Below are 288,358 nucleotides of genomic sequence, written 5' to 3'. Positions count from 1 at the left end.
GTTTCAGCTTACTTTTTGATTAAATTTTGCTGTTCTCAAAGATGAAGGATGAAAAGAAACAGAAATGCCAGAGCCCTGAACAGTTTCTCACTATTTGCAAGGATACACTTGGAACTTTCCTGGCTTGGATATTTATCCTGACTGGATGAGACATTTCAAATGGAGTCCATACAGCAACAGGGCCATAAGACCTAAGTGAAGAGCTTCAGGTACTAAAAAAAGATTCATAGGCCCACATCCCCAAGTGGGCTTCTGTTTGCCACAGTTGTTTTAAAAGTTTTCATTCCTTTATTTCAGTACAAAATTATAATTTCACTTTTTTCACAGCCAACAAAAAATCATGATTTAGTACAAAAGCGAATATACGTGTTAATGCAGCTACTGTCCTGGAGAGAGTTTAACAGTTGCCAGTCTGGGAGACACAAATGTACTCCAGAAAACACAGTGCTGTTTGTCAAATTAGTGAACTGATGAAAACTGGCACTCACCATGAAAAATAACTGAAAAGGGGAAAAAATGGAGGAATGAGAGATAGGAAGAAAAAGCTGTGGAGGGAGACCATAAAAATTGAGAGAATAAAGAAAAATTGGCAACAACTGGGCCACAGCATAGAGCAACAATTTGGGCTACCTGTGTCAACTGTGATTCAGACCAGTAAAATAAGGTGCTGTGAATGAAAATAATTCATCATGAAAATAAAACATCAAGGAATGCTGCTAGTAAGCAAACCAAAGTAGACACAGCATAAAAATGTATGGAGAGGTCACTAAGGACTCCCTTTTTCTTCTCATGCAAATGAGGCTTTTGGCTTGGAGAGTGAATACTTTTTGATGAGATTTTATGAATTTATCTTTTTCCCTCATCTGGACACAAAATCAGAAATAATCAGTACTCTGTTCCACCCTCTATAAAATTCACTGAGGCATTCCTTTAATTATGTTTACATATGCTTATACTTGTGGGGCTGTTGTGTGCACCAGGCACCTGGCTGAAAAAAGGGAAATTGGAGAGAAGGGATGCTGAAGTCTTTACTTTGAAGTGGATCCCTTTGCTGGTCTGATTCACATTACAGTCCTGCACCTTGTTGACATAGGGGTAGAAATTAATTAAGTCAGCACTGGTGCTGGAGACAGTATATCATCAGATCATTGCCTCTCTGGAAAAAAACAAACCCATTACTTGTGGAGCAATGTAGCTGCAAATTAAAGGTGTTAGGAAAACACGTAACTGAGGGGCAAATGAAAGGCAAATGTAAGAGGGACAGGAAATGTGTGTCTGGGGGCGAAAGCACTTGGAAAACAACCGAGGGATAGGGAGAAGAGTTATATGGTAGCAACATTTTGACCAACTCTCTGACCATCTGTATAGAACCTAATTAAAACTTTCAAATTTTGTTGGGTTTCTCTTATTTTCAGATTTTCTGCAATTACTGCTATAAGTTGCCAGTTTACGTCAGCAGAGCACAAGCATGGGCTAACATTTCTGCTAAAAATGAAACAGTTGTTTCCCATCAAAGCACAAAAAACAAAGCAGCAGAGGAGAATCAACCAGCAATTATTTACCAGCAGTTTGTTATCTATTTCAGTGCTCACAACCATGTTCTCTTAGCCTGATAAACAGGGTGGCCTGCTGCTAACAAATATTGCCTGAAGCAAAACACTAAACAATCTGAAAGAACCTTTTATTCCTATTTTACATATTTATTTCCAAATAGTTCCTAACAGCTCCAGTCAGTGCATTAAGGTGCCCAGTCCTTACTGGCTGCACAAATCAGTTCTTCATGCTGACGCCAGCAGTATTGTCATGGTTACATGATTAAAGTGGCTTAATCTGGCAGGTGCCTTAGCAAAACACCGAGTGCCAAAGCAATCCTAGCACATAATCTATACTTTTCCATCAAACAAATTAGTATATTACATGCTCTGTTATCCATATGATGGTAGGGTGGGTTGTTTCTTGTTTACCGTGTGTTTTTTCCTGTATAACAGTGCCAAAATTTTAACACTTTTCAGCTACAACACTGCAAACAAACTATTTTCTAAAAGAAACACCCTGTTTCCTCTACTCACAGTTTTGTAGATCCAACAATCTCTGTAAAGATAACAACCAAGGAATAAAAAAAAAAAAAATTGCATAAACCACAAAAATTCAATGTGAAGTTTATATTTATAACTACATTTAGGGTTGGACTGAAAATCTGGAAAGATCCCATACCAGCTGAAGGCTGGGCAGCTATTACTTGTTTGAGGGAATTCTTTGGGAGATGCAAAGGTCTGTATTTTTTTTTTTTAACTGATGATTTCAAAGTTGATACCCAGAAGCTTTGGAGATAGATTCAGCTGTAAACAGTTGTGATTGACAGTACCAGAACTGCTCCATTGAGGTATGAGAATATTTGCCTACCAAGTATTCAGACCAAATAATTCACATACAAATAGCAAAATTACTTAAAGCAAAAATGCCTTATTGAGAGGAGAAAGTATCAGAGAAATATAAAAAGTGAAAATGCAATGCACAAATCAAACTTTGGCAAGCAAGGAACTGCTAGCATTTTCTTAGGTGGAAGCTACTGAACTTTGTAAATCACAAACTAATACAAAGCCTTAATACCTCAGTTGGTATTATTTTAGCTTTAATTATAAAGATATTATAATTGTCACATCTGCCACATGCAAAAACATCCTTTTGTTTTCTTCTGTTGAGTGGGGTTCAATGGTAAAAGAGCAGAGAGGGAGTTTTCATTCTTAACACTTTCACACTGCTTGCTAAGATCCATTTTCTGATCTGAATACAGGACAGTGTATTAGCTTATATAGTACTTAAGATATAAAAACACCTTGGAGTGTGTAGAAGTTTTATAGCTGTATCATAGATTCATTCATACTATTGCCCAATATACTTTCTGTCTCACTTCCAAAAAACCTGATGTGTTGTTTTTCACAGCTTGTTTGCCATCTCCCCTTTCTCATGCTGATTTCACTGCTGTGTTGATGAAGCTCCAGTCTTCTGGTCTTTATACTGTAGCATTCAAGTTTAGAGATTCTGAAGCCTTCCTTAGAAGTGACTCAAGTAATTTTTCGCATTTGGAGGAGAAAGCTGAAAAGCCTTCAATATTTAAATAGAAGCATAAGTGTCAAGTGTAGTATAAAGGCTTCAGATCTCTTAGCTTTATTCATCAATTAACATATCTGCAACAGCTGGAGTTTGATCCATATTTTCAGAGAACAGTAATGTTGCTGATACAGCATTTCCAGTTCAGTCACAGGAAAACTGAAGTGGTTTTCAGAAGATAATTTAAAAAGCACTCAGTTGACAGGATGTTTCTTCAGGGAACCATTGATCGCATTTTTAAATTGCAACAGAGCCAGAGATTGTCTTCATTTTAATTTCAATATCAGGAATGCCTTAAGTGACGATCACAGCTAACCCATTTTAATGACAACCCTGAACATTTAGAAACTCTTATCTATTCAGTGTACTTCTGTGCAGAGAAACAAGAACAGATGGATACTTCCTTAACACCTGCTGCTGTGGGAGTCTTCTAAAACACTTGCAAGTAAGAAATTATTACTGCCATAAAGTGTCTCTCAGTTTTAGTTGTTTAGAGGATTTCTACAGAACATGCATACAATTTATTTTAGGTTTCTCAACTTAGTTGTTGCTTTTGGAAAGCTGAGGAAGGATCACTTACTGAAGGAAAGCTTCATATTCTATGCTTCATTTAAAAAAAAAAAAAAAGGTTTAGGATAATAGATTGGAGATTTACTGCAACCTGTTGTGTAAGGAGGTAGAAGAATGCACAAGGTACGGTACTTCAGCAGTGAAGGAACAGCTCCAGGAACAAAGACCCCAGACCAGCAAAGCAAGAGAAGTTCCATTGGAGAAGAGAGCACTTTCTTGAGAAAACCATGGCAAATTGAAACCTACTGCTTTTCTGACTAGGAACTGAAAGACGAAGTGCAGAAGCTTTAGCTCATAATTGCCCTTAGAGCTTTCTATGGGTGATTTAAATGTTTCTCGGCTTCCACAAGTCTCCAAAAATAGAAAGAAATTATTTCCTAGATTGGGAACACTGTTCTCTTCTGAAGTTATACACATGTGTTTTGTTTGTTTTGTAGATTTTCATATATAGCAGATTCAAGAAATAATATGTAAGTTCAAAGGATCTGAAAGTGAAATGTTATAAAGGATTTTAATCCACCTAGATTATTTAATGGGTTTCATTTTTATTATGCTTAGTGGTCAGAAAGAGCCCTAAAATAGATCTAGTTAATTGCAATAGGATATACAACCCAAGTTGAAATACCAAAGGAAGGCATCCAACTTTTGGAACAGATGTTGCAGTAATGAATGCAGGTGATAAAAAAATTGTAAAATGGAGAGGATGACAGTATCTAACACAGAAGGAAAATGTTTTTTTCAGTCTAGGAAGCTGTTGGGGATTGACCTCGTAGCACATCACTTTGATTCCATTTTATAGGTCCACAGACTTAAAACTTGAAATAACTAGGCAAACAGTTTACTCTGAGCTTTTGCATAATAGAGGTCACAATACTTCACCTGGTAATTCTTGACCTATAATTTCTGACTGGGCGGGAGAACATCTCTTAGAAAGACACACAGTAATAATTTAAAGGCTTCACATTGTGAGAAATTCCTTAATTCCCAAGGTAAGTTGTTTTGATTGTAAATTGCCATCATGCTAAAATGATGTACATTATATTAGCTTGAATTGATATATTTGTCTTCCAACTACAGACCTTTTTATGTTGTCTTACTGATTTCACAGTTCTCTGGTCTGTCTCATCCCACTGCACAAACAAATGAAATAACCACTGACTTTTCCTGTTTCCTAAACTTATTAAATGAAACTTATCAAATTCTTCTGGCTTTAAGGTATGGATTTCTAAATCTTATGAAATTGAAAAAGATTCTGAAGAAACTAAAAGTATTTGATGTATATTTTTAAAGACTAGACAGGTGAAAATAATGTTATTCCCTACTCATCTCTGAAGTAATGCCATATTGTAGTGGTTTCAAAGGAAAACAAATGAGAGGCTCCAAGTCAGAGATACAATTTAATAGGAAGAAAGGAAAAAAAGTAAAATAAAATAGATGCAATAATACAAAAGACCACTGACAGAGCCAGAATACAACCTGAGCAGGGTGATGGAAGCAGTTCAGATGAGGTGGTCTACCTGAGGCAATGATCCTGTAGAAAGGTCTGGTAGTTCTGGTCCTCTGGGAATCCAGTGGGTAAGGCTGCTTGTACTGTCCCAAACCCCAGATTATATTCAGGTGAGAATGCTTGGTTCCTCCCCCTGGGCGGAGCATCTCACAATGGGATGATGAGTCATGCAGGGGGTCCTTGATGGCCCATTAAACAGAGATAGCTCCCGGAGGGAGTTATCCATGAGTCATGGGCAAGGCATTTGATGGGCCGTTAACAGAAGATAATGGCCCTGAGGGAGGGGGTCTGGGAAAACACTGCCCCACCTGGATTCAACAGTTCACAAAGATGGTGATAGAATACTTTGTGCACATCCTATACTACAACCCAGGACACATATATAAGCATAGAAATGCATCTTTGTTAATTTATCTAAGGATCACAGCAATTAATTCAGACACTTTAGATATTAGGTTATCCTGCCAATTTACATGCATCTAAGATAAATCTTGTAATTTGTTTTGACTCCTCTGTCTCCTGAACACAAAGATAAATTTGCTATATGTCTAGGACTTGAATTCCAAGGGCTGAACTCTATACAATGTTCAACGCACAAGTTTAGATAAACCATTTATCTACTCTGAGTGATTAAAACCTGAAGGACATGACTTATGAGGAAAAGCTTAAAAGAACTGAGTTTGTTTAGCCTGGAACAGGCTTGGGAAGTTGTTGTCTATGAATGCCCATTGGGGGGTGTAGGGAAGATGAAGGGAAGAACTGTCCTTGAGGGTGCAGAGCGAAAGCGTGAGGCAGAGTCAGAGCTAACTGCTACAAAGGAATTTCTGGTAAAATATTGAGGGGAAAAAAAAAATTGCTCCTACTGAGGATAGGCAAGTATCTGGTATCTCCACTATTAGGAACTGCCACTCTTAGAAATACTTAAAGCTCAACTGAGTGGTCCAATCAACCTGCCAGACCTACTCTGAAGGGTGAATCAGAGCAAGCAGGTCTGTTCCAGAGAAAGGTTCTTTCCCGGTTACATGACTCTGACTTTACAACTAATTAATTACGTCTGCTGGCCTAACTCAGTGGTGTAACTGAAGGTATGCTGTAATTTAGGCTTGAAATGCAGACCTTTCTTTGCACAAGACCTCACTTGATACTTGACAGGAACAGGAATTTTTATCAGAGTGCTGGTTCATACAAACAAAAGGCTACTCAGCAGACAACAGATGAATGTCCACCTCATCCAACCATCCATTGTGCTTGTCTTGGCCATCCCTGTCTCTCCTGCATGAACTAAACTACTTCACTTAACACCACAACCTGATATGATAAACTAGCATAAATTCCAGTTCTACACAATAGACAAGTTTTAGTTCCTCATGCTAGACCATGCCATGATTTCCAGCAATGTAGTAGTAGCTCCTGCATAAAACACTGACTTTCCCCCCAGGCAGGTGGAGAGCAGACAGTTGAAAAGAAGCAGAACCATGGGCAAAACAAATTTGTGAATCAGCAGCCTTCTTTTTTGCTTTCATTCCAACTAAAATTGGTCAAAAGAGTTATGTTCTTGATGAAGCTACATGCTGTGTCAAAGCTAAATGTTATTGAGCTTGCTTATCAGACATGATAAGCAATGCAAGGTATATAATATAGTTAACAACTTAATTTGTACCTGTTGTGTTCAAAAGAATCATCCTATTATCTTTACTTAACATTCTTCTACACCCAGTTAAACTAATCCAGTGAAATGCACATATATAAGAATTAGGCCTTTGATATGATCAGTAAATTAAATTAACTTGACTCCAGGAAGAAAAAGATAAGAAAATGCTTGTCCTTATGAGAAAGGTCACAAAGAAAGAATAATAAGAATGCACACTTAAAACCTGAATTTAAAGAAATAATGGTCAGAGGAATAAGTAGCCTGCCTTTTTTGTAGGTTTCTGACTGTTTGAAGGAAATCTTTTTCCTTAACAGTTTACTGTATTCCAGATTTCTGATTATATGTTCCAATTTGATATGCCTTATGTGGAAAGATGACTGGGGGTAAAATTAGAGACAACAGAGAAGTTATATTCACATCCTAACAGAAGTTATAATGGTACGGAAATTAGATGGTAAAATGCAGCTGCTACTGCTTGGATGGAATGTGATCAGTATGCTCAAAACCTATTCCATGAAGATTCCCCCCACACATAATCTTCAACCATAAGCAGTGGCTGAGTGGGATGGAATGGAGGGTGAAGCAGAGTGGAAACCCTGTGGCCAAGGCTCTGTTGAAACCCTTGCAGGGAAGTGAATTTGATGGTGCTTTGTAGCTGATAAACTCCATAGGCGGTGTCAGTCAGGGGAGGCAGGGGAAGGTGTCTTGCTCCCAAGCCAGCAACTCTGGCAAAATCGCTCTCCTTGGATGAACTTGATTCCCTACAGCCTGATTATAATATAACGAAAACCTCCATCCCCAAGTTACCCACCCCAAGGTACGACCACCCCTCACTGAGGAAGTGTCTAAATTTTTATTAATTATACCTTTAAGAGTGAAGCAAGGGAATTTTACACCAATCAGTAACAAAGGTGTGCAGGAATTGAGTCATTCAAGTTCTACCTAAGCATAAATACTGTTGGGTAAGATGAATCAGGGAAACCTTATAAATTGATTGTCTAGCAAAAGATTCTGAAGATATGAAACCTATAATCAAAATAGAAATAGAAGCTTACTTTGAGTTGTAGGATACCAAGTCTTAGTTTCTATATAACCTCAAAACAATAGCCTAGCCAGCTGAAGGAGAACCCCTTTTGATTGAACAATACCTTTCTGCTGGCTAAGGGATCCAAAGGTCAATGTAGCAAAACAGAAAAGTCTAAAGAGTAGTTTTTAGAGTTTAAAATATAACATAGTATGGTAATATAGTAGTTCTTTTAGGCTATATGTGGATTCTATAGGATTTTGTGTCTTGTATTGGTTGGTCACTGTAAATTAGAATATTCATCACAAAAGAAGGTATAATACATTGTAAGAAGGACCTCTCTCTCTATTCCTTGCTCTTCGCTCTGCTCTTACCTCTTTTATATCTTACTTCTTCCTCCCTTATCCCAGCTCCTCTCTTAGCTCCTTTTCTGCTCATGCCTCATAGCTCTATTCCCTGCTCTCCCTTCTCTCTTAACTTTTCCCCCCTTGTTCATTCTCCCGCTCTCTTTGGGACTTCTCTTCAGCCGAGGCTGGTGGCTGAAGGCAAGGCCCTTTTAACCCACGACCCTTGCAATAAAACTACATATCCTAGAATATCTCAAGTCAGCAGAATTCCTTCTCCCTGCCGTCTGCGGATGCTCCTACAAAATACTATAAAGGTTAATTGGGAATGGGGGGAATTTAGGAGACTCCATTGTAACTCTTGTAACAGTCATTAGGCTGAACCTGTCTTCTCCCCTGCAGGTAGGCCTATTGGGTAAGAACCACACTCTCTGTGTACTGAACACTTTTATTGAGGATTAGAGTTTTTTCGTGCATTGCTTTGAATATGTTTCTGCAGTCAAATACCATCACAAACAATCCTTGAAATTTAACCTGACATAATTTTATATTAATAAAGAGCGTTATTCTGTAAGATGTTGGTGTGAATCCTTCATGCATTCTGGCAGTCACTGTCAGAGGAGAAATACTGGAGTAGACTGCAAGACTCGCTGAGGAGTTATGGTGTCCATGTGTATCCCTGAATAAGTCAGTCAAACAACCCTCCAATCCAGCAGGATTGCTCAGTGAAGGGTCCCCATAAGAAGATGCTGACAGACTGGTTGGGCATGAGGGTCTTGGTTTTCCTGGGGCACTGACAGACAAATCAAACACTAAGGGTCAAGGCAATCTCCCCTTTTCATATGACTCCTAAAATGCTGCACTTCTACTGCAGAAGCCAAACATACTCTACTGCAGCAAAAAGGTGAGAAATGAATGTGTTAATGGTTTAAACAACAGCTACATTGGGCAGTAGGTTGTAAATATACACATTTTCTTTGCTGTTTTCCTCTCCAGTTTGAGGGTCACATCAAAGCCATGTCCCTGTATTGACAGGAGAAGTCAATACTTCTAACAATGGGGAAAACAGAAGATGAAACTGTGAATGTGTGTGCAGTGTGGGTTGTGCAGCTAAAGCTGTGGATATGGAAGTAATGTCTTGCACAGGGATGACAACCTGGGAAAAACTTGTTTTCTGAAATACACTTTTTGTCTTATAGAATATGTCTCCTGCTACTTACTCCAAGATCAATTATAATTGAGGAGATGGATGTGTAAAACTAATCTCAGAACCTTCTACTGCTCTTTCCAAAAGCAACTGTTTTACCTCAGCTGTCAAAATGCCCAGTCAATTGGATCATCTGCTCACACAGCCAGAAGCTTTAACTGGTGTGAATATGTCCTGGAAAGGGCAGCGAAGTCAAAGTTGGGCAACTTGACTGGAAAACCAAACATTTTCTGCAGCAAATGAAATAGTCACTAGTCTTAATGACTAGTAGTGGCTGCAGTGAGGTTTGTCCGGTTAATTTCTTTGAAATATATTGGCTTCAAAAATAAACAAAAGATCTTTCTTCCACTTTTTGAGTGCATGCATCAGTCACCTGCTGGAATCCAGACTGATCAAAGAAAGACATAAACTTACTTAAACTCTGTCTTTTCAAGTGTCTTTGCAGACTGTGTGAGGTGTTTCACATTGTAAGTTAGTTTTTCTTTAACTGTGTATAATGATTTGTTATCATTCTTGGCAGGTGATAAAGTCATCACACCCAAGCAGCATTACCAGGAACCTTCTTTAGCTAGGACAGCTCACCCACATCTTTCAACAGTCTTGTTCAGTGACTCACTCACTCTATTGCTACACAATTTCTCCCTTTCTTCTGAGAGCAGTGTACAGCAGTAGTTTCATCTTGGGCTATTCATCTCAGAGCCCTTTGCAATTCTATTCCTACTCATCTGGTAGAAATTAAGAAAATTTCATTTTCTTAATTGAAAACTGAGATTTTTTTTTCCCCATCCACTGCATAATAGTGTGTAGGCTTGCCTTTCAAATCTATTGATATGATAAAAAATGTATTTTCAAGTAGTTTTATCAAAGATTATGCAGCCATAACAAGACTTATAACTGCATTACAACTGATGGTGTGAAATGTGTGTATGTGTGTATGCATATACTTGTCCCTGTCTTCACACCATAACTTAATGTAAAACTTTGTGTGTTATTTATGTATCTACTTAAAGTGCTGGAGTAATTACAGTAGAGTAAATATAAAAAAAAAAAAAAAAAAAAAGAGCGATACAAAACTTATAAATCTTGCTTTATGTTTGGGGGCTGTACTAAACATAATTTGCCACAAAGCTGCATCTTGTGTTTGCAGAGTGTTTATCAGCTTTCTCTATTTATAACAGATGGAACTAGAGCATTCTGAATGTTTCTATTAAACAGAAAATGGCACTGCAACATAAACACAATATTGTGGAAGTTTGGTCTTGCAAATTAAATTCTACAACCTGGCAGCTTATAAAATAATCTTATCCTCTCTTTTGTGGAATTTAATATCATCAGATATCCCTTGCCATGTGCCCAGTGAGGGCAACATCAGGAAAGGGAGGATAACACTGATACTCCACAAGGGTCATTCTGTGGATTTCATGAAGTGCTATCACATATTAAATAAATGGACAAGCAAAAAAGACAATCTCTCCTTGTAGCTAAAGAAATCTCAGTCTGATTCTTATCCTTAGGCACTTATGTCCCACCATATTCCTGGTCAAAATACGTTTCCGAATTGACTTTTTCTAAGTCAATAGACAAAATAGCAGCGTAATCACAACCATCCCACTCTGAAGAAATGGCCACTGCTGATCTTGCAGAAACATCCTCTTCCAATGAACAACAGGTGCTTCCAGACCTCTGACTTTGGCCATCTTCAGAGACTGTGGATAATTGTTTACTCATGGGAATTTATGTAAGCGCTTCAGCTGGTAAGCATCTCCTTTTCCAATTTTCAGCATATTTTCTTTTCTCAGAGGCTGAAGTGTCTTTCCTCCTGGGTTTCCATAATACCCTTCCTTGTTACAGGTCTACCCAAGACTAGAGATAGACAGTCATTCATTGCCCATAATTTCTTTCTTAATTTATTTAAAACAAATAAACAAACGTGTGCAAATAAAACCATAGCACCATATGGAATGCCAACTATACCAGTGAGTCAATGTGTTCAAATTCTCCCACCCCTATTAATTTATAACCCTATTGAAAACTAGACCCACAGGGATGGCCACAAAATGTCATCACCATCTGTAGCTTTGCTCACATAAAAGTTATATCAGAGCTTTTATTTTCAAACCCTTGCAGAAGTATTAACCTCAGATGCTATTCCCTTTAGAGTCTGCAGCCCCTGAAGAGTCCATGCAAAGGCATGTTTACCCTGAAGGACTGCAGTCCATGGAAGGGCACATGCTGGAGCAGAGGAAAATAAGTGGAGGAAGGAGTGAGAAAGAGGAACTCTTATGGACTGGCTGCAATCCCATTCTTTCTGCACCAGGCTGGGGGCAGGAGTGAGTTGGGAATGAAAGAATGGTGTGGAGCCTGGGAAAAGGGGGGATGAGGGTAGCGGGAAAGTGCTTTAGATTTTGTTTATTTTTCTTATCATCTTACTCTATTTTAATCATTAATATTAACTAATTTTCTCCCAATCAAGACTGTTATGTCCATAACAGTCACTGGTGAGCAATCTCCTTGCCCTCATCTTAACCCACGACTTGTTTTCTTTTTTTTTCATCCTGTCCCACTGAGGAGGAGCAGAGAGAGAGCAGCTGGGTAGGAGATTGTTAGCCATGGCTAATCTACCATACCAGGGTATCATCTTTGTACCATCTCTAATTTGATCTGTATCAAATGAGAATATTCAAAAGGTCACAATACTAGAAAAATATGTGCATGTAACTTCATATTCTCAAGATAAGCCCATGAAAGATTTTGCTTGCCACTTTGTGGGTAAAACTGGACATTCCAGCAAAAGACATATATATATGACTTAAGATTTTTTAATTTCTCAAAAGTTATTCTTAGTAGTTTTCCTCATTTCTCATTTTTAATTACAGAGAAGGGGTGGAAATTACTTCAAATTATCCCAAATAACTTTTGAAAACTAATTCCTGATCTTCCTACATGTTCAATCTGTAAGATGTATGTGCACAGTAGCATTTGTCAAGATGTGAATACATAACCATAATGACATTAATGTTTTATCCAGGAGTTCCTGCTGGATAAGCACTGCTGGGGCATCACAGTTGCCAAGCAGAGTCAGGGCAGTCTCCTGTACTTTCCTATTGCTTTCTGTAGCTCAGGCTCCCTGCCATTATCTCCTCCAATCAAGCATGATTACATACATGGCTTCAGCTGGCATTCTGACAATTCAAGACATCAGATAGTGACAAATATAAACAGTGCCTTTCAATTTGGAAATCAGTATGTAAGAGGTGGTATGGTTGAACTTTGAAACCAATATAAGCTGTATCCTTATAATACAAGCAATACTGCAACTGCTATTAGACATTTCAACATCTATATTATGTACCTTTAAATGTTCCAAAATATATTTACAGTATCTGGAAGTGTTTCTAATGGATCTTATGCACATGCAGTGTTCAGTCAAGTGGATTGCCCCCGTAGAGGTTATGAACACATCTGATCCATAAAGCTCAGCTTCCTCACTGACCTGTGTTTTGCCTTGTGACACCTAATTATTTGAGCTAGCAGATCTAAAATGTGCTTAATAGATTTGTAATTTTATCCTGAGTAAAGAATCAACTCAATCAGACTTCTATCCAATTTCAGAATGGCATTTAAAAAATCTGGCAACTGAAAATCTGCTAAAATGGTTTTTATCAAAACAGTTGGGAATTATCCTTCTTAAATTGCCTGTGGCTGTTTATAAGGTTTTAAAAAAACAAACAAACAGACAAACAAACAGTTCCTCTGTATTTATGACAGTGGCTCATCTATTGCTACAAACCAAAGCAAAAAATTCCAACATAATGCTAAAAATCAAGTTAAAGTTTGTTGCTAAGCTTCTTCAAAAAGGTTCTGAATTTGGGAGTAGAATACTCACGTCTTTTTATTTCATGTTTAATAACTCAGTTTTGCCTGTAAGAGTCTTCTTTCTGAAACTTGGCATGACATAACATGTTATTAATTGGCATTGTACACACTCAAGTCTTGATCTTGTTGGTTGCCCCGAGTGCCATAAAAACATAAGGAAGGCAAATATCTCAACTGAAAAGCTTAAATTTAATGTTTTGTCCCAATTCAGTTGTTATGCAGGAAGCTGAATGGCTTATAATTCTTAGGTCTTGAGCTGATATAGGGCCACAGATTTTAGAAAGCTGATGTGGTTAGCAAGGCCAGCTATTAATTTAAGTCAAGCAAGGAAGCAGTACAATTTCTGACTGTTTTACTAATGGCAGAGAGCAATGGAACCTTAGAATAGGATAGTTCAGTTGGAAGGGACCTGAGACAAACATCCAGTCTAGCTGACTGACCAGTTCAGGACTGACCAAAAGCTAAAGCATGCTATTAAGGGCATTGTCCAAATGCCTCATAAATGCTGACAGGGTTGGAGCATTGACCACTTCTCTAGGAATCCTGTTCCAGCTTTTGACCACCCTCTCATGAAGAAATGCTTCCTAATCCAGTCTTAACCTCCTGTGTTGCAGGTTGAAGCTATTCCTTTCTTTCCTACCACTGGGTCAGAGGGAGAAGTGATCAGAGCATCCTTCTCCACTTCCCCTCCTCAGGAAGCTGCTCCAGAGAGCAGTGAGGTCACCTCTCAGCCTCCTTCACTCTGAACTACACAAACCCAAAGTCCACAGCTGCTCCTCATAGAACTTGTGTTCTAAATTCAGATTAAGTGTTAATAGATGATCAGAGTTGAAATTACTATGTGTGCATGTGTGTACACCAGAAGGAAAACACAGGAAACAGCAATAGAATTAAGTCAGAGAACAATCTAAACGAAAGAATTCAGAGTAAAATGTTATCAGATTAAAGATATGTCTCCTGTATTTCTCATTTTCCACCATATTCAGGCAAATAGGATTCCATGTACATTTTTCAAAAATAAACAAGATTACAACAAAGACATTTCTGATTGCGAAATGAATTTCAGGTGAAAATAAAACAATCTGGAAGGTCTCAAACTGCTTAACTTCTCAAGCTATATCTCCGTGGAATTGTGTCTTGCTATTCTTCTTATTATAGACCTGTAAGAGAAAAGAAGGGTATCATTTCCAAAATGTTATAGTTTGTGAGTTACAAACTGAAGGAAAAACAAAAATATATTTGTGAGGCAATGAAGGATTATAGCACATTCCTTTAAAGGTGAAACATACTGTTTGTAACTTAAAAGTAAATCATTCTATATTTAAATGTTGTATTTTTCTTATGAAGTGACTTACCCAAGCAAAACAGCAATGCTGATTTGTTATAAGAAAACCATTTTGCCAGACAGAAATGGAATATTTTTCAGTTAGAGTTATTTTGATCATTCTGTGATATACCTACTTTTTCTTACATTATTATTTTTAACTGTTAAAAATAATCCTGTCAGTGGTAAAGGAATAGAACAACTTTTCAAAGTTTACATTTCTGTTCTTATGAAGACAACATAATCATAAAGAAAAAACCACAAACTGCCCAATCTCCTTATGGTAAAACAGGAAGTGTTCTGGGACCTCTGCTAGAACATGGGGAGGAAGATTTGGTGCTTGCTCTGAAGGCTGCTGGTATTTTTAAACAAATACAGTTTAATGTAAAGCATTCCTGTTTGAGAAGTCTTGTTTGGAAATCAGTGCTCTCTTCCCTATTGAGAGTGATTCCTTTATCCACAAACCTTTGTTTAGGTTTTGCTTCTCTGCTTTTCTACATGGTCCTTGTATGCTGAGCTACACAATGGTGCATAAGTCATGATGTGATCATGTCTGTAAATCAGGGTATATTGAGGGGATTTGGGTTGAGACAAAGAAATGCCTACCTGTGTGGGGATTGCAGTGAAGGATGTAGCAACAGGCAGGAATGAACCACCACCAAATCAGAGTGAATAAGGGATTAGACCAAGTTGGAATGGATGGTTGCAGGCAACATAGCTGAATTTTAGCCCCATTTAAAAAGGGTTTAGCTAGACTGCATTCTATCTGATCATGTCAGCATCCTGCAAATGTATCTATTGATGTAGATAGTCACTGCCTCCTTCCCACAGATAAAATCTTTTTACTATTTGTTGTACAGTAACAGCAGCCAAAATGCAGGAGTGCCCCCAAAAGCCAGGTGATGAAGTGTGTGGCTTAGAGGCATTTCTAAGGCAGATTAACACTCCTGAAGTAAAACTGGCCCAGTTTTGACCAAGATTTTTCCTATGGAGTGTGGTGATGCAGCAAACAGTTGCAATACAGGAAAATAACACTGAGAAATCATCATTCAAATGTCACCAAGACAAATATCCCCTGTTGTGGCAGCCAGAGACCACAGAGCTTTAGATATGGTGTAGCAATTCTTCAGGGCTTCCGACAGTGGGAGGAAACAACTCTCACCTTTCCCTCAGGAAAAAAAAAAAATACTGCTGCAACTCCCAAGGCAACAGCTCCCAAGCATGCTGAGAGTGAGAAAATCCATCTCTTTACATCTGCTCTTTCAGCTTTGCTCATTAGAGGTTTCCTTTTGCATCAATGGTGAAAGGTAGGAATGACATCTACATGTTCTGAGGCCTATTTGGAGCCCCTCACCCCCTTCAGCAAAAACATCTTGCACGCCTCACATCACTCTGCTGTAAGTAAAGGCTGGGACTCTACTTTTCAAGCACCAAAAGGAGGTAAAGGAAAGAGCCTGAGTGGACCTATGTTTCTGCATCAATGGAACAGATCACAGCACTGCTTAGGAATGACAACACTCAGGCTCGATTTACTGTGCACTTTTGAAGAATCTTCTAATCAAAATTAACTGTATCCAACAAGCAAAAATTTGGTTTCTTTCCTATTGTACAGTAAATCACTACAAGCTTTTACTCAGTGTCTAAAACTGAAATAGAGTTTGGTTTCAAATGCAAGATAGTAATGAAAATAAAACCCAGAGATACTCTTTGTGAAGACTGACAAATTTCAAAGAATGCAAAGTACAAACATTCCAAATACACAATTACATAAACTATTCCATTTTGCAATAAAACTCAGTAAAACATTAAATTTTTAATGCTTCTTTACCATAGAATATGCAAATCAAATCTTACAAGTCTACATCTTCCAACAATAGATGGCACTACAAATTCCTATATTCACCACAACATTAAATAATGTTATAGCATTTTAACATTTGCAAAACTAACCATAACTGCCTAAGTAATATATGATGATCAACTTAGCTCTAAAACACATAGATTTTTTTTCTCTCACAGCAAAATGGAAAGTTACGATAGAAGGAGCAACATCTCAAAAATATTTTACTATTTACAGTGATTTATCTGAACTGAGAACTAGGAAAATATTCCACTGTCAATTACAATGCTGTAAATCACAATGCTCGGTGTCAAAGAATAAGAAGTTTCTGTTTATTGGCAGCCAGAAGAACAAAGTCTGTTGTCTATTTATAGGAGCAATAGGCTGAATTTTACGTTTCATTTAAAAATCAGCAAAGTAATTTTAGGCACAGGTCTTCCTTAGAAAAGTACAAAAGTCACTTTAAAATAGACAAAGCGTGTTGATGTTTATTTGTGCAACAGGAACACACCTGCTACTTCAGGACAGGAACCACATGGGTTTCCTTCACAGAACTGAGCCTCAGGAGCCGCTCATCATGAGTACTGCAAAGACAGCGTGGCATTTGAGAATGCTGCTGGAGCAAAGGAAGGATCTGGGCTGTGGTGCGCACACCTTAACACAGCCCCGTGTTAGACAACCAGCCTGTGATTTAGCAACCACAGAAGGCTATTAATCTTTGTATAAGATGATATATACACTACATTCCCTGTGCTTTTCAGCAAGGTGAAGGTAGGATTAAAATCAGCTGATAAGCAGTTGGTGGGAGAAGAATAGGCACAGATTTAACGGTCTGAAGTAGTGAACAGAACAAAGAGGACAATTGTGGCATATACAGATTCATGTATTAGCAAATCACAAATCAGTCTTCTTATACCTGTGATTTCCACAATAGAACAACTCTTTACTAGTATGTGGGTTATTGAAGTGTCTTCAACAGACCAAAAGAAAAGGAGGAGAGGGACAGAAACATGAACCTCACATCAAAGTGGATAGGCTGATATGAGTATGCAGGCGTAAGAGAGGGGTAAGAGGTGTAAGGAGAACATGGGGAAGACTGACCTCTGTCTAAACTGGAATAGCCCACTCCACAGACTACTTGCCATCAAGTATCTTTCTTCCTATAGACCAGCATTGGCTCAGATCATCACCATCATTACAGAGCACTATAAGGAAACCCACTTTAAAAAAAAAGATAGGCAATAAAAACCATGACTTCAGAAATGGGAAAAACAGTGAGGTAGCAGTGTCTGTTTTAGCATTTGTGGTAGATACAGTTTCAAGATACTTCTGCCATTATCCCCTCATTCAAGCATTGCCAAAACACACTGTTGTGCATCAGTAGTTAACAACTGTTGAATCTCAGTGACCCTCGGAGGGAAATGCTATCAGGTAGGTCAGGGAGCCCTGCATGCACCTCTGGAATGTAGTCCCCCTCCTCTAAGAAATAATAATCTGTTCCACATACTGTGGCAAGTCTCCAAGCATCATGCAGGGCTGAGCTTTAGATTAAGTTGGCATATTTGAAACAGCCAGCCTAAGTCTGCCTCATTGTTTGGATCAGCCGTCTCTAAACAGACCTTAGAAATAACCATTCAATTTCTCGTTTAATATCTTCATTTTTAATTGGCTTGTTGCATTTTTTATATGCATTGAAATTCTAGTACACTAGTTCCTGTGGGAAAATAGTACTCAGCAATTTGAACTTGTTAGCTGCTCTGAACATAGGGGACCTGATTTTCATTTATGTTACCGCCGCTTTATATTGCTCAGGCAGTAAATTGCATTTACACCCAGTAAATGAGCAACCGGAGTAAAGTAACTTTAGCATGAATGAGAATTAGACCCAAAGACTTCCCAAGTTTTTATAGCAACTCTGTTATTCATCTCAATTGGTGAGATAGGGATTGATTGACAAACAAATAGCAACACAGTATTGCCTAGTTTGGAAGGAGAATTGGGCCAGGGATTAGAAAACCCCAGTTCAGCGAAGGAAATCAGACTGGCTATTAAAAGCCTGAAGTCCAACAAAGCACTAAGGCCAGATGGTTTCAGCATACATTTTTACAATCAGCTAAGAATAAAAGATGAAATAGCTCCCCTGCTGGTTCAAGTATTTCAAAATTATTTACAGATGGGAATTAATGTTAATGAGTCGTGTAGCTAACTCCCTACATCCTATGATGAAAATTTACCACCCTCAAGTTTAGCCCCAGCCAATGCATCAGAAAGTTTCATCACTTGAGAATAAAAATAGATTTTCCTTGTATTTTCCTTGTATTACCACGTATAACTAACCATTTCAGTTTCATCTAAAAGACTTAAACAGAAGTAGGATAATGAGGGACAGGGCTAGTACCGGAAATGTCCTCAACGTGAGGATTATTTTAACTGTGAATTCCCATGGCTGGAAGATTTACTCATAAAATACAGCATGCAGTACGAGTGTGCTATGGAGAGGACTGATATTAAAGATATGTGCAAGAATGGTTATGGGGAATACAGAGCTCTCTCTCTGGGTGGGTGACTCAGAGCCGTGTTAGGGTCAAAATGCAGATTTCACCATTTGATGCTCCCATGGGGGCAGCCACTCACATGATAAAAGTGCTAATGGGCCACTTGACTGCACGTGTCAGTGGAACAGAATATTCTGCTTTTTTGTCTGTATATATTGCTTGGTTGTTTGCACAGACACAATTTATTAGATCTAACCCAATCAAAAATTTATAATAAACAATAAAGAAAATGGAAAAATCCCCCACTGTGGACTTTTAGTCAGCTTATATTAATGCAAATTTTCTCCTGCGTACAAATTTAAAGTCAAGCTTTTGCCTCACAAAGCGGCACAGGTGAAGTAGACTGGAATCTGAATGAGCAGTTTCAGATTTCTCTCCTCTCCACAGATAAAAATCTCCCTAATCATTGCACTCCCTTAACAGATTCATTTCTCTGAGGTACAGCTAGCTTACAGTTTGATCTCTCTTCTCTCATTAAAAAGCAAACAATTTAAAAATACTCCTTGATCAAGGTCCTTTCAATTGCTCATTTTACAAATAGGCATAATCCAAAATGAATGAGACCAAGAATAAATTTCTGCCATTAGTCAATATAATTAGAGCCAGACAAATGATACTTTTTAATTTTAAAATTGCATTCAAGATCTGGGCTAGCATGGCAGGTTAACGCAGCACTCAACTTTCAGCTTTTCCTTTGTTTCACTTTGACTTTATTTACATTTATTTGGTCTGTAATAACAACTGTCTAACCACTTCTGTATACGAAAAAACTACTATCAGGTACGTTATTTCAATAGTCTGGGATTAGAGGAAAATGAAGACAGGTAAAGCTTCTGCAGAGATCATCAAATAATCAACCTTTAGCCCTGCTGAGAGTAAACAAACAAAACCAGAGAAACAGGTTTTAGAAACACATCTTCAGAAAAGGTAAGAGGTTTCCTTGTGGTTATTCCTTAATCTTCTCCTGACTTTGCCTTCACTTAGTTATTTTCCTTTTTAAATCATTCCTCAGTCTGCCCAAAGAGTCAATGCTAAAATATGTTTGATGCTCTCCAAAACTGGACAGGTGTGGATTTTATTTTTTTTAGCTCCAACAATGCCTAAAGTGCAGAAACCTTCCCCACCTTACCCTCTCACAAAAAAAAAAAAACAAAACCACAAAAAAAAAAAAAAAAAAAAAAAATCAAAAACAAATTAAAAAAACCAACCACAACCTTCGGCAGTGCGTATCTCCTTATGCCAGGCTAGCCCCTGACACGCCCCCACAGGATCTTGGTGGGATCTTTTTGGCCAGCCTCATCCTGCCGCTTAGCTATGGTGGAGGGAATGAGAGACGGGACTCTGCGAGGTTTGACTGGGGAGCCAGGCTTTATTCAGGGAGACCTTCGCCTTTAGCCCAGAGCCTCCGACGACAGGGGGTTTTAACCAAGGGGTGGACTCTTGGGGTGGGTACATACATAACCAATGGGGAGAGAGAGGAGGGGAGCCATTAACATAACTGACAGCAACATAGACTTATCACCAAAGAGAGGGAGGGGAGAGCCCTCCAGCCAGCCAGTCACCTGGAAGCTCCTATCGAAGCTTCCAGACCTGGGGGACAGGCCCTGGGTGACTGGCAGGGAGGGGGAAACTCCCTGAGGGATGACAGACAGTTACACAAGGCGGGAAAGGGTAGCCAGCGAGTGCTGTAACTGGGGAAAACCAGGAGAGGCAGAGGGAGACAGAGGGGGAGGCTGTGACATGAGGGAGACTAAAAATAGAACTGGGGTACAGTGAACAGTGAACTGAAATACATGAAACCAAAGTACATAAAACAACTATTATACACTGAACTTAACATTAACTTTGCACCGCCACAACAACCCACTAAAAAACCAACAAAAGACAACAACAAAACCCAAAACAAAAGCAAAGGGCCACTCACTGCTGAAGGAAACAGGAGATAGTTTTGGAGGGAACCCCTCATCATGAGGACTTGTGGCAGCTGTGCTCGGTAAGAGGTTTCCACCATTCCCATGACTCCTGCATGGGCTGCTCCATGACCAACAGTGGACCCATTGTGGTCCAAAGCTTGGCTAACAGCCAATTCACTTGTGCTACATTCACTTGTTAGTGCTAGGGATTGTTGCTGAGAAGCCTAGGGACAATTCTCTAACATCCAGTTTATTACCCAGATCGTGAGAGGTAATTCCTGATGGCATCAGCATACACAGAGCCATCAGTCAGCTGGCACAAACTGCAAGGAATCACACAAGTGCCACACCCTGCACAAAATACATAAAGGCACATTTCTCAGAGATATCCACTGCTGGTCAGTAATACATACCCTAACTGTCATTAATACTTACTTGCCTAAGTTAATGATAACAAACTCATACTAGCTGTTGGAAAAAGTCCATTTCTACATCTGTGTTTTCCGAGCAACTTGGCTTAAACATCTGCTCTGCCCTTGCAAGAACCCCACCTGGAATACTGTGTCCAAATCTGGAGTCCTCAGTACATGAAAGATGTGGAGCTGTTAGAGAGAGTTCACAGGAAGGCCACAAAGGTTGTCAGGAGGCCAAAGTACCTCTACTATGAGTCCAGGCTGAGAGAACTGAGGCTGTTCAGCCTGGAGAAGAGAATGCTTTGAGAAGACCTTACAGCACCTTCCAGTACCTGAAGGATGTTCTGAAAACGAGGGACAGCAAGTTTTTACATAGGTTGATATTGATGGGACAAGGGGACATGGTTTTAATGGCTTCAAACTAAAAGAAGAGGTATTTCAATTAGATGTGAAGAAGAAATTATCTACTGTGAGGATAATGAGGGAGTGGAACAACTTGGCCAGGGAAGTTGTGGATGCTCCATCCCTAGAAGTGTTCAAGGCCAGGTCAGACTGGTCCCGGAGAAACCTGATTTAGTGGAAGGTGCCCCTGCCCATGGCATCCTTAACCTAATCCTTCCAGCCCAAACTGTTCTATCATTCTGTGATTCTGTTTCTATGTACCCCATCAAATCAAATACTGTCATCTTAGCAACTCCAATATATTGTCTGTTTTCTGTGAGAGAGGGGATTTTCCCCAAAGCCATCTGAGTTAATTCTTTGTCAGCTGACATCTTACTTTTCACTGAAAATTTCTTCTCTTCACCCCAGACTGAAAATTCCTTTCTCTCTGTTCATTTCTATTTGAACATTTTCATTATAAGGATGAGAAATAATGGGTATACAAATACTACGGTGGATATATTTCAGTCTTGACATGCTGAAACAGATACCATTTGCAAGTGTAAATTACTCTCTACAGTTTTCCTTATTGCATATTAGAAGAAATGTAAATTGCAATATAAAGATTTAATAAACATATTAAGATGTAAAGACCATTACTTATTAAATTAAAACTGAGAAAATGCAACAAACAAATTAAAAATATTGTTGCAAATAAATCAGCAAGTTGATGGTTATTTGATTTAGATTATCAAATTATTCCAACTATGAGTCAAACCCTGCTGTGAGGTTGAGACAAGAAAAAAGTGGGATTTTTTTTTTCTAGTCCTGTATCAGGAAAGAAATTAGGTTTCTGTCTCAGTTTAATACAAATATTTTGTTCCCGCTTTTTTCCATAGTAATAGGAATTTTCTGACAGTGATTCAACTGTCGTGACTGCTTTCACAGAGTAATGCATAGACTGGATATTTTCTAGCAAGTAAAGACCAAATAAGCTTCCTTAGCTACATTTTCACTGCTGTTTTCCCTTTTTCTTAAATGTCATAATTGTTCTAGTAGCTATTCTTTTGCTTTTCTTATTACCTTCCCTATTGCACGTAACAACATAAAAACTAAGCAACAGAAATAAAAGAGTGTTTACTACGACAGGTTTCTACACAACAGTTGCTCCAGAAAGCACTTCTGTAACTTTGACAGCACTTACTCACATAAAAGACCAATTTGGGAGCTCATTTTAAGGTTTCAGAAAGTATTATCAGAAGGGGTTTTTTCACAAGCACATAAATTCATTCTTTGTGCTTTCATGAGATGGCAGGACACGAAAGGAGTATTCCCTTAACACAAGGCAGGAAAAAAAGAAAAAGCAATAGGAGAATACACTTTTACTTCTTGGTCTACAGGTATTTGATATATGCAGGGGCTGCATAGAGCAGCTGATACAGTACCTTGCTTAATTTTTTAACACCTGCATCCACCTAATGGAAAGCAGGAGATTTGTCATGTGCCACACCTAGCTCTGACAGTTCTTGCTTCCTCTTGCAGAGTGTGCAGTATCCAAAAGGAAGGTGGGACACTTCTTTTATCTGCTGTGTCCACCTTAGATGTCCCTTTGATCACTCCTGGAGGTGATTCTCATATGCAGTCTGATAATAGCAGCAGCCTTCTTAAATATCAGAATAAATAGCACAACCTCAATACTGGGCTGTATGGCCTATGTACAGTTAACTTAATCCAGTCATATTTCCCACTTGATAGGCTTTAGGGCTGAGACCACTATAGGGTCACAAAACCACACAACAACTACCCTTGGAAAAATTCTCTCTTCCATCTGCCAATGAGGTAAGCTCCAAAAATATTACAGCTGAATTCTCTGTTATCTGGGTTAAATCAAGACACACTAATGTTGATCCCCCAAAATATGATTAGTAGGAAATACAGTGCTGGGATACTGAAGAAGCACCACTGAAGTCAGCCAGCATTCAGCATGAGATGGAGCTGAGAACAGAAGAGACTCAGACTCCTTGCTGTGCCCTGTAGCACCTTCTGATCAATGGTTTCTGGCAGACGGCCGCAGATCTGAGCTGGCTCTGCCTGCTCCCAAAGTGCTGCTGAGGGAGTTAATAAGCCTCCTGGAATTCACTGCCCTGGGAGGGATGATGCAAAGCCATGAGGTTGGCTCGGTGGTGCTCAGCAGGGTGCTGGGACTGAGCCAGAGTAAATGAGCCCGGCTGATTCTGCTGAGGGACAGTTAATTGCCTCTGAAACAGGCACCCCAGGACTCTGGGTTCACTCTGAGGAACAGGCTCTGGCTTGTAGGAGTCATGAATTGATCAATCAGCCATGGAGAAGTAGCTAAAACTGCTTTTGACTTACTAGGGCTGACCCTGGAAGCAGTGCAGTTGTGATCAGGCAATGCACCGTCTGAAGCGACAGCCTCTGCACAGAGCCAGCCCCTGTGCCCTGCTCTCCCCGTGGGAGTCACCCCCAGCTGGACACTCACCCACTTAACCCCCTGTGCATTAAGTCTATCAGTTGCATGCAAACCCCAGGCAGAAGAGGTGGCATAAGTGTTTCTACTCCTCTCATAACAAACAAACCAAATTTGAATCATTCTTTAAAAATGACTAATGACCTCGTGAACACTTAACACTCACACTCATTCATCTTTTTATCAAGAGATGCCAAGTCATGCATATCCTTCCATGAATGGAAATTAGGGAGATGTGTTGCAAGATTTTATCAAGGAATATTTTCCTGATCTGCTCAGCAGAAACTGCTTCTACACCTTCTTACACTAATTTCTATTTAACATCACTTAAATGTAAGGTATTTCTTCAACATACAGTTCCACCCTCCCACCCTTCATGGTCTCTCTAGCACTTGCATTTACTGCAACTACTGGTAGCAAATTTAATCGAACTGCTGGCAGAAGTTTTTCAACAGAAAGACACCTGCTGCAAGATTCCTATTCCCTGTTTCCTTTCCACCTTTTCTTCTTATTGAAGAGGATGGCAATTTAGTAGTTTCCCCCATGCCTTGCAGCTCCTTCTCTAGGCCACCTGCTGGACATTATTACACCACCATTACCTCTATGACATCGATTTCTGATGAATCTGCGTTAAAAACTGTGACTGTGGTTCTATTTAGATGGAGGTCATTCTGCACCTGTAGTCTCATTGACATGAAATTCAATTAATTTTGTATTATGATCAGAAACATGAAATAGATTTGATTTTGCAGAAAGTTGACATTTCAGCAAAGAGAGATGTATATTATACTGATTTATGTGATTAGGGAAAAACACTGTGAGATGTTTTTCCATTATGGTACTCATCTGCAAGAGAGAGATTCCTTATTTATATGAGCAGAGGGAAAGTGCTTTGACCTAGGAATGAAGAAAGTTGACTGTCCCCTCTTGCCATTGCTATGCTGTGTCTGTGTATCTAGAAAGCTCATTGTGCAGCTAAACCTCAGACTTTCCCTTAGAAAGCTGCTGTCGCCTCCCAATTCATCATAAAGTGGCACTGCACACTAACTCTGAGCTAACATTTTGTCAGAGCTTGATAAGATCACTTTCTTTCAGGAGCCTCACTTGCTCGGGCAGAGTCCTCCTGGAATGTATGTGCAAACAGAATTGTGGACACTTGCTAGGAAGGTTAAAGAGCATTCAGTCTGCTGATAGCCTGAGAAAATGAACCCTGTGGTCAAATAATAGGGGTTTTCCCCCTCCAGTTTTCTTTTAGAGAATATGTATGTATCTCTTGGTTAACTATTAACTTAAAAAGCATAATCGGTCAGTGATGGCATCACATACTAAGCACAGGCACATTGCTGCCATTGGGGGATAGATTTTTGGATCTCCTTTATAAAATCTATCATTACTTTGTTAGCATTTTACACTTTATTGATACATCTTATCACATAGAGATACTATTGGAAATTGAGGAATATATATAGGGCATTGGCATTTTAACAGGAAAGCAAATATTGTGAATATCTGTCTGCTTTTTATGCCACCTTCCATTCTAGACTATTTTGTTTTGTTACAACACTTCCACAAGTTTTCATGGGATTACGCAGACATCACAGAAAAATGTGGTCTTTCATTGTTTTCTATTTTGATTCGGTCAGTTTGGTCAGTTGGGGTTGGCTGTTCCTGATCTGTGTCCCTTCCCACCTCCTGCCCAGCCTCAGCCTACTCACCTTTGGGGGATTGGGGAGGAAGTGAGAGACAAGAAACGAGAGAGAGCCTTGCTGCAGCAGGAGTGCTTCTCCATAGCCAGTACACTGCTGTATGATCCACACTGGTTTAGCCACAGGTGCAAAGCACAGGGCCCTACAGGCTGCTGGAAGAACATTAACTCCATCCCAGTCAGACACACTACACTGAGCTTCTTGCTGACCTCTCTGGACGTGAAATCTCTTATGGTGTGGCCCAAAGGATCTGATGTTTCCTCCTCCTTGTTACAATCTTACTAGGGCTGGCAAACATTAAATGTCTGCATTTGGATTTTCTTATTCACTATGCCATCAGATGTAACTTACTTCACTTTAAAATAGTATATGTTTTAAGCAATTTAATCCAAAGATAAAGATTTAAAAGTTTTCCCCTAGCCAAAATAATTAAAAAATGAATACTTTGAATCCAGAGCTCTTCATTTATTTTAGGACTTCAGTTTGTGCAGTCACCGGTCAAAGATAGCTATTAAAAACTACAACATATTAAAAAAAAAATTTGGAAGCAAATTTGTTTGATATGGCAAATAGTTCTTGGCAGAGAAAGAAAGAAGCTGTGATATGAGAAATCCTCTTATTTTTGCTTGTTGTAATAAATGCCAAACTACAGATGGAATTCAACCAGTAATTCAAGACTATTAAATTATCTACTTTTAAAAATGAATCAAGTAAGTAGTCCCTTTTTACAAGCCATGAAAAAGAAATAATCTTCTTTTTAAACTTGCCAGTAGAAAAGGGGATAACCAGGAAGTACAATTGATCTCATCTAAAATCTTATAGTTGAGAACATTTATTATGGCATAAGGCAGAAAGGGAGAGAGGCTTATAAATGAGATCCAACTCTCTCTCCAGATGCATTTTGCTGAAAGACTATACAGAGTGAACCTTTAAAACTTGAATTTGGAAAGCATAAGCCATGCTAAAATAAATCTAAGCTGATATATTCATTTGTAACAAAATGAATGTGACACATCATGGCTACGACAATATGCAATTTCACCCTATGAATTCAGTTTTCAGAGGTGATTTAATTTTCTTTAAAACATTATTGAAAACTACAAGACACGGATTAGAATAAATATCCTTGTCTCATATGGGTATTAATTTTGACAATGCTCACCCTACAACTAAGATAAAATAGGCAAACCCATTATTTGCTAAGTCATCTATGATGGAAAGGGTTGGTACATAATTATCTAAATGCTCAGTAGGATTATCACTGTAATGTTTAAAGACTCTGAGAAGGAGATAGGATAAAGGTTAGAAAAATTAGATGATTTATAAATGCTTAATTAAATATTTTTTCAGGCATTAACATAACCCAGAAGAAGGAAACTAAGTCAACCTACCACTCTCTGTAAAGTTTGTACATACAGTGTAAGGCATAGCAGAGTCAGGCTGCAGTAAGAGATATGTCCATGGTATGGAGCTGTTTGATAAATGCTGTGGCAGTGTTTGTCTTAGTTCCTAAACTGTGCCTGCTAAAGTCAATGGGAGTTTTTTACTGCATCCAGAGGCAATGAATAAGGCCCAGATACTTTACGTTTGCTTTCACAAAGTGCTTGGTATTCTCAAACACAGTGCTGTGCTCCCTGCAATAGCGTGTGTACACAACTGCACACAAAGCCGTAGATGTGGGACAGAATTCTCTGCCTCCACACCCACATGCCTACCAGAAGGGGTTACTGTGCACCTCTCACGTGTCAGGACGTACCGCCTCCATTATCCAAGCTGCATTAAAATCACAGCTCCATCATTTTGATTTAGCAAACAAACCTGTGCCACCTCTAAGCATGTAAGTAGTCCTGGCGAGTTAATGCTGCTTCTCATGTGATCGAACTTGAACATGTGCTTAATTGCTTGATTTGGGGCCAGAGCACTGAGAACGCTCTGAGAGGGAGCCGCAGGCAGGGGAGTGCGCCCTGCTAAGGCAGGCGCAGCTCAGGTAGTAATGGCTTGGTTCAAAACTCTTTCTTTCCAACAGGCAAAAACTTTGAAGAAGCGAAAAGTTTTTGTGGCTGTTTGAAAGGATCTTCATAGCTCAAAATTCGAGGCAATAGGGGGAGCAAGGTGGCAGTACGGACTGGATATAAACCAGAAAAAAAAAAAAAAAACAGGATCAGAAGAAGCATATAAGATATAGAAAAATGTCAAAACTAATAAGAGGAGATTTCAGCTACCCAGACACACAGGAACAGGGACACAATGAGAGAAATAAATCAAGCAACAGTCATGTACTATATCCTCAATGTATTAAAAGGTGGCAAAAAAGACAGAAGTTCTGACTTTCAACTGTGCAGCTGTTAGGAGACAGAGGTGGAGGACTCACTAATGACCATAATCCAGTTGGATTCATTACTGCAGACTGAACCTACAAGAGGAATAAAAAAACCCCAAGGACTTTGAACGTAGAAGAATGGGGAAGTGCTGGAGGCAATCCAGTGGGTTAAGCGCCTAATGGGAGGTGTGGGAGGAGGGAAGGACACGGAGGAAATGGAAACTGTTCAGAAAGCAATTACAGTATATCCAAGGGTGGTACGTATTATCCAACAATATGTGCACTAGGATGAGAAAAAGACCATGGCAAATAAAAACAGGATTGAAAAAGATATTGAGAGATAAATAAAAAGGATACATAAGCAGCATAAAATTTCAGGTGCAGAGCGAGAACAGAAAATTTATATAAATAATTTAAGATAAATAAACACAAGGATACAAAAAGTGCAAGCAGATAATTAAATTAAATTAGAAATAGGCTAATATCAGAGTATATCCCTGGAAAATGTAACAAAAACTCTGCAGAGAAAGCAGGTTTTCAGGGTGAAACCAAAGCAGCATGATACCATGCACTGGTTCAAGCTCTGTTCGTCTTGGCTGAGTTTGCCATTCCTGAAAGGTTTGAAACAATAAACCAATTGGAGACACTTGTCTTAGGCAAAATTTTCTCCATTTACTACACTCTGGAAGAAAGACAATGCTTCTATCCCCATCTCACAGCCACCTTTCCCAGCTCATCCCAGGTGAGTGAAAGGCAACCACCTACCCTTAGCAGACACTGCAAGGTGCTTGGGCAGTTGCTTCTTTAACTGCCATTCCACCTCACTTTTTCACAAGCTGGAAATTAGAAATTATAGGAGGCAGTGGGTTTGAAGAGATATTTTCTGTTCTAGGACTCATTTGTACTTTCAGGCCAGTTTGGGCAGTAAGATGGGAAACATACCTTGAGTGTAATTTTGGGTGTAATTTTTGGATAGACAGTTTGCCAGAGCCAAAATCATCCCAAGAAGCATCCTGAAAAATGATAACTACCTACAGATAACCTACCACACCAGAGAGTTCTCCTCTCTGTTACTTCAGATAGTTGATGTGGATCCTTGTGAAGAACATCATTTTAAGGACACTTTTTCTGTCTTTTCACTAACAACAGAGGAAATCTTTGCAGATCTTCCTCCCCAAGGCAGTCCTTGGCCTCTTCTCCATCTCCCAGCCAACAATCTAATACTACCAGAATAAGGCAAGGTAGCGTGGTTCAGGTCAGAGGACTCGTGTTATCTTGGCAGCATTATAGCTTACAGCATTAGCGACTACCATCTTTCACATCTACTTGGTAGAGTCTTACGGGACTTTATTAACTCATTTCCCATGAATGGAGCAATTGGCTTTTGAGCTGCCTAAAGTGGTGTTTCTAGAGCCAACCCTTCCTATGGTTTTTCTCCATGGCAACATGTTTCTGTCAGAAAGCTCTGGTTGTAATTTAAAAACAATTGGAAGAAGAAACAAAACAATAGACAAATAGCCAGCAAAAGCACACTACCTCTAATATTAATCAGTGAAGTACACAATAGAAAATCTTTTGCTAAAAGCAGAAGACTACATCTCCTAATTTACTCCTGTATTAGAACCACAGTAATAAACTGCATAGGACAGTGTTGTTACTTTAATTACTTCTGTTTAGATGTCTCATTTTGTGAGCAATTGTATCACACTTTTTTCATTCAAGATTCTGTATTATTTTGGAAAGAAAAATACAACACAACCAGAGCCAGTAACAACAATGTTAAATGACAGGTGGCCATTGGAGAAATGCTGTACAGTTTGAGGAACTGCTCCAGTCAATCAAATATTGTATTTGGAAACAACAGATAGGAGGGCAGGTAATTCCTTATCACCATTTGTAGTGGAACTACAGCTGCAGCTCCAGTTCTGTTTGAGATGGGCACACAGCACACAGTGGGATACAGAAACATAATACTCAGAGAAGCCGCTTAAAGCCACAAGAGAAAGTGTGGATTGGTTTGAGAAAGATACAAAAAGCTCTTGATATTCATGAGATTCAGTAAGCACTGACATAAAGCTTCTTCTGATACTTAACCCTTTATAACTTATGGTTGTTTTTATTCTTACTGTAGCATGTGTTCACACTCCTGTGAGCTACTGGGGAAAAAGTTGAGAACCATATACAGCAGGTATCATAAGGTACTACTTCTCCCGTATGGTATAGTGCAGTAAGTTCCTTCATGGCAGCTCCTAAAATGAAGAAATATATAAAATAGATATAAAATATTTGGAGGTTTTTATTAGATTTGTTTAGTATTTTTCACAGTATTAGTGTTGCAACAACAGATTTCCTGTGCTCAGACATCTCTGAGTTCACATTGTTCTTTCAGAAAAATAAGAATTTATCTCAGATTTGAGTTTTATTTAAGACAAAACAAAACCTCAAAACAACAGAACCATCTCCATTTAAAGTCCCAGAGTTAAGAAGAAATACAAACTTTTCAGTTCTTGATGGTTTTACTAAATTACTTTGTTCTTTTGGTTACACATAAAATGCTCACTGCAGTTGAAGATATCAGGGTTATCTAATGTACAGAGGAGCTGTTGCTCTTTATACAATTTTCACATGAAAAATATACAGATTTAATGGTGTAACTTAACTCTATTAATCTCACTGAATCAGCACAAAATACACTTCACTAGAGATACCTCTGTCCTTTCTAATATGAGTCTATAAACCAGTGTATGTATGGTTCATCCTTTATAATTCCAGTCAGTAGCACACATTCTGTATATAAATGTGCCTTGATTTTATTTGCTTTCAAGTTCTGCATCAGTGAGAATCTTCAATAACGGAAGTAAAGCACTTAAAGCTCTCTGCTCTCCTCTGCACCTTTCAGCAATAAATAAACAAGACCCCAGTACTGAAGGTACAGCTAACCCTTTGCTCTAGCAGGAGACCTAATTTCAGTAGTTTCACACAGATCAAGTTAAAGGGTAAAGGTTTAAATTACTAACTGCAAAAACTCGTCCTTTTTTTTTTTTTTTTCCCACAACTCTCTTTTTTTCCTACAAAATATTCTGAATTTCAGAACATGGAAAACCAGGATATTCGACATAACTTTTCATTTGAGGTTTTTTTTTAAACAACTGGATATACACTTTATTTCTTCAGAACAACAATAAAGGCATTTGAAGAAAAAACCAAAAAAAAACCCAAAAAACAAACCAAACTTTGCTAAAACTGTAATTAAAAAAAAAAAAATTCTTTCCTAAAAGCTTTTTAAGGTGAACTAAATTATACTGGACATACATAAATAAAAAAGAGCAAAGAAGAACATGAACATATATTACTAGTGTAATTCATCAAAAACAACTGACACTTCAATCTAATCCAGAAATGAAAACACAGAACTTTATGGAGTTATAGGAAGTAAGCAATTTAAACGTACCATGGAACAAGGTCATCTAACAATGAAGACGGGACAATGTTCTCTTTTTATTCGCTCTCCTTCACTCCTTTAATCCTTCTGAATCTATCAAGTACAGATTAATATAAATCTTTTTAACAGCCAGAGGTGATCTTGAAATCGGATAATTAATAGTAGTGGTCCAAGTTTTGTATAGCAGGTCTGTCTTTCCATTTTAATATAAAATGAAAGGATACTTTATGTAACTAAGGTATTACTCTGGGAAAGGTTTCTTTTTCCATAATAAAGTAATTTAGGTCTTAACTAATTATTTCATCATTTTAAAATGCAATTTTTTTGTAAAACTCACTGAAATAGTTCATCTCTCTTAAAAGGGTGCTGATGTGGAAAAAAACAATTCTCAGAATACACTCACTGCTGCTCATTCAAAACACTCACTTGCCGAGTCATTCCCCACGTAGTTCAGAGCTAAATGTATGAAGCTGAGGAAATGCACTCAATTTGCTTTGAAAGTAAACCTCCAAGGCAATTTCATAAGCAAAAATCATATTCATGTCATACAGATACTGTGGTTAAGTTTATGATTCCAATTTGGCCTGGAGAGCTTTCAATACTCCAGGAAAAAATACTTCACCAATCTATATGTAAATACTTCAGTAAAATCACTGAACAGTGATCAAGTTCAGTATTAATATCACAAATTAAAGAGAGCATCTGAAAACATACTGTCTAGAAGAATGATCAGAGCTCATGCTGAAGAATAATCTGTGTTTTCAGCAGCCTATAAGCATGGCAAAAACTGTGATGTTTCATTCATTAAGTTTCAGTGTTATATATATAAAGAAAACACTAAATACTGAAATACAGCCAGTGGTTTGGTGGCAGCAGGGTGGGTGGCAGGCAATCACCTGGAAATGTCAGCCTAAAGAAACTCATGGTAGGACTAGCAGACCTATGGTGTACAGTTCAAACTGGCAACTAAATATACTTTATAGGCTTGCATTTCTATTTAATGTCATTAAACAAGAAAAAAAAATCAACCAAGCAACTCAAATAACCTCTCAATTTCTAACTATTTGACTGTCTTAGTGAAAGTATGTTTACTTAAGCAGATGTGACAGCACTTTTTTTTTGCCCCAGGGGAGAGTGGGAAGAGTTGGCCAAACATCCTTTTGAAGTCCTATGGACACACCAAGATAGGTGTACTGAAGGAAGGCACAGCCACTTCCAATGGTTTAGGGGTTCTGTAGCTACAAGACACATATCCTGTCGCTTGTTTACACCATTGGCCACCTCCATGTAGGCCAGCACTGCTCTAGGACTCAGCTTTCACACAGCTGCAGGGAGAGAAGCCAGCTGGAGTGGGCCAGTCCGTGGTAAGATCTCTCAACTGTTCTTGCTCCTGCTTCTCTCCCTTGGCTTCTCCACTGTCTTATATTGAGTCTTCTGGATGTGGGGACACAGATGCAGACAGTATAATTTCTCAAAGCAGCCCCTAAGCTGACATGTAAATTAGCTGCAAGACATATGGGGCAGGATTCAGATCCAGACCATAGATACCAAAATAGAGGTGACCACCTATGCACTAGATACACAAGGTCTCACTTCAGATAACAAAGGTTAACTTGGTACCCACGAAAAGCTGCCAAGTTTCATTTTAGATGGATGCCCTAAGGTCCCAAAGACACCAGCCAAAGGTTAGCAGATGTGATATAGAATTTACAGGAGATCCTCAGTTGCAACTGGGATTCGTAATAGCAACTGGCATTAGATTAGTATCCTACAAGTCTCAAATGACACTGCAGAGCCACAACAATTTCATATTTCCCTGCCTTACCTTCATAAACCTTGTCACTGCAAAACCTATTAACTAAGCTCTATTACAGAAATAGCATAAACAGAAAAAAAAATCACTCTTCCATCCGCAATTCTTCATTGCTGGACCTTGTTGGATCAACCCAGCATAAAGAGCAGGAACCACCTGAGTTCAATATGTTCAATATGACAAGGCAATTTTCACACAGAGATTCATAGGGGGAAGGAGGGTGCTCCACTTTTCAGTGCAAGGTAATTCTAAAGTGGTTTTAAATTGCAAGGTGCTAAGAGTCAGAGACATTCTCCCCGAGAGATGAGCTGCCACATCTCTCACTGCTGTGCCAGCATGGAGGTGGGCACACAGGGAAGCGCTCTGGGCTGCTCTGCCATTTGGGGGCTCACAAGAGACTTCAATGTGCAGTAGGCCCCGAGGACACGGCATCTCTGCAGCAACAACCAAGAACCAAAACTTAAAAGACAAATGTAAATTATGAAAAAACATTTTTCTGATGCTTAACATACATTATTGAATTAGATATTCCTCTTAAAGCTGTTGTGTCTAGGCATTAGATATCTGCTGATTTTTGGTATGACCCCCGTAAGAAATTAACTGGAGGAAGAGAAGGTCATCAGAGCCTTCTGACCCATTTTTAGGAGTTATTCTGTATGCTGTGAACAACATGGGATTTGGCATGCAGTTAGGCTGAGAGGAAAGTAAGAAAATGGCTACAGCAAAGCCAGAGGATTAAAAAGTAGCATAAAAGCCAATGAGTTTATGCAAAGAAAGGTATGAAAGTCCCTGAATGTGTAGAAATCTAAACTTGATGTGAAAGTCTAGCATTTGATGTTGTAATAAACAAACCCTAAGAGACTGAAAATCTGCAGGAACCAAGTTGCCTTGCTTGAGTAAAGTCAGTGTAGGAGATCTCCTTTGACTTAGGATCTATCAGCTGCAATCTTTTCTCTGCTTACTCCCTATTTCCCATGTGGCAAAGGAAAGGTAACAAAACACAACTCAGAAGGTAAAACAGTTTTCACCCACAAATACAAAGAGACAGGAAGGCTCATGTGATGTGGGAGAAGAGGTCTCTGTTCTCTCAAAATTTGTATCTGATAAACAAAACCAAGAGACATGATGCCAGGAACCACACTAAAAGTACTTACCACAAAGTACAAATTCTATTTACAATTATACTGTAACTGCTTTTAGCTGACTTCAATCTTTCCTGACTGGAATTCACCCAAACAATAGATTACAGTACAAAATATTTTAGAGATGTTATCTAGAATTGGAAATTGTGGCACCTAACCATGGCCAATGTGCAAGGTATGTGCAATAGGGATGACCATTTGTCCTCATGGAAGTTATTTGACCTCAATATGTTACAATAGTCTATGATACTGCAAGTTTGCAATACTTTAAATAATAGCCCAAATCTGCCTATGGTTCCAGATCTTCATTTTGAACTCACTATTTTATAACAGTACAAAGGGAATTTAACTTGTCGAGTGGTTGGCAAAGCTGAAAATGAAATATCATAAGAAAATATGTCAGAGGTAGACCTTTCTGACCCAAACTTCTCTTCGGCCAGCAAAACAATTTGTCTCACCAGTCACTGTATGGGCTGCATCAATCGTACAGCTGATGTTTTTTCTGGACTTGCATCAAACAATCTCAGCACATTGATCAGGACATTCTTAAATCTCTGTCCTTTCATGCTAAATCCAAAAGCTTCCTTTTCATGTGCACTCAACAAATAGACATTCATAACCTCAGAACATAAAAATATGATGTATTTTATCTTGAAGGACCTAGAATAATTAAATGCAACCAACTTGTTTCTGAAAGGTTTCCCTTCAGCTCTGCCTCAAGGATGTAACATATTTGCTGTTTTTCTCAGTTTTGATTTCTTTTGCTTTGTCAGGGAAAGCAATGCTGTTATACATCACACAAAATAGTAATGCAGTGGGGAGAGATGAGTGACAAAATCCAGCAGAGAAAAAGAGTTCAAATAAAAGTTTTCATATCTTAATCCTTACAGGATTTTGCCAATATCATAAAAAATGTTAAGACTTGGCAGATACTATTACCCAGGATTTGCTCCCTGGTAATAGAATATGTAATAGAATAAAAGAATAATAGTAATAACAATAATAAAAAATCTTACTACAGAAAGGCATGAGCAGTCAACAAAAAACCTCATCATCATTAGGAATGCAAATTCAGGGTACATTTATCCAATGACTTCAGTGAAGAAAAACTGTGGAAGTCAAAGTCTGGAAGTGAAAGACCCAAAATCCATACTGCTGTCCCTTGTTCATTTTTCACATGCATTTTATTTCACCTTATGCACCTGTGTAACTCTGTGCTATCTGCCATCACTGTGTCCAATAACATCCTAAACACTTTAAATGTGCCTTTTAAAAAAAAATCCCCTGCTTGTAGAAATAGCTTGATTGTTTTATGCTCCTACACATATGAAAAATTGTAACAATTAGGTGAGGGGCTCCTTTTTAAATTTTCTATTCTAAACACAATAATCTGCGTGGTTCATCTCATGGGAAGAGTGGCAAGTACAGGGTGCTATCAGGTAGCCCTGGCAGCACGGGGCCAGCATGGCTAGCAAGAGGACTGGCAGCATGAGGCACAGCTAACACAATCACCACTATATTGGCTCATTCTGACTCAGTGCTTCCCAGTAATCCCAAATCATATCAAACTGTGAGTGCAAATGATTGCAGAAGAAGGAGCTGTTTGTACACACATACACACAGCACACAGGAGAAAAGACTACAAATTGTTATTGTTCTTTAGGAATTAATTATGGCTATTTTGTTTTTCTCATCTCCATCAAATAGCAGTATTATTTATTGTGTCATTTGATTCATGATCGTGCTTGTCAAGTCCAGGCAGATGCCCAAGCTAATAAAAATTCCAAAAAACAAGTAAAATATATGCAATATCATTTTTTAGAAGCTAGACACTCTTCCTTCAGAATAATTGCTCTACTCGAGATCTCATTTTGATAGGCTATAATAGCTGAATAAACAAAACCAACTGGATTAAAATTTGATCATGCAGACACCACTAGATCATGATTACATTATTTACTGAAGGAAGGATTGTTTTGAAGAAAAATATGAAGACTTATCAGATACAAAACCCCACACTAAGTAAACACTATTTGTAAATACGAAGTAAATACTTTTATTAAAACAGCAGAGATCCATTTAATCATTGACATATAGCTGCCTCTTTAAATCCTGGCTAAATTAAGGTCATAAAATCAATTAAATTATATTACTGTTAACATCCCAGTTCCCATTGTTATTTCCTGATATGCCAGTTTCTAACTGTCAGCTACATTGAAATTCAAGGCTATATACATGGCACTCGCACTTGGCTCTTATCAATGAATACTGGCACTCAAAGCCAGGTCCTTTTGGTCACCAGAATACGGAAAAGCCTATGGAGACCAAAGATAAAGAGATACTGCTGAGAAGATGGACCCTCCAGATAACTGAATGGGGGGACAAAAACAGTGTAAGGATTATGCTGATAACAGATCTCAGCCAGATGTTCACTCACTTTTTCTGCCTTTAAAAAGCAGTGAAGCTTGCCTAAGTGAGACATTTTCAATAGTACTACTGTACCTTGGGGATTCTGAATAAAATTGCTGCTTGCAAATGTTGTGTACTTGAATTTTTTTTCCCCTAAGAATGACAAATTTAGTAGTTACTCATTTTTATTTCTAGCCTGTACTTCATATTTTGTTAGGTTTCTTACAACCATTTTCCATCTACTACAGCCGTCTGCATGTACAACCAATTGTCACTTGACAGGAGGAGAATGGAGCATCTTCAACCCCAGTTTTCTGCTTTGCTGGGATTCAGAGACACCATTATGAATAAACATACTACCCCGATGGGAAGTATTGAGCTCAAAACTGTAAAGAGAATCTGAGTTTTATTTTAATGTCATCATGGTTCATAGAAAAACAAAACAAAACAAAACAAAAAAACAGTTGAGCACAATGTTCACAGAACCCTGTGTAGGGAACAGACAGAAATGGTGCTATTTAAAGAACAGATTGTCTTCTACACTGGGCCAATATTTACCTGTTGATACTTGCTGTGACACACCATGTCTTGTTTCAATTGACCATCTAGACATATAAAATGGCTTTCCTTGTGTGGAAGACAGGGCTTCCTGGGAGCATGGAGACCTCTCTAGAGTAGAGGCTTTGTTTGCCAGTCATTTCCTTCATTGTATGGACATGTTCATCCTACTTCGTTTTACTGATGTCTGGATGTGTCCTGCTTCCACCCATTCAAAGCATTAACTTTCTTCTCTCAAAACAGCATTCGGATTTCCTCCCAAATTAGAGATGCTGTCCCCAGTTAGCTGCAACATGTTGGAATTCAATCTATCCAGGAATCTATTGTACCTGCAACTCTTTCCTGGTGAGGCCACATCTGGATCACTGAGATCCTCAGTGCAAGACAGGGATTTGCTGGAATCAATCTGGAATTTGCTGGAATCTTTCACTGGAGTTCAGTGAAAGAAAACAAGTTTAAGGGACTGGAGCATCTTTCATATTCCAAACTATTCTGTGACTCTGTGAATCAGTCAAGTTCCTTGTGTTACAGACTCACAAGAGAACTGACACTGAACTAAATAAAGAGTTTTACAAAATATGGCAAGGTTTCTCTGAAATTCTGTTTTCTATCTTTTTCTTAAAGTACAGTAAATTGTAACTGACATCAACAGAAATGCAAATCTTGTGTGTAAAGGTAAATGCATGACAGATAAAACCAGCTAAACTAGATGTGAGTCCTCCTTTCCTATATAGGCATCAGTATTTTTGACAGATATCCTAAATCCTTTTTATTTAAATTGGCTATTATCAAACAGAAGCAATTTATCTCTTTTGTAAGGTTAGGCAAAAAATCCATTCAGAATTAACATGCAGCTTCTGTTCCCAAGAATATTTTGTAGGAAATTATTTTAAAGTAAGATTCAAATCTTTTTAATTAAGAAGGGCAAATATACTAATAAGAATAAAGAGATACATTTCTAATCTCCAAGTTATGCAAATTACTCTGTGATTTTTGTCATTTACTTCAGAAACAGCAGAACAATGCAGTTTTTTCACATGCATGACAATCCTTCTCATTTATGTGCTTGACACATTGCAACTGGATATTTATTCTTACACAGCAAACTTTAATGGTACTGAGACTGTAAGTGCATATCTTTCATTTAAATACATTCACACTTTAAAAAACTCAATGTTTATAAGTATTTTTCTTTACAAATAACCTCTATAGAAATCTTAAAACTAAGCCTACTATTGTTTGAAATATTCGTTAGATACATAATTACAGGTGACTGAGGGGATGACTTTGCTTCAGAAAAAAAATCATTTTTCCTTTTTGGCTTTGCTATTTCTTGTCCACATGCCAAATAGCAAATATGTTTGAACCCTGTAGTTAACTGACACATTAAATACATTTTTACATCTAGGAGAGAACTGTACAGATTCAGACAGTTTGCTATTGCCTCTCTTCACTCAGCTAGCATAAGGAAGAAGCACCTGCTAACACCAGAACTGTGCAATCATGGCTATTGCACAGTAAATGTACAGCACACCGAGACACTCCCTGTGCTCAGATGAGGGATTAGACAGGGCGTGCCCAGATTATACAGTGCAGCAGCCAACAGAGGGTCCTAACATAGCTCAAAACAAGACCAGGGCAAGTGACTTGCTAACACAGCCTCACTGCTTTAAATAAGCAGTTCCTTTGTAGTAGATATGGGAGCTCTACAGGCTTCCTGTTTCCCCGTTTTTTTTCACTCAGAATCGGTTCCAGCACCTCTCATACTACCTACCTGATGCTGAGAGGAGCATCCTGGAAAATGATTCATAGGTTAAGACACGGGAATAAGGAATTTTCCCAGGGACCTGCAGGTAGCAGAGCAAGGAATTCTGTAGGGTTGTGGGCAGGGGAATTGAACAGCAGTAGGGAGGGCTAAGCTGTGTCCCAAGCTGTGCAAATAGGTGATACAGAAGAAACACATGGGTGTTAGGAATCCTCTCAGACTTAGAACTGAAATTGTGACTGTAATGAAACCCAGGCTGCTTCAGCATTTTCTTCTTGCACTATATCCCTAACTTCAACCACTGCCTTCTAATTCTAAGCACCATCCTATTCCCCATCTTTGCCACTTGTTTTTTGTGTGCCTTCACTGTGTTTCTTTTACAGGCTCTCCAACAGCATTTTCTCCTCAAATCTGCTATTAAAAAAAAAACAAACAAACAAAAAACAAAAAAAAAACAAAAAAAACCACAGTTCCTATGTTGCTGCTTCCTAAACCTTACCAAAACCTCATGTCAATAAGCTTACATCAATTTCCATATTTGATGTCCAAAATCCCTTAGGCTTCAGTAGCTCTCTATTTTACATACCCAAGACCACATGTATGTACTGAAGCAGGTGAATAATTTCCACTATTATAAGGAAACATGATTTTAAACTTTTCAAATGGAACTGATCTTGTGCAAAGATAGAAATATTGGAGAACTTCCTCCTGTGAGGGCTCACAACATTAGAGGGCACATTCTGTCAGCAATATCACTTTCCTGTAGTCAGTGTCAGAAACATTCATTACAGTCACAGCTAATAGGCAGTATTTCTTCACACTGAAGGAGTACACAATTCTGCTTCTTAAAAGCTAGGGATGGTGGAAAGAAAAAGAATCCCAAATAAAGGAATATTTTCCATATTCTTTGTCACAGAACTTCAGCACATGTGCCAGTGCCAAGATCCACATCATAACGGGATGTGCCACATACACTAGGACCAGAAATACATACTGGAACAGGAAATAGGTTGCCCTGGCATAGCAGCCATCGTCTGTGTATGCTTTTTCCAATCACATGAATATAAGGGGCTAGAACAGCTTCTGCCTCTGCTAAAAATCTGTTTTCAGCCTCTTTTCAGTGTCAGTAGAACAGGTTGACCTGATACTAATCAAGCAGTGTCTTTGAAATAGGCTGAGCTCTGCCTGTTTTGTTTCACACAGGCTTTAAAGACAACACTGGCCAGTAACAGCTTTTGTCTCATTCTGGCTGCATAAAGCAAAGTAGCAAAGGCGGCAATATTTATGTCGCTCAAGATGTCAGTGTTTCTGGGCTTACTTTACTCATCTTCTCCAAATCCTCATTGATCTTATGTCATTGTCTCAGAAAGTCAATAGGCCATTGCTAGTCAGAACAAATAGCGATTGCACCTAAAAACAATTAATCTTGTGAGTGTCTTAAAATGCCTTGAGAATCATGGCTCAGTTGAACTTTAAAAAGGAAGAGGGGTCATCTGAATTGCAATGGCATCATTAATTAGTATCAATAGCTTGTATTATTTCTTATTAATAAAATAGCTGCAATGCTCTTAAGTGACTAATCATTTTGTCAATTGTCAGATAAAAAACATTAACCAAGGGGCATATTCTGGCACATTTTTACTTGAAATATTTTCTTCCTTAAGTCTGTATTTCTGATATTGCTGATTGTTTAATGAAATACCTTCAACTCACTACCTGTTATACTCACTACATTCTATTTACTCACTGCATAATTATAAAGAGTAACAAGGACATGCCACTTTAAAGGCTAAAGAAACTTGATGCCTGTGGTGCTATTACAGCAGAAGTATTTTTGCATCTCTTTTAGACAGAGGAAAAAGTCAGTGACAGATAGTCAGTGACCACATCTAATTTTGTCTTGTAGGTGTGGTCGATCAGCTGTGGTTAACAGCCAAACTCCCACCCAACTGCTCACTCAGCCCCCTGCTCAGCTGGACAGGGGAGAAAATATGATGAGAAGGCTCATGGGTTGAGATGAGAACAGGAAAATTGTCTCCCAGTTACTGCCACAGGCAAAACAGATTTGACTTGTGAAAAATTAATTTAATGTTTAAACAATTGAATAGAAACGTAAGAAACAAAGACAAAAGTAAAAACACTTTTAAAAGTAAAAATCTCCCTCCCAAACCTGCCTTTTTTGCAGGTTCCACATCACTCCTTCATTCCCAGCTCCTTTCCCTCCTCCTTGAGTAATGCAGAGGATGGGGAGTGGGGGGGCTTGGAGTCAGCCCATAAAAGCTGCACTGTGTTGTCACTCCTTCCTCCTCACACTTTTCCCATGCCCCACCATGGTCTCTTCCAGGGGCTGCAAGAGAACCAATGCTCCTGCCCTGGAGCACCTTTATTTTTCTCTCCTCCTTCTCTCATTTTTGTGTCTTCAGGACTGTTTCTCTCATATTTTCCCCTCAATCCTCATTGCATGTGCAGCATTTGGTCCATTTTAAAATACCTTTTCCCTGAGATGCCACTCCCATGGCTGCAGGGCCCAGAACTGTGTGTCCAGCATGGGGCTGCCCTGGACACTCCTTGCAGTGGCTGCCCTGCAGCCCCTGATGCCAACACCCCACCATGGACACTCAGTAGAGAATGACACCAGTGTAAGTGACAGGCATCTCTACTCAAGTGTAAAGGAGAGAATCACTCCCCCAGCTCCCCTTCCCTGTAGGATCCATGGTGTCTAATAGTACAGATATAAGAACAACAGAAGAGAGATTGAAAATGCAAAGTCTGCCTCACATAGATTCAGAGCCCACTCCTCAAAATACCCTTCTTGGAGGGTCATCCTAGCTCTACCTCTTTTTCCTGAGTATCAAAACTTTAAGGACAGTTGAATTTATCTTCTTGTTTCAACACTTCTAGCTAAACTGAGGTAGAAACACAGCTTTGGTTTGCACAAATGGAAGAGCAGCAGATGCTCCAGGCTGATTCCAAAGGTCCCCATGTAGCAAGAGTTGACTTGGAACCATATTTGGACCGGATGAGTTCTATCCTGTGGAGACCAGCACCCACTCTAACACTTTTCAGCCAGTGAAGACGGCTCTGCCTCCACAGAGAGCTACAGTGTAGACCCAAACTTCACTGCAAGTGTATGCTCTCCACTAGTGTCATGCTTTGTCAGTGCTGATGCTAGCCTGTTTGCTACCACACTTACTGCAGAAGAAAATCAAGACTTAAAAAGTTTTTCTTTGTTCTTTTAAACTTCTGGTGGAAATGAACCCTAGTAGACCAAAGGCAAGAGCTCCATCTGATGGAGACCACCCTGCCACAAAGGCCACCTTACCATGTTCTCCTGCTGAACCTGAAACACTTTTATACCTGGGACTACAGGAAATACCTTTTCAATCTCTGTGACTCAGGTCCTTCTTCAGGTTCTTCCTCCTTCAATTAATTCTCCACATTTTGAATTTCTTAGTTCTGCCCCTCACCTGATTCTTACCAACTGCTCTACTACTGAACTTTTGTAATTAATTTTACAGTATGAAAAACTACAGAAACCAGCTCAGAATCAGGAGATTTGCAGCAACTGACTATGCTTATTACCTACAGAAATTTAAATGCCCAAGGAAGATAAAATTCTCATCATAATAATGAAGAAAATGTGAGAGAATGTAATTTTCAAATTCCAGCACTTATTAACTAAACAATTCAAGTGGGAGAATTGAAATTTACATGAAATAATTAAAAATACTAAGTATTCTTGAAACTTTCAAAATACATTTTTAGTGTGAAAAGTTCATGCATCCCCATGCAATATTATTGTGAAAAATTGATTTCAATATTAAAATCCTATCAGTTCAATGCATATGTCATTTTTGCTCCTGTAATATAGATTTTTACAATGATCAATTCCCAATTATTAGCCTGAAAAGCATCTCAACAGACAGAAATAGAGATGAATACCTCATGGCTATAGAGCCAACATCAAGTACTTTAGTAATTTTTTTCCCATTTCTTTCAAAGGAGGAAATTAAACATCTGCTCATAAGATTTAGTGATCCTTCAAAAAACAAAGTCATTAGAATGAGTGACACATGATCAAAAAAAGTGTATTCCGAGTGTCAGAGCAGTTAATAAGTTGTTGGACTTTGAGATATTAAAACAATAAATTTAAGATACAAATTCAAGAACAAGAAAAGCTGTGAAGTGGTAGGCAAGTTCTCTATAGCATTTCATTTATTTGCTTTATGACAGTGAATGTATATTACAGTTCAAATCAAAATCCATAATGCAGGCAGAGGGAAAAAAGGGGGTGGAGCGGGACACTGTTTTAGGAGAGATGTTGTAAGAGGCACCAGATAAAGTGAGGAAGAAGTAAAAAACAGAATTAAGGTGTCAGACTTCACCTTTTGTCATTTTACTTCTGTCTTCCTTCATCTTATTGCTTGTACCTAACTTCTGGGGTAAAGATTAATCTTTGAACTTTGAATACATAAAATCCACCTTTTTTTAACTTATTGCATGAAAAAATCATGTAAAATGAAAAGATTAGCCAGCTGTGCTGTTTACATTATAAAACCCAGACACATGGCATTGTGTTTTCCCAATTCATTATTATTATACAGTGTCGCAGATTATCACACTGGGAAGGGCAATATCAAAAAATATGAAACCAAAAAAAAAAATCCAAAGGAAAATGTCATGTAAAGCTTTAAGATACATGGGTTTCTGGTGGATAAAAATCTGGACAGCAATCAGCAATGTGCATTTGCAGCCCAGAAAGCCAACCACACCCTGGGCCTCGTTAAAGGAGCGTGGCTAGCAGGTCAAAGGAGGTGATTCTGCTCCTCTGCTTTATCCTCATGAAGTATATGAGGATAAAGCCTATATGAAGCCCCATGTGGAGAACCATGTTGCAGTCTGGGGCAGAGGAAAGACATGGACCTATTGAAGCAGAACCAGAGTAGGGGCACGAAGGACCTCTCCTGTGAAAACAGGCTGAGAGAATTAAATAGAGGTTGTTCAATCTGAAGAACACTCTGGAAAGACTTCATTGCAGATTTTCAGTACTTACAGGGGCTTATAAAAAAGGTGGAGAGCAACTTTTCACACAGGCAGACAGTGTAGGACAAGGGGGAAAGGTTTCAAACTAAAAGAGGAGAGATTCAGATTAAATGTTAGGAGGACATTCTTTACTGTGATTGTGGTGAGGCACAGGAACAGGCTGCCCAGAGAAGCTGTGGATGCCCCAGGTTGATGGCACTATGAACAACCTGGTCTAGGTGTTGGTATCCCTGCCCATGGTTGAGGGGTTGAAACTAGATGATCTTTAAGGTCCCTTCCAACCCAAACCATTTTATGATATTATGATAGGGGCAGTGTGTTGCATGAAAACTTTGAAACTATTGAAACAATTTTCATCAACCAAACCAGCAAAGTTCTAAAATACAAACTGTCCGACTGTCCAGTTTTCACAAATTTGTAGACTTCACAGTAAAAGAAATAAGTCTTTGGAGGACTTAGGGTATGTTAGTGAGCTGAATTTGCAGGTGTTACCTAGAATACTTCCTTCTAGGGGGGGTGGAGATAAGTAGAGAAAACCTAATGTGCTTTCTTGAAAACTTTTCAAGTAAATAATGAACCATTACAGATTAGAAGAAATCTCTGAGGGAGAATAACTGAGGTGATAGAAAAGGAGATGCAGTACAAAGTTAAATATATGCGCTTAAAAAGAAAAGTCAATTCCACTCTTTCTTTTATGCAACTACATCTTTAATGCCAGAGATCCTTCCAGCAACACAGCAGGATGAAGAAAGCTCCAAGATCGTGTTGATCATGTGAAATTTACATTGCTTTAAAACTTGGACTAGGAGTAAGATCAATTAGTGGGTGACAAACACACCTCAGGAATGAAGATCACATAACTCAATTGTTTAAAACAGTCTTGGAAAAGGACTTCAAATTTTCTTCTTTGTCTTTGGGATTACAAGTGTGGGCTAACTGCAGTCTTTATTTATATATAAAGCTTCAAAGAGAATACAATGAAAAATAAATGGGTCAATTGCTGTGCAAGGTCAAAAAACCAGCTTTACCCTTTGACTTGAATAGTATTGCACTGGGTGCAAATTAGGATTAGTATTTGAATAATTCTGTACCAGACAGTCAATTTGTATGATGAAAATAGAACTTGCCTACTCAATACTCTATTTACAATTGCAAATGAAGGATGAGATTGATAAATCATCCAATTTCTGCCAACTTCTACACAAATAAGTTACCTATAGGCCAGAATTAATTTGTTGCAATGACATTGCAAGGTCAGGTATTCTAAGGAAGCATTGTGCTAGCCCCTCCAGAAAGGGATGATGGCAGTCATCTATTTGTCCTCTTTGGGTTTAGGACTGATGTCTTTAGCAACTTTTTTTGACATGAAGAGGTGATGGCAGGTCAGATGAGGAGGTTCTGAACCAGCAATTTTATGGTGACCTGCATACTGAATGGCAAAGAGCAGTAGTTGCATTCCCAGTATTACTGCTGGACTGTGAAAATGGAATTTACAGAGCAAATTTGCATCCCTGCATAATCTCAGATGCCAGGTTGTTGTAGGGAATGGGTGAATATAAAATTCCTATCTGCATTCTTCATATGTAATTTTAACATACTCTTTTCACCTAGGAAGTCTGGCTCAATGAATCACTTGTCTTATCTAGACTCTTCTGCCTTAAAAGTTTGATAAAGGAGTATGGTAAACTATAAAATCTCTCTGTGGGAAGAGGAAAAGCAAAACAAAAAGTTAAAGAAGAAATAAGCTCTTCCTTAGCTACTGCCAAGTATCAAATTAGTTTCTGTTCATTTGAAGACTCACTTTGTATTAACTTTTCTTCTGACATTATAGGAAACAGAACTTGCCTGAGGCTTCATCCTTTAAAGACTGTTTCTGAGATGTTCTGCCTGTAATTGTTGGTTGTCATGAGGTCGCCTTGCTCTTGGATCACAGTTTGTGAAGAGAAAAATCTGAACAAACATATTATTTTTAAAACCACGACGATACGGGATAGCAAAATGTCGTTCATGTCCCATTTCTGCATAGTGATCTTTTCTCTGCATTCATGAGATATATACATAATGGTATGCTTAAAGGGAAAAGCATGTGTTTGAAAGAAAAAGACCCCGTTCAACAGTTTAAAATGCAAAACAAATCCTATTTACCAGAAAATGGAATCCATATCAATTCCTATGATTCTCCTCGCCTCCAGATTGTAATGGAAAATATGAGGCAATTAAAACAAAACCAGAAAGCTTTTTTTAAGTTTGATTGGAGCACTGAGATTGAAGGACACTAGAGTGGTAAGACAATCCTGATTCTGTTCCTTATTGGACGCGCTGGCAAGTCAGTGAGGATCTGTACAAACAGCTCTTAGCTGAATTTATGACTGGGTAATGAAACTGTTGACCCTGAATGCAGGTGTTTCTAAACAGTGCAGAGAAGCAACTGTTAGTAACCATGAATAGTAATCTTAGAAAAACCTATTTCACATTGTTAAAAATAAAAACAAAGTGTAAGATTTACTCTGTACCTGCTACAAATGAGAATTAGAATGAAGCAATATTAAACTAAGTGCTCAGGTTCTCCATTTAATGGAGAGAAGGGTGGCCTTCAAAAAACTTCTACAGGGAAACTTCAGGCACCTAATTCTGGTGTCTAAGTGCAGACACCCTTATCCTTCTTTATCTTGGCTTTTTTTTTTTTTTTTTTTTTCCTTTTCTTTCCTGCTATTTGGGTGAGAAAGAAAGCCCTTTGTCATTAAATCCCTGGGGACTCTGCTAGAAGTATAAGGGCCAAGGAAGGGGTTTAGTTCCCATCTCTTGAAGTCTTTAAAAGGCATGTAGTTGCTTAGGGATATGATTTAGCGGTGGACATTGCACTGCTGGGTCGGACTCGATCTTTAGGATCTTCTCCAGTATAAACAATTCTATGATTACAACAGTATTGATGGTAGGAGCTTTTAACTCATTTGCACAGTTTGAGAGATGTAAGAAGAGGAAGGCTGGCTTGCTTGTTTTCCTTTTTCTGCAGGAGGACAAACTAATTCGAAGACAAACTGATCCATATGCTTATTTATCATTCTTCTAGGAACATTTTCTCCAGAAACATGTTCTCTGGTGAGCACCTATGAAACTGCATGAAAGAGTACTAAATACAAACACAATCAAATTGTTGCAGCTACAAATACAAAACCATTTTAGTCTTGAACAAAACTTTTATCTTCTTTGCACTGGAACCATCAACCAACTAACCAAATGTGCAGGTACCAGATAGGCCATGTCACCCTTTGGGCTCCAAACTACAGCCAACTCACAGCTACGTTACTGACTCCTTTAGGCAAATTAGGGAACAATATTTTTGTGAGTAGTGCCAGAGTTTCTTCACTTAGAAGATGGGTATATTATGATGTATCAGGTATCTGACATAACTGATGGAATATTTAGCTATGGCTTTAACTGTCTTGCAGAATTCAGACCAGTAGCTGAAAGTCCTTCCTTTATGAGAGCTGTTAGGCCAGTGAATATTATGAAATATATGATTTGTTTTTATAAAAACAGACCTCTATGACTTAAAAAAAAAAAAAAAACAAACAAAAAAAACCCAAAACAACCTCTAAGTCTTGTATTTTTAAAATCTTAAATAACTTATCTGTGAAAGCATGTTTGAGAATGCAAGGACTTGTGCAATATCATGTCACTTTTAAAATTACAAGTTATGAATTTATGCTGCACTGTTAAACGCTTTTTGTAGCTTTTCAGCCTGACAGTACAAAGTGCTAGTTATACATGACATAATGAAGTCATACAAGACAGAAATGAATTATTCATGAACAGGTTACACTTATTCTGAAAAATTTTGCATTTATTATTTTACACATTTTATTCTATATAGCTGGAAAGAAAACCTGGGAACAAAATGGGTGGGAGGTCTTCACAGACAAAGAACCTCAGACACACAAACTTCTTCAACTGTTACCATTTCTCAAACTGTTGCAGCTCAATCTCACCCTGTTAAATCCAGGTCTAATAATCTGCTGCCATTTGGGGTGGACATAATGACAAAGTAGTCTCTTAGCATGTTTGAAACAGATATAATAGCAAAATACACTCAAAACCTTCTCCAAGAACTTGAAAAAAGGAACACAATAGATTTTTTCACAGAGCTACTGTATTGTAGGATAAAGAACACCTACTGAATCTAACCCTTACTCTTGAAATTTATTATCACATTTTCTTCACCCTCAAAATGATACATTAATTACATTTGTCTCTATCTTTAAATTATTATAAAAGTGAAAGAATATAAAATAAGTTACTCCTAATGCTTGGTGAAATGATATTTTTAAGGGGAGCAAACAATAAATTTACCTTTTTCGTGTAATGTCTAAATTTATTATTTTTCATTATTGAAAGTAAGAGGGTTTTTTTCAATCCAGGTGACTCTTCAATGATTTCTGTATCCACATTCTTGTTCTCTTCCTGAAGAATGTTCCACTTATAAAACAAACAAACAAAAAAAGAGAACTGTTTTATGAATTCAGTTATGACAATAGAGGGAAGAATGAGCAAAGCAGAACGTTAAAAGTAGAAAAAAATTCCTTGCAATTGGCAAGCCACTACAAGTACACCTAGTGCACTTGAAAGTATGGGGATTGTTCTCTGTGATGAACAAAAATGAAGAAAGCAATTCAGTCCTTCAGAGGCCTGGATTTTTTCTTCTTTGATATGAGCAGTGAGACAAGTGTTTGGAGTGCGGTTCCTGATAAGAAATAAAATAAAGTAGGAGAAGGCATTTGAACAGTGCAGGGATAGTCACACTTGTAATCATTAAACACAGTTTCATACAGAGTAATTTCAAAAGCAAAATCATTACAAAGGGAAGAAAATATACTTTTAAAAGAGCTTTATCTGACATGGCAGCACTATTCTAATGTTAGTAACGTATGCTAGTTTCATAGTCTCTGTTTTGATTGTTTACAATCTATTATGTGTACCATGGTCCTAATAATTGCAAAGCTAAGCAATCCATGTTTCTGCTTTGTCCTTTTCCTTTCTCATCTATATTCTCAACGTTTAAAAGTTTTGCTGTTATTATCATTATTATGTTTACTCTTAACTTCCCAAGAGGAGGATCATGGATGTGTAGAAAGCAAGTGTGGCAAGGTTAACCTTAGCAGACTGAGAGCAAGGTATGGAAACACAACAAACTTCAGATTTTTGAGGACCTCAAAAGACTAGGACACCACCCTAGGAAACAGGAAACTCAGTGTGGGCTTGTTTCAAAGTTTTCTGAATCACTTTGCTATTTTTATCCAACAATCACATGCTAGGGATCTGCAAAGTAAGAGAAAAAACTCCATGCAACAGGACAGACAGGGCTGGAAAACAGCTCTGCAGAGAAAGACCAGCAGGGAAACTCTCTTGGTAGCCTGTAAGTTCAATGTGAGACAGCCATGTACCCTGTTGTGACAAAGGTTAACCACATACTGGGCTGCACTAGCAAAAGCTTAGCCAGCAGTTCAAGAAAGCAGATTATTTCTCTTTAGTCAGCACTATGGAGGCTGCAGTTGAAATGCAACGATCGGGTCAGGGCTCCCCCAGATGAGATATGCTGTCAAAATAAACTCCAACAGGACATAAGGAAAAAATTATTTCCAAAGATGGGTTAAGAAATGGAAACAGCCTGTCCAAAGGGGTTGTATCATTCCCACCATAGAAACATTCAAAACCCAACTGGGGAAGGCTGTGAGCCACTTCAATGACCATTGAAGTGCTCTGCTATTATCAGGAGTTGGGACTAGGTAACCTTCAGAAGCTTTACGTGAATTACGCTATGAACTATCAAGAAACCCAGTTTCTTACTTTTTCACAAAGCAATTACAATGTCATAATTCTGCAGTAATTTTCATGTAGCATAGGCCAGCATCCATTATGATTCCCTTGTACATTCACTTGTGCCAACATAAAAGTTTGTGTTTTGCAGGCAGTAAACTAGGCAGAAAAACTTGTCCAAGTTAAAAAACTGAGTATTTATTTTGCTTGCTCCTCTGCCATCACCTCTCTTTTTCCAGCACAGCTGTTTGTGTGGGCACATCAGCAGGAAATGTAATCCAGGGAAGGCCAAATGCCTCTTCTGTCAGCTTCATGAGTTTAAAGTGATGACTAAACTACAGCATAAATTTCTCTAGCTTATTCACAGCCAATGCCCTTCAGCTCTCTTGTAATAAACTGTTTCTGTGGGTATAATCTCTCCTTGTGGTTTCTGCTCAGTTAGCTCACCTCAGGCAGTAAGCTGTGACCTCTATGGCATGTTACATCTGCTGTGTGATATTAACCACATCAGAAGCCAAATTTTTAAAAATGTCAAATAATTTTTCATCCCTCATTTTTTAAATTCCTTATTTAGAGGGAACTAAGGCCCTCATGTGCCCTAGGGGGTACCCAGCTTTATTAACTACAAAATTATGACATAAATTACTGAAAGTAATTTATGACCAACATTTTCTTCCTTTAAGTGGAGGAACCTAAAAATACTAGTCCCTGAAAATACTCCTCTTAATCTTGGTGGTCCATGTCTCCATAATCATGATACCTTTGTAACTTTAAAGGACAATGTAAAGGAAAAAAAAAAAAGAAAAAAAAAAGTTAGTTTTGGGGAGTATCCAGCTAAAGTAGTGTTACAGTAGGCATAATGTTAAGCTGTTACAAGTGCTCAATAGCTCCAGCAGCTCCAGGGCTGGGGATTCCTATTGCCTGGCCACTGAAGCCCAGCCGAGGGAACCCAGGGTCTCTGTCCAGGCTGAGGGACATGGCTGACACTTTCCCCTTTGCAGGTTCAACCAGCAGCAAAGCTGACTGCACATCCCAGAGACACACAGACACACATGGACACACACATTCACAGAGGTCACGGACAGAGCTGGTCACACAGAAAGCCACAAAATACTGCCCCCAGCAGCCCCCACAGTCAGGACTCACACCAGACAAAGGCACACAGGGACACGTCCCCTCCTCCTCTTCGACAGGCAGAGGCAGAATGTCACTAGTACAGGATACACATCACACTGCTGTGGTTCTTAGAATCACAGAATGATTAGGGTTGGAAGGGACATCTGGAGATCTTCTAATCCAAGCCCCTGCTAAAGCAGGGGCACCTTACAGCAGGTTGCACACAATCATGTCCAGGCAGTTTTTTGAATATCTCTGGAGAAGGAGAACTCCACAACCTCTTTGGGCACCATGTTCCAGTGCTCTGTCACCTTTACACAGTAAAGTTTTTCTTCATATTCAGATGGAATTTTCTGTGTTTCCGTTTCTTTCTGTTGCTCCTTGTTCTGTTGCTGGCAACTACTCGAAAGACCTTGGCTCTGTCCTCCTTATACCCTTCCTTAAAATATTTATATACGTTGGCAGGATCTGACCCCAGCCATCGCTTCTCCGGGACAAACAGTGCCAGCTCCCTCACCAAAGAGATATTGCAGTCCCTTAACCATATTAATCGTCCACCACTGGACCCTCTCTTGTCTCTCTTGTACTGAGGAACACAGAACTGGAGACAGCGCTCCAGATGTGGTCTCACCAGGACTGAGTAGAGGGGCAGGATCATCTCCCTTGATCTGCTGGCAATGCTCTTCCTAAAGCAGCCCAGGATATCATTTGCCTTCTTGACCACAAGAACACACTGCTGACCCACAGAGAGATTATTGTCTACCTGGGCTCCACAGAGCTGCTTTCCACCACATCAGCTCCCAGCCCATACTGGGGCGTGGGGTAATTTCTCCCCAGGTGCAGAACCCTGAACTTGCCTTTGCTGGACTTCATTGGATTGTTCTCTGCCCAGCTCTCCAGCCTGTCTCCCACTGAATGGCAGAACAGCTTTCTGGTGTCAGCCACTCCTCCCAGTTCTGTATCATCTGCAAACTTGCTGAGGGTGGGCTCTGTCCCTTCATCCAAGAAGTCTTTGATGAATAAAGACTGAACAAGACTGGACCCAGTACTAGGCACTGAGGTTCACTGGTAAGCTACAGGCCTTCAACCAGACTCCGTGTCACTGATCACAGCCCTCTGAGACCTACCATTCAGCCAGTTCTCAATCTCCCTCACTGTCCCCTCATCAAATCCACACTGCCTTAGCTGTGCACAAGCACGCACACATTTACAGATCCTCTGAGTACTTGCATGACCCCTCTGCCCACCCCGCACCCCTTCCCACATCTCATCCCCCTTACCCATCACACAGGCCCCTGACTGACTGGCTGGTCCCCCTGGACACTCACTGCACAAACGCAGCACTCACACACTTGTCCCACAGGTGTCCCATACTCAAAAGATTTGCCCCAAATACCAGCACAAACCTCCCAACCTGATAACCCTGCCTGGACTCAGGGCCTCCTACTCCCTGGCTGGTTCAGCTTGGAGTGTGCCAGGCAGCGCACAGCCTCCCCGCACATACACGTGGTTTGGGGCAGGTATGGCACTTAGAACTGGAGTCTTTGCTCATCCACAGATTCAATGTGTGGCTCCTCAGAAGTCATTTGAACTACTTTAGTCCTCAGTTCTTTTTCTCCAAGGCAGTGGTACGCCCTCCTACTTCATTGTGCGGTTCTAAAGATCAGAGCACTCAAGTTTAGAGGTTGTCAGACATTTAAATAACAAGCCCTAAAAAAAAGAGAGAGAATACCTTGATGAATATACTGAACAAAAGCTCCTTTCAAAGCAAAAGGAAGGAACAAGGAAGATTAAAAAGGCATGTCTCTGAAGAGGTTCAAAGCACAAAAGAGGAGGAGGGAAATCCTTTCACCCAGCCTCAGCCAGGTGCCCACATTAGCAGGACATCAGGGAGGTAAAAGATAATCAACTTCCATGATTCTCAGAGGGCAATTTATGTAATGCGTCATTAATTGTTAGAAAAATTTCATCAACTACATCTACAGGGAAAAGCCTTCCCTGGTCCAGGCATTCACTGACTACCATGGCTGGACTGCACACACAGACCAACCCTTCATCTACCTCTGGGTACTCACAGAAAAGAAATGTGCATTTGAGGAAGACATACACAGAATATTTCAGTTGTTCCCTTATCTAGAAAGATAGGAATGACATTAAAATTAACCACACTAGAGAGGTGTAAACAAAGCCTTTGTGATTGGTTTTTACAGCCTCCACTTGCTTTTTTAAAGTCACCATGAAACTGTATCTGTGCAAAAACTGAATTAGGTCCTACATCGCATTCCAGTAATGTTTTCATATCCTTCATATTTAGAAAAACTAAGAAAACAAAATAATTCTAAGAACTTCCATTCTTAGTCTATATTCTCAGCCACTTGACAGCGCATGGATGTGAAGACATTTAAACTTCGTAAGACTGTTCTTAGACTTTTTAAACTGCATTGCTAGTCTTCACTTCCACTTTTACTGCTTTCAGCTAATTTTCTGCTGAACACTAACGGTGAGCAGGTGTAATAAGAAGAAATAGAAGAGGACTCACAAAACATATGCACTACATTTTACAAAATTTTTAATAATTTGGTGTGTTTGTCTAAATTATGCTTACAGAAACTAATACAAGGTAACAGACTGTGTGCAACACTAATACCTGACTTGTACTGCACCGCAGGCATTTGATTAATGAATTAAATGCATATTTCAAGTTTTGAGTGTCTAGTTTTGAAAATGTAGCCCATTTATCCATTTACTACAAGTAACAGTAATGAGGAAACCACTTTTACTCTTGTTGTCTATTTAAATGGTACTTACCCAAGTAAAATAGACAGACGTTTGGACAACAGGAAAATGGCTGTTTTAGCTCCTTTCCTCTCTATCTAGAGACATGTATTCCATAAAGCAAGAATAGAAACTACAAAAAAACAGTTAACATACTGGAGTATGAAGTGTTCTCTGTAAGGGGAAAAAAAAAAAAAAAACAACAAAAAACCAAACTCATAGACAGCTTGTTTATGACTAGAAGAGTGTAAACACACATCTATTTTATTTAACTTGCTAATCCTCTGACACAACTTGTAATGTGTTTGATCAGCAGGCTTCTTGCTCATCTTCCACCATAGAAGTATCTTGGCTTTCCTTAGGGGAATTGACAGCTGGTAGCAATCAAAGTCATCTAACTGCCAGTATCTCATTTAAAGGGAATGACATTCAGCTACAGAAACGAAAATTACTTTAATTCACTGTATTGGACTGTGCATCTCAATGAAAAAAAAATGCAAACTCTCTTGGGAATGGAGACAATTAGATCCTTTTTTCTGGAAAGGGTTTTGTTCATTAATCAGTACTTCAGAGGCAAGCAGTACAGGATATTACTTGTTCTTGAGCAGGCCTCAGGCATAAGGCAGCTATGTCTATCATAATCCACTTCGGATATGTTGTCTTCAAGTTCAACATTAGGATGCAACCTTCTTCCAAATTAGCATAATTGGTTTATTTGTGGTCTTTCAAACAAAGGCAACACATTTTTCAGAAAATCACACTTTCAAAACAAATCACCTCTCTGGATTTTCAGCTCATTCATGGCAAGCCAAGTATAAGTTATGCTGTAATGTGCTGGACTGCTGGAGCAGAGTCCCCCACGATTTCCTTTTATCTTGTCTTCTCTGATTCACAAAGAAGGAAAGTTGCCACAGTTGAGACAGCCACTGCACTCAAAGTGCTTCAATAAAAACTTCAGATGGCCTCAAATAACAGCACCATATAATCTAGAAGTCTTCAGACCTTTTCTACATAGCAATCCTATGGGCAGTTCCCCACAGCTCTGGCTTTTTCTCACCTTCTTTTCTCTTCCTTCCTTCTGCAGTTCCAGCTCACTGCTTCCTGTCCCCGGCAGGGCCACCTAACACCGTCTGTCCCTCACACAACCTCCCCTCCCTTCCTCCTCACAGCACAACCAGCAAACTCCAACTAACTAGCTACCAACTCACTCTTTTATCACACCCAGCTGTGAAAGCAAGGCTGTTCCCACTCTTTGGTAATTAACACAGCTGCAATATTTTGAAGGCAGGATTGCCTTTAGCACTATCTCTATCTGTCTTCCCACAGAAAGTCGAGCCCAAAAGGTTTGATGACAGAGATGGAAGGTGAAAGAACCTTTCCTAAAAATTTCAAGTGGTATCAAGCTTTCTCAGTATCTTGTCCTGACTTTAAAAAATGTTAGGGGCTTAGTCCCCTAACCCAGTGTATATTAAATATCCTAGAACTACCAAGTGCCTTTCCAGCAATTCCCAGCTTCTCCCAGTGTCAGGTTTTGATATAGCACAACACCCTAGAAAAATGAAAAAGACAAACTCAACGTCCCAGTACTCTAGAGGACTTTATTTATTGCTGTACTGATGGACTGAAAGGAACCAGTGATGGGCCTGGCACAATCTTTTTCTATGTCATCACTTGTAACTTCTGAAGAGTAATGGGGTCAATTTTGCTTCTTATTCCACATGTTAGTAATTGTCCTGTTTACCATTGTATGAGCATGTCTGTACCAAAATTTCAATCTATCATATGCCTATCATCTTTCTTGTCCTTTAAGTCTGTAGTTTCAGAGCATTGTAGCCTCCTCAAGCATAAATTGGTCCTCCTGAATTCAGGAATCTCCGGAAATTATAGCTATGTCATGCTTTTATACATTAATTCTGAATCTTCAGCTGTGTGTTCCAGTTTCCAGTTTCAATCAGGATTTTTATCAGATGTCTCTTCTTTCCTGGAATTACACATTTGGCTTCATCATAACAGATTCTTATATATTTTCACATTTTTTTACATTCATCCTTTATGCATTTCACATTTGTGTGGAAGGCCCCATCCTCAGTCTGACTTCAAAGTATGTTGACATGATGAAGTTACTTAACAATTAGCTTGAGTTAATTAAAGCCTATGAAGCATAACAAGGGACAGAACCAGATATAGTTAGAAGTAAAGGACATCATGATTGTCTTCCTCCTCATTCATTGCTTGGATGGCAAATGTAAGCATAACTTAAATTTTTTGCTTGTCTTTCACAACCCACGTGAAAATTCTAGTGGCCTTTTACATGTCCTATTTTTCCACTCAGGTTATTTCCTCTACTATTAATTCACAATACTTGTGTTCAGCAGTCACATCAGGGCAAAGCACTTAGATGATATCTTATTTATTCAATGACAAGTGCCAAATGTTTTTGCATAATAGAACACACATACAGTTCGTTCTTTGGCTAATTCAAACCCAGTTATTATAACAGCAGATCCTAACTCCTCACATTTCTTTCTCTCTTTAACATGACATGTTTACTATAGTACAAAACCATTTATTTAAAATAATATTACAAAAGTTGACTATATCCCCTATTTCATATTAATTGCATAACTTACTGATCAGGTTACTCAGATGATGAACTGCTAAAATTCCACACTGAAAGAGATGAACAACACTACAAAATACCCAAAGCTATGAGTTGTCTTGTACCAAAACAGACAAAAGTCCAGTTATGGGGGCTGCAGTGAAGCTCTGCAGAACTCAAATTGACTCAGGTTGTTTCCATGGATTATTTTATGAATGTATCCAGCAAAACCTTGGAGTAGGGAAGAGCTGGTATTGCTATCTACTCACTACCAGCATAAATAGCTCCATTGATCCAGAAAACTGACTGCATTTCTGTCAGCTATAAATATTAATCAAAATTTTATCTGTACTCCTTTACACTTTTCTCTGCCATTTTTTCCTCATATCTGTATGCTTTTCCAAACTTATTTTGCAACAAGTTAAATTTTGCACATAGGATTAGAAGGCATGCATAGAGCAGTTAAATAACGGGTACTAATTCTTTTCCAGTTCCATTTCTTGTCCATTTTCTTGGTATGGTAGAAGGTCTTTGTACAGTTTTCCTAAACTGACTATTGCATCAGTCAAAGCCTAGGTAAATCGAGACTAGAGAGATTAAAAAGATGTCATTAGTGCAGCTGTTTATTATTTTTCCCTTGAGGTGACATCAGATACAGAACCCTTGCAGCTTAAAACCGAACCAAGGTATACACTGTAGCAGATGGCCCATCTGGTGTGACTTCAGAGTATTAAAATCTTCTGTAGGCTATCAGCACAAGGACCAGTCAAAATCTTTGCAATCGCCCAGACATCTTATTTCACACTACACAGAGTTGTGTGATCTCCAATTAAGATGTTCAGAATCACCATTATTAGCTTGTGATGAATGTTGATCATATCAACCAACCACAACAGTTCTGCATTTCAGCTGTAACCGTCCTGCTAATAGGCAGTTACTGAAACAAGGTTGTCTGTGACCCAAAATATTACTGAAAATCAAGAACTGCCATTTACAGACTATGAAATCAAACGACTTTCTAGACTCTGTTGAACACTGTCACTGTAGATTAATGTGATACAACCCCTAAGTGATTGCAAAGCCATGATTTACGTAAGACTGAATCTGAATGAATATAGAGTGTATAATCTCCCAGTTTAAAATAAATGGCTATACAATGAAAACTTTGGTTCTAGATACACAGATAATTTTTCTCTATTTCCACCTAAAACATAAACGGGTAATTATGTCCATCCCCACCTCCTCTCAGAAGCCATACTAATAGACATGGGGATAAAACCTTCAATTATGAGATTGAGGACATGTATAGTTCAAAGCTAGAAAATATGACAAATCTGAAAACTGTATTGAACAATGCAAATTATAAAGTATAGATTATTTACTAAATATGGTGAACACTTAAAAATTACAACAGGTACTTAGTTACTTGTAATCCTATTCGAAGAGTGGAAAGTATGAAAAGCAAGCATTGTTTATTCTGATATATCTGTTCTCATTAATTTTCTCATGTAAACACAGGCAGAAACTAACAGAGAAGGTCTAGAAATCAAAGAGAGTTTAGGTGTTCTAGTCTTCGCATGTAACACAAGTATCAAGCTCTGTGTATTAATCAAGATGTTTATTACTGTAAAATGCCAGAGCTGTTTCAAAGGGAAAAAAAAAAAAAAAAAAAAAAACCTACAAAAAACAATGCCCCAAGAGCTTGCTGTCTCTTTGTGGAAAACAGACAGGAGATGCAGACTAAATCAGGAGCAACACATAACAATGAGCAAGGCTGTATTTAATTCTTCACTTCTGTGAGCAGATTGGCAAAGGAGACTTCTAAAGAAAGATTTAAAAAATAATAATTAAGTTGTTTGCAGATGCTCACATATGACTTCTTCATAGACTGAATACCATCTGGGGAGAAGGCACAAAGGTACTTGTTTAGAAAGCTAACAAATTAATGATGGGACTGCTGTCATGTACCGATTAGAGAGCTAATTTATTCATATTGCAAAAATTTCCAAGGTTGAATACAAAGCTCTGCAAGTGTGAAAAAAAAAAAAAAAAAAAAAACAAAAACAAAAACCAAACAAAAAACCCCAATATATTATAGCAGAAAAGGAAAAAAAAAAAAAAAGACAAAACAGAAAGATGGAATAGATTTCACCAAGAAAATGTTTTAGGACACTTAGGTTAGTAGCAGCATTTATTCTTATAATCACTATCCAAGTAATTCCATACAACAGGAGAGTACATTTGCAACTTAACACTTCCCACAGTTTTTGAAGTAGTTTAATATCCATAATAATAACAGCCTGGAGAAAAAGGAGTAAGGGAACTAGTCATTAAACCTTTCAGGGGAAAAAAAAAATGTCTTCAGTTTTCAGACTATCAAAAACTATTTTCAGAGATGTGTGGAATAATCACCTTGGAAGTGTGAGTATTCAAGATTTTTTTCTCTGAGGATCGCAAAAGAATTTTATTGTTAATTCCAAAGAGTCATTAACATTGCTATTTAAATATATCTGTGATTCTGAATTAATATGAATATGTATAATAAAATCTATTGAAAGGGAGTGAATTTATTGACTGAAAATTGCTGAAATCCCCAGAACAGTTTGAGAGAATGAGATTTACCTCACCTGCCTTCAGCATTTAAATGTACTCTCCTGGTCTAAACCAGGTATCAAAGCATCTTCTATAGTCAGTGAAGACATAGAAGGATCTCCAGAGGTTCTTCTTTCCATTTGTTTTAAATTCATATTTTAAGAGTGGATCAACTGCTTTTGTAGATGTTAGTTTTTCTTCACTAGATAAAAGTGAGAATTTCGGTTAAGTGCTAACTCCTTAGTCAGAGAAAGAGCCTAACTTAGCTCTTTACTGATTAGATTGTCCTTAGCCAGAGAATATGAACCTCCCCTACACATATATGCTACAAAACTCCCATATATTTTGTTTTACAGAACCATAGTACTTTGAAATACTTTCTCATTTCAGTTACACTGTCCCTTGTTCCCAGTATTGTTACCAACTTGTGACATGAAGGGCCACAGCGAAGGCAAAGTCACATTCCCTAAGCAGAACCTGGAGTGATCATTACAGGGATAAGGAGCCTTAGAACAAGTAACATCACTGTCGGCTGGGTGGAGGGTGGATGAATCAAGCTCATGATATGTCAAAGCAATGCAGTTTATTTGGGATTGGTACATTCCAGCGCTCAGTTCTCAGCAACATTCCATACCTAAGCCTGCCTGCTGCTTTTGCTGATGAGCTCTGCCCTGCTCTTGCTCCTGTGCATGCTGTGCTTCCAAAAATACTCTTTCTTAGTACTCTATTTTCTGCAAAAAAAGAAAAAGAGTTGACCACTGTACTGCTTTTAATCATGTATATTTTGAACCACCTTTGGGGCTACATTCTCCTTTCTCCATGTCGTAGTCCAGATAAAGAAAGCTGCTTGAAAGTATGTATCATCTACCTAAATGCTGTCTCTGGATTATTTGGGCTGCCTTTATTAATCTCCCTGCAAACCTGTGCAGACAGATCTTCATATTCCCCCTCTCTTTCAATGAAACAAAAAGAGGTCTTTGTTGGTGCTTTTCTAAATGAAAAACCTGCATCTATGCATGATGTCCAGATTTGAAACTCACAAAACATATGGTAAATAATAATTTTATGAGCACTTACGTGGGGTATAGTGATTGACTTCTTGATGACTTCCTGCTTGATTTTGAATCTTGTCAAAGGCTTTCCTTACTTCTTTGAGGAGACTTCCTCTTCATTGGTACCAGCATGATTATTCAATACAAGGGGAAATGAACTCATGAATTAAAACAAATACAGTTTTGTAGACAGATTGGGATAAGGAATTACATTACTTTTCAGATACTAATAGGCACACGTATAATGATGGAATTTTTTTCTCTCAGATTAAGGATGGCAGTAGAAGTAACAAACAAAGCTGTTGAGCCTCATGAGGTTATTCATGGAATGCACACATACGATGGATTCCTGTGTGTATCACACCCTAGAAAAGAAGACAGACTTCCACTCTGCCAGATATGAACCCTGTTGATCCTGCTGTGTATGTGACTCCCAAACTTCTCGTGTTTCGTCACTGTCGATACACCAAATCATCACCAGACCCTTGTTACAGTCACTGGAACTACTCCTGACCCTGATTTTTGGCCTGACTTCCTCAGACTTGCTTCATCATTGCAAAGTCGCCTGACAGTCTGGACTATTGGCTAAACCTGGCTTTCATCTCTGGGCTGGGGTCAGTGGGATGGGCCCTGGCTAGCAAGGCCCCTTGTCCTGCTTGCCATGGTATCTCCCTCAGCATCACATCCCTGACATCCCTCACCATGCCCTGACACTTAAGCAGAGGCTGGTTCTTCTCTCTCTAAATTTTCCATTTTTAAGGTAACAGAAACCATGTCAACTGACCTCTTCTTTTCTTGGAAATACACCTTGGCTTCATAAGTGTCCATTCTGGTTAGGCTGTCATATAATGAACCAAAACCATCTTGAGACCCTACTGCCTGTGGCCAGCTGAGGGACAATCCTGTAATTGTTACAATACAATTTCTTTCACTTGCCTCCCTCCCCTCAAACACATATCTGAGAGCTAATTGCATCTCTAGTCCTACAGGATAACCTCTGTATCACAATCCAACATAACCATCTTTCCATTTCTGCAGATATACTTTGTAAAAATAAGTGAAAGCATTAATTTTCCTTAACCAACAGATTTCATTCACTATAACATAGGTGAAGGAAGATGGAAACTTGTGAAGTTTGTTCTGATGAACACTGTCATAAAACTGCCACTTAAGAAACTTCCTAGAAAAAAATCCTAAGCTTAACTGTGCTGCACTGGAAGAGTACTTGTGATGCAAAGTACACCCTCCAATTACACTCTTCATCATCCTATGACGAGATGAAGCTACTATTTAACATAAGAAAGGCAGTGCATTGCACTCTGTAGAAATTTATGACTATGTGTGTTAAAAAGCCATTAAAAAATCATGTTGTCCATTGAAACTTGCCAAAGAACAGAACATCAAAAATAATATGCAGTTTGGATAGCAACAGAGTGACTTCTGTTACCCACAACATGGCTGATTATGTTTCATACAGAATGTATTTCAGGAATTTCCCCAAATGATATATATTGTTTTCTTATAACAAGAGGAAACTTTTTCCTTAATCTACATGTACAATACTTACTGTAACTGAATATTAACTTGCAGTAACCATAATATGATTATATCCACTACTCTTGCAAGAGGAAAAAGTAGATTGAGAAACTTAAAGATGGATTAGAATAAGAAAAATCAGTCAGAAAGAAATAAAAACTATATAAACAAATTATAGTCAATTTTGAGACTTCTGCAATACATAACTAATGCATAAAAAGCATTATATATGCACATACATATGTGTTTATCTCTCTTTCCCTCCCTCTCTCTCTCCTAAAATGATACATCTGTCAAAAGAAAATAACAGATTTCTGAAAGCAAACTGTATCATGCCCTAGTAGAAAGTAATATAAATTATCACAAGGAAAAATGAAAGACAGAATCTCAGAAGGAAATTTGGAAAGTGAATCATAAAAAATATAGAAGTATATTAAAAAAGGAAAGCTATGAGGAATTTGGAGAGTTATCAGGAAGTAATGGGAGATAATTACATCTCAGAATTCTGACAGAAGGCTTAAAATCTTTGCAGTGAATGCCCTGAAAAAATCACTAAGCTTGATCACACTTCTATGGGCTCTTATATTCACAAAAAAACTTCAGCATGATTTTATCCTCTGAAAACATATTTATTTTCTTTTGGACAAAATTGAATGTTTGCAATAATTTTACTAGGAACACTTAATAGCATAACGATTGAATAGAGAAGGTTGGAACAGCTAATTTAATTTTTTAGGTGGCTCTGAAAATCCCACGTGAAGTATAAAATTATGTAATACAGCCTTTATTGCAGCCCATGACACTCAGACCATTTACAATTTATATTACCTGCCAGGCTTGGCCTAGTCACTTCAAAAAAAGTTAGAAGTGAAGATAATTTGGTCCATAATTAAATTACAAACCTGAACTTTATAATAATGTAGTATGCAATGTATCCTAAATAGTGCCACAAATCACATCTCAAGTATCCTCATAAAGATCCATTTGATAGACTGCATAATGGACTTCTTTACTGATTTTTCCCCCCATCTAGGCAGTATCTTGAAGGAGGTATATTAGATTTCCTCAGCTGAATAAGAGGCTAGCGTAAAATATTTTGTGAGAAATTATTAGCAACATGTAATCCACAATAAATTGATGAAGCAAACTGCTTTCCTACTTCTTATATCCTCATCTTTCATAGGGTGACTTTGAAAGCTTCAAGAAGGAGAATGGCGCTATTCAGACCACAACTATTTCTGAAAGTCCTTAAATATAACTAGAAAAGAGAGAAAATTAATCCATTGCATGTTAAATGTTGTTTGAAATTTCAAAAAGGTATGACTCATATATCAATAATAGGACTGTGACATATACTGTCCTCAGGGATGCCTTTCTTGTCTGTCCATTTTGGAGTAAAGACAGTTATACATGCAGGTTCTTCTAAAACTTGCAGGATCTTGCTTTGTTGTTTACTTCAGTAAAAACTCTCATGTAATAAGAAAAAAGGTATTGTAGTATTTTAGACACAACTGTGAGTGGAAACTTCATTTCAGCTTGAGTCATCTAATTAGATTGTTTTTAAGTGTCTGGAAATTACTGCCATGCAAACATAAAGAATAGCTCTGAGCTCCTTTATGTTTCTCTAAAATCCAAGGGGTTTTGGGGGTTTTTTTGGTTTTTGGGTTTTTTGGTTTTTTTTTGTTTTTTTTTTTTTTTCGTTATAACTGCTGCAAGATACATATTCCACTGACACTTAGCACTGATACCATTGTGCAAGTGTGACAGTCCAAGACTCCTAGTGATAAGAAACTGGGATAGAAATCAAGGATATTCTGGTTTCCAAAAGCATTTCCGCTGGTAACAGAAATGAATTGCAAGAAATATGACCATAATACTTTCCTGAAATACAGCCATAATACTTTTTATATAAGAAAGGGAAGAAAAGAACAGTTTTCTGAAGACTCTAGTTCAGATAATTTTAAGATACAAGAAATATATGTGCCAAGAGGTCTGATGAGTTCAGCTTTACCAATGTTGTGATCGAAATGGTTCAAAGCTGCTTGTCTTTACAGACAATTTGACATACTAGGCAAGACAGCATTTTAATGATTTGTCCTAAGTCCCTCTCTACTTCTGCCAAAAATATTACACAAATATTAACTAGCACGTGCTACTTGTCTGCCAGGGTGCCAATGAATGATGGAAAATGATTGTTTTGAGTACTTCCAACTGTATGTAGCATGCTGGGCAGTCAAGACAGATGAGAGCAAGAGCAGGGCTTTAGAAGAGACACATCATAAGAGAAGTGGTATCATACATTCTTAAAGCATCACATGAGAAAACTGGTCTTGTTACCAAAAAAGAGCCCAGGGAGCATAAAAGAAAATTACTATCTTTTTAGCACTTTCTTTGTTAAGGACAATTTGAAGAAGTGGACTCTCTGAAATGAGTTACCTCCTCTTCGTTTCAACAAACCCCTTTCCAATAATAAGGAATGAATATGAGTAGATATAAGTGAAAAAAAATAACTATTTTCTAACAAGCAAAACAATAAAAGGCAAAAAATAATCTATCTAGTGAATAATCACTAGGTAGAAAATGGTTAATTATCACAAACTCCAGGGGAACAAAAAAAACACCCAAAATGGTTCCAAATCTCTTGCAAGATGGTGACCCTCACTGATGATGACTGTGTGTAGGGAGACAAAGGGAGAATGGTGTCAGACCCTTTCCAAAGGCACCCATGTGACATCCCAGCTACTTAATTCAAGGGTTTAACTAAGGTTCTTTGCTCTTGGTAAATGCAAAGGAGACAATCCCAACCAGATATTCTCAAGAGGTAAAAAATATACAAAAGTTTATTGGTAAACCAAACCATAGGAAATAAAGGAACATTGGCAAAAGAGTAAATGCAACATAACATCACTTAGCACAGCACAGACTTAGCCCCTGAACATAGAAAACCTTTACACCCACTCGATGTTATGTTCTGTGAGAAGAGAGTTAGAAGAAGAAGAAAGGGATAAAAACAGAAAGGCAGTAGAAATATAGAAAAACAGTCATAGCTCCCAGCTCCTGGCTTGCAGCGACATAAAATCCCAAGACTATGGCAGGGCTAAAAAACAAGCTTGGCCTGTGGTCAGGCTTCTAAAAGCCTTGGCCCATCCAGGGCCCTTCTCCCAGGTGGGACTTACGGTCTCTTGGCGTCTCAGGGCAGGGGTCAGGCAAGCCTTGGGGCTCCCCTGAGGGACAAACCCTGCGGCGCCAGGGGGTATCGGGGACAGGGCACCCCCTCACAAGAGCAAGCCACCCACCCCCTACCACACATCCCAAGCTTCCCAAGATGTCCCGGAACAGATCACTTTTTCCAGTCACGGGTGATTGTGTGGTGTGGGAAACAAAGGGACAACAAGAAGGTGGCAAAAAAACTCTCCCAGGAAGGTAGGAGCAAATGCAGGAGCTCTAGCGGCCGATGAGAAGTGCAGGCTGGCAGAGCTCAGCTCAGCCGGCTCCTCCGGCGGCCTCCTCGGCCCTGCTGGTGCCGCTGCCCGCCCGCCTTGGTGTGTCGGGGCGGAGCGCTCTGTGGGCACGAAGGCTGGGTCACACAGCCACGGGAACCGGCCCACTTGGCCAAGTTCCCTTCAAAACAGTCTGCGCTTGCAAAATGCAGTTTTCCTGAGTGGCTACTCTTGCAAGCCCAGAAAAACAAACAAAGCACCAAACAAGCCAAAAGCCAGCTGCCCAAAACAAGTGTCTCTGCAGCAGAGCCTCCGCCCTCAGCAAACACTGCTGTGCACAAGAGCAGGTGGGCTCAGGTGCCCCAGCCTTGGAAAGGGACCGGGGGACGGCACCTCCCCACTGCCCTGCAGTTCCAGTTCTTGTCATGCTGGGTCTTTAAAAGACAGTAACACGTCTTTTGTCATAGATATGGAATACAATAACCTTCTGTGTTACCCACGACCAGCACTTAGCCTGAACTCCATTCTCAGAATCTCTTTAAACAGATTTGTAACAAACAGAAGTTATCCTGATCATGAGCTTAAGCAAAGGAAAAATTCAATCCTTTATGAAGATTATTCAAACCAAAACTCCTTTTTGTCACATTTTAGTAGAATTATAATTCTGTAACCTTTTACAACTAAGTTCATATCCAGAACCATATATCAGAAAACACCTAATACATTTTTCTCTTGTAAGAACTTAAGGTTATGTCTTGGTTTGGGAAGACAGGTATCTGCCAGGTAAAAGCTGGAGTTTCCTTTGAAATGGAGAGTGTAAACCCCCCTCTTTTTTTTTTCAATTATAAATTTACAATCAGCGGCTCTTAGGCAAAGATTTGGGAAACAGGAATAGCAGTTTTTTACTAGTATGTATTACAAAGCAAACAAAAAAGCCACCACCAAACAACTACAGCATTAATAACAAAAGAAAACAGTACTGTTATAAATGATCAGAGCCAATTTCCAAAATCAAAGATTTATTTAACAAATTTGAAAAGCAATTTCAGAAAACGCCACGATAAATCAGGACAACATCGATCGAATGTTGGGTGGACAATCCGGGAGCAGCAATGGGTGCCCACAAATTCGGGGTCTCAGGGTAGGTGTTTTATACCATTTTTCTGCCCTGAGGCAAAAGCAAGACTATTACAAAGAACGTGGATTTGCCCAAAGAACATGACATCATGCAAATAATACAATCATTGAAATGTCCCACACCCCGTGAGGGATGTTTGAAAGGGCTTCCTGAGGAATTGAATGAAAGTCCGAAAGAAGAGTCTCTGAATCTTCTGTTGGGAGGCTTCTGCTGATCTCCACCCAGATCGATATCAGATCTTCTGATTAACTGTGAAGACGTGGTCAGCCCGTGATTAATGGGCCGTTCCCCCGTTATTTCTCTGGCAAATGTCGAGGTAACACCTTTGGACTAAGAAAAGACTGTGGAATGTAAAGAGACGCCCTGGAATTGTTTCCAGGAATCCAGGGTTTTTACATCCCACTACAAAGTTTAATACATACAATTTTTAATACACGAATTTAATATAGTACATCTATTACAGTACCAAGAACCTTGAGGGCTTTGTTTCACCAAACCCAGGGCAGTTTGGTTTTGGTGCCCCTGCAGAATCTTCAGAGCACCAAGCTGAAACAGTGGAAAGTCCCGGGCTGGTAGCTGGGATGGCAGTGTCCCGGCAGGCAGGGGGTGCAGGGTCACACTGTAGCAAGAGGAGCAGCGCCGAAGAAGCCCAAGGCGAGGCAGGACGGGCCCAGCTCCCGGGTGGCAGAGAAGGCTCAGGATTCAGGCTGAACCGGTGATAGTAGATTTCCCAGGACTGGATCCCTTTGGCCACAGTGAAACTCTTCCAGACAGCAACAGCCCCGTCGTTCTCTCTCCCTGAATGCCGAAAAAAGAAACAGCCCGCAGCTGCCTCAAGCTCTGTCCTTTACCTGCGTTATCTCCCCCTTCCAACTTTGTCCACCTCTTTGTTTTGGCTAAGTACTCTCAAGTATCCAACACTTGGTCTCCTTGGTAACTTACGGGGAAAAAATTCTTTAGAGAAAGAAGGAACAAACCTAACCCCCAACAGGTTAGTATCGTATTAGCCAGCAAATTTTCAGTTCTTTCCTTTTTCTGATTATCGTGATCTTCCAGGATAGTTTTAGCTATGGATTTTCATTTTTCCTAATCTATGCTAGAAACAGCATGTAGAGATGACATATGCTACTACAGTGGCAGTGACACTGACTAAATGACAATCAAATTATGTGCAAAAAAGCCAAAATAATTGTTTTACAGAAAAAAACCCAAACCTAAAGCAATTTTTTTGTCAATAAAACTTTATTATTGGAACAGAGTATGAGTTTTCTCATAATGTAACATAAATTTGTTAATTTATTAGTATGATAAACTTAGAGATAAGTTCCTTAGGAAACTTAATAGGCTAGACTAGATGAACACTTTGAGATTTTATCTTCCCATTATCCTAATAATGGAATAACATGTTTTGTGAGCCAGCCATGCTGTGAAAATTAAGTAAGATCTTATCCACAGGTTACATTTAAGGATATTACATTGCAATAAATTAAAAATATTAATGACTGTTGTTGCAATATAAAATTACAACTGTAAAGATTTTCGTAGATAAAAACAAGCATCAACTGCCTCTATAAGACCCGAAGACAGGCCACGTTTTTCTAAGGTAATTTTTATTTGCATTATGAGTTAAGAGTCATATATCTTTCTGTAACTCCTGTACTAAACTTTTTTTAAGATACTAGGAAAGGTATAAGATACATATTCACTTGGTACAACTTACAAATAGCTATGCAAGTTTGAGGGATTTAGGCTAGAATCTCCTGTTTGGGGCATTTCATGGGAGAAAGAAAAAGCCATTTTCGTGAAAAGACGTGCCATTTGCTTGCCTCTGTCAAGCCACAGGAACTGAGGCTAAGAAGGTCTTCCTTGTTAGCATACTTAAATAGAGTAGTATTAAACTTGTATAATTGCTTTGTAAAAACAACAACATTGCTGACAAAACCTTTCATAACTTTTATGGGACAGTTCAAAGGGATGAACCTCTTGAAGAACAGTAAATTGACTATTTTATCTTCTTATAGGAAAGAACTAGGTGTCCCCAAATGAATTATGGACAAGTGCCTAGACGCAAAGGCCAGCTTTGAAATACTTTGCACAGGAATGTATTTGAAAAACTGCCTCTCTGGAACAATGAATATTAGGAGGGTATTTTTTTTTTTTAAAGTCATGAGTTGCAGTATATTAAAAAAAAAGAGAGAGAGATGGAACAGAATGCTAAAAGCCTAAATGAATCTATCAATCTAAAGGACTACTTCTGCAAATATCCATGGTTAATGTTATGCACTTATTTTGTCTCAGACTTTTATATTTGAAAAATTCTCATTCCAGAACAAAAAATAATGCAAAATGTCAAGCTATTTGCATCTCCCAGACAACATGCATGCTATGACTAGGTAGAATCTGCACAATTTTAGTATTAGTGATGCATTTCGTTCTCACAATTTTTCCTCAGTCATGATTAATCTTGGTAAACTGAGCTGTTGCAACAGTGTATTTTTTCTGTGAAACATCTAACAAGGACAAGAGCGGTAGTATAAAATAATAATAATAGATCAAAAGTACTAACATTTACTTTTGGCTTAGTAAAACTGTCTGATAAATTATTCCCTTCAGTGTTTCTCTGTTATTGCAACACAGTACCTTGAAAGTGATATATTGGCACAAGCCATTGTGTTCTTCCACAGTGCAATTAGGAGGTCCATTTAAACAGCTTTATCATATGCACACATAGCCTGATTAATTTTCTAATCAAATGTTCCAGGAAATCATTAACCATGACATTAAACAGTGTTCTGCTAATTATACTCTCCACAAAGAATTCCAATATAAATTTACAAAACATCTATATAAAGGTGCCAAAGGATGAACAGTTTAACGTATACAAATAATTGCGGCATCTACTCTGTGAGGCCCCACAGGCCTGCAAAGGTCGAGTCGGGCTGAATTCCGCTGTTTCACCAGAACTCTGTGTAGTGGCAGATGTTACATTTTGTAGGTCACTGCCTGTGTAAGTCATGGTGAAGGACGGAATGACAGAAGTTTTTTTTTGGTTTAGGAAATACTCTAGAGATATAAATGCTGAGTATCAGCCTTACTTTTCTTAATGATCCCTAACACTGAGATTTGGAAATAGATTCTCCCCTACATAAGTCTCCAGTTTACGTCATCTAACTACTCTTAATTTAAAATAAAGACAAATGCAAGGTATTGATTTTAGTAATGAGAATTCAATTGCCTTGTAAACCATATGCAATTTGCTTGTTTACAGCATAATGAAATCTCTATTTATGTATTTCCCCATAAACCACAGAGTCTTGCAGGTCTTTCAGTGATGGAAAACAACAGATTGCATTAAACAAATGCTGACTGTAGGTACACCTGTTCTTTTGGCCTTGGCAGCAGTTATCAGCTCTTCCACACAGACTGTGTCCATCACAAAACAGAAACTCGGACTCAGGACTGTCACTGTTTTGGATAGGGACTAGGTCTCTCCTGTGTCATTCTGCCTTCTTAACCGAATACCGTCAAGTTGATATAAAAATGAGAAGCATTGATTATATATAACATATATATATGTATGTATGTATATATAGGCATATATTGCTCTCTACAGCTACCAGAAAAAAGGTTCTGATGGAGGTGGGGGCCAGTCTCTGCTGTTACTGCAGTGACAGGACCAGAGGAAATGGCCTTAAGCTGATACAGGGGAGATTCAGTTAGATATTAGAATTATTTTTTTCACTGTTCAGATAGGCAGGCATTGGAATAATTTGCTTGGGGAGGTGATGGAGTCACTATCTCTGGAGGTGTTTAAGAGGTATCTGGATCTGGGTGATTTTGATCCGGATTTTTGGACTAGATGATTGGAAAGGTCTCTTTCAAACCCGATGATTCTGCAATTCTATATAATAATGTATACTTGCATATAAAAGTCAGTGCTCTAATTATATAAAAAGGTCATATATAAATAGATAAAGCAATTTTTACCTGTCAAATAGTGGCTTGAGGTATGGAATCGGAACTTTTAACAAAGCCACTTGATGGAAATCGGTATCCTAGGCCAAACAGGTGAGGGACCCCCCCCGTGTTCAGATCCTAGACAGACAGGGTGCAAAGAAGACAGGATTTGCACGATAAGGAAGTAGCCTCTCCCTTCCTCTCTGTGTGTGTGTGTGTGTGTGTGTGTGTGTGTGTGTGTGTGTGTGTGTGTGTGTGTGTGTGTGTGTGTGTGTGTGTGTGTGTGTGTGTGTGTGTGTGTGTGTGTGTGTGTGTGTGTGTGTGTGTGTGTGTGTGTGTGTGTGTGTGTGTGTGTGTGTGTGTGTGTGTGTGTGTGTGTGTGTGTGTGTGTGTGCCCCGGGGGCGGCGTTCCCTCAGCCCTACGGGACCATCCCGTTCCCTGCGGCCGCAGCCCCCGGCCACGCCCTCGCTGCGCGAGGCACGCGCGGTCCGGCGGGCGGGGCGGGGCCGGGCGCGAGCCTCTGACTCACCGCAGACGGGCACGGCTCCCGCCAACCGGGAGGCGCCGCTCCCGCCGCGCCGGCGCGGATTGGCCGGGATGGGCGGGCGGGGGCGGTGCCGGCAGTGGCGGGACGGTTCAGACGGCGGGGCGCTGCCGCGCTCCGCCAGCCGCGGCCGTTGGGAGCGTTGGCCGTGGCCCCGCGCTGCTCGGGCGTGGCCGGATTAGGGGCTTCTTGTCGCTAAATCCTGCGCTGCGGTGAGGCCGCGGCTTTAGCGCTCAGCCCCCCTCCTCCCCCTGCGGCGCCCTGCCTGGCCGAGCCCAGCTAAGCCGCGCTAATCGCAGGCGCCCAGCTCGGCCGGGGCCGCCGGGCCTGGGCCCGATCGCGAGCAGCGCTCTCCCCTGCCCATCTCCCTTCCTCGCCCGTGCGCGGCCATGGAGCCGCCGCGGCCGCGTTACTGCGCCCCGTCCTCGCCGCCGGGTCGCGGCGGGCGGGAGAACAAGGGGCTCCGTCGGAAGGGCCCGCCGGGGGCCGGGAGCGCCGGGGGCCCCGAGGAGGCGGCAGACAGCAGGAAGCCCAAATTCGTAAGTACGAGCCGGTCCTGCGGCGGGGGCGCCCGAGGAGTGGGACCTGCCGGGCCTGTGCCGAGCGGTGACATCCCTGTCCCCTCCGGGGCCTGCCACTGACCCCGAGACCGGGGGACTGAGTGGGAATACGTGGCGCCGTCAGGTTCAGCTGAGCTTCGGAGGCTGATCCCTCCTGGTCCAGCCCACCTTTTGCTTGCACGTGTGAAAGGATGCAGCAAGTTTCCAGGTCTCTCCCGAGCGCTTCATCACAAGGCTTCATTGTCTTTACTTGCTGCGTGACAGCTGTGGGTGGAAGGAGAGTGTAGAACAGACTTCCAGTTCTTGAAGGGTGTTACTTCTAATAGGACTGCGGTGTTATTTTGTTTGTTTTTTTTTAAACTTCAGCGATATAAACTCTACAGTGAAAAAAACGATTTTTGAATTTAAAGAACATAGTAAAGTTCTCCTCCGTATGCCTGCTTTTACAGGCTTTTGGCTAGCATGCCAAGAAATTGGTTAACTCAAGATGGGTTATAATTGTTCACGATATAATGTGTCTGCAAGATGTGCTCTAAACAAAGAGTACCCAGAAATAACCAGTTTTTGTTTGGACATCATGAAAGTTCCAAGCATTAGAGCTGGCACCAACATATATTTTACAGGCCTTGTATCCACAGAATCAGTTGGGTTGGAAAAGACCTCTGGAATCATCGAGTCTAATCTATGACTGAACACCACCATGTCAACTAGACCATGGCATCAAGTACCATGTTCAATCTGTCCTTAAATGCTTCCAGGGATGGTGACTCCACCCCCTCCCTGGGCAGCCCATTCCAATGTCTAATCACCCTTTCTGCGCTGAAATTCCTCATAATGTCCAAACTGAACGTCCCCTGGTGCAGTTTGAGACTGTGTCCTCTTATCCTGTCACTGATTGCCTGGGAAAAGGGGTTGACCCCTATCTGGATACAGCCTCCTTTCAGGGAGTATCGCCACATGCAGAGGAGATGCATCCTAAACTCATGTTTAGGTAGGTGATGAATGTTGTTCCTTGTTCAGCTGTCCCTGAGCCCATCTGCTCAAAAATGTATTTATTACATAATTACAAAAGAGATACCATAATACTTATATTAGACTCTTGATTCTAAGGCGTATTGTTCAGCACTTGAGTGTCTGGCACTTGTGCACAGTTTCAAAAAAGTTACCCAATAAATGGTATCAAACAGGCTGGCAAAGAGCTGATCTGGAAGGTCACAGCTTGCTCCTGGAATATTCCTGTTTGCTGCAATCTTTTTGTATTGCGGCTGCAGAGACTGCTGTTTGAACCACGTCCCTGTGCCTTTCTCTACGTGTTAGAATGGGCATATATGAAACTGACCAAGAACTATTTGCTTGGCTTAGTAAGTGGCTGTGTATCCACTGGGGACATGTGCATTTTAGTCATGCAGGTGACATGGTTGGACATGTGTAAGCCCCCTCACTTGATGAGGCTTTTAAAAGGGCTTATGGTTGTTCCTGTACTCTGAGTTAGATGCACTGGAGAAATAGCAACAAGATATTCTCAAGAGGTCAAAACAACAAAGAAGACTTTACTGGCAACCTCAGGAAATCAAAGAACTTTGTCAAAAGGTTTAGTGCAACATTCAAACAACGTGAAATACATCTCAAAGCATTAACTTAGTCCATTCAACTTGGCAAACTTTAAGCCCGTTTGATTTTAAGTTACTCTAAATTTCCAAGAAGAGGGAATTAAAAGAAGGAGGGAGAGGAAGATAGAAAAGAAGGTATAGAAAAGGACACGTATAGCTACCAGCTGCTGGGTTCCAGCAGTGCTCTGCTGATAGAAATTCCAAGAGGAGGTAGGGTCAAGACAAGGTTGCCTCGTGTTCAGCTTTAAATACCCCATTGGCCTTCAGGGGCTCTTCCCCTAGATGGGACTTCTGTTTGTTGGGCCACTCAGAAGCTGGATTGGGTACTCCAGAGGCCGGGTGTAGAGCATTGCCTCCTCTGTGCCAGGGTCTGGCAGGCACTGTGGGGCTGGGATATGGACCCCTGGAGTAGGGGGCGTGTGCAGAGCAGGGCAAGGCCCGACCTGCCCCTTCCCCCACACACAGGTATCCCAAAATATCTCGTGACACCGGATCTTCCCGGCTCACAACATGCTTTAGTATATGATCTCCAAGGAGGACCCTGTGTGGTCTGGCCATTGTAAAAGATTGGATAGTGTGGCTGTATGACTTGAGGGTTGGATTATTCCTTTCCTGAGTGACAGAGATGGATTTTTGTGACTAAGAGCTCTGGATCAAGAGGTTTTACTTATTACTGATACTGTAATTGCCAAGTTCTTATGCAGCTTTCACAATGGTTTTCATTTTTCCCTCTAATTGTGTGCTAAAACAGAAGTAGTGTGTTGCTATCATGGTTATTTTTGCCAGGCAGTACAATAGTTTACAGAGAGTAGTAGAACATGGATAGATATGTGATAAAAGTCATTGAGGCTTTTTTTTCTTGGATGAAATCTCATCTTTTCAGTGAAAGAAGGCCTTTTCTTTGGTGCAGGTGAGCTTGTTTGGCGTATGTCTAGGCTTCCCAGGCATTCAAGGGTGATTTTGATAATGCTTCCATATAGGCATCAGCTGGTTTTTTTTTGAGGTCATGGTGTTGAGGTCACAACTACAGAAAATAAAAGGGGTTGGATTTGGTGTTCTGATTCAGTTTTATAGGGTATATAATAATCTTGTAGGTAGGTGTAGGTTTTGATAGGTTTTTTATATTGGCCTCTTCTTGTTCCCCTGCCCAATTTCTCTTTAAGTGGGGATAGATGAGAATGTCCCTAATTCATGAGAATGCTTTGTCAAACTGCAATTTTCAAAAGCATTTCACCCTAATGATAGTCCTATTTTTCATCTTTAAATAATGTCTTAGTGCAAAGATTTTATCCTTGCATGTTGATAGGAACTGAAGAATTATGGATTGAACATGGATTGTATTCTAGATGCGCCACTAACTGTCTGGCTGACCCTATTGCTCTCTACAACTGCCTGGAAGGAGGCCGTAGTGAGGTTGGGAGGTCTGTGTCCTCTTCCAAGTAACAAGTGACAGAACAAGAGGAAAGGTTCTCAAGTTGCACCAGGGTATATTTAGATTGGGTATTAAGTAAACTTTCTTCACTGAAAGGGTGGTCAAGCACTGGAAGAGGCTGCCCAGAGAAGTGGCTGGGTCACCATCTCATAAGGTGTTTAAAAGATGTGTGTAGATGTGGTACTTGAGGATGTGGTTTAGTGATGGGGTCCTGGCAGTGTTTGGTTTATGGCTGGGACTTGATGATCTTAGAGGTATTTTCCAACTTGACTTCTTTGCATCTAACTCTTTCTGTAATACATCTTCAGTGTAATTTTATTAGTGAAATTAGTTTTGTGTCAGAATGTGTAAAGCCTGGCTCTCACCCGTTTGGGCTCTCTGTAATCCAGTCTTAGATTCTGCCTGTGCCCTTTTCTCTGTTTGGGGTACTCAGAGTGCCATCCCTTATGTTACCTGTTATATTTCTATCTGTGTACACTCATCAAATTAAATTAGCTGTTGGATTTATTGACCTCAAGTAATAGAGATTATGTGAATGTAATATTTCTCGGTGTTCAAGGCCTGAAAATAAGTTCCAGGTTGGACCCTTCCAGTCAATGCAACATATTGATCTGTCATTGCAGATATGCTAATCTGAAAAATAATTTGATTCCCTGACAAACCTTGAGGTGAAATTGGATTGCTGGTTGACAAAGGTGACATCATTAACATGCACCTTTTTTTTTCTCCCTTCTAAAGTTCTTTTTAAACTTAAGAAAATACTGTTTTTTAAAACCCACTGCATATGAGGGGTGGAGGAGGGAGAAAGAGGCATTGGAATCAGCCACTATAACTGTTTAGCCCTGTCAGGTGAGGCCTTGAAGGACTCCTGAATAAACTAGCTTCTCAGAAAAAGTGAATGAGTTTTAAGCTTCAGTTGTCTCAGTTCTTTGGGAGAATCATTTTGAACATTTTTTTTCAAGGAGTGATGACTTTGTTCAGCAGGTCCAAGTTTTTAGAAGAGTGGGAGTTTTGAACGGGTAAAAGAATTACTGTGGTACTTCAGCTTACTGAAAGCTCATGCATCCGCCCTTGTGGTTTAGGACCTTGTAGAAAGAGGAAATCTATTGAGGGATGGCAGATGCTGTACCTGTTCTCTATGTATACATTGACTGAACAAGAAACTTCTGAAGTCTACTGGAGCAGGGTGGGGTAAAAAGCAATTGTTTGCTTCTTCCTCTCCTTGATTCCCCACCTGGCCTTAGAAATAATTACAGTGAGTGCTACATTGTGTGACTTCCAACTGCACTTAACTGATACTACATCTTCTAGACACTAGTCCTCTAAAGATCAACTTCAATTTCTAGCTCAAATTAGAGGTGTTTCTGTTAATTTCAGTATACCATTGACCTGACTTCAGTGACTTTCAGGTTATGTTTTTGATTAAGTTCTTTATGAAACTTATGAGTCAAGAAGGGTTTCTTGTTTACACCAATCTGTTAAAAATAGACAAATTAACAGTTGCATTTAACAGTGTCTATAAATCAAAGAAGGATGTAGTTAAGAGGAAAAGCACTTCCATTTCTCTGGCATAGAGTAGAAAGGTAAGACCAATCTGTGTCAATATCTTTAATTACAAAGTGACTGAATTATTGCTGCAGTTATGCTGCAGTGTAAGACCTTGAATCTAAATTAGTCTTTTAAAGAAATGATTGCTAAACAGATGTTACCTGAAACACTTTATCGTAGCTTTGTAAAATTGTAAATTCCTCATGCTGTTATTTTTGTTGTCATGAATTAACGCTGTGGGTTATGATATTAAATTTTAGTGCTGTGTTCTAGCCCTCTGTTATATGATCTTACCTGTAAGCACCAATTTTGAGTTTAACTCATCAATGCCTAAAGAATATCACTGTGTACAACCTATCATGCTAAGGTAGTTTTGCTCCTGATCACTTTCCAGACTGCTTTACAAGCAGCAGAGTGTGTGATAAAGCCATTATCTAAGTGGTGAAGTAGTATATTGGAAATTAAAAGCAAGAAATGCTGTGCAGTGTGTAAATTGCATTTTTAGACTGAGGTAGCAAAATTACTGAGGGAATATTGCTACAAAGGAGATCCTACAGTGATAGCGTTCACTGTAATCATCCAATTAACTTTTCTCTGAGTCTACAGGTTTCCTTCAGTCCTTGATTTGGTCTTCTCCTTGTGTTTCTGCTGGAGAATATCCTTTGGGGGGAAAAAACAGCTAGTGTTGAATGTTTTTTTGGTGATAATATTAATGGCAATATGTTCTTGCTCACTTTCACATTTACAAAGGTGCAGAGGGGATTATGTGATTATATGAACATTCCTAGTCTTCATTAGTCTTGTTTCAATTTTCAGGCATAAACTATCTGATTCTTCTAAAACTCATCTTGCTTAAGCCCTTATTTTTTCCATTTTTTTTCTTTTCTCATAGCCACATGCAGGCTGGAAGCTCTTTGTAATTTATCAAAGTAACTATGCATGTACATGGTGATTTGGAGGGGTGTTATAAGTGGGTTTGTTTTTTTTTTTTCATCTGTAAAAAAGGCAAAAAATGAATATTCAAAAAAATCTGGACTGTGGGTTTTTTTGTGTGTGTAGGTGTGTTTTTTTTTTTTTTTTTTTTTTTTTTTTTTTTTTTTTTTTGAATACTTCAGGGTGGTGGAGGGCATGCATGTTGAAATTGTTGTTTAGTTGCCTGACATCCTGTTATGTTGCATGCCTAAAACCCCTCTCATATTGGCAGGGGTGTCTGACACTATACTTTGTCTGTCTTCTGCTCCATTTATGATCAAAAAATCATATTTAGTTGGTCCTTCTGTCACACTAACAATGCCCATTCCTGCCAGGCATGATCTGAGTTCAGGTATCAAAGAATCTGTATTTAAACAATCTACTTTCGTTCAGAAAGTTAGATGAGCAACATCACTTTGTGCTTATGCCATGGTGAAAAGACCACTTGTGGAGAGTGTAGGTGGCTGCCCCTTTTGATGAAGTACCAAAACTCTTAGATGACACAGACTATTCTCAATATTGTCCTAGGCTAGTCTTCATTGGTTCCAGGCCACACTGACCTGTAGTGCTGGTGTAAAAAATGTTGAAGACTTGGAATCAGAGTGCCATGTGAGATGTCATTCTCCTGAATTCTGATCCTGTTTGCCTGAACTGCTTGTACCACATCTAGAGAGAATTTTGTCTGTAAATATGCAGATGTAAAGATAGGGAAATAGATGTAATGACACAAAAGATCAGACTAGTACTGTTGATCCAATTAAGTGGGATTTGTCTTTGCTTTGCTTTGCTACCTGGACTTGACTGGGGTAATTATATAGACAATCCCTCAAGTTATTAAATTCTACCTAGCAGATGAACTTCAAATATGTACTGCTGTTTGGATCTGCAATCTAAGATCATCTTCTTGTGTATTGATACCTGGCCAACAAGGTAATGTTGCCCCATCACCCTCCCTGGTTTGCCCCCTTCTCCCTTCCTTCCTTTTGATGCCGTGGCAAGGAGATAATGCTTGAACTATGCAAAAAGCTGTAACTATGCAGAAAGAAGTAGTTACTTTGTTACAGGGTACGTGAATGAAGCTCTTTTTAGAAATCAGCAACTTTAGCAGAACAAGCAAACTGCCCAAAGCAAACCGCTGGCAATTGGAGCAGACAAGCTTAGAGAGCGTGCTCAGAAACAGGTGAAAAGTTCAAGCCTGAGGAAGACTTTGGAGCCTTCATCCAAAACAACCACCAGGAGGCTCATGCAGAAACCACGCATGTGCTACAAGGGCTTATGTAATGATGTAATTAGAAAATATGTTACAATATGAAGGTTAGGAAAGTATAATATGCAAATTAAGTAAAAAAAAGTTAATACTTTTTTTACTTACGGAGTACTGTTTTCTTGCCTAGTTTTTGGGCATCAGAAGACAATAAGATTCTTTACTGTGAATGTATATGAAGGCAAATAGTATTTGGCTTCCTTTAGCTGGGTGGTGTGAAAGTTGCATCACACGTTTTCATCTTGTGTGACCTTTTCAAGAGACACAATGCTCTATCTGTCTGAGGAGCAGTCATCTTGTTGCTATGCTTGTGTTGAGAAACTCAGCCCTTGTATCCTGTTCTGCCTTTCAGCTTCTGTTTAAGAATCTCACTATCCTTGGAGTTTTGCCAGCTCATCACGAACACTACCGCATGCTGCGTGTGTGTATATCCTCTGTTTTATGACATTGGTTATTTAACAGTATGCCTGGGGGACATCATCTCCTATAAGGGGTAATTCTGCCAGATTGCTTGCTTTCTTCAAAAATGATACACCTGTGCATTTCTTTTTCATTACTTAGCTTTAAGTGATCTGCTTCTACTCAATTGCAAGACAAAATGACCTCTTCCTCCATGTCCTAGACTAAAAACAAAGTTACACTGAAAAATGTAATTTTAAAATTTAGTTTATAAAAGTGTTCGTATATCTTAAGACTATGTAATGGTGTTACTTCTGCTTTTCTAACTGTAGGTGCTACTGATGAATCTCTCCTTCTGAACTGTCCTAATTAACTCTTTAATTTCTTCATGCTTTCGTATATCTCTGACTAGAAAATATGATGTCAGCATACTTAAAATATTGATGATTTGTGTTTCAGATTTGCATATCTACTTTCTACAGGATAAACAGACTAGAGGAATACTTGTACATAGTTCCTATGCTTTCAAATCAGTAATTTTGTTATTGTGAAGTAGTTAATGGAAGACTCAGAATAGTATATAAATATTTTCATCCATTGCAAAGCAGTATTCTGTAAAATGCTTAATGTTTCTAGCAGTGACTGAATATTATAGGAATATTACTTAAGTCATATTTATCTACTTGTGGGCCCGTGTTTAAGGCAACCTGCTTACCTGAGCAGAATGTGTCTTTTGTGAATTGCTTTATCTGAGCCTAAAAATAGAAAAATGTCCCTGTGGTAGTAAAGCACTCCTGCCTCTATCTGGTCTTTACCTGACTCCTGGTCTTGTTACTTTTCACCTTACTAGAAATGCATTTGTTTTGTTTGGCCAGTCAAGAATGAAAATATGCTCTTGTTCTTGTGTCACAGCACTCCTCTAAATGTAATGCCATTAAAAGATCCAGTGTGGTAAGTTTCTTTGTTGTGGTTATTGTTGTTAAGACCACATGTAATGTTGCACAGCTCTGTATCCTTGAATGCTATAGAAGACCAGTAAAGCTGTCAACTGACTTTATTTTGTATAGCCTTGTCAGGAGAGAAGGATGTGTTGAGGGAGAGGAGAAAAAGAGAACCCCAGTTCTGTTTTATCCAACTCCTTTGACTGAGAAGCACTATAGCATGAAGTTCACTAAATGAGTGTTTAGAGATGTCTTACAGCAAGTCATTCAGCCTTTTAATATGGGAGTGCTGAAAAAGCTGAACATTAGGTTGTAGTTTGCATGGAATTTCTTTTCCTTATAATGTAGGTCTCTAAGTATGTCACCAGTGTTGATATTTAGTGCTGGTTAAGTAGATTCTTAAGAACCTGACTTTAACACTTGCTTTCAAACTACATTCCACAACATTTGATGAAAAAAATACTGATATTTTTAGACTTCCTCACTCTAGGTATCCAGTAAGACAAGGATTTTGAGAGAAGACTCATATATCAAGTTTGTTATACCATTATGGTGCCCTTAATTGGTTTTGTGGTAGTCTTTTTTTTCACTAATTAGTCAGATGACTTGAGTCAGTGAGGTGTTCTGATATACAAAATGCAAAATTTTTCACTTGTTATTATAGTAAATTGTGCTGCTGAATCTCACAACTTAAATGAAAAGTAAAATACTGTCTTGAGCTATCCCACTAACTTCTGTCTTTTTCAAAGAACAAAACCAGAATCTGAAATTGCCTGGTTACCTGCATGATGATGGTGTCTTGTACAGAGCAATTGCAAAACATCCAACATCTGTTCTTAAGCTGAAATGAACCTGATGTTGCTTTCCTGCATTTTAGTGGAGTTTACATGAGTTTGATGTGAATCTTGAATTTCCACTCAAAGCATAGAATGTAGGTGGTTCTCATTCTAAGCAGATTATGTAATCTCCTGCCATGTTAGAGGAGCTCCATGATGGTATTTGTGCATTGCTTAAGGCTTAGTGGTTTAAGTCATCTGTATGAAAAAGGAATAAATTTTCATATTCTTCTCTACCTAGCTGCAGTGTCATACCATGTATGTTAGTGTTTTCTCTTGTAGTTTCGATCACTTAAGGATAGAGGTATTATACCAAACCTTGCTAAATGCAAAGTCATGAGCTTTTGCAAATGACATCAGTTAACACTTTTACTGTGTTTGTAGATATTTAGCAGAATGGGAAAAATAAGCAATAAACCCCAGCTCTATAGCAGTGTGTGGGACAAAAGTCTGATCTGCCCTTGTGGCAGGAGAACACCAGTGAGAATTTTGAGATACAGATCTTCAGTTTCCTGGCTGGATTGCAATATTTTCACTTAGTTGTTGTTTTCATTTAATACAAATCTTCACCTATTAGAACATGGAATGGAATTATCATAAAGGTTCAGTAGTGACCTAGCACCTTTTCTAACATTTTTTTTTTTTTGCTAGTAGAACTTAGTGTGTCACTGAATACTGTTTCCTTACACCTAATTTGTCTTTTATTTTTAACTTCATAACCATTCATCAGACACTTCTTCCTCAGTTTCTTGATACTCTTCAGACTAGAGCTATTGTGTGATAATATTTGACTTAACACAAATTGTTCTTTAATTCTGAGGGATGAGCCAGAGAAGATGTCAGACGTAATGATCACAATCATAGAACCATTAAAGTTGGAAGCCTCTGAGATTATCATCATTAACCTAGCACCACCACTTTCACTGCCAAATCCAAGTGTTACCTCTCTGCATGCCTTTTGAGCACCTCCAGGGATGTTGATTCCACCACTTCCCTGGGCAGCCTGTTCCTGCCTACCCTTTCAGTGAATAATTTTTTCCTAATATCCAAGCTAACCTCCACTGGTGCAACTTGAGCCCATTTCCTCTTGTTCTATTGCAGGTGAGACTGACCTTCACCTTGCTCAACCTGACCCTTTCAGGCTGTTGTAGAGAGTGGTAGCCAATTATTGTTGACTTGGTGAAGAGTTTCCAAATCTGGTTAATTAGGATATGATCGCTGACAGTTGCTGTAGCTGTTGCCAAGCTGTGCACGCTAGGCAGAGAGGGGAGTGTAAGAGAAGGGTAAGAGTGTGTCTAACTATGTGATTTCACATTCTTGACATTTTCCTGCCAAGCCTGTTCTTAACTTCTTCATAAAAATGTTACATGGAATCCCTGCAACACTGACCCATCAGTCACCAATGTTCTGGTGCTGTTCTTTGGTTTTGTGCAAGAGCTGTACATCCTAGCACTTGCTGTGTTTGTAAATGTGCAATGGAGAGCAAATGTTGGTTCAGAAACTGCTGGTTTGGGTGATCTATAGATTTTTTGGATGCTACTGTTATTAAATGTTTAGTTCAGTTTCTGCTCACAAGTTCATGTTCTGCTTGTCACAGAGGCATTACCTGAGACTATTCAACAATGTGAGTAGTTAGAGTGTTGCAGGTCGATGGATAGTTTTGAACTGTTGAGGAGCTCTGAGTTCTTCTATTGAGTTTGAAATTTCTGATGATTTGTTGTTGGTCTCGCCACAGCCATCTTGAGAAGACACGTCTAGTAGCTGAATTTTGAGCAGATCATCTGTATATTTAGCTGTAAAATATAATTGAGTTATGAAATGTAATAAAACACAATTTGTTTCAAGCTGTGCTTGGTTCATATTCTTCTGATATTCTATTGGAGGATTGAATGGAAGATTTTTTTAAAATCTGTATAACTTGCTGTGCATTGTAAACAAGCAAGGTACAACTTGCCAAGGAACTTGGTTCATTTCAAGTGTCAGGATTCAACCTGTTTAACTTCCATGTGATTTTGAATAGAAGTAACTATAACTGAGCTTTTTTTTCTTTGTTTTTAATTGAATAATTTTGACATGACTACTTTCCTGTTTGATTTACAGCACTTAAATATCAAGACACTGACAGATGATGTGGTAAGACAATTTAAGTTTTGCTTTGGCTGTGCTGAGCAAATAACCTTACTGCTAATGCAATAGAATATCCTTACTAATACAAGAAACTATCTTAACTTTGAGGATAATTTAGTTAATTAGCAAAGTCTCACTGAACTGGTAATTATCTGTAACATAATCAGTATGAGTAGCTAAAATGTATGGATGGCTTTGAAGTATGCTCTAATCATAGCTAAATGAGCCTGACACAGGTAATTGTGCCAATCTACATGCAGTATAGTTAAGATCTGTGATTGCAGGTTTAATATTTAAGTTACTTAGGCTGCATGGCTAGCTTAAAATAACGTGTTTAACAAAGTAACATTTGCTTGTAAAAATCATTAGTGCTTGTTCAAACTGCCTGAAGTATATTCAATGTCATGTTTAACAGTGTTTCTCAAATTTGATCAGAGATGAGGTTCTATATCTAACAACAAACCAGATTTTTTTCTTGTTCTTGAAGTTACCTATTTCACTGCCTGTACTATTCTTTTGTAGGTAATAATATTTTTTCTTAAAATACATTATTTTACAAAATCTTTGAATTTGCCTAGGAAGTAATATTTTGTCATCACCTAAAGATCAGTTGTTATGACTTCAGTGCTATAGACAGTTCTTGCTGAAGTACTTCTGTGTGTAGCTGGGAGCTGAAGTGCAGAGAGATTTATGCTTATCAGTCCTAGTTTGACTTGAATCGTGTGTTTCTATTTCTTTAGCAGAGTTTCATTGGATGGAAATTCTTATTAAGAAATTTGAGTCTGAGTGGCTGATAATACAAGTCTGATTGTATAAACTTGTGTTTATCTTGGAAAGCTAAGGAAATGCTATCAGCTCTCTGAAAGCAAAAGTATTTTTTGGTAACTAGAAAACAAGTTTTGATAGTGTCATGTAGGGGTTATAGTTGGGATGCAGAAGATCTTTCTGTTTGTTTTTGTGAGGTGCTTTTTTTTCCTGTTAAAGAGGCTAGACTGCTGCTTTATTGCACTTGTATTTTACAAAGCCTATTGGACTTGTCCAGTTTGTAATCATAGCCCCAAAAGGTCAGCAGGTTTATTGTGGATTTTTGGGATAAGGACAAAAAGCCTGTTAGGTCTGTAGTAAATAAACTTTCCCCCAACTCCTTAAATTTCTCAGAGCCTGCTGAAGGCTCATTCACAGAGTAATGAGACCATATTTGCAGAGTAGTACCAAATTGTTCATATGAATATATATTTTTAAAAAGGGAAATGACAGCTATTTAGCAAAGGGCTAACAGAAAAAAAAAAAAAAAATTACAACACCACAGTGTGTAAAGGGGGATATTCTGTTTACTTGCAACATCATCTTGGAATGAGGGTATGCTTTCAAATGGACACTTTTTATCCCTCTGTTTCAGTTTTCTGTTGGTTTACTCTTTCTCTGTGTGATTCTGGGACAAGGACAAAATTTGTAGTAAGAGAAGGTAAAGAAATTAAAGGCTTAAGATTACTTGATTTTGTAGCTTTCAAAGAAATTATATATTTCCTTTCTTCTCATGGGCAATCACTTGCGTGTTAACTTACTGCTGCATTATGCTTTATTAAATATTTGTATTTCCCAACCCATTTCTTACAAATACAGTTGTATGTTGGTGAGCAGGAACTTTTTTTGTTTTTAAATTCAGGTATGTTAGCAGCATGTTGAGAATCTAAAATGCGGACTGCTTTTCAGTATTTAAATTGGATTATTTGTGAGATGCTGATGAATTGTCTACTTATAGTGACAAATCCTCATTAAGTTCAGAAACGTCTTGCTTTTTACACATGTGCTTTTAGCTTGTTTGTTTAATATCTGCAAAGATGGCAATTTCATTCTTGCTCCACAGAGGGTGAAAAGCAGGTAGCTGAGATATCAAATTATCTCTCTCAAGTGCTCCACATTCCAAGAATCACAGAATCATCAGTGTTGGAGGGTCTTCAAGATCATGTAGTTCTACTGTTAATATAGCACCACCATAAACACCCCTAAACCATGCCAAGTGCCACATTCAGATGCCTCCTGAACACTTCTAGAGATGGTTACTCCATCATGCTCCTGGGCAACTCATTCCAATGCCTAACCACTCTGCCAGTGATTTTTTTTTTTCTAATGTTCAATCTGAACCTCCCTGGGTGCAACTTAAGGCCATTTCATCTCATCCTTTCATTTGAAATGGCAAAAGAGGCCACCTCCCACCTTTCTAAAACCTTCTTTCAGGTATTTGTGGAGAGCAATGAGACCCCCCTGAGCCTCTTCTCCAACATAAACATCCCCAGCTCCCTCGGCTGCTCCTCATAGGACTTGCTTTCTAGACCCTTCCTTCACCAGCTGCATGTATGTTTAAAATTTTACTTCTTAAAGTATGGCCAGACTTCCTGGACTTCTTTACCCTTCAGAATTGACTCCCAAGAGGCTTTGTCAGTCCATGTCCTAAAAAGGCCAAAGTCTGCCTCCCAGATGCCTAAGGTGGCAGTTCTGCTGGTGCCCATCCTTACTTAGTTCAGAACTGAGAACTTTATCAATTTTGTGTTTGCTGTGCCCAAAATGGCCACCATGCACACCACATCACCCACCCACTCGTCCTTTTCTGCTCACAAACAACAGATGTATTGTGACAGCTCCCTTGGTAGGCTGGGAGGGGATTCACCTGGCACCCCGAGCAGGGACCTACCTCCATTTTCTCTGTCTCTTGGGTCCCCTCCTACCCGTTGGGGTGAGCATCTTCCACTTCCTGAGATGCAGTTTGCTGGCATGCCTGCCTCAGCGTTGGCAGAGAGAGAGAGAAAGACTCAGACATGTTAACTAAACCTGCATATTAACAGAATTTTATTAAAAGTTATCTTATGTAGACAAAAAAGAAAAGCATACTAAAGTTCCTTAGACCATCAAATTGTACTGATTTTATAGCAACTACTCTAAAGATTAGAAAGGCTGTATAATTTTCAGTATATAGAGAAATAAGATTCAGAGTGAAATATAGTCTACACATTTAGGATGTGATTGTGCACAGGTCTAAATTCTATAAATTTTAGATTGGTAAAATAATCCCTGAGATTGAGTATATTAGGAATAAGAAGTCATTTTATCAAAGGGATTCTTCTGTGTATCTTGGTTTATGCAAGTCTTGCTCTTCCTAAAAGCTTCACTGCTAGCAGAGGAATTTCTCACATGCTAAGAAGTTAATCTTGTAGAGCAATTTGACTGTCAAAGAAAGAATATACTTTTTTTAATCTTCTGGAGCTTCAAGGAGGAAAAATATGTTAAGAGGTCTTTGACTCAGAGTCATTGGAAGTAACTTCTTTGATCTTCTGAGAAGTATTTCTGCTGGTAAGTGGGTTGCTTTAAGTTCTGAAGATACTGCAATAAATTGTTGCAACCCAGTTCATTGTATCTGTTTCCTATCCAGTAGGAATAATAATTATTTCAAGTGAAGACGCAGGATTTGTTCCACTTTGTATTCTCCTTTTGTTCATTCCTGTGTTGTTAATGTTCCCCTAAGTCTTTGTCATCTGTCAGCATCAGGGTTTTACAGCAGACTTTCATGACTGAGCTTTTGGCTTCTGTGACTAAAATGACTGGCAAAATGTCTGGGAGGCTGAGCTATTCTGTAGTGCTTGAGCTGATTTTTCGGATTTGAAAATGTGTTTACTGAGTACATAAATAGCAGGCAGTCAAAAACGTGAACTTGAAAATAAAGGATGGCAGTACTTTTTGTCCTAAATACCTAAAAGGCAGAGTGAGAAGAACACCCAGAAAAAGAGCTAAAGCTATAAGCAGTACTCTTGGCTTTATACCTTCACTCAGGAAAGGAATATTTTGTACCTGTATATATTTCACATCAGAACTCTGCTAAAAGATTGTGCTTAGTGATCATCATCAGTCTAGATGGTTCATATATATATTTATATATATGTTAATGTGTGTGTCTCCTCATGAGAATGGGAGTGGAAGAAAGGCTGTTCAGTACTTCTAGTAACATATTTTAGGTTAAACCATAATAATTCTGTAATGCCCTGTTGGAGCGGTTTGAAAGCAAAACAAATGAGAGGCTCCAAGTCAGAGATACAATTTAATAGAAAGAAAAAAAAAAAAAAAAAGGAAAGAAAGTAAAATAAAATAGATGCAATAATAAAAAAGACCACTGACAGAGTCAGACTACAGCCTGAGCGGAGTGATGGAAGCAGTCCAGATGAGGTGGTCTTCCTGAAGCAGTGATCCTGTAGAAAGGTCTGGTAGCTCGGGTCCTCTGGGAATCCAGTGGGTAAGCGCCCCTCTGGTGTTCAGAGTCTCAGCTTATATCCAGGCTGGAATGTTTGGTTCCTCGCTCTGGGTGGAGCATCTCACAATGAGATGGTGAGTCATGTGATAAGGCCTGATGGGCCCATTAACAGGAGGTAGTCCAGGAGGGGGTTATCTGTGAGCTGTGTAGCAAAGGTGCTGATGGGCCCATTAACAGAAGATAAGCCAGAGTGGAGGAGGCAGGGAGCCCTGCCTCACCTGGTTTCAACAGTTCATGAAGATGGTGATAGAATATACTTCAACCCAGGACACCTGTCTTCATAATGAGGTATCAGAAGTTGTGTCCTCAGAAAGACAAGCTACGGAGAAGATACCTGTGTCAGGGACAAAAGATGGATCTAAGGCCTGACATATTTGGTCTGTGATTGAGCACTTCGACAAGATAATGTAGAAGAAGAACTTATTTTTAGTTGGTAGGACTAACCTTCAGAAATGAAATTATGTATCAGTGAAATTCATCCTGTGAAAGTGGAACAATAAAGCTGTTGTTGGCATGGAGGTGTGATCATGGGCCGTTGTGACCTTGTCTCATGTGTTGGCCCATGTGCGATGATGTTGAAACTGGCCACTCCTGAGGGGGAGATGTAAGGTGTGGTTCCGGGGTGGAGGAGAGAATACCTCATGATGCACACTGTTTTCATTCAGGGGATGCCCTGAAGGTGCACTGCCCTCCTGCCCCTCCCACTTAGGAGGGGCGCTCTATCTCCTTCTGCTCAGCAGCTTCTCCAACATTCAGGGGTTGGTATGTATTGATTGCTAACACGACTAGTAAAATTGACTTGTTTTGCTATTCTGACTGTGTCTTTGAGTTTTTTGTGCACAGGCATCCTCCTGAACCTCTAACAATACTTTCCTACATGTTTCTTCCCTCCCCCTTTCATTCTTTCTCCTCCAGGCTAATTACAGTAGCCTTTGAGAATTTTAAAGACTTTGAATAACCTCTGAAGACCCTTGAAATCAACCTGATCCTTTTTTTCTGGGAGCCGGCATGTTGTTGCATATGGTTCAGACCTTGTTTAAGGTCAGACTCTTAATTAAGAACATCACCCAGACATTTGCTCAAAACCTGGATAGTTTGGAATGGAGGAGTATGTGGGACTGTGTGGGCCGGTACCTAGGGCAGTGGTCTATGTTTGCAATTTACACCTAGCAAGTGTGTAATCCAGAAAAATTAGTAAAAGTTTTGGCCTCGGAAAAGATGTGCTGCCATCCTGGCAACCCACTGCACTGTGTTGGGGCCTGGCCCATGCCTACTGAGCCATGCCCAGCACTGCCCAGTGCCCTCAGGAAGGTCTCTGAATCTGACAGTGAGACACCAGGCCCTGCAGCCGCTCCAGCCACTGTGTCAGGCACTGTGGTTAGCTCAACCCTGATGACAAACAGTGGCACTGAAGCAGAGAAACAACATGTGCTGGTGTCACTTGCCCCTGTACACAAGCAGAAGAAGTGTATGTGAAAGTCACCTTTCAGCAGTCGAAGAGAACAAGGAGGTTGGAGAGGGTGGAGAGGATGAAGTAGCAGAGCCATCACAAGGGCCATTTTCAGTGCTGTTACAAGGCCATCACTTACAGTGATAATGAATGTGTTTTTATACATGCATGTATTTAATTTTCGAGGAATTTCTTAATATAGGAATAGGTGATTTAATGTGTTAATTAAGGGGGAGATGAGGAAGGCAGGGTGGCAGTGAATTAACACCTTTCATTCCTGCATGCATAGCAGCTCTGTTAGTAGGTGATGTCTTGACAGGCTGTAGTGCCAACAATTAGTCTAGCAGTAACTAATCCATTGATTGCTTCATTATTCAATATATGTTCTTACAGAGAATGGTATTAGAAGTCATCACTAAGATCAAAATGAGAGCACAAATAGGTTTACTTTCTAGGGGCCTGACTAGATAGTGTGAATAACCAGAAAGTTTGTATTGTGGGTCTCTGTGTAACTTTGATTTTTCAGGGCCATGCTGTGGGCATAGAATCACTTTCTTTTATCATCGTCTCTCAAAGAATAATAGTCAGCCTGTGAAATAAGCCAATAAAACTTTGCCATTCATCCTTGATGGTTGCTTGATTTTGGCTCATACAGATATTATTCTTACTGTCCCAGAGCACTGTTCCTGTATGCATCTATATGTATCCATTGGTAAAATAAATACCAAAAAATAAAAATACAAGGTCAAACCTGCTTTAAACTGTAGGGAAACTTTGTATCAAAGCTGAGCTTAGCTGTAGCCTGTTGGTTAGCCTGATTTAAAATGTTTTGGTGTAACATGGAAGATTATTGAACTTTATTGAACTTTTTTTTTTTTTTTTTTCCTCTTCCTTTTCCTCCTCTATGCACTTGGATCGCCAGCAGCATCAGTGGTAGATTTCATTATACCCAAGCAATGAAATTTCTATTCTTTCTGGATAGTGCTTTCTGTGGACCATGAAATTATTTGCCTGTATGGAATACTGAGAGGTATTAACTTTTCTGAAGCACTATCAATGTATAATTCAAAAGGGAAGTATATGTAGAATATCCACACTGTACTGCTGTGCAAGTCTTGTTGTGAATTCCCTTTTATTAATATATAGGAATCTTCTTTTTAGGCTACATTGTTTTAAATTATTGAAAGTAATTAGTTTGACACATGTTTAAATGTGCGTATGATCCTATTATCTCAATTTGTCTTACATGTTCTGCCTGATCAAATATATTCTAATATGTGCTTTCCTCCTCTAGGATGAGTGGTATAGGATTTGGTAAATATGGGGAATACAAACATTACAGCATAATGTTAATGATGCAAAACATCTACTATACATTTGAGAGAAGCTTAGAACCAAAACAGAAACTAAAAATGGGGACAAATTAAATATCTCTTTTCAAGGAGGAATAGGCTCGTCTCCCTGAATAAGGGCTGTATGTTTCTAGTGGACCTCTGGGACTGCATGGGGTATTTAATGGTGGTTATGCCTGGCCAGAACCACTGTTGCTGTTGATCTGTGGAGGAGGAGAAGGAAGAGGAGACACTTGGGAAGCACAGACTGTAAAGAAAGGACTGAGATTTTTCTGGAGATATTGGAAAAGGAATTCAGCACACATCTGTCTTAAACCTAATTTGTTCTCTGTTCACCGATTCATGGCCTGAAATAAGCCAAATGTCTTCCCTCTACACCTGTTTCAAGTCTGCCTGTGAACCATCACAAACACAATGACTTGTGTCTTAGGTTATGCACTTCATAGTGAAGATGTGGGGGCATGGAGAAGCTACTGGCTAACTCATTCTTTGGAGCAGGCATGCTGCCTTTCATCAGTGCTCTGTGAAAGACATGGCTTGAAAAGAAAAGTCTCATAATAGGATTTGTTTTTACATTTCCAGTCTAGTCCCTTCAGTTTGAAGTCTATCTTCATCCCCCCATGCTTACCATAGACTTCTGATTTTAAAAGCAGGAAAGGAAATTGCTTTTTAGTCAAGATGTAAGATGGTTTTTGCCACTGGTGACTACTACTTCACTTCCAGTGATGTTACCCTCCCTTTTGCTTTTGTTGCATTCTTTGTCTTCCTGGGTCTTGCCTATGTAATTATTTCTGTAGAGTATGCTCTTCCTCATTGCCTGCTGGTTTGATGTGACACAGAAGGGCCCCATCATCCATGCTGGGCTCTTTTATATTTATGCTATAATAATTTTCTGCTTTTGCATGTTCTACAACCATCTGTGAGTAGCTTACAATCTATTTCTATGTTCCAAAAACTGTTTCTTTTCAATTTTGAACAGGAACAATTAAAGTCTTTATATTTTTCTTCTAAACCTCTCTTCATGGATGTCTGATAGTCAATTCTTCCTCTGAGTAGAGTGGAACACTTGTACCCAATTTTTCCTACTGATTTTCTTTGCTCTCTCTGATCTTAATTCCACAGATGCTATAATAATTTTACTTGCCATTTAGTTTGGTAACTGATGTACTTGTCTCAAGATACTTATCTTAAAGATATATTGAAGACTCAGAATATTTTTGCATAGCATTCCAAGACAGAATTCTTGATATGGTTGAAATCTTGTCCAAAATCTCTTATGCATCAAATGTTTCCGTAACTTTCTTTTGTGTTGACAAGTGTAATGTTGCTGTTCATATCTGTTCAAAAGGGTGCTACAAAGATGATGATGATGTAGTACATCTCATTATGTGTCAGCTGCTTTTGGCTTCTGTTGGTCCTTGCCCATGTACCTTAAAACACACAGGCTCTAGCACTGAAAATGTGTAAAGTTTCACTAAGTAAGTCTTGATCAAAAAGTTGATAAATATTTAATATCCAGTTAAAAATCCCACAACCAAAACCACTTTTCTAAGGAAGATTTTTTGCTCTTGAAAGGGTTAATAAAGCCTGAGCGATTGGTGTATGCTGGGGATTAGTCATACGGATCATTCATGAAATCATAAACGTACTCTACGTAACTTTAATAGAGGAGTCAATGCTTTCTCCAAAATGAATTTCTAAATAATTGGAACAAAGGCACAAAATTTTGTGTTACATGATGCAGAAAGAAACAGAAATAGAAAATAAATAGAACTGTGTCTTAGTTATGCTTATTTGTCTTTTAATGAAAAGTAGTTTCTTTGCTTGTCTATATATTCTGTGGCTGTGTTAGGAGTACAGCTGTTTCTAAGTAACTAAAACCACTTTAAAACTATGCTTTTGGTAAATAAGCCTGCTTTCTCATATTCTATCTACACGCAACATTTGGAAAGAATTCTTCATAAATTGGTTTTGTAGATTTCTATTCCTCCAAACTTTCTGTAAAATTCTGATGTTCTGCATGATTTCTTTCTAATGTAATGGGACTCTGGTCGGTTAACTCCAGTGCTAGGCAACTGACCATCATATGTATCTTTAGGAAAAGCCTTTAGAATAAGGCAGTTAAATATCAGGTAAGCTACCACAGACAAACAAGGATGTTTGACTTCCAAGAACACCCATCTTAATTAGGGTTACACAGATTGGAAGCAGTATGTGATATGTTATACCTTTTGTGTTTTCAGTTGGATAGATTTGCCAGTATAAGAATTCCAAGAAGTAAAAAAGAAAGACCTCCTCTGCCACATATGAAGCAGTCGCATTCTACAGAATGGTCATCCACACCCATGGACCCAGAGGATTTTGCTCAAAAACCACTGTCTGAAAGAGAAATCATAGCACTGTTTGAAAAAATGATGGTAAGAGTCTTACACTTGCTTTTACTTAAAGAATGACAACATGGCTAAGTGGTAAGTGGAACATGTTTTCTTCTGTGCATGTATTCTAATATTTACCTGAATTATTAATATTATAGTTGTTGCGAGTTGTAATTGTGTGTTTCCTGGAGTGTTTTTCAGGAAATAAAGTATTTGAATTATTTTTGCAAATTTTTGGTCCAAGTACATTTAAAACAGAAATTAGAAGTGCGATTATACAACACATTTTGAGGAGGAACTAGAAATTGGGGATCCTTCTTCCTTTCAAGATGATCTGAAACTTTTACAAAGAGATTTTATGCCTTCAAATGTCACAGCCACATTTAGTTCTGAATTTATATGCTGTGTCACTCTTGCACAAAAAGAGAGACTTGCCTCCAAAGCAGCATTTGTCTGCAAATTTGCTTCTTTCCTTAGCTGTCATTGTTAGTGCACTACAAAAGAGCAGTCACAAAGATCATGTGGCATTCGTAGCACCTCAATAGGTTGAGCTTTTTGTCGTGATGATGACATTTTGGGCAATTGGAAACTAAACACAGAATGGCCGTGAGAAAAGAACGACTGAAATCTGAAGAGCACAAGAGAACATTAGCAGGGAGAATGATGCCTAGATTATTATTTCTTTCTCTGCCTCACAGCAAGTAACAAGTCACTCTTAAAATACAAAGGGATTACCAGGGACTGGTATGTGGAGAAAATGAAATGTGCTATGAGAGAAGTAGCTTTGTTGAATTTATACTTCCTAGTGCTCAGTGATGATAGCTTAGTTTTGAAGAAGATTTTGTAAGAAGCTTGGAACTGTAACTGAAGGATAACATTCAGGGTTTTCATGGTTAAGATGGTAAAGGAAAGGAATAATTAACTGTGTTATCAACTTTTGTAGTTTTACTCATTGCCAAATGGTTCGTTTTTCTTGGTATACTTTAATGTCTTGCTTCTCTTAAAAATTTCACTGTAACTGTTAGTTGCTCAAATGTTAGGAAATGGGAGAGTTCTTTTGAATAAAACTTGAAGGTGTGCCTCCTTCCACACACTGCTTACATTTAGATTGTATTTCTCTACCATCCTACAGATATTCTAGTATAGGATAGTCTGTGACATTATACTGTGCCATAAATAAATGGAAAGTTCCAATAAATCCTCAGAAACCTACTACTGTGTGTCTAGATAAATATAGATGCTTATATCCATGGATCCTTAAATAATTAATTCCAATTTTAAAACTACTTTGCAAAATGTGTTAAAATGCTGATGACATGTGGATAATTTGAATGATTTCCTAGTTTTGTTGAATAACAAAGCACTTAAACTTGTATTAAGCTACTTTATCAGTGTTGTTTTATCTATAACATGTATTACAGAAAGGATTTTTCAGATTATCCACATTTGAATGGGCTGGAATAAAGCTAGTTTAGTCACAGTAGATTTCATAGCCAATTATGTATTGTAGCCTCTAGTTTGCTGTTCTGATCAAATTAAGTGATTTGGGGGGGTTGGATTGGTGAACAGTTTGAATGCTGTAGTCAGTCTTTTAGAACTAATTTTGTACAGAAAAAAACACTCAATGCATTAGTACTGAATAGAGAAGGTTTTAAATTCTTAGGATTTACTGAATGCCTTACGTTGTACTTGGGGTCTTCCTTCTCCCAATATTTTATGCAGTGGCATCTTGTGTGCTTTTCAAGGCAAAAATTACGAAAGAGTTCATAAAACCAGATAGTTAAAATAATAATTAACTGTAATTTAGCTCCTTTAATTTCTCTTAGTGCTATTAGGAAAATATCCATGTGAAATAATGTATTCTTATTTTCCAAAGAGGTATTGCTTAACCTATTGAATATATTTCAATTATCTAAGAAATAAAGGATGGAGTTGAAGTATTTTATTAACTAAGCAATATCTGTTTTGCTGCTTGTATCACTCTAGTCTGTATAAATTGTCTTAATGATGTTTCATTTGTTAAAAACAAGAACAAATTACTTTTTCCTGCACACACAGACAGAATATTTCCCATAAATTAACCTGCTGTTATATCTAAGCTTGTGGAATACAGTTTGTGTTAACATGTTTCTTAATTCTTGGATTGTTCTTTTTTTTGTGTGTTTAGAAGTTTGATACTTTTATTTTAATTGAAGCTAGTTTTCGGAAAACATGAAAGAGCAAGTCTGAAAAAAATACTTTAAATAGACCGATGATCTTTGCAACAGCTACATGATAGCATGAAAAGGTGTTTTTTTAGTTCAAGTTAAAAATTAGCCCTATCCCAGCTGAAACCAGGACAAGGGTCAAGCATTTTCTGCAATAACCTATCAAAGCTTGGATTTATACAAAAGTGTAAATGTTTCTAGGAATTGTGCTTCATTCTCTTCAGCATGAATGCTGTTGAGACACAAGGAAACTTAAGTTTCGTTGTTGTATAAATTCTAAGGATTGTCTATGCTGTTTGTCTTTGATTTCTGACTAGGTGAAATAACTTTGATATCAAGATGGTTACTCTCTGATTTTGTAGCATTGCTCCTGCCAAAGCTGCTGGGGATTCACCTCACAAGTCTCGGCTGAAAATAACTGCAGTAATTCTTGCTAAGCTTGGGTTATGCACATAGTAATGTTGTATGTGCTTTATATGTGTGTGCCAAAATTGTTAATTGCTCCTGAAAACTTTTTTTCCTTTTTTTTCCCTTTTATTCTTTAACCTACGCCATGATGAGAAATGCCATTTCTCACAGATGTGCAACTGATTACAATGATCAGAGCATTTCTAGGCTGGAACAGTAGTATTCCCTATGTCAGAAATGCTGGTGACATTCAGAAGTGTCACTTGCGTGGTTTTCAGTGGAGGTCTCTCTCTCTGCTCTTTATAACCTCTGGATTTATGTTGGGGTGAATTAATTATGATGGGGTTTTGATAACAGCTGAAGGTTTTGATTTAATGTTTAAGAATTTGGGCCTAGCTAATTGCAGAGGTGATTATTAATTTGTGAACTAGTTTCAGCACAAACCACATACTGCTGTGGAAGATGAAGCATTTGGGAATACAGGAAGAGAATTATGGAATGAATTAAAATTAGACATTAAAATTGAAATTAAAAATATGTAAAATACTAGTTTGAGTACATTTATAAATGTTTTGGGAAGTATTAAATCATGCTTTTCTGTAGTTAGTTTCATGTGTGTGTGAAACTGTAGATCTTTTCTAAGAAGAGAGTGTACTAAAAATGGTTGTGATGCACTTGTTAATCCTAGCATAGTTTACTGTTTTTGGTTTCTTTCAGTCTGGGAATATGGACAAGGATTTTTATGGTTTTGATTAACATCTTATGAAAAGTTGTTTGTGTAACAGCTTTAAGTTGTATTACTTAATATCTTTGTGTCTTTATTTTATTTAAGTCAGTCTCTTATATTTAAATCATTCTGTTGCTGTGTGGCATTTAAGATTATTTTTTCTTTTTTTACCTATCCCATTCTAGGAAGATATGAATTTAAATGAAGACAAGAAGATGCCATTGAGAGAAAAGGATTTTAATACCAAAAAAGAAATGGTGATGCAATATATTAGCTCTGCTTCCAAGTCTGTAAGTAAATGACTAAAAGCTTACATTATTTCCTGTTGGACAGAAAAAGTGATGCATGCATGTTACATTCCTTTTGCTAACTTCTATTTCTCAGAGTACCCTTTAAAAATGTTTGTGTCTATCTTACTATTTTACAAGATACAGTGGCAGATAGTCACTTGTACTTGAAATGTGTCTTCTATACAGAAACCAGAATTTCTTTTTTGGTAAAGGTACGGCTAAGAACAGAGACGGAAAGATTCTGCAAAAACTTCTTGCAAAAGTCTGATGTGAACCTTTTCTTTTCTAGCATTTTTTAAAAAGAATTCCTCAACTGATAAGCCGTTTTCATGGCTGACTTAAAATAGAATTCGTGTTTGATGCTACATAATAGCTGATAATGAAAGTGTTGTGCACAAAATCAATTATTGTCCATTTTTTACCTACAGAGATAATGACTAGTTGTTCTAAAGCAGTGCAAGGTGTATGTAAGGGCCAAATTAAGGATGCAGTTTGCATAAGAAAAACTGCTTAGTTTTTGCAGAGTGGAAACTGACTCCCATGCTAAATGCTGCATAGCTAATCTTGTCCTCAATCCTTCTGATTGTTTTAGAATTCATATTTGAATCTTCGAATCTGAATCTTTGACTCTCACTGCTGCATGTAACTAGAGATATCAGTAAAAATTGCCTGTATGTAATTATAACTAAATACTGAGAAATTAGAATATTAAATATAGTAATTTAACTGTGATGTTTATCTTGCTGTCTAGTTCAAATGATGCATATTATCAGTGTAATGCTTTAGCATTTTTAGGAAGGTAAGTATGCCTAGTGCAGGACCAAACTGCCTGGAGATTACTTTATATTAGATGAGTTTATCAAAGCTACTAGTCTTTCTACAGCTTAACAGGTCTTTAATACCAGAAGATTAGGTCTAGTTTGTTTTTATTTTTTAGAGATAGTGCTTGGGAAATCAAGAACCTTCAGACTATTAAATCTTACAACATTTTTGAAATTTATCTACACAAAATAGTGTGTGAGGGTTTATATATCAATGGCACCCCTAGCCTCCATATGTATTTTAAGACCTCAGTTGTTTGATCTAAAAAGTAATGTGATAATAGGACATGGCTGGCTGTGCAGAGTTGCTACATTCACTTCTGCTGCTGGAATCATAGCATACTGATGGTGGTGATGTTAAGGCTCTATTTGTCAAGAGGAAGGTTTTCATGTCTTTGCTTCTTGGCACTTAAAACTTGCAAAGGACTGAAATCTATTTAACAGAGTAGGTCTCATTGATCCTTCTTTCTGAGTGCCATTTGCAATTTTCCTTTTTTCTTTGCATGTTGTCACACTTGTTTTGGCAATGGAGCTTCTTGCACTATCCCCAAAGCAGATGTATAAAGTACTTTGTTGAAGAGGACAGGTCTGTTTCCTCCCCCAGGGCCGTGACTTGTTCCCACACACTGTTGTCTTGTGCATTTTCCTAAAGTCCCCAACAGCATTTTCTCCTTTCTGTTCCCTTTCTCTGCTGCTAGCCCATGTGTTCCCCTTTCTGTGGTGGGACATGACTAAAGACCTATCCATGCAGGGAAACTTGTCTTTCCTGAACTCTCTTCCTGCTGTTGTGTCTTTACTGGAGTGACATTCATCTGTTGTGTACTGGGAGAAGCTGTTTCTGTGAGGCACAGATTCAATACTTTGGTCTAGTAGTGCTGCAGATGATTTCAGATTTGTGCTGGAACTATTGGGATGGGAAATTCCTTCCCTTGCCATTGAAAACTCTTTGTTCCCCATGCTCTTTAATTCCTTGAGTTAGTTGGACTGAGTGCCTTCTAGAGAGAATAGTGCACTCCACCCCAAGAGTACTTATTTAACTTTTAGTGTAACTTTTAACCTTGACTCTGTGAAAGTGTCATACTGTTTTGGAAGAGTTGAAATGCCACACAGCTCCTGACTGTTGTGTGCAACTAATCCCATCTTGGGCCTTTCCTATAAGTGATACTGCAGTAACTTCTTTGGATAGTTTGTACTTCTTTTCACACTTCTTGAAGTTCAAGGAGATGGCATTTTGCCTTGGGAAAGATATCCTCATTCTCAACTGTTATACAGAGTACTGAGCATGTTTCATTTAAAGCAGTTATCATTTTAAGAACTATTAAAATGAAGAATAGAGACTACATCTCTAATGAATCAATGAAAATGAAACAGCCTCTGGTGATCAAAGTGGGCTCTACTGTAACCAAAGTTTTACCACTGACCTCAGTGTCAGGGTTTCTGTTTCTTAGAAGTGCACAACTCCAATAGTCGCAAAGCACACCTCTTTGCAAAGTAATGCTTGTAGAAAAGAAAAGTTTTGACAATAACTTTCCATGTTATGGGGTTAATACTCAAGGGGAAATAAAAGTAGCATTGTTATCATGTTATTCAACCAGAGGTTTTACTGTTTTATGTGTTCAAAACACATAAACTGGGCTTTTAAAGTGAATTTTCTTCTCAAGATTTTGCTTTTGTTGTTCACATTGCACCCTTGTAATGTTTTAACTGGATTAATTAATGCTGACTTCATGCTGCATCTGCTCACAGACAAGTTGTTCTTCAGTTGAGCAATTTTCTGGAGGTTCTGATGCCTCAAGATATTTCCTGTTTCTCAGTTAACTTGAACATTTTGAACTTAAGCAGCTTTTCTCATGCTGAAGTACAGCTAATATAATCTGTTTCACAATTGGTACCAAATGCAGCTCTCATTTTATTTAAGCACTGGCAGATGTATCATATTCTTATTATGTTGCAGAACTTTGGCATAACTAAGTGGTACTTATCCCTGTGGTAGTTTGTTGTACAGACATTTACAGTTTACTGGTTCTTTTGCATAGGGTAATGTTCCAGTGGGGAACTGAGTCTGCAGTGGGATGACTGGTAACTCTCTGGATGTTGATGTGTGTCTCTACTGAGTGTGACACTGTTTTCAGATGGGTCACATGAGGCTTTCTGAAATGTCATTCTAGTGAAATCTTCCAGTCTGGCTGGGCTCCTGTCCCATGTGACCTTTGCACGACACACATTGCTATTGATTATATTAAATTCCTTCCAAAATACCTTCTAACCATTTCAACTGTATGTCCTGTCCATATGACTGTCCTGTATGACTGTACATCAAAAGAAAGCAATTTTACTGACAACTTAAATGTGTTTTGCTTACATCAGTTTTGTCAATTTTACAGCAGGAACTGCTGGGAGAATTGACTGGAAATGACAGATTCTCCACACAGGATATTAAACCATATGCTTAGGCATTCAAGGAGTGCTTATCAAGTAGTGTATGCACATCAGGAGCTGGCAGCAGAATTTCTGAGACTTTTTGAAATTTCCAACTCTCTTGTAACATTTAGTTTAATACTTTGCCATGAAGGCTGCTAGGAGTTTGTTTGGTCATTTTGTCTCTAGTCAGTCTGTTATCTCATCTATGCGGAGTCCAGCTGGAAAGATCCATGAAAGAAAACTGAAAATACTGAATTTCTTTTTGTTTATGGGGATGTTTATTGTTAATGATTTTTTAAATTTTTCTCTGGGTTTCCTAGATCTGTCTTCCAGATTGTCACCTCAACCCACATCCTCTGCTGTGTATCTCATCTAATTTTTTTTTCTGTGGAGTATAGTTGTCAGAAGTTACCCTCATACTTAAGCAAGTTGGGATATCCATCAGTTCAGAAGCATGTTTGGAATGACATTCCATGTATTACACCTGGTGTTTCAAAATATGAGATGCTATGTTTTGGGGGGTGGTTGTGGGTTTGTTTTTTTTTTTTTTTTTTTTTTTTTTTTTTTTGTGTGTCTGGACTGTCTGTTGTCAAGTCTGAGGAAATATAGTTGGAGTGGAGACTATTATAGCCCCCAGTGTTCTGTTGTCACAGAGGCACAGAATAGAATTAGACTGGAAGAGACCTCTGGAGATAGTTGTATCCAACTTCTTATGGATTCTGATTTTAATGTCTCTGATAGAGGAGACTACACGGTGTGCCTGAGCTGCCTGTTTCAGTGCTTGACAAGCCTCATGCTTTAGAAAACAGAAGGAGGAGGGGGGGAAGTTCATCTTATGTTTAACCTGTTTCCTGTATTTCTGTTTATTCTTCTTGTCCTTTCACTGATAAGGTTCCTCGGAGCCTTCTCTTCCTGGGGCTAGACAATCTCAGTTCTACCAGCCTCTCTATGTACCACAGATTCTCTTGTAATTGTGTCCGCAGCCCTTTCTGGACTCATTCCAATGTGTCCGTGTCTCTGTGCGGGGGAGTCAGGAACTGGACAGAATTCTCCAGATGTCTCACCACTGCTGAGCTGAGGGAAGGGTCATTTCCCTCAACCAGCTGGTGATGCACTTACCTGTGGTCGACTTGCCATCCATCACAACCTACAAGCCTACATTCCAGCTGGTAGCCCCAACACACATTGGTGCATTGGATTATTCCTCCTCAGGTTCAATATTTACAGTTCTCTGTTGTGGAACTTCCTGAAATTACTCTGTCCATTTTTCCTGTCTGTTGATGTCCCCCTGGATGGCAGCTCAGCAGCCTGGTCTGTCAACCATGCTTCCCAGCTTTTAACATCATTTCTTTGCTACAAACTATTTAATCATCTTCTGCTTCATAGAAGAAAAGATTTCTTCTCGGTATTTCCTTAGGATCTAACAAAGGGAGAAAGCATCATCTATATGAAGCTATCTATAGTAATATAATGAGACTACTTCACTATTTACAGTGAATAAGTTCAAGTTATTATTGCACTACAAGTCTAATTCTCTTCAATTACTGACTTAAGCCACTAGTTAATCAAGAACTATTTAGTAAGTCTCTGTGCAACATGACAGTTGTGCTTCTATTTTCAAAAAAAGGAGTCTTGCAATGAATTAACTCAAATCTAAGTTTTATGCACCACGGTATGCTTGCTTTTTTGTATTTAGATATTTTCCATAGAAAATATATCTATCCTTCATGTGAAATGGATGGTAGGCGAACTAGGCTTCTCATTTTTTGATGTCTACAAGAATGTCTACTTCTGCAAGAGCAGGAGTTAGTGCAGTGACACTCTGAGTGTTCTGGTCTGCTGGTTCTTCGCTCTGTGTGCTTATGTGACTGCAGTCACCCTTCTGGACATGTGCCCTGTGATCCCTTCAGAGGACCTCATAACTGGTTTGTTCTTCTGTTGAATATTGAATATTAAGATGTTTTCAATGCATAAGCAGAATCCGTTCAATACAAAAATTTTATTTCACTGAGTATAAATTTCTACATTTGATGCCTATTTTTTTTGGCTGCTGATAATAAATTTATTCATAAAATGACCAAATTTAGTCAGTATTTGGCAAATAGTAGATAGGCATCAGTTACGGGTTTACAGGTCTACATTATGTATTTTTCAAGGAAAAGAAATGAAGCTTAGCCATTAATAATCTATTTAAATTCTATATGCACCAAATAAAAAACAAATGTATTTTCTGTGTTTCAGGGAAGTCTCAAGAACAGTAGGAAGATTTCTCCCCACGAATTTATTCAGGATTTAAAATCTGGGTCAACGGATGAAAGACTAGTCACTTGCTTAGAATCTCTCCGTGTGTCCTTGACTAGTAATCCTGTCAGGTAACATCATTAGCACATATTGAAGAGATTAATCATATTCCAATTTCTTAATGGATTAAAATTAATGGATATGTAGATGTACATATTTCAAGATTTTCTAGTTAATGAGTGTGTATGCATTAGTGAAAGATCGTAACTTCGTTCTTTTTCGTTGATTACATATTCTCTGTAGGTCTATTATTTTTAATAGAGTTGGCTGATCTATACAGGGTAATACTAAGAGAAGGTAAATTAAATGTGGTGCAGAAGCAGTTCCCTTTGTTTTCTAGTGCTAAGTAGTCAACTGTTTTTCATTTTTATTTTTGAAATATTTTCTAATTCTTCGATCTTCTAACTTATTTTTGTTGGGTTGATCAATAATGGGAGTTAGGCACAGTATTGTAAGTTTGTTCACCAGAAAATATATATATTTCTAAATGTGCTGCTGCTTCTGTTCAGTGTACTTTAAACTTTCTTCCTTCCTGCCTTCTGGTATTTTTTTCTCTAGCTGTAGGGTTTATCTATACATAAGAGAGCGCAACCTTTGTTTACCTGTCCTTTATTGAAGGAAGGTTAACTGTTCAGTAATCACTGATCAGTCTTAATTTTGATTTGTTCCATGCAGCTTGATTTGTGAATGCTGACGTTATTTTATTAAATTGGATTTTTTTCTATTCTATTCTATTTGCATCCTTTTGTTTAGAGTTACCATTTAAGACAATGGTTGAACACGTGATTTGGGGAAACTGTTTAGGGTTTGGTTAAAATAATACAAATGAAATGTTGAGACATGTTAGAAAAAGATTGTACAACTTTCTTTTCTCTGTGTCTGGCTTGGCAGAATTGCTGATATGGGTCTTCTCTATGGGTATTTGCTTCTTTCCTTCTATTAATTTGTTTCTGAATTGAGTTGTCTTATTTAGAATATGTAATGGTTCATGTGGAAAGAAACATGCTTTAAAGTATCCTGAGTTATTCTGATGAAGGGTTTTCAATTAGTGTTTTTTGTCAATCGTATTTTAGTTCACAAGAAAAATCTGAATCAAGTGATTCTAAGTAATTTGATCTCTGGTACTTAGAAACAGGTACTGAAATCTATGGTTTACTGCAAAAAGCTATGTTTATTTCCCATCACTATAAAAAGAAAGCTTCTAATAGGCAATCTTGGTCACTAATCTTCAGGTAAATAATTCAGGTGTTTTGACCTCACGGTTTCCAGCACAGTTCATCAAAAGTGGTTCAAGTGATCTAGCTGTACATATTATTATAGATAACTAATTATCTGCAACTATTTCTTCTCCTTTTGTGTAATAGTTGTAACAGATTGAATTTCATTAAGAAGACATTTTTAATAAATACATTGATAATAGAGGCACTGATAACTTAGTATTTTGTCAGAATGACAAGAAGCTGAGTGTTTTCTTTGGGTGGTGTAAGTAGTTTTCATTCTCTTGTGGAAGCAAAGGTAAAGGCAGTAAAAATGCATCTATACTTTAGTCAATCATCTCAAACTGGTGGATGTGTACAGCAAAGTGGCTGCTCATAATTCTGCTAATACAAAATGTTCAAAGAAATGAGTCTTGTAGGATTATCTTTAGGATGGATATGACTAGATATGCCAGAAATAATTGCCAGTTATTTGCCTAATCTGTTTCAGAATAAAACAGCCATCCAAGACAGAGAAAATCTATTTTCATAATTTGTTTATTTTTAGAAGAAAAAAATATAAAAATGTCTGGTTTTTCTCTTCCTATAATTGTAATTGCTGGTGTCAGTGTGCCGTTACTTGTATTTGATATCAAGGGGTTTTGAGCAAAAACAGGACCATGAAGCATCTGTCTCATGGAGAAACAACTGGCCAAGGGGTTAACCTCATCAAAAGTTGCCTTTGGTAGATGAAATTTTAAATTTTTTTGTGTTCTCTTGGAGATATTTTAGGTTTTAAACCATCCAGTTATATCTACTTTTATTTATGGTGACAATTTTCTTTCACTGTGATTAGCCTTCAAAATGTCAATTTTTTAAAATTTCTGTTTTCTTTCTCTCCAGCTGGGTTGAAAACTTTGGCCGAGAAGGTCTGGGACTGCTGTTGGATGTTTTGGAACGATTGGTTGAGACAAAAAAGTAAGGATTTCATATAAAATTTTTAGCTTTTCTTAATATTTAAAGAACATTTATTTACACTAAATTTTTGATTTATTCAGTCAGGATAGACTTGTGAAGAAGAGTCAGCATAAAGTTATACAGTGTTTGAGAGCCTTCATGAATAATAAGGTATGGCATTTTATTTAATCTAGAAGTCAAATTTCTGCAGTTCAATTAGATAAGGTACATGATAAGTATAAGTCTGTGCAATTTGGTGAAATGGTGGGTTGGTAAGTTGTGGTTTGAAGTTCTTTCTGTCTGCCAGAAGTCTGCCACTTGCTCTCTGCAGAAATATTCCAGGACAATAATGTAAACTTTTGATGCTGGTATATGCCCTTTCTACAGAATAAATGACCTGTTTGGGACTTCTCTCTCATTTAATTTTTTTGATTATTTCACAGACTTAAATGTTATTTGAAATACTTACTTGAGGGGAACCATTGGTGTCATTACTAGATATTCAAAAATCATTTGGATTCCCTACCTTACAAATGTTCTTCTGTTGTTTAGTATGGGTTGGAAAGAATCTTGGGAGAAGAGAGAAGCCTTTTGTTGCTGACCAAAGCAATTGATCCCAAGCAAAGTAACATGATGACAGATATAGTTAAACTCTTATCTGCAATGTGCATTGTTGGAGAGGAAAACATGTAAGTACTGTATTTAAGCAAGAAATAGTAAGGAAATTTTAAAATATCCCAAAATACAGTTATATCTGAATGAAATGATAAAAATTTCAATTTAGGTTTGAAAGTAGTATCTATTATATTGTCAGTTTTCAGAATATCTTTATGATTTTTTTTTAATGTGGTCATATCAGTGAGTTTTCTTTTTCACATTTGGATGTACTGATTAGATGGAAATAGTTATGCAGCAGTTCTTCTGCTTAATATTTATTAGTGTAATTTTCTTAACCCTTGTAGTCCAGTAAGTCATTCTTTGGTTACAAAAGTCTCTGAAGGCGGCAAGTATTGCTTAAACCTCCTAAGTTTGTTTACAAGAAATTGAGGCAGGTGAATAGTTTGGCAACCTCGCTTTTAAGATAGCAAATAAACAAATTTAAATATCTCTCAGTGAAATAATTCTCTTTTCTCACAGCCTTGAAAAAATTTTGGAAGCTGTAACAGCAGCAGCAGAGGAGAGAAATGTTGATAGATTCTCTCCTATTGTAGAAGGACTTCAGGATAACTCAGTTCAGCTGCAAGTAAGTAATTTTTTCTTAAACCACTGCAACAAGTGAAAAAAAATTACATATTTTTCTGTACTGAGCAAGTCATTACAATAAAAAGGAGTAGGGATACTGTTTCAAATTGGGGTCAAATTTTGGAATATTGTTTATAATTTTGTCTTTTGAGATGTGGCATGGGAAGATTCAGCCTGGAAACACAGGGGTGTTGCAGGTCAATTTGTTGATTTCTATTTACTGAGATCTTACCTTTGCAAGTTAAAAGACAGTATATATTTAAAATAAAGGGTAAGTCATATGTTTGGATGAAAAAAGATCGTCACTTCTGGCAATATTTGTTGAAATTGAAGGTTAATAATAGTAAAAAAGTAAGTTTTTAGGCAACTGCATTTTAAAATTAATGTTTTAAATCATTGGGAGGTCTGTTGCTTATGCTCACTTTATGATATAAAATTGCACTCAGAGTCTGAGGAAAGAAAACTTTCACCTTATTTGCAAATTGCTTCAGTTGGATGTAGAGTTTACTGCAGGAAGGCACAAAGTATTACACTGTGTTTGAATGATCTTTATAAATCATTGGTCTGAAAGTGTAGATGTGAACTCATGTAATCTGGTTGAACTGAGAGCTGTTCATAATTGTAATTCTTTGTGACTATTACAAAAATAGTAAAATATTAATCTAAAGTTGGAAAGAAATGTTTGCATTACTCAGCTTTTTTATTAAATAGTTCATGTCTGACAATAAAAGTTGCTGTTTGTTTCATTTGTCTCACAGAAAAGCTAACCATAAAGGAATATTTGCAGGTGGAGAATCGTTTGTAGTTTAATTTTGCCAATACCAATGGAATTCTCTTTTGAAAAATTGTCCGTTCTTCCTTATCCCTTCTCTCTTTGAATCATAGACCAGTTTGGATTGGAAGGACCTTTAAAGACCATGTGCTTCCAACCTGGCTACCATGAGGGAGCACCTTTTCACCAGAGCAGGTTGCTCAAGGCTTAGTCCAACTTCAGTTGAACACTTCCAGTGATAGGACATCCACAGTTTCCCTGGGCTATCCATAAATTTTATGGAAGTTCAAAAACTTCTGAGATATCAATTTTTCTCTAGGATATTAAAAAAAAAAATTAAAAATATTTTGATTCAGTAGGGAGAAATGCTTTAGATCATGAAAATTCTTTTTCAGTTCCAGGATGTTGTATCTAAGTTAAGAGAATTCAAGAGTCTCTGTAGAGCATATAAGGATTTGAGTACTACCAAGCTGAAATTAGGAGGATGTTGTTTTGAGTGTTAGGCTTTCAGATGTGATGCTGAATTTTCAGGGCTTGTATATAGTTGCATTTGCATAGATTTATTGAAGAAAAAGACTACTGTAAATTTAATACAGAAAAAAGTTACTATCTGTAACTTCCTTTTCTTTATAGTTGAAAATGCATGTGAAACTCCCCTAAAAGCAGCCGATTACTCTATTTGAACCATCAGGCAAATTAAGTTAATTCTTTGTACCTCTCATTTAACTCATGATGGGTGCCCACTCTTTGCAGGGGTGCTCAGCTCCATGAGCAAGATACCACAGGTAAGATAACCAAATTAGTGCAGGAAACTTTAGCTGAGCTATCTATGCAGTAACAATTTTTATTTTTCTAGGACTACTCTTCAAATTAAAAATTTTGTTCCTACTAGTTACCCCTGCTATCAATTGGGCTATACCTACATCTGGTATTTTGTTATCCTCTGTTCCAGAAGATAGAAGCATTGTTAAAAATGAGAATTTGCTCTAAATGTTACCGTTGCAGTACTTCTGCTAAAATGCTTCTGCTAAATATGTTCATTTGGCTTTGTTGAGAGTGTTAGCCTGAAGTTCCTGAAAATAGGTAATGCTTTGCTGTTTCTTTTGCTGTATCTTGTGTAGACATGGAAACTCATTGAAAGCTCTTTTCTGTGTTTTTTTTTTGTTTGTTTGGTTTGTGTTTTTTTTTCTGTTTTTTGTTTGTTTGTTTGTTTGTTTGTTTGTTTGTTTTTGAGTTAAACTTTCATTAGAGTATGTTCCTTCTGCTAAAAGGCTTTTTGATATTTACTTTTTCAGACTTCATAAATGGTTGCTAGATTTCTTGTTTTTAATACCAGAAAAATCAAGGTTCCTCATGTGAATCAGCTGTAAACTTTTCTAACAATGACATTGAACTGGTGGTTCATTTGGCAGTGTTTTAATGAGACAGAAGTTTACAGTTGTCAGTTACTTGGCATACTTGCCTAGATTGTCTGCTTGATGTATGTATGCTTGCTTTGTGGCAGTTCAATTTGACACTAACAACTGACCTTTTCAATTTTGAATTGACTTAACATTTCTGTTACTAGAAGACTGAATACATAAAAGGCCTCAGTAGGGTGATTTTTGTTTTTTTGGTGAAAGTTCTGTCTATCTATTTTTTGCATTTGTTGAAAGCAAAAGATGCTCTATTTTCATAAAATCCAGAATTATGGAAAGCATTCTTAATTGATCTTCGTTCAAGACACGGTTAGTATTCTTATTCTGAGAATATAACTCCAGCCAGGAGTAATATCAAATTTCTGTTTTTTTTAAAGTAAATGTAGTTTAATATCTTAAGCCTAAAATGCATACAGGACAATCTGGTACTTTGTACATTTATGATGACAACTGGAAAGTCCAATACTTTGCTTGTTCAAGTCATGGAGGCAGGAAATACAGTTTTTCTGGCACAACCCATTTTGATATGTAAGAAAGTTATGAAAACAACAACGACTTTTTTGTTGCCTACTTCTCATTCTTCTAGTAGAATCAAATGAATGCTTATCCTTTCTAATCATCTACTTTCACCACTGCTTCTCAAACAGGTAGTTTAACTAGCAGAAGAGAGTTACTTTTCCATGCAGATCTAGTTGCAGATGACAGCTCCTTGCAGATCTAGTTGCAGATGACAGCTCCTTCTAATTTTCCAGTTAGGACTGAGAAGAGGTACAATGGTGAATCAAAGATGCAATTTTTCCTTTCCTGGTTAAGTTACTGAAAAATGAACACCACTCATCCCTGTGGAAACGTGCAGGTTCATGCATATCCTAGGAGAAGCATTTTTGTGACAAAATAAAAGATCCTAGATATCCATCACTAGCCTTATCCTCCCAGTATTTTCAGTTGTCAGGGAATACTATTTAATCTTTATCATTTAATAATGTGAGGATGTGAGATGGCTGTGACATTTTGGTTTGCTGAATAACTTGATGACTCTTGGTTGCTCTGTGCTAATGAGGTCTTTTCCGTAACTGCTTATGTCACAGGGTCAATCAGAACAAAGCTTACCTTACCTAAATGTCAAGACTGAGCTAACTAATTTCAAATTATTGTCATCTTGTGTGATTTAAGTATTTTATGCTAACTGCTAGGTATTGAACTAATATCACTTGGAGCATGATTTAAATGTTTGTGATCTACTATCAGGTTCCTGCTATTGCCTTTATCATTAGTCCTTTCAAAAGTTTTTAAAATTACAGAAAAGATTTTGTGATCTAATTTACTCAAATCTAGATGTGTAAGCAATGTGCCTTGCTTAGACTTGTTTTTCCTTCCTCTTGTATAACTTTTTTTCATTCTGCTTTTTGTAGGCTTGTGTTTGGGACTTTCATTATTACTTTGTATTCCCACACAAATAAATAGTTTGCTAATATTATCCAATGCATCTTTGTCTTGTTTGTTCCAGGAAGGCTAAAGTATGTTCTTGTTATGAACTGCAATTGAATTCCTACTTGATCAAATTTGACTACAAGTGCTAGAATAGCAGTACATCTTACATGAATTTCTTGCTTTTCATAGTTGTACCCTGGCTCTGAATAACACATGTGCACGTGTACTGTGTCGATTTGGCAAATTAAAACAATGTCTTTTGAAACAATTACATCTGTAGCCATCCTTTTGTTGAAATTGCCCTGCCATCTGAAAGATAAAACTGTAGTTTGCTCTTGATCAGGATTTTCATAGTATTACTTTTTCAGTTTAAATCATCTGTGGTAAATGCTGTTTCCTTACTTAACAATCCCTTCATATAGTGTTTTGCAGGAAAACACACTGTGTTTTAAACTGCTGATAACAATGACAAAGGTTCCAAATTGTCTATAATCAAACAACATGGAGTTGAAATGTGAGTGTAACCTTGTAGTAGTGTACTTTAGTACTGACTCTATGGTAGTGAAGTCTATAATCATTGAAATGCCTCACTGATGTTAACAGGAGAGCAGGTGGTGGTGACAGCTGTCAATGCACTGAATTACTGGCTTTGAATAGCACAGCTAATTGAATCCAGAAAATGCAATTGAATGAAAGATTTTGCTCTCCAGAGAGATGAATGGAAGATGGTATAACTTGTTTCAACTAAATAAGATCAAAATTAGGAGAAGTAAAAATTTTCATCTTGGCTTCTGAAGGGGAAGACAAATACTCATAAAATGGACCTACACCAAAACAATCGCAAAAAAACTTTAAGAAGAAAGCCCATACTCAGATAATAAGACAGTATACTCTGTAAGATTTTATTGCAGTAAATTTCACTGGTTTGGTTGCTTGAATTTTAAACCACTTCTTGCATCCAAATTCTTCTGTTGTGACGTAACTTGTGCAATTTGTGGGCCTAAAAAATACACCTGGTATTCAAAGCCAAGAAGTAAACTTTTAGTCTAAGTGAAGTCTTAGTGGTCTAATAAAATATCTCTCTGTAGTGCTAACACTTCTCCACTCCCATCCCATGCCTATACCTTTCTATGCTGCATTTAATTTATGGTCATATTCTATCCACTAGTCTAGTTACAGAAATGTATGTAATAATAAACTTTATGCCAGAGACTTGTACAGGGCTAAGAAAGATGTACAGCTAGTAGGGTGATAGTGGTTCTGTTACTAGACAAATTCTGTTGCAGCTAAATATGCCAAAACTGAGCTCCAGGCAGGCAAGCTAAGTCTCAATGAAGCCTGAGAGGTCTGGAAGCATGTCGTGTTAGCTTCATACAAAATCTGTAGGCTGTTTCTAGCAAAAATAAGTGGGCTACAAGGCTATGTGTCCTGAACAAGACTGTAGAGGAGTACAGTCAAATATTCAATATAAGGAGCTTTTTCTCTGTTCCAAAATACTTGGTTGTGCAGAGGAACCTCTCTTCTCTGTTGGGTGCTATTGAGACAATTCCTGGAAGATTTTATTCAATCTACGTTTGAAAAGTGGACTGGGCACCTTAACTGGTTTCAAAGTTTTTGTTATTGTAGTGTCAGCATTTGGATGTAAGAGAATTGTATTATTTGTATTTATCTTCAATTACTATTTGGTTGTTGTAGTTTCCTTTGCTTGAGTTAGCACTTTTCTTTGTTACCTAGTGTAGAGTGATGCTTTGGCAGTAACACATATATATTTACTCTTAGGAAAAAGTGCTTGTACAGAAACAGGCTTCAAGAGTAATGCGGAGGTTTTGTTTGAATTTGAAGAAAATAATTGATAAGTTAACGAAGTCCTATTTTCCCCTAAGTTTCTAAAATACTGTAGACATATGCACAGAAGCACATTGTAGAAAATGAGGGAAATAACACATTTCAGGGAGGAGAAGTATCATAAGAATTGTTCTGACAGGCGCTACAAAGATGAAAAATCTGCTGTGACTCTTCAAGGCTCAAATTGTTATCAATTTAGCAGCTTTATAAGAAGAGAAGAATAACTAAGCGATGTTTCTTATTTATAACTTCAAAGAAGCCCCAAATTGGGAAGATCTTTCTCCAGGAAACATACTTTATATAAGGCAAAACAGTCGATGTTTTGGTATTGTTAGCTGTATTCCTATTTAACTAGTTCTTTTAAAGCTGAGTGCTACTAATGTACTTCCCATACCTTTCTGAAAGAAAACACACCATGGGTATATTCCTCTTTGAAATGTGAGGTTATTTATTTTTACTCATCAGGTGATGATCTAAATGCCCTTGCTGTAAAGAATATGGAGAAAGGACAGGAACAGACTTTCACTGCCTTGCCAAGTCTGTTAAACCTTTGCTAACAAAATATACAAAGGCAGACTTAGAGTGAAGCAGGTGGGAAAACATTAGAAACATTACTTCAACAGAATTTAATAAAACAACATAATTTTTGAGCCATAGAAACAAATCGAAAACAAACTTTTAAACATCAAATTCAATATTATTTAATACTGGTAGATTTTCATTTTGTCTACTTAGCATGCTGTTTTCTACATTTTTCTGAATTGTTTTGATATTTTGCAAACATGTTTAAATTTTTGAAGTGCAAACTTAGGTTGGAGCATTCTTGCCTGCTCCTTGGGCCTTTCAAACACCTTTCATTGATTAATGAAATAGGACTTTTCTTTGCAAAGCCATTTATTTATACTGTCTATTTATTAATATTACATTTTTTGTATTAATCATTAATTTTGTTCTCAACTATACAAAATATATTTCTTCTAAAGAAAAAGTCAGGCTTGCCAATCTGTAGTTGTCCAGATCTTCCTGAAAATGGCCTTTTTAAATGTCAGTATAATTTCTGCCATCTTTGTTTTCTTCAGTGCCAAGATACATTTCAGTATAAACTTGGATGTAATAGCAAGTAAAGTTATTTTGTCCTCAATTTTTTAAAAGCTTTGAATGTTTGAAGAGTGAATGCCCTTTTGTTACTTCTCATCTTGGCTTGGTTCTCTGACTTCTTCTGCCACCCTTGAACTGTTTAGTCTCTGTGTTACTTTGCGATCTCCTTTCACACACCAGTATGACAAAGTGTTGCTGTTTGTGTTGCTTTGTTTTCTTTGGGCACTCCTTTCCACTATGGTCTTTTACTGACCTACGGATTCTGTTTTTGTCTTCTTTTGTTTTCTCTGACGAATTAGATGTGCTAATCATAGATGCTTTTTGCAAATTGTCCTTCAAAATTCTCTGTCTTCATCTCTGTTAATACGTTTTCACATTTGATTGGTTAGTTTTGATTCCTCCCCCCTCTACTTGTGTTGTATTATTTTGTTTAGGTGTTGCAACTTGATCATTGTCTAACACTGGAGTAAGTTACAGAAGCCCATCATAGCACTTACACAGTTGATTTAAATAATCACTTTGAGTCCTGTATGCAGTTTTGGGTGCCACAATATAAGGACTTAAGACTGATAGAATGTGTCCAAAGGAGGACAATAAGTATGGTGAAGGTCCTTGAGGGGAAGCTGTATGAGGACCAGATGAGGTCACTTGGTCTGTTCAGCCTGGAGGACACTGAGAGACCTCATTGCAATGCGCAACATCCGTGTGAGGGGAAGAGGAGGGGCAGACACTGATCTCTCCTCTGTGGTGACAGTGACAGGGCCCAAGGGAATGGCCTGAAGCTGTGTCAGGGGATATTTACGTTAGGTAATAGGACTGGGTATCAATTTTTCACCCAGAGGGTGGTTGGGCACTGGAGCAGCTCTCCATGGAAATGGTCACAGCCTGTCTGAGTTCACGAAGCATTTGGATGATGCTCTCAGGCACAAGGTGTGATTTTTGGGACTTCCTGGGAGTTGGACTTGGGATCCTTTTTGAATCTCTTCCCATTCAGGGCATGCTATGATTTTATATATTTAATTAAAGTGTGATTTTCTTTATTTATGTCAACAAAATAAGAACAATAGTTTTCTTTTTTATTATTATGCAAATCTAGATATTTGCATGTGCTGAATTTCATAGAAGTTTTGAGGGAATAGAAATTAATTTCAACTCTTCCTTCAAGTAAGAAGGAGCGAAGTTTGTTCCTTCTGTTACTGTTTTGAAGTTATTGCTGATGCAAGGTATGTAGTATGACAGAGTATAAAGTTAGATGCTATTGTGGCAACTTTTATCCAGGAGAAGTGTTGGATGGGTTAGTACAGTGGTTCCAATCATGGCATCCTCCCTTGAGCATGCTTGTCTTTTCAGACATCTCCAGAAGTTGAAAAGATGGTTCCAGCTTCTAGTGCAGAGTTGTGGGGCCCTTGAGGTTCTCTTTTCAAGTGATTCCAAATACCATAATTTATGGGATTGAGTGGGGAATGCCTCATGCTTAATTGGGTCGTTCTAGCCCTTGGTCCCTAACAACCTGCTGTAGCTCACAGTCTACTTGACTTGATTTTCTCAGCAGGTTCACAGCTCTCACATTAACAGATTGTTTACATTTGTTACATCTCTGTTCTCCTAACTAAGCTGTTCTCTTCTAGAGTGTTAGCTAGCTAAGTTCATCTACATAGACTGACACTGTCAAACAGGCCTAAATTATGCTGATTGCCTTTCACCTCCCTAACAGTTCAGCTGAAATAATATATAAAGATACTATCAAGATTACATACTTTGAAGAAGGATAAAAGTGGGATAATAGTTGTGGTCTGTGCTATTATGTAATCTTAGCATGTTCCTTCTGGAAACCTAAATGGGTGCTATTGTTTCTTACAGTCTGTTTCAAAGTTGCTTGTATGTCTAGGTGTTCTGGTGACCATGTGTAAATTTAGAACTTGGAATTATGCATACTTTGAAGATGAACTAGGATTGCATCTTTCCAGTATCACCTTTTGCCTATGGCATAATATATCATCTTTTTTTTAGACTATGAAAGGATTTACAGTAGAATATTTGAACCAGATTGCTTTTATTTTTTACATGGTATGTAAAGTTCAAATAGAATTCTAGTGCTCTGGTGCTTTTCAAAAGCCCTAAAAATGCTGGAATTACTTGAATAACATATTGTAAATTGAAGCAAAACGTGCAAACAATAAAGAGGGTAAAAAATGGAAATAATGGCTGTTTACATCCGTATTAGAAATAAACAGTAAGTTGCCATTTTCTAAAGGCTTGTGAATCTGGACAATGAATTCCTGCTGTTCCTGGCTATGGGTTTTCAAGATGGGTCTCTTGATTTGTCATAAGAGGGACTACTTGTTGGCCTGATTCTTTCTTTTGAGCTGAAGGAGTGATTCCCATGGGCACTCCATAGTGCTCAGTATGTTTAAAGAGTGACTCTTTCAAAAACAAGTGGAAAAGACTCCGTCCTGTTCTTCGGGCTCAGTTTAATTTAATCAGCATTTAAAAAAATATGTATGTTTCACTGTACACAGACTGTATTGTGTCACTTACTTCTTATATAGATAAATGTGTATTTGCAGTGATTTTTATATGTTGATTATTATGCTTTATCTGCTAAAGTTCATTGGCTAATGGAACTTGATATTTTTATAAAATGACAAAATTCACTGGAGTGTGAAAATATTTAATTTTTATGGAAATTTGTGAACTAGAATTTGATATTTATAGCTCAAGGCTGATCAGGAATTTAAGTAGCTTAGTTATAAGATTACAGTAGTTTTATGTAATGCCTAATTATTAGTTTGTTGTATCTTTTTGATTGTGATGCATATTGATATCTAAGAAATCTAAGAAATAAGATAGTTTATTGTTTATTACAGGTAGCTTGCATGCAGCTCATCAATGCTCTTGTTACATCTCCTGATGACTTGGATTTTAGGCTTCACATCAGAAATGAATTTATGCGCAGTGGATTGAAAGAGATATTGCCAGTAAGCGTCTTGTCATCTCTCTTTGCATTACTATTACAATTACTATTTAAATTTTTTAATTATTTGAGCCTGAGAGGGGGAATGGGAGAACAAATTCTAATAAACTGTTCTCAAAGGCATTTTATTAAGTTTGGGAAAGAGCAGTCAGATACGAGAATCGACCTTAAAAAGAAAAGGTGAAATGTGCTCTCTGAGCTTTATTCTGATTCCTCAGCATTTTATGACTTCACTTAAGAACATGTGACACACTGTTGTGCAAAAATTTTAAGCCAGTCTGAAGTTATGTTTACCTTTTGAATATTTAACTTCACTGATGTGTTCTGGTAATTTTAAACTTGTAATTAACATAGACTTATGAAATTTATTAAAAAATACATTTATTTACATATGGAAATGCTAATTTTGCAAGCCTTTGTACTGTTTCTTCTTTGCAGCATCTACAATGTATAAAGAATGAAGCACTAGATATTCAGCTGAAAGTGTTCAATGAGCATAAAGAAGAAGACATGATTGAATTCTCCCATCGTTTAGAAGATATTCGATCTGAACTAGAATATCCTTTTGAGGGCTGATATGATCTTTGCTTGTGTCAGAAATAGTGTGGCCAATAGGAGCAGGACACTGATCATTCCCCTTTACTGGGCACGTTTGAGGCCACACCTTGAATTCTGTGTTCAGTTTTGGGCCCCTCACCCACAAGAAGCACGTGGAGGGGCTCGAGCATGTCCAGAGAAGGGTCTGGACCACAAGTCCTATTAGGAACAGCTGAAAGAACTAGGGTTATTCTGGATAAGGATGGGAGGGGGGCCTTGTTCTCAATGACTACCTGAAAGGAGGTTATATTGAGGCGGGGTCAGTCACTTCTCCCAAGTAACAAGTGACTGAATGAAAGGGCCTCAAAGTGTGCTATGTGAAGTTTAGATTGGATAATAGAAAAAATTTCTTAGAGAAAGGGTTGTCAAGCACTGGAATAGGCTGCCCAGGGATGTGGTATAGTCCCCATCCCTGCAGATATTTAAAAGATTTGTAGATGAGTCATGTAGTGGCATGGCTGAATGGTGGACTTGGCAGTGCTTGGCTAATAGTTGGACTTGATCATCTTAGAGGTCTATTCCAACATAATGATTCCGTGGTATCAGCAGGACAAACGTGAACAAAATAAAGCATATTATGAATATTTTTCTGCTATAATATCTGTTTAAAGAAGTTATCGGTAAACATTTGACTGAAATTTTTTGATTCTTTGTTATTATACTCCTTAACACTTTCACTGAAGTAAATGATGTTTACAACATGGTGTGGAATACAGTTAAGGACACTAGTGCTGAAGGATATTTTCTTTCTATTCTCCAACATCTTTTGCTGATACGAAATGATTATTTTATCCGGTATGTTTAATGCTGTGTTAAATGTTAATAATGTATTTTTTTATTATTATCGTTCAGTCATTAATAGAATATTTCTTCCATAAATTTAATAATAGGTTTTAGTCTTTCTGTGTGGATTGTAATTTGTGAGCTTACATTTAAAAGAATCAACTTGGAATCAGTGATACCATCTGTATGTTTTTGTCTCTGCTGCTTAGTGCATAATTTTATTTTATAAATATAGAAAACTATTTTTGTTAAGAGCTGATCCTTATTGATTGCAAGTAAAAGTGATCAGGAGAGATGTCTTAATCAGTTATATATCATGATAGTAGCATTATAATTTTGTGGTGCATTTGAGTCAAAGGACGAGACCAAGTATACAAAGAAGTGTACTTTATACAGAAATCTGAATGTATGCCTAATTTACAGTAACTTTTGGGTTGGAATTGAGTATTTTCTGTATACATTATAGGTCAGTGTAGACATGTTTGTGTCTTCTGGAAAATTCGTCAGATAAATTGCAGGGAAACAGTTAATAAAATTTTAAGTGTTTCAAGCTGACAAATACTTTGCTTCCAAAACTGTTGTGTTGTCTGAGGAAACATTGGAGGAACAAGGTGTGAACTGAACAGGGGCCATCTGTTTTCTGCACAATGTTCTACATAACCTTGCATTTCAGGCAAGGTCTAGCACAGATGTACGTTTAAAGGTTAAGGGTGCTTGCCTGCTATGGGTACATCTGTGCTAGACCTCTTCCACCTGAAAAGGTTTGAATTCACAGCTTGCATGTTCTGTTCAAGTGACCCAGCTGTCATACCCCCTGGCATTTTAGGACAAGGTGTTTTTCATTTCTTGTTCTGAAGCAGGGCTGCAATGCACTTGTACTTACAAAAGTCACAAAAGTAGTGGAATCAAGCTGAAGGAAGTGCCTTCTCTTTACTGAAAGGAAGAAGGAGGTGGTCATTCCTTCCAATATTTCCATAGGGAGGGAGGTGTAAATGTAATAATACAACAATTATTTATCTTTAGGGCCATTGTTTTTTCAGGCTGTTTGTAAACTGTTTTAGTGTAATAAACTGCCGAACGTAATTTTTCTTTTGAAACTTTTATCTTTCTATGGAAACAAATCAGCCCAATCTATACTTTGTTTACAGACAAGATTTTAACTATAGATTGATAAATAAATATGCTGTAAAATAGCTCATCTCTGTCTTTAGCCCACAGTATTTCAAATTAATTGAAGAGTGCGTGTCACAGATAGTGTTACATCGAAGTGGAACAGACCCAGATTTCACGTATCGTAAGAGATTAGATATAAATTTCAGTCACTTACTAGGTAAGTACTATGTTTGGAAATAATTACTGCATTATACTTCCTTATATGAAACTGGATAGGTGACTAAGAATCTTGTGTTCTCTGCATATGTGTAATTGTGCTTGTTGATGTTTTTCAAGATGTTTGTGTAGATAAAGCAAGATTAGAAGAATGTGAAGAGAGGGCTTCTGAACTTTCCAGAAAAGTAAGTAATTTTTACGTCATGTAATCATAGGATGGACATGGACTTAATGGATTAATGAATGGAGTAACTGAAGCGTGGCATAGTTTTTACGTTCAGCTTACTATTAGTTCTGTGTTAAAGTGGGAATTTCGATGTTCTTTGTAGACTAGGAAGCCAAGTGGTGTAATGTAGTTGACCTTAATTGAGAATCTTTCTATTATTTAAGTTTTCATTTACAACTCTTCCAAAACTAAACTGAATATTTTATTTCAACAGTTTTCAGTTTCCCTAACAAAATAATCAGTGGGACAATAAAAATAGACTCCTTCATATCTACAGACTATATTATTGTACATGTATGGCTTTTAAGCTACTCTGTGTAATGCTAACTTAATATATATTAAGTCTTTATGCCATTTCGTGTAATAAAGACCTGTAGTGGTGATACAGATGATTCCTCCACTCAGCAGACACATGGAAGTTGGAATAGCAGACATGTGTCCTTGGTATTGTTAATATGGGAGTTTTAAGAAGCACGAAAGGAAGAGTTGGAATTTAAAGAAACTATGCAGAGCTGACAGGTACCAACATTTTTTTTCCTCTTTCCTTAGTTTGAAAAAGATTTTGTAGTTCATCAGGAGACCCAGGCCCTGCTGCAAAAAAAAGAGGAGAGAATCAATGAACTTGAAACAGAATTACAAGCTTTTAAATCACAGGTAAAAGACAGTATAAATGAATGTATTAAATAAGATTCTTGAAAGGGACTTTTTGCATCTTCTTTGGATTATGATAGTACAGTTGAGTATTTTTTCAAAGAATCTTTGTTATTGATTATTATTATTGAATGTTAGTTTCCTTTATTTCTGTTTTATACAAATAATTGTAATGTGACGTTAATTAGCTGTGAGTTCCCAGATGATCCTTTTATGCCTGAGCTCAGTTAATTAAACTAGTTTCTTAGGTTTCATTTTGTTTTTCCTTTCAGAGTCATAGATTTCCAAAGTAATTAACCACATAGGGTAATAGGTCTTATGCTTTTAGATTAGCATTCGTCATTGTGATCTTTATCCCTTCACAGGAAATTGCTTATTGTGTAGTTTTCTGTACTGAGGCCTTACCATGGATATCCAGCAGTGAAAGAAATAACCTGTGGTTGGATAAGAACGTTTCCTGATAATTTTTCAATTTTCAAGCATAAGTAGATATTTTAAAATGTGTTGGAGAGGAATAGTTAGAGGAATCTAGAGGAATAGATTTTATGAGAGTAATACTTGAGTTAACTTGTAACTACTTCAACACTTAAATCTATGTAAGGAGACTGTGTGACCAAGTGATTTTTCTTGTGTCTTATTTCTGGGAATAAGAAGCACAGTCTAAAAATGGCTAAAGAAGAAAGCATCAGAAAGACATGCTTCTAGAGGTTTATTTTAATACTTCTGAAGATTTTTTTTAATATATTTATTGGCTTCATTAATATTCTTAGTAAGGAAAATTAATTTCGCTCTGCTTCTGGTGTATTTAGAAATATCATTCTAATTCATGTTTCTGGTCAAAATTAATTGTTAATGTCAAAGTCAAACATTTAACAAAAGCAATTACAGAAATCATTGCATTCTTAAAGAAACAAATATAGTAAGAGTGGCACATCATTCATTAAGAAAGTATTTTTCTGTATCTTGAAAACATACTTAAATACTTTTTGTAAGTGAAATTGCTTTCCGCCTTGGTTTTTTTTTTCTGTTATTCACTGCATTAAATATAACTTTTTTACATGCAGACAGAGAGCATAACATGATTCTGCTCACTAATTTTCATACCATGTTATTATCCCCCTGTTGTTAATGGGATACATGAAAAGTTTTGTAAATGTCAGGTAACTGATTACTGCAACTTAGTACTTTTAAATCTGTTTAAAGACGAAACTTTGGCTTCCATATGGCATCAGTTGCTACTTAGCATGTTGACTTCTACCTCTAATGACTATTTTTTCCCCTGGTCTCATTCCTTTACTCTGTTCTTGCATTTGGCATGTATTGATGTGTTTCCATCAATTCTAGAGCCCAACTGTTCAGTGTCTATTTGTCAGTGTAAACAATACTTATGTTCAGAAATTCAAAACATTATCCTGCTGTTGTGCATGCATTTATTTGTATTTAGTGATATTCAGCTCTTTCCTGTTAGAAATTTTAAATCTTTTGCCTATTGTATTCTCCTTTATTTTCTAAAATAATCAGTTTCAGCTCATAGTTAGTTGAAAAGGTAATTAGTGCTATCACCAGTAGATAAATACTTATTTTGTTGTGTTTGTCAGACACTTTCTTATTTACGTTTGCCGGCCTATGATAGAATTTCTTCAAGTAGTAGAAGTAATTTTATTAGGCTTGCTGAAGTCCTAATCCTATTTTGATATAATATAGATGTCATTTCTGTATGCAATAAGAAGCTGGTGTGTAAGGAAAGTTTATTTTTTGGTAGGATATTTTTTCATTATTCCTTCACGTTTTCAATTCTGTAGAATGAGTATGCTCCTACACTGGAAGATACCTGTTTTTCAAGAGAATTATTTATCTCTTCAGATGTTGCTGTTATGTACTTGGAATGTTTGTCTCTCATCTGTAGGATGAAAACAACAGAGAATAGGATGTTACTTGTTTTTTTGAATTTGAACTAAACCATGGTAGTCTAGGTAAGATCTCTGGGTATCTATCATACTCTTCTTAGCTCATGGTCATGAAATACGAAAATACGAAAAGTGGGAAACACCATTTCAATTGTCTTTTTTGGTGTGCACCCCGAGGTCTGACTGTCCGCTTCAAATATTGACACTTCTGATCATGAAACGTTGGGCTTGTTATCATTCTCATTTGACTGTTCTGTACAAGACAAATGGCATTGACTTTCAACTGGCTTTCTGGATTTAATCTATAAACTATGATTGTTATAGCATTTTGTTGATAAAACTGTGAAACTGAGTAAGAATATTTTCCTTTTCAGTATGGCCCTGTGCCACCTGCTTTTCTGCCATCAACTCATGGAGATGCATCTGGTGTTCCACTGGAAGGTGCAGGACCACATCAATTTCCACTCCCTCCTCCTCCACCACTGCCTTCTAATGGAGCAATTCCGCCACCACCGCCTCCCCCTCCTCCTCCACCACTTCTGAACAGCTCGGGAACTCCTTGGGGTTTTGGTGGTGCTCCTCCACCACCGCCTCTACCAGGCCTGCCTGCAATGCAGTGGTCCCCGCCTTCATGTGCTTTGCCATTTGGAATGAAGCCTAAAAAAGAATTCAAACCTGAAGTTACCATGAAAAGACTCAACTGGTCTAAGGTAGTGTTGATTAATGACAAATACTTGTTGTAAAATCTGACATTGAACTTGAGGAAAATAGATTGTCAGAAGACTAGATAAGCAATTTATACATTAGTTAAAATTATGTAAGATATGAATACTTTCTGTCTTAACTTTTCATTGTTTTATGAAAACTGTTTCATTAACCCATGAATCATCTGGGCAAGTGTATGTTGACTTTATGAGATGCCTGGAAAAGTCAGTTCTGGTCTAGAATAAAACAGCCTTGATGGCAGGATGCTTCTTATGCTGCCTGAGTCCTATTATGCCTTGTTTTTCAGCAGACTCCTTATGTTGGATCAGTCGCTGCACTATACTGATAGCTATACAGTTTGCAAACAAGCGTCCTGAATCTATCTAGCCTGGACTGGAGAGGAGTGCAGGTCTCTCCTTTTGTCTGCAGTATAAATGTACTTACATAAATCAATGTCTGACAAAATGTATTTGAGGTTTGGTTGGTTTTGGTTTTGTTATTTTCTGCTTCTCCATTGTGACAAGGTTAAGTATACCAGTCTACTGAGTTTGGAAACTATATTTATTTAGACCAAAATAAGTCAGTAAAGAGATATATTTTAATTTTAATAATGAAGTAATCAAAGCTACATTCTGAAAAGTAAGGTACTTAGTATCTAGCTAAACCAACTGTGTTCAGAGATTATTTGAAGTTTGCCCAAGTTTTACATCTAGACCAAAGCTAATTTGCTCCCTTTAGATCTTGGATAACAGAGTGTGTTGTCTGCATTGTTATAATCAGTTTTTTCCAAACCCACTTATATTAAGAGTTATTTTTAACGAGTAATATATTAACAACTCTAAAGATGAGTGGTGTACTAAAAAGTTCACATTTTACAGAGCTCTTTAATGTGCTTTAGACTTTACAGTTTCTGCATAGTATCAAAATAATTAATAAAATTTGTTTTGTTTCTTGCTTTTAGATCAGGCCTCAGGAGATGACAGAATCCTGTTTTTGGGTTAAGGCAGAAGAAGACAAGTATGAGAATGCTGACATGCTTTGCAAATTGGAACTTACGTTTTGCTGTCAAAAAAGGGGTAAGGAGCTGATGGATTTAATTTTCAGATTTTGGAGATACCTTTAACATTCTTGGGACTTAAATAAATATATGAAAAAAATCCTCAGAATATAACATTAATGTTCTTGTTTCTAAGTGGGATGTATGAAGAAAAATGTCTGAAAATCCTAGACTGCTTAAAGTAGTAATATTGAACTATTTTACTTAAGCATGACAAAAATTGTGTGACCTGTAGGAAAACCTCACAAAAAAAAAAAACCAAGAAAATTTTCTGGATAATACAGATTTTATTTATCCCATTTAAAAAAAAAATATAAAATTTTGTCAGAATACTTCCATAAATTACTGAAGTCTAATCTGGAGCCCAGAAGGTGACTTGTGAAGGTGATGAACCTCAGAATTGATATGATAATTAATGTGTGTTGGATCCATGATTGACTATAGTCTTTCAGTGGTTTTTTTTTTGCTTCCTGAAAAACCTGTAGGAACATAGATCTCCTTTGATATTTGCTTAGCTTCTTTAGCTTTTAAAGCACTGTGAAGGAACAAAATATTTGACAGTATTCCTGGCTTTGAAACTTTTCTCCTTTCCATGGAAGTAAGTCATTTTAGTAGTAGTTTAGGTTATCTCTCCCCTGTATAAAATGCCTGTTACTTCATGACACTTTTTTTTTCCTCCTGTGTTTTTTTGGTATCAGAGCTGTAGTACGTAAGAGCAGCCAAAGGGCTGTAATGTTTCATTTCCTTGCATATTGAACAGGGGTTATTGTCTTTTTACTTTGTTTTAAAAATTCTATTTTGATATTTTTATTAATAGAACAGCATTCTATTCTCAAATTTCTCCTTTTTTTGGGTATGCTTTGGTGTATATTATCTAATATTTTTTTAACCATAATCAAGAACTTTATTCCACTCTTGTCAAAGCATGATTTTTATGCATTTGCAGTGTTTCTACTGTTTTAAGTATTATAGCTTGTTGCTGCTGATACTTAAGAATGTTGTACAAACATAAAAAGGCAAAAAAAACCTCACCATAGATATGTTTGCTTGAATCTATTAAAATAAGTCTGGAAGCTAATTATGGTGCCTTTATAATGTTAGGAGTATTCCCAAGACTGTTCCCTGAATTAATAGGTTGGAAGTTTTAAAAGCCATGAGAGGAAATACTTTCCTCTGTGTAATTAAACAGTAAAATTTGGGAGACAAGATGATGTTCAGACCAAACATGTTAATGGCTCAGAAGAGGATTGTGAGTCTCCACAGACAGCAAGAACATTAGAGCTAACAAGATTAATATCCCTCAATATTTAACTGAATAGACTGAATGCATTGTTTTGACAAAACCCAATAGAAGAGAGTTACTGGATCTACAGTTGGAAAGTTGGTGAAGTACACTTTTGTACCAAACGTGTGTGTGTGTGTGTAGCAATTTAAAGACTGTGGTCCCGATGGACAAATTTATTTCTTTTTTACAGGTGAGGCTTACTGCTGAATGGTTTTTTTATTTTTAAGTTTTGAAATCTCTCTCATCCCACATGGGTGATATAAGTGTGCCATCATCTTAATTTTTCAGGGGAAATGGAGACACTAAAGATTTTATTTAGAACAGCAAGTAGGTATTTAAAGAGCAACATGGAACTATTTCATGTTTCATGAAAAATCTAATCTTTGTTCAAGTGATTGGTTTACAGAACTTTAAAGGAATGCCGAAGTGTGTTAGTAGGCAGGACCAGATCTCAAGGTCTCTTGCTGACAGCATGAATTCCAGTACAGAGGGCAGCAAAGCAACTGCTTCTGTTCTCATGACCGTGGAGAGAAGGGATACTTCTTTGTAGCTTATACTTAGTTTATTGATTATAACAAAACTTACCAAAGAAATTAGCGATATACAGTCTTCTTCACTTGAGGAGATTTAGCACCAGGCTCTCCTAAGTAGAATCAGCAAGCTATTCACTGCACTCAAATTGGGAACAGTCCTTGACTGTTTCTAAAGCTTTATGTCTAATACCAGAAAGATGAGAAATTGAAAATGATTCTGTAGCCAAATGATCACATACAAAGAAGGAGCTGGTTTCCACTCTGCTGAAGGGTGGCTTATGCACTAGTTTCATTAAAATCTTTGCATAAGAGGTATCTGGTAGAGGAAGTGGGGATCAGTATGTTCAATGATGCTTTAAGTGAATTTTATTATTATTAAGTAAAATCAAATTGAGGTACTCAAATATTCAGTAGGTGCATTTTGCCAGCTAATATGCCGAAAGCATATCAGTGTTGATCTAGAAAAGGAAATCTTATGTCTATGTAAATAATCCACTGAGGAATTTTCATTAGAAAAAAGATTACAGAACAGTATAGAATAGATTTGAAGATTCAGCAGATGTTTGTGTAGGAGTTAGAAAATATGTTGATTGTGAAGGGGCATTGAAGCAATTGAAAAACTGAAGATGTTGTGGAGGTATGAAAGAAAAACTATTGCAAGGATAAAGATGTAAAAGAGGGCCTAGCTTCAGACTGTAGGAAACCTTTGTTGAGTATATCCAGAGATATTTCAGACATGAGCCACAGAAGAAACCCCTGGAGGTCATCTGGAAGTCCAACAGCTTTTTGTTAAGCGACCAGTCTAGTTCAAGTTGCTCAGAACTTTCTCCAGCTGAGTTTGAGGTATTTTTCAAGATGGAGATGAAGGGATGGACAGCCATGTTTGTAATTGTGGTGATTTTTTTTTAATATCTTTTGAGATATCATTTGTTGAAACTTGTGCCTATTTTCTCTTGCTTGTGCACCTCCGAGAATTCTGGTTCCCTCTTATTTCCAGCCTTCTGTCAGGTCATTTGAGGCAACAGTAAGTTTTCCCTTGTCCTTTATTATCCAAAAGACTGACAAATTTTTCAACTTTTCTGTCTGCATCTGTCTGTTTCAGCCCTCTAATCATATTGATGATTTTCTCTTGTACTTATTCCAAGGTACCTATGTTTTTTTTGAAGTAGAGAAACCCATACAAATACTCTAGATACTTCTCCCTGAGAGTGGGGAAGTATCTCCCTGAGAAGGGGAGTAGAGGGAAATAACCACTTTGTCTTGCTGCTGGCAGCAGTCTTGGTACTTTACTGGAGGAAATGTTTTCACTGTGCTGCTTGCTGATGGTGATAATGGAAAGTCCACACAGACTATGGATGATACAGAATATTTTCTTTTGTGTGTTTTAGAGCTGGTTTTATTTCTTTTCAAAAGTTGAATTATTTTGTGAACGCAGCATGTTTCATAACTCTAAAAGCTTGAGATAAACACTGAGCATCAGTTTTTGATGGTATTCTGGTAGCAACTTACTGAAAATGAAATGTGATTTTTTGCATTGATTAGAATTTAGTCAAGGGCATAGTGGCAAACCAACTCCTTTGTCATAAAAGCCTGAGCGAGAGGCCTCTGTGTGTGTCAGTGCATGAGTGTGTGCTTTAAGGTCGTTGTTCCTATCCATGTCGTGGTGATATCCCTGACTGATACAGTGAGCCCATAACCTGTGAAATGTCACTGGATTGTCAGTGGTTTCCCTTATTGTGCTTTTGTTTTGGCCACTGGTTTTTGTTGTGAGTTGGTTACCTGAGTAGAGTTGGTTTTGTGTGCCTCTGACAGTTCCATGACTACTCACTGGCTGGCGGGAAAGAAAAATAATTGACAAGTTCTGAAAATAAGGTGATGAATGTGAATGGTTTGCATGGGTGATCTTTGGTTATCTGATACATTTTAAAGGCAGAAAGAAGGGTCTGTATAAAGGGTGGTTAGAAGAGATATGAAAATAAAAGAAATTAAATATCAAGAGTTTAAGAATTACCAACCCAGGGTTATCCTCATGATCTCAGACCAATGAAGAAAATCTGTGTCAAGCCTTTCCAGCAACAATGGTTTTAAAGGAATGTCTTACTATAATTTTTGGAGACTGATTAACTGAATATAAGACTTAAAGTTAATTGATACATGAAATACTGAATAGCAGAGCTGGAGCTTACATATTATTTAATCCTAAGATAAGATGAACAAACACAAATGCTCATTATTGAGTATCAACTGCTTTGTAATGCACAGGGAGCCTGATGGAAGAATGACCATAGGTCTGTAAAGCCAACATGCTGCTAACTTTGCTGGAATTGTTAGATATACAGGCAGGGGAGTGACACTCAGCAAAAAAGATAGAATGATCTCTAGAATCATGAAAATCTTGTGGGGAAAAAGAAACCTCCTGTGCAAAACCTGAGCAGAAATTCCTTCTAATAATACTATATTGTATTATTAGCTCTTGAATCACAACATGTATATGATGAGAAAATGTTAAGATTAGAGAAACTGAATATTTTGTGATAATAAAGTGGGAGATTTAACTATATCCAAGATTTGAGTAAACTTTGTGTTGTAATACAGAAAAATTGCCAGTAGCTAAAGCTATGGGGTAAAAAACCTGCATGTGTCTTGATAGGGAAGTTCAAGCTAGTATTACAAGAAAAAAACATTAAAAATGTAACGTGTGAAGATAAAGGGAAAACTCATTAAATGTATCTAGATAAATATAGAAAGGATGTTCTTCACATACTCATTTTGAATGTTGAATTTCTTGCAAAGGACCCTTCCGCTACTTTTGAAATGTGTATTTAATTTTTTGTAAATGAAGCTAGCTAAGGAATTGGTGGGATCACTTGAAGACAACTTCAAGAATTCACTAGGTTCGAAAAACATTAGAAAAATTTGAGGATAAATGGTCTAAAAGAAGTAGGAAAGGTTATATCTGTATGAAGAAACTTTTCTTTTGGTAAGTGAGGAGAATGGATTATAAGACGTGGTAAGGCTGGCATAATGTCTTTTCTAGGAACCTCTGTTATTGCAGTTCTTGTTTTTTAATCATTGATATGAGTGTCAGGTTGCTTGGAGTAGCTTCAAACTACTATGTTTAAGACTTACAATACTGAAATAAGGTAAATTTTAATATACAAACACTGGGTTTGTGGAGTTACTTGGAGGAGTACTGGTGTGGAGAAGGTTATAGCAGTAAGTTGCTGAAGTCTGTGAGTAAGTGTAATTAATCTAGTGAGACTGTAGTGGTTAGGCACAATGTGGGATATGTGTTCAGGATAACAGGAAAGAACCAGCTATATATTGTTTACAGTAAGCCTTTGGGTGCTTGAAGTGGTTTGCCAAGGTGATTCCAGGACTTAGGAGGTTGTATAGAGTACACAAGAAGGCAACCTATAACTGAAAAAGAAATCTTGAGGCATTTCAGTCCAAAATGACAATTTGCACATCTCATGTGTCCAAAATATAAGAAAACTAGTGGTTTCATTAAATCTGTGCTTTATAATTAATGTGCTGTATTTGTAAATATCCTGCCAATAAGTTGATTTGACTTGATTCAAAGACTCTTATTGTTTAAAGTGATAAAGTCCAAATGAGGATTAGAAATTGCACATCAAACATAAAAAACTCACTTGTAAATTCTTCATTATTTTTATCAATATGCAGATAACTGCAGCTAGTGGGAGATGGCATGAAAAAATTAGAAATGTTCTCTTCTTTTCTGGATATCAAAGAGAAATAATCTAGTACACTTGAGAGAGAAAGATTGCATGATCTCTCTCTATTTTTTTTTTTATCAAGTAGGACAGATTTTCATCCTAATCTTATTGGAAATGGCAGTGTCTGATCCCATCACACCAGAGCTCCTGACAGACTTGATTATTCAGAAATAAAGCACTTCTGTGGGAGTACTATCTCTGTTGGCACTTGATTTGAAAAGGTCAATATAGTTCTAATTTTTTTTCTCCCCTGTATATTCTGTAAGAAAAATCAAGACCTAAGGTGCTATAGTGCCAATTAAGTCTCAAATATTTTAAATCAGAAAAGAGAGTAAATGCTACCGAGAAGATCAAATTAGCAATGTAATTCAGTTTAGTGCTGTGTTTAAGAGGCCACAGCCTACCTTGCATAAGCAAGAGAACATGCTGTCATCCACCTGAAAGATTAGGTGGAGCCCACTAACCTCATATTTTCCTCCTCCTCCAGACGATTTATCAGAGGTAGCTCCACTGTACTTCTTGTAGAATCTTACTCTTACAAACCTGTAAGACTGCCAACAATATTGTTTACTAACTTCTGCTGTAATACAGCACTGAGTAACCTGAGTTACCTTTTAGTGCAACTGTACAAGTAGAAGTAAATAAAGCCTGCTATCCATTTGTTTGGCTGCCTTTCAATATCATCCTAACTGCCCTGAAAGCACAATTATTCAAAAAGATCTGTGCATGTAACATGGAATAAGGAAAAACTGTTTCTTTCTGAAGAAGACAGGAGAAAGCTATGAGCATTTTCAAGGAACAGCAAATAAAGCATTGAAATGTTAGTGGTATGTTGCAACTTGAGTGTATCATCTTCACATGGAGAGAGTAGATGGTATATTTAGTGTTGTTTGGTAGTAACCAGATTAGTTGATTATATTCTTAGCAAATAGAATGATATCTGCTCTTATCCTTTTTAAATATTTGTTTCAGATCATACTTGTTTTATAGAGATTGATGTATAAGGATCAGTGAGTGAATATACTTCTGTGGTGCATTGAGCTTGGCTGGCTGCCAGATGCCCACCCAACTGCTCTCTGATAAAATAGGAAATCTTGTGTGTTGAATTAAAAGCAGGGAGATCACTTACCAGTTACTGTCACAACAAAACAGACCCAATTTAGGGAAAATTAATTCAACTTAATTTATTTTTTCTGATGTCCTGACATGGATAGGAAAAACATTTAGTTGTTCAGACTGTTAAATGTATTTAAAGAAGTGGGACGTGAATAACCCCTAAAACCTGACTTTGATATCCAGATAACTCCATGAATGTGTGGCAAACAAAAAATAAAAAATCTGAAAAAAATTAGCATACATTAGCATAACAGTGGTTAAATGGCCTGACAATAGCTGCTTTTTTTTTTTTTTTTTCCTGGTAGTTGGATTTTTTGGTAGCTAAAGTTGTGGCATGTTTTCCCATTTTTTCTCTTTATTCTCCTCCTCTGACCATTTCGTAGGATGAATTCTCTCTTGAATTAATTAATTATTGAATGACTGTGTCATCAGTGTCCTAATCTATGTCAGAATCATGAGTAACAGATCATTCTTCTGGTAGGACTGGAAAAAAAGTGAGTCAGAAGATGTTATAAATAGGATTATAAAAACTTTTTATTATATAAGGTACTTTGATTTGTATTTTCGGTTAGGAACTACTTTGTCAGATAGTGAAAAACTATTATTGAAAAGTTTGTTACAGCATTTGTAAGCATCTGCTTAAGCACAGTACTAACTACACCTCAATTTTAATTTATTTTACCTTTTTATTTTCTTTTTGACAGAGTTGTAGTATGTGCTGTTATTAAATGACTGTTTCTTACCTTGACACACAGACTGTTATTTCCTGTCAGCTTCAAACCAGATTGAGTTGAGTGCTCGCCTTTTCTCCTCAGTGAAATGCCTGGACAGAGTAGTTCCTTTAGTTCACCTTTACCATTTTCTTTCAAACAATTGATTCTCTTTTTTTAGATAGTTGATTTCCACACAAAATACAATATCAGTCTGCAGTCACTTCATGTTTGATGAAAATATGACAGTATATTCAGGGTAACAAAAGCACTCCACTCCCATTTCCCAACACTGTGGTGGGAAAAGCATTTGAAGGCTTCATGTTTTAGAAGCAAAAAAAGTGTTCCTTTATTGATTTCTACTAGAAAATGTTTCCATAGTGTGAACAAGTAAGATCTTAGAGGAGGAAGATGCCATTTCCATGTAACAGAGGTCAAAAATGTCTACTCACTTTCATAAGGCCCAAACTATAAATACCAACACAATAGAAAAAACAAGTTTGGAACCTAAAATGCAAGTTACGGGAAGTCATCCCAGTGCCCCTGCTCAGTCTAATAATTTTGTTTATTTAATGGAAAATACTCACTTTAAGATCTTCAATATAATTGTCACTATACTGGTGAAGATTCTGCATTAATTAATTTGCTAGTGTTTGTATCACACAGGAGGTATAAAACTCTACATCTGGTACAAACCTATTTTCATAGCTTTTTACCTCCTATTTGGTTTTGCCACATGTTTATGCACTAAGTGCTTCTGATGAATTTCCAATCTAATGTTGCAAGCATTTATATCTGGCTAAAAGTAACACTATATTTGAGTATAATAAAATCTTCATTACAGCATTGCTTTTATTGCAGACTTTTTTCATTGTGAACTGAGAAAAATAATTTACATGCAAGAAATGTTTAAAATACCTTATTTGGCAAACCTTCAAAGTCACTGTTGATGAAAATTATTAGCATTTAAATTTGCATGAGCACTAGTTTTTGTCCTTTAGAAAATCTATAATTTAGTTTCTCAGTGAATGGCTTGTTTCAAAAGAAATTCATTTCAAGGACAATTCATTTTGAAAAACAAAAACAACAAAAAAAAATTCAAGGAGATTATGCGTTAATGGAGCAGTGATGTCCAATTAGGCAGCTGTTAGACAGTACTCGGGTAGTGGTATGCCATGCAGACTTGAGCAGTATTTTACTTGGCAGAGTCTTTGGTTCTGTTTGCATTTGATCAGGTTCAGCTGGAACAATATTTCAAGTTACTCATATGTAAAAAGTGGCTATAGACATTTTCTTTCCTTACCCACTAAGATTACATGCTCTCCACTATGTACTGTGTAGATATGACGTGGCCTTATCTAATGCATAATTTATTTTCTTAATTAAGGTGAGTTCTTTAATAAACAGTTAGATGAGTACTTGATATGAATTTTTGTGAAAGACGCTTCCATTTTGGGCTGCTGTTCTATGCATGACCTCAACATGGTAGATTTCTCATACATTTTCCTCATTCTAAATAGACTTTTCCAGTCTCTATCTTGTCATGATAGTTTGCTGACAGATATTTTAACAGGGCTCTTTCAATATTTTTTATGAAATAAACATCATTATGAAGCCCTTTTGGAAAGTCCTGTAGCTGATATGGCCCCCATTAAGAGCAATCAGGTTCTGAAGGTTATGTAAGACTTGAGAGAATTTATTTGGTATGAAATCATAGGATTTTTTGGGCAGTTTAAATCAGAGCTTTAACAAAATATTCACTTACATAGGATATAATCTAGTTCCACATTCTGAAAACCTTTGTAATAGGGCAGGATGTGTTTGCACTGTTGTAGTTGTTCGCTGGCACAATAGTTGAATATTTACAGTGAAAAAGTTGTGTTTTCAGATACATTCTTCTTCAGGACGAGTTTGTTGCATTCAATGTCATTTAAAATTTAAGAGAATGAGGCCATGGACAGCATATCCTGTCGCTTTTAACAACTTCGTATTTCTGTTTTACGGCTTTACTGCTCCACTCTTCCTATTTTTACAAGTTAGTGGAACTCTTCTTTTTAACTCACAAGATAGTTCTTTTTCAACCTTACCTCTAACATCAGTTGAGTTAGAACTTAGAAATTTCATGTGCTGTATTACTCAGCTTAACAGTTGTAAAGACTAAATGTTTCCTGCTGTGCAATCTGACTTGCCCTTTGATATAGAAATGCCTTTTTCTAAGATTGTAAATGCATATGTATAGCTGGCAAGGATAAGAAGTTAGAAAGAGCCTTCTTATGGTGACTGCTTATCTTTGCTGTTCCTAGACTGTTTGGTGTACTTGAAATTTGGCTACAATGTACTTGATATATATGAAACAGAATGTTGGTTTTTGTTGCTGGCATTTCAGTGGAGGATCTTGAGAAATACTGGGTCATGTATTTGAAATAGTGGGGAGGATTAAAAAAATCAAATAAATGTTCAGCAAGATTGTTTGAATAAAGGCTGCTACCAAAGCTGTCAGAATGGAAGGTAGCCGTAGTTGGAATGCATGAAGAGAAACTGGGATTCATGGCATAGTTGCACATTGCAGCAAAAATCCTGGCATCTGTAACTCAGCAGATCTGTAATGGTGTTGTGAAAAGAAACAAACATGGATAATTGTAGCTAAAAGCAAGCCAGGTTAGATCACCTTAACTGTAAAAAGCCAAAAGAGAAAGTTTATTTTCAGTACTAATCTAGTAGTGTGAACTACTGTTCTGTGAACTGCTGTTTTAATGCTCTATAGAAGAGAATCAGTAGTGATAAATGAACTTGTTCAAACCTTAAAAACGGGAAGATAGAATCCATTTGCTGCTAGCAGTTGACTCAGAATGTACCTGGGATTCTTCCTTATTCAGCAGAATAAGGAAGAGGTAGTGATTGAGTCCGGACAAATGCTGACGTAAGCTGAGCTGTGCAGATGAGTGCTTTATAATAAACAGAAAGAATCTCAACCACTTCAACAGAAATAAGTTTTTGAGAACAGGATACTCATATGCACTGGAAATACTCAGTTCTGATCTCCAGGTTTCTGTTGCTGAGAGCCTGGGAGTATAGACCAAAACTCAAAGTAGGAAACATATTTGGAACTATATAAAGCCCTCCTGAAACTATAGTGGCAAAAATAAGTCCGTATGAAAAGAATAGGAGAAATTAAGGACAAAGCATTCCTTGTGAAGGGGCTAACATGCCTCTGATTTGTCAAGAAAATAATGTGGTTCATTTTGCTAGAACTCATGTTTACCTTTAGGATGAAATGTAAATTGTGTTATGCTTAACTTTCTTAAAAAATAATATCAAATTTTTCATTTGTACCACTCTTGATTTTTGGTCTGGACTGTCTGTATAGCTCTTGGTACTTATGGCACTCCAGACTCTGAAGCTAAGGCTTATTCTTTGATCACCTGCTGAAGTTTTCTGTGTACGTAGGATAATATTTGTATTCCACCTTTTGAGGGGGAGGGAAATCATATAGATTTTATCAAATTATAATTCTGCTGCAGGAACCACATTTACATATAATGATATTTAGGCCAAATAGAACGAGCATGTTGTTACTAGTGGAACTCCTAAGTAATTTTTATGCATCTAAGATTAGACTAATTCCTCAAAAGTCTGCAAGGTCTAATGACTAGGTAGTCAACTATTATGCATACATGAATGTAACAGGAAGAGAGGGATGAAATCCTATTCTGCAGCATTAGGAGATGCTAACTAAACAATACGAAAAAACTCCAACTGGTGCAAATTATTTTTCCCTTTTTGTCTTTTTGCAGTACTTAAAAAATTGTTGCTAGTGCAAAGATCTGTGATGACATAGTAAAAAACTACTACTATTAATGTTCTCATATGATAAATTATATTTTTCTTCATAAAAGATGTGTGCAGTAACCATTTCTGCATACTAGACTAATTATGCAGAATCTCTGTAACAGAGACTATATCATCTTCAGTCTCATAGAACTCTAGGACAGACTTAGAGGAGAAGGAATTCAAGTATTTTTAATTATACAGATTTTGTTTGCCTGAATTACTGGAGGAAAGAGAAGCTTTCTGGACAGAGGTTTAAATACATGTGAATTAGAATTAGCCTAAAACTGTATTTACTGTATATTTGTCTGATATTTCAAGTTAGGTAGATACATTAGATTATCAAATATCTACTTTTGTTGCAGAAATACATTTCATCTTTAAAAAAAGATAATATGAAGTTACATTCACTTTTATAGTGTGATGAGATATTAATGTGTTCTCCAGCCAACAAAAACAAGAATTCACTTGCAATTCCAGCATTTCTGTTGTTTAGCTTCTGCCAAGTGGTGTGTCAGATAGAACAGCATTTCAGTGAGAATGAATGCTGCAGATCCCTCCTGCTTGCTTTTTAATAAAATATTCTAAAATGGTGAATATTCTTAAAGCTTGCTTGCCATGGATGCTTTCTAAGTTTGAATTGTTCTGGTTTTGATTGGCTCATCACTTCATTCCTTAATGTACCACAAGAGTGTCTCATAGTACAGTAAATGATCTGTATTACTGAATAGCTATTACAGGTTTGGTGTAAGAGGAGAGAAAAGCCTAAGAAATACAAATGTTGGAAGTAATGTGCATTGTACCTCTGTAATAATGCAGAAGAAATGTGATCCTGTAATTGGAAGATGCACGGCCATAGTTTTAACTAGAAAACTATTTTGCACTTTTTGGAAAAGTAAGTCAATGTTATTTCCTGCAAAATTTATTTTCAGTGAAATAGCACTTGATGTCTTGTAATCCAGAATCCAGTTGCTTCATTGATTCTTATTTGTGTCATATTTTTCATATTTCTCTTTCATATTAGAAAGAGTTTTTAACAGAACATTTTAATTTAAAGAAAATGGTAGCATTTTCTTTGCTATTTATATGGAATAGTACACTGAATGTTAAATCTTTGAGTATATTTAAATATTGCTAAGCACTTAGGCTGTGAATTAATGGAAATGGTTCTTTTGTGGATTCTAAATCATTCTAAATCACCTAAATTACTAAATTTACTTCACTCTTTGTATTTTTTTATAGTAGTGATTAAAAGCTTTTAATGTACAAATTGTGAAAAACTGTTTTAAGATTAGAATACTTAGGTGTTCTTGGAAAATTGTGCTTTAGATTACTATAAAGTCTTCAGTTATACTCTCCGCTTCTGAGGAAAAGGTTAAGGTGATTTACACATTTGGTGTGCATCCTGTTTACTTTCCTACAGAAGTTGGAACTTTTTTTGTCTCTGTCTAAATAATGTATATGTTATAACTAAACAAATGGGTTATGTTTCTGATTTGAAATAAGAAAATTTTGAGAGTTGAGAACTACATAACTCTTCACATTTTATTTTACTGCACATCTCATGCCACTGACTACAAATAAATAACATGTGCCTTTTTGTGGCTCTAACTGTTCAGTGTAGTCACAAAAAATACACTTTAAAATATGAGGAAATTTATGCAAAGGGAACGTACTGTATAAATGCAAACATGAAAAAACAATGAAGTTTCTTGGATTTTTTTTTACCAGGTAGTTTTGTATTGCTGAATACAAGTGAAGATAAGAAGTCTCTGGGAAAATCATATTAACCTGTATAGATTATAAAGTTTTTTAATGTAGATTTCTGGAAAGTGATAGGAGGAAGTAAGGACTATTTACACAGAATCATCATAAACTTTCTTTAAGGATGAAATACCTTTGTTTCAATATCTTAGTTTCAGCACTGCAGTATAGTAGACTTGATATAATCAAGCAAGTTTAACTGGTTTTAGAATATAACTGATATTTCAAACTTGTTTATTTGGAGAAAAAAAGATGCAAAGTGCTTGCATCTTTCAAAAATTTGGAAAGCTGTATCACTATCAGAAGCACCACTGAGAACACTATATGTTACTTTCCCCTTTTTAATTTTATTAATTTTATAATATGGAAAGAACAGGTGGTGTTATTTACTGTAATTAACCAGATCAACCTAAAACCCTGTCTCTGTTGTTCAGATGTACATTGATAAGTGTATTGATAGGAATCTATCATGGCAGTTCCAATGGCTTGTTCTTCTTATAGATTACTATTGAAAAATATTGGTTAATGGTATTAATAAGTCTTACAATAAGAAGCTATGTCATATTGATGAGCATTATATGTGAAAGCCCTTGTATCCCTAAGGAAAGAAAACAATCTGGTAGCTAAATAATTGGGTGTCTAGAGGTATGTGACGCAATTTCCTTGTGCCATAGATACCTTCATGAGTATGTTTTGAATAGAGCAATTTTACCTGTTACAAATAGGTAAATAGAGCAATTTTACCTTGTGGCTACAGTTCCTAGATGTTCCTTTCCCTCTTGTTTGGCTTTGTTACTGTTCTTATATTTCAAGACTGATTTCAATAGAATCAGAACTTTAATCAACATTGTATAAAGTCATAAAATTAACTAAATGATCATTGCCACATTTTATGTTTTTCTTACTTTTTATTAGATTTTTTTCTGTGTCAGACCTGCCGAAAATCAATAGTAAAGTCGATGCTCTTTTGAACAGAGTTAAATAATTTGCTTATTACAGGGTATATTAAAGCATATAATCTAAATAAAGGTATGCTCCATTTACCTTTCTTTGCAGTCTCATTATGGCTTGAGACTATGAGAGTTTAGTGTTTAGTATGACGAGCACACAGTGTATTCTTTTGCTTGACACACAATGCATTGAAGCTTCTAAAGCCTCATTTACTCTTCCTATTGTCTTACTTTAGCTACTTCCAGTGTGCTGGGCAACCCTTAAATGTATCTAAAGTGATCTTACAATTTGATGTAAACTGTAGCGTGTTAGGTAGAAACTTCTAATCTAGAATATTTTGATAGAATCCAGTTGTATCCAGCTTGAATCTATGAGGTCAGGTCTCTTGGCCTATAGAAGACTGAGAAATGACTATGGTTTCTTGGCTGTTAAACGCCCCCCTCCAAGAAAAAGAAAATAACACAACCCCCCACAAATTACCTGCCTTTCCTTGCACTCTAGAACACTTAATCTCTTTCACTAGTTAATTTTTCTAACATTTTTAAAGGTGCACTTAGGAAATAAGTTGAGATTGTTTATCCGAGTTTTTAGGAAAATTTATTGCAGAAATACTTAAGAATAGTGTCTGTTATGAGTTGAAGCATTAATTGTATGAGCTGGTATTTAATTTTAAAAGCAATTTTAAAAAATATTTTTAGCAATGTTAACACACTGGAAAGAGTGTGAAGGTCAAGGTGGGAAATAAAGTTTGAGTGACTGAATTCCCTTATCCTTTTCTGCTGAGGTTCAGCATACTTTTCAGTATGAGTGACCCCTTGAATTTGAAGAACATCTCATAAACTAATTCTTAGTGTTTGGTCTGAAGTCCTCAGGCTGTTGTCAGAAAGCTGCTTTTGATATGCGTTGTATGACTGAAAGCCTACTATTTGTGATAGTTAATAAATTCCTACTGCAAAATATGTAAGGTTATTAATTACCTATCTTATTGAGGTGTTGCAGTACAGACTTACGCACAGAAGTTCTTTATTCTTAATCAACTTTTTTTTTTACAGAATGTGGACTATGTTGTTTGTATTAATCTATTAACAAGTTAATGCTGTTGATAATACCTGGATTTATTTATTAAATATGGCAAGTTGAGCCACAGGGAGATTTTGTGTGACCTTGATTGACACTGGCTTTAGTTGTAGAGCTCTGTAATTTGTTTATCATGCAAGTACTCACTCCCTTGTGCTCTGGAGATTTGGTGTTCAGTACAATTTGTTTATTACAGTTAAAAATGGATTACATTGTTACTTGCTGGTTTCTATAAATTTAGAAGATACCTTAATGCTGCTTTCAGTAAGTAAATAATCTGGTTCATTCAGATTTTTCTCAGAAGCTATTTTGACATATTTTATCAAATGGAATGTTCCCATATGCAACTGAGAGCTCGCTCACCTGTAACAGGATTGTTACGTATATATAAAGCTTCAAATGCCAAGTTGAGTTCTTTCACAGGGACTTTTCTCAGAAAACTGTACATGCATGCAATGATAGTCTGTGTTTCAGAGAGAAAAGACATTCTCCTACTTCTTGGACTTTCAAGACTAAATCACTAAGATGCTCGTAGTACAGTAGCTATGCACTTTGTGCATCTACACTGCAAACCGTCTGTGCACTTCAGTTTATATGCTGTCTGTTTCCAGAGTGCTAAGTAGGGTAGTTCAGTTGAGGTGGAAAGTAGCATTCTTGTAGGGAGGCAGATATGTGAGATGTGGACATTCCCTTAGTAGAGCAAACCAAACATTCTTGTAACTGTAACTTCTATTGTTCATCTCCATTTTCTGAATTCTAGTTAATTTTAAACTTCAGTCTCTACTCTGAGCACTTTACATACACTTGTTAGAACAGGTAGGTCAGAATTACAGCTCTTGTTATTACTGTTGCTATTTGATATGAAACTACTGTTTAAAGATGATCAGTTGCTTAAGTGTAAGATGATAAATTTTCTGAGTTTTAGCATGCTTAAATCTGCCTTATGGTTTAATGGCTGAGATAATTTAAATAAAATAAAGAATTCTGTTACCTTAGGTCTCAAATGGTTTAAACTAAAACACTCATTATTGAGTAATGATTATGTCATATCGATATAGTATGATTTTAAAAATCTTATGTAAGCAGTCTTTGTAATCAACAAGATTAGTCTTCTAACAAAAACTTAATAATGGTCAAGAATTATAGTTTGCACTGTAATTTTCTACTAGAAATAGTTATGATCTGTTAAATGTCTGTCTCTGCAGTGCTTTAGATTTCTCAGTAGGTTTTCAGTGTATGTTTCTGTCTTTGTATGATTTTCTTTAATTTTGCATATATTATGTGAAATCAGTGTAATGTCTTATATTACATTCTTGTACCACATCCTTTCATAATGTATCCAAATACTTTTTAAAAACTATTTATGCATAGTCTTTTTGACTTTCTGCTGCCTCCTGTCTTCACCATAGCAACTATATTCTTGAATCTTTTTTAAGCCTGTATTATGTCTTATATTACTTTGACCTTTCTACATGTAAAAAAGATTCCAAACTTTACTCATCATACATTCATATTAAAAACAGATCCTAGCATCATATTGGTTGGGTTGCTAATTTGTGCTTCTGTGTAAACCTTGCAACCTCTGCTTTTTTAAGAAATAGATATGGATGCTATCGTTTTAGAGATTAGGAAGCAAAGCATCTTTATTCTTTTTTCATTTTTATGTTGCACTTTAGAACTGTGATTTTTAAAATATTTGGTTAAAAATATGATTTTTAGGATGTGTTGCAAATAATGGCTATGCAGCCTTAAGTATAGATTTTTTTTTCCCCAGTCTGAAACAGTAGCAGATTTTTAAAATGTGTTTTCTATTATATTGAACTTGTGGATTTAAATATACCCATAGAGATTTACAGCAACGCTACCTTTATAGCTTCTGTTGAAGAAATGCCATCTTATAACAAAGTATCAGTTTTTCTTGGAGAAGGCTTTTGTCACGCTAGGTTTCAAGATAAAATCATGAAGTAATATTTTGTAAATTTCTCAAATACATAAAAAGTTTTTTTTCTAACAACTTTCAGATAAAATGCTAAGGTTAAAATGATAAGGTTATAACTTATAAATAATTATGCTTCTAGATATATACAGTATTTTAGTGTAAATGTAAACAACAATAGCTTTGCATATTTGTTGACAGAATTAAAATGATGTCTCTAAGTGTCATGTGTATTCAGTCTAGATCTATGTGTGAATTTGAAGTTAAGTGGACAGGAAAAAGAATATTTTAAAAGTTGAACAGCTCTGTTACTGTTTTTTTTTAATTGTAGCTTATGTGGTTACATTTTTCTCATAAACTGAATTCAAGAAGGCAACTCGGGATCATTTTTGTGGTGAGATAGCTTTTGAAGTGGAATTATTGTGCAGTCTCAATGTCTGCCACTGAAAATCTGGATGATAGTAAGGGAAATTGTAGCTGTCAAGTGCATGTCCCAATAATGAATCAATTATGTTGATGCTGCTGATCAACAACAATAAAAATATCAACATTATAGAGCTAGAGTAAGCTCGTGTATTTCTAACTTCAGTGTCATATTTTTGCAAGTGGATAGCATAGAAAAACATATCTGTTTGGTTTTAGATGGTAGTGAATAGAGTTAATTTTGAACATTGCAATCGTACAGACTTACTATTTAGGGGCCTAACTTTTGAAACATTAGGCAATCTTCTTGATTTATTTGGTTTACTGTTTCAAATATTTGAAGCAGTATGGAAAGAAGTACAGCTAAAAGGGGCTGTAAAGCTTTGAAAGAAGAATTTTTGCATATTTTCATTGTCTAATACAGTCCTGGTTATCTACGGTGTTAGTGTGGACAGTTTTAACGTAGTCATGGAAAATTGAAGGCTCTACATGGAAGTGGGAAACTGCTGTATAACCTCCCTTCTTCCACTTATAAAGCAATGTAAATACAGCCACATTTTTTCTTCAGGTTGACTGGGTAAAAGGCATTTTGGGTTCAAGGAGACAACAGCTTCCTATTTTCTTTCTGAGGAACAAAGGCTTAATTTTTTAGAGTGGATAAAAAAGAGAAAAGTTGGAATTACTGTCCTGATTTTGAATATTGATCAAACCAGTTCTTTTTAAACCCACCACCTCAATTATGAAATGTGACATTATGAATATGTTGTTATGACTCAGTATTTCTTTTTCTTTTCTTAGCCTGAATTTAAATTCACTAAGCCAACTTTTGTAAAGTGTATTATTAAAAAGGAAGTGAAAAAGACAGTCTTTTCTTCAGAGGTTCATGAACTGAACTATTATCATCTCCATCCTGCATAATGAAGGCAGATCATTGCATTTGACTAGGGAAAGAGTTCAGACTACTTCCTTTCCTGGAAGTGTTTGGTGTTTGTACCTCTGATAGGGGAAAAGAAGGAGAGAAGGGCAGGAACATAGCTGACAAAGAGCCTTCAATGGTGACGGCATAATGTTTAGAAGTCTTGATTTCTGAAGACAGAAACCAAAAAATGCTCCCTATGACTATATGGCATTTTCCAATTCTTGAGCTTTATTTTGGGTAAAATCAGGCTGCTATGGTGCCATAGCACTTGTGTTTGTTTTTGCATGTGCAGAATTTTTTGTCTTTTTTTTTTTTTTTGCAGAAATCTTTATCCATCTGGAATGCACAGATACTATATATATTTATTTATTTATTTTTAGCAGTGGTGTTTATTTTCTGCTATAGGTTTTTGGATGAAGTTTCCTTCCAAAAGTGTATCCATCTAAAATTGCAGTGGGTATGTGTCTTTGGATGCACTTGAGATCCAATGGAGCCCTAGGAGAGAAAATAACTCGAATGGGCAGACAGAATTGCATCTACCTTCTCTCTTTCTGTAAAATGCTGCCATAAAGCGCTGTTAGCTTTGACTTGTTCTTAATTCCATTTTCTAGAGTAAGTATGGGAAGTCTAAGAGCTTTTTGAACTTACTCTCTCCAGAGTAAGTGTTGGAAGTGTGAGAACTATAGACAGTAGTCTGTATTTCTTATAGTCTAATATCTATCTGACCATCTGACCCACCCCTCCAAAAAAAGCCATAGGAGAAACACAACAACAGCTCCAACAGCTTTCTCTCCATTCTTGACTTACTTTGGTCTAGTTAAACCAAAAAAAAAAACCCGTCACGTTTGCAGCCAATCTGTTGTAAGTGTGCCAAATTCTGTATTGTAGAAGCCCCAAAAGACTTCATTTGCAGATGCACCGGGCATTGTTACAAGGGGAATGGGTGGGATTTAGGATGAATAAGCATTGATTGCTATATGGAGAGAACTTTATGATAATAGTGTGGTTGTTGGTTGCTTCAAGTGCATTTATGATTTTACCAGCTACTCTTGCTGATATCTCTAAGCATCATATTGCTTTTAAAAGAGTGATATTTATTCTGTAAACTCCAGGATGCTGTTCCAGGTAACGGATGGTGTATGAGTAGAGCACAGTAGGGAGATACAGAGATGCACAACTGAGAGAGAGAGAGAGAGAGAGAGAGAGCGAGAGAGAGCGATTGCTTGTCAGTGACTGGAATTCACTGAGGCATGTTATCCATGTGTACAGATGTAACTTTTTCTATTTTGAATATATGAGGTTGAAAGTAAAGTTCCTGCACCATGTTTGTATGGGAACATCCTAAGCTTTGGGGAAGACTGTGATGACTTGATGCATGCCTTAAGAAATGGCAGTGGCTCAAAGATGATGGTGTACTTGTGCCCTTACGCTAGAAATTATAACTGCATTTGTTCTCAGTGCTGCCTTTGGGAGGTAGATGCTACAGAAAACAATTAATTGTTTAACAATTGGTTTTAAACTGTACCTGAAATCTTTCCTGCCTCCTGAAGACTTGTTTGATGCAGAAAAGGAAGTCTTGTACTAGCTTTCTTTCGTGTTTTTTTTTTTTGTTTGTTTGTTTGTTTTTTTTTTTGTAATGATGCTTGTCCAGCATTCTGTTTGGAATAGATGCAGTGGTCTGTCTCCATGCTGTCATTATGTATGGTCTTTTCCTAAGGCGGTGGAGAATTTTAATTTAAGTCTGTTTTTTTTTTTTAAATTGAAATTATTTTTTCCTTACACATGTGCCTTCTATATAAATTGACATCACTATCTGCTGCTGGAGGCCCATGTATTTACTTGTTTCAAATTGAAGGATTTGGTCTGGAGGTAGGTTTCTAATAGATCTTCAATGTGGTTTTTTTCTGCATCTAAAGTCAGACCTGTTGAAAATCTGCTCTTGTTTTTAAAGCTTTTCTTTCATCATCAGACTTTTCTTTTTACCCAAGTAAAAAGTGAATAATTTCTGCAGATATCTGTCACTTAACAATAACATAATAATAATAATACAAACAAACCCCAATTTTATTATGAAGGCAGCCTTCTAACTGAATAATTTTAAAGAAATAGCATTTCTCTAAATATGGAGATTTTCCTGTTGCTAAAATGGAACATTTTCATTTCAACAATTTCCTGGGAAACTACAGATAAATGTAGAGGAAGTTATCCTCTGACTTTGAAAAAGGTTGAGTTTTGGGGCAGCAAAAGCAAGAAATAATGCAGCATTGAAGTGATTCTTCTGGAAGAGAGAGAACATTATCAACACATAGCAGTGTATTAGAACAGTTAGACATTTGAAAGATTTTTTTAACTTTATTTTGTGGGTAATCTTGTTGGGTTTTGTGGTGTGGGTTTTGTGGGGTTTTGTTTGTTTGTTTGTTTTTGTGGTTTTGTTTTTTTTTTTTTTTTTTTTTAAATCAGTACATTATAATAACCATAGATTGGGTAGATATATAGTCTATTTTCCTTTAGCTTGTTATGTAATACAATTATACAGCTATATACACAGTTGTTTTCCTTAGTGATTTGTACTTGATCTGAATTATTTTGTTATATTCCTTAATAGGACAGTGATCTTGCAGAGGAGTACAGTAAAGTTATCATCAGAGTTTTGTAAAGGTGGTTTGTGATTTGGGAGTTGTGTGTAATTATTCTTATTATTTTATTAGCATTTAAATTAATGAATGACAAGCTAATCTACAGTTTATATCATGTGACAATTTGATAAATACTATGGAGCTGTGAGCTCACATATTTCAGTAATTGTCATGTTTTCTGTAGAAATTTCTATCTTAGAAAATACAATGAAACTGGGTCATTAAAGCCTAAAAATATGTTAGGATTTCTTTAGTTGCTAATGAAATATCTTGAAAGCTGCTGAACAGGACAGATGACTTTTAAAGCTAATTGTAATTCACTGAGGCACACTATAATCTATAGGAAAGTTCACCTCTGCACTGTTCCTGTCCAGTTGTTGTCTCAAACAATTATCAGCAAGTTATTGTTCCGGTATGAGCCATGTCATGCTTCAAAGTGAGATGAAAAAAATTAATGAGGGTGCATGAATGCTTGTTAAGTAGATACAGTTATGCTCAGTTATGCTCTCAACATTCTTCACTCTGACTGTTGAGATTGAGGAAATATACTCTAATGAGACCATGCAAACATATGTGCTGATTGACAGCTCTTGCTTTAGCAATAAAGAATGTTGTCTAAATTCATGTTTTGTTTCAGTGTAATTCTTGAAGTGCTTGTGCACATAAGGACTTGGAATTTAACTTATAGTGTGGACCATTATTGTATTTTTGTTTATTCAATTATGTAAATCAGTTTCACTGCTTTTATTAGAAACTGTATGATATTTAGTGATGACCGAAAGGGAATCATGCATCATTTAGTAGTGATAGCAGGGGAACACTGAGGGGGGTTATATTTATTTTTCCTGGGAAAAGAAGACAGCACCTTTTCTAGAAGTTATTTTCGAAAATGACAGAGGACCTTTTTTCAAAGATTCATTAGTCCATTACCAATGATCTGCAGAAACACTGAACAGTTTTTCTACAAAATTATAATCAAAGACATGGCGGTAGATTAAATAAAAGGAGAGTGAAGTGTGTGTCAGATTCAGCATATGAAAAGTAAATTATGCTAGACAGTAAGATAAAATTTTAAGTTTTTTGAGATGACAGTTTTTCTAAACAAAACAAATATTATCAGTTTAGCCTCTGGATCGCAGTAGGACTGCCATTGTACCAATATGAATGAAAAGTAGAATTAGCTGCAGACTTGTAAAGCAGGTAAGTTTAAGAGGATGTGGGGAATATTGAAAAAGGGTGCATTGGACTATAAGGCTATTAGTAGAGTTTCTGAAGGATCAGTTTTGGGAATAATTATTTATTAAACAGTCTCAATGATTTGTTGCATATGTTAAAAGGCTGAACATTGTGATGACAGAGTTTGGAAGCATTTTCAAATTCAAGAAGGGCGGGATGTTACAGAAGCTGGATGAGTAGAATAAAGACAAATTTGAGAACAAAGCCAAATGCTTAAGTATGATTGGCAAATTTTACGTTACTTTTAAGTCCTATTAATTATGAAAGAGCTTGCACTATTCAGGTGCATTTCAAGTAATCTCAGGATATTTATACTACATGTAGGATCTACAAAATCAAAACCACGGGACTTTTTTTATACAAAACCTTTAACTTCACTTGTTTGTATTTAAATGGAACTTTTCACACGTAACAGAGAAATTTTAGCATGTTCAATCCCTTGTTCACGTTGCTAAATGCTACTATATTTGCCTACCTGCTACCTGGTGTTTACCAGTGTGCTGTTGAGGTCCCAGCATGTACCTGATGGTTGCAGGGGGGCAGTACAGAAAGCGGGACAGCAGATAGGTAGCAGTTACTGAAAAGTTTGTTACTGGCTTTACATGGCCTTTCTGGCATTCCTCTGCAAATAGTGGGTTATGGAGACCCATAGTAGCTGACTGACTACTTAAAGGTGTCAGAATATTGGTGGTGTTTGAGAATAGAGAGTGTGAGTGCAAGTGTAGCTATATCAGAAGAAGGCAAAGAAACCTGGTGAATAAACACTGGAAAAAGAATCAGTGTGAAACAAGCTCACACTTCTCCAGTCCATTCAGATGCATTTGATATTGTGTAAGAGCATGGCATAGTTCCATTGCCTTCCCTTGTGGTCAGGGAATCAGAACTTAGTGGAGGTGCTCATGCCTGAAATGTAAGCGCGAACACAAACTTTAGGTTAGCATTAGAATCTGTGATTTTTACTGCAGTTTATGTACATATGGGTATTTTTATATATATATATATGTATTGGTTGTTTACAAAAAAAAGTAAATAAAGGTAAGGGAAGAAGAGCAGAACAAATCCTGGATTTCACAGAATGCTTCCAGTAGGGAAGCATTTTCATTAATATGTTTACAAGTCACACTTTGTAGTGTGCCTTTTAGTTCTACTGTCCCAGACTCAAGGCAGATTAAATCACAGATGCGTAGAAGCTGCTGGTATCATCAGGTGAAGTGATTAAATGGGTTTGAAATATTTAATTTTAAAAAAAAGATCATGTTGTAGTGTTAAGATATTTTCTTATTCTTTAAGGAGAGCATTGGAAAGGGAAAAGAACTGTTTCAACCACTAGAAATAAGTAAAAACTGGTCATGAATAAATTTAAACTGCAGATTGGTTCCAGACAAGTAGTTTAGAGAGATGCAGGCACACTTACTTTAGGAATGCCGTTTTAAGAAAAAGACCTCAATATTTTGAAGATAGACCTAACAAAATTATGAAAAATGTATCTGCTGTGCTTTGTTTTAGGAGTGATCTGAACTTTGGACCATGAGTTCCTATTTTGAATTTATTAGATGACACAGCAGTTGCTATTATTGTTGCAAAAATTTACAAGTAAGGGATAGATTTGCATTCTTTTATTTAATCTCTCCTGCTCCCATACACCACATAAGGTAAACGTTTGTAAGCAGTAGGTTTATCAGGGATGCGTGAGGAAGAGGGTGGGTTGCATGTTGCAGTGTGAAATCCACAGTGATTTGTCTTTTTTTGGCTAGCCTCCCAGATTTTCCAGCTCCCAGGGATTGTAACAAGGGGTAAGCAGTCTCACTTTGAACCCAGGCATCTGACCTGCAAGGCCACTGCTTTCAGGCTGCTATTCAGCTAATGCCATCATCCTGGAGATCTAGGCGCACTGACTGGCTGTATACCAGTATTTCATGCCTTAGGTTGGTAGAAGTGTCCCATCCTGATCTCCAGACATGCTTCAGGTGCTTTGAGGTACTTTAGGGGCTAGTGTGGGAGTGCTCTTTATTATCTCTGATACCCTTGGTTTCCTGCTGCCTTTGTAGTTTGGCCGTCCACTGCTGACCATGGCTCTTCATACAGTTTCAGTCAGGATACACCAACTCTTCCCTAGTAATCCTAGTTTGCTATTCTTGTCTATTTGCCCTTTCAGTTTGGAGTCCCTTGTACTGCTGTTTCTTGTCACAAGTTAATGATCAGTCCTTTGTCAGGTTGGTACTACCCCTGCCTTTGTGGTTTGTGAGGCACTGACAGTGCTATGAGGTGACAGTGGTAGCTTCGTAAGGTTTTTGTCCCTCTTATGTCAGATCATTCATTCCTGCCCTTGCAATACCCTATCTATTCTACTTCCATGCATTGGGATTTTTTTTGTGTAGTCACTCAAAGAATTAGGTTGAAAGCCTGATCCAGTGTTTCCTTCCTGGAAATATCTTGAATTGTTTTAAGTTAATATCAAAGGTTAATAAAAGAATTAAAAATAACATCAGAACACATAGAGTACTCTTTATAAAACTGTTCAGCAAAAGTAGTTACAGATGAATTACAGTATAGTGCAATATGCATTCTGCAATGAAATTACTTCTACATAATAACAAATAAAAATTGTATTTCTTGTGAATTGAGGTATTGTTCATCTGTAAGAATATTTAGTAAAACTGATTTTGAGAGCTGGGTGCTGGTAAGACTCTACAATACTATTTCACACAAGGGAAATGAACTCCATAGTTTAAAGGAAGGAGATGAGATCTTGGTGGAATAATTTCTCTGTCAGAAATGTATCTTCAACCCATGTGTATATTCAGATGGTACTTGTTAACTTTAAATCTTACAATAACAAATATCAAATCAATTATATAAAATGTCTCTCCTATCAGTTACAGTGTACTGTTCTGAGAGAAATGACCCTTGAAAACGAATGGTTAATTGAAAATGTGTAATTTTTGTTTATAATTTACCTGATAGCAAATTCCATGAATTTTTTCTGTGCCATATTTCAGTGGCAGGCAAATCTGGTGCTGCTAGATGAGGGGAGTCCAGTTCTCTTTCTAGTTTAACAGTGTTTGTATGGCTATGCAGGGAAGAGGCGCAACTGAAAACTGGCTTCTGGAATTTACTTTACAGATAAAAATAGGAAAATCGTGAACAGCTTCTTTCAGATGCATTGCAAGCTTCTGCCCAACTGGGGTCACAGGATGGTGCACTTTGAGCAACAGAACATATGTCAGTTTATTGATGCTGAGGGGATAGAGGCCTGGGTGATGTCTTCTGCCCTGCTTCTGGTTACATGGTCTGCCCCACTTTGGGGCTCATTTGATTATTCCATAAGCTGATTAAACTTGCTACTTCAATAGCCAACTTTCCACCCCCCAGGATGCGAATGGATTTCTGGGTCACAAGTGCACATTGCCAGGTCATGTCCAGTCATTCATCCACCAGCACCCTGAAGTCCTTCTCCAAAGGTGAAAACACTTGAATTACTAGATATTCAAAGACTTCAAGTCTTTAAAACTCTAGGGCTGGAAACATCTGTATTAAATTGAAAGTTAAGATTATGATGAAGCAGTTTTGCCTGTGTAGTAAATTAAGATATAAAATTGAAAAAGATACTTCCACTTATTCTTGTGAATAAATAATAACTACCAACCTTTTCAAAACTTACACAATAAGAACTAAAATTAGATTGTTGGACTTTGGTGTAGAAATAAGCCAAGTCCGGCTTCTAGAAGCTATTTAGTGAAGTTTAAAGCGTTTTGATGGTAAATAAAGTAATGAAGTCTTCAGTAAAATTTTTAAAAAAAACCTGACTAGTAGAATCACTTAAAAACCCCAGACCATAGTTAAGGAAATACAGAGACTGCAGCGTATGAAACGGATTTTACAGATGCTACATAAGATCTATAAGCAGCAGAAGCCATGTCTGAGTGTCTCTTTTTCATGCAGGTTTCACTTAGGAGTATATGCTTGTATTTTAATTCTGAGGACTTCAGTAGGTTTCTGATTGTAACGGCTTTTTGATTTAGAGGTAAGGTGTTAAAATTTTTGTACTATTGAATTTTAAGCATGGATAAAGATGTAATAAAAATGCTATACAAAAGTATTATTTAGTGCATCGTATCTGCCTTCCAAAGGGGAAAAAAAAAAAAAAAAAGAGTATCACACCTTTTTTCCTGCTTCCAAATCGTGAAGCTCTGAATTATTTCTGTTTGACCAATAATGAATGTACCTCCAAGCTGGGCTTTGGGGCAACACCACATGAGATCAAGAAACATAACTTCCATGGTCAGTAGAGTGAGTTTTAGAATAGGTCAATAAAGTGGAGAGTAACAGATTGCTAAGACCAGCTGGTATTCACCCAGGACTTCTAAGGGAACTGAAGGATGAAATGGCTGAGCTGTGAACTGTGCTGTGTAAACTATTACTTGAACTTATGCCAACATCAAAGGAAAGGAAGCAAGGTGACAAATGTGATGACAGTTTTAAAAAAGGCTTGAATATCTACAATTGCCAAAGTTAGTACTAGTGGTGGACATGTTGTAGATAATCAATGATAAATGGCAGAATTAGATAACAATTTAATAAATTACTGATATACTGGGAAAATAGGGTTTTGGAAACTGTTAGGAAAGGAAAACAAAATAATACGTAAAAGTGTCATTGTAAAAGTTCAAGCTGTGCCCACATCCTGCATACTTTTTGTGGTTTCTTTTCTTCTTACTAGTAAGTATAGTAGAGGTACAGCAAAACTGATCAAGATTATAAAAATGAAGTCTTTCTTTGTACAATGCATAATTAAGAATTGGAATTCCTTACTGAAGGACCTAAAGTTTAAATTTTTTTAGGTTTATAAGGCAATTACCCAAATGTGTGGAAGTACAATCTGTCAAGGATTATTAAATGAAAAAATTTTGCTCTGAAATTCCACAATCTGTGAAAGGCTACTATTGAAAACCAAATGGTGGAGGGGAACAGTTGCCATTCCAATTTACAATCAATAATATTATGGTGTTTCTTGAATCAACTATGCTCCCTTTGGGTACAAGTGCACTCAGATCTGTTATTCAGCTTTTGATGCTCTTGACAAGTGATGGATCAGCTTTTTAGGGCCCAAACATCTAAATCTTGATGGTAGGAATATAGCTTAGTATGGGGAGATCTGGAAACTAGAATTTGGTATCTACTGGCACTAGACTCTTTCTCCTCGGAACAGCAGTATGTTTTGCTTTTCCCTGTCCAGTGAACTCCATTGTAGCAGAGAGCTCGTTTCAGCCACCCCTTTTATCTTCCATCTCGGACAAGAATTAATGAAGTTTTAGATCTTTCCAAGAGTTGAATCAGTCTTGGTTAAAACTTTTAGTTCTAGGGGGGAGCCCAGCAGGTGTTCAGATTGTAACTAAGAGAACGATTATTCTGATTTTGTATGCCATATTTCTGTGAGAATTTTAGTTACTTCTTAACAAATATGACTTCAGGGTTGGTTGCTATTTTTTTTCTTCAGAATTTTGTCAGCTACTGTTAAAAAATGTGAACATTTAATGTTCTTGGTTTAGAATTTAGAAACTATCATTTAAAACAGATCTTTAAGTGATGAGCAGTCCCTGATGCTAACAGTTGTGTTGATACAACCTTAGGTTGCTTAGTTTGGAAAGCAGAATATTTATCAGCTTCCTGGTCTTTCAGTGTTCAGGCATCCTTCCTACTTCTGTGAGCTTTGCCTGGCAACCTTATTTTATCCTTGTTTTCATAAAAAAAGGAAGGTGTTTTCAGTGCTATTGTAAAACAACTTATATCTAGTTCACAATTTCTTTTGTATTTTAAAATAGATTGTCACAAATAACTGTGCTGGTGAACAACTCAATGTGAAATATGCAGGTAGAGCTGATGGCACCTGTGTAATGGTCATGGTCTAGGTAACAGGCTTGGTGGTGGTATTTTTATTTTATTTAGAGACTAAAGGTTTGTTTTGTTGTATGTCATATTATAGGACAGTAGTCATGCAGCTGTTAAAACAATCCAAATCTTCAAAAGTTTCTCTCCTGTCAGTCAAAAGACGCATATTCCTTGTCTGGCCTTTGATTTCAACACTGGTGTGGCCACACCTGGAATACTGTGTCCCGTTCGAGGCTCCCCAGTGAAAGAGAGATGTGGATGGACTGGGAAAAGTCCAAGTAAGGCTCAGGAAGACAGTGAAGGGACTGAAGCCTCCCTCCTGAGTGGAAAGGCTGAGAGAGTCATGAATGTTTAACATGGAGAATGGGAGGCTCAGGAAGGTCTTGTCAGTTTACATAAATACCTGAAGTGAGAGTGCAGGGAGGCTTGAGCCATACACTTCTCAGTAATGCCCAGTGACAGGACAAGAGGCAGTGGGCACGAACTGAAACACATGGTTCCTCCTGAACATCACAAGCCACTTTTTTATTACTTTGAGGGAGACTGAGCACTGGCACAGAGGTCCTATGGAGGTTTTGGACTCTCCTCCCACCTTGTGGATATTCAAAATCCGCCTGAATACAGTCCTGGGCACCTGGCTGTAGATAGCCCTGTGTAAGGGGACTGCACCAAATGACCTCCAGAGGTCACTTCCAACCTCAGTACTGGCTGACACTAGGGTACGCCACATTTTAGTTTCAAATAACTAAGAAGTTCTGCAGGATTTGTTATTTAGCTAGAACCTCATTTTCTACTAAAGATCTTTTCCTTTGATTCCAGTTAACTTTTAGGAGATGAGGACTGCAGGTTTTCCAGTTGAATACCCTGCTATATGGGACACAATATATAATTTACTTTTAAGAATTAGAGTTCTATACAGATGAAGTAGGCATCTACTTTAATAATGACACTTGGTATAGGTACATCCTTTTAGTTCATGACCCTAGGCTTGTTCTTTCATTTTCCAGTGAAGAGAGAATGCAAGATGACTGTTGTCTTAGCTAAGAGGCTAGGAAAAGTGTAAGGTCACATGTAATCTTCTGTAGGCTGTGTTACTTTGTGACAAAATAACTCAGTGACGAAATAACTCCACTGAGTGTTCAGTGTAATGTAGTTTTCAAGTTTCATCTGAAATAGGAATTCAGACTTTTAAAAATAAATGTTCAGATATATTCCTTTTGGAGCTTGTATTTCAAAGGTATTTTGTTTTGGTTTTTTCCACTAGGATGGTGTATTTTTGGAAGATTTTTTTTTCTTTAGCATACTGATGCACAGACATGATTTTTCTTACAAAGATTGTAGGTAGCAGATTATATCAAGACCTGTGGCAGAAATAGAAATGTGTATTGTAATTCATGAATGTAGATTATTTCAGTGGCCCCTACCAAGAATGTAATTGTTTCAGAGTTTTGCAGAGTAGCTCCATAGGATCCGGTCCACAGATTTATGAAGTGCTGTTGTGCAGGCTTCCAACTGTATTATTTGTAAAACAGTCCTGTCACCACTCTTTTCAGGACCCTAATTTCTATCAGGTCATTGCCACAGATAGAGGTAGTTGACTACATTTGAATTTGTATATGGATCTGAATTTGAAGGAGACAGTAAAAGCAATCTGTCCAGTATCTAAAACTCCTTTGAGGTATTTGTGTGTGTGCATGTTGGCAGCCACATCTGTTAATTTTAGAGTCTTGTTAATAATGATGTGGGGTGTGAAGATAAGAGGAACTGCAAAGGCTGGGAGGTGCATTATGTGTGTTTCATAGCGCTCTAGCACTTTGTTTCTCAGCCTCAGAGGGCAGAGCAGGAGCATCAGATGAGGTACTACTGACAAAACATAGCTCAGATGCTAGGGCCATGTGTGTGTACTGCCGTGGGATCAATTTAGCATATAGACAGAACTTTAAAGGTTGTGTGGTTTTCTGTTGTATAATAGCTGGGGAAAAAAAAAAGTAATTTAAAAAAAGTTAATGCTTTAGTAAGATCAAACTTCTGGAGCCAGGAAAACTGTCTGCATACTTTGTGATCCCCTGGTTTCTTCTCTCATTAGCATGGTAACATCTCACATCTATTTCCTTCAAATTGTCACGTCCTTTTTGCAGCAGCTGCCCACTCCCACTAGGCTGCTTTCTTTTTTTCTACTGTAAGCAGATGTTCCCATTTTCTTTCTTCTGTATACTTTCCCCCCTCTATTCCACTGCTCTCCACAAATAAAAATTTAACTGCTTATTTCCTTTTAGTCTAGATTCTTACTTCACCTATTCAGATATTTCTATTAATTCCCCTCTGTTGTGGGATTTTTTCCCCTTTTTCCTTGTTGGAAATAGGGAATAGTTATGTTTCTTGGGATTTTGGGGGTGCTTTTTTTTGCCAGCTGTCACGGTTTAGGAGCGGCACTCCCTCATTTAGTGCCCCCCTCCCACCTTCAGTTGGAGATAAAAAAGGCAGAGATCATGGCTTGAGATAAAAGCAATTTGCTGGAAACAGCAATGAGATAAGAACAGTAACAGCAACAATATTAATAACAGAAGTTTACAAAAAGAGAGTGATTTGCAGGTAATTGCTCACTGACTGGGATGGTGAACAAAATGGTGGACAGACCATCTGCCCCCATGTTTTTCCCCCAAGCCCAAGACAATGGAAAAATGGCAGACAAATCATCTGGTCAAGACCAGTGTTACCCCACCACTCCGTTTGTCGCTTGGTTCCTTGGAAAGGGAATGCCTCTTCCTTCCCCCTCTTTTCCAGGAAGCAAGAGAGAGACCCATCTCCCTCCTCCCTGGCCATGAGGTGAGATGGGATTGAATAGCACAGTGTCTTGGCCATATCCGCATGGCTCTACATAACCCGTGTCCTGGTCTGAAACCAGGACATAAGCAAAGGAGGTAAAATTTCTAGAGGCAGTAGAAGGTATCAGAGTTTCCAGTGGGAATTGCAACATTTCAAATCAGCAAGAAAAGCAATACATGTCCTCTGCTTCTTATTGCTGCCAACTACATAAGGATATGACCTGAATTCTGCTGAAGAAGTATCATGTAAGTTTGCAGTAATTTAGTTTGTTCCATAATTGTAGAACTCTGCATACAATTCCTGCATGAGTTTCCTAGAGTAGATATGTTCCATGCTTGTATGTTTTTCCTTAGTGTTACGATGCCTTAAGTAGTGCTGTAACATTGTGCATAACCTTCTCCTGGGTGAAAATTCCTGAGGCTATTAGCCAGTTCATTTGCAGCATTGTTTCTTGATTTGGAAGTAGGGAATTAAGTAGTGCATGTTTAACTGTTAATTGTTTTTGCATGTTTGTGTTTCTGTATTATCTCAGTTATAAGACTCCTAATGAATAAAGGTTGCTTTCTAGTGATGGAAGTTGCTAACTTTTTTTAAATTTTTTTTTTAAAATTTTTTATTTCTGCCCTATTAGCATCCAGTTTGAGGCTGTCAGGGCACATTTAAGCAAATTAGTAAATTTAGATAATTTAACTTCTTTTTATTGTGACTACAAAGGAAGTTATTTTGTTTCTTGTAAAGTTCTAAGGTAGCCATAAAGCATTTTACTGTATTTTCAATAAGGCATAAAAATTGCTTTGAATCTGTTCTACAGGGATGTATAGGTCTTCTTGGAGAATCTGCAGTTCTAGAGTTGATGAGACTTTGAGGCCACTCAAAAGTCATGTTTTTAAGAGTCACTGTTTTCAGTGGGTAGTTGAAGAAGTTAAGAAATTTGAGAGGTCTGTTAAAGCGTGTAACTGCAAGAGAAAACAATCATGTGATTCTGGGATCTGCAGCTCCTTGACATACCTTCCCTTTACCTCCCTTCTGGGTTCAGTAAGGGCTCTTCTTCAAGCATAATCAGAAAAAGTGAACCTTTAGTGATAACCTCTTTTTATCCAGTAGCTTTAATGCCATTCTATTCCTTTGGGACCTGGGCTATAGAGTTCACACACTGGTGGTGAAAACCTACTTTGCTTTCACACATGCAGGGTGTGTAATTTTCCTGGTACAGAAGAGTGCTACCCATTCTGTTAAATCTGTGCTAACAGAAATTTAAGGCCAAGCGGATTTTGTGGGTAGACTGGGAACAGACAAAAGAAGAGCACTGTGGCTCTGTAATCCATATTCAGGACCCTGGTTATCAGTCCTTCTTCTGAAGACTGCTTTATGTCTTAGCTTAATGATTTCATTTTTGCAGAGTACAGGTTCTTTTCTGTACTGTGGCATGTTCTCAGGAGCGTCGTGCTGCCTAGCAGGTGTAGAGTATCAAAAGTGATTTAGGACATGATTCAAATTTGTGTCTGCACCTACTCACACAGGACTTGAATCTGGTTCCTTCAATCCCTGTGTGAGGTCTTGAATTCCTTATCTCTTTGGTTGTATCCTAGACAGCAAAGCTCAAAGACCTGAAGTGGTCATTTAGGCTGTGTCCCAATCCTTGGCAAAATTTATCATGCTTTGGAAAACATTTTTTAAGAATGATGTAGCTCTTAAATATCTCTCTTAGCATTTTCAGAATTAATTTCAGCTTAGGGAAATCCTCTTGATAATTCATGCTTATGTCTAGTTTTTTCAAGGATCATCACTGAGCTAGAAATTTTAATCCTATGTCTCCTTGACAGGACTTCTTGTCTCTACCTATCTCCTTCAGAAGTCAGTAGCTCATTATTTTATTGTAGCATATTTTCTACTCTCAAATATTTGAAGCATGTATTACTTAATTTGGAACAATCATTCTGTAAAAGCTTGGAAACTAATTTAATTTGTGAAATAGAATTAGATAACCAGTACCAATATATTTGGTAAATAGCATTTGACAGTGATGATATGTGCTGGGGGGAGAAAGAAGGAAAAATTTTAAAAAAAGTATTTTGTATTATTGTAAAATAATACAACACCAGATCATATTTAAGGAAAGATTTGTGTGGTTTTCACTTTTTAGTTTGTTTGCATAATAATTCCTCCTAATACTTTTTCAAGCCTATGTTGTTATTTTAAGTGAAATTCTTAGGACAATGTGTGACTAATGTGAAATAAATTCAGCGTGCACAATGTATTTGAGAGATCCTATTTGTATGAATTATTAAAAGAAAGAATGAGCCAAAATCTCCAGCAATGTTAATGTATGTTTATGCAATCACTTTGTATTTGTTGTGGTATTTTGTAATAATGTGATTACATCATATATTTAAAAATACATCTTTTTGAGGGGGGAAGGAAAATAGATATATATATATACCTATATGTTATATAGGTATATAACAACTCATCTATATTCTAAGGCAATGTTAATTTTTTAATAAGTTGGTGATCTTTGGTGATTTTGTTGCATATAGTTAGACAAAAGCAAACACAAAAATAGATAGATGTCTTAGTGTTGAGATGCATTGCCATGTTTTTTAAGATTTGTTGTTGTTAAAATCCAATTCATAATCCTAGCCTGGCCAGGGTAACTGGAGCATGTTGCATGATATTTTAAATATGACTGAATTTATACTATTAACATTAGCGTGTTTATTCAGGTCCTATATATTAAAAAAAATATATAGAAGGCTAAGAAGCTGACAAATTTGACTGAAGAGCAAAAGTTTTGGAATAAAAGCAGTACATACAAAACCTCTCAGTTTTTTGTCTGTGTGTTTTATGATCTATTCTCTGTGAATTGGCTATGCTTGATAGCAAATATGCTTTCTAAATTCATGAATGTTTCCTCTAAATACTAAGAATTAACCATGATTGTATTTGTGTTTACTTTGGCAGTAAAAAGAGAGGAGGAGGATTTTGAAGAAAAGAAATCCATTAAGAAACGAATCAAAAAATTAAAAGTTTTGGATTCTAAGATTGCACAAAATTTATGTAAGTAGATTCTGTTGGTTTTTTGTTTTTTTCCTCCGAGTAATGTATAAATGTTCCATAAGAATGCCTTTCTCTCTTGTGTGATTGCCTAGTAACCACTTCTTGTTTAAAATGTGTTTAAATATGTACATATTGTTTTTAAGCCCAAACATGTGAGTTGACACAACTAAAACACTTAAAACGACCCCAAAAGCAGTTAAAAATTATTCCTTGTTCAAAACTGTATATATTGAAGTGCAAGCGTACAGCTGTATTTAATCCATCTGTATTTTCAATTCATCAAGGAATACTGGAAGCCCCCATTCCCCTGCATGTCCCCACCCCTTGTCAACAAAAGGATGAAAATGTCTGCAGCATGTCTGCCCATCTCATGAGCTTTATAGAAACTAGGCAATACTCAGTATTAAGCAAATAAAGAAAAATAAAGTTTTGATGGAGAGGAGTTCTAGGAAGACTAGGTTCCTAAATGCCAGCAGAGATTATATAAGAAATAATTGTATTATGATGACTAAATAAAGAGTGCTTATAAGAACGTTTTGTTTTCTGTTTCTCTGCTTTTGATTTCTCATTGTGCTACTTTAAGAGAAGGCTCTGACAAGACTATTATAATTGTCACCTCAGCACAAAATACTAATGTAGCAGTGATTCTTCTGCAGAGTAGACTTGTCTTTGACTGCTTATGGAAGCCTTCTGTGATGCTGGATATTGTATGCAACAAATGGATATGGAGAAGGCTGGAATTGAAAGAGAACAGTAATTAAAAATTCCTTAAAAATTGTTATCTCTTACCTATATTACTTGGCATAATGTTTGTTAATCTGGAGATGCTATGACCTGTTTCACTGCTGTTTTTTAAGTAAAAGCAAGATAGTTGTTGTCTTGCTTTCTTCATTGCTTGTGGAATCTTTGTTTCAGCAATTTTCCTTGGATCTTTCCGAGTGCCTTATGAAGACATCAAAATGATGATATTGGAAGTAGATGAAACACAGCTCTCAGAGTCCATGATTCAGGTAACAAAAATGGCACTTAAAATCCCAGTATTTCAAGAGAAGCTTCTCAGTAAATGGAAATCTGTGGTTAAAATACCTCTTGATGTAAACTTTTCGCAAATAATTAATAATTCTTTTCCTGTAAACAGCAGATTTTATTTTTTTTAAATTTGTAATGCTAATATTTTTATGAAAGCAGCTTGTGTTGTTTTTGGCTGGGATTGAGTTAACTTTCTTCACAGTGGCTGGTATGGGGCTATGTCTGCATTTGAGCTGAACAGGGGTTTGACAATACGGAGATGCTTTTGTCATTGCTGAGCAGGGCTTGCACAGAGGGAAGGACTTTTCTGCTGTTCGTACTGCCAGGCTGGCAAAGGGGCTGAGTGTGTATGGGAGATTGGGAGGGGACACAGCCACAACAGGTGACCCAAACTGACCAAAGGGACGTTCCAGACCACATGGCATCATGCTCAGTTTGTAAAGTGGGGGGAAGAAGAAGGAAGGGAGATGGAGTGGTGGTGTTCATCTTTTCAAGTCACCATTTTATGGGATGGGGCCCTGCTTTCCTGAAGATGGCAGAAAATACCTCCCAGCCCATGGGAAGCATTGAAGGAATTCCTTGCTTTGCTTTGCTTGTGTGCATGGTCTTATCTCATCCTGTGGGTTTTCTGGCTTTTACTCTTCCAATTTCTACCTGATCACACTGAGGGGAGAGTAGCGAGTGCCTGCTTGGGATTTGGATGGGATTAAACTATGACAGAGCTGAATTTATATTCTCAATTTTCCACATTTTCCACACCTAAATAGAAACTTTTTCTTGGGTATATATGATGCTTTGTTTCTTCCTTATTTACCAATTTTTGTCTTTGCTTTGTTTTTAGCTCTGTCTTACCTGGACAAATCTCTGTTTCCTTTGTTTGGTTTGGGCTTTTTTTTGTTTGTCAGAGCTGTTACAATCCAATACCTTGCCCTAGGGCATTTACAGCATTCACCACTTCTTTTCCATGCAGTTTATTTAGGTAGTGTCTTCCCTTTCAATATTATTTTTTTAAAGCAGAAAGTCAGTATGACTGACTCTATGTGGAGCCAAAAGAACCTGGAAGTTCTATATACAGTGATATTTAAGGGTTGAAAAGCTGAATAATTTAATGAAACAAACACAAATGAATCATTTTAAAACCATGGGAAAAATAATTTGGAAGGGGTGTCTTGAAGTCATTTGAGCCAAGGCTCTGCTCAAAGCCAGGTCAACTAGAGCAGTTTGGTCAGGGCCTTCTCTGTTGAATTTTTAGTATCTCCAGTTCTGGAGACCCCATAGGCATTCTGGACACCTTTTCCAGTGTTGAACACTTGTAGTAGAAAATGTTTCTTTGTTTATCTAACTGGAATCTTTCTTGTGGTAACTTGTGACCTTGGTCCTCTATTGCCCAACTTGAAGAAGAGCTTAATTGCACCTTCTTTGTACCATTTAGCTGGCTATCTGCACACATTAAGGGCCAGTGAGGCTTGCTTTCCTAGAGTTCAACGAAGTGACTTCTCTCAGTCTGTCGTTGCCTGGCATGTGCCATATTCTTGAGTCATCTTGATCGGCATCAATAGATTTGAAACAGTTTGTCTTTAGAAAAATTATCTGTGTTTTGAACAGGACTCTGGCATACAGTGATGAACTTCATATTATTTCTAATATGGCCTATAAATGTCAAAACATATATATCACTTCATATATATATATATATATATATATATATATATACACACATATATACCTCTTCAGTGTGCTTAAAAGTGTGTTACAGACATGGGTACCAGTCCCTACTGAAACATGAAAGAAAGTTGAAGGTAGATTGGTTTTTTAGAAATTTACTCTTTTTCAGGGATGTTGATTAGTTAAAACAAATACAGGTATCAGGGTCATAAAATCAGTGTTGTTACATTAAGGTTTACTGAGTTTCAGATGTGGCTTGTATTGCAATGCATAGGAACTTGTATTCAGATGTCAAAACAAGACAAATCTGTATTTGTATGGTTTTTCTGCAAAATAAATTTCCACCTAATCGGAATGTCAAAATAACATCTTACTGAGGAGGCTGTGCAATGCTCAGCATGCCATTTTCCTTCCTGCATGCAGTTTTGCCCTCACTTCTTGTGACTTGGATTTCAAAGAAGTTTAATCTCTCTTCGGCTATTTGGACTTCACTTTCCCTTCTTCATTGAAGAATGAGATGTTTCTGTTAAAAATTTGAAGGAGCAAGCATGAACCATCATCTCCAGTGACAGTATATATAGTCATTGTATAATTCTTATTCTTTTGTTCAGTGATGCAGTTAATATTGGCACTGAAACTATTACTTTTAGGTTATTAAGATGAACATAGTTTACACTTCTAATTTTTTTTTAAGTACAGTTTGCACTTAGATCACTTTTTCAAGGTTTTCTTCATGCTCAAGGGCAGCATGATGTATATCTTTATTTTATTTTATTTGGTATTATAGTAGAAATTTTCTATGGTAGCATGAAAACTGAGAGATGGAATATGCTCTGCTATTATGTTCAGCTTAAACTCTGTCTCAGATAGAGCGTGTTTGCTCTGATGCTATTTGATCTTAGCACTATTTTTCAACAGTTAAAATTTAGCTTGTTAGAAAAATTAAGTCCTCAACAATTAAATGAAGCAACCTGTATAAATAAATACTATATATCAAAAATATGAGAAACTGTCATTTTGATAATTTCTGTGTGTATTATTTAAAGAAGGCAAAACTTAATTTTGCATTTAGACTCTGGGGAAAAAAAAATCATCCAGCCATTATTGGGTAGTTAATTTGTGACTACTTCTATGTGAAGATGCAGTAATCTAAGAAGAGAAAATTTATTTTCATGGATTTTTTTTTGCTTTTGTATCATTATTTTTAATTTATTCTGTGGATTATTCTTTTCATTATAATTGTAAATGCCTTGGGATAAAGAATGCCCAATTTTCAGTATATTTAGAACATCTAACATACCCTAACCCCACTGGAGCTTTGCAGTAGGCATGGCTAACGAAATGATAGGATATAACTTTTTGACACTATACTGATAATCTTGTGGCTTTATTAATTGGTATTAACAGTAGAGTGTGTTGAAAGTCAGTGTGTCCAGTAACCTCTCTATGTAGTTGGCATCAAAATTGAGTCCAAAGTGTTTTTGACAGTGGTTGAGCCCTTTTGTGTTTGCTTTTGGAGGGGAGTGAACGATTTTATTCAAGAAAAGGATAAGACAAGATGAAGAGTCAAAAGTAAGACATTATATCCTACAAGAGTAAAGTGGTATTAGCAGCTGCTGTGATTGTGTAAAAGTCAGTGGAATGGAATGCAAGTGATCATGTGCACAATATCCTGTATGAACACAGTCATATAAATCACTCAAGAATATAGACTGCATTTTTTTGCCTAAATCAGGTGGAATATTCAGTAGAACTTAGGCTTCAAATTTAGTTTGCAAGTTTGGATGTAATAATATTTAATAAGTAATAAATGGTTTCATAAACTTGGTTTCATCCAACATGCTTGTTTCTGGGTAAAACAACCCTATAATAACTTTGAAAAAGAGACTGAGTTTAAACTTGAGAAAGGACTTCAGCCACCCGTCTTTCTTTGAGAGTGGGAGAACCATGTGCCTCATTGCTTCAAAAAATTGGTATCTGCCTTCATATGTACTTAAGTTACTAAATAACTTTAAGTATCCAGCTGTATGTCTCTATTTCTACCTTCAAAATCCTTTTCAAGTATGTGTTATGACCATGCTATGAAAACACATTCTGTGTATTTTGTCATTCTGAGAAGAGAGAAAGTGTACATAGGTCTGCGGCCATATGGCTAATTTTCTTCATTCATATGGGTTACCTTAGACAGTATGGTACTTCTCCTTTTGAGGAATCTCTTGCTTTCAGCAGGTTTTTTTGTTTAGCTGTAACTATTGTGTTCAGTGGGTTCAAATATCACTGTTTCTGAAGTCGGAATTTTGTTCTTTATCCAACTCTTGTTATGCTTAAGAAATAAAATGTATTTTCTCTCCATCTGGCTCCATGCCTCTCCCCGCACCTCACTTCAGTTAGAAATTAAATCTAATGCTTAAAAATGTAAGAACTCCAAAAGTCATGTTGTAATCCAAAAACTCATTGACTAATTATTGAAATGTTTCCAGTGACTTAGTCAAAATTCTTTCTCCTGCTCATTCCTTGTTTGATATTCAAAATGTGTTTCATCTGTAGCTGTTCAAAAGCTTTATCTGAACACCATAAAAGCTGCTTTGATATCAGCTGCTCCTTCAGTTTTGGTTGCTTTTTTTTTTATAGCCTGATGTTCAGTATTGAAAATATTCATCTAACACTTGACTTTTTTTGTTTTATGAAAGCTTTGTGGGCAGATTTTCTTCATATGAAAACTATTTCTGCATCAAACAATATCATTTTAATTTCAATAAAGATTAAGGAATTTTATTATATTTTGAGCTGTTTATGAGAATGTTGTATATCTAAAAAAGAAATAGATGTGTTATGAATTTTTAATTTAAAATGTATCTTTTTGCATTTTGTACCCTTTCATTTTTGCTCAGTTTTACTGATTTAGTGCCAGAGATCTTTATATTTATCTTTTTACTTTGTAAGAAGTATTTTGTACTTTTTACAAAAATATTTTCCAAATGTAAGAGTGGTAAGGATATGTATGACTGCTGTTCCACTAAAAATCAGTTTAACCATATCCAAATCAGGCTCCTAAAATTTAAGTTTACGTTATTGTTTTAAGCATCATCATTCATGCATTTTTAATAGTTTCGTCTTTTCTTACCAAAATCCTTATCTAAGCATGGACATTCTGTTGAACCACTCTACTAATTTAGGGATATTTTTCAGCTACTACTTAAAAGAAGTAAAATCCGTTCTTCTTAAACTGAAGCAAAGCATAGGTATGACTTTTTGTCTGTCTGGCCCCAGAGAAGTAATTTTTATATCTTAACTGGCTGAATTTCCTGTAAAAGAAGGAATTAGGATGTTCGGTGGGTAAAATTGGGGGTTTTGAGACTTTCAGATGGAGATTCTGTTCACTAACTGAAACGAATTCTTTCTTGCTCATTGTATGCCACCAAAGCTATTTACTTGAAAGGTAATAAAACAAATGTTGACAACTGAAAGGTGTGCCTTTTCCGTCAAGTAATGGGGAAGTCCTGGAGTTAGTCGTCTTATTTCTTTCTGGAAATACGGTAATAGGTAGTGGGATGGCTGTATTTCCTAGACTGGCTTCAGTGTTAAAAGGATTGAATCTTCAGTTCAGTGCAGGAGAGTGATCTTACCAGTAGACCAGGGAGTGTTTTAAGAAAGGAAAACCTCTCTCATGTTTTTCTCACTGTGACAGAAACTTTACCAATGTGTAACCAGTAACACAAGAGTCATAATCTGAGAAAGGCAGCAGGCGGTAGGGACTCTGACTATTGCCCAGTAGTTGCAGCAATCTTATTGGGAAGGGACAGAACTGAGCTACTGACTCAAATTGTATACCGTAATTAAATGTTTGAGGACCTTTCTATTTCCAGAACATACAAAAAGCCATTTTTAGCCAGCCTAGCAGAAGCTAATTAGAGTGGGGTTCAGGTGCCCAAATGTGAATGTCTTTATGTAGATAATATGTGTCTAAGTGTTCAGGAAGTGCCAGAGAGTCAGAGGATTCTTCAGATGAACAGATGAAGGTTAAATGTTTGATTCCCTTACCTGTGTTCACAAGACATTCATTTATATGTGTCCAGCCTCCCCATATGGACTTCTGAATTCAGCTGAAGCTGAATCTCGCCCCTGATTTACTACTTCCAGCAAGTTTTCAGGCTAAGTAGTAGTGTAATTAAGTAAATAAAGTCTAATGGGTTTAAACTTTTGTTTTGAAATGCTAGAAAATTAATTATTCTTTTTCAAAATACTTTTCAGTTAGCATTAGTAATTCTTGCCATCTTTCGGATGGTTGTTATACTTGAAGTTCTTGTTGTGTTTGCTTCGAAGTGTTCTGTTTGCATAGTGCCTATCAAGCATATTCTTCCTTTAAAAACGATTAAAAAATACTATGGAACTATGTAGAATCAGTGTAAGGTGCTGGCAGTATTACATCACTTATATTTTACACTCTCAGTTACTTTAATTTGTGTGTTGCTATGTACATTCTGCTGTCTTCAGGGAAGAGTCTTGTCTTTGGAGTGTATGGTAATAATGCATATGTAAACTCGTTTGTTTACAGTAATAGAAGCAACATCGAGTCTGAGATTTTTATTTTTCTTTATAGAATTTAATAAAACACCTCCCTGAACAAGAACAATTGAATGCATTGTCCAAGTTCAAGAACGAGTATAACAATTTGTCTGAGCCAGAGCAGTTTGGAGTTGTGGTGAGTTCTGTTTTATTATCACTGGGTTTTTTTGGGTTTTTTTGTCCTTTCTTGAAATACAGTTTTAATATAATATTTTAGAAAAATAATGACAGTTGCTTCTTCCTAAAAGTGAAGAGATCCAGACCAGGAGAAAAGTACAAGGTCTGCCTTTCAATTGGACTTCTGTTGGACATATCCTTGGATGTGGAAGGTCTGATTATTGAAATATTGCTGCTAGAATGATTTTGGATTCTTTATGTTTAAAAAAGTAATTTACTTTTGCAAAAGAAACTCAACCAAAACTGTAAAAACTTTGGTTTTTTTCTGTGGCAAAGTTTCACTGGGAGATACAGAGCTATTTTTGAATTTCCATAGCTAAAATAGTTTGGCCTTACTTTTGTTTGCATTAATAAATCTTAACTTTTTCACTGAAGTTACACTTTTATTTTTCTTTCTATTCTCCACATAAATGAGAAGAAAATAATGTCATAGCGATCATGTTAACCTATTCTGCCTCCTGCTGCCTGTGTTTTCTACCATGTTCTGTCAAGAGTACACCTAATCACTTTTTCCCTTCTCCCTGGAAAGATAAAATTGTAATATCTTCCAGATTGAATTCACAAAGGAAGACTGGAAGTGAAGAAAAGAAAATGCTAGTTCAATGCTGGCAGTTGATGCTTTTTGTGGAAATACGGTTTGCATCTAATTTCTGCATAGCTCATAATTCATACTTGGTAATTACTTCATCCAGACAAACTCAGAGTAATGCTATGTAGTTTCCTGGTGCATGTATCTATACAAGTCTTTGATTTTTCTTGTCCATTCCTGGCGTTTCAGCCTAAGGTGGTTATTGCTAAGATTATCTTATCTGAGGGAATTTCTCGTGTGGGAGTAATACTTACTCAGTTAGATGGAACTGTCAGTAGATGAGAAGAGCTAGACCAATAACAGTGTAGGTAGAGTTTTGCTGCATCTGGCCCAGCTTTTTCTGATAAATTTTTCTTAAAAAGTTGAGGCAATGTGATAAGTCAGAAGAATAAAATAAATGAACAAAATGATAAGAGTTCTTACAGCTCCAAAATTTGTGCAACTTCTTTTCTGAAGGAAAAACCAGTTTCCCACTAAAAAGTGCAAGTCCATTCTTTTCCTGGTTTTCCATGCAAAACATCAAAAAACAGACCAGATCCCATCATTAAGCACAGTTTCTATCGTGTCACACCTTCTATGCATATAGTAGAGCCGATTTCAGAGAACATGCTACAATGCTTATTACATGAAACATTTTTCATTTCTGTTCCAGTGGGGGAAAATTTGAATAAGTCACTTTTTTTCCTCTTTGAATATGGAATCCTATCCATTTACTTTTCATCAAAGTTCTTCAAGCTCCATCTGGCTCTCTTGTATCTTTTCTTTTATTGTTGGCCAGGGAGCGAGCTGAGAAATTCTACTCATTTCTTAGGAAGCCACTGTTGATGCTAATATGAATCTTCACATTATTGCTGGTTTTGTTGGTTTTGTTTTTTTTTCTGTTAAAAAGTTGGTTTATGCCTCATTTTTTGCTGTCTGTTTTAAATGAGGAGAATAAAACTTGAATACAAAATGCAAGACTTCAAGTCTTTTAGACGAGTAGTGTTTTATAGTTGTTTTTTTCAGAGAATTAGGAGATTCCATGTTAATTTGCTCTGATGTTCTGATTAAAGGAACAATTAAATTATTTGACTCCTAAGGAAGAAGCTAAATAGTGAATAAATGGCTAATTGCTACTTGTGTGATAATTTTTTTTTTATATCATGGAAACCCATTATCTTTCAGGCTTTGAATTGAAAATCAAGATTTGATACTCTGAAAGAAACAGCAAGACACTTAGCGAAATATTGGCTTGCTGTGACTGTTACAGTATTGTATGTTTGAAGCAAAGTTAATTAAGTTTTGTTGTTGGCTTAAAGACCTTGAGGGCATGACTAAACAGTTCAGGTTCCCTTCATGAGTGTGGCTTATGGTTTTGGGGTTTTTTATGGGTTTTTGTCTTATGGTTGTGAGGATTTGTTTTGTTTGTATTGACCCTATGAAGTGCTTTTGTGGTTGCCTTCTCTTTTTTAAGTTATTTATCATTTTTATATTTTCTGTTCATTCTGCAGTAAGTATAAAATAAATCCTTTATGGCCCTTATCTTCTCCTCCAGACTTTGGGTTTTCTTTAGATAAACTGCTTTATTTTCTGCTTGGTCTTTCTTTCACTTACTCCAGGCTGATGTCTCAGAGCACAGATATTATCACCTATTACTGTGGAGCTTTGTTTTTGTTTTAGGGTTGTGGGGTTTTTTTGGGTGGGGGTGAGGAGGATAGGGAAGGGCTTGAGCAGATTCATTAACTATTGAATGAAAATTACATGAATTCTGCTCATCTTACTAAAAATTTAGTTTACTGTTGTTACCTTAACATGATGTTATGTTGAATGTTGTATTTCCTTGCTCAAATTCATGATGAGGGATGCTTGTGCTTGATGAAAAATAAATACTCATTTGCATTTTGTTTTATCTTGTTTGTACATGATTTTACTTACTGCAGTAAACTTCCTCCAAAACTTTTTAAAAACTTTCTTAACCTACATATTATTTTCTTGGTGGTTTCACTGATTACCACAGAATCACAGAATATTCTCAGTTGGAATTGGATCACTTCAAGGATCATCAAGTCAAACTCCTAAGGGAATAGCCCATATAGGGATCAAACCCACAACCTTGTTTTTACTAGCACCATGCTGAATCTTCTGTAAAACTTGAAAATGAGGAAGATTGTCTTGGTGTAATATGAAACCCACTGGAGATGACTGGGGTTTCATCTAGATGTTCATCTTGGAAACTGTTGAGAGAAGGTTATGTTTTGTGGTTTCTACATTTTTTGCCTGGTTCTTTCTTCAGTGGACAGTATAAATATTATGTTGCTTTAGGGCTTTTAGCAATGTTGATTTGTTTTGCAGGTAATTCTTTCCTACTAAGAAAAAAGTATTGTTTTATAGAATATTTTTTCTTAATTTTTGATGTGGTGTCTGGCATCAAAGAAATGTTTAGGAGTAGATAGTTTAGTAATGTTAAAATCATTTGTTTTCAGCGAAGTTGATATAATAACTACTAGTTAGATTTATTGATCATGACTGAGGGCAGTAGTCTGTTTAATGGATTTTTACTGAACTATTACCATACCACTGGTCACTATATTATTCATAAGGAAGTTGGATACAAGCATTTTCCAGCTGTTGAGAACTTGAATGTTCTGAATTCTCATAGAATTCCATTCTATGATTTGATATACACTGGTTTATTTACAATGCCTGTAATTCTTTGTGGTGTAAAATAGTCCGAGACCATATTAAATTTATTATATGGTTTGATATCCATAAATGCAATTCCACTTAAGAAATCACAGTTTTGATGCTCTTTATCAGGCATCCCTGGGCTTTTAGGTCTGACATTTCAAGGCATTTTTGGAGGCACAGAGGTGCATGGCAATGTTTGGTCCCATATCAGATGGTTCCAGGTCTTTGCTACACCACCACCCCTTCACCAGTGTCCTGTAACTGTAGCTCCCCAACTTTGCAGCACCACACATCTGCCTCTCCTCCCTCTCTTGCCCACACACCAGTGCTAAGGCTTCAGTCCTACTCATGCCAACATATTTTAACTGTTCGTTGCACTAGGAACCATTCCAAAAAGTAGTTCTGAATTAATAATGCTGTATGCATAGAGCTGAATCCAATTCTGAATTTCAGCTTGAGACAACTGGAACAGGTTGCCCAGAGAATGTGGATGCCCCCTGGAAATTTGCAAAGCTAGGTTGAATGAGGCTCAGTGCAACCTGGTCTAGTGGAAGGTGTCCCTACCCATGGCAGCAGAGTTGGAACTAGATGATCTTTAAGATTCCATCTGACTTAAAAGATTCTATGATTTTATGTAGCCTCATCAGTGCCTCTAATCCTTAGTGGTATAAAATGGTCCTGCTCCATATTAAATTTATTATATGGTTTGAAATCCACAAATGCAATTCCATTTAAGAAATCAAAGTTTTGATGTTTTTTATAAACACTTCTAATTTAAAAAGTTTCTAATCTTTCCAGGATGCTGCTAGTAGACATTTGACCTCAGGTGTGTACTAGCATTTTTACATATGAGAATACTGTCTCAGGAGCCACATGTGATAGCTCCTGCTGTCTTTCTTTTCTTGTAATCTGAGATATTTGGAAAGATGTTCCTATATTGTCTGGTAGTAAAAAAAAAAGGAAACAGATTTTTCCTTGATCACTTATATTTCCTCAAAGATAAAATTGAGGGAATTACAAAATATTGTTTCAAAAATAATTAATGTTCAGACCTTGTGAAATTCACTGACAGCTAACCCAAATAGAATTTGGCAAGTGGTCCTCATGTGGCTTCACAGCTTGTGCACTGATGGATGTGTTTTTAATGAGTTAGTACCAAAGGAAAATATTTCACTAGAGTAAATTGAAGATTAGAGTCAGGCCTAATGAAGGCTAGTTTGTCTTAAATAATTCAGAAGACACTTAAATTGATCAATTGCATATTCAGCTGATGGTTTCACCTGTATGTTCTCATTGAGGATAACTTAAAATGTATTAATATTTTTTCACTGTTGTCTGGAAGATACCATAGTCTCATTGTTTTTGCAGAGGTGTACTCTGCCTTTCTTGATACTTGATGCTTGGACACAGCCATACCTAGTGACATTTCAGTCTGTTTAAAATTCTGAAGTGCTGAGGTGCATCCGGTCTATGAGATATTTTGATTTTGTTAATTTCTATCTGCAGACCTTATCTTCTGTGTCATCTAGATGTCATGTGTATCTGCTACTCTGCCTTGTCAGTGTTCTCTATCAGTATTTCCAGCCTTTCCAGGAGTGTTGCCAAAAAATTAACTTTCTCTTATATGCCATCTGTGAGAGTTAAAAAATCTTTGTGACAGATTGCAGTCAAGTTACCTATGTTGTTGAGAAGGAGAACATCCTTAACTCCTGTAATGTTGGTGTATTTCAGACCTTGAACCTAGGTATAGGGCAGAGAGCAAAGCTCCAGAAATACCTTCTGAAAATGGTCATCATGAATGATCTGCACTGATCTATTTGCAATTGCCGTTGGATTGGCTTATAGTACTTCCTTTGCATCAGTGAAAGATTGTGATGCCATATTATAGATGAGTCATCCTGTAAATGCTTCATTACCAGCAGGTCCTACTCTTATCTCTGCTTAGTTCCAGTAAAATCATTTTGGGTCGGTAATCTAAAGAACAGTTTAAATTTTTTTGTCTTATTGTTGTCTGATATTAATTCAGATGGCTAAGTGGGTGCTTCACACATAGGCTATCTCAGTTTTCTTCTTGGCAGATATTGCTATAGTTTCAGAGCAGGGATGTTACCTTTCTGAAGGGTCCCCATCTTTTGCTTCCAGCTATTCACTTTGCACATTCTGTCAAGAGCTTGTCCTGGATCTGATTTGATGTTTTTCTTCACTAGTAATGTAAGCAACCCCCTAATGTTCATGCCATGCTTTACGCATCATAAAGAAGACACTTCTGTTGTGTTGGCATGATCCTGCAATTTTGATTCAGCAGCTTCAAGGATTTCTTGGAATTAGCCACGTAAATTGAGTTAGGTGTCCAAATGACTGGCTAGTGCACAGCAGCTGTGCTGAAAGAACCTTGAGGCTGATTAGTACTTCTTAAATCCCTAGAGCCTGAAATTAATATGCAGATATTTCACTTGTTCCTGCTTCAGACTATAGAGCTCAATGGAGCTCCAAGTGCTGTAGGATTTGCTTTCCCTCTGATAATTTTGTAGAACTGAAGAACTTTCTCCAAGACATGCAAACTGTCTTCTGCAGCATGCACTTATATGACATCAGACCATTTTTGCCACAGATTAACTGTGGTTCCAAATACACCAAATGACCAAATGGATAAAAGTTCCCCAGTCATTACTAAATTGGCTATTGACAGAGCTACAGAAAGTCTACAGTGGATTTTTTTTTTCCTTACCAGTACTGTTATGATCATAGACACATTTCACCTTCTTAGGAAATTAACTGGGATACAGCTTGTTGGGTCAGTAGAGAAGATGATACCAGATATGAATTGTTGGAGGCCTGAACTTTTTCGAAATGGGTCATGTCTGTCACATCAAAGACACCAGAATCAGCTGCTAGCTATGTAACATCAAATTCCACTTTTATGTGAGAGTTGTTATGGTGGTTCAACCTGATAAGAAGTACTAAAACTTGCTGTCATGATTTTGAGACATTCTTATCCAGATCTTGATCATGTGTCTTCATGACCTCTGTTTTGGGATATTCCTTATAGTAGACTTTTCATTAGGAGGTGGATTCCTGGTAATAGCCAGTCAGAAAATGAGACATTTATTTTAAAATCAGGCTTATCAGATTTTTTTAATTTGGAATAGAGTTACATCTGATTTACTTTTAGAAACTTTTCTCCATTTGGTTTGATACTATGGTATTTGATTTTAAATTCCCCAATGACATCTGCCCTTGACTTCTGGTGTTTATTTATTTATTCTTGCTACCTGTATGGATTAGAGGTTTTACAGAGGATTTTTACCTATAGTAAACTCTTGACTTGGTTTCCCACCAGGAAAGCTTTTCAGTCTAGTAGCATCTGCTCCATATGTGTCTTTTAATGAAAATAGCCTTTCAGACATCTGTTAGGCCTGATAAAAATAGAAGAATTTGGAAAATTGGTACCCCTCCCTTCTTGAAAGATTCCTTTTTAGGAAAATATCATTGTCTGGTTTCAACTTGGAGAAACGAAATCTGTCTGCATTCCATACTGATCAAGATGTCAGTACATCTAATTGTATTTTTTGGATAAGAGAAAAAAAGACTACTTTCTTTTCACAGGACTTACCTTCCTGTGAATTTCAGCATGAAGACTGTAAGCTCAGCTTATTTTGACAGCTGTGTTTTAGCCCCCATTGGCAATTCTGAGATCTGCTCGCTGACCTTGCTGGACCATCTTTGTTGAACATAATGCAATCCAAAACAGTACCAGGGATTTTCTGCACTGTGAATCAGTGCACTGTCATCCACAAAAGAGAAGGCTGCCTGTGTGCAGCTAGGAGGTAATTGATAGGTGTTGTCCCTGTGTCACTTACAATATGCTGCCTTCTATTCTCACCTGAATACCCTTTAGGAAAATATTGGATTTGCAAGAAACTTACTCTGTAGTTCAAATTCAAGCTGTTTATAATTCAGGCTGGAGAAGCAGAGTAACAGGACATACTCTCTATCACTGCTAATAAGGCTGAAAAGTCATTAGTTCAATTGTTTGCATGTATAGCTACCTAAATACATATATATGTATATATGTATCTATATCTATATCCACTTGATTTCTCTTAAGTAATTTTAATTTTGAGTTGGCAGTTTTTGACTTTATCATTTCCTTGAGGAAAAAGTGTGTGTCAAAGGTGAAGTATCCATAAAAAACATTTCAACAGAAATACTGATTTTTATTGTGAATTGACTTCCCATACTTAGAAATAATGTTCGATCTTTCCAGGATGCTGCTGTTTTTCACTAAGATTTAGGCGTGTTGGCTGTCCTTTTCAAACTGAGCAAGATGTTCTTTTATCTTCTTTAAACATGATAAAATATCTGTTAAGGTATCAGTCCTTCCCTATTTGATTTTTTTCCTGCTTTTCAAGTGCCTGGGTCTAAAGATAAGTGTCAGGAATTCCCACTTTATACCTCTGGACTCTTAGGAGTTCACTGATGCTGCAGTGGTGAAAGCCATACATTATCTGCAGGGAATGGTGTTCCAATTTGCTCTCTTTAGTCAGCTTGGTTGTAACTGTTGTTTTACTTTTTGGATGAGGACATTTTCTGGTGGTCTGACAGCCTCAGCACTGTTGCTCCTTTTAAAGAGGGTATGAAACTGAAGCACTTGCAGTGTTTTTCTCTAGGAGCTTGTGGCAGGAATGAAATTCCTTTGGTGATCAAAATGTAGTGTCAGTGGAACTTCTGAGATGCTTTCCTTTCTTGACGTGAACAGAAAAAGATAGTGAGAGTACACATATATCAGATTGCACATTCTTGTAGTTGCCTTGTGATTTATGCTGTATTTGAGAGGAAAAACCTGTCTTGCTGTTGGATGTGAGATCTGTGAGGGCTGCTTCTGGGTAGCTCAACCCATAAGTCACTTCCCGTTTGGACTTGCTTGTATGGTACTCTTCTTGTGGACTATTAACTTAAAAAGGGGAACAATTCATTACCTGTACACTGAGTTCTCTGACATGTATAGGTTTCCACTTCAACTTCCTGTTTTAGTTATTTGGATTGTTTGTTTTCAGAATTCCACTATCAAGACTGAAGTAAACTTATGTCCTTATCTGCTGATTTTAAAAAATACAGGGTATAAGATGGTCAGTATTGCAACACTTAAATTCTTAGCATCTCTTGTGTTAGGGTGTATGGATTTTACAGTTTGAATGTAACTGTGAACTACATGTCATGAAAAAGCCATATATTACTAAGGGAACTCTAGGTCTTCCCTTCTCAATTTTTGACTTAGCAAACAGGTAAAGAAATAATACCAACAACATGCATTTTGCATGGATTTCAGAGCATTTTCAACAACAGCAACAATAATACTAGCAATTATAACAATCCCAGTGGTGTTTCTGCTGTGTTTCTGGCATGTGTTCCTGTTTCTAATTTTTTAGATTACTTATTTCCACATTCAGCCTTAAGAATTACATGCTTACATACCAGACATCTGAATTTCTTGTAGTTCTAGTGGTTCTGATGAAAACTTTGCACCTTTTATGCAGATATGCATGCTTATGTTTGTGGAACACATCTTTGTGGTGTAAAGTGTGCGATTGTTTCAGTTTCAAGGATCTGCCTGTCTGAAAAGCCAAGAGTCAATAAATTATACATCTTCTGGTGATTCTGTAGTATCTTGAGTTCAATACCATTTTAAATCAATGCAACTTAGACTGCATTTTTTTAGTTTCTATGGTTTAATATTAATGATCGTCTCTATTGGACCCTGAGTAGGGTATTAAATACTAAAAACCTGGATAATTTCAATGGGATGTTCTGGGTGTTTTTTTCTAGTCTAGTCTCAATTTTTTTCTGGCTAACTTTAGAACAAAACTTAAAAATATTGTTCTCAAGGTGCTGAGAAGTGTATGTAGTACATAAACAAATTTAGTAAGATAATTGAGGAAAAGGTGTTAATACTGATTCTTCCTGACACAGCTGAGAGAATGAATTTTTGACACTTGCCTCCACTACCTTAACATTCTTTTATGTAGTTGTTCTTCAAATGAATTTGGTATAAAGTTGTTCTAGTACTGTTAATTTCACATGGAATTTAGGTATTTCTCTATTTTGTTGTGAAATGCCCTGCTCAATTTCAAGTCCCATTATCCTTATTTATCTATTCTTAAGTAAGAATTTTACCACACCTGTTGAATGCTATTTTATGCAGTATGAGAACAGAAGATCTGCTTACAGTTGGCACTGAGCTAATAATGTCCAAAGTGTACATTTTAAGTATTATACTTGATGTCCAGGCTGGAAGCAGTCAGTGAACCAAGGTGCAACAGTTGATTTTCAACATAGTTTAATCTGAAAGACATCCTGATTATGTGCTCTGCTCTATGATGAAAACCAGTTAGTGGAAATGATTTCTTATTTCACATCAAGATTTTTTACCTGAACTAAAATGCAAATGGTGTGTTTACTTTGATGAGACATCATCATGTGGCTGCACAGCTATGCAGGCATTTCTGAAATGGTCTAGTGACATAAAATGTTAACTCTACCTGGTTTTATTTTCTTCTACTGTCACAGTAAAACCTATAAAATAGATTGTAAATTCCATCCTTTCTGCTTCTATATGAAACCCTTTGGATAAGACAGCTTTCAGTTTCACTTTACACTGAAAATGGATGGAGTGTCACCATTATCCTTTACGCTGAGTCTCTTGGGATAATCAGTGCCTTATCACGTATGAATGCTGCACTGCCAGAGGAATTTTCACATTGGTAGACTAGATCTGTGTTGAGAAATACTCTGTAAAACCTTAGGTATCATTGTGGTTTGGAGGGGGATAATTTAAAGGCAAAAGTTTAAGGCCATGTTATGGAGCCTGCTACTTTGCAGGAGAAGTGCCAATGTTATTGCTTCTTTGTTGCATCAAGCAGTACTGATAGCTGCAAACAATGTGCTCCTTATTAAGAAAAAAAAAAAGGTAAAAACTTAGTCTAAAATTCTGGGAATCATAAAGAAATTTTTGTCTTGAGCCTTGCCTCAAGAAGGAAGAAGGCACATGAGGAAGGAGATCTTATGGAATTCATGAAACTCATAAGAAAACAGGTATAGAGAAAAATAAGCAGCTCATTGAATAATTTTTTAGTGTTTCTAGTGTGGATGTGGTAAACCACGTGCAGAGTATGTCTGGAGTGAAAAATCAGTGACCTAGTGTATAAGAAAATCAAAATTTCTGTTGCAAATACATGATCAGTGAATCATAGAAAAAGCCAAGATTTTTGCATATGATCTGCAGAAGCTGTTTTCCTGGGAGCATTCAGCTGCACCTAATGAACTGTATTAGGTTAGTAAACAGGAGTGTAGGGGGTATAAATATTGATATATATTAGTATATGCTATATTAAGTGTTTCATAGCTGAGACTTTTCCAGTACTGTTATTTTCCTGCAAATTTATAATAGGTTCTTATTGATGTCAGCTTTCAAATATTTGCACCAGAAAATGAGATTTGTCTTGTTTTGGTACATCCGGAGTTATACAAAATTTGTGAACTACTTTCATTCCTTTGCAACTACTGAGTCATAAACTTGGATTAGTTTTATAGGATTTGGTATATGAGTTGACAGATGTGATATATGATGACACTTTATCTTTTATTGCTTACACATACTAGTTATTTGGAAAGGATGGGGGCAGTTTCTATTAGCCACAAGATGGGATTTCAGTTGCTTACCCAAGTGTCTCTCATTCGTTCATTTATTTGCTATCAGTTATAGCAGATATATTGCTTCTTCAAGCCTGTCACACCAATAAATCATTTCAGAGTGTATGCATTTGTACAGTGCCAAAGAGTACCATGAATTTTAAAGGAAATCTTCTATTTTTCTTTTCAATCAGATGAGCAACGTGAAGAGACTACGGCCACGGCTCAGTGCTATTCTTTTTAAGCTTCAGTTTGAGGAGCAGGTGAACAACATCAAACCTGACATCATGGCTGTCAGTGCTGCCTGTGAAGAGATAAAGAAGAGTAAAAGCTTTAGCAAGCTGCTGGAACTAGTATTGTTAATGGGAAACTACATGAATGCAGGTTCTCGGAATGCACAGACCTTTGGATATAATCTCAGCTCTCTATGTAAAGTGAGTTTTGAAAGGTCCATGTGGAGTGTTAGATTCACTTTTTTTTTGTTTTTAGTATGCTACATAAATACTCTGGTTTTGAGGCTTTTCCTCTAATTAATTATTTGCTTACTATTTTTTCCTTATTATTGACATTCGTTGATAGTTTGAATGCTACAGCTAATTTGTGAATAGTCATCTTAAAACTGGTTTGCATTTAATCACTTTTAAGTGATTCTGTTTTGACGGAATAATAAAAAACCCAAGCTAAGTAAGATTATGTAAGGACTTGATCACTGTGATCATAGTAGTTTTGTAGTTTTAACGTGTCTTTGTATTTCCGAGACATCTATCACATTTTAGTGTGTTTTAATATGGTTATGTCTTCTTTTGGACATGAATTTACTGCTTATGTGATTCTCTTCTTATGTTGCTCAGTTTAATCAGTTTCTTTCTTCTTCTAATTTTCACTCTTTCAACTTTTGTATAAGGTATATACAAGAAGGTGTCTATACTTTTTTGGATGTTAATTTATAATCCATTCTAATGCTAATTACCTTCCCCATATTTAGTGTTGTTATTTTTTTCCTGTGCTCTCTGAGAGCATACTGAACAATCTTCAGAGTGCACATATAGTTCTTACAAGGAAGGAATTATTTGAAACTTTGTATGTACTCTTTCTGTTTCTTTATCTTTTTGCATGAGAGAAAACACAATATGTTAACTTCTACGTTCATAAAACTAATCACCCTTATTCTGCCATATTTCAGAAGAATTCTTTCACTGAGTGTTGAATGTGATACCTATGACATAAATATTCATAAAGAATAAGTTACACTTTCCCTAGTCTAAAGTAAGCATTAAGCATAAGTCATCCACCTAGAGTTAATACCTTGCAGATGAAGTGATTGAGTTAAAAATACAACTTGTCGAGAAACATATTTAGAAGGAAGATACTAAAGGTTCTTTCTCCAGTTAGCTGCATTTACTTAAGCATGATTTTACAAAAAATCTATCCTAGGTCTGGTTATATTATCTGTATTTTTAATGCACAGGAGAAAAAATATATTTGTAAAAACAATGTGAAGGTAATTGAGATAAACACTTTGCAGAGCAGGATCAAAAGTCAGAATTTATCTTGGAGAAATAATTTAAGATCTAGAATATGAAGATTTTGAAGATAGCAGTGGAGTACTAGATATAGGAGAGAGAATTGATGTATATAGATAATGAAAGTATGGAATGAATGATTTTATTAGTTCTTCATCAGAGAGCAGCCATAAGTAATCTCAGAAGAGAGATATGATATTGATATACTAATACTCAATCATTCATTAAATACTGATGTATTGAAATTATATGCATATTTATTACACAGGTTCATATTTATAGCTAACTTTTGTTATGTATCACAGTGTATTACATGTATCACAGTGTCACTTTGTAGAATTTTTTTGTGGTGCTATTGAGATATCTTTCACTGAGATTCCCAATACAACAGAAGTAACATATTTTATAACATCACAAACAGTAAAAATCCTAGAATATATTTTTGGGTTTTCATATATAGGTGTTCCATTTCCTGTTCATTTGGAAAACTGTGTTTCACATTGTTGTTAATCCACTTTCCTGAAGGAAAACATGCATGCTCTGGGAGAGTATATTTCAGCATAGTAGCATTTTGATCTTTGAAAATAAACAAGACGTTTTAGAGTTAATTATGAAATATCAATACTGTGTTAAGGGCTTTGTGCCTTGATATTCAGATGGACAAGTTTTTGTGCAATTGTGGCAGCCCTTTTTATACTCATGTTTACTTTGTGCCTACATGCTTGTATACTTTTCCAGCTAAATTTTTGTGTATAAATAGTTCTTAAGTAGTGAAGAAACACTTCTGTATGTCATGTCATTTTCTATTTATAGAAATGTCTTTGATTTAAAAGAATGTCTCAGCTGAAAAACTACAACAGAATTGTTTGTCAGTTTTTAGTGTTTTTACACAACTAGCTTCAAATTTTAAAATGGCCAGGCTTGAAAATAATTTCATATGTATAAAGATTCCAAAGAGAAAGGTTTATGCTTAAGAATTCTTGAAGACAGCATTTTTAAACAATGAGACCTATGAACTCTTATTTACTGTATTGAGAATTGATATCAAGAACTTGTGCACATTGAGGTTGTGTAGCTTCCACTACATAAATATTTTTAGGCTAGAGTTAATTTCGACATAAAGAAGTAAATCATGTAATGCAGTGGATACGTGCATTATGTATAGTTAGATTTTGCTGATTTAACTTTGATTTTTCTTTTTTATACTTTCATGTGCTTACTCACAGTTTTGTAAATATTCCTGTATTGTTAAAATAATTACATTTTTAAAAGAAATATGTGTACTGTTTTTGAATACTGAACACAAATATTGTGTAGAATGAAAAAGTACTTACTGTGACCTTTCTAGGGATTTTTAGCAAGGGAAAAAATGAAACAACCCATTGCTGTCTTAAAAAGAAATGTACTATAACAGTTTGTTCTTTCCTTTTTTGGATTAATAATTACTGATATCTATCAATTATTAAAATGGCCAGAAATAAAATTTTTCTCAGTGTTTTTTCATTTCTTTTTTTCCCCCACGCAGCTGAAGGACACAAAGTCGGCAGACCAGAAAACAACATTGCTCCATTTTCTTGTAGAAGTGTGTGAAGAAAGCTATCAGGATGTCCTGAATTTTGTTGAGGATTTTCAGCACTTGGATAAAGCTAGTAAAGGTTTGTGTAACTAAAAGTTTTGGATTTTGACACATTACAGTGTCTTGTGTATAAGATGATACTTATTTTTTACTAACAATATTTAAAGAATAGATACTAATAGTCAATATCACAGATCGGTAATTTGAGCTGCTATGAATGGTCTTGAAGATACTTATTGTTTGGTCTTCTAACATTTACTACAGAACTTCCCATTATATTTCTTCTAACATATCTTGTAGAACCATTTTTTATACTGGATTTCCTTTAAAAGTTCTTTTCTGTTACCAGATCTTAATTCCAATCTTTGACCTTTTATACAATAAGTGTTATCACTCACCATCTTCTAATTCAAACATGTAGAAAGGCTGTCATGGCATCACTTTATTTTATTTTTTTCAAAACATGGATCAGTTTTGTCTTCCCTGCATGTATCTTTTTCATGCAACAGTAACACTGGACATCTGGAAAAAAAATTAGTTTCATCAGGCAACATATAATATGGGAAATCTCTGTATAAGCACCAGTGGAATTTTTTGAAATTAATTTCTTAATTAGAAGTGCCTTTTCCACATTTTATCAGTTTAATTTAAACAGACGAAGCATAGAGGTAGAAATTGATGCTACCTTTGCACTGTCCTACACTGGCCGGAAAAAAAGATTGGATGGGCTCAGTTAAAAAAAAATTACTTTATGTCAATTTGGAAAATATCAGTTTATCTATAGTGCTTTGTAGAATGTCGCTCTCATGCCTCAGTCAGTCTCCCTGCCACAAATTACAGCTTTGCAAAACATGCCTCTGATAGAGCACTTGAGATAGTGGTCACTTACATAGAGTTCATTTTCTGGTTGTTAAAATTTCTAGTTTTACTTGGTGTATTATAACTCCAGAAAAGTTTAATTATTTTTAAATAGCTGTCAAATGCTTCAAGCCCTTCACCTAACTCTTTATACTTGTTACAGAAACAGTTTCTGCTTTTCATTAATTTGGTGTGTTTGGCATTGTTTTTGGTGCTAAATGGTTCCTTTTTTTTTTTTTCCATCACTAATATGTTATTGTGTGTATTGTGGTTGAGGTTTTTTTATTCTTATTAGAAGGCAGTATTTACAGTGTAGACAATAATCTTATATGACACTGCTGACTGTTTTCTGGAAGAATTCTGAGATCTAAATCACTGACCATTCAAAGAGTAGCCAGTAAAATTATCAGTTTGCCCAAGCTTTCTGTTCTGTTCCAGGCATCTGGTAATGATAGTTGAGTCTTTGATCTCACTCAGTATGAAGTAGGATGGAAATCAATGATCATGTTTTCAAGTTTATATATTGAATTTACTACAGTGTATTATGAGATGTATTTTGTATTTCAGTTTTAGTGTTGGGATGCAAATCCCTCTGGGCCCCATTCATACAGGCTCAGAAATATTCAGAAATGTGAGGTCTGAATTAAAACCTTCAGAGAAACTAAAGTATATAAATCCACACAGACATGAGGTGGAAATATAAGTTTAATTTTAAGTATGTAGAGAATATTTTAAGTGCCTTAAGTAAATAAGAGACTGTATTAGTTAGTAAGAGAACTAACTAATCTAAAGCCTAGTTTAAAGTTCAGTAGCATCACCTTTTACAAAGTTAACTAGGTCCTAGACATAATGAAATCATAATGTAGCATTGTGGGCATTCCTAGATAGAACAGATAGAACTATGTACATAGAATTTGTGTAAGAAATTACTACCACTTCTACACATCAATGTTAAGTCCCGATAGGTCCAAGGAGACAGTAGTAGTATAATGGTTTTAGCTGATTAGGTAAAAATAGAATAAAAATGCACTGCTTTGAGAGTGGGGAGATCTCAGATGGAGATCATGGATGGTTGCTGCTGCTGCTGCTGAGAAGACTGCTTCTGCTTGAGACATGGGGGATTTATGCCACACAACTTTGCTATTATAATAGCATGAACTGTTATACTTTGAACTCTGCCTTCATGAGACTGATTCAGCCATGCAATAAATTACTTTTACAACAACCCAGCTTCTTTAGTCTTCTATGAAGACCTCCCCTAAACTCGGCATTTTACTGTATGAAAAAGAGGCTTAGTATATCTTTGACAGATTCATGTATCAGTGTGTTTGTTTGTACTTGTTTCCCTACCTGTAAAACTCCATTCTGTTTTTGAAAGACTCCTGCTGCACTGGAATTTTGGAAAACCCAGAAGATCATAAAAACTCATGGAGTTTTTTAAAACCTTTTAGTACTTCTGCAAAAATACATTTTTATGAAGCAAGTTGATTTAATATGCAGAACTTTTGTAGAGTAAATTTTTAATGAAGTGGCTATTTTTGTTTGAGCTTAGCAGAAGGTCAGTTAAAAAGAACGTCTGTGAATCTCTTCAGTCACATCCACTGTAATGGTCTCATGTATTACTGATATGCTGATGAAGTCTAACAAGTTGACCAGGAGAGCTGGGAAATCATAGCAGATATTACAGCAGATATTACAAGCCATCATTATGGCTATCAGGAACAGTGAAAGAGGGGAAGTAATCAAGTCTTTTATATAGGCCAATATGCATATTCCAGAAAAAAGTACTTGTGGTAGAACAGAACTTTGGTACTGAGAGCTTAGAGGATTTCCTCCATTCTAAGGTATTGTAATTTAGAGTTTAGTAGAAATAATCCATCCTGATTTGCATTTCTGGGAGGCAATTCACACTTCCAGTAAACCGGGAAAACCACTGAATCCAAATGGTACGTCTAAGGGTTACAGGCTGCTGGTAGCATAGAAGGGAGGAAGTCAGCCTTGGTTTTTCCTGTCATCCAGTAGAAGGGTTCTATTCACACATATGCTGGTTTGTTCCTCAGAGTTGTTGGGTGAAGAGACAGCATCGCTCTTTTCTGCTTTTGTGTCATATTAATATATTGTTCAATTTCCCCCTGAACCATAGAGGTAGTGTTTTGTTCCAGTACTTGTTTTTAAATCCTCTTCTCTAGCTTTTGTCCTGGCAAAGGTTAGGGCCTTGTAGGTGATGGAATTAAAGTCCCTTTATGGTTTTACTGAACTTTGTTTTCTGAAGTAATTTTAAAAAGTAATTTCCAAGAATAAATCAATGAAGTTGGATAAGAATATTCTTTTCTCCTATACCTTTGTTGCAAGCTGGTTTTTATTGAGCTTGTTTTATTAGCTGTCTGCATATTCATGTCTTCAGATACAATAATTTCACATTTTTTATCAGGCATAAAGTGTTATTTGCAGGTATCATTTAAATTATAAATCAAAACAATGTGGTAGAAAGATGTATATATGCCTTTTGAACAGTATTAACAGAAAACTCTAAGTTGAACATATGTTTTTATACATAAAAATGGAGCTATACTATGCACTTATTCGTTTTGGCTTGATCATCTTCAAGAATTGTTGAGTCTTCTACATGTTTCTCAAAACAAGTTACTTAAAGGATGCTTTTTTTTAGAATCCTTCCTTGATATGACTGTCCTTGTATCAGCCAGCCTATTTGTAGCATGTCTTGTGTCTTTTTTGTTTTATATTTGCTCGTTCTTAAAACTTCTCTTTCAAATTATTTCTTATTCAAAATAGTGAACATTAGAGCATTACAATGTTCAGCAACTCATTTTCTTTTTATACTTTTCAGAGGAAACATTCATGCTTCTTTAATTTCATTAAACATTGCCCAGTGATTGTACAGTAAGCTGTTAAAATAGCTTGTAAGACTTCAAGAGCAGTGACAAGTGACTGCCCCAAGTTAATGGTGAAGCTAACATATTTTATAGTATTTTATAAATTATTAAATGTTCACAGTATGTAAATTAATTGTTGCAGGAAAGGTATTTTTTCAAATCTAACTTTGAGAGGCAAACAGTAAGTGTAAGTAAGTAAACCTGTGCAATTGAAGTTTGCTTCAGGGTATTTAAGGTATTTAATTTGTGGGTTTGGATTTTTTCCATTTTATGCTAAAGTTTTAGTTTTTACTTTTGTAATACTAGCAGTAAATTTAATTCACTGTTGCAGTACATAAATTAAGGATACCTTTTTACTTTGAAGTATAACAAATCCTGTTTTCTAAGTGCTGTTAGATCAGCAAGAGGAACTTTCATTGCAGTTAATGAGCTTACAGATATGACAGTTCCTGAAGATATATATAATTAAAGCTGTCTTTTCTTTTAAACATAATGACTTTCCTGCTTTTCTGTTAGTATTCCAGACAAGAATTATTTTGGTAATTTGGTACAATTTACTAATTTCTTATTTTATGGTATTATGAAGATTTATATTGCATTTATGCAGGCTGCTGTTTTACTTGATTGACTCTAATTTACACAGACTTTACAGGTAACAGTGTATCAGGTCTTTCATATTGTAATAACACTATAAAGCTACAGATTTTCATTTCTGTAAAAGACATTAACTCATCACAGCTTTACAAGTAATGTATCCATTTTCTCTTTTTTGAATCTTCATTTTTTTTTACAGATAATTAATTTCATTTCAAAACACAAAAGCAAGGAGCCAAATTGAAAATGTGAAGTTTAAACTATATTAATGAAAAATAGGACACCCCCACCTATAAAGCTTAAAAATGTTAGGGCAACATGAGAGAAAAATATTAATATATATGCCATAAGAATTCTGTATATCATGAGGAAAGGTGTTTTTCTTATTAGAGAATTTCTAAGTTAGCGACAAATTTCTCAGTACTATTAAATATATTTATGCTAAACATTGCTTGAGTTTTGATTCGGGTCAAAAACTCACAGGCTCTTATTTTCAGGACATCAGGATTATATACTCTGTAGGGGAAAAATTAGTATATCTGCTGAAATACAAAAAAAAATCAAATGGGTCACGCAGAAATCAATTGCAAGAAGAACCTTAAAATGGTGGAAAAAGCAATTAAAAAAAAAGCTGAATGCATTGTGCAGATATACAGACCCTTGAAGGTGAGAAAGCTTAATTTTTATGAGTAGAAAGGTGCTGAAAGTGCATTTAGGTATACATGTAGACTTGTGTATCTTGCTACCTCTATACCTCAGGGAGTTAGATATTAGAATGACGATATTGGGTAAAAGACTGATAAATGTGGTCACTTTTAAACTTTTATTTTTAACTCTACTAGGCTGATATTCATTGCCATTCCATGCTAATAGTTAATTTTGAAACATTATTAACCACTCTCACGGCATATTCAAAATAGTTAGTTATTAACAATCATACCCTAAATTATCTGCAAGTATACAACATTCTGCAGTCAGATCAGCACTTTGTGGTCCCCAAGGAAGCAGGTGGTGAGGCTCAAGAACTCTTCAGCAAGAGAAGCTGCAACTGTTGCAAGGGTCTTCTTTCTGCTCCCTCCTCTGAATTGAATTTCTTCTTTTTTAAGATGGTTTTGTCTCTTGACAGATCTTGGTCCCCCAGTGTACCATATCACTGTGTCCTGTACAACACTGGGGGAGCTTGATCCCTGTGCTCGGGGCTTGTGCCATATCCTGTTACTTGGCCATTTTTTCCTGCTTGCCTTAGCAGATGCTTTCTTTCAGTAGCAGCTCAGTGATGAATAACTGACAATCAGTGAATTGTCATTCACGTGTGTTTCTGTTTTCAGCTGTTTCCCATATTAACAATTTCTGAGCTTAAACTGCACATTATAAAAAGAGATGTGTCAGACTGCATTTCTTCTAGGAGGCTCTTGAGGTTTAGAACAAGTCCACTAGGCCAGGATTCTTGTGGATGTAGTATAGGGCATAGTTGCTGTAAGATCTGAGGCCTAATACTACTGATGACAGTAATATTATTACCGGTGAATTGGGTACAAAAGTGCTTCCACATCGTTTACCAATTCCACTATGTTAGTGTGCTCATATTTGAATTCAAAATAGGAGACAAAAATCCTACCTAACTGCTTTTTTTCATGTGTGCAACTGAAGTCTGCTCTGGCTACAGAAGGGAAAGTCTGAGTGCTAAAGAGCCAGTGGCATTGTCAGAGCTTTGGGGGAAAAAAAGATCTCAAAAAGAGTGCTGTTGTATGCACACACAAAAAAGAAAGGGGAGGAAAAAGGCAAGAAAGCCAGAAAATGGCTGTAGAGACAAGGGAAATAATTCTTTTGTGGAGAAAAAAAAAAAAGCCTAAATATTGTATTTTCAATGTGACACTGAGTATATCCAGGTAGATCTTATGCTACTGTTAATGGCTATTTTAGACCTTTGCTGGTGTTTACAGAAACTCTCAATACTTTTCCTCTGCAATATTTCTTTGCTAGTTCTCTAAATCAACCTGAAAATATGGTGGGTTTTTTCTTGTTGGTTATTGGGGTTTTTGGCTATGTTTTGTCATTTAACTTTACTTTCAAATGTGGCATTTATAATATGATGACAATTTTAGAGAATTATTCAGTAAACTACCAGATTATCGCTTGGCAAAACTGATAGCATATTTTCAGAATTTTTTTTAATAACATGGTATAATTTTTTGTGTGAGGCTAGAGGTCAGTTCGTCACTGTCACTCTCTCAGAATAAAGAGGCCATAATAGCACAAGGGAAGCAAAATACCTGATGGCAAGAGGAGGAGCATCATGATTAGGAGATGGTAACATCCAAGCAGATTGTCATAGAGAGTGGGCACGTAAGATGTCTGAAATATCAGCTGTTGCAAAAAGTAGCAAAAGGTTTGCAGCAATAAAAATGAGAGCACATGCAATTATTGCTTCACTTCAGAGAATTATTTCTAATATTTAATATGAAGAGGTACAGTTTCAAAGCTTGATTAAATATTGGTTTTTTTCTTAGAAGAACAATGATTTGAGGATGGGAGACAGAGAAGCAAAAACACTCCACAGAAATTTTTTGAAAGAAAAAAAACCAAAGTACTGTATTCTCATACTGTAAATACCAGTTTCAAATTCTGCATCTTGAGATAACTAAGATAAAAATAGAAGTTTAGTTAGTTGATTTCTTAGCAAGTTTTGTTGTGGCTGTAGTAATGTTGTGCTACTATAGAATATTTAAGAAATGGAAAAAAGAATGTGTTGATCAATTTCATGTTTCTTTATCTGACTTTATTGATATGAAAGTTTATAGGGGAAAGAATTATCCAACACAGAGAGAGGTTAATGAGAGTAGCATAAAATAAAAATTAATTTATTGGTACCTTTGGTTATTAATTTTTTTTTCAATCCCATAAAATTTGTTTTGACTTCAGTAAAGCACTTGATATTATGTACAATGGGAGAATATTCATTAGAATAAAAAGTAGAAGAAACAAAATACTGTCTTAAAAGGAACATGGTCCAAAAAACCAGAAAAAATTGTGATATTGCATGAATGAGCATGTCTGACACAGGATTAGATAGTTTGCCAGATGAGAGGGGTATCAGGTTGTCATCACTGAGTGATCCTGAGGAAGCAGAATAAAAGAAATGAAAATCAATATAATGAAGTACAAGATCACACATCCTGATACTGTAATAAGGGCTTTGGTCAAGAAAAAAAGGATATTTTATTGTAGGTTCATCAGATAAGGTATTCCCAGCATAACTGGAGAAATTGTAATGCAAAAATTAAAAGGCTGGTGAGTCATCACATAAAACACCGTGCAGAATTATTTGAAAGCAGAAGCAGGTGAAGAGGCTTCTGGAATAATTGTGATAGTAGAAAACCAAATTCAGAAGAGGAAGCCCTAAGAATGATGTTGTTTTAACCGTGGAAAGCAGATGGTGGAAAATCTAATTATTGCTTTTAAAAATAGCAGGAGCCATTTTGGAAGAGGGATGTGAGAGCTTAGGAGTTGTGAGCGGGTCTAAGTAGGAGATTGTTTGGGCTCACATGCATTATATCCAGCAAACAACTTGGCTTTGTGGGCTTACTAACATTCAAAACCCCAGGGTTTGACTGTTTTTTAACCAACGTATGAGTTGTGCACTTCAGTTTGGCTTGGGTTTCTTTCTGAATCCTTCAAAGATTAGGTGTTAAAGTTAAGGAGGTTTTTTTCATTTTCTGCCATTCTTCTATGTGCCTTCAGATTTTATACCATGTCTTTCAGAGGCACACAAGAAAAAGTTGGCAATTATTTTATATGATCTTTTTTCGGAAGAGCTGGTTATATTTAGAGGTTTGATTTTTGTTTTTATCTGTTTTCACTAAATTGAAAGCTGCAAAGACAATAGTACCAAACTTAATAGCAGCATATTGTAAACTAGGCTTTATTTGAGGCTATCATCAGAAATACGGCCTTAAAGGAAAATATGTCTAATAATTATACACAGCTGAAATTAAAGGCACCCTGAAATCTTAAGTTCAAGAAAAACTTAAGATCATGACAGAGGAAAAAACCTCTTCAGGACAAAGTAGAGATAAAGATTCTTGATCAAATATGTAATTGTTCAATGTCAGAAAACCTGAAGTACTAGAGTGAAAAACTGGCTTTGCTGGAAGCAAGAGCTTGAAAATCTCTTATATAGCACCTGTTAATCAGCTCTACACACTGAGTTATTTTGCTGAGTTTCTCATCTCGGTAAAAGAGCGTAGCTGTTACTCAGCTGCTACCTGCAATTGGTGTAGAGGATTTTTTGGTGGGTTGGGCTTTTGTATTGTTTTTAAATCGGTTTTCCTTGCCAGCTCTCATAATTTTGTCATTACGTACTATATGTACTTTATGTATATGTCACATTAATTTGTACTATGAACTCTTTATGCAAGATAAACAGTCCTGTGAAGAGTCCAATCAAAAGTTAGATTAGGCACAAGTTGTATTCTGTGTTTCTTAGCATCTTTCTAGGTAAATCAGTGACGTAAAATGGTGTGTGTCTAACCCTCAGATGCTTCTCATGACAGCAGAAGTATGGCTTTCTATTAAAATCAAGTTTCTGTCTGAGGCCAGTGAAGACTGAAACATGGCTTAGACAACGTTGTCAGCTTCTAATTTTACCTATGTACCCCAAACAAAGCAGTTTTTTAACTACTGAAGCCAACTGACCTAACTGGTGATGATTGCGGCTTACCAGTTGCTGACTCAAAATGTGCAAGTCTAAAATACAATTAAAAAACTGTTTTTTCATGAACTAGAGGCTTTTAAAAATGATGATTATAAAGCAATTTATCATATTGCCATGGGTCATTGTATGGTTGTCCTAACCTTTCTCCTATGAATGGGATTGTAGCTGCTATGCAGCATTTTACTCTGGTCATTTGGAGACTCTGTCAGGCTTTTATCTGAGAAGGATGTGTTTATTCTATGTATTTTATGTTTTCTCTCACATAACTATTTGGTGGATGAAATTATGGATCCTAGTAACATCATAGGGACACAGACTTTCTCCAAGGAAATTTTTTTTTAAGATGAAGATGATGGTAACTGTACCTTTACGGATATTTACAGTATTATGAATGAAATAAATAATTGAAAAGAAAAAGTCATTAGACTAGAATTCACAGTATGTTCTTACATCTTTATCTACTTCTCCTATCGAACTTAAACAAATATTAAGTTGACTTCATAAATTATCAAAAATAAGTTTTAACAGATGGCAATAATATAGATCTAAGATAGAATACATGCTAATTATTCTAATTATATCTAAGAATCTAATTATCCTTAGATTACCCTGGTCATCTTGATATTTCAATCAACTATTTACAGATCAAGCATTGAACTTTACGTGCATTGCTTCAAATGGATGAAAGTTTTATCTCTCTTTTCCTGGCAAAGAAAACTTACATTTTTCTTTATCCTTCTATAAATCCTTAATGTTTCAGCTCAACTCCTTTCTTTTTCCAAGTCCCTGTGTTGCTCTGTGGTACCCTCTCAAATGCTTGGCAAGCACTTTTGCTGCAACAAATTCTGCTGTGTTTTTTACCATACATAGTGTTTTTAAATTAGAGAATTGAGGTTTAGGTTTCATGCTTAGGTGTTTAATAGCCCCATTTTCTGTGTTTGAGAATCTTGTTTCCTTCATGATCTTTCATAAAAATATTTGTATTTATTGTTTTAACAGAATGAGATGGAGAAAGGCTTTATGGTTCTTAGAATATCATGGAAACTTATCCTTTGGTTAATCAGAAGAGACAGACTGGTATATGTATATCTCAGGTTACTTAAAACAGAGTGTTAATTGCAATGCAAAACCTTGGGCATAAAACCCCAAGAAAATACAACATTCAAACAGCATACATCTAGTGAGAATAAGGAATCTGCTTAAGTGGGGAGAGCTGAACATTGTAGTGTGACCTCTTCATCTTGCATTGTAATTTGTTAAGTGTACTTTTATTTCAGAAATAACAATGTAGTATGCTAACTTGGTTAAGGTTTTAACTCTTGCATTTTGAAGACAGTGGTTTTTGTTTAGTGTGTTAACAGAATGAATGTTTTGTGTTTTAGTCTCAGCAGAAAACCTGGAGAAGAGCCTCAAGCATATGGAGAGGCAACTTCAACAGCTTGAGAAGGATTTGCAGACTTTCCCAGTTCCTGAAGATAACCACGATAAGTTTGTAACAAAAATGTCAATATCCTTTAGAGCACTCTTATAAAACAAAACAAATCAAAAATCTCCAAGTAATTTAACTGCATTGCTTTAAATTTTAAATTTCTTTGCATAATTTCTGTCTAGTTTGTGGCATGTATTTTTGGAAAATATAACTTGTTTTTCCCCTCAAAAACTAAATACATGAGCAGTCCAATTAAAGAATTCATCTGAAGTGGAATGAATGAGGAAAAAAATGCCTACTGCCAGCTTTTACAACGGTGTATGAGTTTCTTAACTTAGTGAAGAGAAGTACAATAGGAATGTTAAGCACACTAGTGTTACATGGTATTTTTATGTTAGAGTCTCTTAGAAAAATATGTCTGTCACCCTGTATATCTTTGTTTTCTAGTGTATCCATTACCATTGTGAATGTTTTTATACATGCAACCACCAAAAACCACCAAGAACCAAAAAATTTCTATTACTTCAAAAATGAGATTCATAACCCATGAAAACTGTTTTCTGGTGTTATATTTGCCAAAATTCTTTTTCTCATTGTTTATTCCAAATCTTGCAGCCAACTTCACTGCCTGTCTTCCATAAGAACACCTTGTAACATGAAGAGAATTAATTAAATTGGAAAAAAACACATTCTTTCACTCAAACCTCTCTAGCAAATGTTGTTCATATATGCTTGGCACCAAGACAAATCTGGAAGCAGAAATATGAGCAGAGAGGTTGAAATTTGCTCTGCAGGCAAAGGTTGTTACCTAGCTGGAAGACTGCAGTGTTACAAAGACTGGGGGACTCAGGACACAGTCCTCTTGATTGGTCTTACGTGAACCATGGCGGGTGACCCCGAGGCCAAGTGGATCTACTGGTTTTTACTGTTTGAGGGCCAGGTCTGTCTTCACTAGATGCACTGCAACCCAGGTGTTTGCAACTCAGCTTCACGCCTTCTCAGGCCACTGGGGGTTATCTTAACCTTCTAGCAAGAGAAAAGTGGATAAATAAAGATGTAATTTATATACATTATATGCTGATTCCAAACATCTAAAATTCAAAAATAATTATGTAGGATGCCTCATTTCCCTTTGTGTTACTGACATTTTGGGCATTTATGAAAATTTCTGGCAGAAGTGAGTGGAATACTGTGATAGAAGTTATAAATGGTATTTAAGACAGAGTAAGTAGGCAGACCTTGTCAAAAGTAGCATAAACTTTTTTAGGGATTGAAATTCCGTCCCCATATATGAAGACCATTAGAGCAGTTTACTGATCATTTAAAAAGGATAGTGATCATCTGAGGAAATGCAAAGGAGGATCTACACTTCATCTTTTTCGGGCATCTCAAAATCTCTAATCCTGCCAGAGAAGACATGGATTATCAATGTCTGTCAAGAAGATAAGTCATAGCCATAAAGTGAAATTTGTTCTTTGCATCGGTTTTCCCTAGGGAGAACTTCAGTTGATCCTACTGTGTAATATTTTAAATGAAAGGATGATGTTAAATTAAGGAATCAGTAGAATTCTTTTTCTTAATATAAAATAAATAGCAGTAAATCCCCAGGAGTAAACAATGGTCACAAAACACTTGAAAAAAATTCAAAATTAACTCAAATATAAACTTAATGTACTACATGTTCTTACATGAACTAAGCTAGCTGAAGGCACAAAGGCATCATACAATTGAGGAAACGCAGAATAATTTGGGTTGGTAGGAGTCTCGAGGATCATCTGGTTTCAACTCCTCTGCTATAGGCAGGAACACCTTTCACTAGACCAGGTCAAAGCTGAAAAGAAACCCACAAGTTTTTTAGAAGGGCTACAAGGCAGATCTGCAAGTCAGGCTTCTCTACCAAGAAAACTGATGAAGACTAAATACAAAATGAACATGTATTAATTGGAGATAAAATGTGATGGAGGAGAGTCATTGTGTGTTTTGAAAAGAAGCCATCCTTTGCAGGTCTATTGCAGCATGCAGATAAAGGTCAGAAGTTGGTATAACATAACTGAACTTCCATCCATGTTTCAACAAGGTGTTTTAGCAAAGACTTATAAGAAAAGAAATTTCTTAGGTTAAAAAGCGGTTTGATTCCTTTTTTTTCTGTATTAATATCTTTGAAAAAGATCCTTATGTGAAAGGGAGATGCTGGCAGATGCTGACAAAGCAGCTAGTGACCTTCAGTGATTATAGACTAATAGATCTGAAGGCGAAACAGTGTATTAGAACAGTTGGCAACAAATCCAGTTGAGAACAAGCAGAAAACATAAACAACAAGATACTATAAAAATCAACAATACTCTTACTTCATTAGTTCTTCCATTACCCCTTCTCAAAAAGTGTAGTATATATCTACTTATGTGGCAGAGAATGGTGGCAATGAGCAGCAACTGGCAATAGGCTGTGCAGAAGGAATGTTTTAGTAGTGTAATACTATGATGGTGGAAAATCAAAAAATTTATACAGCCAGTAAAAATACTTGTAATTTTGTGTCCTATACAGAAGGAAAGAGTGGAATATATTCTTTGCGATATATATTCTTTGTATTTAAAAAACAATGGGTTCATCCCATGTGAAATACTGTCTAGCAGCTTAAAACATACTAACAGAAACGTTTTCATGGACAACAGACAAACTGAAAATGTGAATGAATTTCATATAAGGCTTAGATAGTTGGCTAAAGATTGTATGTCAGGAACTATTAAACACATTGACCCAGAGGCAGCTTTAGCTCGGAAGAATAACAAACAGACTGCTAGAAACTGAATACAGCATCACTTGAATTTTCATGCTATATTTGCCAAGTTTCCTTTCCTCCTTTTTTTCCCTATTTGTTGGGTACTGACTGCTGTCAGAAACAGGCAAAATAAATATTTGGTCTTAGAATAAATCAGTACAGGTAAACCCAACTGTTAAGATCTCATAATGACCTGAATATGCTGAAGTCAATAATACACATTTTATTTAACAGTAAATGGGGGTGGGTAGGGTGAAAGGAAGGGAGATATAAAGCAGGAGATAGTCCCCACAAGTGCATCCACTGGCATGCTGTTAGTCTTTCTTCACCTTGGGCTTCTTGGTGGTGGTGTGTCCTGAGATGGTTCAAAACTTTTCACTATTTATACATTTTAGCAAACAAATGAATTGATGCTCATTGGCTACACACGTTCTCTTACTGTTAGTCCTGTGCTCAGTCTTTGTTTGAGTCGGTGCATTTCTTGGTTCAGTGCATTGTGATCTTCCCCCGCCGGAATTATCTTCTACCCAGTTGGAGCTGATTTCAGCACAATTGCTGAGTTGGCTTTCCTTGCGGACCAGAAATTCTGCATTCTTTGTGTCCATTTTCAGTGATCTATTCTTCTCCCCCATCTTTGTTACCTTCCACTATGTCTGAGATAACATCCAAACAGTGGCTTAATTTATAGTCCCTAGGAGGCATATTTGGGGAGAGGCATCTTCAGTTGCCCATTTATCCCATAAATTGGGGTGATCTTTGTTTGACTAGTGGTATGTGTATTTGCAGTTGCTTCTTTACACAGATTTCCACGGTGGGAGTTGTCTGGATGTGTTAACCAAGATCTCACCTCTGCCAGGTTAGAAACATCCTGTTGTCTCGGTTTAGGAAGACAGGTATCTGCTAGGTAAAATTACAATCAGAGGCTCTTTGGCAAAGATTTGGGAAACAGGAATAGCAGTTCTTTACTAGTATGTAATACAAAGCAAACAAACACAAAAAAAAAACTCCCCCCCCCCTACCAAACAACTACAGCATTAATGACAAACGACAACAGCACCAAGAACCTTGAGGGCTTTGTTTCACAAAACTCAGGGCAGTTTGGTTTCGGTGTCTCTGCAGGATCCTCAGAGCACCAAGCTGGAACAGTGGAAAAGTCCCGGGCTGGTAGCTGGGATGACAGGGTGTCCCGGCAGGCAGGGGCAGGATGTCCCGGCAGCGCAGGGAGTGCAGGGTCACGCTGCAGCAAGAGGAGCAGCGCCGAAGAAGTTCGAAGGCGAGGCAGAAAGCGCCCAGCTTCTTCTCGGCGTGCTTTGCGGCGGCTGAGATCCTCGAGGAGCGGCCGACACGCGTCTCCCGAACCCGGAAGCAGAAAAGCACGCAGCTGCCTCAAGCTGTGTCTTTTACTTGCGTTATCTCCCCCTTCCACCTTTTGTCCATCTCTTTGTTTCAGCCAAGCACTCTCAAGTATCCAACACCCGGTCCCCTTGGCAACCCGTGGGGAAAAAATTCCCCAGAGAAAGAAGGAACAAACCCAACCCTCAACATTATCCACCCCGAATTTTTTTCCCATACAAACATATTACATTGAGTTTTAACTATTAAAAATACATATATATATATGCAAATATGGATGCAGCCACATTGTCATGGATAGTTTACTCTAAAACAAGGTTCTCTTGAGGTATGCATCGGGTCTCTTCATCTTTTTGCATCACCCACCAGGTGCAACCTGGTCTCTGAGCGAAGACAACCTTACAGATGGGATTGTCTTTACTGGAGGCAGGATTAATCTAAACAGTTTTTCTCAGCATACCTCTTATGTGTACTACTGGAACTTTATTTTTGTCTGTTTTTTGTAAGGGCTCAGATTGGGCAGGACTTGCTTGGTTGGTGGAACCTTGAGTGTTCACCAACCAGGTGGCTTTTGCTAAATTAGTATCTCAATTCTTAAAGGTTTCTTCACTTAGTGCTTTCAAGGTAGTTTTAAGCAGGCCATTGCACTGTTGAGGTGGCAACAGGTACTTGTTGTTCTTCTACCTTCAGGAGTCCCACTGCAGATGGGTTCTTTGATAGTCCCGGCAAGGTGTTCAACTGCTTAATGTTTTCTGTCTCCACAGCAGCTATTCTAAAAGCCCATCTGAGTCTTTTAGGGTCTTTATAATATCTATTCTTGAGGAAGTCTATGCCCAGAATACATGGAGCCTCTGGGCCGGTCACAATCGGAAGTTTCTGTCACTCCTTCCCGGTCAGGCTCACCTCGGCTTTAACCAGAGTCAGTTCTTGTGATCCCCCCGTCACCCCGGCAATGGAAATTGGTTCTGCCCCCACATGTCTTGATGGCATTAGAGTACACTGCGACCCAGTATCTACTAAAGCTTCATATTTTTGTGGCTCTGATGTGCCAGGCCATCGAATCTACACAGTCCAAAAAACCCGATTTTCCCGTGCCTCTTCCTGGCTAGAGGCAGGGCCCCTCTAGCACTGGTTATTATTCCCTTCTTGGACGTACATGGTAGAGGTTCCTTCGAGGGAATCTGACACAGCATTCCCACCTCCGTAATACCTGGCAGCTTGCTCATGGGAGGCTGAGGCTACCTTCATTCTAGTGGAACTCCCTCTGTTAGCGTTTCTCTCCTTGAGCTCACGTACCCGTGCTGCCAGGACAGAAGTAGGTTTCCCATGCCACGCTCCCATGTCCTCCCCATGGTCCCTCAGATAAAACCACAGGTCAGCTCGAGGGGTGTACCCTCTCTCTCTCGCTGGGGAATGTTGGGCTCTGATTCTGGGGCCTGTGACTCGCACCGGTGCTACATGGGAACTGTTCCTTTTCATCTCTTCTCTCATTTCTCTCATCTCCTCTTTGAGTTCCTTCACCACCGCAGAGACATGAGCCTGCATTGGGCCACTGATCATACTTTCATAATTTCTGAGCTTGTTGGCAACAGAACCCACTGTCTCTCGGTTATCTTCGGCATTAATTGTTGCGATGAATGTGGCGTATTGGGATGGTCCATGAGTTGCCAGATTCCACAACATGTGCCCTGTGCATTTAACTTTGTCGGGGTCATTATCATGCTGTCCGGTCCTCTCAAAAAGTACTTCCAATACTGCCACTTCTCTCAACTGTTGGATTCCTTCCTTAAGGGTCTTCTATCGCATTCTATTGTTGTGCTCTTGCATTCTGTCTCTGTGGACAAATCTCTCTCTCACACTCATTAGAAGTCGTTCCCAAAGGGGAAGGGGCCTTTGCTCTCTTACAAATACCTGATTTATACCTGAGTCCTGGGTCAAGGGTCCCAAATTCTTTGCTTCAGCACTATCCAGTTGCACACCTGTACTCATAAGGTCCCAGACTCAAAGTAGCCAGGCTGTATAAGCCTCACGTCCTCGTCGTGCAATATCTTTTTGCAGATTACGTAGACTTTCATATGTCAGGGACTCAGTGATGATCTCAACTTGTGGCTCTTCTGTGGGCTGTGAGGACCCTCCTTTTTTACCCTTAGTATCAGGATCTGACGATTTCACTTTACACTTCTTTGTTTCCACAGGGGCGACTGCTGCTGGCTGTGGTTGCCCTTGTGGTTCAGCTGGAACCTGGACAGTTGTAACATCTGTGGGTTCCACTGCTGCACCATCAGTCTCTGCCTTCTCGGGGCAGGGGGAGGGTTTTTCATGAGCTGGAGAAATGTACTCCTTCAGCATCTGGCCTATCTCATGTATCTCTTTTACCAGAGCCTCAACCCAATCCGGGTGGGTCTTTTCTGAGGCAGGCTGTGGGGCAGAGTCAGGCTCTGGGGTATCATCCCTATTCTGTGGGGTAGGTATCAGGGTGGTTATCCAGGTCAATCTTCCTTTATCTCTGAATGCTAAACAGAATACGCATATTAGCAGCACCAGCCATTGTATGATATCATTAGCATTCAGAGAGGATTTAAACCCTTCAAAAACTGGTGGGGCAGACCCAAAGAGATGGGTAAAGGGTTGGGAAAAAGAAACTTCCCCCGGTGTCATTTCCTCACAGTAGGTACCATTGTTAAAGTAACTCCAAAAACACACAGTTAGTGTACGATAGCTCTGAATCCATGTGCCTGCCTTCCAGAGGAAATTAAAAATCCATGAGTTCTTCACCTTATTAAGCCATAAAATAAACTGGATGACAGTCACAGTAGCCTTAGTTATAGGGCCCATGTTTAGATAAGGGCCTGCAAATGGAAGGAATACAGCCACAACCACATGCCACCCAAACCAGGCTAAGTTAGACCACATGATGCAGCCTAATGAGGTTTTTATATCCAACGCACACAAAAGAAAGTACTAGGTTAGTTAAGAACTGCTATTTCTCTTCCCTCTTCTTTTCTCAGTGCCCTCAAGCCCCACACTTGGGCGCCAAAATTTGTCTCGGTTTAGGAAGACAGGTATCTGCTAGGTAAAATTACAATCAGAGGCTCTTTGGCAAAGATTTGGGAAACAGGAATAGCAGTTCTTTACTAGTATGTAATACAAAGCAAACAAACACAAAAAAAAAACTCCCCCCCCCCTACCAAACAACTACAGCATTAATGACAAACGACAACAGCACCAAGAACCTTGAGGGCTTTGTTTCACAAAACTCAGGGCAGTTTGGTTTCGGTGTCTCTGCAGGATCCTCAGAGCACCAAGCTGGAACAGTGGAAAAGTCCCGGGCTGGTAGCTGGGATGACAGGGTGTCCCGGCAGGCAGGGGCAGGATGTCCCGGCAGCGCAGGGAGTGCAGGGTCACGCTGCAGCAAGAGGAGCAGCGCCGAAGAAGTTCGAAGGCGAGGCAGAAAGCGCCCAGCTTCTTCTCGGCGTGCTTTGCGGCGGCTGAGATCCTCGAGGAGCGGCCGACACGCGTCTCCCGAACCCGGAAGCAGAAAAGCACGCAGCTGCCTCAAGCTGTGTCTTTTACTTGCGTTATCTCCCCCTTCCACCTTTTGTCCATCTCTTTGTTTCAGCCAAGCACTCTCAAGTATCCAACACCCGGTCCCCTTGGCAACCCGTGGGGAAAAAATTCCCCAGAGAAAGAAGGAACAAACCCAACCCCCAACACCTGTCTCTCCCTTCTGTGCTCATGGCAACATCATTCTGTGGCCCAAAGTGTGTTTGAGACAGGCAGCTGAGCTCTTTAAGTCCTTACACCAGCCATACTACATATTTCATTGTATTAGAATATTTAAGTACAGTATTTTGAATAGTAAATATTATGAACAGAAGTAGTTTACCCTCACCTACTACCTGACCCAGCAGACAAACAGCAATTTCTAAACAGCATAGTTGCATGTGGTTTCTAGTCATGTCTGTGAACACACTAATTAAAGCAGCTCACTTTTAGAAAAACAGGAACTTCAATAAATTACGAAGCAGAAAAGGTTTGATGTAAAGGTTAGATAATCCTGCACAGCATGATGGAACCTGGACCTGTCTTTACTTTTATTCCTATGACAAGGAAATCTGATGATGTCTTGAAAACCATGCAGCTCATAAAAAGAAACCGGCAGGAAGTTTTTAAAGGGAAGGATAGTGCTTTGTGGAAAATAATTTTCCATTCTGAGTACAATTAAGCTCCATGGACAGGCAGGCCATTACATCCTGTCGCTAAATATCACAACCCAAAGCCCCCTAATGAACTGATTAGCATTCTTGTTTCTTTAAGAAGTCAGGGACATGCACAGTTGGTTCACTCTTTTATTGACAAAGTCTGTAATTATGAATATTTCTCCTATATATTAGATTGTGTTAATTTGTGAGCCATCGTGTGTATGCTAGCTGAAAAGAAATAGTTATTATCGCAGTTCTTCTGTTTCCTTTAATTAGGGAAGTCAAAGAATATTGAATTGATATTGATCTAACGTATTAAATCCATCGAGTGAAATGTTCCATAAAAAAGCACAGTGAACAAAATACACTTGTACATTCAAAATAAAAATTTAGTGGGTTTATGGAAAGTATTTAAATTGCATAGGAAAAGTTTAATTAAGTGATTTAGTCAACATGCTCTTTATCATTAAACTCCCGTCTTCTGATTTTCCAAGCAGCAGCTGAGAAAGTTTCAGCTTACTGATAAAAGTAGTGTTGATGGTGTTCTTTTACAGAAACTTATGGAACTAATACTTGAGAGACAATCATTTGATTGCTGCCTTTCAGCTAGGAAAAAAGTATTTTCTTTTGATCAATTAGCTGTTCCTTTGCCATTTAATTTGATTTGTTGACATTGCAGAAAGAGGAGGAAGAAACAGCATTTAAATGAGTCAGAGCCTCCACTACCAAATGAGGTAGAAGAAACCCATTTCAACTGCAGGGAAGGGACTACTTGCTGCCTCCAAACTATTGGTTACTTAATTGACCTCATAGTTTGAAGTTCCCCCCGTGCAACATAAATTGAATCCGTAAGATGTCCTTGCATACTAAGGACCTTGCAGATTACAGGACCTGAGCTCTTCAGGTAAAAAAAGGTTGTGTGTTGCTCTTTAGTAGAGGGTCAAGATGTTAAAACTGTGTGGACAGGTAATGAGATAGGGTTTTGGCAACCAATGCAGATTTAATTCAAGTCTATAATTCTTTTTAATATCTGGTCTGGACTTAAGGCACATATTATAGCTAGCACTGATTTTACTTGTAATATATGATACTTACACAGTGGATGCAGCCTTTCTGTGTGATACAACTACCTGCCAATTTGTTTTAGTTTTATAACATAGAGATAAGTAGGAGAGGATCAAAGAAAAGGTATTATTTGACAAGTATTCTTCAGAAGCTACTAATTTAAAAATCTAAACATTTCTATGTATTTCTTGAACTATTATATTCAGATGCAGAATTTTTCTGTTGAACTTTGATATGTGTATATAAAAAGAAGTCTCTGACACATATTTTTCAGACAATGGCAATTATTTTCCAAAATGTGGGAAATGCTTAACAGAGTCCTACAGCATTCACACCGCTAGTGCTTCGTAAAAAATCATTTGTTGAAATGGTTTGAAGTGACCTCAAAGTCTTTTTGCATCTGTCTTCAAAAGGTTTGCCATATTTTGTGGAGACTGTTGTCATCTAGTATATTGGTGGTCTCGGTTCCCTTTTGAAGATTCTGCAAAAATACAAGTGGTTAATATTGGAATCTTTTAAGGAACTGTTTGGTAGAGATTAATGTTATTCATTATCTTTTCTAGGGTTACAGCTGCTTTTACTTGACTTGATATGCTGCACTACATTAGTATTTTATATACTACAGTGCATTAAAATCAGTATAAACTTCAGACAAGCAATTCACTGTGAAAAGAGCTGCCAGAATATGCAAGACCAAACATACTGCAGTTAGTTTGCCCCAGATCTTGTCTCAGCCATGCAATGGTGTCCTGCTACATTAATTAGCAGAATGATCTGTAGTCCCGTGATTCCAAAAAGGCAGTCCATGAAGCAAAGCCACTTCAGAAAAAGTTAACAAATACCAAACTTCTTGATTTCGTTTTCTTCCCACCTGTGTTGCTGCGCAGCTGTACTGCTGTCTTCATTCATCCAAAACCAATGAATTGTGTAGTTGATACTGTGTATGTATCAACCTGTTCATAATAATTACAGTTGGGATTGCTGTACTCAGTAGTATTCCCTGTTGTTTCCAGTTTAGCTAGAGTTGGCTAACAAAAGCCATATTTAAGGAGAAAAGGAAGAGGAGTTATTAAAAATACCTAAATTGAAGCACAGTCTCAGTAGAATGGCAACAGCTTAGGGGTGGTGTATCCCATAATGCACCAGATGGAAAATAAAAATCTCAGGATTCATCGTTTCTGGCACTGAAATACTAGATAGCAAAACATCTTGCCAGAATACTGTATTTTGTGTTTAAAATTATGCATCAGATATTCAAGGGGAATCAGTTTTCAACAGTATAAAATTACCCAGCTTATATGGACTCTATTAACATAGCTGTAATTTTAGCTGTGTCTTGAAGAATAACACAGAAATTTTCCCTCACCTCCCCTGCTCCCCAAGTTTTCTTTTAAGGATATTTTCTGGAATTTACAAGATGAAGTCTACATTTTACTGATAATTTCAACCCGTTTTTTGTTTTTGCCTCCTAGAAAACTAAAAATACTAGAATGTTTAATATCTGGCATTTATATAGAGAGACAGCAAAACTAATTTATCTAATTTTCCTTTACCCTTCACTCTGTGGAAATAAGTACCCTCATAATTGCGAAAAACTGTATTTTTTCATAAGATCTGTTAATAGTCAAAGAGTCACAAATGCTAGGTATCCTAAATTTTAGGATCAAAATGAAAACAAATTTAGGAAATGTTTTTTTCTATTTTCACTCTTTTTTGTTGTTTTGGTTCTTGTTTTTGTGAACTGGTGACATTTCTTTTGATGGTCTTAGCTTGTGTTTTGTCGTGTCTTGTTTCTCATAATCCTTTTTTATATAGTCCTTGGGCAGCATTTATAGACAAATCTCTCATCGACTTTCTTTGCTTTCCTACCAATAGCTTTTTAAGAATCTCAAGTCTAAAGATCAGTTTCCTGTGTGCTATGCTCATCTTGGGGGCTGAGTAAAGGAGATTCAAATTGATGTAGAAGAAAAGAGGGCTGGCAGCATCAGTTCTCTTTGAGCTGTTGCCAGCCAGTCAGTGCAGGCAGTTTGAAGCTGCTTATGAGCTACATCTTGTGAAGTTACTAAAAGCATGAAAAGAAGCTTGTACTGGCAAAAGAGCCATGTTGAGAAAGGCTGAAAATAGGTGGTTGAGGAGTGATGTATCTTTTTGAATTGTTGAAACCTTGACTTTAGTTAGTCCTTTTTCACAGGACTGTCATAGGGGAGGTTGTGGACTTACAGAATCAGCTAGTAGCCATTAGTGACTAAGTACAATATTGTGAAAGTGCATTGTTTCTCCCTTCCTGGACATATCTGAGATCATTATTGTGTGAATTTCTTGCCTGGATTCTAAATCACAAAAAACCCCCCATGAACTTCTTACTTGTTATTTTTAAAGCAACCCCAACAAACCAGAAGGACAGTTAACAGTGCAACTGAAATGGAATTCAGCTTATAAACAAAACTAAAATCCAAGTGCATTGCAAGAAACCTGAAGAGTAAAAACAGTCATCCAGCTGTAAAATGTTAATATGTACTGGTCACTAGTGGAGTTCCCCAAGGCTCAGTTTTGGGGCCAGTCCTGTTCAACATCTTTGTTGATGATCTGGACAATGGGATTGAGTTCACCCTCAAGTAAGTTTGCTAACAACACCAAGTTGTGTGGAAGTGTTGATCTGCTGGAGGTCGAAAGGCTTTGCAGACAGATCTGTGCAGCCTGTGATGATGGACTGAGGCCTGTTGTATGTTATTCATTAAGAAAAAATGGCAGGTCTTGTGCTATTCTGTTGGTTTAGATTTTAATGCACTTGATTAAAAATTCTGTCCTTCATAAAGTGACCATAGTATTTAATCTGTGTACAAACACAGTAAATTCTCTTTTGCAGTAGTTGAGGTGGGCAATTTAGAGTAAAGATAAAATGGCTATTTCTTGTCTTTTGGAGCATTTGCTACAGCAGAAAAATAATGGAACATAAATATTTGTTTGACCATTCCATTAAAGTGCACAGTTCCTGAAGTTGCCCAACATAAGGAAATGACTATGTAGAATATTTTGTCATTGAGCTTCTTTGGCAAACTACATTATTGGAAGTCCTGAATAGACATAGGGATTTTTATTTTATATGCAATATTTTGATGCTATTTATGAATTGCTCATCTTTTATATAAGTAGTTTTATTGTTTTCACCTCTAATTTAATTAAATTGTATTGACATTGCAAATAGATTTAGAAAAAACATAAATACCTCATGCAGCCTTCAGGAACAGAAATAAGTGCAATTCTTTTATAATGAAGTTTTTAATCTTTCATGATCTTTTCTTTTACTATTGTTAATCAATATTTGTATTTTTACTCTAATTTTAGTAGGAACGATGGTATTTATTGATAAAGTATTCAGGTTAATTATTGGTATCTGTGCCTAAATTCCATGGAAATTGTAATTTAAATACATAAGCATTTAGCTTCAATAAGGACACAGTGATACTAAAGAAACTACATGGGTGCTTGAAGTTAGATTTGTTACATTTCATTTCATTTCATTTCATAAGAAATTATGTAGTAATTGAATAATCTTTAAATTTAAAGTGGTTGAGATATTTTGATGAAGTCCCCGAATTTATTCATAGGCCTAGTATACACAGTAAATACTAGTATTTGTACCCTTTCAGATACAACACTGTATCTGGAAGTACTGTATCCTTCCAGAGAGAACATGGAAGGAATTCTTTTGGTCCTTATTTGAGGATATAAAAAAAATGTGTATGACATACAAATCAACGTTAAGTAAAAACAGTGTGTTTGATGGGATTCATTGAGTATTCTTGCAGCCTTAACAGCAGTGTACAGCTTCCTAGTTCATGCCAAAGAAGATTTTCAGAAACTTGCACGGATGCATGAGAACATGGAAAAACTCTATCAGAATGTGATGGGCTATTATGCCATTGACCTGAAGAAAGTTTCGGTGGAGGAGTTTTTAACAGACTTAAACAACTTCAGGATGATGTTCATGGTACGATATGTTTATTTTATGCCTAATGTTTCTTAGAAGTTTTATTTTGTAACCTTATCTATATGTATGAATTTGGATAAGCTGATTTGTGTCACATCTGGCTTCTTAGAATTACACAGCTTAACTTACTAACTACACTCCGTGCAGGAATATTGTATGAGCATGAGTTTTGTGACAAAATCTGGAGGACTGATCCAACTAATGCCTATAGATCTGTAGAAAGATTGACTTAGTCATTTTGCCACCTACTCCTCATTGGAGCCTGATCACTACAACTTATCATTACAACACACGTATTTAGGTTGCTTGCATGTTTCCCCGTCTTGTTTGGTTTTACTTGGTTGGTTGGGTTTTTTAATGATTTCAGACAGGTCTGAAGATATAGGTGGAGAAAATTACCTCTTTCACAGGTACTGAGAAACAGTTTGAAATTCGTATATCCCTCACTTTTGAGGAAAGGGCTTAAACTAGAACCCTATATTTAGCAACCATTTGGAACGTGTAATGACTGCTAAGCCTCTGCTACTTCAGAGTTTAACTAAAACCCTAGATATTATTCAACTGCAATAATTTTGCTTGGTAAGTTACATATGCCAGGTTTTTGGGAGCAGGGGCATTGATTGTGTTTCCCTAACTTGATCTGTGCCTAATTCGAAACTCAGTGGTGTGATTTCAGAATTAATAAATATTACAAAATGTTGTATTACTTTACTTTCTGATGTTTAAACCATACCTCCCCTGTAAATGTTGTAGAATTCTAAATGCTTATGTTCATGTTGAGTTGGAGGCTCTAAGGAAGTGGTTGTGCTTTGCATTAATTTTCCCATATTTCTTCTCTGTGTCCGTAAAATTAGCACTGATGCTAGCCTCTACTTCACAACAGTGTCATAAAGATAGATTAATTAATGCTTCAAAACAGTTAGGTATTATTGATGAGCATGATAGAAGAAACCTTGAGGAAAATTAATAATTCTGTCTTGCAGAGTACAGTCTGAAGGCTATATGAAAAAGATGTGTAGATAAGGCATGAAACCCCCTATCATTCAATGACACTAAGAAAAATTTTGAGTAGCTGCTAAGTTTTGAGACTTTTCAGAGAAGATTTTTGAGATGCCTAGCATGAGACAAATGAGACGATTTTCAGAATTGTTTAGTATTGGTCTTTACTACTGACAGAAATTGAAGGTGATTATTAACTTAGAAAATTTAGTTCAGAAGACTTCTAAATTTAGTGCTGAAAAATCATGGAATTATTAAGAAGCCCAAACTAAAAGACCACTTGTCACCAGGAGGTATGGGAGAGTGAAGTTCAGTCATCTTGTCATGCAAAGCTGATGATTCACGTGAAGTATTTTCCTACTTACAACTATTTTTTGCATTCTTAATTAATGAAAATATATTAAAAAGTTTTTAAAATATCTGTGTTTAAATCTGGAGCCTTAGACTTCAGTTTCATAGCCGACTTTGATCTGCACTTTGAATCTCAGTGTTTTTTGGTAGCTGTAACTATTATTGTTGACATTTTGTGAGCACCAAATCTAGAGTATAGTTACTTGGCGAGATCCAAGAAAAGGGGTGAAGCATCTTGCCTTCAGAGCTTTAGCTTCCACAGCTAAATTCCTGGTACACTCAGTGGAGCACCTTAGGTAACAGATATCCCTGCTAACCTCCCTCTCTACTTTCATGGCATCACGGGTAGTGCTAACAAGCTCATTCCTTTTCTTGGAAGGATAGCTTTCATGATGAAGAAATTGTCTAATGGTTAGAATTTTCCTCCAGTTGTAGGAAAGGGAGCAAACACACCTTGAGGTAACAGCTCTTCTATCCAAGAGTAGGCTAATTGGGGTAATCATAGGGTATAGAAACCCCTTGCTCCTATTGGCACTGGATTACTCTGCAGCAGAGACATAACCTCAAGAACCATAAGAAGAGCAACCAAGTAAGAGTGTTCCCTAGACTCTATTTTTCTTTTTATATGAAGAAAATGCTTAAATAAAAATTAGAAACAACCCTGGAAATCACAAGGGAGAACCCAAGAATGCCTTGTTTGGAAAATCTAGGTCTAGGTATTCCACTTACATTTTGTGTTGAAAACACATGGGACATGTAGGATAGAATTTGGCCTAAGGGCATATCTGTATGAGAGTTTGAGTGTCTAATCTTGTAGTTTAGTCAAGGGAAATGCATACTTAATTCATTTAGTGGAATTTGGAGAGCTGTCTACCTGATGTCTCAAAGGAGACACAACTACAGAAGTACCTAGTCTCCTGGAGAAGTGTGTTAAATAGTACCTAAGACATCATCAGCCTGAAATTTTCAGCTTTGACATAGAATTTGTGGAAAATCATTTTCCTGTTTGAGAAAGGCAAGGTGTGATACTCCAAAGCATTCAATTTGCACTGCATATGAAAGTATGAGCTATTAAGTAGATTTGAACAAGCCCACTTGTTCAATGTGATTAGAAAGAACAGACATCTATGTTTGAATGACTGCAGTCTGAGGCTGAGTCCTACTGATATTCTTTTTGGGGAAAAGTAGGTACAAAGTAGAAATTTCCTTGGTCACTCTATTAGGAAAGTATGTAATTTCTGCCAATATTGTACTTGTCAAGTACCAGGTCCTATTTGAATTTTATCCAGTAGTTTATCCAGTAGATTATTCTACAGAATGCCCAGTCTAAAAATCAGCAAATCTTTTGTCAAAATTAATTCAATCAAAAACTTTTGCATTTTGTAGGTAGCATTTACCCCCCTCCCCCTTTATGAAGAAATTTGACAGAGGTGACTTTGGAGGAGTCACTGTAAAAGTACAGTTTTGCTTTGTATAAAAAATCAATTTCATTGTTGTTTTTTCATAATGAAAAGCTTATTCTTCTTCAGTTAACTAAGACAAGTATTTCTTCACAAGCTTTTTGTAGTATTTTTCATTCCTCTTCTTTTGGTCACTGTATGACAGTGATGCTACAAACAGTGCCTGTGCAAGTATTGCTGTAATCCACATTCATCTCTGGTATGTAATACTTGTCAGTCCACTATTTTCTTTTCCTGAGTGCAGTCTGGATGTTTTCCCGCTAAAAACAAATGAGAGATTAATTATCCCTGCAAACTTGCAGCTTTTGCCAGAGACCTTGTGAAGATGTTAGCCGTTTTGAGAGAGGGGACGCTTTGATATATTGTTCTATAGGGTTCTATGTAACTGTTCTGGAAAAAAAAAAACCTTTCTGCAATGAATAGGTGCACTTTAATGCAAAAGTAAGTTCTCAGAGCACTAAGAGTTTACCAGCGTACACAGCTAACACTAAAATAATGAAATGGTAATCCCAAAATGCGTTTGTTAAAAAGGTATTGAATGTAATAGAGTTCTTTTGCTTAATGTCTGAATATGGAAAGTTTTTTTTTTTCAAAACACTGAAACTCATTGTACTGTTTTAACTTCAGTGGAAGTTTTGGAGTACATATTTATAATTCAAAATAAACAGAATTGTACTGATATTAACCAGAATTTATAAACCAAATGAATTAATGCAAATATTGGTAAGAATAATAAAAATGCAACATAGTTACCCAGGCAGCCTTGTTTTGCTTGGTATAGTGGCAGCGTGAGAAAGAAGAAAGTGTTGAAATTATTTTAGAACTACAAATGGTAACATACATTTTTTTAGAACAAGGTGGTTTAAACAGTTTGAATTATTCCTACATTAACATATGTATTCTTAAGATGTATTTCTTGCTGAATTTATAATCCTCATTTGGGGGCAATTAGTATGTTTTTAATGTATTTATTCTGAATTTGCTTACTCTTCTGAATAAAATGTACTAAATATGGAATGTAAAATACTTCCTTGATTTGATAAATTAAGGTTAGTTAGGGGATACCATTTAAAAGCTTTTTCTTTAAGATTCAGCTTTGTTTTTGCTAAGACTTTGATTTTAGTGGAACTCTCTATTACTTTTTTCATAGCAAGCAGTAAAAGAAAATATGAGAAGAAGGGAAGCAGAAGAAAAACAGAGACGTGCTAAAATAGCTAAGGAGAAGGCAGAAAAAGAAAAACTAGAGAGACAACAAAAGAAAAAACGCTTGTTAGAAATGAAAACAGGTAAGTGATGTAGAAAACACATTTTACCAAGCATTTTACTGGCAATAAAACTTCTATTTTTTCATTATCCGAATGTTCTATGAGAAAAAAAACAAAACATAGATGAATGCTTTTTCACTGATTAGTTTTCAGCAAAGAGGTGTTTAAATTTTGGGGGTTTTTTAATAAGCTTTCCTAATCTCCTGGGGTTTTGAGTTATAAAAGAATTCAAATTGCTGCTTTTTATTTTTCCGTTGGACCGTACCAAACCTTGTGTGACCAAGTCTAAGTTCAGTTATGCTCAGAACCCTTTTTTGTTACCTGTGAAAAGACATTTTCAAAATCACAAAGCCATTTTCTTTAACTAAGATTACATACTCATTTTTGTTCTTTTATAAGACTAAGCCCTTCCTGAATTACTTTATTATTTTTCTTTGAGTATGTCAACTGTTATTTTAACAGGTCCCTATTGAAACACCTCAAAAACCCCCTCAACTGTGCATTTTAAAAGTTACTGGTTCTATATTGTCTTTTGTACCAAAAGAGATGGCAGATGCTGTGAGTTTTCTCTTACTAAAAGGAGTGTCTGATGATCTTCTATATGCCTGTATTTTATCCTGGACTGAGCTTCTCTAGTCCTTCACAATGATGCATGACTAACTGTGAAAATTGCCATGAGCTATTCTTTTATTTTTTCCTGAGCAGGTCTTGTTAAACAGTTCCCTACCTAAACCCTGGTTGGCACCTTTGGCATAAATGATTACGTGTCTCTTCCAGTTTTCACTAATGGCCAGAGTAGGTGTGTTTAATTTCGGAGGTTCTTCAGACCAAAAGTCTTTGATTTATTTTTATAAGGCTACCCATGTTTTGAGGTGTGAGTCTAAAGCTTTCTTGGGGGAAATCAGGCAGCTGCTGTCTGAACACAAAAATTCTAAATTTTTAGAAGTAAAATTCAAGACCCAATCAGAAAACCACCAGTGACAACCTTTTCAAGGCTCACAGAAGATAGAGGAGGCTGCAGAAGAATAGGAAGGATTAAAAGTGGTGTCTGTATTTATGCATGGTTGGAAATGTTTCAAACGAGATTTCTCTCAGACATGTTGTGTGTATGGCTGGTAGCATTTTGGATGGAAAATTGATAGTCTTTTCGTCAAAGTTAAAGCTGTTCTCAAGTCCTGTTTTTCATAATATCATGCTCAGTGTTCCCAGAATACAGGTGCCAGTGTTGGAGACTTATGTGTTATATACGCATGTGAATGTAGGCCTCTGATAGTGAACCCTTCCACTTCAGCTGATGTGGTAGGGAACTAAACACTTGTCCTCTACTTGTCTTTAAGTAGCCAGGGGTTTTGATATCATGCAAGTGTACAGAAAGATGTTTCTTGTCCTGTGAGTCACCTAAAATTCAGTTTTAAATGACTGATCTAAACAGCAGATAGTAAAAGATGGTGTTAGGATCACCTCAAGCTGTAAATGTCTTGAGCCTGACATTGACTAAATTGGTCGCTGATTAAGGCTTCTTGTGCCTGTTTGCAGTGTATTTTGACGTCTACTAGAAAATCTTAATTTTGGAAGAAAAGCACATGTGGTAGATTTTTTTTCAGGGTGGACAACAAATATATGAAAAATGGGGTTGTTTGTTTTGTTTTTTTAATGATAATTATTGTTATTGTCATTTGTACAGTCTTACCATAATTATATTTCTAGTATTTAGTTGGAAGCATAATGATTTTTTGGAGTTACATAGCCAATCAAAAAAAAGTTGGGTTCTTTTTTCCTTTTTCCCATTTTTTTCCTAGCCATAACTTGTTCATTGAAAGGCTGTCTTCTTATTAAGAATCTGTAAATCAGGCATGTCTGATCTGCTAAAAAATTCATAACCAGGTCCTCTCTCTGTCAAAATGCAAGAACACCCTTACCTGAAGTGTGACTGTGGAGTAACTGATTTTTGCTGCCTATTATTTCTTTATATGGTGACTAGATCAGATGTTAGATTTGTGGGAACATTATTTCAAATATTGCATGAATAAAACTTATTGATGTCACCAACCCAGAAGTTATTTTTGGGATTTCAGAGAGGTTCGTTCTTGGTATAAGAGAAAAGATGAGAGTATATATGCTAAATGGTTCTTCAATATATTTTTTTCTTGGTGGATAGATCATAGTGTACTCTACATCTCAACTTTTTTTTTTTTTTTTTTTTTTTTTTTTTTTTTTTGAGTAACATGGCTTTTTAACTGAAAATGATTTGAAGATTAGGAATGGCTGTGTATCCCTGTGCTGCGTACTATGGCTGTGTACTATGTGCTACTTCATGGTTTCTCAACTGTTTCTCTTAAAACTTCTTTGAAAAACTCTAAGAATCAGCAACAGCAGTAAAAAAAAATCAAACAACAAAAACAATGAAAAAATAATCCAATCCCACTTTACTGGGCTGACAGTCATTAGTAGCACTGGTTGTGCTACTATCTTACCCTTGTGTGTCATTTGTCATTATCACTATAATTAGTTCTTAGTACCCATCAATTTCTACCTTTGCATAGTCTGTCTTAACATGTGTGTCCTAAATTTAATGTCAGTATAAAATCCCATGGAGTTGATACAGTAGTGTTGGTGATGATGGCTACCAATGATGTTCCCAGTTGACAAGATGACGTACTGAAATTTGAGAGGTTTTCTGCAAGGGAAACTAGAACAGAAATAGATTTTTTTCCCTACTCTACCATCTTTCTTTCCTTCCCCATGCGCAGTTTTGGAACTTACACTTTTATAAAATGGTTTCATTCCTCAATAGTTCAAATCCTCTTGTCTATCTTTAGATTAGAGGATTTAAAATGCTTCAGGATGTGTTAATTCCCCAGCCACATCAATGCCTTTGATTTTCTCTTGCTTAACTGCTGCTTCTTTTCTTAAGGTAAAAGCAATCTTTTCACAATGCTTGAGGTTGTGCTTTTTTTCAGTGACTGTTAATTAGCCATTAGTGACTACTTTATGATTCTGGAGCTTCTCTTTCAGCCTATACTTCATACCTTTCAAGACCTGAGGTGCTATCCAGTGTTAAAACAGGATTTGTGTCATCATCCTAAACTTGTATTGTTAACCACTGTACTCATTTACAACACAGACATTTAACCTGCTCCAGATTCTGCTTTGTTCTTGAAGTCCTTTTCTTTGGGTTTCTTCATCTTCCATCTGCTTTTGGAAGCTCTTTGAAGAGCAGGCCTGTTGTCTACCTTTGGCTGCACAAGGTGGAGGAAACTACTAATCTACATAATACTGCAAAAGTTTTTAGTTACTTGGGGGGTATTTGCTGACTTCTTTTTGCATTGACAAAAATGCTATATAGAATCATAGAATAATAGAATGCTAAGGAGTTGAAATGGACAATAAACCCCCAACCCCCCTGCCATGTGCAGGGATACTTACATCATAAAGTAATATGTAACGAAATTTCAATTTTATTAAAAATAATCAGCACGTGACTTAAGTCAATAAGTTGCATATAGCATGTTAGGACTGTATTTATACCAGTTTTGAATGTACTACAACAGCAACAACAACCAAAAAAAAAAAAAAAAAAGACTACAGAGGTCATATTAACCCAAAAAAGAAAATCAATCTGGATTAAAGGCGACTCCTGAATTTTAGTTTAAACTAATTTCTTTGGTATGAAAACAATAATTTCATTAATAGTAACTGACATTTATGACAAGTATGCGTTCCAAGCTAGTTCTGTAATATATCCAACTCCTCACAAACTATAATAATCTGTCTTAGCCTATGTTGTGCCTTTGATACACAGGTGACAGCTGAGTCATCTAAATCACAGGTACACTCTATCATCCATACCTCTATATCAGGCTTTTTTTGCCATACTGTTGCACCAAATTCAGTGTTGATATAGTCATTTTCTAAAATTAGAGAAATATGCATACTTCATGGTAAGTCTTTGTAAAGTTTTAAATTCAGTTTTTTATATCTCAGATATATCAATAGTTTATAGTTTGTGAAGTATGTAGTGTTTTATGGATATGCAGTACAGCATGTTTTAGAAAAACCTGATAATTTTAGGTAGGCTTTACAATATAAATTTTAACCTCTTCTAATAAGACCATAGATTTCTGTTATTAAATGGAATCATTTCATTTGCCCTCTTGCAAATTGTTTTTGAGATTTGGATCTGCAACCAGTGTCAGATTTACACACCTCTAAAATGTAGTTTGCTAAAAGTCTCTCTCTATTTACATCTTAGCAACACCTTCATGTCCTAGTGGTCACAGCTCAAATAGTTAACTGATAAAGAAGTCTGGGAGTCTTCAGTTCACATAGTAAAAGTATCAGCTTCATAGTTTCCTTTCAGCTCCATCCTAAATTGAAAAGTAAGTGGAATTCAGTAAACATTTTGCCTAAGTAGTAAATGATAACTTAGCATTTTGAAATTTATGTTAATAAAATCTGTCCTCTAAATAATCTCTGGAGTACAAAATTATATTCATCATGAGATACTTTACTTGCTTTTGTGAAGCCAGATCAAACTATCCCACACTATCCTTACAAAGGTAAATAGCCAGTGAAAGGGGATCTTTATGTAAATGCCACTTGTCTGCATGCTATTGACATTCAGATACATACTTTCTCATGCTGTTCAGATGCTTAGTAGAAGCACACCAATCAATTATTTTGATCTTATCCGAATGTAAAGAATTCTGTAGCTGAGATAATAGCAGCTAAATTTATTGTAGTATAATTGAGAACTCCATCATTATGGCATCTTCATTGTGTCTTACTTTGAATACTATTTAAGTAACAAGCCACTTTTATCAGTGGTTATTTACAAGGATTGCCCTTTTCTTGCATCAAAGCAGTGAAGTAATGCCAAAATGGAACATCTGATTTCCAATACAGCATATTAGTTTGTTTTCAGTTGTGTTATTCAGTTTCATTTTTATCATAATGATCTGGTTTTGAATAAGTTTCAGTTCATTTAAACAGTTATGACCTTATTTACAGTCAATTTTGCAGCATTTATTTTTATAGAGGTTTTATGTTGTTTATTTCATTTTGGGAAAAAAACCCAGCACATTCCTGTCCCACAAACTTGCTAACAGCATTTTAGGCTTTGGATCTTCAAATATTAACTGTTTTATTATTGTCTGCTAAGTTGAACCATATGAATATTTTCATTACTTCTGTAGTGTTCTGCAAAACAAAAGGACACCATGGATCCCAGTACTGATAGTTTAAAAAAATGGAAGTAGTAAATGTCATCAGGCACATAAAGTTCAGATTCCAACACACGAAATGCTTGCCTTTGAAATAAATTTAAAAATCCCCAAACATATTTATATTATTAGGTACCCTCAAAGAGACCCTACTTTACCTGCTTGGCTCAAGTTCATAAGGCCTCCATTTTATTAATTTGTTCCCACTGGAATAGGAGATTCAGTACTTCTCAAAGAGTATTCCCTTCCTCTGAAGGGAGTGAAGGATTGCAAAAGTCACTTAAATGACGTCATTAGTTTCTAACATATGTTGGTAATTTGTTGTTTTAAAATGTCTGGTGGGTTAATATCCTGAAAAAATACAGATTTTTGGACAATAGTCTGTATATTACTAGCTTGTTGGTATTTATGAATATGTTTTACTTAACTGCATTTACTGTGAAGGGGACAAAAGGATCTGACGATATATATGAAGAAGTCCTAAGGGTATATTATTAATATCCAACAAGCATTTTGTGTAAGTTATTTTCTTCAGGTAGTTTCCCCTTTGGGAATTTCAAGTGCTCTGCTCAAGTCAGTTCCTCCCTGGTGCTGATAACTTTTTCCTCTTCTCTGATTGCCTCCACTTATCCTCAAATTGGACCCTCTTCACCAAGAGGATTCCTGAGGTCACTTTCTGTTATTTGAATTCATTCTGAAGAATCACTTTTATTAGGAGGACAGTGGGAAATAAGTCTTTTCCATAAGTGTGAGGAGTGTAACCTCTTCCTCTTATGTTAAATGACAGTGGTGGAAAGAACTCAGAGACCTTTTTACAGTTGCCTACTCAGTATTTACTCATGTTAATATTTACTGGACAGTTGGTAGTAAGCTCCTGATGATTTTGGAGAGTAGATCTAATTTTTGCATAATTTAAAAAAGAAAAAGAAAACAAACAAGAAAGTCATACATATGAGAAAGGAGATTTGACAGGCATTGGCTACAAATCCACCAGAAAGGCGATATCACTTGATACTTCCCTAGTAAGGAGGTATTTTTTCAGCTACAATTGTATTGTTTTGACAGTAAAGTATAAATCTGGGTAAATTACCAAGAACATCCAGATGTTCTTTCAAGAATAAATGGCACATTCATGGTTGAAACGGGCTCCAGAGAATGATAAAATATAGGTATGTTTAATCAAAAAAATATAAAAGATTCAATGTGATACGTCTGATGTAAAACATCTCCAGAAGCCGCAGCAAAAGATGAGATACAGCAAAACCTTATCTGTTCACAGAATTTGATGCTTTTAGCGCAAAAAAGTAGAACTGATCTGAATGTATATTAATTTAATCAACAATTAATAGGTCATGCTCTAACAAAATGTCAAAGGTACTAGGTCTTCTGGAACATGGAGGTTCATGTAGTTATTTGCAGCCCATGGACTCAGAATCCAGCAATTGCTGTTAGTTTGTGCTATGTAGTAGCTCCTAAAGTGCAAGTTGTTTAGAAGAAACAATTCTTTTCTTTCTGAAAATTTTACTTAGAAGTGGAGTCTTTGGAGATAGCAGTTGAAAAGTGTTTGTGAAACTGAGGTTTACACAAAACCCAAGGAAAAATAAATAGCAGCTGTATTTGGAAGAGAGAAAAACAATAACAAATAGAACAGTTGAAAAAATTAAGGGTCAGTAAAGTAATGTCTAGATTATTATCCTCATAAAGCTTGCTGTTTATGTTACAGTGGTAAAATTTCTCAACAAATGTGAAAACAGTGCTACAAACTTAAAATGGCATTACCATGAAAAACATTTACAGTCTCTGGAGACATCTTTGGAACTAAGAGCTCTAACATTTGTAGAGATAGTAGGTTTTGATTTGAGTAGGCATTTCCTACTCCAAATGCTACCTCACATCTCCTGTAAGGAGGTAGACATCAGAGTCCTCTAAACTCACTCCTGCTATGTGATGCTTTTAGTCTCTCAGGTTTTTTATGTATCATCAAAAGTTTCTTCTCTCAAGTTGCAGAGGAAGGAAGGAATAAATATCCTTACCAAAGCATTGGTGGATATGCTTTATTTTTACTTTCCCTAATCCAAGGTTGTAAAAGAGCCAAGATCCTCCTCTGTAATTGTTGGAAAGCTAGCTGATGGGAAGGTCATGTCTCTGACTCTTCCTTCAAACTGAGTCTGCTGCTGCTTCTATTACTATGCTGTTCACTAGGACGCTTATCTTCACTCAGCAATACCTCAGTGACTGTACAGAAGTACAGTCTTGTTACTGCATACCAAAATATTCTTGCTCTGAAGCTTGCTGACAAAAGTTACTTGATTTCTCTGGCAGCTTCTCTCTATTGAAGGCTACTAAATTCAAATACAAAGTCTTTGAATCATAAGCAGCTGGAGACCAAGAGACCGTTCTAGAAATGTAATTATATATTTATTCTGTTCCTTTGTATAGATGTTTGCTATCGGCTACTAGTGCACAAATGATGCAGGGGTAGGTGGGCTGTTGGTCTGATTTTCCTGGCAATTCTCAGGCATTTATACCAACCCAACCCAAGACCAAAGGGTCTTTCCCACCCAAACCAGCCCAGAAGTTTTCCTTAATAAGCTCAGTCATGTAATCCAGTCAGAACATTATCACTTGACTGGTGAAAAATTATTCAACTTGAAAATTTCCTTGAGACCCTCATCTCTGTAGCACAACTTTCAGTATGAGTAATCATTGTGTATATTTATTAATTTATTGGCTGTTTATAAATTTAAATGGAAACAGTACTGTGCTCAATATGCTCCTTCAGAGGCATACAGTAACCAAGAGACAAGATATTTGCACACACCCACACAGGTGTATTATGTTCAGCTCTATATATTCTTTTAAGAAGCTATGTTCAATTAATAATGCTCATATAATTGTTCTTCCTGCTTTCTAAATGAAATTGTAATTGATTCATCTCACTAATAGATGTTTGTATTTTTTTCCCCTCTGTGAAACAAAACTAATAAAAACACTAGTTTTTGGCTAGTCTGGAAAGCAGATGTATTCTTGTCAGTGTCATTGGAGTTTTGATGTGTAAAGAAAGTGGGAAATTCCTTAGTAGCAAAACATGTTGACTGACTTCTTCATATGTAATCAATAGTTCTTGTTATTATCTGTCATTTCAAATCATAACCTTAGATAACCTGAGTGCTTAAGGCTGATCTGTTTTAGTTATAAGTGGTTAAATAAAACTAAAATAAACTTAGCATTGTTCTCAATTTAGCAAGCTTTTTGTTTTCCACTAAAAAGACACAGCATCCCAAGTAAATAGAAAAAGGGCTATAAAAAGACTGAGTCTTTTAACTGGATTAAAAAAAAATATTATCAGGTAATGCAATATAAAATGCATTACTAGAGTATCCTGTATTGTTGAGTTGGTGAGAGAGTAGGTGTGTATGCAAAATTCAATAGACTTAGTGAAAAGATAACCTCTTTGTAATCAGTTTGTGCTCATTGCCTACTGTCCTCTCTGGGAATCTCTTAGATGAGTCTGGTGCAGTCACTTTTACACCCCACCCAGCTCCCTACAGGTGTTTATATATATTGGTAAGATCCCCCTGAGTCTTCTCCTTTTTGGGCTGAACAGTTCTGGCTCTCTCAGTGTGTTCCCATATGAGAGATGCTCTAATCCCTTTAGCATCTTTGTGGCCCTTGACTTTGCTTGGATATGTTTGTGTCGCCCTCGTAGAGGAGTGCCAGAGCTGGACTCAGCATTGTAGATGTGTCTCACTAGTGCTGAGAAGAGGGGAAGGATGCCCTCTTGTGACATGCTAGCAGTGCTTTTCTTTGGTCATCTTTGCCACAGAGCCACAATACTGACTCATGTTCAATATGTTGTCCACCAGAATTCCCAATTGTAATTCTTAAAGATACTTTCCAGCCAGTTGGCCCCCCACTTGTGCTCCTGGATGAGGTTTCACCTCATATACTGGTCTTTTGTTGAATTTCGTTAGGATGCTTATGTGCCAATTTCCCTAACTTTTCAAGGCTCTTCTGAATAGATCAGCCATTACTTTGAATTTTGTACCATGTGCAAACTTGATCAGAGAGCACTCTATTCCATCATTCAGGTCATGAAGGAAGGAAGATGTGATAAGTATTATCCCCAGTACCAAGTCCTGGGGTACACAGCTTCAAAGGCTTGGTGTTCTGTTCATTCTTTTATAAGTCCAGTTTATGTGGATGTTTCTAAGAAACACTTGCGCTGACAGTCATTCTACTGGATCTGACGCCAATATAAATAAAACAGGATAATCTCTGTGGAAAGCTCTATGTGAGTTTACAGTGGCTTTTTTCTGTTGTCCTAGAAAGAAAGGACTTATAGACTCACTATGAACATCATTTCTTTTTTAATCGTTAACATTTTTATTAAAAAGCCTAATATTAAGATGATTTCATTCTCAGTCCTGTTACTTAAATGAGAAACTGTTATCCAGATGAGCTGCAGGAATCGGTACCTTCCACCACTGAAGAGTATTGGTGATTGATGGAGAGATGGGAACCCTGATTTTGGTGATTGGAATTCGATTTTACTCAGGTTTTCCAAGAACTTATATACCATTTCAGTAAGGTTAATAATTTCTACTACAATAATTAGGTTAAAAGATCATACAGGCAACTTATGCATTTTACAACATCTTTATCGTAGGGGGTTGATTGAATCTCTTCCCTTAAGCAGGTTTAATCCCATCTTCTCATAATCTCAAAGTTCTGTTTGTCCCTGCCATGGCGTCCTAGTCATCAGACTAGCTATGCTAATTAAGTCTGTCTTACTCTCTGTCTTGTGTATTCCCACAGAAGAGTTTTTGCATCTCTGTGATAAAGAACCACCTCTTACCACAGCTCACCTTTTGGTTTTGTCAAATGAGCCATTTAAATTAAATTTGTGTAGGCACCAACCTTAATTTCAACAGCGGACTTGAAAGGGACAGCTGTCTTTCAGAGTTCATTAAGGTGGAGTTTATTTTGAATTTAACTTGTTTTAAGCTCTCTGGAGCGTGGGGCCCTCTTTGTTCATATGCTTAGAGTCAAAATGTATCTATTTCTGAACCATAAAAGCACTCCAGGACAGCTCGACAATGGACCAGTTTATCAAGAGCAAGGAAGATGGCATGAAACCTACTCTTCTCAGCTAGATTTATGGAATGGGTGCATCAGTCATTAGGAGAAATCATACCTTTCTAGAGTATACTTGCCAAGGGCTCTGAAGCACTCTCAAAGGCTTTCTGCTTTGTGTTGGGCATAAGTAAGAAATGCAACTTCTCTGATACTGGACTAGAGTGTTGGTTTGAAACGTGAGGTGTGTGCATGTGTTTTACTTTTGGAAGGGCTATTATGTGTATTTTGCCTGAAGTCACTACAAATAGTGATATTTTTCTGAAGTTGGATTTAATAATTTTTAATCTAAAAGGAGGTGTCCTTTCAGCCAGCCCATCCAAGGCACACTTGGCAGCTATTTCTGCTTGTAACTGTACACTGGAAATTTTCTTTGTGTTACTGTATTGTAACAAGGTTCTTCCAAAATTTTATCAGTGTCAAAGGAATTCCTGTGTTCTGGGTCATGGCTCTAGTTTGTGCACTGTTATTGAAAGTCAGACTCATAGTTATGTATTCCTTAATACACCTGTCAATGAAGATTATCTGGTTGCTGCTATAGCTTTTACCAGAAAAAAATTCAAAGTCTTAGAACAAGTTCAAGTGGCAGTCTATATGTTCTGTGCATTTTCTGGACAAAGTTGCTCTTATCATCCACCCACAATTTCTTTGTAAAATTGTATCTGAATTTCTTTGGAATGAAGACTCAGAATTTAGGTAGTCATTGCGAAACATGTTACATTAAGACACTTAAGGTTGCTTTATATTTTTATGTTTACAATGTAAAAGCCTTAAGTCTTCTGCCTTGATCATATGTATGGCTGAAAGAGCTAGAGATTGTTCATGTCAGCGCTATGAATACTGCACAGAATCTGGCTGCCTTGCACTCTGAGACTGAAAAGATGGAACCCATATCCAAAACATTGGAGCTCAGTGCTGCACTGATGGCTTAAATTATCTTCCTCTCTGTGATCTGCTCTTCACCTTCCTGGAGCCTAAGTCATTCAAAACTTTGCATGGCTAAAGCTTTCCTCTTTTGATTTTGTTCAGAGAATGTTACTTCAAATTTTACTCAGATGGAGGTCTTTAGTCAGTGCTTTCTAGTCTGGACTAATCAAAATCAGTCCTTATACAAACAAATATAAAGGACTTTTCATGATGTCTTTGAAGTAAAGCTACAACATTAATAAATTTAAAAGGTGTAACTTTCTTTTTTCCTTCCTTGTGCAAATAGTCTGGAAACATCTCAGCTGTCACTGTCTCAAGCCTGAAAATTATTTGCCTCTGAAATTTTGTATGTAAATGCACAAGACATCATGGAGCTAAACCTGGAAGAAGGGTGTGAAGGGCTTACATTTTAGTCAGTCAAAAACTGTGTGCAGTATATCTAACTTAATTTATGTCCTGAGCTGGAGAGGAAGAAGAAAAAGCAGTTTGTATTATAGCAAACAAGAGTAAAAAAGTATCAATTCTGGTACTTGCTGAATTGAGAGGAATTAATTCTTAAGATGAGGAAAACAAATCCGATAGCTTCAGCACTCCAAGTTTGTTGTTAAATTATATAAAGGCTTGAGTGCTGCCATGGATTTACGTCAAAGATGAAACAAAGATAATTAAACTCAGCTATCCAGGTAACTTCCGGAGCAGCCCTTGAGGTTTGCACTCTTTTCCTTCTGTAACGGCTATAGAATCTCTAAGGTCTCTTTAATGTGTGCAGTTGTCCAAGTTGTGTTGCTTTAGTTTCACATGAAACTTAGTGTTTGGCTTTAGGAGCTGGTCCTTTTCATTACCTAGGGTATAACAAAAAGCTGCATGTAGTTGTGCAATGCTATAAATAAAGGCAGGTGGAAGATGATAGCCAAAATTGCTGTAGCTAAATCTCTGAAGTGTACAGATTGAGTAAGCAAAATCAACAGAAGCTATGCTAAAGAATCCCTGGTTTGCTTTTCTGAAACTTCTTAGTATTTTCTTTTGTGAGAAGAGTAGCTGAATAAAGCTTTGATTCTGTGAAAAAGGAAACAGGCGTATTATTGTTTTCTCCTGGTAAAGGGAAATTTTGGAGTCCTAGTGTTCTGCGGTTTATTTTATATTGGACAGGTTCAGGGGAAGTGTAAAAATAAAACCTTTTTTATCCAAAACAATTTTGTTACAACTCTCTTTTTATAAAATCATATTGCTAATGATATTTGTGATTCTATCATGTCAGTGGACTGCTGCTCCTGGAATTATGGTATATATAATTTGTTCTTTATAAGTACATGAAATGCAGGTGTCACTACTGACTGCAGTATCTGTTGCTATCATTATAAGATATTATAGGTGTACATGTAAAGCTAATGATACTCGGTGCACTAGAAGAGAAGGGTCTTTAATATTCTTAACATTTTTAAAGATGTAATTATGAAATTAGGTATGACTTAACACTGAAATGTCAAGGGCAGGACTCACCGGCTACTTTGGGAAGTTTACTTCTCCTTTAGATGGTATTTAAAAGACAGTTGTATGAGTTTTAATTAAGTAAGATATTAAAAAGTGTTTAAATCTTCTATTCTGCAACTGTGGGAAAAGAGATCATTTAAATCATAAAATGGTATCTTTCTCAAAGGAATTACTGTGGGCTATGTAGCTATCTGCAAGCGAACTAGAATTCCTATGGGGTCAAAGATCATAGGTACATTTGATTGATACACTTGACTAATTAGGAAGCTGGTTGGGACTGGTGCCAGTCATCAGCAGCAGCTTGTGAAAGCCGATTTAAAGGTCCTTTAGGAAGTGTTAATATTGAACAGTACTTCTGACTGTTGTACTATCGTGGTAGCAATGTTGTATACAGCTCTCCCATGGTAATTTAAAAGATTTCTCAAATACTGTGTGGTAGACTCTCATTTCTTAATCTTCCCATCACAGACACTTGGACATCATTATTAATAGTGTGGGTATTGATAGTTACCTGCATAACTTGACAGAAGTTGTCACAGTCAACTGCTGATGTAGGTATCCGAAACCAGAATTTGGAGCCTACTGAAGTTGTATGTGTTTGAAAACCAGGCTTTCTACATGTTTTGGGTACAAAGATTGTTAAGTATGAATGCTTAATTTGCAGTGGTTAGTTTGTTTCAATACATCAATGTATACAAGACAACTATTGGAGGAGTTTTTAAACTCAAGTTTCAGTCTTCTACAAATTATTCTTCTAATACTGTTTTGCATGTCAATGGAAGCGTAATCTATAATCCACTTTGTGACTACCAGAATATTTCAGATAAGTGTGAAAAAAGGATAGTGCACGTAAATGTTACAGCTTTACTACAAGAAATTGTGGGTTTGCAATATTTCTGTTGCATTATTTTAATTATTTATTTATTTATTTGATGAGTCTTTATATAGCAACCAGGGTTTTTTTTATACTGAAAATTGTTAAGTTTTTGAAATTACCCTGAAATCTGTAGTAATCCTGGACAGGCTTAAGAGGAAACAGATGACATGCTGAAATAGCATTAGAATTTTTCTTCTCTTGTTCCTGCTAAAACAAAACTTATGAACTCTTTTCCGTAGACATTAATGGTATCATTTTGGTGACTGTGATACCTTCAATCTTTTTTGAATTGCTATTACCCAAAATGCTTATAAGCTTTCCTCCAGCATTCATGTTCATTAATGTAACTAATGGCTTTGCTAAAAATTTCTTCAGGCATCATGTTGGTTTGAAACTATTCACTGACTATATTCATTCCAGACATTAGCATTTTAGAGAATTGCATGGCATCAGATGGAGAAAGTTAAACAACTAACAAGAAAGCCCCTACCAAACCAACAAGAAAAAAAAAAAAAACCAAAAAACCCCCCAAAAGCCAACCAAACAAAAAAAAATCCCAAACCAAAACAAAAAAAAGCAAAACAAAACCCAAACCTGAACAAACAAAAAGGAAGCTGAAGACATAGTCTGAGTGATTTTTTTATAAGGTGTATTCCAAGCCATACTAATAGGTGTGATAGTCCATTAGTCATAAGAGAGAAAACTTCAGTGTAATAAAGCATGTTATAGCAAACACCAAGTAAAATGAAAAAACATTTTGTATTGCAGTCTTCATGTTTCTTCTGTACCGGCCATAGATATAAATGTTAGGCAAAATTGTGATTTATTTGCTAATTTTCACCTTTTTGGTGTTCTGTGTAGCACTTTTGTCTAAAGTTGAAAACTAGTCTGGTAGTACAGTGAAAAAAAAAGGAACTCAGGTTTACTGTTTCCTGGATAAAAAGCTGACTGGATGGCGGAGCCCAGAGTGGTGGTGAGTAGAGTTACGTCCAGCTGATGGCTGCCCATGAGTAGCCCTCCACAGGGCTCAGTGTTGGGCCCTGTCCTGTTTAGTATCTTTGTCAATAATCTGAATGAGGGAATTGAGTGCCCCCTCAGTCAGTTTGCAGATGACACCAAGCTGGGTGACAAATGTTGAATTGCTGGAGGACAGAAAGGCTCTGCATACGGATCTAAACAAGCTGGATCAGTGAGCTGAGGCCAGTTGTTGAGGTTCAACAAAGCCAACTGGTGGGTCCTGGATGTATGTCACAATAATCCCCTGCAGAACTACAGGCTGGGGGTAGAGTGGCTGTAAAGCTGCCCCATGGAAAAAGACCTGGGGGTGTTGATTGACAGCAGCTGAAAGTGAGCCAGTGTTTGCTCAGGTGGCCCAGAAAGCCACTGGCATCCTGGTTTGTATCAGCAATAGTGTGGCCAGCAGGACCAGAGCAGTGATTGTCTCCCTGTACTCAGCATCTTGTTGTATGCACCACGTAGTTTAGATCCTGATTTGCATGTTCACTGTTAGCAATAACTGCTGACTTTATCCAAGATCCATGTTGACCTAGGGAGTTTTGCCTAGTGGGGTATAATGAAATTCCTATAATGGAATTCTTTATTCCTCTGTGAAGATTTTTTGTTTTATAGTTAATCCCTGGAGTTCTGTTCTTTGTCCTCCCATGCATACATACAATGGAGTAACAAGGTTCAAAAATATAACACTTTCTGATGTGTTTATTTAAGGAAGTAAAAGGAGAGTGTTTAATACTTGCATTTGGTTACCATTGCAGAGTAACAGTCATCATTCTTTTGGGGATTATTATTATTATTATACACCTGTGTATATTATTAGGCATTATAAGCATGTTATTCGATGAGTAGAATTTTCCTGAACTATTATTTAATATTGGCCAGAGGTTATTAAATGTGAACGGAAAATGGCTTTTGATTAAAGCTATCTATGGATATCACTGTATCCTAACCAGTCCAATACAGTTCATTCCGCTTCCTGCTGAGAAACAATTTCAACTTTTTATCACAATAACTGAATGATCTTTTGTCAAATGTAACAAATCATGTAAGGGACAGCTCTTGAAAGCTGACATGAGACTGATTATTTGCAGTTGTAGAAGGGTACTGAAATGAAAATGTGAGTGAAATGACATTTCACTTAAAACTATGCTTGACTCTCTGTATAGAGAAAGAGAAAGGTGAAATGAGTGGAATAGAATTGGGTCTCGTTCAATCTCTAGAAGACTAAATCTGTTGTGGTTAATTGCAAGAGAGCAATTTGTAAATATTACAGCACTGGTCAAAGTTTGAAATTTATAGTTTTAATAATATTATTGGTGTCCATTATTTTTGTTTTTTGTTGGTGTTGTTCTTTATGCTTTGATATTGCTATAGCAACCAAGAGGGTTCCTTCTTTTTCCTTTACAGAAGGTGAGGAGACTGGAGTGATGGATAGCCTGTTGGAGGCCTTGCAGTCAGGAGCAGCTTTTCGAGACCGAAGGAAAAGGACACCAAGGTCCAAAGGTGAATATTCTATTTTAGATTTTATTTTCCAGAGAAAGTGAAAAGCATTATGGGTCCAGAATTTAGATACTGTCAGGTTTAATTTGTTTGTGCAATGACAGTTTTCAGGGATGTTCAGACTGTTGCTTATGTCAATAAGACTGGAAATTAGTATACTGAACTTATTATAGCCAAAGCATTATGACTGTTGAATACAGCCAAATGTACTTTAACTTTTTAGGGTTTGTAGTTGTATAGGGGAAGTGAAAGTTATCTTGCTTTATAAGTGAGTCTAAATCAAATTATTTCTCTGGTATGTAGCTGTCATTTATTCCAAGAAGTACCTGACTTCTAATTCCTAAATTCCTAAACTTCTGCTTTGTAATGTTGTAATACTCTGGTAGCTTTCAAACAGGTGTTTTATTTCCATTGTTTCTTTGCTTTTGCAGACATACCGCAAAATCTCAGTCCAACCACACAGAGGCCTGTGCTGAAAGCTTGTAACCATGGTAATGAACCATATTCATGAATTGCATGCACTTCTTAGGTTAGCTTATGTAGTTGATCTGTGCTTTCAAGACTGCTGTGATTATTTTTTCAGTTTTTTACATTAGTGGAGTACTAAACCATATTGCAACTTTCTTTTTAAAAATCATCTGAATATTACGTCCTGAAACTATACTTACTGCTTACTCTGCAAGACTCTTCTATTTTTTGTGGGATTTTTATTTATTTAAATTTTGATTATGTTTTTAAATTCTAGTACCTTTATAATCCTTAAGAATTATAATGCAAGTTTTTTAGGGTTTATGGAACTAATAGAAAGCAGAAATCGCATAATGTTTTAACTGTTACAAAGTGCCTGTTATACCAAATCTGAGAAATTTTGGCATTCATTCTGTATTTCTTTGTCTTGGTTTTCTTGGTCCTATAGCTGGAATGGTTTAAGCTATTACTTATCAATATAATTCAAAAGGAGTGTTGTCTCAACAAAATCATAGTAAATGTTTATTTGTAAACTGCTGAACTATCTCACTGTAACCAGTAGGACTTGTTCTTACATGAAAAGTTACCCATTAGCTTTGTTACATAGTCAGTCTACAGTCTATAGCCAATACTATATTGGCTGTATTTTAATTGAGGAGTCCAGAGTGACTCAGTTGCTCATGACTAGTGGTCTCAGGAAGAGGTTTATGTCTTTAGTCCTTCTGTTAAAGAAAAATTTTAATAATGGGGGCAAAAAAAATCTTCTTCCTTAGTTTTTAAAGCAGATTGCACTATTTTTTGATATTTAAATGCACTGCAGGTTTTATAAAGCGGATGTCATAAAACATCCTATTTTCAACGTATATTAATACATTAATGTATAATAATTATACCTCATGTTTAAGTGTTTATTTTTCCAAGTGAGTGTAGCAAAAAAACCCAACAAACTCAAACCTGTTGAATTTGGCATATAAACACAAAATTTAAAAAAATAGAGCTGAAAGGACAGTTTGTAGATAATTGCAGAAATTGGATCAAAGAGAAATCAAGTATATTTGACAGCTGCTTGTCTAACACATAATATATTGATACTTGAATAATGACTGTGGAGCACATCTGAATTTATCCTGTAAGTGATAGGTAGCTGTCTGTGGACAGACCGTAGCTTCCAGTTTTCAAACTTAACTGCCTTTGGTCAAACATTATGGCCATGTTTCAGGTTAAAACACAAAACAACAAAAAAACCCCCACTCACACTCACCAACATTTTAATGCTGAAAAATCTTAGTCTAAATCACAGGTGGATTTGTACATCAGATGGATATAATTTGGCACTAAAGTTTGACGTTCAGATGTCTGATTTGGAGAGAAGAGTAGACGCTTGGATTTTTTGGTTTTTTTTAATCAAAGTCAGATTTCCATAGAGCATTTTGAGGCAGTCTAATTCCAGGACATTTTAAAATGAATTCAACATTTCTTTCACTTGTCTTGTTAGCTCAGAAACAGGCTAGTACAGATCTGAGCTTGCTTTTAAGGAATTCATTAGCATGTTTTTGATTTGTTGACACTTGTCACAATGTCATCTTCCTATCTTGAGCCATATACAGCACCAAGCCTGGTGTAGATTATGGTGAGTTCAAAGCCTTTTTTTTTTCTTTTTTGTAGAAGTATTTGGTCATTTAGGTTATATACTGTCTAGAATGAATGCTAGACCCTGAGTGTCAAAGTCAATTTTGGATAATAGTGATAATAATCCTAATGAAGTTAATGTGGTCTGTCAAGATAGGAATTATAATGATAAAGTTTCTTTAATTTTCTTTTTCTGAGTTCAACAATGTATAATGTCATATTGTTTTCTGTATCCTTTTTTCTTGCACTTTATATCTGATATATAGATACATGCTCAATAGCCTGTTCTTTCTATCTATATGTGTATAAGTGATGAATGCTCTATATAATTGTCTAATACATATGCACCATACAAGCAAGAAGTCTGTGACTTTAGCCCACTTCAGAAAAACTGGGATATGTTATTCCACAGGAGTATTGGCTTGGTCATTCCTAATTTGCCTTGTTTTTTCCCAAACTAAAACTTCAAATGGATGCCAAATTTTATATCATGGGAAGAAAAACACTGTCTTACTGTAAGGCTAAAATATGTGGAGATTGCTGAAAGTCCTTAAATAGCAAATCAAGCACTTTCCATGTTTGCTTCTGTACTGGTTTTGGCTGTTTGGGTTAAGGGGTAACTGGTTTGGTTACTGTTTATTCTGCTGAGATTGACAGATTCACTTATAGTAGATATATTCTATTAATGCACACTGCAAATTCATACCTAGGATTCATCATACAGTCAAAAAGAATTGCAAGCCATGACTTGAAATGTCTGTTTTGAATCCTTTAGAGTGTAGTAATCTGTTGGGCAGGTGCCATCAAGTTCTAACTAATCTTTTCTGTTTCAAAACACAACCAACCAAATTAATAAAATCTAGTTTAGTCTTTATGATTAAAAACATTTTTCTGGAAAAAAGAGGAAACCAAATCAGATCCAAGCATAAATAGTGTTATAACCCCAAGCTGGCAGTTAAGTGCCAGCCACATGCTGTCTTCCCTGGTGGAATGCAAAAACAAAAAACTCATGGGTTGAGAAAAGAACAGTGTAACAATTGAAATAGGATAATAATAATAATAATAATAATAATAATAATAATAATAATAATAATAATAATAATAATAGTACTAATAGTTTCAGTTTAGATAGACAGGTATTTGCCAGGGAGGGTTGGAATTTTTTTTTAAATGTAAGCCCTTTTTTCCTTTTTTAAATTATTATAAATTTGCAATTAAAAGGCTGTTAGGCAAAGATTTTGGGAATAGGTATAGCATTTTTTTACTAGGGATATAAAAATACAGATGTTGTAGTACAGGAGAATAAGCAAACAAATAAACAAACAAGAAATCTTAGAAAAAAACTTTGACAGAGTTAGAAATACAACTTGATACTCTGTTGGTCAGGGTGTTGGAAGCAGTCCAAAGTAAGCTTTCCTGGAGTGGAGGATGTGGTTCTGTTGGAGTGGAGATGGTCTTGTTGAAAAAAAAGGGGTTTAGTAATGGTGAGATGGGTCTGGTCTTTTTTTAGGGAACTGGTGGAAAAAACTGGATACCTAGTGGGACTGTGGCTTTTATTTATCTAGGTTAAGATGGTTTGGCTCTTCCTCCCTGTGTGGAGCAGCTTACAATAGTGCAGTGTAATGTGTAATGTCATTGATGAGCTTTTAGTGGTCTATTAGCAGAAGACATTTTTATGGAAGTAGTGAAACAATGAAGAGAGATAAGTAGCACATAATAATAATAATGATAATAGGGAGGAGAAGGAGTAAAAAGTAGAGTGAGGGAGCGGAATGAAACACAAGAGAAAAAGACTGAATCGAATTCCTCAGTTTGCATGCAGAGCCTGATGCCATATGCTATGGAGTATCCCTTTGGCCAGTTCTGGTCAGCTGTCCCAGCCATGCTCCTCCCCAGTTTATAGCAACCCTGCCCACTGAATAGGGCACATGCAGAGCATGTGAGCATCCCTGTGCATGGGAACCTGAAAGTTCCTTGACTCAGGGTAAGCACTGCTGAGCAACAACCAAAACATCCTTCCTAGACTCAATTCAAAACAGAGCACTGTACCAGCTACTAGGAAGGAAATTAACTCTATCCCACACAAACACAGAACAGGAAACTGGTTCTATGTTTCACAAGGCATAACAAGGAAAAGAAATACAGCCTGAATGCACACTTTCTTCATAGCTGTAATCTAAATGGAAGCAGGAAGGAAATTTTTCTAACCATTGCCAATGTCACTCTCAGTACAAAGCTACACATATCAAGCTAGCATTTGCTTTTCAGGCTTAGCCAAACCCTCTAAAACAAAGTAATACAGAGGAGCAAGCCAGTGCTGCTCAGGTCTAGAACTGAGAACTGATATTGTTTCCTTTAACTAAATAGACTGCTTAAGGGGGGGGGGAAAAAAAGCGTAATAATAAATTTAGTGAAATGCTAGCTATTGTGTGGGCCATTTTTCTCTTCGTGATCTGCTGAGCTCCCCTGGAAGCTCTTGTTGTGTTCAGCTGGTACTTCTAATTAAAAAGGAGTACTCATTCTCAAACCACATTCCACAGTAGCTGAATGTATGGTATTTTCAATCCTACCGCATTCTTCTGTTATTGAACAGATTGCCTCTTTTTAACATGATATATGTTTAAAAAAATGTATGTTTAAAATAAGATGGGATGTGGCACTTGGTGCCATGGTTTAGTTCAGGTGTTAGGGCATGGGTTGGACTTGATGATCTTGAAGGTCTCTTCCAACCTTCTGATTCTGTGATATGTAGGTTTTGTCGAGTTTAAATCTGCTCTTTTTTTGTGATCAGAATTAGAAGTTGTATTTTTAATGCTTGTGACAAGGCCCATCAAGTTACAATATTTCTTGTGGAGAAAAATTCCTGCTGCATAACTAACAGAAATAATATACATTTAGAATTGCTAAATCTTGGAAGAGTTTTAATGCCTTAAGAATGCAAGTAATATGCACTAGATTTTAGTGGATATAGATAGGACTGGTATATTTTGTTCCCATTCGTTGTTTTTTTTGGGTTTTTTTTTGTTGTTTTTTTTTTTGATTGCCTACTGAATTACATTTGTGTGCAAAACTACCTGTTAATGTTACTGTTTGCTTTAAGTGCAAAGGACCATGTTCTGCAGTAAATATTGTGGTATATGCTTTTGCTATAATTCCAATTCAGAGCACTGTTTGACACAAGCAAAGTATTGGTATAGTTTTACTGGTGTGCTTAGGGTTCAATAGCATATATCAGAGGAGCTCTTTTATTTAGAAAGCAGAAGAAAGCACTTAATTTTCAGTGATCAGGATTTAGACAATCATTTCAAACAGCCAATAGCTATGGCTGATCTGAGTTTATCAATTATTTGCAATAAGAGTCAAGGCATATTTGCAGCTTATTTCAAGCTACTGAAGTCCAGATACATAGAGCAGCATATTAGAGGCAGGGCAGAGCCCACTGCAGCACAGAAAGCTGCATTATTCACTAAGTTCTTGGTCAGGTTTTGCAGCCTGCATCAAGTTCTCTGCTGCTATGGCTACGCATTTATTTGCAGTAGCATTAGCGAAGCTAATTCTACCTGAATTGCATGAATACAAATTTGAGATGCAGCTTTTATTGTATATAAACACATACCTCAAATGCAGCAGAAAGAGGTTATTTTTACAAGCAGATCATATTAAAAATGCTGTAAGTAAAGAAAAGCTATAATAAAGTGCAAGAAAAAAAATAGATTGTTTTTTGGGACTGCAGAGGCTGAAAGAAATCTTTCTGTCACAATCAGTAATTGCATTGTGGACTACATTTCTAAAGGTGACAAAAAGGTCTTGTTTCTATACTGAGATCAAACTTCCATGGTGAGAGATGTAATTGTTATAGCTGTTTGTTCAGTGAGTTTATACGCAATAGAATAATTTTCACGTCACATGTAGTCTGAAGCATTTTAAAGACTTCTGTTAAACAAAACCCTTATGTAGTAATGTAATTCTGTCCCAATTAAGCATAAGAAAACCCTTTTTTCATGTTTGTTGGGTTCTTTTGATCTTGTATTTATAATAGAACTGTCATCTGATACTCATATTAATGTCTCTGCTACCTTATTTCTGACAAACGAAGCTGGCAGTGAGCTCAGGCTCATCTTAGTTCTTGAAAAAGTGTGACCACGTAGAGGTCATTTTTATTTCATCATTGTATGCGACAGCAAGCTATGATTGGCATTTCAACCTAATTTTTCCTTAAATCTGTGTATGTTGCCGTCTTTTCGTCGGCTGCTGTATGTAGTGAACATTAGGAAGTACCTAACTGCCTGAGTTCCTTGGTGCAGTACAACACCTAACAGTGAAGAAGGTACCCATGACAATAACTTTTTCCCCAGATCATGTTAGCAGTAAAGGCACCCTCTTGAGCATTAGCAGTCCTTCATGGTAGTTATTGCTTTCAAAGCACTGTGCATTTTTAGCCATGTGATCAAAAAACATCGGTACCTCTGGTGGAGAAAATTTGTGTTTTACTCAACAGACAAGTTTTCTCAGTAGAAGACATGTAATAACTGCAGGCACTGTTATGAAAGGGAAACATTTAATAGGATTTCTATTAAAAAATGGTTCTCAGTTGTTGCCATTTTAAGACCAAATCTTCACTTCAATATTGACTTCATAGGTCAAGTAAAATTGCTGCTTATTCTAACAGAAATAATTCCCCTGGAACCCTCTACACTGTTTATAATAGGGTTTTTTTTTTTCCTAGAGCATACAGCAGAGTTCAAAGAAACTGACCATAAAAGTCAGTTTTGCACGTGTGGAAAGAAAAAATAATATCCAGACAAGGAAACTGAATTTGCACATTTTTATTTCTTTCTTTAGAACTATTTCTGCATTGCCACAGTTGCAAACACATACCATCACAAAAATATCCCTGAAGAATTTTCATTCCAAAATATCTAGGAAAAAAATTAATTTTGATTTTCCAACTCAGAAGGGATGGCAGCCAGCAAGAATTTAGAATGGAAAATGAGAAAAAAATTTGGGGGGCCTTTTCTAACAAAATGTTCCTTAAAATAAAGACTGGCATAGAGAAGTATAAGCCACTCATTTATTTAATCATCTATTTATTTTAAAATGCCAAGTGCTGAAAAATGATTGGATGGAGACTCTGTCAAGAGAGGAAAAGAGTACTTTAAATCAGTAGTAATTTTGTATTATTACTGTGAAAATACTGATCTAGACAGAAAAAAAATGCTGTCTTGCCCTTAGTATAAGCTAAACACACACTAGAAACCTGCATTTAAAAAGAAGAGGAGGAATTTTAATCCTACAAAAAATGTCCCTGTCTATTTTGTTAAAGTCTTGTGGGATTTCCCTTATCAACTCTCACGAGTGAGGTTGCACGCATATCCTTCACCCTATGTCTTATTAGATAGCATTTTAGCTGAACATAATTTAGACAAAAAGGAGAACCTAAGCTTTTCCGGACTAAAAATTTTAAGTACTGCCCTGAGACAAGGTGGACCTTTTAATGGGGCTTTTTCTCCAGAGGTTTGACAACTTCATTCCTAAAATGCGACCCTTTGAAGATGTCAAATTAGACACTCAGAAGAGCTAATTGCTTTTGTAAATATTTTGTCAGTGTTCATTGGTATTAGTTGAATAAGATCACGGCTCTCAAGGGAGGCAAGGACACTTTCTGCAAGATAAGAACGGTAGCAAAGAGGTGACATTTGAAAGCAGTGACACTGTATATTCCATAATTGCACATACAGTAAATGTCAGCTTCATAATCGCCTAGGTAGGTAACCAGATTTCCAAAAGCTTCAGCAGGCAAGTTATATATTCAAAGCAGTCAGCTGAAAATTTCTCAGTGGAAAATCTTAAATCTGCAAAGGGAGCTGTAAATTACCAGCAATGTACCCATATTTGTCTTTCTGATTTTCAGTCACACAGAATTTCCCATTTGAAGACAATTACCAAGTTTATATTTATAGCAAAGAGATTCTGTCACTTCTCAGAGCACTTTTCAAGTCTCTTCCATATTTGTTAAACAAGATTTTAGGTATAAATTTACCAGTCTGTTTCACTTCTGTTTTCTGAATGTTAAGAACAAGTAGTATCTAAGCTCCTGCTTCATTCTTCATAGGCTTTTCGAAATTTGATCTGAATAGCAGATTCGCTGACCAACAGCCATAAAGCTCTTTATATTGTGGGGTTTTAAAAACAGCTAGATAGATACACACACATATATATTTTCTTAAAGAGGTTATCTTTCATAAAGAAACCACAAATAAACCACAAGTGAAATATTAACTGAGAATTTTTCAAATTTTCGTCAGCTAGACATTGAAAATGAGTTTTCTCTGGTTAAAGACTTCACTGGGGACAAAAACTGAGATACTTACAGAGTATGATTCCCGAGTCTGTTCTGTGACTCCAGTGATGTTGTTTAGTCAGTCAGAATTCAAAAGATTTAGAGAAATCACAAAACATTATTCATTAAATTCTTCAAGCACTTTTCTTAAGTCATCCTTTTATGCCTGGTAAGTGAATGTGTTCCGTTAATGTTCGAGGATTTTTTCTTCCTTTGGGAGAATTTGGTTTCTTTTTTTTTTTTCCTAAGTGGTTGCTGTAACAGAACAAAAATGTTGTGTAGAAGAAATACCGGAGTTATGTTTCTGCCTGATTTTTTCATTATAGCCAATCATCTGCAAAGGTCCAAACACACAGAGAAAACCAAGGGTATCTTCAACCTCTTCCTTTTGTTGGGGTGGGAACACTTGGAAGATTTACTTTCAAGTTTTTGAATACTCTAAAGGGAAATTCTCAGTTCAGCTGTATCAGAATTAGTGCTTGCGCCTGGAAGTTCTTGATAAATCTAGTAGTTTCTTTGCTTTGTTCAAAGAATAGATGAGTCTTGTGTATTTCCACCATACGTGCCTAGGACAATATGTGTCAATCACCCAGCAAGATAATCTGAAGCCTCAGAAAGCCTTTTGGTGGCTCAGACCTGGAGATCATGAGTAATAAAGGAAGAAAATGCAGGGGTCAAATGCAGCTCTTCTTGCCTGAATGGCAGGAGGAAAGATGATAGCCAGGCTTCTGCTGAATGATCTGGAACAGTGTGAGCAGGTTGGTCTGCAAATCCTCTTTTCTTATGGTGAGGCAGGTTACAAATCCAAGATGGAAGCAGCAGTTTAAGTAATTTTGGGAAAGAATATTTGGAATTTCAATCTATTCCCTTTCAGCATTAACTGTGAAGTAGTTTGGCTTTTATTCTTGGCATGGTAATCTTGTGCTTTGGAAAAAAAGCCACCAACTTTTTAAAGCAAAATTGTTTTAACCAAACAGAAAAACTGTGTGAAGTCTATGCAATTTCCTAGATGATTTTACGTCCTGGAGGATAACTAGTATATACTTCTTTCTTTGAGAGACTATAACTGTCTAGTAAGTACCATAGTCTTTCTGTAACAATAGTTTGTCATGATGTCTTTAAAAGAAGACTTTTTGTAATGGTGAAGTTTTTTATTTCCATGGGGAAAAGAGTTTTATCATGCTTTTTTTTGTCTCCTGACAATATTATTTAACTCCATATAAAACTCCAAAGGAACTCCAGAGAAATAAAAGAAAAACTGTTACCTGACTCTATAAGCTTGACCGTATTTGCCATAGGTTTTAAAAAATCTAAAGGCTGGGATTTGGAAAAATAAGAGTGAATTTATTCTACACTATTCAAACTTGCAGTTTTTTATTTTCTCCCTCCTTGCAGCATAGCAAAATGATAAAATAAGAAATTGAAAAGATAACATTGAGACTACTTAGTGTCATGAACAGGGAAACGGAATGAAATCTCAGCAGATTTTCAGCACAGGCAAATAATTATTCCAGAGGTTTTTCTTTTTATCTGTTTTCTTAGGCTTTAAGCCTGTTTCCTTGTATTTGAAAAGAAGTGAGTGTACATGGTGCATTATAATACAGTCCACATAAAAATATCTGAATCAGCTCTAGACAGTCTACTTTTTGTACTTGAGGTAAGATAGCTTTTAGGTCAGGAACGAATTTGGATATCACAGCCCAGTTTGGGGGTTTATGAAGATATTCAGATATCTGTGTACTACACCTAATTGAGCTATGCAATTTTAGAAGCACATCCAAGATTGTGGCAGGAATCATGACCATCCATCCATTATGAGTATTTGAATCAGTAGACTCACTAACATTTTTTATTTATAGTGGCACTCTGTGAGCAGAGGGGCTAATGAACAGAAGGGAACTTTGCAGGGATACAGAAAACATGGTTTAAATCCTCTCCTTGAGGGAACAATAAATCTTGATGAACCAGGGTTAAACACAACTGAGTGAGGGCTTTCACTATCCAGCTTAACTTTGGCACCTAAGTTTTACTAGTCTTTTAGCTTGGTAACTAAATTTATTAACAATGGAAGCAAATCCTATCAGAGTATATCTTAGCTGAAAGGCAGCTGTTTGAGTTACTACAAATACGTTAGCCAGAGAAATAAGTCTTAAAGGTGATGATCTTCCCGTTGTTTTCTCTAGGCTCTGGAGAAGGGATCAGAATATGAAACCTATTAATGCATAAAGGCTTCTGCTGCTTTTATAGCTTTGCATAAGGTTTGCATTTTCTGATTTTGGTTGTTTTTTACTGTAGTCATAATTACATTTGGTGATTTTTTTTAATGTTGCCTTAGTTTAAAAAGCAGAGATTAATCCCCAAATTCTCTCAATTCCTTGCCAAAATTGCTTTCTTTTCAGTACATAAGCAGAGAAACATTTATCTGAGAACATATTCTTATTTCAGTAGGTGCATTTTATTGTTGTCATTACCAGAGAAGGGAGACTAAATATATATTTTTTCTTCCTATGCTCTAAAATATAAATATCTCCTTTGATCCATCTTTTCCAAGAGAAAGTGAATTTCACGGTATCTAATCTTTCACTCTGCCATCAGTAGCTCAAGAGCTGTCTGAGTGAATCTAACGCTTCCAAATCTGCTGATTAACTCATATGAACACAATGCCAAATTAGGCAATTAAACTGAGGGAGGAGCTTGTGGAGGGCATTGTTACAATTTAGTCAATATTTATAAAGTAAGATAATAAATTACAGCTATGTCAAAATAAATGCTACAAGCTAATAGAGTGCCCCATCCTTTCATCTGATCCTAAACCTTGTGGGGTTTTTTTCGTTTGTTTGTTTGTTTGGGGGTTTTTGTTTGTTTGTTGTGTTTTTTGTTTGTTTGGTTTTTTTGTGGTGGTGGTGGTGGTGCTTGGGAAGTGGCTTTTCTTTTGGGTTGCTTGGGTTTTTATAGCATCATTAAGGTTGAAAAAGACCTCTAACATCGAGTTCAATCAAACACCACCATCTCAACTAAACAACAGCCCTAAGTGCCACATCCAGTCATACCTTGAACACTACCAAATATGGTGGCCCTACCACCTCCCTGGGTAGCCCATGTCAAAGCCTTGCCACCCATTCAGTGAAGAATTCTTCCTGGTGTCCAACCTGAAGCTACCCTTGTGCAACTTAAGGCTGTGTCCTCTTGTCCTATTGCTGATTGCCTGGGAAAAGAGGCCAACCACCAGCTTGCTACAACTTTCTTTCAAGTAGTTGTAGAGAGTGATAAGGTCTACCCTGAGCCTCCTTTTTCCCAGGATAAACAATCCCAGCTCCATTGCCCTTCTCTGGTCACACTCCAGCACCTCAGTGTCTTTCTTGTGGTGAGGGGTCCATAAACAGAGGGCTTGAGTGCCTCACCAGTGCTGAGTACAGTGGGACAATCACTGCCCTGGTCCTGCTGGCCTCACCATTGCTGACAAAGGCCAGGATGCCATTGGCCTTCTTGGCCACCTGGGCACAACTGGATCATGTTCTGTTGCTGTCAACCAGCACCCCCAGGTTCTTTTCCACTGGGCAGCTTTCCAGCCACTCTGCCTCCAGCCTGAAGCGCTACAAGGGGTTTTTGTAACCCAGGTACAGGACCCACCAATTGGCCTTGTTGAACCTCATACAATTGGCCTCAGTCCATTGATTCAGCCTATCCAGATCCTTCTGCAGAAACTTCCAGCTGACTTCTAGCAGATCAACACTTGTGCTCAGCTCAGTGTTATCTGCAAACTGAGGGCGCACTTCCTGCTCTCATCCAGATCATCAGTAAGGATGTTAAACAGGACTGGTTCCAGTGCTAAGACCTGGGGAACACTGCTAGCAGCTGGCCACCAACTGGGTTTAGTTCCTTTCTCCAACATTCTTTGTGCCTGGCCATCCAGGCAATGTTTCACCTAGCAAGACTGCACCCTCTCTGAGCCATGGCCTGTCAGCTTCTCCAGGAGAATGGTGTAGGGAGACAGTGTTGAAGGTTTTACTGAAGTCTGTGTAGACTACATCCACAGCCTTTCATCAATCACCTGGGTCATGAAAGGAAATCAAGCTGGTGAAGCAGGGCCTGCCTTTCCTAAACCCGTGTTGGCTGGGCCTGATGCCCTGGTTGTCCTGCACACGCCATGTGATGGCATTCTAGCTAATCTGTTCTATAACCTTCCCCAGCACTGAGGTCAGGCTGCAAGGCCTGTAGTTTACAGGATCCTCCTTCCCACCCGTCTGGTAGATGCGTGAAATTTGTCACAATTTGCATTGTTTGGTTCTTAAACTGAGATCTCCAGGCTGTCTTTATAGACATCTACAATTGCACTAAAAGATAGAATCAAAGCACTAAACACATAAAGTGCTTTAAAATGTTAATTACTCTGGGAAATCAGGTATTAAGCATTTTTAACTGACCTCCAAAATTAATCTACGTATTTAGTCTCTTGAAGAGGACCTCATCTCATCAGATGCACAGTTTAGGGTGTTTAGGCTCCTCATAGTGGCTAGAGAGAGGCACATACCCATCCTACACAGGAGTTAGCCTATATAAATTGTTATTAGTCAGTGAGTTCATGCCTCCAATTTAAAGTGCTTGAGGCTGAGAGACCTGATAAGTGTTGTTCATGTTTTAGTTCTCTGTCTCTGTGTCTAATAAAGTTAATAAAATAGACACAGCACACTCAATACTGCAGATGAAACAATAGCTTGAATAGCTGCTCTTTTAAGTTCATATTCTGTCGTAGGCTATGAATGATACAAGTGCTTCTGAGTGGCAAAAAAATTGTAATTCTCTTACATACATACATACAAAATTTACATTAAATTTGGATAGCTAATTTTGTTATGCTTCCAAATTCTAGTATTTTGATAATCATCTCTTTTCTTTACTATAGGGTATGCTTGTGTAATTTGTGTTACACTGATAGTGCAATAATATTTTTTAATCTAGTGATGCTTTATTTAACTAGCTGGATTAAAAGTAAATAGATCAGTAGTGTAGCTTTAAGTTATGCAGCCTTCCTGGAATGCAAGGTGAATTCTTAATTTCAGCATAAAGAGTAAACCAGGATTGATGTGTGAGTAGCTGCAAACTCCGTTTTGGCCATTTAGCACAGAAAAAAAAGTACTTTGCTGAAGTCCCTAGTTTTATAATTGTACTGTAGATGGTAGTCTTCCCCTTTCTCTAAGAAATATAAAATCATTTTAATTCTGTGTGATCCATCATCAGGCAACTACTCAAAAAAGTAACATTCTTAAATGCTCTCAAATGTCCAGTAGCAAAAATAAATGAAGGGCAGAGTGCATTAAGGAATTTCCAGTTGTGTCTCACAGGGCAGAGAAAACTGCTGTGAGAGAGCTCCTGGGATAGCTCCTGCTCTTGCTGCCCTTAGCAATAGCTTCCTGACTAATCAGTCTCTGAGCTTACCCCAGTGCTTTAAGTCTGTTCTTTCTCTGTTGCCAGCTGCTGACTGAAAACAGGACACAGCCAATTACTCTCCGCTGAGCTTACCCAGTCTCTGTTTATCCACCTAACAGCAGTTGCTCTGAGATCATTTTATTGAAAACTTGTTATGCAGTGAGATCTACTATTATAAAATCTTGTATTTGTTTTCATTGGGGTCAAAAATACAGGAATCTTACAATCTATAATTGGATTATATTATTTGGAATAGTTGCTTCCTATGGGACAGAAAACAAAGCATGCTGAAGTGGAATTAATTTCTTCCTTTTCCACATTCCAATGTCCATCAATTAAAAAAAAGGGTTATCTTTAATATTAGAAGTTAAAAAATAGACTGTTAATGACTCTTTAATTGCAGATACTACTGGCTATATGCTAATTTCTTGGGTTGGATTCTGATCTTCCTTTGCAGATCTTTTTTCTTCCTTTCTATTTGTATCAGAAACCATATGAATGATACCTAATGATAGTTTTTCTTGTCTCCAACCACATCTTGTAGCATCCTTATTCTAACCCCTCTTTCTTACTCATTTATCAGTGCTATAGACCATTAGCACATTCAACAGAACCACTTAACTCTAGTGTATAAAACATTTTACTCCTATTTCAGTCTGTAACTGCAGATTTAGCCTAATAAAAAGGGCATTTTTGACCTGTGCCAATAAACTATAAAATGTACTGTGGTCTGAAAATGAGAATATTGTTTATTATAGAAGTGTTTTACATTCACATTAGTAATAAAGCTTTGGTGAAATTGTGCATGTTGAAGGAACTAAGCAACCAGAAAGGCTGCAAAGGATCTCCAGCTGATGTTTTCTGGGAAAGCTGTAGTAACACAAAATATACTTTTATTATTTTTCTAGTAACTGAAAGTCCGAAGAGATGCATTAAAAAAAAATTATGTCATAACTACTTAAAGCTAAATGAGAGCCAGGTCAACAATAACTTAAAGTAATGTGCTGTCCAAAAGTCATAAAATATTTTTTAATTAAATAGCCATACGGTTTACATCCTTTTAAAGATCTGAGAAAAAGGTGGTGGGGTGGGATTCAAATACTGTATGCTTAGACCTCCCATCCAAAACTGGGTGTCACTCAGAATCTGGTTTTGCTCAGATATTACTACAAGATGCCTTTTAAGATCTGCTAGCTCTTGGGTTGCACTATACAGTCAAACAAGATTTTTTCATCTGTACTTCTACAATGCCAGTGCTTTGAGTAGTTGCAGGGTATTTTTTCTTATACTTAGTACCTCTTTGCTTTAATTTAGCCCATTTGAAAAAAGTCACCAAGCAGATGGGCATTGCTTCTTATTTTCAGTTTAAAAATCTTTATACCCTTAGCCTGTGTTGACATAGTGAAAGTTATTTCAATGTTTGCATTACAGTAATGCATCTCTCCAAGTGATAAGAAAGCTTACTTGGTCAAGAACACTTTTTAACAAAAATACTAACTGTATTTCATATGGAAGTAAAGTTTGACTAAAATTAATCTACCAGGGCCTGGCTTTTTTCAAAGCTAAACTAAACAAGTTAGAAAGAACACTAGGAAAACATGAGAAATGGGAAAGCTTCTCTTAAGCTGCCAGTGTGTATGCTAGTAAAGAGTGCACTTCAGTGCCTTATGTCCTTGGCTTCAATTGCAGATTTCAGCCTTAATTTTTAGTTATTAATGTAGAATTCTCTTTACATCAAATTGTCCACCTTCAAAAACTAAGTTGAGTACAATAAAATTTTATAATCTGTTAGTTGGAATATGGTGAGCAAGCTAGTGGAGAAGTCTACTTCAAGGTGCTTTGTATTTGGAAAACAGTGCTGCTGCATTGCTGTGCTAAACAAGATTTTCAGATTTTGGAGCTAATGATAATACTTTGTACACTTACATGAGGTATACTGATGAGAAAAGTATATTGTCCTTAAAGTGTTCTTTTCTGATGAGGCACAGTGCTTCTCTGCAGTATTAAGTTCTGCTGCATATCTTTAGGACAAAAAGAGCTTTGCAGTTTTCACACTGCATAATACTAAAAGTATCATAATTGGTATTTCAGTGGTTTTTAACATGTTCATATTTGGTGTATCACAGACATTAAATTTGAGCTTTGAGCTTATGCCATTTTCAGCACATATTGAAATCCTTCCTCTGTTTGATGAGAGTAACATACTTTAACAGGTATTTTACCTGTTGTCTCTGAGGAGTTACTTAACTTTGAGGTATATGAGCCTCAGAGTTGAGGATTGATTTAGTGGATTTGATGTTCTTAAACCCACACCCACATAGAAGTGGGTATGTGGAAGTGAACAAATTCACCCAAGAAAGCTGAAATATCTTTCAGTTTACTCCGTAAATCAGTCCAGATTATTAAGTCAGCCTATGAATATAACTTATATCAGCTAAACTTTCCACTGGGATTTATGATTGGAGTGCATATAATAACTCATTACTGATCAATGCACGAGAGATGCTGTGTTATAATATGTATTCATGGGAAGTATCTGTACTCATTTTCCATTTTACATTTTTGTAAATAAAATCCCATTAATTATTAACAAAAAATTGAGTCAACCTTGAAACTCCCTGGATCACGGTGCATCAATCAAACAGAAGCAGTGATTTTTCTGGGATATTTTTTTTTCAGAATAGGTTTCCAATTAATCTTGCTTATTTCTTCGTTGTTGGCAAATTACATTTTCAGCAGTTTAAGGAAACAAGAAACACTGCAGTCTAACCAATATCATTTGTTGAACTAAATTAATCCTTAAAGCAAGTTAATAAGACCATCATCCAAAGCAACAACAAGATAGTATTAAAAATACCCAAGTGCCACTACAGATACTTTTGATTAAAAAAAATCATATTTCTCTTCATCACAATTGGAGTTTACCTAGAAGTTTAATTTCTAACACAATAGAAATAATTGCAACTAGAACTTGGGGCAGAGGTCTATTAGTTTAAAGAATAAGTGTTTATAGGTTTTTCTTGTTAATTTTTAGAAATTGTTTCATTTGTGCTCATTCCTTTGATACTTTTGCATATGAAGAGAAATATGGAAATAAATTATTTCACACAAACAGTGGTGCTAAAAATGAGATTGTGTTTTATCTTCTGAGTCACTTTTTAAAACCTACTCTATTATAGACATTCTTCCTGTGTTAAAAAAGAGAGAAAACAAAGCACTTACTTTGCAGAAAGAAATCAGTGAAGTATCGGCATTTTTTACTTTTTCCCTACATACAGGATGCTATCAAAAAATATGACAACTGACATCATAGTCAAACTGATTCTTGGAGTCTTAAGTATACTAATTTCTTGGAATGGGTATTGAATCATTAGCCAGTTCAGTGGCCCAGCTGTGTTAGCATGAGTCACATGAAGGACTGTTTATAGCCATTATTCTGGGTGGAGTTTTCATCTGATAAACTCATAAGCATTACCAAAAAAAAAGGTAGCAAGTCTATGATGTTTTCAAAGGTTTAACAACTCACAGCAGCTTCCTGACTTAAATGTGTGGCCCAACAGAAAAAAGCAGCTTGAAGTTCACTGTTTTGTTTGGGATAAAAGTTTTGAAGAGTGCTTCTGAAAAACTTTATTTACATGTTTTATTTTCTGATACAGTATTTTCAGTTAATTCAGATTCAGCTCAAATTAACAACTCTGTGTGTTTTGGGATAATTAAATTACTGTTTCCTCTTATCTTGGCTCACCATGCAGACTATTGCCCACCCCTATAGCTGCTTTTACTCCATTGCTATAGCAGCTCTGTTATTTAGGGATAAATCTTTTCTTCTCTCCATCAGTTGTTGTGAAAGAAATGTAAGCCACCTGTGAAAAAAATTAGCATATTTGGACTGACTTCTTGTGTTTGCTTGTCTGGATGTATTCCAGGTATTTTTATGTATGTGTAAGGGAAGGAGCAAATAAAGGTATTTCAGCTGTTCCTAGTTATTAAAATTGACCTGGATGTACCATGGACTGGGAGGAAGGGGAAGAGAAGGATGAAGAAAACCAGGTTCTTATGAATCAAAGTGAAAAATGGAGGAGGCGGGATGTGAAGGGTGGCTGAACGGGTGCATGAGCCCCAGCCTGCTGTGTTGGGAGCACCAGCCGCCACATCGTCTGGGCAACCCAGGTTGCCATGGCGATGGCAGCAGCGACCGAGGGATGAGCACAGCTCCCACTGCCCTGGACTGCAGATACTGGAGGAGTGTTAGAGACTCCCCAAACCTTGTTCTGGCAAAATGCATTTATTCCTGGCTGAAGGGAGAACCAAACAAAGCTGCTGCTGGGTTTACAAAGTTTCATATTCAGCAAAACTTTAGTCATGGGTGTTTCTTTCTGGCAGTTGGTGAAGAGAAGTAGGGCTTAGAAGTTAGATATGGAAAACAAACATTGGTTCTACTTCAGGGAAACTCGCCATGATACTATTTAGTTAGTTAGTTAGTTAGTTAGGAATACAGGTGACTACTAATAGCTCAGGCACTGTAATTGCCTCCCAGGAAAACAACATAAAACTGATATTGTCCCTCTTATTTATTATCAAGACATCATTGCATAACAATGCACTTCGACCGTAGTAGTAGTACACTTCATTTTTCCTACACAAGTGAGCATTATCTGTAGTTTCAAATATGAGTTGTACTTACCTAAATGGGGATTTTAAGCCTCGTGTCTTTACATACCAGAAAAGAATCCTTCAAAATTTTCAACATTCAACCTTAAAAATTTCATCAAAGAAGGACATCATGTGTTTGTTTCTGGAAGGTTAAAATTGCTCACAGTTAAAACTGGTTACAGTATTTTTAGATGACCAAGGTTTGTATTGCCATTGTACCATGTCAACTAGCTTAAAAGTCAGAATGTTTGTTTTTTCTGCCTTTTTTTCCTGTCTGTGCACATATACCTATTTATAACATCTAATCCTATCACTTGATTATTTCCTTCAACTCCAGGAAAACATTGGAAACTGACTGTTAAATGAGGGTTTTGTTGGGCTTCGGTTTGGGAATTTGGGAGGTGTTGGGGTCGAGGGGGTGTTTGCTTGGTTAGTTGGGATTTTTCAGGTTCTTTTATGTGTTGAGGAGAAAGGGTGAGTATTGTTGTTAAAGCTGTAATGTGATACCCAGAAAGATTTAGTAGAAATCCTAGGCTGAAAATAAATGTGGTAACTCTTCCATAAGTGAGTCTGTCACTGAACAGCAGGCTGACTGCCATCAAGAAACACTTCTGACACAGTAGATGTATTTTGGGAAAGGGGGAAGTAATGGATTGGGTTATTTGATGGGGAGTCTAAGAACGTATTTCCTGAGAGAAATGTCTGGGGCAGAGCTGTGATACCTATTTTTTTTTTTTCCTTGCTTCTAAGACAAAGAGAAAAAATAAATTTTACCCAAATGTACATTTTTCTGCATTGTATTGAAAACTGAAATTTCTTTCCATTTGGCATGAAATATTTGCTTTTCTGAGAGAAAGAAAGAAAAGCAATTGAGAAAGAGGGAGATGGATGTTACTGCCTTTCCTCAACACCAAGATTACTTCATCATTTAGCCAGGAGATGAGAACACAGATTCAGTTTTGTTCCTTTGTGTGAGAATGTTTCTGAATTTTCTAGAAATAAACAAGTCACCTACTCACCAAGCTTAGCTGCTCTTTCCCAATTGCTGCATGCTCTGAATATCTATGAGTAGTGGAACAGTCCCAGTAGATTCAGTCTAACTGAAGTCTCAGTGAGAAATGGGTTTGACAGAGTTAATCAAGACATCCAGACAGTGGATTGGATCATCAGCTTACTTTTTAGGTGAAGTTGCAAAGTTTATGGCCTCAGTTACTACAGTTGAGATAACCCTTAGGTCAGGGTATAAAATCTAAGAAGATACAGATTGATCTATGCGCCTTTTGTGTGAGGTACAGGATTTTCTCTGTGGATGATGTGCTAGTAGAATCAAAAGAAAACATGCCTGGAGCCTTTCTTTTCACGTATTTTATACAACCCTTCTTTTTGTAATAACCTGTGAAAGCATGCCACAATAAGTGGCAATTTTTTTTATCTGCCTTTGGAGAAACAGAATCCCAAGACACCTTCTCTGAATACCTTGGGAATAAAAGCTACGGTGTTTGGCATAGCTCTCAAGATCATAGGACCAATACTATTTCTTCATGCTTTTTTCCCCCTTTTTTCTTTCTTTTCTTTTGGAGGTTCACATTTTGCAACAGGTTTAAAATTACCACAATGACTTCTGAAAAAAGCTGCTGTTCTAATTTCACTTCATATTTTTCCAGATCATCTCCCTCACTGCCCTTTTCTGGGGGCCTTCACGGGAGAAATTGTTTTAAAAGGATGATGAATCAATTTAGGCAGAAGCAAGATAATTTCTCCTACACTTTCAGGGAAATGTCTCTTGTATTTTTCTGTCAAATGATCATCAATATGTACTATGGTCTGGTGTGCAAGTACGAACCAGTCATTTCCTGGATATTTTATCTATTTCTATTTTTTCTTTTTTTTTTTTTTTCCATTAGTTATGGCTAAGATAAGCATTGAAAAGCACAGTATATGTTTGTCGCATCCCTACCATATTTTCCTACACCAACAGAAGGATATAAAATAGCATTTAGGTTAGGGTTTCATCCCAAATGAACCTGACCTTCCTGGTCTGTACATTTTATGAGCATATGAATTCATTCTTTCTTGGGTTTTACAATGCTATGTTAGCATCTTCCATCACCTCAACAACTACCCATTTCTGAAAATGCATTCCTAGGGTTTGGTACATCTATCACAGGGATACATTGAAAAACAAACAAACAAAAAAACACGAAAAACAAACAAACAAAAAACCCCCAAAACAACAACAAAAACCTCCTCTTTTGGACTTGCTGCATGTTAAAGACTGAAGTAATTGGTTGGCAATGGTAAGATAACATTGAAGGCATAAGTGTTCATTGGATAGCAGGGGAAATGTTTTGACTTTCTGTAATGTAAGAGAGAAGCCTCTTGTTTAATTCACCTGGGGCTTTCTAGATTTGAGTGTCATTTCTTCCTTTAAAACCAACAGGTTCTTTGATACCTTGGTCATCTTGTTGAATACAAAGTATCCAAGAAGGCTGTTGGTAGATATAATTCGCCAGAAGTTTCTAGGGAAACAAAACCCAGAAAGACAAGTTCTGTGAAAACTGGTTATAATCCCATAACCCTGCAACAAATACAAATGGAAGATCCCAAAAGATATTCAGTTAAAACAAATTTTTTAAAAAAACAGTGGCAGAGCACTCAGAGATCAGATCATCAGCAAGGGAGTTTCAGCCAGCTGATTTGTGTGGCTTTGGTTGGTGTGGGTGTTGTTAGTTTGCTTTTTTAGTAGAACTGGATGTCCCAAAAACTGCCAGGAATCAGTCTGAGGGGTTTTTCATGTTCTTTCATGAATCCTTTACACTTTAGCTTAGGGAATTCTGGGAATGTCTTCTGGTAGTGTGAGGTTTTTTTACAGAAGGAAAAGTGAAATTTTAGGTTGATCAATTAATATTCTCCCCAAGAGAAGTACGTACTTTAGTGTTCTCTTCTGTAAGACTTAGGTGCTAATGGAACTATTTTCTCTGATTTAATACTATGGATATGAAATAAATTTTTGAAGTGATTTAAATAAGGATTTATTTTATTCAATGCAAGCATTACCAATTCACATAATAACACAGCTGTAGAGTTCCACTACAGAAGTATCATTGTTATCTGAAGTGCAAATTTAACATGTTTTTCATCCCAAAACACAGATATAAACCATTAAAACAGCATTCCCCTGCAGAAAGATCTGAACAGTGGTCTGCTGGAAACCTGAGTGTGACAGAACTTTATTTCTTAAGCATGCACTGTAACCTGATACATACCATGGTTTAGAACTTGACACACACCACAGAGCCGAAACATTTACCAACTGCTTTAAGCAAGGAAAGATTGCAGTTCATTTAGTGATTCAGTTCTTTTCAGATCAGCCTTGGAAACTTAGATGTGAAGCAGATCCATGTGTTAAGATACGTAGGATCTTTGTTCCCACACAGTTCATTGTGCATCTTAGTATACCAGTGAATTCTGCAATGTAATACAAACTTATATTTGTAACTACTGACAATGTTTTAAAATATTATAATAATTTAAAATATTATAATTATTCTTTTTCATCTTTGTAGAACATTGAAGATTTTCTTCTTTTTTAGTATTAACATCCTAGATGAGCATGGTAGGAAGAATACAGAGTTTATCTATTATCTCACGCTTGGAAAGTCTGAGTTTTATTTAAATGGTTTGCTGTTCAACTTTCAGGTATAATTACTGTAAGGCCATAATAATGGGTCAAAAGAGCAATTTTTTTTTGATCAGATGACAGTATTACCTAATAAAGAGAAAATTCCCAGCAAAGCTAGGTGTCAATAAATTGTTAAGATTACAGTGCATGATTCTCTTGGTTCCACCTCCCATCTTTAAAAATGATTGACGCTTTATATTTTATAAGTGTAGCTCTGGTTACAGTGTATAGGAGATTCTAAATGAAACCAGTTTTATACATTAACCTTCCTGAATAGTTTATGCGTTAAAAATTATAACAGTGAAGTGAAACCAGATGGACTGAGTAGAGTTGACAGCACCTTTCTGACTGATGAAATTGTTATTGATTTATGACAAATGCCAGTAAAAGCAGGCAGAGACTGTTTTGTTGCTGTCAGATGAGAACTGAAAGTAGGCAGGTTTTGTTATCAATCATTTGTTGTCGGTGTAAGACAGTGGAACGCTGCTATAATTGATTTGATAGCTCTGCCTGACTTGAGCTCCAGTGGCTACCACAGATCGTGGCAATGCAGCAGTGCAGAGAATTGACATGAAAAAGAAGTGACATGACTCCTCAGAGGCCAGGTTGTATGATTTAAAGGTGTATGTTTGTCAAAACATTTTATAAATCAGAATTTTCAGACTTAGAGGCAATTTATTGATAGCATGCAGTTTTGAGGTTAGTCTGGAAATGGGCTTATTTTATATTGTGGCATGAAATTTAATAAATGTTTTATGACTTAAAAGGATTTGCATGGGTAAAGAGACTTCTTTTTTCTCTTTTCTTTGCCTTGAAGAACAGCTTACATGATTTTATTCAGTTTGGTCTTTTGATGAAACTTTTCCCCTGATATAGTATCTGTCCCAGTTATGCCTAGTGTTATTGTAGAGTATTACTATGACACTTTGATCCTCTGTAATAGGCTCGGTTTTGTGTTTTAAAGAAATAAAATAATGATGGCTACTGAAGACCTAATAGGACTATTGAATAAAGCTTTGGGGACTTAGTTCTGAGGTAACCCCAAATTAATCCGTAATGTAATGTCCAGTAAACTTTACTTATTTCTCAGAGAATTTTTGATTTCTGAACAGTTTCAAGTTTGGTTCCAGCTGAGTTAATTAACAAACACAGATTGTCTTCTTTGCCATTTCCTGCAAGGGTAAGGATTATAGAATTAGAAAACACACAGTAGAGAATTATCTTAAGAAATATGAAGTCATGGATGCATTCTGCCTCTTCCTTATTTTAAGCATTAATTATACCAATTAGGTACAAACTTTATTCCCAAGCAAAACTCTGTAATGATACTTATGTATATGAGAACTTGAGAGATAAGAAAGCATCATATCCTTTACATAAACAGAGGATTCATGAGCTAGGAAGGACTTGGACAGTTAAGTAAGTGTAAAGATCAGGCTTATTTTTGATTCCACTGCTGTGCATCTGTACATAAAGTCAGTAATTCTCTGTCTGGATCAGGGAAAGTATTTTTGCAAATAAAAAGTGAGATATTGATGCCCTCCACCAGTGTTCAAAAATAATTAATTCAACTAGTTAATGTAGAACAGGGTTGCTAGGTTAATACAGAAAAATAGACTATTTAAAATTAAATTATTGAAACAGTGTGGCTTGTTTAGTCTAATAAAAGGAAGACAAGAAGAAACTGTATGTGTACATACATTTGTGTAAAATGTGCATGTAAAATACGCACAGATCTGTATGATATGCAATGTAAAGATATATATATATACAGTTATATAGAATATGTTGTATATATTTGGGAGGGTAAATGTTGGAGAAGAAATGTAAACAGCATAAACACAAGAACAAATGGAGATTAGTAACAAGAGCAGTTTTGAAAATAGCATTCCAGTAGGATGAGTAGTTGGTCCCATTTACATTGGGACATTTTAAAATTGTGAAAGTGAAAGTATGTTAGCATCATCATTGAAAATAATTAAGGAACTGGAATTTCTTAAGTCTTATATCCTATATTTTAACTCTGAATTTCTCCACACTAGTTTGTATTTTTCCCAGTCAATTCCTGTTTGCTTAAAAGGCTTATCTTTTTAGATAAAATGCTCTCTCAAAAAAAGATGTTCATAGGTTGTGTTTATATTACAGAAAAAAAAAAATGGTAAGGTTTTTACACTCGAAATGTCAAATATAGCTAGATTTTTAAAAATATATGTAGCTTTCCTATTTTTTTTCAATTTTGTTAACATCCCCAAAGTCAAAGAAAAGGAAAAAAATTTGATTTCATTTATGCTGATGGATATTAATTGCAGAGAAATATTATAGATAGAATGAAGAAAGCAAAGACAGCTGATGGATATAAAGAGAGATCATATTTTGTGCTATTTCTAAAAAGATTCCAGTTAAAAGAGAGTATCAGGTGGATGAGACATGGAAAGCCACTTCAACTACATGTGTGTTTTTAAATATTTAAAGGTAAGATTTAAAGATAACACAAAAGGAGTATTGAATTCTGCAAGGAACCTGAAGAGACTAAGAAAATTGAAACAACTAGGATTAAAGATGTAGGTAAAGGCAGATATATGGGAATAATCTTGAAGTCCTTGAGTTTCTACAACTGGAAAATGTTGTCGTGAGTTCACTGTTCCAACTCCTAAATGTTACTCTAGGAAGAGATACCCAAAAACTCTGTAAGAAGAAATTTGCTGGAACTAAATTCACTTCATTTCATAAGTATGTTTATCATCTTAAATTTTACCTAGACACAATCACTGCAAGGCATCAGAACAAAGGTGTAATACAGTCCTGCAGATTACTGAGCAAATGCATTAAATGTAGAAATACTGACTAAAAACCCTACACAACTATGACATAGAAAATTATGCATTTGATTGCTCTACTTTTACGCCATGTTTATATTCAAGAGTAACACTGTAAATCCAGTCAATTTAAGCTGTAAAATACCCTGAAAGATGTGTTCCACAACAGGTCTGAAAATTGCAGAAGATGATCCGGGTTAATTATCTGCAACCTTTAAGACACCATTCCAACATACTGAAGTTCATGGGTTTTGACATAAGTGGAGTACTGAAATATCAAAACTGCTTCTGTCAAAGGTGATTGTGCTTAATGATGTATCTCAACTAGTGGTGCCTCTGTATCCTTGTCTCACTATTTATCTGCCTCACTTCATCATTAATGCTGACCTCTACACTTGTTTCCACAACGCAGTGCATTTCCGTATCCCGTGATTTGTTTAATACACTAAGTTCCCCAGTTGTGTGGACTGCTTGCTCATTACAGAGCTGGCACTGCACTGAGGAGGCTAACTGAGACTCGAGAGTTAAAAGTGGCTCCTCTGCACTCTTGGTATGCTCATCACACTATTGGTTTCTAACCTTTACCTCTTGCCTCCCCCTAAAAAAGTATCTGAAAAAAAATCATTTCAGTTATTAAACTTGTAATTCTCTCCACCAGTACTCTGCAATTTTTGTTTTCTATGTGCTGCCTTGGTCTCCTGTGTCCTCTTAACAAAATTTGAAACAATTCACTAGAATGTACCATCAGTACTCTTAGCCTCTAATGTTAAGGGTAAAAAATTCTGGAAATTTCTTATCTTTCCTTAGATACTGTGAGCCCTTTCTTTTTTAAGTACTACTATTTGACGTGACCCACATAATAATAGTAATCTTTTCCAAAACCATTATTTGTATTAAATAGATATGAAACCATTATAGGGTAAAATTTACTTTTACACATTCTGGAAACTATATTTGAGCTTAGTTACAGATGGACAGAATGAGTAGCTTGCTTCCATAGGTAAAATTTCACTACTTGGGAAACTTGTTACGAACCTAATATATAGCTACTGTTTTTTCTTAAGTGTACTAATTCAGAAATTCTCCTTCTGGTCACCTGGATTAGACCATTAACATTTCAGAGAGCATTTCATTAACATTTACATAGTATCTCATCAGACTGTTCTTTGACTTGTTATAGAATGAGACCAAATCACCTCTGAGATTTCCCAAGGTGCTTCTTGCCTCTGAAGCTTGTGTGTCAAAAGCCCTTAGGAGCTTGCATGTTTTTCAGCTAGAATATAATGATGGGACTGCTATTCAGACAGAGCTTTGAAGGATGTGTACCAAAAGACAAGAAAGGCTACCTATTTATCTTCCCATTGTAGAAAAGTATAAAAAGAATAAAGTAATTATGTATGTGGTGAAAATTCAAAACTGGTGGGTGAGCTGGATGACCTGAAAAACTTCAGAACCCATTTGTATCTTTCCCTCAGTGTCCTCTGAAAAAAAGTTCATCTACTGCATCCCCTTCTATTCTGCATTTAGAAACTTTGCTGAAGTTGAGCATGATTACTTCCTCAAGCAAGAAGCAAATTGTCCCATCTCCAGAAACTTCAAATTCAGCTGTCCTGCATTCGTCAGGGGATAGTAAACAGCCAACCTTTCCCCCACTGCTGCGGTCTTTTCACGTAATGGCTGTTACTGCGCCTATGCAGTGAACTGTGAACAAGCAAACTTTACAGCTATTTTCTATATAATCCTGTTAGAAATAAATAAAGACAAATAGAATCACTTCAAAGTATCCAAATCTTAACTGATGCTTTGGTGGGGAGGGGAGCAAAGAAAGCTTCCAGTGTTTGCCTCTGCAATGTTGTCCATGAATCTGTAGGTTAAATTTTTTTTTTCTTTCTTATAAAACATTTCAGTGTTTCTTTATTTTCTTAATTTTGCTCCTCCTTTTCCTAACTTGAAGGGGTAAGGCTAGATTACGCTGCAATAGATTATATATTTATAACTTAATATTTTGTATTTGGAGTTTTCAGGGGATACATTTTAGCTTGAAATTTTAATTGCATGCATTTATACCTAATTATGTATGCCATTCCTACTTTTTGTGGCTTCATTATTATAATTTTCATGGTTTTCTGTCCATTATTGCTTTGCAAAAGTCCAATGCAAAAGAGGAAATGGGAAAGTTAAGTGAGGTAAATAATGCAAAATGTTCCCTTATAGAAGAGAATTATTCCTTTATTTTATTTCTTTGAATTGCAGTTGGGCAAATGTGATTTTTAAGTTGGCTGTGTCCTTTTTCTAAAGCTCTTGAAAAAATTTAATCAGATACTGATGGCTAGCTATATCTTACTGAGATATGAAACAATCTCCATCATTCTTTATCTTCCTAAAATCTTCCAGTTTTCCCTTCCACCATTTTTTTCTGTTTTCCAGAAAGAATAGGAGAATATAAACCACGACTCTCCATTCTTACACTGTTATTTAAGATTCTGTGTTCTGAAACTTTGCAAGTCTAAAAATGCCAACATGGCACCTATCATGAGAGTTTTACACTAAGACATTTCACCAGGCCAGTGGACTTTTCTCATCTGCCTGTGTGCATGTGCACGCACTTAAAACATACATTTTTTGCATTATAAATATATCTGTATCTTGAAATCTACCCTTGCCATGCCAAATTGTCTCTCATTTGAGATACCCGTGAATTAATGCTTCAAGTATTTGACTGTGCAATTCATTATCTGCTTCCGCATCAGTTTCAGTGTGTTAATGTAAAGCATGTCTGAAGATATATTCCAAATGAAAAGAAACAGCTTTAGAAAAGTATTGTAGGTTGTGGTACCAAACATGGTTATGAAATAATATACTGTGTATTTGTGTGTTGCTAGAAAAGGGTCTGAATGTACAGTATGGATAGTTAAAAAAGAGGGAAGGACTGTTTCTTAGTGATCTAGTGCTCAGGCACCTGATCAATGGAGACTTTATAGTTAAGAATCTTAATTCAGGGAGGAAAGCTGAGGGAAAACCTACCAGAAAGGGATAATAATTATTCCCAATAATTCTGTTGGAAATTCTGTGGAGTTAAGAAAATAATCTGTCATTTTTGACTGAGACTGGTAATTTTAATTTAGGATGGCTAATCCTAAACTGTGGATCAGTCATAGACATGTAAAAAACAACTGTTTGAGAAACTATACATTAAAGTATTGTAGTTGGGAATGGAAGTGGATACATCGTCTGGTCTGTAGATTTAAATGCCTGTGTCTTTAATTAATGAAACAAGTAGTTAAATACAGTACCTAGAAGGAAATTCAGGAGCCAGGAAGAAAACTGCAGGGATAAAAGGGAGAGGTGTTATCGCTTCTGATAGGCATGACTGGAGCAGTAGTACATTTTGTACTTCATTTTTGCAAATAAATACATTTTAAGCTTGTTGTGATAGAAATTATCATAGTTTTAATTAGTCTCCTTGTTTTTTTTTAATTCATTCAGATTTCTAATGTGAGTATAGCAACCATTTCCAAATGAAATCAGTTCGTTTATTTTTTATATGTAACTCAAGTTGTAGTATTTATAAAGACTTAAAATATCACTGTCTGTTCTGCAATTGAAAATGTAGACTGCGTTGTCTGTAAGGCTTAAGGAAAGCTTTCACTGGGACATGGAGTCCAAGTCTGTTCTTATGCCCTTGTTTTATATCTGTTCAACTTCCCAGAAAATGAGTTTTAACCAAGAGTTATTTGATTATTTTAGAGATATAAGTAAATTTAGGGTTGTATCTCTTACCTCTGTTTATTACCACTGTGGAATTCCTGTTAATGAATGTCAAAAACATGTTTACTTTAAAAAGCTGGTTCACAGATGTAATTTAACTGTTAGCACATGATCTAGCACATCTTCTCATTGATACTTACAACAAGAATTACGTGAAATTTCATCTTCTGTGTGACAGATGAGCTGCAGGAGGATTTTTCAACAAATCCATATATACCTTATTAGTGCTCTTGCTGTACTTGTTTTTGTTACCTTGATTTTGACTAAAATAGCATATGGTTATATTACTCAGGAGAAATAATAAAATCACTTTTTCACTTGGCAGATAGCTCTTCATCCTTTCACTACTTTTAAGAATCATAAAACTTAATGGATAGTTAAGAGTTTATTTAATCTATTTCCCTTTCAAGGATAGAGAGTTCAAGGATACAGATGCCATTCTCGATGGAGCTTTCTCCAAAACAAATTAGACAAACACATCCACATTGGACAAAACGAGCAGCATCTTTTTTTTCTTTTTTGCATATTTGTTTCATTTTTGCTTCCTTATATATATTCGGGAAAAAGTTTTACTGAATGGAGTGTCTTACTGCAAAGGATGACAGTACTGATCAAGGCAGTAAGAGGGTTACGTGGATTTCTGAAGTACCTTTATCATCCTATGTTTTCCTTTGTATTTTGTAGTCTGCAGACATAACAGCATGATACTTTTTTTCTGACTGTTCTTGTAGATTAGGATTTTCAGATACCTAAAAGGAAAAAAGTCAACTTATTTCCTGTAGTTCAGTGTCTAAAACTGGACAAAAACCTGAAGCTGATGAACACGAGAACCAAGGCACAGTTCAGGTTTTTTAAAAGATGATGTTCCCATTCATACGTCCTAGAAACAGCCTGATATTTTGACTTGTGTTGAGCAATTCTATGACATTTATCTCCTTTGTTATTATTAGAATCATGTGCATTCTTTCAGTTTCCTTAAATCAAATCTCTTCTAAAAAACATATCAAGTATAGCTGCAATTTGCTTTGAGGCTACTTTAGCTAATGCCCTGGGTCTGATTTTATCTGAATTGGGGTTTTGGGAGAATTTCTTATAAAAAATCAGAGTCAGCTATGCATTAGTGCTCTGTCATGTGCATTAATTATCTTCAAAATGCAAATTTAGTGAATACTGAAGTAAAAGAAGTCATTAAACAATTTGGATTTGGTGGTCTCATCCACTCAAAGCTTTTCTTCCCTTTTGAGTAATGAACCGAGCCTTTATTTGGTCTCTTCCTTATGAGTATAGTTTAAGAGTGAGTACTGATGTTATTATTTTGTCCTTAAGCAATTGTCTATATTCATCCTTACTAATTCTCTCCAAAGACTGTGGTTTCTGCTTTTCTTTTCTGAATTTTAAGTTATAGAATTCTTTGTGAACTAATCGAGTTGATTTCTTACTACTTTTTCTGTACTTTCTCTGTGTTGAGATAATGGAATTTCATTACTTTTATATTGCATTGTTAAAACACGCCAATATTTTTTTAGTCCACTCTTTCCTAGTATTTCTTGCTGTGGGAACTTTCTTCTGTGCAGAAATAATGTGGGCAATGTTTACAATAAAGCTAATAAAACCTCTATTTATTTCTCCTGTTTTAAAGCATTTCTTTTGAGGATATAAACTATTTCTAGCATTAATCTAAATTGGAATGTTGGTGTTCCAACCTATTCATATTAATAAGCAGCAGTAAGTAATAATTTCCCTTTGAAAACTGAGCAAAGTGCTATATTCAATGACTTAAAAATTTCTTTTTACAAGAGCAAAATATGTTCTTCTGGCAAAAACCAGGTTTTTTTTTAATTTCTTAGTTGCAATCAAAAAAAAATAGAATAGATAGATTGTCTGACACGAGTTCAGATTTTTGGAGTGTTTCAAAACCCATTTTCTGGTAAAATTTCTGCTTGATAAATTTTCTCATTTCCTATGTCAAGTGGCTAAGGTAGTTATCTCTAAACACCAATCTGTTTGGCCTTCAGCTAGACCAGAACGGAAGGTAGATAGTACTCTTAAATTTTTTTTCTTTAATACATCAAATGGGAAAAGTGGCAAAAAGTTGCATTTTTGGTGACATTTGGGAAATGCAGAACATTTCAGATGATTTGAGTCTGAGGCTATTTTAGTTAATGACTAACGTGAACACCAAAAATACTAAGATCTCCTTGATTTTGACACATTATAAGGCTATCTTTGTCATATAAAATTTAACTTCTTTCTTGAATTCAGTGAAAATTTTCCTTCTCCATGTTTTTTCTACCTTTCTATACTTATTGTTCTGTGTATTCTAGAATATGTGCAGTCCATTGACAGGAGGAGGTTGTTTGCCAGGGTTTTTTTTTTTTCCTGAGCTGTGTGTAATCCTCTAATGCTAGAGAATAAATACAGTGGTCTCAAATTGGTCTCACTATTAGTACAAAATGCTGCTATGCAATACCTACACAATATTTTCATTAGAGATGAAGATGTAATATTCTTCACTGAAGTTGCCTTATGAGGGTTTGATAAATGAGCAGTTAACCATCTTCACCCTGATCCTAACCCTAATGCTGATCAGCACTGACACTGTGGTTTTCATCTTCACTGGGTGGAAGATGATACTAGCATTCAGGAGAAAGTCTGTAGATTGTGTCTTTAAGTTTTTCAGATAAAATATTTCAGATATTTAAAAGAGTATAAAAGCAGTTCTGAGAACATCTTCTGCCTGGAATTGAGTGGCTATGTTGCCAAAGAGATTACATAGATGCATTGTGAATGCCACACTTGTGTTGTGTGGTTTACAGTATGTTACGAGGTGAAAGAATCCTCTTCAAGGATTGTGATGCCAACATGTAATTGGTGAAAAAAGCAGCCAGATGACAAACTAAATAGACCTTATATCACATCCAGCAAATTAGAATTGCTTTCTACTTGCTGAAAGCTAATAGCTGGGAAAACCCTGTGCAAGGTTTTTTTCAGCAGCAGCCTGGGTCGGGAGATATTGAATACAACCTGAATTTGAGAAGATTAATATAAACTTAACTAGACAGAGAGGAATATTTTAAATACACTAAAACTTGTTTGTTCATTGAGAAGATTTTTATATTTGAACAAAAGAAGTTTGCTTTCTTATTTTAGGAAGGTTAAAAATGAATTTTCAAAGAACCCTGTTATCTTTTATTTTCCTTTTTGTTGACTCAGCATCATTTCTAGACATTTTTTCATGTCTTTGTAGCTTTTCCCATTATAATATGTAAATATTATTTTTGAATTCTTGTAATGTACTTGATAAATCTTTTTTTCTTAGAATAAATTAGTTAAAAGGTGAACTGCCTTTTTGCAACTGAGTTTAGACTGACAGCTGGGATATTGCAAAGTCACTGTTTCAAAGTATTGGTGTAGATTATTAGCAGAACTTGTATTGGCATTATAGTTTTACTGAAGCCTGTTGAGTCAAGAAATCTGCATGTAATGTATATTCATGCATAATATCTGCATGTATATAAAATGTCTATAGGCTCATCATTTTTATATGTATTTAGTAATAATATATTTTTAGAATCAGACATTCATTTTTTAGTAGTACCAAAATGAGGGCTTTCAAGAATGTTAGTAATGAAAAATATTCTCTGTAATAGGTGTTGTTCAATGTAGATATGGGTTTTGTTGCTTATATTTTTTCGACTAAAGGGAAACAGTTTGGTTTCCAAAAACAGTACATTAAAAATTGTAATATTTTTTCCCTTTTTTACCTAAATCAGTCACTAGAATTCATAGGAGGTCAGTTATGTCTGAAATTCATTGACTTTAAATTGACCTGGGTAAAATAATGTGTTTAATAAAAAACTGTTTTACAAAGAATCTCTACCATCCAACAGTATTTCAGATAACAGTTGTTGTCCTCTTTTTTTTTTCATGCTGAAGTGTTAAAGAAGAAAATGAAGCTTTTTAATGAAATGTTACCAAAATGTCTAGAAAGTAGTTGTGTATTATTAAAACAATCCTATTACTGATTAATATTTAGCATTCATGTTTGTGATTCAGATTTTTCTTAAGCTCATTTTTATGCACATTTACAGTGCTAGTTCATTTTCGAGCAATAGTCATATTTTAAGCTTTGAATATCAGTTTCTTCCTGTGACAGCTCTACCAGAAGAGAAGCCCAGTTTACAAAGTCTAATTACAGTGAAATTCTGATTCCCTTAACCTTGTTACCGGCAAGAATTTTGAGCATAGTGGAATTATGCTGGTGGTAAGATTGTATCAAAAAACCTACAAACCCAAAAACTTTCAGATTTGGGTTTCAGGTTTTTTAAGGTAAAATCATATATTAGGCATTGCCAGATTATTTTTTAGCCAGTGCAGAAGCAGTCTGAATTATTACAGTGGGTAGTTCTAGCTGTTTACTCTAAGAACGTAAATAACGTGGCACAAAGCCATATTTATAATGACTAATGAAAGCTGTTACACTGCAATCAGAGTGATGCAGAGCAACAGGGCAATTCATTAGGAGAAAAGCAGTTAACAAACAGCTAAAGCATGCCAGTTTGGACCTTTTCCTTTCAACTTCAAAACATATACTCTGCCCTTTGTTTGGTATGCTAAATAATTATTTCTAAGGTAAAGTACATAAGGAAAAGTAAGGTTATTCCTGCCGGCTGATTCTTGCTAACTCACAAAAATGCAAAGAGAAGGTGTCATTTTTGGCTTTGTTATGAACAAATAAATATGCTTGCCATGTTATGCTTGTTAAACATACTGTACTTGTGATTTGTTGCAACGGGATGTTGATTCAGCACAGCATATAAGCGCATACATAAGCCCCTCCTGACTTCAAGCACCTCTATTTAAATTCAGTGTTCAACTAAACTAGATCAGGGAGTCAGTAAAGTAAATCAGGCAATCTGGACTTAAACTGTATGCTTCTAAGTTACAGCTTCTGTAATATTAACAATACCTATTTCAAAAGACACCGGTTACATTTGTGATTGATTTTTCTTTCCATTTTCTTTCTTTAAGACACCATTAAAAGAAATAGAAATTATAAAAGCTGTATTTAACTTCAATTTCTATTTTATATAAGCAAGATATATCAGGAATAAGGCAATTGTCACAGGTGCGAAATGGTAAACTTTATATTTTTTAAGACAGGCTTCATCTGATATTTTATTTTTGAAATAGTGTGAACACAAAATTTAGACACATATGAGTACTTTAAAACCACCTTGCTATATTTATTTTAGAAATAGCATTTTGTACAAGGTAGTTTTACCAAATGCTATTGACAAAAGTATGTGTCCATGTCTTTAAACATTAGCAAAATTACATATTGAAATCTTACTGAGGTTTTAATTGTATTTGCACATAAATCACCATTTCCTGTATGTTTTCATTGAATAGCATTTCAGGAAATTAATTTACTAAAAAATGAAACATTCAGGCAGTAAAACTATGGTTTGCAGGTAAAGGAGAAGGAATTTAAAAAAAGCATCAAATGACCCGACTGCCATATTCCCATATCTTCTTCTCCAGACAAAGCAGGATCTTACATGATGTAGTTCAAGAAAAGGCCCCTTTCATGTTGACAGGTTAGGTGAAAATTCAAAACTCATTTGCAACTACAGTTATTTATCATCTTGTTCTATTTCTGTGATATACAAGTAGGTATATTTATGAAATATGTATCAAACTTCTCTCTGATTATCAAGGCTGGTTTTTTAAATATGCTCAGATTCTTCTCCAGGTGAATTTTATGTATAACACAAAGGATACAAACTTTATGTGTAACATAAAGTTAATCAAAGTAACTTTAATTTCCACAATTTGCAAGTGCATCAGGTTTGTTGCAGTTAAGACAGTTTACCAGCAAGAAGTTCCCTGCTAGTGTATGGTAAGGTAGTGTCTGTAAATCTGGTTCTACAGATTGGTCAGGGCCCCATCCAACCTGGCCTTCAACATTTCAGAGATATACATGCACAGTCTCTCTGGACAACCTGTTCATTCTTCACCACCCTCTGAGTAAATTTCTTCCTAACATCTAATCCAAATCTGCTGTCCTTCAGTTTAAGCCACTGCCCCTTGTCCTGTCACTATCTGCTTGCATACAAAGTCCCTCTCCTCATCTTTATAAGCTCCCTTTAGGTACTGGAATGCTGCTTAAGGTCTCCCCTAAGCTTTCTCTTCTCCAGATTGAACAAACCCAGCTCTCTCAGCCTGTTTTTATAGGTGAGATGCTCCAAGCCCTCTCTTTGTGTTTGATACATTTACTGATTTTCTGTAAATTTTCCAAAATATAAAACTAGCTTTTATAATAAGTTGTGGGGTTTTTGTTCTAGTGTAGTTTTAAAATAAAGTTTTAAATGTTTGAAATTTTGAAATCAATATTGTACAAAGCAGTGTTGCAGAGCAGAACTGATATTGTAGACTTGAACATGAGAAAATTCTGTGACGAGTGACAGTACTTGAAGGAAGCTGGGGTGCTAAATTAGGTTGCTTCTTTGGTTGTGTTTGAGAAATAACAATAAGTTGTGATGAAATGATTCTTAGCAGCATTTGGAAGATGACCACTAATTATTTGAAGAAACCTTTTTTTTTTCCTAAGGGGTTGCATTAGCTGTTAAGAAAATAATCTTAGAAAATGGCGGGTATGCAGCAGATTTTCCTTTTTCTTAGCACTAATCAAGCCAAATGATCAATTTTCTGTAGAAACCCTTTGTATAATATTTTCTTAAATTTGGTAGAGGAGTAAATAACATTTGGACCTTCAGTCAACAGGGTTCTTTTAAACAATCAGTGATAGATTGCTTATAAATGATGACCATACCTAGCACAATTTCAAGCAACTCCAGAAGTAACTTCTTATGACTCTGTAATCTTTTAAAACTATCATCTTGACATTCCAAGCTTTTATGTATGTTGCAGAATCTATTCAATATATTCAGTAGCACCTAAATTTAATAGGTTTTCTTCAATCGAGTCAGTAATAATTCTAGAATTTAATTCCTAAGCCTTTTTTTCTTTTGAAAATGGCAATAGAAAAAAACAGCACATTCAAAAAAAGAAATAAGTCATATAGGGAAAAAAACTCTGAAAGATTTCGCTCTGTGAGCTTTATTGTTCATGAGGCTTGGTTACTATACATTTGTGTTCATCAGATGATAGGCTGTTTAGGTGAACTTTACTTACGGCTCTTCATAGACTAAACATGCTGTCCTACACGGAATGGATGGACATTTTTGGTGTTATCTTTGACTACTTAATTCAGCTGATGTGATTAAACGTCACCACGGTTAAATTATGAAGTTTGAATCTTTAACAGTCTATCCTTTGAAAAATTTTATGATTCGACTTAACAACTGTATTTCACTTTGAAGCTGGATTTGAACCAGATGACCTCTATAGAGGTCTTCGCCAACCTAAGCTTTTTTATTATCTGAGAGAGCTATATCTCTTTATTAAATTTTGTGAATTAAACACATAAGTAAATTTTGAAGTTACTACATATGCAAATGTCCTGAATATAAAGGACTTCTTTCTGTCAGAAGCCATGTAGAAGTTCTGATCGTTAATTTTTAGTAATATTTTTCATATCCATATAAAAAAATTAGAAGCTCCTTGATGAACATAAAAAGGCATTTGCCTTGCATTCCTCAGATTCAGGTTTTAGTGAAGCACCAGACATTTCAGCTAAGTGTCAGAGATTTTTAGGGCACCTATTCTACAGTACCTAAGTCTTCTGTACTTGTGCTTCATGTCAGCAACAGCCTTGTTATTTTTGCACCCTCTTTATCAGGGAAATCTGAGGCTTAAAATGCTTTATTATTTTATTTCTGGCTTTGTTTTTAGGTTGATAAATTGAAGTATACATTCTTTGAACTTCTTTATAACTGTGATTTCATTGGTCATGTAACTAAACAACTATCTTTGCATGTCTCCCTAAAATCCCACTGGAAAGTTACTTATTAGGAAATCCTAATCCTAAATTTTATTTTGTGATGTTTGAGGAGAATCTGTTTACCTTCATGGCAGGCTGAGCAGTTCTGGGAGCAGTACTACTATGTTTTACCTCCTGAGGATTCACTTGCACTGCTTCAACAGATCACAAGTTTGATGGCAAAGTTTAGTGGCTCTGCCTCATGTTTTGACCACTAAGAGATATTCCCTAAAGTATATATTGCAGTAGTTATATGTTTTATCTATAACTTTTTTTTCTTCATTGTAGTAATAGGCATCTCAATAAAGACAGGAAAATGCTTCGCATTGATGGAATTAAGCTTACTGTAAATGCAGTAGCTTACCTTGTCACATTCAAATAGGAAAAACGAAAAAAACACTGTCAAAAATTCAATTTAGCATTACAGAGATTACTGCAGTATAACAACCCTTTATCTGTAGTAGTGTATAAAAGCACTTCTAACAGTGCATCAATTTTCACAGCCATTTAGTAGATTAGAAAGCAATTGTAAACAGAGTAAAACCCACATTAACTCCTGTCAGCAGCCTGCCTTTTTCTCAGTTATGGATTTGTTTGAAATAACAGTGAAGTCTAAAGTGATTGCATCAACATCACAGATTGTATCATAAATATGAATGAACCCATTGTAATGGACTGCATAGTAATAGATGGCAAGAATTTGTGCCCCCCCCACCCCAAAGTAACAGCTTTTGTAAGGAAAAAATAGCTGTGGCATAAGGAAACATGTCACTCTGCAAGAAATTACTGCCCCTGTTGTGAAACAATAACTGCACCAAGTGACAGATTTTTAAACTGCCCCTATTTTAATATTTTAGCAATACACCATTAATAAGTGTCTGGTATTTCTTCTAACTGAAATCAACTGAAAGTTATATATATTTAAAAACTCTAAATCAAGTGTTTTTAAATGAACAGGTATTTAAACAACATTACTGGGGGTGGTTTTTTGGGTGCTGAGAAAGAAAATAGCCATGTATGGGTTTGTTTATTTTGGAAAATTGCCCTTAACTGCTTAAAAGCCATAAATGCGGCAAAAATGAGAAGGATGCTATTTTTTCCCTCATCATCAGGTATCACAGTGATAGTTACAATAAACTGATTCATGGCCAGTGTGGTGAAAGCTGATCTTGAAAAATTTGAAGATTCTTCATACACGACATCATGCAGAGTCGGGTGTGTTTTGTACTTTTTTCATTTCTCCAGAAGATGTCTAATGTCTCTAACAAACACTGGTCACTAGATATTTCCTAACATCTGTTTCCAAAAGGTGTTCTACTGCATATCTTGTTAATTGCTGCTGTCCATTTAGCTATTCCTTATAGACTTAAATAAGGTCTACTATTCAATTGCTTTTGTTAGAGAACTCTGGCTAACAGCGCATTGTGATCAATGTACCACAGTCATAATGTTAGGCACTATGCTATAAAAAAGTGCTTCTCTGAAGTAAAAGGGATAATACTGTATATTTGAGTTCTGATTTATCACACACAGGATATTAAACATTGAGGACCAAATTTGCAAATGAAGACAAATGTAATGTTTCGTATTTATGGGAGTAAAACCTGTTAGTAAAGTAGCTACAAAGATAAAAATAAAATCTCCTCCAAATTGTATGAATGAAACGTGACAATATTTATCTTTTCTTAGCTGTTGCATTTCATTGTTATTTTGTGAAATACTATGGCAATTATTCAATGGAACATTTTGCACAAAAACTTCATTTAAAAAGTCTAAATTTTGGCTGAGAAAGTGAGTGGTTTTCTCCATGGAGACTGTATATCTCTTTGACAACCCATGTATAATTGTAGTTTTTAACCTTCAACTTTTTACATTTAAGCAAAAACAGTTTCAGGAATGGTGACTTCACATTAGTGAATTTTCTGTTTTACTGTGTTATAGCTTTTTTAATATATTTTATTTATATTTTTGTAAATACAACAAGAAAATGTAATTAATGTTTTTGAGAATAAAATGCTTAACTAATGCTATATCTAAATTTCTATTATTTCATCCAATTAAAAAATCTCATGCTTTGGTAATAATACAGGACATTTAATTAAACTTGAAGAGAAATAATAATCAGTAAAAAAATACAAAGCATCAAAGAGTTTATTTTATAATTGTGTGAGTTCTTAAGTTATATTTTTCAAAAAAAAACTTTTCAAACATTTTTTCAACATTTATTTCTCCTTCTTTTTAAAGGTAAATTAGTGATTTCTTAAATTTGACCGAGCATTCTAATCTAACTTCCTGTTATTAAATGTTGCTATTTAGTGGATTTCGTTATTCCAAGTCAAATAAGTGCACAGGATTGAAGTGCTGTTCTGTGTCCTAGACATATACAATCATAAATTTGATTATCTTGCCTTTCCCTACCATTCATTTACCTACACACTCTTTCTTGGGTGCAGCTGAAAATGTTTTTCCAAAACTCTCTCATCCATCATAAGTGCTCAATTCTTTCTAAGAGGCTTTCTCATCTAATGCAGATTCACATGTAGTCAATGTTTTATATAAATAGATAAAATTAACTGTATCTTGCAGTAATTTTATTACCACTAGCTTACTAATCTATCTTCTTAAAGAAGACTTAAATGCCATTTAAAAGCAACTGAAACTACAAAGGAAAGCAGTAGGTAGAAACTAGAACTGGTGAAGAACTAAAACTGGTGAAGGTCCCTGGTCTAGAGAGCAAGCTATCTAGCTATCTAACATTAGGACCTGTTTTAGAATGAAATCTCAAGAAAGAATTGCAGTTGAAGCTACTGCATTGTTACTGAACTCAGACAAGAAGCACAGTCTCCTTCTGATGGTCACGTCTCCCCTAGAGAGACGTCAAAGGTCGCTGTTCTCTGAACAGCAGAATTGTCTTCCCAAGGCAGGTGAGGACTCCCAGTCCAAGATTTATCAGTTTCTGCCCAGGAAGTCATGTCAGTGCACCCTCTGCAGCCAGCCACCTGCCCACCTGTAAGTGCTGCTCTTACAGGTGTCTGTCTCTCAAATACTCTATTTAGCTACTTCAGTCCACTTCTCTTTCCAAGTTACACCACTTCTGTTTGAAAAAAATGTCTTTTAAAAATTATTGGTGAGAAATTACTGTTCAAAGCTGACAGTTCTCAGACAGGTATAGACACATGTAAAACAGGTAAATAAACTTTATGTTCAGGTGTAGATGTATTCCACTTAATTACATGAGATCTCTTTTGCTTGCCTTCGCTATCTATTTAAAACTAATCTAAGCTAGGCTCTGTCTCTAATCGAAAGAAGCCAATAGATACCTAAAGTATGTGCTTTTAATTGTGCTCTGAAGATTGCCTTTTTCCCTTGACTAGTCCCTTGACAGTGCAATCTCTTTGCCATTATTGTTCTGCAGAGTCAGGCATAATGATTCTGCACCAGGACTACCATGCTCTACAATGATTTCATTATAGTGAAATACAGCACTAGTGGGTACCTAGGATCCATAGATAACATTCCACATTTTGTATTGCTCTCAGAAATTCTGTGTCTTGTGTAATTAGTATGGTACAAAACAACCTCAGCTACCCACAAATAGATTTTCCTATAAATGAGTTGTCTTCTAAATTTGAAATACCTTTCAGCTGAATCTTTGTTTATCACAGTCCTTCCTATACGCACCAGTGACTATGGAGCTGTGCATAATCTGGTGAGGAAAGTGGCATTTGTATTTTAATTCTGATGGGCATAGGTCATTTGGTTTAGTTTTTGAATGAATGATAGAATAAATATTAAAGTCTATTAAACAATGAAAAGATCAATGAAAATAGTCTTTTCAAATTATTGAGTCTCAAGTAACAGCATGTTTTTGTTTCATACCAAAAGGAGCTTTTTGTGTTGGCATTTTATTATTAATATAATAATAATAAAATACCTTTTTTTTTTTTTACTATGTTGAAACCTTAATGCTTTTCTTTATTAGTTCTTTAGATTTATGCTTTATGGGATAGTTCAAATTTAACATAATATTTAGTATTTTTTATAGGTTAGAGACAGATATTCTGTAATACCTGCATAAAATATGATGATAAGGCCAAATGAAAATATTTTGTTTACTGTTTATTTTGAATGGCAGTGAAACTATACGAATTAAGTAGGTGCTGTTATAGTTTTTGTCACTGCATACTGTTTTTATCCCTTTTTTTTAACTTGGTGCATATTCTGCAAAAGCAGTCTTATGGGTGTTTTGGTTTTTTGGGGTTTTCTTGGTTTTTTAGAGAGAGAGTTTGTAGAACATTTTCATGGAACTCTAATCACTGTTACTTTAATTCTTTCACCTACTAATGTATTTTACTGAACAAAAATGCTTACACCCAGAACTAATTTCTAATAATCACAGGGTTGCCTTCCCATTCGAAATACCGTCTCTAAAGACTAGACTGAAACACTTAGTCCTTTGTGGATGTGAAATTTTAGAGTTTAGATGTACACAACTAGAGTTTTGTAACTTTTGCATGGCCAGGACTAAATCTAAGCCAATTTCAGTTTAAAACAGTGATGATTTTCACCTGAAGGGTAAGATTCCATGTACCAATGCTGAAGTAGAAATCATTTATTTCATAGGCTGATTGTTAAATCCAGAATATTTTTAAGCTTGTCAGAAACTTGCAAAGCTATACAAAAATTTAGGTGTCACAAATCTGTCAAAGAGAAGAGCCTAAACAACTATAAGAACTATATCTACTGGAGTTAAAGGTTAGTGAATGTGAAGGATATTTAAAAAGGAAAAATGGTGATAGGTAATGGCTGAGCAGCATGCTTAGTAATGGTGTCTTTTACATCTACAGTTCTTGTCAGCATACTGCATACTAAATTGGTGTTGCCCTGCTTATATTCAAACTGTTCACTGTAACATCTGTAATTTGTTTTAATTATATTCTTCATGTAGCCAGAAAAAGCTTTGTGAAATTTTGTGGCTTCTGTTAAATAAGTGGTGAGATGTATATTTAATAGTCTTATCAGGCCTTAAAATCACCAAATCTGCACTCTGTCCTCCCTCATAGGGGAGGTGCTATCTCAAGGATCCCTTGTCTCTGTCCAGACTAGGTAATCCACCTTTTATGCAGACTTTGCTGCAGTCAAATTCAAAAGCTTCCAGATACAGAAGTTACTTTTAGATATCTGCAATGTGGACTCTCTTAACCTGTTTAAAGTATCTACATTAGGGTGAAATGAAGCACAGTTTAACAATGCTTGTTTCTCCTCACTGAATGTGAAGCGAGCCTGAGGCAACCAGCACAAATTCATTCGGTCCACTTAATCTCACGCTGGGATCAAGGGCCTTTGGTCAGGCACAAGGACGCACAGGACTTTGCATGCTCTTGTTACAAACAATTTTATATAACACTGAAGAAAAGAGGTTTGTTTCTGTACCTGCAATACATATGTATCCATAGTCAATGAGTTATATCTATTTTATAGTTTTAGTTATAAGGCCGGTTAACTGTAGCTTTGTTTTAAATGTAGCTGAGAATATTTCCAAGTATTCATTACCACAAAAAAAAAAGGGAAATGCATCTACATAAATGTAATTGAACTTTTTCCTTTAAGCCGTATTCTGTTAGATAACCAAAGAGTTTTAAATTTATACCTCTGCTTCAGCTTATTGAAACTGTTCTGATTTTATGCTTCATTTCTGGAAAAAATCTGGTTAGCTAGTAAGCTCAGAAGAAGCAAACGTTTTTAAGAGATGTAGGATAAATTATCGAGTGCCATAACTGAATTCTTTGACACAGAGGATCTTCTCCGTTCACTCTCCCTTCCCCAAAGTTTTCATCAGTTATGTTTCTGAAATAAAAATACATAGATATCTAGCCTACTCTTTTTGCTGCAAAACTTTTACAAATCTCCTTGGAGTCAGCTGAATTCTTAACACTGCTGGCTAACATTGTGAATCCAGATAATAATAACAATTGCATGTAGTATTATTTTATTTCACAAAACTGAAAATTATATTTCTTCTATAGAATGCTGCTTTGAAATTAATAGTAACATGCATCACATTTGCATTTGAATAAATTTTCCTTAGATCAGAGTGCACTGCCGAATATTGTGAGATTTTTCAATAGCATTTGTTTTTTTCCCTAGCATTTAAAGCTACTCAGGTGTAGCATTTCTCTGGAAATGAGCACTAATGAAGGTGCTAGAAAAGATTTGAGACCATATCTCTGACATGTTTGTATGAGTGACTAACTTAATTGATGAGCTAGCAATGAGTTTGTTTGCACAATATAGTTGTTCTAGAAGGAAGCGTCATTTTAATAGTTATTATGTATATTGTGTTTCCTTTAAGGTGTTTTTATTGTCTCTTTAGAACATGGTGGGAAAAAAAGAATTTTCTTCATGAGAACCATGTGGCGATTGTGCCAGTGTATGACTGAGAGTAACCTATAGACATTCTAGCCTGAATAAATTCATGTGCACAGAAAACTGTGTGTACCTTGTGTCCTAAAAAATATTTTCAAGTTTTTTGAGTGGCCTTAAATTTTTGAAGAGTATCCACTTCTCCAGGCTGTCTTCTACTTTCTTCAGTTACATATGGATTAATGGAGGAGAAAATTGAGAAGATTTCTGAGCAGTCAAGTGATTTCCATCACAGACTAACTTAGATTTGGAAATAAGTTGTTTTATGGGTTGGGGTTTTTCTGTCTACACCAAGTTGGCATCTATAGTGAGTACAGTTGCAAAGTAGTAAACACCAGTGATTTCACACAATTGGCAAAGCTCACCCCAAAACAAGACTGGCAGTGGCTGGTTTCCAGGCAATGAAGCATCTGCACATCCACATTTGAGAAGGAATTGTCATTGCTTAGATGTGATCACGTATGGGCTTGGAACTAAAATCCAGGCTTGTAGTGGGGTACATGCCAACATAAACTGATACAGTAAACAACTGAACAAAAGCCTAAACAGGAAAAGATGAAATTGTGTAAAAGTTTGCCTTTAAAGTCTGAAATTTGTCATGTGAACAGCTTCCATCAAATTCATACATGCAATGGCCTGGAGCTGTTGCACTATCTCTGGTTTCACTGGGGGTGCCAGGGTTGGCCTTTATGTTCTCCATGGCAGCCCATAAGCTGCTGTGCTTTGTCTTAGTGACTGGTGATGCCACCAGACCGGTGTTCTGGCTGTTGCTGAGCTGTGCTTGCACAGTGTCCTGGCTTTCTGTCTGTCTACTCACAAAACACATGGAGCCAGGAGGCTCAGGGTGGGGAAGAGGTTGGAAGGGGATAACTGGCACAGCTGACCCAGACTGATGCTCTACCATATGATGTCATGCTCAGCAATAAAATCTCAGGGAAAGGAGGAAAAGTTCTTTTTGAACATGTTCCCTTACAACCTTAAGCATATTTTAAAAGGACTACATTTTTCCCAACTTCCTTCAGAAAACCCCTTCACAGATTTTATGCTTTTATATGTCATAGTATGAATACTATTTAGTTGAATGCCTAGAGTAATTGGAGAAAGAAAAGCATTCATGCTAATTCAGATAAACTTCAGTGGTTTTTGCTGTAATGTGTTGTTCTCGGAATTCTTGTACTGTTCAAGCATTTACATTTAACATGAGAATGTATTTGACCATGCATGCTACAGAGAAATAAGTTAAGCATATGGTTTTTTCTTTGTGAGTGACTGAACTTGTGTATTATTATTTTAATTACCCCTCAGGCAATCTTCTGATGTGTGATCAAGTGCAGGTCAATGTTCTGAGAGTCCTTCAACATGACAGTTCACAGAATAATTATCCTGTCATCACACCTTTATTCATTGCTACATCGTTTCTTGGACTTTTTCCTCTTTCTCACATTTGCTTAGCAACCAGATCACAAGTCTCATACTTATTATTCAAGTAATCACCCTCTGCAGCACATAGATGCATCAATTAAAGCTTTACAATGAAGTATATTGTTCTGTGTGGAATCCTCAGGTGTCAGGAATTAAAAATTGATTTTAAATGTTGCAGGCTGTGTTCAAATGGCTCATCTGTGTTTATGTTAAACAAACAAGCATGCTAACAATTCCAAACAAAAGAGATAGGTCAAAATCATTAGGAAATGAATGATAAAATTATATTCTGTTCTTAAAGCACTTAGTCTTTTAGAGATTTACCAATTAAAAGCAGCTCTGAAATGTCTGAGTGCCAAACATTTATTTCAGCTCTGTTTTTTCAGATGCAAATCAATTTGATATCTGCTTTATATGTTCTTACTTATAGCCTTTGTAAACATTTTCTAGCTAATTTTCCAATTTCTGTAAATTTCACAGCAATTTATTATTAGAATGAAATTCAAGTACCCAGAAGCTGTCAAGATGGTTCAGTGATTTAATGTTAGCATCCTGCAGCTTTGACTGTAATCAGCAGATGCTCTGGCATTACCATAAATGTTTTCTTAACCGTCTCTGTCAAAAAAAAAAAAAAAAAAAAAAAAGAGAGAGACAGTTTTTCCTGTTTGGAGTCTCCTGTTTCTGATTAAATTCAGTTTGGGTTCTTTTGCATAATTAATATACTATGATGATCTCTAACCATTTGTTTTTAATATCACCTTTTGAGCTAAACACATTTGCAAGACTGCTTCATAAGTCAAAACAGACAAAGGAAAAACAAGAATCCTCTGTTTCGGTGGCTTGGGAGGTCTTACTGCCTTCTGCCTTATTTTTTCAATGGCTATAAAAGGTTCAGGTTTTCAATCACTCAGTTTTTCATATTCTATGTAATATTTTAAGTTCCTCCATGAGAGAGAGTGTTTTTTTCTGTACATGCAATGGTGTGTTGCATTTTAGATTTTTGGAAATTTAAAAAAAACCCTCCTACACAATAAGATTAACTTTTGTTAGCTGGTGATTACTAAAAAGTATTTGAGAGCAATTGATTAAGAATAGAAGGAGGAAGTGCTTCGGTTAGCTTTTGTTGTTTTTATCATACCAAAGTGGCTGCTAAGAGTTTTAACTGGTTGAATATAGGGCAGTAAATACGTTCATTGCATGAAAAGTGCATACCATTAGTGATTCGTTATACACAGCATTTTAAATTCACAATGACTGGATTAATTACCCATGATAATGTAGCTTGAATTTGTCTTGTGATAATTCAATGGTATTTGAGGAGTCAGTAAAACCCCATTTTAAATAATAATTCCTCTTTCAGAGACTTGAAATCAACGTCCCTTTTCAGAGCAGTTTGTCACACTTGCAGAGTACAGTTGTTGGTGTCAAATACACATATGGTTGGATCATGTGCAGAGTAGAAACATTTTTTTACATCTCATCTCTCTCCACACATGAACAAGGCCAAATTACAGTCCACCCCAAAGAGAGGGAATAATTAAGTGAAAGCACATATCATTACTTAGAGCATCATATAAAGAGAGAGAGAATGGTCAAAGGAATATATTTATACAGTCTTGTAGAGAGGGAGGGATGAATCACTTTTCCTCTGCCTTTATTTCCCAATATTTACTTTTGCACGAGGATGTACTGTTTCCTGCTCCATGGTTTCAGTCTGCTTGTTAGTCTGCAGTTATCTTCTACAGTGCTTTGTCAGAGGAAAGTAAGGACCATAATAATAATATGAAAGTTACATGAACTAAGATGATTTAGCTTCATTCCATTTCTATCCAGTGTATTCATGAAGGGAATCTTGGATGTTAGTTTACACAAGTTAAACTTCACAGTCGTGTCTGCTTCTGTCCTCTTAAAAAACACCCATGCTATAAAGAAGCACAGATTAGAATTCAGAGTTCTCATAAATACTTGTCCAGGTTAGTAAATCACTACACTCTTCCCTGTCATAGCATTGACAGCATGTAGTGCTCTCTGTTGCTCTTCTTCTTGAGACCTCTTTTAAAGACACCTAAAATTAGAGGAGCCTGAGAGCCATACACTATTCTTGCAATCTTTTGAATAATAGTGAATGACAGCCCACTGTGACTGTGACCTGTGTGGGCAAGAGCTGCCCCAGGACATTGGTCCTGTGCCTCTTACAGCAATAGGAGAAGATTGTGTTTCTATTCAACTGTTAAAACTAATACCCACCTAATTTACTTTCAGCTCTAGCCTCTCCTCTTTATGCCGTTCCCAAAAGTGTTTCCAGGATTCTGTAGATCTCTCTTTAGCTTAGGAGTAGTTTGATTCCTTAGGACAGAAGAACAACAGATGATGAGAGAAAGATAGTTTTTCTCATTGATTTGATCTCATATTACAAAATATTTGTATTCAAACTTAAAGCAGTTCAACCTACCAGTACTCTGATTGCTGATATAAACCTAGCAATAGAAGTTTGGGATAAAAATAAGAAATAAAAATTGTATGGATTTGTAGCAGCAACTGGAATAGCTAGGGAATATCTTGTAAACATTTGATCTCAAGAGTAGTGGATAAGACATAATAATAGTATTAAACTTTTAAGGCAGTTACTAGACATAGATACATGTTCTGCTTTAGGGCAAATTTGGGAGGAAACCTCCGAAGAGCTCCCTCTAGAAAGCAAAGTCAAGCAGCCCCTCCCCCTACCACTTTGTGAGACATATATCTCCTTCAAGAAAAGTGGACAAAACTTTATCACAAACATGGAAAAATTAATAATATTAAGCAGTAAAACCTATCGCTGTTCTGAAGCTATGACAAATTCAGAAAGTCCTTGTCATGGGAGGTAGCTCAGCTCATTCAGTCTCTTATCAGTCCCTCCGGCGCTGGAATGCGGCATCCTGGGCCTCGGTGGGCCACAGGTGTGAGCTCCCGGTGGAACTCTTCTGGGTTTTCAGTCCTGAGCAGGTTTGAACAGTTCCAAGAAAAAGTAAAGCCACAGTCTCGGGAACTTCCCTGCCTTAACTAGCTAAAAAACTCACTAAAAACAAAGGAGAGCTCCATCCTGCTGTCTGTCTGTGCTGCAGACAACACAGTCCAGGAGAAGGAATGCGGGGGAGCAAGTGCAGTTTCTGAAAACAAACTGTGTGCTTCTACTAACACCCCTTCTCTCTCAGAACCATTCTGAAAGGTGCAGAACTTAATACCCAGCATAAACAGAACAGAAAATTGGGGATACAAGCATCATAAAGTCACCCCAGGACAATACATAAAATCATAGAAAGGTTTGGGTCAGAATTGGCCTTAAAGGTCATCTAATTCCAACACCCACACCATAGGCATGGACACCACCCACTAGATCAGGTTGCTCAGAGCCTCATCTAGCCTGGCTGTGAACCTCTCCAGGGGTGGGGCATGGTTTTTGTGGGGGTTTGTGGGTTTTCCTTATTTGTCTGGAGTTTTTTTTTCAATGTGTATGCTACATAGTAAATACTGAACAGAAGCAACAACAACACTTAGAACTGCAGTGAGTACAATCTCATAAATATAAGGTCAGTCTTTAACATTTGCTTTGTTTGGATTTTTTGTGGGTTTTATTTTCCAGAGGTAGGAGGCTTCCTACTGTGTTTTTCCTCAATGGTTGGTAAAAGAAGACAAAATTGTGTGTTTCTTTTCCATTTCAGTTATTTTCATCAGCATGTTGCTTATCATTCCCCATTGCATCTGCAAGTGGCTTTCCTTTGATGGCAGCAGTCTTTATGCATATTGCTGAAGTTTTTTATCAAAGTGCATCTTGAAAGCAGTATTCATCTGTAGGTAGCTGGTTTGTAGACTAAATGTGTCTACTGCTCGAAGGCTGTTTAGTATGTGTGGTCTACATTAATTATCATCAGCTGAAGAGGGTAGATTTAGACTATGGACCTCTGTGTTTCTTGTCACAGGTCACTGACATAGACAATCATAATTTTTAACTGTTAGCTCTAAAGACGATTTGAAATGCAAGCTGTGATATACTTCTGAACAAAATAGAACAAGGAATAAACCACATTCCAGGAATTTAAAATACTCTGTGTTAACTTCCAGTTTTATTATTGTCATTTCCCGGTTATTTCTTGACTTAAAGAAAAGAAAAAGTTGATGTTTGTCTTATTTGTACCTTGAGAGAAATCCTGTAAACACCTAGGCTGTGGATTGTTTCTGCCCACTGAGGCCTGAAGACCCCATGCCACTGGTATTCATGTAAGATCAATATTTACCTTTTAGCCCCCTTTTCCTGACATAAATATTTATTAGTTATTAATACTAAAGTTATCACTTATGATGTATCCATTTTGAAATTAAGAGACTTAGAATTTAGTTTTTCAAGAATGCTTCAAACCACATGCTCTAAAAATCACTAATGACAACAAAGCAGATTTCTGTTTTGGAAATTTCCATTTTGCAGTTTTCCTAGAAACTGCCAAATGTGCCTTCTTTTGGGGAAAAAATGTGTGAAAAGACACAGGAAATAAACTAATTCAGAGTGAAATAGGAAGGATGCCAAACTTCTAAGTCTGAAATAGTCATCTTAAAAGACACCTGCAGAAGATTCTTCTCTCACTGACCTTGAGTGATTTCTGTCAGCAGCTTGATCCACACTCTTGTTCTCTTATCATCTTGACAGGTACTCAAGACTTTTATTAAAATCCCAGTAAGTGAAAGTTGCATTTCTTGTAAAAAAGTCATTGTCTTATCACAGGTGAGAATATATTAGTTTAAACAGAGAAATTGGTTCCAACTCATTGCAATTGCAAAGTGTCTTTGGAAAAGATAGGTAAACGTTTGAATGGAGTGATCAGCAGGAACTTTAAGTAGTCTTTGAGAAGATAGGTAGGAAAGGGATTAAAAGAATTTTTAAAGGCTTTACTTTAGGGCCAAGTAAAAGGGAGCTGATCCAGCATAGTTCCTCTTGTCAAAAATTAGTTTGCTCACAGTTTGTGTTTGACTGTCTTTGAAATTTAGTTTCTATAATTTCTCTGTATTAGTCACAGTGTGTGCTGATATACTCACTTCTTGCCTTTGAAATGCACATAGCCCCCTTATATTCACTATTTCTGTAGACTGTGTCATCTAAATTGAGCTTACTGATAGTGTTTCTTCCTTGTGTTTCTCACCTTTTTAATGCAACACTCAACAACATCGGCAGCTACTAAATGAAATGTGTATAGTTTATAAAAGAAATGTTCCAAATATCAGTAACACTTTCATGTCTCATGGGCTACTGTCTGCTTAAGATTAGTAGAGTTGTGAGCATTTAGTATGAAATACAAAGGTGTAAGAAATTACTTATCAAGGAAAGAGCTTTTGAGTACAGCTCACACTCCTTTATGTGTTAGGGCTGGAGCTGCAGGTTCGAACTAAGTCATAACAATGTACAGTGTTCCTTTTACCAGGGACATTCTTCAAGCCTACCCTTGTCAGTCAGAGATGTTGAAAAAACATGAAATCAATAAAAAGTATTTAAAATATTTTCTATTAAACCATCCAGAAAGGAGCTGTCCCATTTTTTTATGAATGATCTTATGTAATATCAGATAGACCTTCTAGCTATAGCAGTCTTTCATATTATGTCTAAATTCTGGTTGTGAGGGATAAGACAGGCTTTGAGAAGGATAATGAAGTCTTATTATGTTCTCACACCAGGGCTAAGGTCTGGGGATGGATTTTAGAAAGTCAACTTTGGGCTGTAAAAATTAAAGGAAATTGGGTGTCTGAAAAGTCTTAGGGCTCTCAACTTGTCCGGTGTCTGGGGCTCTGACAGGGGTTGGTACAGGAAGTGAGACTGTAATTGCAAAATTGAGAAGAAGGCATTATTAATTATTTTCTTCTTGGAATTTCTGATGGTAAGAAGCCAAGAGTTTGGAATCTGTTGATTTAGATGGAGCATATGAGGATATACCCCGATATCCTCAGGATGTTCATGGTATGTGACCACTGTCCAAGTACAACTTCACTTGTTAATGTTGCACTGGGACATGCATGATGATGTGGTGAGTGAATTTTGTGAGAAATGGACAGGATTTCCAGACAGAGACTGGGTTGTGTCAAGCATTTCATCTTGTGGGAATGCTAATCAACTGCATCCAGAATTAGCACATGGCACTGTTGTTTTGCTGGGAAAATACATGAGCACAGCATCAGCATGGTGTAGCTTTTTAAGAATTTCAGTTCCATGCATCAGGGATGAGGAACCAGAGACAAACTATGGCACCAAACTGGGGAGCCAGTGATAAGAGTTATGGCTAGGGCTATTACTTTTTCCACGCTAAAGCCCTTTGGCATGGGGACATTCCTTCAGAGCATTGCCTAGGACATGTCTTAAATGACAAGTCATGACTTAAAATGTAAAAATCATTTGCATTGCCAGTAATGTCAGTATGGGTGGGCTTGAGAAAATGTTGGCATAGACATAGCTTCAGGAATGTGATGTAGCATGTGGAGCACAAGTCAGTGAGATCAGAAATATTCCACTGGGTTTTTGATCATTTTTCCCTGTTAACTTGGTAAGAGATGTAATGAGGTTGTAACTGCAATTGTTCTTTTTATGTTACAGTTTTGTCATGCCCTACATTGAGATGTATGACTGTAATACAAGCATATAATGCCACACAATGCTGTTCTCCTTACTGTATTTGCAACTTTATTTTTCAATCAGTCTACAAGTATTTACATAAAACCAAAATATGTCCTTAGTGCCAAGACTTTTACTGAGGAACTGTGTGATGAAATAAAGCTTTTCTACATCCTTTTAAATATTAAATATTTATTAGTTGTTTTAAAAAAATCTATCTTGACTTTAGTGAGTCTCTTGCAATCATTTTTCTTCTCTATTAAGGGTAATATATAACACTATTGTGCAGGATTTTAAAATCTCCAACTGATCATGTTTTGCTTCCTCAAGTTCACAGCAGGCAGGTCTCATACTACTGATATTTTTTTGTTGTTGTTGTTCAGATGCTAGTGCACAATTTCCTTTTTCTGAATATGATGTATCCTTTAAAAGGTTATAAGCATACTATTATAAGTTGTTCTGTGTTAGGACATCATTTAAACTGTGGACAGCTATATATATTAAGCACAATTTTCTGTGTAATGAATTTCCTGAGCATTGCTGTTAGAAGTCTTGTATCTAGATGATAGTAACTATTTGGCTCAAGGTTTTGTGAATATGGCTTTGGACTGCTTTTGATTAACAGCAATGTTCAAGCAGTTAATATCTGCAAAAACTACATTTGAATAGGTCTGGAGGACCCACGAAAGTTTGATACTGAACAAGGGAAAGAAAAGGTTTAAATATCATGAAATCTGGACACTGAGACTTTCGTTGGGTACAAAAGTCTGATCTCTGCCTAACCTGTGCCTGGAAGCATTCACTAGCAGTAAAGTCAAAACTATCCTGGGTTATCACCTGAGCATTTAGAAAACTTAAAAATTAATTCAAAGTTATTGCCTTTTTTTTTTCTTTAATCTTCATTGTGATTTATATGATACAGGTGAATGACAAATTTCAATTATTGAAAGTGACCAAATAGTAGAAACTTGTCTCAACTACTTCCAGTATATACAGAAAATTAATAAGTTCTGTCTTTATCCTGTGATTTTTAATGTCTGATTTCTTTTTGTATTGCTACTGCTGGAAGGTGCGCCTTGTTACCGTAGGTGGACAAATAGTGCATCTCTGGAAATGTAAGCTTTCTTCTTAACAAGAATTCATGCAGAAGTGCCTTTCCATGAGTAGTTTCTGTTTAACCTTCTGTGTGTTTAATTATATTCAGTTCTTTTGAAGTGTATTTGAACCAGTGCATGTGTGTAAATACATAATTTGTTTCAAACATAGTTTATTGTCAAAAGCACAAAACAAATTTATATATGTCTATGATGTAATGGTTCAAAGCATTTTAGGAAAAGTCTGTTAATACCTCTATGGTTTGTGGATTTTCTCTATGTTCCCTTTTTATGGAAACATAGGTGGCCAGTGTCACTAAGCCATGTCCTGGCTGTTTGGGCAAATGCTGTCTTCAGAAACAGATCAAATTCCTGCTTATCACTGGTTATGGTTTCTTGCTCTCGCATGTGAATTCCAGAAGTTCATTACTTTGGTGGGTCAAGGTTTTAATGTCTAATAGCAGTAAATTAATGGCTGTTTGTTCTTGTACGTTGTCAGTTAATCTTGACTTCTGGCTTTTCTTGCAAGTAAATAGCTGTATTCTTTATAGCCTTTATCATACGGAACTAAGGAAGTCCTGTTTTTCCACAGTTGTGGTCAAAGCTGCATGCTAAGCTGGAGCAGTTTGCAGCCATGTAGTTCTGAATTCACAAGCAAGATGCACTGGTTCTTTTAAACCACTCACCGCAACACCGACAGGTTGAAAATTACCTTCTTTGGTTTCACCACTATAGCACAGGATTTGAGGGAGGTGAGGTTACAATCCCTAGTCAAGAAAGTGGGATGGATGTGGTACCAATTCACCAATGCATGCGACTTTTGAATCAGTGTGTGAAGCAGTAAATGCTTAAGAGTTTGGATTTAACACAAATCAATTTCTGTTGTCTTAAAATAAAAAAATGAGGAATTAGTGAGACTTTTTACCATGATAGTGCCCAACTAATTTTACACTTTGATTTAAAGAGAAGGCATCTTTCACTCTGATGAGAATGTCACGAGCAAGCAGCACATATATCTCAAATAATACAGCAGTTAATTCTCTACGTGCACATTTACTACAGTAAAAACTAGGGCTGTAAGTAAATGTGTGTGCCTTCTGAGCAAGGCCTAGCAAAGTTCAGTGTTTCTGAATGAAATTCACAACAGCCAATTTGCTAAGCAGGGAACTATCTACCTCCACATCTGCTAATACTGAACTTGCATTTAGGCACAGCAATGCTCTGTGGAGAAGTTCCTCCTTGACTGAAGAACATTAGCAGTGAAGATGCCACCTGATTTAGAAAGCGGCTGAAATAAGAACTTTGAGATGATAATTCTGGATTTAGATAAAATATGTGTCCAAGTATTTTTTTTTTTCATTTACTCTAGCTGCTCAATATTATTTGTAACATGTCTGTGTTCTCATTATTAAGGAATGCTGCTAATCACTAGCGTGAGACTTTGTGATTTTTCTAGTAAATCCTGACATTATCATTGCAAAGGACATGAAACAAGAACTACTCACATAAACTAAACACTGTTTAAGGCACTTTCCTAATGCCATTTTTCACTGTTGCAGGACCCTTCAGAGTGAAGGGAAAGGCTGTTCATTCGAGTTAAATATTGCACTTATTCTCACAATTTCTGTTGTTTCAAGGGGAAAAAAGTCATGGCTGTCTTCAGCTTTACTCTGTCCTATCCCTACACAACAATTCCAGATTGTAAGCAGCAATTTATGGGGCATGCTGAAGTGAAAGCCTCTATTAGTTACTGAGGTTCAAAGTGGTTGAAGAGTTTGGTTAGATCCCATGAGCTAGTACTAATTAATAGCTAGCTTGCAGCAGTTCCCTGCTTAGGCTGCAGTTGTGAATCTCACTCTAAGGCTCCTCTACTCTGCCCTGTGTACACTATGAGAAACTGGGGGATTTTACTTCTGGATTTTACTTTTAGGCCTCACTTCATCAGAGTTCCCCATGTCTATTCCACAGTCTAGTTCACCAAACCTAATTCATCCTCACATTTTGGGGTGAGGACTGCTGAAGTGAAAAGTAGTTAAACTTTGTTGGTATATTTGAGTACCTTACTTTTAGTACCTAATTTCTTTTAGACTTTTTAAAAATCCAACAGGTGTGCTTCATCTCTGATGATATGACAGTGTGTTTTCTTATACTTAAAAGTGTTGATATTTAAACACCAACTATTTTTCCTGCTGCCCCTAAATTGAATGTAAATAGAAAGGTCTGTGGTGCAGCTGGTAGTTTGTATATTGACACAGATAGCATGCTTTTATCAGCGTGCAAATATGTGTTCAGAATCAATAAGCATAAACATTTAAGTAGAATGGGATATTTAAGAGTGCACGTATAAGGGATATTTTAATTATATACGACGTGTTTATTACCTGTAATTATAAAGATATGTTCATAAACACTCATTGGCCTCCTGTGATTCAGGAACATTGTGCTGCTGCATATTCAAGGTCAAATTATTTTCCGTAGTGTAAAAAAAAAATATTGCATTTTTTTAGCTAAGTGTCAAATTTGTCTTGAGAAATTTTAATTAACAATTGTTTATCTGATTTAGAAGATGATGGAAAGGAGGTATTTATTTTCCTCCACTTCCCAAAAGGTGATCATACCTGCAAAATTTGCTAAGATTGTCCAAGAAAGTGTGTAAAATCCTCATCCATCACCGAGAGCCCCTGGTCAGGGAATGACAGTGCAGTAAATATCTTCAGCAGCTGCCTTTTAATGTACAAGCTGTTTTCAGTAGGAATTTTCAGCACTCACATAAAACACACTGTCATGAGTGACTGCCTGTGCTCCAAAGTCATTACTATTGGGATGATGGAACATCTTTCAGCGAATAACCAAAAAACTTTAAATGTCATGTCAAGTGTGTTGAAGGCATTTTCAAGCCTTGCTCAAGGTTACATGAATATTGAGTAGGCCTGTTCTTGAAAAGTTTGAGATCTATGAGAGAAACCACTCATACGCTAGTTTGGAAAACAGTCATTTGATCTGGAAGGGGGGTAGGGAATGGCAGAAAAAGAAATCTGTCTATTAATACATGCCAAACCTGCAAAACTCCTGCCTGGATATTAACTGAGTGCAACTTTGTGTGACAGGCAATGCCAGTGATGTTTAGCAAAAAATAGTGAATTATGCAATTTCTTGAAATTACTTAGCTGCCTAAAAGTTCACAAAGGAAAGGAAAGGTATTACAATGGATAATTCAATTAAAATAGATTTTTAAATACATTTTAAAATTTTAACAATTAAAAAATGTGTGAAATGTAAATAACGAGGTAAAACCTTGGAAGACACTGAGAGGTGCTAGGTACCTCTGACTCCAGTAGGAAAGGAAGATCCTGTCAGGCTATAACCGTGATTTTGTAAGAAATATGGATGTTAATCTAATGAAGACATGTAAAGTCTGTATCACTTCCAAGGGACCGAGTCCACTGCTTTTGAAGTGATAATATATTTTGTCTTGCCTCCTTGGAAATCATTACTCCTTGTAGTACATCATCTGCATGTAAAATTTGTCTGATCAAGAGGTCTTTTTATGTTACAGAATATTGAAACTGAGTGTTTTAATAGTGAAACAAGGTTTGTTTGATTTGTCTTCTGCAGAGAACCAGAAAGGACAACCAGAGAAGCCGTGTTCACACCACAGTATCAGTTTAAACTCAACAAGAAGCCCAGTCACCAAAGAAGTTACATATGATGTGGAAGCAAGTTCTAAGGTGTTGAATAAGGCTGTTGGGAGAAAGGAAGCCTGTCATGGAGAGGGCGGCAAAGAAAGGAAAATAGATCATATCGGGTCCCCTTCTAAGGGAGAAGCCATTCCAGAAGTAGAAGCTCTCTTGGCAAGACTGCGAGCACTATAGAATAATCATATAACAGGTTAAATAAAAGTTAAAAACAATAGCCCACACTACATCTTTAAAGAAAAAGTAATTTTCTCTTTTTGACGTTACATGCTTCTGAGTTCCTGACTTCTCTGTGGATGAATGTTCTGCTTCTAAACTTTGCTTGCAAGAATATATAAAACAATACTATAGTTTTGCATAACTGCAAGATGATTTTTTATTATATGTTTTTACTTAATAAGCGTATGTTTACGCTTATTAAGTATCAGAAGAAAATAAACACTAAATTGTTCCAAAGCACAATCCTTTTAGTGGACAGGCTGCTAACCATCTGTTTTGAGTGCTTCTGAAAATAGGAATATTTTAAGTATTGTTAAATCATCATGCCTGGGAATAGGGTCAATAAATAACAGAAAAGGTATTATTATATTTTCTACTGTAATTTCTGTATTTAGAAGGCTAAAGCACCAAAAATGTATCAGTATAGTGCCCTTTACAATTACAGTAATATACAGTATCAGCCATTTTCCAGTTTGAGCTCATCAAAGAGCACCAAAGCTTGCTGAATTATAGATATATTTACCAAATGGCAATCCACGGGCAGTAAACAAAAAATCTATGCAAATAATGTACTTTATGTGTAATTAATATATCACTTCTTTTTAGGTTATTATGATTATTATGTCAAAATAATATATACAATTGCTTTGATTGCAAGGTTTTCCAATTGTGTCTTTAGTGGGGGAAAATGTCTTCACAGTTATTTACCAGTGTAATATTTAATCTTTTCACATGGGACTTAATATGTTTCTATAAAAGGAACATGTAATGAGGAAGATTTTTTCAATTGGTTTTTCACAAACTCATTTTCCAGTAGCCCATAAAGTCTTACTTGCTGGCACAACAGGAGTCATGCAAGTGATTGCATCTCTTTTATCCCACTGCCAGTGTACAGTGTTGCTTGTTCACTATCATATTTATTAATTGCACATCAGAAAGAGTTGCTACCAATGTTACCAAGTAGGGAGCTGTTGTTAGTCTCTTTGCTCTGTTATTTAAAGCTTCCTTATTATAAGAGTGTATTAGGAATGGAATATCTTTCTTCTAAATTACTTTATTTTTCTTTACAAAATGCTGAAAAATATGTCTTTCAATAAGAGTCAGTTACATGAAACCAGTGTTTCAATGCTCCAGTGCTTTTTATATCCTTGTTTAAGTTGCCTTTGTACTTCCTGCACTAAACATTAATAAAGTTAATTAGAACTCGAAAACTGGGCCTGATTATACACACAGCATAGTGGAGTTTTCAGCCATCATGGGAATCAATCTCCTGTTTCTGGGACTGTTGTAGCTGTCATTATACACTAATTACATTTCCCGCCTTTGCTGAAAAAAGAGAGGTATAAACACAAGGCAGGGAAGGATTCAGAGCAGGCCTGTCAGACAGACATTTCTTCAGCTCCCCTTGCAAACAACGGGCACAGCTGTCATACAGAGACATTTTCGGTAACTTGAAATACATCTTGAATGTATAATTTGAAATACAGTGACTGATAGTTGTTCTACTAAGGTCTTCTGCACCTCCAGAATTAAGAATTACTACACCTATTTACAGGGTGCAGTAAAAATTAGTATCTTAAAAAGTCCAATATGATTGACTACATAAAATGACATTTCAAACACAAAGAAAATGCCTGTTCAAGGGGAATCAAAGTTAGCAGTTCACTGGATCTCTTCAGTTGCTGGGCATGTACTAAAATAAAAGGGCTAAAAGTAGAGACCCATCTCTTTAATTTTAGGAGGATGATCTACCAAGTGTGTGTAGAAGGACGAATTATTTTCATGAACACTGTAAACTTGTTCATTTGAATTAGTGGGTGATACTCCACCTCAGAAAACTGACAGTTCAGGACGCTGCTGCGTAGCTGATCAAGCAAGGAAAAGTTACAAAACTATCTACTGAATTTTGCAATGAACAAAATGCTGCTAGAAGTCTAGCATCTCCTGATTTTAAAATAAATGTTTCTCTTTAAATTACAGAATTTAAGCTACTTTTTTTACAGTTTGGGAAACTTTTAGAAATGTATTCCAGGGCTTTTAGTCCTTCTAAGGTATTGTGTTTCTGAATTAATCCTTTCAAGCAGCCATCCGATTAATTTGCAGAGGGTTTTTTTTCCTGTAACAAGGCAAATAAAAAGCTTTGCAATTTCTTAGAATCCATGTAAATACAGTATCCAGGTTTTTTCCTCCTTCTGTGCTTCTTTGTACCATCATAACTTAATCTACTCTGAGTTAAAGTACATGGTCCACTTGAAGTACACAGTAAGTTTTCTTTCTACATTTTATCTTTCTTTATTTTCTATTAGACACAAACTCATACACAGGATGTTTTTCATATGAAAAATGCTAGTATTGCCTAATGAGTTCAGGGAAAAAATAACTTTGAAAGCATTACAGCTGTATTTATTTCTATGATTTTATGTTTTGATTAAAGTATAAAACTCAGCTTGTAAATTATATAAATTGCTGTAATTAAATTTAAAAATTATTTCGTTTATTCAGTTTAAAATTTAAAGTTAATTCAGTCTCAGAATACTTAGGGTAGACCTTTATTGATCTGTGCTAGTCATTTTTAGTAGGTATTGAGTTTACTCCTACGACTGAGGGATTGAGCCATGAACCACTTCTGTTAGATATGGACAAAGGTTTCACATACTGTGCCACACCCTCTGTATAATTCACACCTGAAAATTAAGTGCTTATAAAAAGAGCTTCCTGATTTAATCAAACACAGTTGTATTTGACTAAATAAAAGATAAAAATAAAAGATAAAAGCATTTGAAGTAATCTTGCAAGGCTCCTTCCCTATATAAGCAGCAGACAGAAGGCACAAACATCTATAAATTTTCTTGCCAGTACAGCTGTAAAGGTCTAACACATCTTTTTGATTCTTCACATGCATTTTGGATGACTTTTCCTTTCATTCAGTAAAAGAATTTTGATAACTACATCGATTTTTACTTCCTGTAGACGCCATATGGTTTTTGGTGGTGGTCTAAATTCATATGAAACATTCTAATGTTTTGATCTTAGCAAAGCAAGAATGTTTGGAGCAGTCTCCTCAAGCTGCACACAGCCAAGCTTGACACCTGACTCACAGGCTGTAGGTAATACCCAAACGTGTAAGCCCAGAAGGAAAAGTGGAGGAAGTGCCTTTGTTGGAAAAAGGTCCAACAGTACCAGCACCTGGTGGCTGCCATGAGATGTGATACTGCTCTGGATCAGGCACTTTGTTAAAGAAGCATGGATCGACCAGCAACCTGAAAATACTTATTTTTAGTTCCCAATTATTATGGCAACACTACTGCTTAGGAGACTGAAAGGACCACATGTAGGGAAAAAATGTCTCAGATGCAGTTGTTACAAACAGTTTTTCTCTAGTACACAGTTTTCCTTGTTTTCCCTTGTACAACGATTCCTCAGCCTGGCCCATCCAAAGTCACACTCTCAAGAGCTGCATGAGTTAATGTTGACCAGCTTGAAAGTGTTGCAGCCCTTCAGGCTTTTTATAAAAATAAAAGCTGAGAAAGACAACATTTACTACTAACACTTTTTTCACATCTATTTCTAATGAGCTGGACCAAATTATAATTTTTACACTAATCTTTCCAAGCCTTACAATATTCAGTAACTATGAAACAAATGGGCAACAAACAGGGGTCAATGAACCCCAAGCTATGGCACCTAAAACATTATAATAAGCAAGCAGGGTCAAGTGAAAGAGCTCAGCAAAAAATCAATTACATGACAACATTGCTTTGTCCAGAACAAAATAAAGCATAACTATACCATTTTCTAATTTTTTTTTTTAATGTGATGTATGGGTTTTACACAACTGAACTGCAGCAGAAAAATAACTTGTCTTGAGTCTGAGGAACCGTTTGTCTAGTTTATGAAATAAAAAGAATTTATCAATTTTTCAATCTAATTTTATGCCAAGATTCCTATGTCTAAGAAATTCTAAAATTGCCATCTGTTTTTAAATTAACTATGACACCAACTAATGAACTTGGTTTATATTTTTTTAGCACATGAAGCAAGCACATTTTCTTCCTTTCCAAATACACTTTCTCCGTTGCATTATTGTGTGTTTTATCTGAAGTATAGTATTTAGAACAAGGCTCTACATCTCCCTGTAAAAATATGTTTGATAAAGCATTCTGGTCTCTGACAGCAGTGAAAAATAAACAAAAGGTGTTCAGACACTATTTTTCTCTCCCTCCCAGCCGCAGACATAGCCATTAAGTTTCATACATTAGCTGAGTACATTTAAACTCCTCTGTTCTTCCATAATGCAGCTTTTTCTTTTTGTGATCCATGCAATGGCATACACTGAAGAATTGTTAAGGGAAATATTTTCTAGAAGCATACCCAAAGAACACTAAGCAGATGCCTTGCATGCAACATCAGCCCTATATACTGTAGGAGGCATAACACTTGAAATATAACCCAAACAGGCAGATAGGGTATTTCATTCCACAGAAAGAAAATGGTTCCTTTCATCTAAATGAGCTTATTCCACTGCTGATACCAGAATTGTATGTATTTCGGGAGGATAATGTACCCCTATTTTTAAATCTCTGTTACATTAGGCAGAAAAAATAAACTATGGAAAGACAGAAGTGCAGAGACTGGGAAGCACAGTTGATTAATGTGCTGCCTGATTTCACTTTTGGGACCTGAAATTGCATGTGGTGCAGAATGAAGGAACTAGGGGGGAAAAAACCCGTCTCATTTGACATCTATAAAAGGTCATGAAGGGAATGATGGGGGGTGATCCAGGTGTATGGCCACAGGTGTGTTATCTTTTCAAAGACATACATCAGAATATCCTCAGAATAAGCAATGCTGTTGGGCTGTTAGTTCTTGAAGCCCTCAAATGAATCAAAGGAAGCAAAAGTCTGGCAGAGATAAATATAAGCTACCATAAAACCTGAGAATATTTTCTTCTTAAATCCAAGCACCAGCCCTGCTTCTCTTCACTTTGGTAGCTAAAAGAACATGAGGAGAGAGAGAAGTCCACATGGTGGCCATACCTTCCCTATGGCTGTGCCAGACAATGCTGCTCTTGGCAGCTGCCCTGGCTGGCACAGTGAAGGCCGCGCAGATGCCACTCTACCCTCCCAGTGTTTCAGACTGTGGAAAGACACGGGAACCATGGCCAGCAAATCATGGGATCACTGTAAAAAGACCCCATGGTTCTAGAGCCACACATTAACTACAATTAAAAAAACAGTCTTCTAAATTATTCAGGGGTCTAAACAGAATGTGCACATATTCCTTATGCCTCCTAAAGACAGCTATTACATCCACTCTCCAAGTCTGATGACTCCATGCAAGCTGCACAGAAGGAGCTTCAATTCTCAATTATTTTGCCTTCTTATATATAGCTCTGCTCTTAATTGAAATTTTCAGTCCAAAGCAAGCCATTTTAAACTTCACAGTCTATAGCTGTTAGTTTAAAAAGAGGCTTTTGTAAAAGCTCTGTTTAATTTGTTGCATTTTAATCTGAGGGTTGTTGCACATAGTTGAAAACATGGAGTTCAACACGACTCTTTCCATTAACTAAGACAGAAATGGCAATTATGCAGTCTGTTGATCGAACTCCTTACTAACAAAGGGTATTTTCTGCTAATGGATAGAAAAGCAGAGCAGTCCAGTCAAACAAGTCACCTTGATAGTGGAATGCAAGACCCATCAATTTTACTCACCACTTCTTCAGTAATGAATCTTGGAGCCCAACCCATAAGCACTGCTCCTGAAAGACAACCACTGAGGTAGAGGAAACACAAAAAGTGGTTTGAAATGAAAAATGAGCTGAGAGATTTCCACCCCTTTAGAAGGGGAATTGGTTAGGATGAATTTATCTCCGAGGTGCCTGGGCACTGCATTAAAAATGCTTGAACAGAAAAAAATACAATCCTGTCACGTAGTTGGTGGTACTTTGCCTTTTTGTGCGGCAGCACCATGATAGGATAACCAGACCCCTATCCTCATCTCTATCCTGGAATCCACTGGCATTGTGAAGAATCAGAAGCAACAGTAACCATAGCAGTATGAGAATGTTTTTTCACTTGGGATGTAGTGGATTCCAGCCTGCAACCCCAAACCACAGATTGTTTAAGCCTCTGGATGATGGTTGGGAGGAGCCAGCTTTCTCCCTGTCCCCTTTGCAGGGAACATGGGGCACTCTTGTTCTGAAGGAACAGAATGAGCTCTCATTAACTTTGGCTCCAGAATACAATTTCTCATTCTTTGATTATCAAATCCCCAAGGAGAGCTTAGATGTTTTGTTTTTCTCAGAAGGACTGTGCTACAGTTAATCTTTCCATTATCTAATAAACAGTTAAAATTCAATAGGACCTAGGTAGGGCATCAAAATCGGCAGGCAAGAACAAATTAAGTCCTTCATGAAAGAGGCTGTGCAGGATCATTTCTTCCATTTCCATCTCCAATATCTTTAATACTAAATACACAAACCTATATTAAAGTTAGAATTGCTTTTAATTAGATAAAACCAAGAAGACTCGGTGTTCATCTTATACCTTTTGCACCAGTGCTTTGGTTAGCACAGTTTCAGCACCTTGCCTCAAATTATTAATCTGCCCCATTTTCAACTCTGAAATCCAGTATATGAACACAGATGCCCAAAACCTAATCCTATGAGGTCCCCAGCATGTCCTCGCAAGTACTCGTCATTCTCAGACTGCATGAAATTATTCTGATCAAAGGGTGGCTGCAGCCTTTCAGGATCACGCCCTAATGAATAAAATATACAAAGGTGACTTGAGTGAAATCCTCTCCAATGTGCTGACAAAAGTAAAATAAAATATTCCCCTTAGGACATTTTCCTGGCAGAACAACTTGACCCCTGGTTGACTGGCCTTCAGAAAGAAATGAATAATGCTCTGACTAACTATTTCATTCACCGAACTTTTGGGCAATTTTTTGCCAAATGATTAGCATGTTCCACCATATATGCAGCTGATACATCTAAAAGCACCATAAAGTTTTAGATGAGTACACGATACATTTTTAACTTCAAGCTCCTTGCATGCAAACTGCACTTTAATTGCTGTGTTTTTTTATTTCTAAATGCTGCCTATTTTCCAACCATGGATTTCATTTTTTACAAACCTCTCCCATGCTGCACACCAAGAATTACCCTAGAAATTCAGCTTCGTCCTTGCTTGCTGATGAAATTTTACTATTATGTAGTAATTGCAGTGCCCTGAACTCTCATCCTCCTGCAAATTTTATGTTCCTCCAAGGAGAATGTTTCTTCTTAAAGTGGTATTATTTCATTGGTACAATGTGGCTCACTAAGCTTGCCTTTTGCCCCCTTGTTCTTAGACTTTAAAAGGAGACTGCAACAGTCTGATCCAGCGCCTACTGAGAAGAAATCAAAGGCTCCTGTTGACTTCAGTGAGTGCTGGAGACAGCTCCTAAATAGGATGACTCAAAGTGCAGCTCTAGCCTGGAGGCAGCTATACAGCTGATACTGTGGGGCTTATTGTCTCTTTGCTTCCAGCTCCAATCTGTGCAGTTTTTTAGTATAATTATAATTTTCTTGTTGCCAGCCCAATAAATATCATGCTGGATAGGAGAGCTGAATTACTGCCTGAAATTTTAACCAGCAAAAATGATCCTGTAATCAGATTTCTTATGTCATGAAGGACTCAGGATTGCCTACAATTCTAATTTTCCTTAAATGAACTACAACCATAAAGACCACTCCACAGAAAACACATGGTCTACAAGGCAGCATTCCAGCCAGTGGCTGAGCCAGGTGGGGAACAATGCAATGGGCAAGCAATTTTGAAGGCCATGTCCCAGGACACGCTGTCTCTGTGTTTTCTGCTGTGTCACCCCACAAACTGTGTGTGGGTGTATTGGCATAGGTCACACTTGTTTCAGGGACAGATTAACAATTGCATAACGTGGGGGACAGAGGGCCAATGTCTCAGCTCATGCCATGACTGCTTGTAAAGTACTGTTATGCTCAGAGACTTTATGAACTTGAAATCCACAATCTAGTATAATAAAAACAAAACATGTTAGCACACTTCTGTCCATCCACAACTAACTCAGGCATGTGTTACTGACCAGTATCAGAAAACTTCCCTGCATCACTGAGATCAGTCAGGCTGGACAGAAACAACTCTTACCTTTAAGGTGGGTCAGGTTGTTAGTGATCAGCACAGTGCACCTCACTGAGAGCCCTGCCAGGTTGTGTGCAAGCAACAGCCGCCACCAGTAGTTTCTGCCTTTGGGCACCACTAACAAGTGCAAGAGAGTTAATCGTGGTAAAGTTAAATTAACATGAAATGCCTGACTTGTCTCATTCACATTCTTTTGACAGTGGCATATGTTCTTGCTTTACACATGAAAGCTTAATTACAGCATTTTAGGTGGCAAACCAGTTAATTGTGTAAAAATGGGGCCCAGAAGTCTGTGATATGACACCTTTCCATGCTTCCCTGGGAGAAATCATGAACAAAAGAAGATGTTTATTGTTAGCAACATCAGGCTGAGGGCTGCAGGGGAGCATTGCCACTGAAGCCTGGGGTCCTGTGCACAATCCGGGTATAATGGAGAGCAAAATGCATTTTATACAAATTGATCTTGTTAATAACAAAAGTGAAAGGAAAGCTCTTTTTTTTTTTTTTTTTTTTTTTTTGCCTGGAACAATACACAATCTCTTGTGCAGGCTTCATATCGCTTCACTTCAGATGTTGCTGATGTAAAAATCCCCGACAGAGATTATCATTCATCTCGGCTTTTCTTTATCACTCATCACGGCTTTCCTCCTACACAGAACAGGTCAATTTGAACTCTTTCGATTGCATATGTCCAGAAAAGAGAAGGCAGTCTGCAGCCGTGCCTCTTTTCTCCTTTGACTAGAAAGAGAGCCTAAGCGGACCAGCTCGGGTGAGGGCAGATGAAACTGAACATTTGCAAATGATTAGACAAACCAGTGCGCTATCTAAATCTAGAATAAAGGGAAGATGGAGCCCCTGCTCAGCATCATGTCATGAACTTTGTGCTTTGTTTTTTTCTTGCCAAGCTTGAAACAGCAGATGTCTCACATGCTCACAAAAGAAGGAGGTGAATTGAGTCCTCTTGGTGGAAAATTCTCTCCTTGAATGGTATTAGCACAATTTTTTTTCCTTTCAGAACCTAGCACAAGTACCTGGACAATTCTTTTCCCTGGGGGCCTTCTGTCTGCCTTTCAGCTGATGGTATAATAGGGGCAGCCATACCTAAAATGTGATCCCACAGACTGTATGTTTTAGCGTGGACCTTAGCCCTGTGGTTGCCTGTTATCCCATGGATTTTCTGCTCAATTTGGACCTTGAAATTAAATTCCCACTTTTGACCCATCCACTAACAGCCACTCACTAAGCCAATGCCAAAACAATTATTCACTTAAAACCAACCCACTGTCAAAGCAGCAGCATTGCAGGTCGAAAAAACCCCAGCAGCATAAATTTGTAGCAATCACCTGACAAGAAGGTGTCTTGTTTTGTTCTCCCTCCTGTGTGTTTTTGTGCTTTGCATCAGACTTTACAACACTGACTGGTACAACAGCTATTCATAGTGTATGGTATATTTGGAATAATCAACAAACATCTTGGTGTTGCACTTGCATGCAGTGACCTGTTTTTCAACTCATATTCTGCAGCTATGAAAATTCTCTCTTAAAAAATAATAAATATAAAATGTACAATGGAAAACTTTATTTTCACCTCGGGCTCTTGATGACAAGAATAACTGCTTGAACGTCATCTTGCAGGTTTGTAAGTATGACTCTAGGGCTTTTATAAAACGCAAAAATAAGGAACAACTTACATGTTACATAGTAAAGGACTTGTTATCTGTGTTTTTAAAGACTTTATCTCAGAAACCCCTGTGAACATAATAGGATAAATTACTTAAGCTTGCAAAAACAAGGACATCTCAGAATGCTGACCTCCCAGTGTCACCTTTATCTCACCTAATTATATCGACATGCAGAACTGGATAATGCCCTGCTACAGTGTTCCAAGATGCTTTGTAGATCATAGGTGCAGCAGCACACTGAAAGCCTCTGACTTTATGGCAGATTTGCACTGTTTCAGGGAAGGCAGAAGGGGATTGTCTAGTGTCATGTTCCAAAAGGGTGAAGAGGGCTACTTTTGCAGAGGGCTTCTGAAAGGCACAGCTACTGTCAGATGGCAAAATACCTAGTGTTGATATGTTTGCCTTTTTTTTTTTTTAAGCAATGGGAAAAGTTAAATGCACAATCCTCCAAGACTGCTGCAGATGTGGTGTCGAGTCAAAAAGCAATGAGATTTTATGCCTAAGCAAAGATCGCTGTGTTACTGAAGGCAGAGAAACCTTTCTGCCAGCAGCTCACAAAAGAAACCCTGAGATTTTCTAAAGGTAATTGAATACTGGTAAAGAAACACAGCAACAAAAACAAACCATCTCTGATCCCTGAAGGGGAATGCAGGGACTTACCTGTGTCTAACGGTTGGAAACTATGTGCTATGGAAACAATTCAGTCCTGTAAACATGTCTAGTACCCAGCTGATCTCTCTTTCTGCTCTTTTTCCAGTCATGTAAACATCTCTAGTACACAGTGTCCTTTGGCAAGGAACTCAACTCTCTTACTCCCCCCTCAGCATCTCCTTTTGTTTATTTTGAACCTGACTCCTACTGACACCATGTGCTGGCGCTAATCCTCATGTTGCAGGTATAACGCCAATATCACTGGCAGTTCAGGAAAAGCCACATGCTCCAAAGGCTCGGCAATTCATCATAATTTCTAGGAAAAAGCAAAAGACCAATGGTGGTGATTTCTGCCTCTTTCCTAAGGGCAATAGAGGAATGCATCTGTCAACCAGACATGGCAACCAGTGAAAGCTAACACCAAGCACTCCTGTGCTGCTCATCCCTGTGGTGTTAATAATACTGACAGGAATGACCATGGCAGAACAAAAGTGACTACAAGGAGTTGGAGCGTGAGTGAAAACCCTCGCATGTGCCAATTGTTCCTAACAAGAATCATGTTTTAGGTAACAGCAGAAACGGGCTTCTGGGACTGGCACTGGAGAACTGGCTTCTCATCTGAGGGCTATTGC

General features: G+C 36.8%; 1 protein-coding gene and 1 long non-coding RNA gene across 2 annotated transcripts; one reads left to right on the top strand and one right to left on the bottom strand.

Annotated features, from left to right (window-relative positions):
• Nucleotides 1-45,956: 45,956 nt before the first annotated feature.
• Nucleotides 45,957-55,279, bottom strand: LOC136285279 (uncharacterized). Its single transcript, XR_010719409.1, has 4 exons — nt 54,141-55,279; nt 52,747-53,042; nt 48,753-48,878; nt 45,957-47,517 (listed from the first exon to the last, which is right to left on the bottom strand). It is a non-coding gene; the product is annotated as an uncharacterized lncRNA (long non-coding RNA).
• Nucleotides 55,280-71,355: 16,076 nt separating this feature from the next.
• Nucleotides 71,356-279,948, top strand: DIAPH3 (diaphanous related formin 3). Its single transcript, XM_066176252.1, has 28 exons — nt 71,356-71,505; nt 82,629-82,661; nt 92,001-92,174; nt 95,660-95,764; nt 101,248-101,378; nt 103,407-103,481; nt 103,562-103,631; nt 104,013-104,149; nt 104,598-104,703; nt 114,134-114,244; nt 114,679-114,797; nt 115,516-115,632; nt 116,832-116,950; nt 117,070-117,134; nt 117,725-117,829; nt 120,108-120,443; nt 121,400-121,514; nt 155,326-155,421; nt 156,337-156,431; nt 162,716-162,817; nt 173,998-174,237; nt 176,852-176,981; nt 187,345-187,470; nt 200,618-200,781; nt 204,742-204,877; nt 220,931-221,026; nt 221,455-221,514; nt 276,934-279,948. Exons 1-28 carry the CDS (start codon nt 71,356-71,358, stop codon nt 277,188-277,190), a joined length of 3,570 nt encoding a protein of 1,189 aa, XP_066032349.1. The 3' UTR covers nt 277,191-279,948.
• Nucleotides 279,949-288,358: the final 8,410 nt, after the last annotated feature.

Source organism: Chamaea fasciata, unplaced genomic scaffold (assembly GCF_029207755.1).
Source record: "Chamaea fasciata isolate MVZ Bird 193981 ecotype frontalis unplaced genomic scaffold, bChaFas1.0.hap1 SCAF_2, whole genome shotgun sequence".
Taxonomy (NCBI): Eukaryota; Metazoa; Chordata; class Aves; order Passeriformes; family Sylviidae; genus Chamaea; species Chamaea fasciata.
This window is presented reverse-complemented; position numbering and strand designations above follow the sequence as displayed.

Coding starts and splice junctions, on each gene's coding strand:
- DIAPH3 (XM_066176252.1), top strand. CDS start 71,356: ATGGAGCCGCCGCGGCCGCGTTACTGCGCCCCGTCCTCGCCGCCGGGT. Junction 101,379..103,406: donor TTGACTAGTAATCCTGTCAG/GTAACATCATTA, acceptor CTTTCTCTCCAG/CTGGGTTGAAAACTTTGGCC. Junction 155,422..156,336: donor TAAGATTGCACAAAATTTAT/GTAAGTAGATTC, acceptor TCTTTGTTTCAG/CAATTTTCCTTGGATCTTTC.